Here is a 288,358-nt window from a genome sequence, read left to right as displayed (position 1 = left end):
CATTCTAAGTGTTCTGTTATCACATCCTTTATAATAGACTCTAGCATTTTCCCCATCACTGATGTTAGGCTAACCGGTCTGTAGTTCCCTGTTTTCTCTCTCCCTCCTTTTTTAAATATTGGGGTTACATTTGCCACCCTCCAATCTGCAGGAACTGTTCCATAATCTATAGAATTTTGGAAGATAACAACTAATGCATCCACTATTTCCATGGCTACCTCTTTTAGTACTCTAGGATGCAGATCATCAGGCCCTGGGGATTTATCGGCTTTCAGTCCCATTAATTTCTCCAGCACTATTTTTTTTACGAATACCAATTTCCTTTAATTCCTCCTTCTCCCTAGACCCTTGGTTCTCTATCATTTCTGGGAAGTTATTTACATAATCCAGGCTGACACTTAGTGCAGTACTGAGGGAGCGTTGCATTGACCTGGTGCTATCTGTGAGATGAAATGCTAAACCGAGGCCTTTTCCGGCTCTTGGGTGGGCGTAATAGATCCCACTATTCAAAGAAGAGCAGGGGAGTTCGCCCAGTGTCCTGGGCAACATTTATTCCTCAACACCAAAAACAGATTATCTGGTCATTTATCTCATTGTGTGAAAATCTCTACATTACAACAGTGACTACAATTCAAAAGTACTTTGTTTGTTTATGACACCCTGAGGTCATGAAAGATGTTATATGAATGTGAGTTTTTTCTTTTCTCTTTACTGGAGCATTAGGGGCTCTTAAGTCAGGCACAGTATGAGCCAGATAAAGAGAAAGTTCCCTTTAAACTGCCACATCAGTATTCTTCAACTCCAATTTACCACCTCACTGCAGCTGTATGACATTTCTGTCTTCTGTTAATTTTTTAGAAATATTTGTGCTGAAATTCAGCGTGCCAGTGACAACATTGGGTTCCTGGCTTAGAGAAATGACTGAACCAGTGAGACAGAGCTGACAGACATTAGGAGGGATATGGTCTTTAAGGCAGAGTACTTCCACCTCTAACCCTTGTGAATTCCATATGTATTTGTTCAGTTATCTAACATCATTAGGCTCAGAAGCTCATCCACACCAAATCCTCAATGACATTAATTCACTGCGTCAAAATAAACATGCCAGTTAATTCCTCCGCACTCAGTTTATTCCAGAGCCGCGATGGACCAGTAAACTTGATAAGTGCGGTCCAGTCCTTGCTAGAGCCCATCCACTAGAGTTTGAGAGGCGATGCCACTATGTTGAACCTGTACAAGCCGATGCCAGATACAGCACCACAAATACTGTTAATTCTATGTAAGAAATAAGAGTTGCCACAGCTACAGCTCAACAGCTTGTATTGACCCAATATGTCCTGACATAACATTACCAGTGAATGTTCACAATCTGCTTGTCCTGCCTGCAAAATTCTCTGAATGCTGTCGCCATCTGGAACAATGATGCTTGCATGTCAAAGTTTAAATGAAGCTTAAAATTAACCAATACTTGCTGAACTAGAGCATGCGTTAGGCTAAGGGAAATTTGAGACTTCCCTGTTGGTACCGCAATATTTTACTCCGGATTTGGACCAAACAACTGGACGTTTAAATTCTTGGCCCCGACTTTAAGTTAATGCAACCGGTGGGAATAGAGTGGGTGAGCGGTTAAAATTGGGAAAATTGACTTACTACTCTTCCTGCCAGAAACTCGGCGACCTCCACTTCGACTCTGCAGCTGACTGAGGTTAGGACCTCACCCACCAGAAAGAGGCGGGTGCCTCATAAATATAGTCAAATAGGGGGCTGATGACATCATGTTGACCACTACGCAATTTTAACTAAGCGGATCAGAAGTCGCGCCCATCGGCCAACCCGCTGAATAAAACTTAGCGGCATCAGCTTCACAAACTGACTGACATGACTGGAAGCTGTATTTAAAGGGGCACTCACCTGCAGGCACTCAGGCCATTAGGATTCGTGTGTCGTGAGCAGTGTATTTCCAAACCAGTTCTGAAATTCCAGATTGCTTCTTTCTGATTTTTTCCCCCCGCTTAAGTACACACTGTTTATCATGGGGGCTGTTCTTGCTTCACTCCTTTGGACAGACGAACAGTTGAAGGAAGAGGTGCAGCAGCAGCCTGAAGAACAAGGACAGGCAGCAACTGGGCCTGTTAGAAGACAACAGGTGAGGGGGGCTGCTCGTAGGAGGACTTACACAGCCCACAGGTCTACAGGTCAAGACTTACTTTTGTGGATATTTGTGAGGAACAGGTTGCACTTCACCAGGCAGGGTGTCACTGACCTATGCAGCAGGTCCTGCTGGACCATGGGGCCATGCTTTTCCAGTGGCTGTCAAAGTCACCAACGCCTTTTACTTTTTTTTTATTCGACCCTGTCCGGGCTGCTACGGGGACATCGCCCACATCTCCCAGTCAGCAGTGCACAACCGCATCAAACAGGTCACCAATGCCCTCCTTGCCCGAGCAGCCAGTACATTACCTTTGCGATGGACGCCAACAGCCAGAATGAGGGAGCTTTGGGATTTGCAGCAGCATAATAGGCTACACTCCTGGCTATCGAGACACCAGAAGACTATCCAGCAGCTTATGCGAACAGGAAGGGCTTCCACTCCAGCAGCACTATAAGGTTGGTTGGCTTCCACGGTCTTAGTACTCTCTCTGTTGGTGTGCGCTGTCTTGTCCTGCTGAGAGTGAGAGAGCAAAAGTTAGTGAGTGTCTTGTACAAAGGAGAGTGAAGATGTTTGGGGCTTCTGCTTGATGTGCAGATGCTGAGAATGAGGAGAAGCAAGAAACAATCAGGATGGAGAGGTGTTGAATTGAAATCACGTGTGTGGTATATGAATGAAGAAGGAGCCATGGGAGAAGAGAATGGTGCTAGTAGGTTCTGTGAAGGGAGCAAGGAAATGGTGAGTGCGTGTTTGTAATGAGAGTGAGGTGTGGTCTTCTGCTGGGTGGTGAAGGATGTGATGGAGGAGAGGGAATTGTTGAGAGTAGTGGGGGAGGGGGAAAGGACAGTTGCCATGAGCTGTTGAGAGAGCTGAACAAATGAAAAGCTGTACTCACCCTTGCTACTCTTGTGAGGTAAGTGAAGTGCTTTCTGCAATGTAACCAGGTCCTGGGAGTGACGGTCCTACAGCTCGCTACCTCAGCAATCTCGATCCATGCCTGGTGGATTTGTTTTTTTGGAGATCTCCTGGCACTGACTGGGAAGAGAACTTCCCTCATGGCTCTGACCTCTTCCAGCAGAACCTCTTGGGAGGCCTGTGAGAATCTAGGAGCTTGCCTGTGACTCATGCTGAAGCCGTTTCTTCCTCAAATCACTCCATCAGAGAAATCTTGCAGAAGGGAAGGCAGCCTTGCTTTAAGAGGTGCATTGCCACTTTAAATAGGCTTCTGGCTGTCCCGTCGGACATTGCACTCTGGAAGTGAGCAGGTTTTTCGGTGGGTCAGTGAAATGGGTGGAAAACCCACCAGTGAGATTATAGTGAGTTAAAATACCCTGGGCCTGTTTTTGGCTGCAGCAGGTGAAAACTGGTCTGGAGTTAAAATCAGGGCCCATGACACATATCAGTGTTTGTTACACTTGCAACTGTGTCTTCTAAAAAATGTCCTGATGGTGAAATGTCAAAGCTTCCACTGAAGTAAGCAACTCATTAATGAGAATAGGTTGCAGCTGATGTAAAGGGTTAATACGCACAATAGCATTTTCCATCAAACCCAGTGGAATTCAGTCCCTCCACACGAGTTGAAAGCAGTGAAAGTACTAAAGCTGTAGCGTCTGATGGAAAGTCCCTGCAAATTATTGCTGTCTGCTTCTCAAAATTAATACTTTCACCTGCTTTGAGCTTTAGATTTTTGGGGAATTTCCATCATAAGACCACAACATAATAGTCCCACATGCACAAAGAGACATTAATGGGACCAGACACTTCACAAGGTCTTTGAATGTTCATAGATTTTCAAATTATGTTGTTTTGGCAACTTGATTTATTTTCTGTCATGTCATGCCTTACCGAGGTAAGCCGTTATCTATTGCAGTAGACATCATTTATCCAAACTGTTCAATAATCTCAACCCCACCCTGCCTATTCCATTTATTGTCAATGTTTTTAAGTCTTTCCATTCCTCTGTAACAGTTTTCATTTCCTTTTTTCCCTCCCTGCTTTACTCAAGGTATTATTTTTTCTTCCTCTGCCTGACTTCATTCTACAATCAAGATGGCAGGCAGCAGGAAACCTGTGGGATCAGTCAGTGCTGCCCTTGACATATCGACTGAGCAATATGACACTACACTCACCATTCTTTATACATTTTCTCATTTATGATTAATGAGTGCAGTCTGCTTTGAAAATTCTGCTGCCGTCCCACCATTTTAACAGCTGTGGCAAGTACACGTTGCAGATGTTACAACACATGTTTTACACTGGAGTTTTTAATTAGAAGATTTTTTTTTAAACTGTAGTATCACTTGCAAAGGTATCATCAGTGTATACATACCAACCTAAAAAACTAGCAAATGCTGAACAGCAGTTTCAGAACAGCTGATTTGCACCTCTTCATTTTCTTATGCCTTTCTATGTTCAAAGCTATTGAGATGTTAGCTCTATGGGGTTAACATCTCAATAGCTTTGAACATAGAAAGGCATAAGGAAATGAAGAGGTGCAAATCATCTGAGATCCCAACACAAACACACCGTAACACATATTCAGGCACCGTTATCTGAAGTGAGGAGGCCGTGCCACATACACAGCCCCAGGAACAGTTGGTTCATGTTCAAGAGATCATGAATGACCAACCAGTAGCCAGCCACCGGAGAGAAACAGAGGAAAGCGATGGCAGGCTGGCTGTATAGTAACGTATCAGAGAAAAATAAATCAGTCAATAATAATATTATTCCAATGACTGGTGTATTAATGGACATATGAAAGATTCGTGTGGATCCTCGTGGGGGGGGGGGGACAGGCGGCCGATCCTCGCGCCACGCGGGAGACAGGCGGCCGATCCTCGCGCCACGCGGGAGACAGGCGGCCGATCCTCGCGCCACGCGGGAGACAGGCGGCCGATCCTCGCGCCACGCGGGAGACAGGCGGCCGATCCTCGCGCCACGCGGGAGACAGGCGGCCGATCCTCGCGCCACGCGGGAGACAGGCGGCCGATCCTCGCGCCACGCGGGAGACAGGCGGCCGATCCTCGCGCCACGCGGGAGACAGGCGGCCGATCCTCGCGCCACGCGGGAGACAGGCGGCCGATCCTCGCGCCACGCGGGAGACAGGCGGCCGATCCTCGCGCCACGCGGGAGACAGGCGGCCGATCCTCGCGCCACGCGGGAGACAGGCGGCCGATCCTCGCGCCACGCGGGAGACAGGCGGCCGATCCTCGCGCCACGCGGGAGACAGGCGGCCGATCCTCGCGCCACGCGGGAGACAGGCGGCCGATCCTCGCGCCACGCGGGAGACAGGCGGCCGATCCTCGCGCCACGCGGGAGACAGGCGGCCGATCCTCGCGCCACGCGGGAGACAGGCGGCCGATCCTCGCGCCACGCGGGAGACAGGCGGCCGATCCTCGCGCCACGCGGGAGACAGGCGGCCGATCCTCGCGCCACGCGGGAGACAGGCGGCCGATCCTCGCGCCACGCGGGAGACAGGCGGCCGATCCTCGCGCCACGCGGGAGACAGGCGGCCGATCCTCGCGCCACGCGGGAGACAGGCGGCCGATCCTCGCGCCACGCGGGAGACAGGCGGCCGATCCTCGCGCCACGCGGGAGACAGGCGGCCGATCCTCGCGCCACGCGGGAGACAGGCGGCCGATCCTCGCGCCACGCGGGAGACAGGCGGCCGATCCTCGCGCCACGCGGGAGACAGGCGGCCGATCCTCACGCGGGAGACAGGCGGCCGATCCTCACGCGGGAGACAGGCGGCCGATCCTCACGCGGGAGACAGGCGGCCGATCCTCACGCGGGAGACAGGCGGCCGATCCTCACGCGGGAGACAGGCGGCCGATCCTCACGCGGGAGACAGGCGGCCGATCCTCACGCGGGAGACAGGCGGCCGATCCTCACGCGGGAGACAGGCGGCCGATCCTCACGCGGGAGACAGGCGGCCGATCCTCACGCGGGAGACAGGCGGCCGATCCTCACGCGGTGGGGGGGGGGGGGAGACAGGCATTGAATCCTAACCCAAATAGACATCATCTCCTCTATTGTTGAACACTCACTAAACTATTGGACAATAATTACTTGACACCTTTAGCATCATCCTGTTGTTTATTAATTGTTCATATATTGATCGGTCATTGTATTAAGTACATTGTAAGCTTAAATGCACTAACAGTACTTAAAAACTACCACTCATAGGACAATCCAACATGGGTTAGCTCTCGCCTCAGAACATCACCCCTTTCTGCACCAATATAACACTTCCATTTCCCACATCAGCCATATTAAATGAGACTGCAAAACCGACAATCTTTTCCAGATCCAACTCCTCCATTATCCATTTGTTGCTTGACACTTAATTGAGTTTGTTTACTTTCTCAAGTTTATTCCAAATCGATTATGCAAGAGTATTCATGTCAGCATATGTGATGCCTCTTTTTAATGTGATTTACTGAATTTCCACCATGTTGAAAACTTTTTTTTAAAAAGGTAATTCAGTCCTTGGATCTTTCAATGGGCTGTGTCTAGTCTATGTACAATTTGCACTGTCATGCTCACCCCCATTCATTCGATCCTCATCAGGAAAGGCTGAACAGGCTGGGGCTCTTTTCTCGAGAAGAGGGAAGGCTGGGAGGTGACCTGATAGAGGGTTTTAAGATAATGATAGGGTTTGATAAGGTAGACGTAGAGAATGCGTTTCCACTTATGGGGGATTCCAAAACTAGAGGTCATAAATATAAAATAGTTGCTAATAAATCCAATAGGGAATTCAGGAGAAACTTCTTTACCCAAAGAGTGGTAAGAATGTGGAACTCGCTACCACCAGGAGTAGCTGAGGCAAATAGCATAGATACATTTAAGGGGGAGCTAGATAAGCACACATGGGAGAAAGGAATAGAAGGGTATTGTGATAGGGTTAAATGAAGAGGGGTGGGAGGAGGCTTGTGTGGAGCATAAACACTGGCAGAGACTAGTTGCGCTGGATGGCCTGTTTCCGTGCAGTTGTTTTGATGTCATGCAATGTAATATATGCCAACCTTGAAAACTAGCTGACCAACAAATTCAAAAAAGCTGACACAGGCTCAAAGAGTTGACAACTCAAGAACAAATAGTTGTCGAAGCTGAGTAACTTAATCTATCTGTATACAACATTCAATCATTTGTAATGGAGGGAAAAAAGCTCCAGGACATAAAAGCCTGACAGGAAAAACAAAGCACACTATTTCATCCTTGTAGAAGACCTTGGTTAGGCCTCAGTTGGAATATGGTGTCCAATTTTGGTCTCCTCACATGGTCGGTGAAATAGAGTCTTTGGAAAAAGTTCAGAGGAAGGCCACAAGATTAATTCCCAGTCTAAAGGATCTTAAAGTTACCCAGATAGGCTTAGGCTTTCGAGGTGTAGACTTATAAACCTCAATCAAATTGACCCTAAGATGATGAAGGGATCAGTTTGTGTTCGTGTAGACAAATGGGGTAAAAATTCAGGCGCACCCAATTGTGGGCTAGCGTCACCTCAGCCCTCAGGGAAGCCGGGGTTGGGGGTGGAGGGGAGGATCTGAGGCCGTCGGGGGAAAATCAGGAATCGGAGGCCATAGGGGGAAATCGGGGGGGAAATGGAGGACAGGGAGTGGGGGGGTAATCAGAGGTCTGGGGAGGGAGGAATTGGGGATCGGAGGCGGAAAATCGGGGATTGGAGGCCGGGGAGTGGGAGGAGGAGGATCTGAGGCCGGGCAGGATCGGTCAGGAAATAGGAAACGACGATTTTCAAAATTACTTCAATCGAGAATTGTACCTGTTTCTGGCTGGGGCGAAGATCTCCTTGTACAATAGATAGGTGCATGGTAACATTAATCAGGGCCAGAATTGTCTCCTGGACTAGCTTAGATCACCTAACGGGATCAGAGAGGAATTTTCCAGACTTTTTCTCCTAAGTGACCTGGGAAGACTAATAAAGCAGAATATTTTTTAAAAGGTGAGAGACTAAGAAATGTTGGTTGTCAGAGGGATTTGGGAGTCCGTGTACATGAATCATAGAAAGTTAACATACAGGTACAGCAAGCAATTAGGAAGGCAAATGGTATGTTAGTCTCTCAACTTTTAAAAAATATTCTGCTTTACTGGTCTTCCTACCAATGTATGTCAATGGTGAGTCAGACAGTGAAATACCGTTTTCACAAAGCAAACGGGGCAACTCGAACAGCAACTTTTGGACATCGGCGTTTAATTGCGCATCTGCCCCCCCTCGCCTGAAGTTGCTGTACCATTTATGCATAAATAATGGCGAGTGCCATTAGCCTCATCGTTATTTTGACAGCAAAATCTGGCCCCTTGTGTCTTGCACAATAATGCCAAGCAATAATTGCCTGAGGCATTGGCTTGCAGTCAAATCTGTGCCTCATGCACATGTTGATACGTACACCAAAGAGACACAAGAAACTGCATTGTGCTAGAACCAGATGGGACTTTTGATATAATTACATTTTAGATGCAACTAGGTCATTCAATACCAATACATTACACACAGCAACTAATGCATTTCTGTCATTGGATCATAGTCCCTCAGAAACCATCATTGCTAAAACACCTCTGAATGTGCACAATCTTCTTAGTAACTAGTTTAATGAATCTGAAGTAGAGATTTTGTCTTTCTCTTTATTCCGAAATGTAGATACACATTGTCCTAGAATTTCCTGCATGGCGAGATCTGTGACATACCCTGTAAATTCCGCCATTTTACACTCCGCTCTCTGTTGCGAACTTACTCCAAAATTTTCTGGCTTTCTAATTAGAATATGCCGCAGTGAGCATAGCGGCCAATCAGAAGCGGCGCAGCCAATGGCCAATGTTTATCAGCCTTCAGTACTTGCAAATCACCACCCTGCTGCTTTATCTCAATCGTATTTGTTGCATTTATGTGTCTACTTTTTTTTTTAAATTTTACATATTTTCTCTTCCAAGAACCTCCCTAAAACAAGATTTGCAGGGAATAATTTTGTATTTATTAAGTTGAGGCAGTGCTATCAGGCATCACAAAAGTTGTTAATGACTGGTACAATGTTCAGACATTCACCAAAGTTGTTACAAATGCTTTTCACAACTTAACTATATACATCGTGTCCTCCCTTTCTAACAATTACATCTCAAAATAAATTAATTTTCATTAAATTTAATAAAACAGTTCCTCCAACAGTTCTCTTTTTCTTATCTGTTAGAACAAATTGTCACCCTACCCTCATTCTGAATCACTCCTGTAATAATTCAACATAGTAAGCATTGAAATTCCAATAATTTTATCAATATCTTGTTTGCTACATAATGATCTGTGTTGTTCCTTGCATCATTAGCTTTCTACAAGATGTTGAACCTCTTCTCTACTGTCACATCTGAGCTCTGTTGTGGGAAAGATGCCACAAACATTTAATAAAAGGTAGGGGGAGGCATCTAAACTTATATTTAGAAAGATAAAGTTAGGGAGCATCTACGGCTTAGATCTACGGTTGTACAGCGCAAAAGCTCGCGTCGCATACACGACACGTTCCTGACCCCCAGAATTTTAACTTACCTGAATTCAGACAAGGGAAGGCTGCCCACCCCAGAGAAGCGGAGGCCTAATTTCCATGGCAAGGTCGCAATGACACAATTGGGACATGCACGCCATTTTAACCGTGGGCCCAACTAAGGCTCGCATAATCTTCTGGGAGCCTCAGATCAGTGCCCCTTCTGGCCCCACACGGATACCTCTAGCCTCGTCTGCTGCAGGTTTCGCCCCTCTCTCTAAGGCGGACTTTCCGATTTCCAGCCCTCCACACCGCCCCCCCTCCCAATTCCTTATTTACTTGCTGCAGACCATTTCCGTGGGTCCCCAGTGACTGCCTGACCCCTCCACGAAATTCTGGCTTCGGGCGGGAGTCAGTATAGAGGCAAGCAAATGCAGCCGGGAGTTTAAATTTCCTAGACCTGACGCTCTGCCCGCTTCAGCTCCCACATCCCCTACTCCCGTCCCATTAAAATTGGGTCTTTAATCCCTCTACCCATTTCTGCAGAATATTTCAGGTGATTGTTAAAATACATATTTTCATTGCACTCTAGGGCAGGGGGTGGAAAGGACATGTTGAGGATTCCAGCAGATTCTCATTTCTGTAATTGTTCCTTTAAACATGTACAATGTAGGACTGGGTTCAAAGGATTTTATTCCTCAAGTCAACTCATTTCTGAACACTGTTATACACAAATTTACACCCAATTCTGTCATCTTTGGCAATTACTAGAAAGTCTTTGTTTTCCCCTCATGTAGTGAGCAGTTATTTATTTTCAAAGAAATGAATTAAGCTTTAAATTTCAACCATGCTATTCCTTGTGAATTCAAAAGTCCCAGAGTCTGAAAAATAATACCATGTTTTGATCACATCTTCGCTTTAAAAACAAACTACAAGGAATCATCAATAACATGCCTTTGTTTATATCAGCTGATTTTGATGAATATATTTTTGCTTGAACAGTATTCAAATATTCACACAAAAATTTTCTTTTATTTCTGTTGATTTTTGTCTGTCTTTTTTTATATATTAGTCACCTCCAGGTTTGACTTCAATGCTCTCTTCATCAGTATCCTGAGCTTCACTCTACATAAACTCCAATTTGCCCAAAATTCTGCCACCCATATCTTAGCCTGCATTAAGTCCCATTCCCCTATCATCACATTTCTCAACAAACTCCAATGGCTCCCCATATCCAATGTATTGAATTCAATATCTTTGCCCTCAACTGTAAAGCCCCACTCTACCTCTGCACCCTCCTCCAGCCTTTGTGCCTGTGCACACTTACTGGACTTCCAATTCTGGCTTCCTTTGCTGCTCCATTTGTTCAATCATCGGTGGCAAAGCATTCAGCAATCTTGGTCCACCACTCTGGAATAGTTATGAAACCCTTCTGTCTTTGTGCATCTCCTTCGAAATCTACCTCTTCAGCCATGCTTTTGGTCACCTCCCCTAATTTTCTCCCACTACTGCTTGGCATTCGTTTTCACATTTGTGAAGTGCCTTTAGACATTTTCCACATTATAGCTATGATTTATAAAGCCTTAAAGAACTAGACAACAACTTGCAGTTATATAAAGTGCTTCCTTCTTTAAAAAACCTTTGCCAACCTTGTCCTCCAAAGAAAAGCGGACCAGAGGAAACACATCTTGTTTTCCATACAAGGAACAAGGAGAGGGCCTCAGGCTTCCGAAAAAAGTTTTTTTTGAGTGACAGACAACAAAGGTATTTTTCTCTGATGAGAATCATTTATTTTAGCTGCATAACAGCTGGTGATTTCTTTTATTGTTTAGTGTGAGAACAAACACTGCTGCAGCATCATATAATACAAGACAAGCTTCTGTGAGGAACTCAATTGTAGATGCACTGTCTCTGTTTACATGGAGGCATCACCAATCTGCTAGTGATGTGATAGCATTTCGTAAGAGCTGGATTATTTGCTAAAACACCAAGGGGCCAATTTTCAGATGGCCGAGCGGGTGCGTTGCAGGTGGGTGGGCTCCTAAAATGGCAGAATCCCGGAGCGGGTTGGGGTGCGCGCACAGCTCCCGAATGCGGGACTCCCAACGGCAATTAAAGCCGGCGGGATGCTGCTTTAGATAGTTAGTCAGGTAGTTGAGGTACTTGACAGACCACATTGAGTGGAGATTTTGGCAGGGGTGCAATTTTGAAGGATCCTCAGCGCGTTTCCCGTGCTGTGGGAAACACTCCCCGTTGGAGCAGACGGGTTTCAGCCAGCAGCCAGTAGGAGATGCAAAGGATTACTTGACAGGTGGGGAGAAAATGTCATTTATTGCAGCAGGGCACTCTGTCACTTCAGACAAAGTTTTGGCTGCAACACCTTTGTCTTTCCACTCAAAATTATTAATTTATACCCTAAACTCTGCTGTGCAAACACATTTACCTACTTTGCGGACCCCCTCAAACTCATACCGTCAGGATGGGGAGCGCCATAACTGCATTCGTCACTTCATCCAAAGACGAGCGACATCACCAGCCTCGCTGTCCACCTCCGCCACGTGGAGCTCCACAACACAGTGCTGCACCACAGGCATCTGCACAAAATAGTCATGCAACTACACATACACCCACTGTAGAGTGATCCAATGGGTGGCATCAAGTGTGGGTGCTCATGGTGAACCTCATGAAATGGACTTATTACACAAGCCAGTCAAGAATGGCCAAGACATGACAGTAGTGTTGACAATAATAATAATTAATGTGCTGTTAACAAAATTCAAATATAAATAAAAAACATGACAAACAGTCAAACACCCATGTGCATCCCCTTTGTGCTCACAAGATGTTTGCCGTATGAGTACTCCTACGTGGTGCCTCCCCTGTGGCTGCAGCAGAGGTAGTGGTAGGTTTCTCCTGTTCATGCCCTGACCGAATAGATGCTTTGGGCCTATGCCCTCTGGGTTTCAGTGGCCGTGAGGGCCCCTCCAAAGACTGCTCCGCCTGCACCTGTGCAGGGGCAGGCTCGGCCACCTGGAGAGGAGGCAGCATTGCGGGTACTGGTTGAGAGGGGGGCAACAGGTGACATGTGGGGGCGCTTTGAGTGGCGTCCCCACTTCCATGTCCCCTTTCGCCATCAACCCTCTCCTGGGCCAGGCCCACATCACTCCTACCGCCCTGCTGGACGACAGTTTGGAGGACATGTGTGAAGCCTTGTAAGGGCAGTGCCAGAATATGTGCCTGCCTGTTTAAGGTGGCAGAAAGGTGCTCACCTTGAGTCCGAAGGACCGTTGTCAGGGCCTCAATGGACTCATTGGTGAGCCATGCTTGAAGCTCGATGGAGGCTCGCCTTCCCTCCATCGCAGACATTCCCGCACTTACCCGCGACACTATCTCAGAGATGCCCTCATGTCCCTGTGACAGTATCTCAGAGATTCCCTCCTGTACCTGTGCCACCATTCCACTCGTGCAGGAGTTGGACTCCTCCATCCTCTGCGCTATTGTGGAGGGTGCGCTTGGCACATGTTCCAGCACCTCGCAAATGTGCTGCTGCCCCTCGATCATTCTCCTTTTAAAGGATGGCCCCCAGGGTTCAGCATCTGTGTCCAGCTGAGCAGAGCCTGGAGAGGAGTGCTCCCACTGACGCGGACTCTCCACAGCTGCCCCAGCCACCAGTATCTGCTCGTGCTCACGTGTGTGGTGACTCACCATGTGCGACCCCAACTAAGTGAGGATGGGGACCCACCGAGTGTATCTGCGCTGGCGGATGGCTCACTCAGATGTGATGGTGCCCCCTCAGAGGCCGGCAGGTCCACTGAGGAATTGCCCTCTGCCGTCACGGCGGTCGCTGAAGGCCCTGTAAGAGAACAGAAGGCAATATTAAGCATGATGACAGATGTTGAGGTGCTGAAGATGGCAAGGCATGTTAACATCATTTGCTATTGTGAGTGCTGAATGTTAAAGTTCTGTCCCAGCTGTTTGTCGGGTGGCAGTCTCGGCATCCCTGATGGACAGGCACTCGAGGACCTCCTGCTTTGTGTCCGTGAGGACGACATGACTTTGTGTACCCCCCTCTGGTCTTCGTCCTCTCCCATGCATTCTGGGCTCTCTTCCCCCAAAAGGGGAGAAAGTAAAGTAGAGAGGCGTGAGTGAGGGATGATGGCATGGCCAAACGCTGAATGCATTGGTTTGGGTGAGGCTGACCGTGAAAGAGATGCACCAGAGGGAGAGTATGAGACAGAGCCATGACATTGTATGGGGATTGGGTTGAGTGGTGGTGGTGGGATGAGTACTGGGGAGGTGAGTAAGTGCAGCTAAGTTGAGGATGAGGTTTGAGTGGGTGTGAGGAGTGATGTGATAGTGTAGTGTTGGCAGTGCAGAAGGAGTTGTGGGGTGGGGGCCGTGATGTGGGAGATGGAGTGTAGAAGAATGAGTAAGTGTACTCACTTTGGCTGACCTAGTTAGGTCATTGAAGGGCTTTCTGCACTGGATCCAGGTGCGGGAGATGTTGCTGCTGCTGGTGACCTCCTCTGCCACCTCGAGCCAGGCCTTCTTGGTGGCAGAGACAGGCCATTTCCTCCCGTCCGCTGGGTCGGAAGTATCCCTCCTCCTCCTCACCCCATCCAGTAGGACCTGGAGTGAGGCATCGTTAAATCTGGGAGTAGCCTTTCCCCTGGTCTGCTCCATGCTGTACTTTCGGTTGTTTGCTGCAGGAGCAGCATTGGAGGACTGCCCGTTTATACAGGGCTCCTCCAGCTGACAGCCTGTGATGTGGGTGCGCAGTCCGCCCGCTGCGCAGGTTGACGAGGTGAAACCCGGAAGCCACGGTAAGTGTCTTCAATTTACTCGCGATCGCGTGGGGAACGGACCGATTTCACTGAGCGGGTTACCCACGCGCCCAATTGCTCCCCGCCGCTGCCATCCCATCTCCCTGGTAATATCAGGGCCCAAGTGTCTTCAAAAATAAGGACACATTGCGTGAGACCATGCCCCACAAAATGACAGGAAGGAAAAAGACAAAAAAAGACAGTGGTTTTGTAAAACACTGCAGGAAGCGGTTCATTTTAAGAGAGACTCTATAACCTGAATAGTGATACCGTCACATGAAGCCCAAGTCAGTTAACAGACCACGAGGTCGATTCTGACCTGGAGCCGGTTTCGGGCAGGCAAGGCCCACTCGCTGGCCTAAATTTCAGGCCTGGGGTATTTAAACACCTGATCACTCACTTAAATGCCGCCAGTCCACTTGCTGCCGGGAATTGATGAGAAAAGGGTGCAGAGCAGCTGCCAGCAGGTGAAGATCAGGCAGCCATTGGCCACCCCCCGGCTTCCAGGTAAGTGGTGGGCAGGGGGTTTCAGGATGGCCTCGTGGGAGCGAAGGTGGGTAGTCTGAGGAAGGGAAGTCTGTAACTCTCCTTGGCGGGATTGGTGGACGGTCCTGGTACTCCTGGCCCCACAGCGGAAAGTTTTAGACTTACTGGACAAGGCCTCTTGTGTTTTCAGACCTGCTTCTACCAAATGGGAAAGCCACCGCCTCTTCTCTACTCAGGCCCTGGTTACTACTGCATTGGGGTCCTAGCGACAGAAAAGGACCCAATTTGCATAAATTCATGAGGCACCCGCCTACTTTAGCGTGGCACCTCATCCGCTTGCAAAATCCAGCAGGTTAAAATGGGAAACGGTCAGGATCTGAGCGGGTAAATAACCTGCTCATTTTTAATTGCCCACCCACCTGGCTCCTGCCAGGTGGGTAGGGTTAAAATTGGTCCCTATGTGTGCACTGCCTCCATGCCTGTTAAGCCACAGTGCATAGATCGGTCATTACAAGAATGGAGAAGAGACATTTATCTAATTAATGGATTCCATGGTGTAATACATTTACAACACAACAACCAACAGGACCTTCAGCATAGCTTGTTTGTTTCCTGGGTCAGAGTCACATAACACTGTTAATTTCCAATAATGTGACTACCCTTGTTTTCTACGCATAGGGGAGGGGGAAGCATGTTGTTCATGTCTCCCTCTGACTTAGGGTTGCCAACTCCAGTTGGGTGTATTCCTGGAGGTTTCAGTATGTGACCTCCCACCTCGAACCGTCCCGCGCCCACACTCCCGCCATTGGTCCATCCTCTGGGTGCACTGCCTTCCCATGCCAATTGGAAAGTGAACAGACTCGTTGTTACCTAATTAGCCTTTTATCCCTACCGCCAATATTTTTACAACTAATAAATGTTCAAAGAAAATGAAAAGAAAACACAATTTTTTTTAATGCCCCTATGATTTTTCTCCCGGGTTGCTCACAGCAGGGTCCTGGAGATTAATCTTCAATTCCTGGACACTCCAGGAAAACCCTGGAGGGTTGACAATCCTACTCTGACTGCACCGTGTCATTGAGTGAATATAGAAATAAGAAGGGGATGAAGAGTGTGTGTAAATTAGAAGACGGTGCCTGAGGAATGGGGATGAGCCTAGATTTAGACCCGGAGATGTGTGTAACACTTGTTTCTGTGGCAGTTCAGGCAGAATAATGAATTATGCAGTGTGGCTTCTGTGAGGAGGAAATAAGAGTTGACAAGAGTCAGGCCCAGGATGTCAACGCTGTCATTCAGGATGAGGTTGTGGATGGAGAGGGCTTTGTTTCCAAGACTGCGGATATTTTGCAAGGCAATATGGAGGGGTTAGATAGCAGGGACTCACTGTGGCAATTACAGGAGATATGATACAACAGTCAGGATGTGGAGATTAAATAGATTGACTTTTGAGGAGCACAATGGAAGAGGCAAGTCCTGGAAGAGGGGACTAAAGCTGCTGAGAGAGCGCTAGCAGGGGTGTTGTCGATATGGGCAGGTTGGAGCAGACCGAGGTCATAAACCTATCCAGGAGAGATGAGAGCCTGGGAAGGCAGTATGAAAGGAGTTCAGTGGGGAAGTAGTAACAAACAGAGATAGGAAATCAATATGAGAAGCAGGGAAGAAGCACCAACAATGATCAGGGAATGAGTTGGGGGGGGGGGGAAAGTAGGAGAAGAGGATAGGAAGTAATCACAGGATAAAAAGCCAGCAGACAAAAGGAAAGAACTTGTATTTACATAGTGCCTTTCATGACTTCAGGATGTCCTAAAGGGCTTTACAGACAATGAAGTGCTTTTGGAGTGTTGTCACTGTTGTGACAGCCAATTTGTGCACAGTAAGGCGGTGCTATCACTTTATTTTGCTGATGTTCCTCAAGTATAAGAGTTGGTGCCTGCCTCAAGGTCTGGATTAAGGCCCTGCATTTTCAACACTCCCTTGTGCCACTTGCTTGAAAAGCACCTGACTGTCTTCTATAGATGCAAATAATTTTTTTTGCTGCAGTCACTCACATATTCTGGTTTTGGAAACCATTCTCTGGTTTGAGACTCTTATTAATCCCATTCAGTGCTTTCCAGTCATGTGAGGCAGCAGGAATGGAGTGAAAGCAACAGCAGCTGAGGGGGCAGTGCCTTCAGTTGACTATTAGGGTCTCCTTCCCTCTATATGTTTTCTCTATTGTCCTGATGGGCTGGTGATGATCCTGGCCCGATTCATGGGTAACTCTGTTGTTTCTGATGAGCTGACGACTGTCTCAGTTTCATCATGTATACCAGGCTGCTGATGGGATAGTTAGGACATCCAAAAAAGTAATGTTTAATTGGAAACAGCAAACTGCTGGCAATAATAAGCATGGGGCCTAGCTCAGGTATTGGGAGCTGACACTACTAGCACGGATATAAAAGTGACTCGAGACAGCCCCCCAGGAACAACTTAAATAATTTGAGATGGATTTTCAAATAAATGTTTTCTCTGCAGGCATATAAAAATGTTACCAGTTATAAGAATATAATGATTTATAGCCTGAGACATTGTTCCAGACCAGGAGACATTTACAGATATCAGTTTCAGTTGTATTTAGCTTCTGTGAAATTGTTGTACATTTGCCAGTAATTTTGGATGTGCTGTGCATCATGCAGAACTATTTCATTAAAATTACTTTATTTAACTGTAGGCAGAGTACAGCCTGCTGAGAAGGTGCTTTGATATGGTGTCCATCATGGTTTATCAGGCTGATGTGTAAAATGGTACATATCCTGGGCTGTACTGAGTGACAATCTCATTGGGTACCAACAGACTGATATTGTCATATCCAACTACTGTCAGTCCTCCATTGAACCCAACACCAATAGTTGAGGGTCAGGGCCTAACCTGGAAGAAAGAGGAAAGGCTTACATTTATGTAGCACCTTTCACAGTATGAGGACATCCCAAAGCTCTTCGTAACCAATTAATTACTTTTTGAATTGTAATCACTGTCACTTTACATGTGAAAGCAAATTTGCACAGAACAAGGTCCCCACAAAAAGCAATGAGATGATTAACCAATTAATCTGTTTCGATAGTGTCGGTCCAGGGATAAATGTCGTCAAGGACACTGAGAGAACTCCCTTGCTCTTCTTCGAATAGTGCCATGGGATCTTTTATTACCATCTGAGAGGTCAGTTTAAAATCTTATTTGAAAGATGGGACCCCCGACAGTGTAGCACTCCCTCAGTACTGCATTGAAGAGTCAGCCTAGATTTTGTGCTCAAGCCTCTGGAGTGGGACTTGAACCCACAACTTTCTGTCCAAGAATCAAGAAGGCTACCACTGAGTCAAGTTAACACAGAGTAACCTGGACTACAAGCAGAATCAGTCGCCATAACACTCCAATATACCCATCAAGATCTCTGATCTAAGACATCATTTGTGGCTCCCTCATTACGACACAAACCATGCAACACCTATCTGTAGCACACTCTTAAATATTTTCTGAAGTACCCCACCTTACTATAATACTAATATAATAAGCATTACTTATGATTGTTTCTCAAATAGATAAATCATGTAGCAAGCCTTATCTATCACACCCCTCAATAATAGATTTTAATGACCTCCAATACCTGATTATAAGGTGGATCTGTTTTACTTTCAGTTGGTGGATAGTATAATGTTATGAAATTATTTAGACAAGTATCCTGACTTCCTTTCTGTAAGATTAGTTATCATCTTAGGTAAACAGCTCCCACCTCATGAACAACAGCCACGGTAGCATGTTCACTACTTAAGCCTTAGTAATCACTGCTAGCTCTTCAGAGCCACTCCCTTGGAGCGTGGCTGCTCTTGAAGGACTCACATTCCACAGTCAGCTCATTCTCCCAGGAAAATTAGTCATGTCTGACCCACAGAACCACGCTTAGTAACACCATGCAAATAGCAGCCCTAGCAACACCACACCTTGATGCCTCTTCGGCAAGCTCAATCTGCACCTGAACTCACTCTGCACCAACTCCTCCACATTCTCTGCCTTTGTTTCCTCCCTCCACCTCACCCGCCACAGAAACTCTCATCCACACCATGTTGCCTCAGTAAATCTGAATGTTTCAAGTATACAAAACTAGAATCCTGAAATTCCATAGAAAAGTAACAGTGTCCCTCTGGTCTCCTGCCAGAGTTATGGTGGGAGGCTACTAGAACGTCCATGGAATTTCAGGGCCCTTTTTTTCCTCATTTGAAAAGCAGCTGGGATCTTTGTTGTCAAGCTAGAGAGCTGAAGAGGGGAATGTCAGTATTACTTCGATACTTTTATTTATCTCCCTCCATTCCACCTACTGATTACTCACCACGGTGAGTACTTTCCTAGGGGACAGGTTAGATGGAGACCTGCTTCGAGGCACATACCAGGAAGGTCCCAGATTTTAATCACTGGTCCCTGCTATTCTAGCCAGTCCCAACCTCAGTGTATTTAGGTGGTTGCGATAGGAATGGTAGTTGTGATGGCTCACTGGTCAATATGCTAGTATTCACTGTCCAAGTTCATGTGCGAAGAATGACCATCTAGGGTGAGGTACCAGGGATTCACTGCCACTGCTGCCTGTCAAACACCTTTTGGAGGGAGGAGAAAGATCAGTCGAAAAAAATTGTTGCTGGGAATAACTGTCAACTTATCATAGTTTGATTGCAAGGCCATATTTTTGTACAGGTAATTTTATCACACTTGCATCTTAGTCATGGGAACACCACCACTTGGAGGGGATGGCATGTTCCCCTCCAAGTCACACACCATCCCGACTTGGAAATATATCGCCGTTCCTTCATCGTCGCTGGGTCAAAATCCTGGAACTCCCTTCCTAACAGCACTGTGGGAGAACCATCACCACACGGACTGCAGCGGTTCAAGAAGGCGGCTCACCACCACCTTCTTGAGGGCAATTAGGGATGGGCAATAAATGCTGGCCTCGCCAGCGACGCCCACATCCCGTGAACGAATAAAAAAAAGTCAGAATTTCAAAAAAAAATTCCATCACACCCATTTTATGAGGATCCTGGTTCTATCCTTCTTCATCTCCTGATTCTATTCCTATGGTCTGTAGTCTTGGGTCTGCTCACCACCACAGCTGTGCCCATTACACCGTGCTATATTATATTGAATTCAAACCTTACTCTGTTATAATTATAACCTGGTGTTGTAAGATTCCTTACATTTGTCCACCCCAGTCCATCACCGGCATCTCCATATCACTGTTATAATTATGTTACAGATGAGTAAGAACCACTCAGGACCATACTGAGAAGGTCAATGAGCATTTGTTCTTTCCCATTTTCTTCAATGATAGCAAAGTCCCAATTCCACCTTAAGCTTGTGACATAGAACTCATGTGCAACAGTTGTCCATCATGGTTCAGAACTCTTAGGTATACAATGGATAAGCTCACATGTAGGATCCAGGACTAAGGAGTGAAATAGATTTATGACAAAAAGGGAAAGTAACAGCAGGGAGGAAGGGCTCTAAGCTACACTAATCGGTCACTGAGAACCCTGGAGTCAGCCCCATGGTGATCCTGCATATGTACCAAAAGCTTTTAACATGAAGACCTAAACAGTTGGTGATGAGTAAGCCTGGCATGCAGTACTGGGCTTGGATGTTTAGAACCTTAAGGTGGCTGGCATGACACAAGCTATCCTGTGTAGGTCCTTGTACCAGATGTTTGTCATGATGAGCAAATTCTAAGACCTGGGACAGCAACGGTGATATCTGGGGGCCAGATATGACATCATGTGCTCAGCTATCCAGTGCTCGGTACATACCATGATTGGGTTAGAGAAAGGCAAGCACCTCTTGATGAAGCTTTGCATCATCAACTGTTGGAACCAATGGTCAATGGAGTGCATCCACGCTATGGTCAGGAGGATGGTGACAATACATTCACATGTTTTGCAGTGAGTTGTGCTGCTCACAGTATGACTCATGAGGAACTCCTGGTACCTCTCAAGGGCTCAAACCCATACTCATCAGTTGTCTAAACAACCAACTAATGACATTCCTGCTTGGGGGAAATGTCTTTTTAGAGCAAAATTGGTTCCAGGTTGATACTCTTGGTAGTGGAAACTTGAAACCAAGTCACCCTCTGTGGTGGTCTCATAATTCAATATATGAACCAGGCAGGTTTGCAGGACTCCGGGGCACTGTTGATTGGCCAACCAGCGTGGCTCACTAATGGAACCTGGAGGGATAGACTTGCCACTCAGGACTGGGATTCTTCCCACTCAGCTCCAGATAAGCCGATGCCCTAATGGGTAGGGGGGTGACCCTAGCTTGGCAAGCAGCGGGAAGATTACACTATAAATGGGATCCGGGTAAGGCCTCCAAATAAAAATTGAAACTAATACAAAAATGGGGTCAAAAATTATTACAAAATATAGCACAAATAGGAAGCAATAAGACACCTGAGGCACAGTTTCTAAATCTGCAGTTTAAAACAAAAACTAGCAAACAGGCAGGTGCCAGAAAATCCTCCAACATATAAGAGAGAGCGAGACCAAGAGACTGCACCAAAATAAATGTATCCTCTATGCCAGTTAAATGCTGGAACCAAACAACAGTTAAAATAATTTGCCGTAATACATTTTTAAGGAGTTTTTCCAAAGCTGTCCCCCAGATTTGCCCCAGTTACACCCTCTATCTGGTTTTGTACAGCGTGATCTCATATCTGGCCTCCGGGTAGGAATCCTAACTGGACAGCAGCAGGGATGGTATAACTGGGTTCAGCACCCTTACGCTGGGAGTAAAAGGTTAAAATTCAGCCTGCCTTTGCGTTACTAATCGCAAAATTTGGTGAAAAGGATTTACGTGTGGAAGACAGGATCAGACTTGGTTGTGATGTCTCTCCGTGGTAGAATAAGCTGTCGAGGCTCAAGTTTACACATGAAGAATAGCTACTTGGGCAAGATACTGGAGGACAGTTGGTTGCCATGGAACTATAGCCCAGCAAGAGGCAAAGAGCATTCAGGAAAAAAGAGGCGAGCAAATTGGGGACAAAAAATAAACCTGAGTAATTGTCCGTGGATCCTTTGGGAACTGTATGCAGGCTTGGATTTTTATTTTGTTGTAGGTTTTGCTGCTCGTCAAGATGAAGGATGAACTTTCTTGTGGGAATGAACAGTTTTTGCACCTTTTGCATCCAATAGCAAAATCAAGTGCTCCTCTGGACAGATACATTGCGGGCCAAATCGAGTTCAAAACTCCACTTACAGCAATTACCCTGCCTAACGACAGGTTATAAACTGGTAAGTCTAGTAGGGTAAATTTAAAGGTCAGTGTGTAATGATGTGGTAATACATCTGAAATTGAACATAGGGACGCTCCCTTCTTGGCTGCTGTAAAATGGTTGTGGTTACATATCTAGCTAGCCGAGAAACTTAATCTAATTTAAAAGTTACAATTCTGCAACAGCTCGACAAAGAAAGTTTAAAAAGCCACAATGCTCTGTGATATTCCCATTTCCTACAGCTCCCTGATCAAAAGAAAGACGGGGGATTATTTGACATTTTCAGCAACCTTCCATTTTGAATCTGAGAATGTCAGCAGCCATTTTACTGCACCCAATTGTTGTTCATTTTCTTAAGATCTGTAGCTGTGAGAATTCAACAGCAATTTACACTTACTTGGTGATTTTAATCTAATAAAACATCCTGAGGTGCTTCAGAGAGCACTGAGCAGGAATTGAGAGAAGTGACAAAAGTAGTGGTCACAGATGCAGGTTTTGAGGAAGTTTTTGAAGGTGGGGAAAGATGTAGTAAGGTATAGTGATTTAGGAAGCAGAATGGTTCAGGAAGAGATTCCAGGATCATGATGGCTGAAGGCCCTGCCACGATTGGCAGAGTGGGAAGGAAGGGAAAGAGAAGAGAAATGAAAGAAAACAATCGAATGAAAAGTGAAGAAGAGGACCCACGGAAGCAGTAAAAAGGAAGCAGAGAAAGTCAAAGAGAAAACAGCAGCCAGAAAAGAGATTGCTTCTTTATTCAAGTGATCATTGATTTTTAGGTTTCATTTTCTCCCCCACACTCAGCTCAAAAAGAAAACAAAATATTTGTAAGCAGAAAACTTTGGGCTTAATTGGCAGAAGGATCGAGAACCAGAGGACACAGATTTAAGGTGATTGGCAAAAGAACCATAGGCGACATGAGGAAAAGCTTTTTTTACGCAGTGAGTACTTATGATCTGGAATGCGCTGCCTGAAAGGGTGGTGGAAGCAGATTCAATCGTGGCTTTCAAAATAGAATTGGATAAATACTTGAAGGGAAAAAATGTGCAGGGCTTTGGAGAAAGAGCGGGGCAATGGAGCTAACTGGATTGCTCTTACAAAGAGCCGGCACGGCCTCCTCCTGTGCTGTAACCATTCTGTGATTAACAAACAACTTTGAATGGCGCAAATACAGTCTACAATACTTTTCAGAAGAAGTAAAGACAACACTTTAATTAATATTCAGAACAGTCTACATGCTCAGCACCTTCTCCCCCATGAAACTTCATTCAGCTCTCTGCACACAATGTTGGCAACTAAAGATGCACTCCACGATAATACTGCCTGTTGATACGGAGAAAAGATGAAGTGCTGACTGAATCAAAAAAGGAAAAAGGCTGTGTGCATCACAACAGAACGGTAGAATGCCAATATTCCTGCAGTTTATCAGTTAGAGCTAAATTTTTGAATTCATTTTCCAGGGGCTAATTATTGGGTTTGATCAGTTTTAATCTTAGAATTAAAAGGGCTAATTATAGAATAGTCCTAGGTATGCACCAGTCCGAGTATCTAAAGAACAGTTTCATTATGTAGCCACAAAAGTAAGCAAGAAATCCAGGGGAAACAGATGGAAAAAAAAACAGGAAAAAATGTGCAAAGCAACAGTCTGATAACAATCACCAGGCTTTTTCAAAGAGGAAGTGTTAGTGTTTTAGAATATTGGCATTTCAACTCTGGAACCTGGTTTAAATTCAGTCCAAGGTGATGGGATGCAAGTCTCATCTCTCTATAAATGTCCTGTGCAAAAATTACTTTGGGACAGTTTCCACCTACTTCCTAGGGTGTGGATGAAAGTCCATTGCACAAAACTGCCGATAATTCAGCACTAATTGTCTAGTTTACCTGAGAAGATGATTTGTGTGGAAAATGGAAATGTCACATTGATGTCGTAGGAGGTGGTCTTCTGAGGCTGGGGTTTAAACACGTTGGAGGTGAAGTAACGACAGACAAGTGGGAGAACACCTAGAGAAATCCAGTCCCATTATTGGGGTAGAACAGAGAAACTTTAGTCTACATCCAGCCATAGAAGGGCTTGTTGCTGACACTAGGTACAGAACATGTAAACTGTTTTATTCCTCACTACAGTTTTCCCTCACCTTAACAAGCAGCAAGAAAAGAACATTGTTGTTCTTAAAGTGGAAGAAAGGCTGCATTCTACCCAGCTTATGTGCAGCTTAACATCTCATGACAAAAATGCACAATTTGGACTCAGTTTCTTCCCCAGAGCTCTGCAATATCAATCAAATGAACCTACTGTCCCTTTTCTTATAGTGGTGTTCCTTTAAGGTGGACCATGTGGTGCCTGTGTGCCAGTAATTGTATTTTATCTATTTCAGATGGCACCAGTGTGCCACATCGCATTTAAACACAACATTTTTATGTGTTAGCAATGGTCATAGGGGTCCCATATCATAAAAAATAATTTGATTAAAATTAAGTTACTTACCACTAAATCTGATGGCTCAGTTTGCTAAAATAGCTTTCATCACTTTTACTTGCTGATTCCATAGGGAAAAAGAAATGACCTTGCAAAAGTGCTTCATCGCATGAGGTCATTTCCTGCCCAACACATCTGTAGAATTCCAGCACAATGACACAAAATGGCAGTGAAAACATATTAGTATTTATTCAGTAGTGTGAAAAGCACTCTGCGTCATTGAACTAGTTAAAACTGTGCTTCAATATATTGTGAGCCACATCACCAATCTACCAGTGCACTGAAGAAATAATAGGGCTGATTCCATGAGTTGGGCTCTTACCGAAGATTGGCACCATTGGTTGGGAAATCTTAGGCCCTTAGCCCCTTGATTTTCCACCCATTAATTTAAATGGACAAGAATCAGAGGCTGTGGGCCTACAATTTCCAAACTAACACTCCCTGTTGATCCTCGCCAGGAGTGCCCAATCAGGAAATCAGCCCTAATGTGTCACCATTGGTAAACAAGAATTGCTGATTACTTAAGTGGGAACTGTCAGGAAAGACAGAGCAAGAGAACTGAATTAACATTAACTTCCAGGTTAATGACTATCTCTACTCAAGTTCATTCTCTTTCCTCACATTGTCAGCTTCAGTCACTCCTTCCAGACACTACATGCATGATGACATCAGCACTCACTGTTTAACACTTCGTTAATCAACTGAAAGACAGAAATAAATAACTCTCACCTGAAAGTCTTGGCTCCTTGCTGGGACACAGTTCTAATAGACGTCAGGTACCTCACCTAGGTGACTATTCTTCACGTGTGAGCCTAGATAGTGAGTGTTGGCAGGCACCTTGCTGGAGAGGAGTATTACAACTGAGTCCGATCTTATCTCACCACATTCATATATGGACACGTCCAGCAGGGGTCACAGGATAGCAATCATTAGCAAAAGGGTGATTTTCCCTTCCCTAGCCTGGGATCACTAAAGCCAATTGTAGTGTCTTTACTATCACCCCAGTTGGGATCAGATAACTCGGCACAGACTCAGATTGAGCCCAGGACCGTCTATTCAGTTCAGTTATATGGCACTTTCACCAACTCAACCAGCAGCAAGTAGTGGAGGGATCATGGCCATTCTTTAGGAAAGATTTACTATTGGTGATCATGAGTGCCCATGACATCTATCTGAGAGAAAGTACTGACAGTATAATGAAGTTGGTCTAACAGAGTTAAAAATGAAGCACCCTGAGTTAATTATAGAATCGTAGAATGGTTACAGCATGGAAGGTGGCCACCCTGCCCATCGAGTCCATGCCGGCACTCTGCAAGAGCAATCCAGCTCGTCCCACTTCCCTGCCCTATCCCTGTAGCCGTGCAAATTTTTTCCCTTCAAGTACTTATCCATTTCCCTTTTGAAAGCCATGATTGAATCTGCCTCCACCACCCCCTCAGGCAGTGCAATCCAGATCCTAACCACTTGCTGTGTAAAAAAGTTTTTTCTTATGTCGCCTTTGGTTCTTTTGCCAATCACCTTAAATCTATGTCCTCTGGTTCTTGACCCGTCTGCCAATGGGAAGAGTTTCTCTCTATCTACTCTGTCCAGACCCCTCATGATTTTGAACACCTCTAGTTAATCACCTCTCAACCGTCTCTGCTTCAAGGAGAACAACCCCAGATTCTCCAATCTATGCACGTAACTGAAGTCCCTCATCCCTGGAACCAATCCAGTAAATCTCTTCTGCACACTCTCTGAGTATGGTGCCCAGAACTGGACACAATACTCTGGTTGTGGCCAAACCAGTGTTTTATAAAGGTTCATCATAACCTCCTTGCTTTTGTACTCTATGCCTCTATTTATAAAGCCCAGGATCCCGAATGCTTTCTTAACCACTTTCTCAACCTGCCCTGCCACCTTCAACGATACCATATACCCCCAGATCTCTCTGTTCTTGCACCCCTTTTGGAATTGTACTCTTTAGTTTATATTGCCTCTCCTCGTTCTTCCTACCAAAATGTATCACTTCACACTTTTCAGCATTGAATTTCATCTGCCACGTGTCCATCCATTCCACCATCCTATCTCTGACTTCTTGAATTATATCAATATCCTCCAAGTTTTGTGTCATCTGCAAATTTGGAAATTGTGCCCTGCACACTCAAGTCCAAGTCATTAATATATATCAAAAAAAGCAATGGTCCCAGTATCGACCCCTGGGGAACATCACTGTATACCTCCCTCCAATCTGAAAAACAACCATTCACCACTACTCTCTGTTTCCTATTACTTAGCCAATTTTGTACCCATGCTGCCACTGCCCCTTTTATTCCATGGGATTCAACTTTGATGACAAGCCTACCATGCGGCACTTTATCAAACATCTTTTGGAAGTCCATATACACCACATCAACAGCATTGCCCTCATCAACCCTCTCTGTTACCTCATCAAAAAACTCAATCAAGTTGGTTAAACACGATTTGCCTTTAACAAATCCGTGCTGGCTTTCCTTAATTTATCCACACTTGTCCAAATGACTGTTGATTTTGTCCTGGATTATCATTTCTAAAAGTTTCCCCACTACCGAGGTTAAACTGACTGGCCTGTAGTTGTTGGGTTTATACTTACACCCTTTTTCGAACAAGGGTGTAACATTTGCAATTCTCCAGTCCTCTGGCACCCACTCCGTATCTAAGGATGATTGGAAGATTATGGCCAGTTCTTCCACAATTTCCCCCCTTACTTCCCTCAGCAACCTAGGATGCATCCCATCCAGACCAGGTGACTTATCTATTTTAAGTATAGCTAGCCTTTCTAGGATCTCCTCTTTATCAGTTTTTAGCCCATCCTGTATCTCAACTACCTCTTCACTTACTGTGACTTTGGCAGCATCTTCTTCCTTGATAAAGACAGATGCAAAGTACTCATTTAATACCTCAGCCATGCCCTCTGCCTCCATGTATAGATCTCCTTTTTGGTCCCTAATCAGCCCCACCCCTTCCCTAACTACCCATTTACTGTTTATATGCCTATAGAATTGGTTACCAAAGGTGTTTCCAAAGGCAGCGCTGTCCTCAATATCAATTTTTTGGGGATATTGTAAACCTCAAATCTCGTTAGTGTTAGTTATCCTGCGTGAGCAAGCTGTTCAACTGCGGGGCAGCCTGATAAAATATGCATTCACATGGTCTCTTTTCCACAGTAGTTGCTGCATAGTGACCAGGAAGTGAAACCTGGCTGATTTTATTGCCTCCCTAACCCAGAGGTACTAAGGCCAATTGTGGCAGTCCTTTCACTGCTGCGATTGAGATCAGCCAACTCAGCACAGGACAGAGCATGAAACATGGCCACTGTTTTTGTTTTACCCAAATATCCTGTTCACTGTCAGGGGTATTATGTACAGTACACATCCTGTTCTGACCATCAAGGCTCTTTTGAATGGGGCAGGCTGATCAGTTTGGAGCTGTGTGTATTTCCCACACATCTGCAGCCTGGCTTTTGCAGGTCCATTTCTCCCCAGTGCAGTGACCATTGGATAAATTTGCAATCACATCTTTCATGTCAAGTGTCAGATGGAAAGGCACAACCAACTAAGGCAGGGATATCATGGATGATTTAAAAGAATTAAAAATAATTAAATAAGGTGTATCATCTTGTACAGCAACAACAACTTGCATTCATATAGCATCTTTAACTTAGAAAAAAATGTGAAGTTGGTGAAGTTGCTTTACAGAGGCATAACTAGAAATAAATGGATGTGAGCCATAAAAGGAGATAACAGGAGGGATGACCAAAAGCTTGGTCAAAGTGATGGGTTTTAAGTGGTAAAACTGGATAGCCATGTGGTATAGGATAGAATATTAGAGCCTGGTCTTTAGTTGCTTCCAAGCCTTTATTCACAGAGACTCCCCTTTACAAAAACGCACCACACCCTAGCTAAGCTCACCTATAAAAAAGATACAAGAGAGACCCATTTGATACCCATCACCTGAATACAATTAACACCAATTGATACAAATCATACATTTAACATTAAAGAGGGCCTTTTCTATATTTTCTTTTATATTGCTGTTGCTCCTTAAAAGAGGAGAGGGAGGTGGAGAGACAGAAACAGAGGGGTAAGACAGGGAGTTCCTGAGCATAGGGCCTAGACAGCTGAAGGCACAGGGCCCCATCTCCAACCTCCCTTTCCTCTCTGAAGTGAATGTGTGTCACCTCCCTAATTTGTGTTTATCTTTCCCACAACTCCACTCTTATCATAAAGAGAAAGGTGAGTATAAAAGGCTTCCAATAGCAGCAGCAGGGACCAAAGTGACAGGAAATGGTGCATCATAGACGTCATTTTTACAAATCACTTTTTGCAGTTTCTGAGGTTTTAGTTAATCACAAGGCAGAGGTTGTATCTCAGCAACACCCTCAACAGGGTCATAAACCACTGTCTAGTCCACATAATGGGTTTCCAGTGAGCCTATAAATAACCTTGATGTGGAGATGCCGGTGATGGACTGGGGTGTACAAATGTAAGGAATCTTACAACACCAGGTTATAGTCCAACAGTTTTATTTGAAAATCACAAGCTTTCGGAGGCTTTCTCCTTCGTCAGGTGAAGGAGAAAGCCTCCGAAAGCTTGTGATTTTCAAATAAAACTGTTGGACTATAACCTGGTGTTGTAAGATTCCTTACATTTATAAATAACCTGTTACATGTGGAATGCGTTTCAAATTCTTCACCAGGCAATACAGCCACGTATGTCTGCATTATGTGGGCAGCAGATTACAGGGATCGAGCAGTGTAGAGAGACTGTCCAATGTACCTTACGCCCTTCCCTCTGTGGGATGAGTATGAAAATCCAAAATCCTTTGCTATGCTTTTCTACCTTCACACGTGGTGTTCGCACTTGTTAGATTCACCTGCTCTGAAATCTTCATTATGACAATGCTGTAATGCTGCCGGGGACAGTTGTGACTGCAGCATATGCCTTTGTGGTGCAAATGTTTGATACATTTTTGTGTAACTAACTTTATTTCTTTTTTTAAATACATTTCTTTAGTGGTGGATACGACCTATGATGGGACTACATGCCGTTTACGGTCACATCATTGCACTCTCCATTTATTGCTCTGTAAAAAGTTGGCTTGCAAGGTAACACTGCCCCTTTAACAATGTGATTCATTAACTCCTGTTATGTTTTTTGGCCATATTGCACATCTCACTATATGCCCAGCCCAGATTACGCCTAATTACCTGTAAGAAGCACTTCCCCACAGAGAAGGGGGGAAAAGTCTGAGAACAAGTCAGCACAGGACACTCTTTTTTAGTGCTGGCGAAAACAAGATCATAAATCAGTCTTGGCCCACTCACTCCCACCTCCCCGCACCCAGGTACAAAGCAGCTTTGGTAAGGAAATGAGACAGGTCATCACTTGCCCTCTCAGTTGAAGCAATCCAACAGAGGAAGAAAATAACTCAAAAGTGAAATGAATAAAACCCAGTGAAAACAAGAGTTAGACATGCAAACATCCCGATGGGCATGGAGCTTGCAGCACTGCAATAACCTTCTGTTGTTCTTACACATTTCAAACAAAGCGAGAGTCTAGGAATAGAAGAATGATGTTATGGTAATTCTGAATGTCATTTACATTCTAATTGCACAGCACAGTAACCACAGTCATGTTACAAATATCTCCAAATTGAGCCTTTAGAACAGTGTCACTAAAGGTTGCACACAGCATTTAACCTCCTCAACCCACACACAGTTTGCTCGCTAAAGAGCACTCAGTACAGCTGGGACTGTTCAACTCCACTTTAAAGGGGCACTGCAGTCATTCCCCCAAATAGACTATCCAACAAGTATCTGAACTGTGCATACCAGGAAGCTCCCAGGTTTGAACTCTGGTCTATGCTGAGTCTCAACTTGGTGAAGGAGGCCCTTTGGTCCGCCTGAAACCTCCTGGTCCTCCAGCTGAAGGAGCTGTCCATGACCGAGCGTTGCCGACTGGCACACTCCAAGGTCCAGGTGTGGCCTACGCAAAGGCTCTATGGGGAAAGGCCACCGTGTAAGGCCATCCCACCTTGTATTGTACAGTATGTATTATAAGATATGTACTGTGTTTTAAACAGTGATATTGGAATCGTATTATCTATGATCCATATTGTATTGTTTCGAATTGTATCGCCTTAGAATTGTGGTATCTTTAAATTTTATGAAATAAAGTATATTTTGAAATTTAAAAAAAGTCTGTGCTGAGTTAACTGATCTCAGCTAGGGTAACAATAGGGACATTATAATTGGCTTCAGTATCCCTGAGTTAAGGAGGTGTTTTCCCTCTTTCTGGCTACCGAGCACTCCCTGCTCAAATTACACGGTGAATCACCTTTGAATATTCACTGTCAAGCCTCAATCAAGGCTGTTTGAAAAAGGATTCCTGTGGAATCCACCGCACAGAGTCAACACCTTCAGGGCAGCAGAAAATACTGGCAAGAAAAGAAAGGGTTAATCCCATCACCATAGCACCTCCAGAGACTTTAGAGCCATGATTTTAACTCAGGCCATGGCCCAAGCCATTTTTACTCCCAGGCCTCATATAAATAAGTTAGGCCCGACTCCCGCTCGAACCCGACATCGATAACGTGACGGTGGCAAGCAGGAGGCCAAGGATTCCTTGTGGGACCCAGAGGAGCATTCCTGCTTCTTCTGGACAACAAGGAAACCTTTAAATAATAAAATTAACTTAGCTTTTAGACCCGCTGCACCTTGGTGAGGTCGGCATCAGGCTCCGACCTCACTGCTGCGGGTTAAAATGTCGTCAGGTTCTGAAAGACATCATGACAATAATTTTAATGAGACCTTGGCCTGCCTGGGGCAAGGACCTCATACACTGCCTGAAATGCGCCTGTTAAAATGTGCATTGTGTATCCGCTGCCTATATTTTAACCCTCCCTGGCTGCCCTGTTCTCATCGGGTGCGGGGAGTTAAAATAGGGGCTTCGGTTTGTAAGGAACATTCAGCAGAAACATCCAGGAAAAGGCAAATTGGGGTTGAAAAATTTGGCCTGTCTCAGGAAAAAGTTTCAAACCAGACTACAATTCTGTCCTGGAGAGATGATGAACTGTTTGATTCTGTTGTTGTGTGGTGCTGGCACAGATTCCTTTTGTTGCTATTGTCATCTTCAATAGCTGGTGGGTGAGCAAATATTTTTAGTCAGATAAATCCTGCCAACAGTGCATGAAGCTTCTTCGCTGCCACATGATACGGCCTTATCTCAAGTCCGCAATGAAACAAAAACAAGAACCAAAATAGTCTCAGAAAGCAACTAAATCCAAAAATAAACATCCGCGCTTCCTTTAAATAAACAAGCTGTATATTGTGAATTGGCTGTCAGACTCCACCACGCCCAGAAAAATATTAGGTAACAAAACTCCCACACTCCCATGCCTGAGACAACTCCTCATGTCACAAACTATACCCACTGCATACCAATTACAGATTGCTTACAATTCACAATTCCCTGTGCTTCCATGCAAAGAATTCCTAAAATAATGTAAAATCCCTAAAAATTCCAACAACTTAAAAAAAAACTAGAACTCACAAACACGCAATACTCAATGAGACTAGGGAATTCTCATTCATGAGCTTCTTGTAACCTCTGTGCTGAAGCCTGCCTCTCTCATACAATAAGCAAGATCTCTGCTGTTGTCAGACATTTTCTATGCAACAATAAGGTAACAAACTGATGTTAGGTCTGTATTCTAACTGATACTATTGTGGTTGCACTGGGGGTAATTTTAACTTAACTTGCCATGCAGGAAACAACAACAACTTGCATTTATCTAGCACTTTTAACGTAGTAAAACATCCCAAAGCACTTTACAGTAGTGATTATCAAACAAAATTTGACACCGAGTCGCATAAGGAGATATTAGGAGAGCTTGGTCCACGAGGTAGGTTTTAAGGAGTGCCTTAAAGGAGGAGAGAGAGGTAGAGGGGCAGAGAGATTTAAGGAGGGAATTCCAGAGCTTAGGACTTGGACAGCTGAAGGCACAGCCACCAATGATGGAGCGATGAAAATCAGGGATGCGCAAGAGGCCAGAATTGGAGGAGCACAGAGACCATGGAGGGCTGCAGGGCTGGAGGAGGTTACAGAGATAGGGAGGGGAAAGGCCAAGGAGGGATTTGAAAACAAGGATGAGAATTTTAAAATCAAGGCGTTGCCGGACCAGGAGCCAACGTAGATCAGCGAGCACAGGGGTGATGGATGAACAGGACTTGGTGTGAGTTAAGATACGGGCAGCAGAATTTTGGATGAGCTCAAGTTTACGGAGGGTGCTAGATGGGAGGCCCCCCAGGAGAGCATTGGAATAGTTGAGTCTAGAGGTAACAAAGGCACGGATGAGGTTTTCAGCAGCAGGTGAGCTGAGGCAGGGGCAGAGCCGGGCGATGCTGCAGAGGTGGAAGTAGGCGGTCTTGTTGATGGAGAGGTTATGGGGTCGGGAGCTCAGCTCGGGGTCAAATAGGACTCCAAGGTTACGAATGGTCTGATTCAGCCTCAGTGGCCAGGATCGGTAGAACAACAGTTTTACACCCCGCCCAATATTACTCCATTGACTTCAATGGAGAGTAAAATAGGGCTGGGTGTAAAACCAGCATTGCACCCAATCCCATCAGTTTCCCAACGGGTGGGTTAGGTTAAAATTGCCTCGAGTGTTTTTAATCCGATCCTCCCTTGTATATAATGTATATAATCAAGCAGCTGCAACTCAACTCTACAATGGCCACTTGGCACTTTTAACTGTTAGTCTTGGTAGACATTTTACCATATTTTTGTACAGAGATGATGTCGCTCAGTTTTCGACTTGAGACAGGTGCGACCAACAATGTGAATTTACTGGTTTACTGTTGTGTCACCACTGATGTGGCTGCTCTAAATCACTGATTTTCCTGAGTTGTTAGAGTGATGGAGCCATATTTCCTGGTAACCACAGGAAGAGGTCCTTACAGTCAAATACTTGTCAGAATTCACCTGGATTTGAAGGTTTCGTATTAGGAAGGTCGGATAAAAGCAGCTGGTGCAAAGTCTTGGCAAAAAAGATAAGCCTGTAAAGTTTAAAAGCAAGTTCCATATCCCCATTCACATTTCAATGACTGAAAATGGCTGACAAGACAGTCAGGTGCTTTCAATCATTAATAGATTCACTGGAGATATCGAGGCTGCTGTGTACTGTTCTGTCCATGTGTTTTAGTGCCATATGTGGAGCTCTGCCTTCCCCAACTTTACAGTGATGGGTGAAGTTCAACTCCCAAAACATGGATCCCATTTGTATCATTGTGAAAATTGAGCCAAAACTGCATCCTTCAATGCAATATGCCTCGTGTCTTTTTTCTCCATTCAAATCACTTGTTTCCCCTTTTTCTATCTTCCCCAATCCTGGTCATGCCTTGCTGGAGAACAAAAGAAAGGAGGAGAATGCTATGAAAGTGGGGTTACTGCAGCATTTATGGAAATGGTGAAAGCCACAGGCCATACAGCCAGGATTTACCAGCCTCATTGAAGCATGAGGAAAGCACAATCTTCATGTAGGATATCACGATCTCAGGCAGGAGAATTGTTCCACCTGACAATGCTCTAAGTTTGACCAGTCAGCACCGTCAGTTCTGGCTGGAGTCTCCGAGTCTCCAGCCCACTCAGTAACATTTCACAGTCTCTTGCCTTTGGTCTTTTAACTGTTATTTCAAAGGAAATCCAGTTTCTTCAGTTCTAATGAACATGTTTTAGAAATGTAAGGAATCTTACAACACCAGGTTATAGTCCAACAGTTTTATTTGAAAATCACAAGCTTTCGGAGGCTTTCTCCTTTGTCAGGTGAGCGAGTGTGGCTTTCATAAATGCTGCAGTAACCCCGCTTTCATAGCATTCTCCTGCTTTCGTTTGTTCTCCAGCAAGGCATGACCAGGATTGGGGAAGATAGAAAAAGGAGAAATAAGTGATTTGAATGGAGAAAAAAGACACGAGGCATATTGCATTGAAGAATCACTGGCATCTCCACATCATGTTTTAGAAAGGTTGTGTTGCTGTAGCAGGAAGTTTTTGAGGAGACTCAATTCATGGAGCAGGCAGAAACATTAAGAGGGAAAAGTTCGATAGAGCCCATTTTCTGGCTTGATCTGCTATTACCCCGCGCCCAATGGCCCCTACGCAGGCAGCTACCCGCGCTGCTGAGAGGCTGCACAGAGAATGAGGAAGCCAGAAATGGGGCGTGCTCAGCACACATCATCGGCAGCCTGGAGGCCCTGGTGGAAGGGGTGAACGAAAGGAGGGCCAACATGTACCCGCAGAGTGGCAAGAGACCCTCCAGACTGCAGCTCCGCAGGCAATGGCAGGCTATGGCGCAGGAAATGAATGCCAGGAGCATTGCACCACACACGTGGGTGCAGTCCCGAAAGAAGTTCAATGATTTGACACGAGTGGTCAAGGTGAGTGAATGCAAGTGTCAAGTGGCACATCCTACCAATTGCACCACTGCTCCATGCATCACACTTCCCTATCACCCACCCACAAACACTGCCTATCCATACGCAATGCTGCACTTGGCATGCTGCATCTCACCCTCACATAGTACCACACTTGCAGGCCACACAACCACCACTCACAGGTCACACGCAATGGCAGCTACTCGACCGCGACAGGCACATCACCCACACACCTTGCAGGATACTCACTGACACACTGTCCTCTGTCTTGCAGGAGAAGGTGGCGTATAACAGCCAGCAGCAGGAGGGACCTGAGGGTGGACAGGGACGGTTACACGTCCTCACCCCTCCAGAGGAGACAGTGCTTTGGATCATTGGGCGGGCCATCGCTGCAGCCGTGACAACATGCTGTACTGGAGGTCCCGATGAAGGGGGTCTCTGCATATCTAATGCTCCTTCTCGTTTTCCACATTTCCCTCCTCCCATAATCTTTTCTGACGCATGTGCTGCACATATTGTTGGCACGCACGTCTTACTTGCTTCTCTCCCCACTCCACAATTCAACCTGCTTCCCTTTGTCATTGCAAATACCCAAGAACAAAGGGTGGCACTGTCCGAGGAGGAGGAGGAGGGGGAGGGGGAGGAGGGGGAGGAGGACACTGAAGCCACACCGTCACTCAATCTGACACTTGCTTCCACCAGCTCAGAGACTGACAAGGCACATTGTTTAGAGGCTAGTTTAGAGGAGGGATCTCCATGTGGCAGAAGTGCACAGGAGCTGTGGTGGGGGGAATGGATGCCGCAGGTGCCAGTTCGCCGGTGGGCAAGGTCGCTCACTAGTTCTGCTGCAGAGGATTCAGATGAGGACCTCGATGGGCCAGGCTACAGAAGACGGCTGATGGGCGTACACCAACAATAGCTTGGGGCACTGGAAAATCTGCCAGAAAGTCTGCACACAATGAGAAGGGGCATAGAGGAGTCCAGCTCCAATTTGGCACTGGGCTTTGCGCAGAGCTTGGAGCCCATCCTTTCCCACCTCCATCAGCACACCTGTGGAACCCACCATGATGCAGCATCTGATGGCCGATGTCGTGGCTTCCATTGTAGCACAAACTGATGTCATCAAAGGTCTGCAAGCTACCGTTACTGCTCAGAGTGCTGCAATGGAAGCTCAGGCTGCTGCAATGGAAGCTCAGACTGCTGCTATCATGGCTCTGGGGATCACTGTGGAATAGGGCTTCCAGGGCGTCTCAGCACTCCAGCAATCCGTTCTCCAGCTGATCATCAGGATTTCTGAGGCACCGCCCCGGGAGAGTGGCAGTGGTGCCATGGCAGTCGGACCTGCTGTCCTCTCTCAGGACGACAGCATTCCTGCTCTCACCCCTGCCACTCCACCAGTGCCCTTGTTGTTGCCTATCGGCCAGCCAGGCCAGACTTCTGCAGCCCAGGCCGAGAGGTGCAGTCTGAAGTCGGGCCCTCCTGGCCCAGAGCTGCTCGAGGTCGTCCTCCAAGGCCATCTGCACGCTCCTCCACTGAAGGCCAGCAGCCTCCCACCACTCATGCTCCAGCCATTGGGGAAGCACCTCGTAGGAGCACTAGGATAGGTAAAGGCACACGGACAACAGGCACTAAGGGAATGCACAAGGGTGAATAGTTCTATTCTGTTTCCATAATGTCATTTATTCATTGATAAATGTGACTTTGAATTTGCATTTGATGGTGGTTTTTGTTTGTGCGAAGAGCGGAGGGGGAAACCAATGTGCAATCAGATGGAGGGCGATTTGATTGTCTTGTGGGAGCAGAAAGGTGGGGCATGTAGGACTGTTGGTGAGTTGGAGGATGTACTTGACATTATTGATAGCGAGCACGGATCAGGCGAGCATGCAGAGCCCTTGCAGACAAGGAGTGTGGTCCCTGTTGCACCCTTGTGTCTTCCTCCACTTTCTCTTCCGGCTCCTCCCCCTCCTCCTCCTCCTCAGCCTCTTCCTCCTCCTCCTCCTCCTTCCTCCTCCTCCTCCTCCACCTCTGGCTCAGGGTATTCTCCGATCATTGGTGGCAAAGGCTGGTCCCTCATGATGGCGAGGTTGTGCAGCATGCAGCATACCACCACGAATCTGCCCACCCGCTCAATGGAGTACTGCAGGGCTCCTCCAGACCAGTCCAGGCAGCGGAAGCGTTGTTTGAGGAGGCCTATGGTGTGCTCCACGATGTTGCCTGTGGCAGCATGGCTCTCATTATAGGCCTGCTGTGCACGTGTGCATGGGTTCCTGACCGGAGTCATGAGTCACGGTGTGAGAGGATAGCCCTTGTCACCCAGTAGCCAGCCTTTGACTTGCTGAGGCGTGTGAAAGATAGCTGGCATGTTGGACTGCCGAATGACAAAGGCGTCGTGACTGCTCCCAGGGTAGCGGGCATCGACCTCCATGATTCGATGTGTGTGGTCACACACCAGCTGCACGTTCAGGGAGTGGAAGCCCTTTTGGTTGACGAAGACGGCCGAGTTGATATGCGGGGCTGCAGGGCAATGTGTGTGCAGTCAATGGCACCCTGCATCATGGGGAACCCAGCAATGCAAGCGGACACCCCCTGCTCGCTCGTCCTGCTTGTCTCTGTCAAGAGGTCATCTGGTAGAGTGCGTCTGTGGCCTCCCTTATGCAGCAGTGCACTGCACACTGCGAGATGTTGCACATGTCGCCAGCAGAGGCCTGAAATGATCCTGAGCGATAGAAGTTCAATGCCCTGGTGACCTTCACAGCTACAGGCAATGCAGTCCTCGCCCTGCTCTGAGGCTGCAGTTGGGACCGCACCAGTTGACAGATCTCGGTCACGGCTTCCTTGGTGAACCTCAGGCGTCGGATGCAATCCTCCTCGGTCATGTTGAGGTAAGAGAATTGGTCCCGGAAGGCCCTCATTGGGTAGGGCCTACTGCTCAGCTCCCTGCGCCTTCTCGTCCTCCCTCTCCTCGCAGCTTGACCTGCTGTGCATGGCCTCTCTGCATGCTCCCAGTCGTGCTCAATGCCCAGCGGGAGCCCTAGCAGACCACCCATGGTTGCCAGGAATCTTGTTAAACCACAGTTGTAACTTTCCGAACTGTAAGGCAGTACCTGCCAAATCACTCTCAAATGTATTCTAGCAACTCTCAGTAAGAATAGAGAGCTTCAAAAAACACTTCCTATTCCACCAGCAGCCAGAAGCAATAATCAAGCAACTAACCTGCAAATCCTGCATGGTCCCTTTAAATGGCGCTGATGGGGAGTCATCCAGGCACTCTAAGACACGTTCAGGTGTGCGTGGTTAAGACTGCGTTGTGTTGAGCGTTAAGGTCCAAAATGGTGTCTATCACTTTAAATCAGCGTTGCACACTGATTGCACGCATTTTCTCCCTACTTTAATGCTTCCAGAGTTTGGAATTTGCGCCTGCGCTAACTCCTATTCCCAGATGGTGTCCGGCGCACATCACGCTGGAAACGTGCGTGCGCTGCCAAGCGGCCACCTTGGATGTTCGAGAGGGCGCATAGTGCCGAAACAGCGGGGGCTACACGGCCCAATTTAGCGCCCACTGTATTGAAAACTCCGCCCCAAGCTTTTTTTTTGATCAGTTCAGGTCTGGCAAAGGACAAAGAGAAGATAGCAATAGGATTTCGAGACAAAAGAAATAATTTTAATGATTTTCAGTAAGAAATTGGTCATTTAAATTTACACTGAGAATTCTATAAATTCGCCTTGTGTGTTGGAATAGTGAGGAACCCACCTATAGGATTATCAGAGAAGTGAAACGAGTATGAAATATCATTGAACACATCTACAAATGTACACAGAAATCCTGTAGATGTTGGTAACGCATCCAGCTCCATGATAAGGAAGCTCTAACTAGTAAGAAATATTTTAGTAGCAAGAAATATTTACTGTTTTTTGTTACATGAAAGCTGTGGGGTAAGTTAAGAGTTGCTGGGGGCACAATGTCCCACTCCGGTCTGCAGCTGTGTTACTGGCGCGCCATACTGGTAAAGGTGGCTTTGCAGGCGTTCCTGCCCCTGCGGCCGCCAACGAAATGTAAGTGACTCTTTCAAAAAAATCTATCAGTCATCATTGCTGTGGGGCCAGGAGAAGCAGGAGGGCTCCCCTAACTCCACAGCACAAGCGATCAACACCGCCCAACCCCCTCACCCGCTGCCGCTCCACCCCTCCCTTTTAGGGCTTACTTTTGGGCTGCTGCCAGCGAGGCAAGCTGCCCGATATTCATGTCTTCAAATGGACAAGTGACCTATGGAGGCACGACAGGTACCGGCAGCTCACCTAAACTATTGAAATAAGGCCTGAGGCCCAATTTTGGGCCAGCCTTGGGCCTTCGTGTTGGGGTGCACGCTGCCCGCGCACATCGCCGATTCTGGACCCAAAAACGGGCCCGGAGGAATTTCTACCCTGCCATATCCAAATGGGAAGTTATGGGGGAGGGCGAAGTTTGCTCTGTGCTCTTGGATACAGGTTCACTACTCACTGAATTTCTTTTATGTGTTACAAGTCCTGAAATACAATTCTGATACAAGCAGAAAAATAGCTTGAGAGATGTTCAATAGCTGAGCAATCTCCATATCACTGAAATCATGATTAATAGATAGCTGCAAGATATTGACTATAATCAAATCCAAGGCTTTGCATGACTTATAGATGGCAGATACTCCAGAGCGAGGATAAGGTTGTAATCTGAAAGGGACGATTCAGGTGGTTTATATAGAGAATTGTAAACAATTTTACAACACCAAGTTATAGTCCAGCAATTTTATTTTAAATTCACAAGCTTTCGGAGATTTTCTCCTTCCTCAGGCAAATGTTTCAAGAGCTGTATATAGAGAACAATGTGCACTGGAGGGTGATTACAGGTAGTAATCTAATCGAGGGGTTCAAATAGTCTACATAAACAGCCATTTATTAGCATAACTTGAACCCTAAGACTGCACCAGCATTGCTAACATTTGCAATTCACTCATGTGTTCCATGATTTGCAGATTTTTTAAACACTCTAATTCATGCTAAAAGTTTGATAAAAAGCTACGTCTAAATTTTCTGTGTAAACCACAAACATTAGAAAACTTCTGTAAATCACGGGGCTCATGAATGAATCTCAAGTTTTGGCTAGAAAACACCAGTGCTATCTGTTATTTCTAGAATGATTTTTATGTCATTGTTTCATTTGATTTTGCTTCCCTTTCTGTGTTACCAGCTGTCAGTGGACTGCATGTCATTGACATATAATAGCATTCACATTGAGGATTAAGGATTCGAGTCCTTGCTGAAAAATTAGTAATTGTAAACAATTTTACAACACCAAGTTATAGTCCAGCAATTTTATTTTAAATTCACAAGCTTTCGGAGATTTTCTCCTTCCTCAGGCAAATGTATTTAAAATAAAATTGCTGGACTATAACTTGGTGTTGTAAAATTGTTTACAATTGTCAACCCCAGTCCATCACCGGCATCTCCACATCATGACTACCATCGAAAAATTAGTAAGAAGTACTTTGCTTTTGAATCTTGTCACCTTCTGAAATATATAACCTGTTATTTGAACAATGTACAAAATTACACAATGCTAAAAGTAGCTGCTTTCTAAAATGCGTCACATCTCAGACAGCTTTCCACGATGGTTAGAAGTATGTACATGACTGGGTGGCGCAATCATGTAGCTTGTTAAATCTCCAACACCCTTTTGTGAAGTGATTAAATGTGGGCTGATACCCACAATTTGCCACAAGGGAAGCTGCTTCAGTCAGTCATACCATGGTGAGTGGAGGTCTGGCACTATCCCCCACAGTGAGGAGGGAAGATCAGAGGGTGAGTCACGGACAAGTGCTACTCTAACGCACACACCTCCTCGAAGATAGTAATAGAGCAGCATTGTCAGAGGTCGGGGAGCCAGCCCACAAAAAGGGACAGAGTCCATCAAGGGCAAGGAAGACAAAATAATAAATAATCAGCCATTGTTTCTTTAAACGTGAAGTAAACTGTACAAAATTCCTATGAATATTTCACTGTGAACCTCTGATTAAATGTTCTAGAAAAAAAGAGCAGGACTGTATTGTTCATTGTAAAGTCACTTCTACAAAAGGGAAAGAGGAGGAAGGTGAGGGAAGGTTTAGTCTTGGCTTGTGTTAATTAGCACAGAGGGTTGCAGCTTATGTTGTGGGCAGTACATGTGGGTTCAGAATGTAAAGCAGTGACATCACGATAGCCTACATGGTATTACTGGGTGTACTGTAGTGTTGAAAATACCATCATAGATATTGCAAAATGATGGATCTGAGTGGGTTTTATTTTCCACCCCCACTGTTTTGCCGCAAAATAGGTGGTCAACTTGTGTCTTTATAAGCATGGGTTGATAACACTTTGACATAGTAGAAGATAATGATTGTCCTGCTACACAGAATTTCCCAGTTATCTTTTTTTTAAGTTATTCTTGAATTTCTCTTTTTCTTCTTGAAGTTCCCCACATTCTCTCAGAGGAGGGGACTTGGTTGAAGACTTGCTATCAAGCCTCAACCTTACCACTTGAAACCCACTAGGAGATGTGCTAGAGTGCTGCATCACGTCATCAACAGGAAGTGTTGGCTTCAGCCAATGGACAGCACTCCCGACTCAAAACTGTCACTTCAGGTGATTTCTACATAAAAACGTGTCCAGGATGCCTCTATTAAGCAGTTTTAAACAATACATGTGATAACAAGGGGGGAGTGAAATATGCAGATTGTTAACCGCATAACATTTAGGATTAAATGGCAGAAATCTTGGTAAGTTGCTGCAGTGCATCCTGTACATAGTACACACTGCAACCACGATATGCTGGTGTTGGAGGGAGTGAATCAGCACTCACCTAAACATCCATTCCCTCCAACACTGGCATACCATGACTGCAATGTCCACCATCTACAGTGTACACTGCAGCAACTCACCAAGGCTTCTCAGCAGCACTTCCCAAACCCATGACCTCCACCACCTAGAAGAACAAGGGCAGCAGATGCATGGGAACACCATCACCTCCAAGCTCCCTTCAAAGTCACATAACATCCTGACTTGGACATATATCGCCATTCCTTCACCATCGCTGGGTCAAAATCCTGGAACTCCCTACCTAACAGCATTGTGGGAGCACCTTCACCACACAGACTGCTGTGTTCAAGAGGAAGACTCACCACCACCTTCTCAAGGGCAAATAGGGATGGGCAATAAATGCCAGTCTTGCCAGCACCACCCATATCCCAAGAATGAATTTTTAAAAGTCCAAGACTAATAAGTCTCAGACATGTCAAAACCTCTATGGATAAAGTTGAACTACAGGATGTTTTTACAGCACAGTAAAACACTCAACGATTCTAATAACCAATACATGACACTGAGCATGAGAGGCTCTTGTTATGAGGGTAGGCTAAAAAAAAATGGAATTTTTTCATTAGCACAAAGAAGGTTAAGATGAGACCTGCTTGGTGGTCTCAATAATGAAGGATTTTTAATGTAATTAATACAAAACTATTTCCATTGGTTAGTGAATTGGTAACTTAGAGGCTATAAATTTAAGGTCATCATCAAAAGAACAAAGGTAGAGGTTTGGAGATTTTTTTTTAAGGGGATGGACTGCATTATCAGAAATGATAGCCTATTGGTGTTGTTAGTGGACCAGTAATGCAAACTACAAATCCCACTATTGGCAAATTCTGAAATTGAATTCAATAAATCTGGTGATTTATGGGCTAGCACCAGAAAATGACCATGAAAGCTTGTTTTAAAAATCCAACTGGTTCACTAATATCCTTCAGAGAAGGAAACCTGCCATCCCACCGAGTCTGACCTACACATGAATCCTGCCCCATATAAGTGGTTCACTCTTAATGCTTTTAGGGCAACTAGGGATGGGCAACAAATGCTGCCATGCCAGTGTCACCCACATCCGAAAAACAAGTAAAAAAAAGCTGTGGAATCAGAATCCATAATAGCTTTTAAAATGGAAATTAAAATTGGGCACCCATTCTGATCCTGTCAAGTTCCAGTTGGGGGTGGGGGTGGGGTGGAAATAAGATACAATTAACCCCTTGGAGTCCATTTACACTCCTTCGTCCAATTTTGTAAAGTGGAATGAATGGTCCATGTCAGACAAATTCATTCATTCATTGTATGGCAGAACAATTAAACACATACTTTGCTTCTGTCTTCACAAAGGAGGACACAAATAACCTGCCAGAAATGTTAGGGAACCAAGGGTCTAGTGAGAGGGAGGAACTGAAGGAAATCAGTATTAGTAAAAAAATAGTGCTGGGGAAATTAATGGGGCTAAAGGCTGACAAATCCCCAGGGCCTGATAATCTACATCCCAGAGTACTAAAGGAAGTGGCCCTGGACATAGTGGATGCATTGGTGGTCATCTTCCAAAATTCTATAAACTCTGGAACAGTTCCTACAGATTGGAGGGTGGCAAATGTAACCCCACTATTTAAAAAAGGAGGGAGAGAAAAAACAGGGAATTTCAGACCAGTTAGCCTAACATCAGTAGTGGGGAAAATGCTAGAGTCTATTATAAAAGATGTGATAACAGAACACTTGGAGGGCATTAACAGGATTGGACAAAGTCAGCATGGGTTTATGAAAGGGAAATCATGCTTAACAAATACACTGGAGTTTTTTGAGGATATAACTAGTAGAATAGATAGGGGAGAACCAGTGGATGTGGTGTACTTGGATTTTCAGAAGGCTTTTGATAAGGTCCCACCCAAGAAGTTAGTGTGCAAAATTAAAGCACATGGGGTTGGGGGGAATATACTGGCATAGATTGAGAATTGATTGACAGACAGGAAACAGAGAGTAGGAATAAATGGGTCTTTTTCGGGGTGGCAGGCAGTGACTAGTGGGGTACCGCAGGGATCAGTGCTTGAGCCCCAGCTATTCACAATATATATCAATGATTTGGATGAGGGAACTAAATGTAACATTTCCAAGTTTGCAGACGACACAAAGCTGGGGTGGAATGTGAGCTGTGAGGAAGATGCAAAGAGGCTCCAATGTGATTTAGATAAGTTGGGTGAGTGGGCAAGAACATGGCAGATGCAGTATAACGTGGATAAATGTGAGGTTATGCACTTTGGTTGTAAAAGCAGAAAGGCAGATTATTATCTGAATGGTGAAAGATTGGGAAAAGGGGAGGTGCAACGAGACCTGGGTGTCCTTGTACACCAGTCGCTAAAGCGAGCATTCAGGTGCAGCAAACAGTTAGGAAAGCGAATGGTATGTTGGCCTTCATTGCAAGAGGATTTGAGTACAGGAGCAGGGATGTCTTACTGCAGTTATACAGGGCCTTGATGAGACCACATCTGCAGTTTTGTTCTCCTTATCTGAGGAAGGATGTCCTTGCCATGGAGGGAGTGCAACGAAGGTTTACCAGACTGATTCCTGGGATGGCAGGTCTGACGTATGAGTAGAGATTGGGTTGACTAGGCTTATATTCACTAGAGTTCACAAGAATGAGAGGTGATCTCATCGAAACATATAAAATTCTAACAGGACTAGACAGACTAGATGCAGGGAGGATGTTCCCGATGGCCGGGGAGTCCAGAACCAGGGGTCACAGTCTCAGGATACGGGGTATGCCACTTAGAACCGAGATGAGGAGAAATTTCTTCACTCAGAGGGTGGTGAACCTGTGGATTTCTCTACCACAGAAGGCAGTCCAAGTCATTAGATGTATTCAAGAAGGAGATAGATAAATTTCTTAATGCTAAAGGGATTAAGGGATATGGGGAAAAAGCGGGAACAGGGTACTGAGTTAGACGATCAGCCATGATCATTTTGAATGGCGGAGCAGGCCCGAAGTGCTGAATGGCCTACTCTTGCTCCTATTTTCTATGTTTCTATGTATTCTCTGCAAATGTAAATTTTATTTACTTTCCAGTTCTAAGGCAAGTTTTTCTTCAATACAGAAGCAACTTACTCAAAGGATTTATTACATGCTGCATGACCCTCAAATAAATCATTGGAAACAAAGACATGACTGAAAACAGCTGAAGCCATGCCTGATTTCGTCTTGACACACTTATGCATGTGAGATGTTCTAAAATAGAAAATAAATAGGTCAAAATTTCTTTTTATCTCTGGGTCAAAATAGTCCGAGGCATTGTGTTCAGGAAACTGACTCCCACTGCTGTAGACAGAGTGACATGTGGTTGCAGAGTGTTGATGTTCTCGTGCTGGGACACATGTTTATCAACAAGGCATTTCAAGCCTGTAATCTAACTTTTTAGTCCAAAGGAAATACTCAAGTTTTGCCCATGTAACTTGTGGCATTAATTGTGTGATTACAGCTCTGTAAGCACCCCTAGGTAAGTACTGCTCTAGACATAAACCATTCAAAACCTTCCATTGGATTGCAGCCTCGTAATCTTTCCCAGATATCTATTAATATGTGTCCACTAGATATTGGTAAAATAATTGATCTCATTACATTAATCACTCTTCTGTAGTCAAAGCACCCTTATTTAAACTACCTGTGTTACCATAACAACCAGCTAAGACATACTGCTGAGCAATATTCTTTGCAGAGTGGCATTAAATAGATGCTTCTAGATTCTTCATTCAAATGGTGTTTCATGAACACAAAAATAAATTAATTTTTAAAATAATATTGATAGAGTGAAAGAATTGAAATAAGCACTTGTGTGTCACTGAAAGCTATTTGTATTCTTCAAAGGCTTGTAATCATGTACAAAGGAAGAATTTTATTTGAAGAGTGATCTGCGAGCAGTAGGTCACCATCGACAAAGATGGGGATATGTAAGCAATATTTTCTTAAAATAATTTAAAATCTAATTTACTACATTACTAGACCGTAACCTGTGAGGTAATATTTCTTTGTCTTTAAAACAGTTCCGACTTTCAGAATTTCCATACAAGGACACAGACCAGTGACGCAACAACTCAGTGTCTCAGCACATGTGCCACCCGAACAAAAAGAAGCAGATCTGTACCTGTCATTCCTCATTTGGCAACATTTTAATCTTGGTCAAACATTGAGGGGTGGGTGGGAGTTGAGCAGAGGGCAAGTATTTACTCCACAGAGAAAATAAAGTCAGACAATGAACTACAAAGGGCTGCTTTCATGCCGATCTGCTGCTCAGTATAGATGTCGCCTGATGGCTTTGAGTTATTCAGTGAATAGCTGGGCCACACAAGGAAAGTCTCAGGTTCGATCCTTTGTCTGTGTTGTGTCTGCTGATTTCAACTGGATAGATGGCAGGGGCACCATAATGGATCTCAATGCCCCTGATTGAGCAGGAGAAAATCCACCAGGGCTGCTGCTCCCGATTGCTAACCAGTGATCCCTCCTGGAAGTGTGTCTGTGAAAATGCCAAGTGTGGACAGGACAAAGCTTGACTCTGAAGCCCCTGTGGATGAATAGCTCACACACATGAGAATAATGACCACTTTGGCAAGACACTAGAGGGTAACTGGTCTCCGTGGAATGATAGCCCAGTGGTGGCCTCAGGTGAGGAGGGAGAAGGTGAAAGGGGAGAGGAGAAAATTGATGAGAAAAGAGAAGAAATAGAGCAGCACGAAAACAGCCCAGCAGCCAATTGTCTTTCTACCTTCTTTATAAAGAAATGGGTCACAATATGGGAACTGGTAAAAGAGGGGAGAGAAAACACAAAGAAATGGGCAGGGGTTGCAAATTTAAATCATAAATTTAGAAGACAGTATTCAATGGAATGTAAAAAAGCTTTCCTGTCTGATTATAGTTTCATTGAGTTGTAAAGATGTCATCCAATTTATTATTTTTTTATTCGTTCATGGGATGTGGGCGTCGCTGGTGAGGCCGGCATTTATTGCCCATCCCTAATTGCCCTTGAGAAGGTGGTGGTGAGCCGCCTTCTTGAACCGCTGCAGTCTGTGTGGTGAAGGTTCTCCCACAGTGCTGTTAGCGAGTTCCAGGATTTTGACCCAGCGATGATGAAGGAACGGCGATATATTTCCAAGTCAGGATGGTGTGTGACTTGGAGGGGAATGTGCAGGTGGTGTTGTTCCCACGTGCCTGCTGCCCTTGTCCTTCTAAGTGCTAGAGGTCGCGGGTTTGGGAGGTGCTGTCGAAGAAGCCTTGGCGAGTTGCTGCAGTGCATCCTGTGGATGGTACACACTGCAGCCTCTGTGCGCCAGTGGTGAAGGGTGTGAATGTTTAGGGTGGTGGATGGGATGCCAATCAAATGGGCTGCTTTGTCCTGGATGGTGTCGAGCTTCTTGAGTGTTGTTGGAGCTGTACTCATCCAGGCAAGTGGAGAGTATTCTATTACACTCTTGACTTGTGCCTTGTAGATGGTGGAAAGGCTTTGGGGAGTCAGGAGGTGAGTCACTCGCTGCAGAATACCAGCTTCTGACCTGCTTTTGTACCACAGTATTAATATGGCTGGTCCAGTTAGGTTTGTGGTCAATGGTGACCCCCAGGATGCTGATGGTGGGGGATTCGGCGATGGTAATACCATTGAATGTCAAGGGGAGGTGGTTAGACTCTCTCTTGTTGGAGATGGTCATTGCCTGGCACTTGTCTGGTGCGAATGTTACTTACCACTTATCAGCCCAAGCATGGATGTTGTCCAGGTCATGCTGCATGCGGGCTCGGACTGCGTCATTATTTGAGGGGTAGCGAATGGAACTGAACACTGTGCAATCATCAGCAAACATCCCCATTTCTGACCTTATGATGGAGGGAAGGTCATTGATGAAGCAGCTGAAGATGGTTGGGCCCAGGACACTGCCCTGAGGAACTCCTGCAGCAATGTCCTGGGGCTGAGATGATTGGCCTCCAACAACCACTACCATCTTCCTTTCGGCTCGGTATGACTCCAGCCACTGGAGAGTTTTCCCCCTGATTCCCATTGACTTCAATTTTACTGGGGCTCCTTGGTGCCACACTCGGTCAAATGCTGCCTTGATGTCAAGGGCAGTCACTCTCACCTCACCTCTGGAATTCAGCTCTTTTGTCCATGTTTGGACCAAGGCTGTTATGAGGTCTGGAGCCGAGTGTCCTGGTGGAACCCAAACTGAGCATCAGTGAGCAGGTTATTGGTGAGTAAGTGCCGCTTGATAGCACTGTCGACGACACCTTCCATCACTTTGCTGATGATTGAGAGTAGACTGATGGGGCGGTAATTGGCCGGATTGGATTTGTCCTGCTTTTTGTGAACAGGACATACCTGGACAATTTTCCACATTGTCAGGTAGATGCTAGTGTTGTAGCTGTACTGGAACAGCTTGGCTAGAGGCGCAGCTAGTTCTGGAGCACAAGTCTTCAGCACTACAGCTGGGATGTTGTCGGGGCCCATAGCCTTTGTTGTATCCAGTGCACTCAGCCGTTTCTTGATATCACGTGGAGTGAATCGAATTGGCTGAAGATTGGCTGCTGCGATGGTGTGGATATTGGGAGGAGGCCGAGATGGATCATCCACTCGGCACTTCTGGCTGAAGATGGTTGCAAACGCTTCAGCCTTGTCTTTTGCACTCACGTGCTGAACTCCGCCATCATTGAGGATGGGGATGTTCGCAGAGCCTCCTCCTCCCGTTAGTTGTTTAATTGTCCACCACCATTCACGACTGGATGTGGCAGGACTGCAGAGCTTTGATCTGATCCGTTGGTTGTGGAATTGCTTAGCTCTGTCTATAGCATGTTGCTTCCGCTGTTTAGCATGCATGTAGTCCTGAGTTGTAGCTTCACCAGGTTGGCACCTCATTTTTAGGTACGCCTGGTGCTGCTCCTGGCATGCTCTTCTACACTCCTCATTGAACCAGGGTTGATCCCCTGGCTTGTTAGTAATGGTAGAGTGAGGAATATGCTGGGCCATGAGGTTACAGATTGTGCTGGAATACAATTCTGCCGCTGCTGATGGCCCACAGCACCTCATGGATGCCCAGTTTTGAGCTGCTAGATCTGTTCTGAATCTATCCCATTTAGCACGGTGATACTGCCACACAACACGTTGGATGGTGTCCTCAATGCGAAGACGGGACTTCGTCGCCACGAGGACTGTGCGGTGGTCACTCCTACCAATACTGTCGTGGACAGATGCATTTGCGACAGGTAAATTGGTGAGGATGAGGTCAAGTAAGTTTTTCCCTCGTGTTGGTTCGCTCACCACCTGCCGCAGGCCCAGTCTGGCAGCTATGTCCTTCAGGTTTTCGGCCAGCTCGGTCAGTAGTGGTGCTATCGAGCCACTCTTGGTGATGGACATTGAAGTCCCCCACCCAGAGTACATTCTGTGCCCTTGCTACCCTCAGTGCTTCCTCCAAGTGGTGTTCAGCATGGAGGAGGACTGATTCATCAGCTGAGGGAGGGCAGTAGGTGGTAATCAGTAGGAGGTTTCCTTGCCCATGTTTGACCTGATGCCATGAGATTTCATGGGGTCCAGAGTCAATGTTGAGGACTCCCAGGGCCACTCCCTCCTGACTGTGTATCACTGTACCACCACCTCTGGTCGGTCTGTCCTGCCGGTGGGACAGGACATACCCAGGGATGGTGATGGAAGATTCTGGGATGTTGGATGAAAGGTATGATTCTGTGAGTATGGCTATGTCAGGCTGTTGCTTGACTAGTCTGTGGGACAGCTCTCCCAATTTTGGCACAAGTTCCCAGATGTTCGTGAGGAGGACTTTGCAGGGTCGACTGGGCTTGGTTTGCCTTTGTCGTGTCCGGTGCCTAGTGGTCCGTCCGGTTTTACCCAGCTTAGGGTTTTCTATAGGAGTCTATTAAATTACATTTTCCAGAATCTGTTGCACATTTCCCAAAAAGCTAAAAAAATAAAGATCTGTTACATCAATCAAACTGCATAGTTAATACTCAAAAACAATAGAGTCCTTCTTTCTACTCACGTACTTAAACATTCTGTCCAAAGGTGTTCCAACCAGGTTCAAACATTCGCCTAGAAATTACTGTTGATGATATTCTCAAAAGTTCCTATAACATTCCTCTATCGGGTATTTTAGGGGATGCGTTAACCTGTGGTTAATGTTTGCATTAAGATAGAGGATAAAGGGATACAATTCAAACACATGAATCATTAATTTGCTAAAATAACCAATGATAATATTAAGACTATTGTTTATAGTTTAACTGAGTTGTAAAGGCGTCATCCACTTACCTCAATCCATTCATGTTAAAATGAATCCAACAGACAGATTGGGCGTAAAAGGGACGCAGCGCATACCAATTCAATCCCAGTATCGAAAATAAAATTCCAGAAAAATAACCCAAAAAACAGATTCCTAAAATCTAACTGAAATCTTCTTTCGTCCTGAATGTAAAATAAAAATTCAGCAATGGGAATGTAAAAAGTACTTGTTTTATCATTATAGACAATGCTTGTAGCAGCCATTTTGTGAATAATCAGCCTGAGATTTTATCGGCGATAACTAAACAAGATCAAACAGAGTTCTTCCTCACTCTGCCACACACACAATGAGTTTTCCAATATCATTCTTTTGGTTCTTCTTCATCCCATCATGAACTTACTATACATGCTGGGAATCAGATCAGACTTCCAATAAAATGATGAAATGCCCCTTTTTAGTGGGATTGACTATATTATGATCCTCTCTCTACATTGTTAGTACAACAGACAACATAGTGGTGATGGCGCAATTATCTGACAGCTGATGAAGATCAGAGGTTAAAAGTTGGCCAGCTAGGAGGCCTGCCAGCTGTTTGAATTCCCCATGGAAACTTCACTAGGAAGTATTTTTAAACACGGGAGACAAAAAGGAACCAGAGTGAGGATATGAACCCAGCTGGTAATAGAATGTCTGCAATCCAGCTGTCTGCATTCATAACATGCTGGGTTCATCTTTGAAGACGACAATTCATTAAAACACAGTAGATATGTCTGTACACTCACTGATTCACTCACCAAAAAGTGTCTAACTTACTTAAAGGAAATTTCTTCCAAATACATTGCAGAGAAACCAACTCCCATAGAAATTAAAATGTATGGCAGTGTGGTGCAGCCAGTGAAGTACAAAAGCACAGTGTTGCAGAGTGGAGGGATGCAAGCAAGATTAATTCTCCACTTCATTAAGTTCCTGATCTCAGCTGCACATCAGTGCATAAATACTTAGTAGAAGCAGGCACCTCAGGGGTAGGGAAAAGTTAAGGAGAAAATTAAAGTTGGAGTTGTTGTACTCATAGCCACAGAGTAGCCGTGGCAGAGGTCTAAACTGGGGAAAGAATAGAGCGAGGTATACTCTTTAAAAAAAACTTTAAGTATAAATTAATGAGATAAATAGCAATTCAGTGGCACAACACAATGGAGCTAGGTCTAGGTTTACAAGACATTCACTGGGATGCTGCCTGGTATGAGGAAATCCAAATATGAGGAGGGAATTTAAAAATGAAGGCTGTTTTTGTTGGAACAAGGAAATTATGGAGTGATTTGATGGAAGTGTTTAAAGTTGTGAGGGGATGGGACAGGGTCGATGAAAACACTCTGTTTCAGGTAATTGAAGGGTAAAGATCAAGGAGACACAGATATAAATGTAAGAAAGGCATTGTGTCGATGCAAGTTCTCTTTCTCTCTTTAATTCCTACATTTATTCCCAGACCTCCACTCAGTGTCCTAGAAATTGTGTAAAATTGACGCCTAAGGGTCCACTTTGGCATGACAATTCAGTGTAGTGCTGAGGGAGATCTGTATTGTTGGAGGTGCCAACTTCAGATGAGACCCCATCTGCCTGTTCCAAAGGTTCAGGTTGACATTAAAGATCTCATGGTCACAATTTAAAGAGGAGCAGGGAGTTCTCATAGTGTCCTGGCTTTCATCCCTCAAACACCGACAAATGCAGATTAAATGGTCATTCATCGCATTGCTGTTTATGGGCCCTTAATGTGAGCAAGAAACTTCTGCACCACTTACCTACATAACAACTGTGATTACACTTCAAAATAATTAATTGTTTGTGGAGTGCTTTGGGTCATTTCTGAAAGACCCGATAAAGTGCAAGTTCCTTCTTTCTATAAATATGACAAAGCTGAATAACTGAGAGTAACATAGTGGCTTACGGACAGTCCTGGGGATTGGTTCCAGCATCTAGTAAATAGCACTGTCTTCTTCTGCTTGTTGCAGTGATGTTGATGTCTGTTGGGTTGTTTTGCCTGTGTTTCTATAGTTTTGTGAATCTCCACAGGAAGATAGGTTATCATCTGCCTCTCTTGCACGGTGTCTGGTCTTTGTAGGGTTTTTATGAAATATATATATATTTTATTCACAGATTTCTGAACTCAGCGGTTTTCAGTAGTGCTGGTTTTTCTTCTGTTAACCAACCAAGAAAATGGCTTAATTATTCTTAACATTCTGAAGAAGAGTCCAGTCTAAAACAGTGATCCCTTTGTTCTCTGTTTGTTTCCAGCATTTCAGTTTCTATTTCTTTTATCCTAATGTGGCGAATGAGGTTACTTTCTTCCCCTTACATCTTTATATAATTTCAGGTTGCCACTGGAAAAACACGGTGGAATCTCATTTTGAAATGAGGCATTGAATTGATGTGTAAAATATTCTTTTCTCGATAAAAATGGAGAATGTGCTATTGTTAAAAGCCAATACTCTAAAAGAAATCTGCACTAGGTTTCCATAGAATAATCTCGTAGTGCTATTATATAAATGGTGTAGTGCTAGTGCAACCAGTGACACTAATTATCACCTCAGCATGTTCTTTTTCTAATAACAGCATATGTAAATGGCCACCTCCGGTGGAGCTCAGCCCATCCATACAGGCAGGCAGTAAGTACAGTTTGTGGCCTGAATGAGCCTTTCCCCAGTATTGGGAAAATGAAAGTTGTGATTGCAACTTTGAAATAACATGCAAGATTGCACGTTTGCAGTTGTTTTGTGTTGCTGTTGGTGCTCTGAAATCTGGACTGCGGTATAAAGCAGCAGAATTCATAGGATCAGAAACTAACGTGTACAGAATTGCTTCCAAATGGAGCTGTATATAATACAAAGGCACCTTTACATATACAATGCAATTGGCTGCAAGTGCACAGTTTTTCTGCCATCAAGTACACTTCCAAAGCATAAACAGTGGGACCTGCAGGGAATCAGTGCAGTGTAAACTCACAAAATGTGTCAATGAATCAGTCATTGGATTATAGCCACCTGTTCCAACAGAGTAAACACAGGGATCTGGTTCTGCCTATTTGTACTCTGGGTGTCCATATTACACAGTGTAGTCCAGCATTCCTACAGAGACTGGTACCCTCTGTCAAATATAAATATACTTTTACATGAATAGGTTTTTTTTTTGTTCTTGTTTGGGACACCGACTTCTGTCCACCCCTGTCCCCCTGGTGGTAGCTGCCAGTCTTCATAGATGTTCTGGGCTCCATCTTGTGACCAGCATCAAGAAATTGAATAGTTTGCACTTTTCCAGTGGTTCGTTGAGTGATTTTTCAGGTCTAAGCTTCTGCACATCTTCCCTACTGAGAGATCTATTCTTTCAATAAAGAAAACAGAGGCCAAAATAAGGAGCATAGAATAGAGTGTCGAAGCCCACTGTTATTCCCCGATTAGCAAAGTTGGTTCTATAATTAAAGTGGAAACACTTGTCACCGGCTGCCTGCATTTACTCTGTTGGAACAGGTAGCCTTAACTGGACGGTAGCTTTATCGATCTGTTCTTTTCCTGAGTCGGTGGTGTTGGATAATCCTTATCCTTTTAATAATGGATTTATAAAAGCTAGAGACGGCAATATGTCTGACAATTAATTATTTATTATTAATTTTTCAAAACATTCATCTTAAGACTACATACACAGCAGTACACGCCAATCCTACGTCCAGAAAACTCATGTGTAAAGAATTTCCCAGGAATGGTGAGCAATGCCTGTCCAGGCCATTCACAGTACCTCTCCTTGAAGGTGGCTAAAGATCCTAACTGAGTTTTGCTTTGTATCCCTCTTATATACCATTTTAAAAACAAGCATGCATTAGTTAATTCTTGCTGAGTTTAACTTTGTTGGACATCTTATAACCCTTAGGTCATCAAACAGATTGCTGAACATACAACTATAGGATCAAGTGTAATGCCTTCTAAAATAATGAAACACAATCATTACCAGGAACACAAAATAGCTGCCACATCAAAAGGACCTGAAGGTGATACACACACACAGAAACAAAGGCTTTTCAACTGAACGTGACATCAGTGACACTGTGAAATCTGAGACTTAAATTACTACATGATCAGAAATTCAATATTCTCTTATTTTCATTTAAGGTATTTATTTAGTTGCGTTGTAATTTTCTCCCTGTCTATCACTCACACGATTGTCATTCTGCTCTGCTTTCTGTCCAGTCACTTTTGTTCTAACATCAATTTGGCTGTTTTCATTAAAGAAAAAAGGAAAGTCTATGGGGTGTAAGTCCTGTTCAAAGTACTCCTCCTGGGTATCTCTGAAAAATAGAGAAAAATCTTACGTGTCATACAATTTCCTTGTTTCATTTTAGGCTTCACCAAGATTGTAAATATCTTGGATTGGCTCCAATCAATAACAGCAACAATAACTTACATTTATATAGCACCTTCAACGTGGAAAAACATCCCAAGATGCTTCAGAGAAGTGAATTTCCATGGCCGATCGAAAGTCATTGAATGACTACGGGAGTGAGATTTATCCAATCCCAGAAAACAATCTGCCAGCTGAATGTGCAGCACTACACTTAACATAAGGAATAGGAGCAGGAGTAGGCCATACGGTCCCTCGAGCCTGCTCCACCATTCAATAAGATCATGGCTGATCTTCGACCTCAAATTTCCCGACCAATCCCCATTAAGTGTCATCTTTGCTCAGTGGTGGCACTCTCACCTCTAAGTCAGAAAGTCATGGGTCCAAAACAAACTCCAGTTGACCATGTAACCTAGACTGACAGTCACAAGTGGTGGTCCGGCCGATGAGTATCCTGTAGGTGAGTTCCTCTTCATTTGTGAGGAACAGGGGTGCTCCTCCAGCCGCCACGACACAGCCTGTGACGTCAATGCTCCGGATCTCCCCCACTTCACAGATCGGGTCCCCCCAGGAACCTACCTTCCACCGGCCAGGAGGCCGGCTGGGCCACTTGATATCACGCCGGCATTAATGATGAATCCATAACATTTGGGCAGCAACAAAGCTGAAAGTGTGGGCACCCATCCCCCCCCACCACCACCACAATCGCAAACAAAACAAAGTAAACCAGACCAATGAGGTAAAAACATAATTTATTCAATAATCTGAATATAAAATTCAGTGATAATTTGTAACACTACAAAAATGGAACACACAGTGCAACCTCTCCCTGTACAATTTATTTTACATTTTAAATATTTTGCAGGTGCTTGAGTCTCCCAAGCAATATAAATTATAATGAAGTGTTGTTTCTGAAACCATCTGTAATATAAACAGCTGGAAAAGAATTGAGAAGACAAAAACTATGAACAAAAGGAAGGTTGGAGGATTTTTAAAAAAACAAGGGTGAGTAGAGGACCAAGTTTTGTAGCTACATACATTTACGCAAATCAGGGTTCTGTGATGTGTAGATTCCCCAATGGCATTTTAACCATCGATTGATAGGGGGGCCCACCACTGGCGCCTTACTCTGTGAAATCTGGTCTGCAGGAATAAGAATCCCGGTAAGGTAGGTGTCAAACTTTCCTTTGTGGGTACAGAAAAGCAGGAATGCTGCTCCAGGACCCACAAGTCGGAACCTCTGCTGACCTGAGCTCCCACCCATAAGACACTGTCAACTGCCTCCCACCCCCAAACGTGACTTATCTGATTGTCGATCTTCAACTGGCAGCATCTGGCCAACTGCCTCTTTCCGCCCATTTCGGGTGGGCAGCTGGCCAGTGAGATGTAAACGAGGCATCGCGGTTAAAATTGGCTTGGCCTAATGCTGTTGCCACCAGGCAGGCTGCCCACTCGCTCAGCCAGCTTCCAGCCAATTCCTTCCTAGATCACTTGAATGGTATGAGAGTCATTGGGATATTTTTAACCAAAATTAAAACTGATGGTGTCACATGACTTATTTGACACAATTACCAGTTTGGGGCATGATGGGATATGAGAAATAATCTTGATGCTCAATGTGGAAAGCTCATTGGTTGCATTTCCCACACTTGCCTCAGTAAGTCATTTTCCAGTGTTCCTCCTCCCCAAAAACTGAGATTACAATAGTCTGATCCCTTTTGCCGTTGGCCCCCACCTCAGTCTTATTAATTTATTATTGCCAAAACAATGACAATGGCTGCACTTCCAAAATAAAGTAATTCATTGGCTGTGAAATGCTTTGGGATGTCCTCAGGACTTGAAAAGCGATATATAAATGCAATTTCCATCTTTCTTTTTTCTTACCTATTCACCAAGAGGATTTGAAACTAGTTTACACAACAGCAACAAAATGATTTTCATATCAAAAAAGTATTTGAAAATATCACAAGCTTTCTTATGCTTTCATAGAATCATAGAAGGTTACAGCACGGAAGGAGGCCATTCGGCCCATCAAGTCTGCACCGGCTCTATGCGTGAGCAATCCAGCTAGACCCACTTCCCCCCCTCCCCTCACTATCCCCTGTAGCCCGACAATTTTTTTCATTTCAAGTACTCATTCAGTTCCCTTTTGAAGGCCATGATCGAATCTACCTCCACCACTCCCTCGGGCAGTGCATTCCAGATCCTAACCACTCGCTGTGTAAAAGAGTTTTTCCTCATATCACCTTTGGTTCTTTTGCCAATCTAATTAAATCTATGTCCTTTGGTTCTTGACCCTTCTGCCAATGGGAACAGTTTCTCTCTATCTACTCTGTCTAGACCCTTCATGATTTTGAACACCTCTATGAAATCTCCTCTCAACCTTCTCTGTTCCAAGGAGAATAATCCCAGCTTCTCCAGTCTATCTACGTAATATAAGTCCCTCATCCCTGGAATCAATCTAGTAAATCTCCTCTCCACCCTCTCTAAGGCATTCATGTCCTTCCTAAAGTGTGGTGCCCAGAACTGGACACAATACTCCAGTTATGGCCGAACCAGTGTTTTATAAAGGTTCATCATGACTTTCTTGCTTTTGTACTCTATGCCTCTATTTATATAGCCCAGGACCCCATATGCTTTTTTAACCACTTTCTCAACCTGCCCTGCCATCTTCAACGATTTGCGCACAAAACCCCCCAGATCTCTCGGTTCCTGTACCCCTTTTAGAATTGTGCCCTCTAGTTTATATTGCCTCTCCTCATTTGTCCTACTGAAATGCATCACCTCGCATTTTTCCGCATTAAACTTCATCTGCCACATGTCCGCCCATGCCACCAGAGTGTCTATATCCTCTAGAAGTCTATCACTAGTTTCCTCATTGTTCACTACCCTTCCAAGTTTTGTGTCATCTGCAAATTTGGAAATTGTGCCCTGTACCCCCAAGTCCAAGTAATTAATATATATCAAGAAAAGCAGTGGTCCCAGCACCGACCCCTGGGGAACACCACTGCACGCCTCCCTCCAGTCTGAAAAACAACTATTCACCATTACTGTCATCTAGCCAATTCTGTATACGTGTTGCTATTGCCCCCTTTATTCCATGGGCCGCAATCTTAATAGCAAGCCTACCATGTGGCACTTAATCAAATGCTTTTTGAAAATCCATATACACCACATCAACTGCATTGCCCTCATCTACCCTCTCTGTTACCTCATCAAAAAACTCTGTCAAGTTGGTTAAACACGATTTGCCTTTAACAAATCTGTGCTGGCTTTCCCTAATCAATCCACACTCGTCCAAGTGACTGTTAATTCTGTCCCGAATTATCGTTTCCAAAAGTTTCCCCACCACTGTGGTTAAACTTACTGGCCTATTGTTGCTGGGTTTATCTTTAAACCCTTTTTTGAACAAGGATGTAACATTTGCAATTCTCCAGTTCTCTGGCACCACCCCCGTATCCAAGGATGTCTGAAATTTCCTCCCTTACTTCCCTCAGCATCCTAGGGTGCATCCCATCTGGACCAAGTGACTTATCTATTTCTAGTACCTCTTCTTTCTCAATTTTTAGCCCATCCAGTATCTTAACTATATCTTCCCTCACTGAGACTCTGGCAGTATCTTCTTCCTTGGTAAAGACTGATGCAAAGTATTCATTTAATACCTCAGTCATGCCCAATGCTTCCATGAATAGATCTCCTTTATGGTCCCTAATCGGCCCCACCCCTCCTCTTACTACCCATTTACTGTTAACATGTCTGTAGAAGACTTTTGGATTCCCTTTTATGTTGGCCGCCAGTCTATTCTCATACTCTCTCTTTGCCCCTCTTATTTCCTTTTTCACTTCGCCTATGAACTTTCTATATTCTGCCTGGTTCTCACTTGTGCTATCAACCTGACACCTGTCATATGCCGCTTTTTTCCGCTTCATCTTATTCTCTATCTCCTTTGTCATCCAGGGAGCTCTGGCTTTAGTTGCCCGAACTTTCTCCCTCGTTGAAAGGTACCTTGTCTGTACCTGAATCATCTCCTCTTTAAAGGCCGCCCACTGTTCAATCATAGTTTTGCCTGCTAATCTATGATTCCACTTTATCTGGGCCAGATCTGTTCTCATCCCACTGAAATTGGCCCTCCTCCAATTGAGTATTTTTACTTTAGAGTGGTCAGAGTCCTTTTCCATAGCTATTCTAAACCTTATGATACTATGATCACTGCTCCCTAAATACTCCCCCACTGACACTTGCTCCACTTGGCCCGTCTCATACCCTAGAACCAATGCATCCTTGCTCGTTGGGCCAGAAACGTACTTGAGAAAGTTAACCTGAACACATTTCAAAAATTCCTCCCCTTCTTTGCCCCTTATATTATTGTTATCCCAGTCTATATTAGGATAGTTGAAATCCCCTGTTATCACTTCAATTAAAAATCCTTACAAAAAAGCAGCACAAAATAACAATAATAGTACAGTACCTATGTTATTCGTACCACAAATCAGGAGTGTGAACAATTTACTGTGAGACAACAAATTAAAACTGTTAGTGCATGTAAAACTGCTAATGACTGAACCTCAAGTTGTGGAATCAGACAAATCCCATGGAATTCCTAGTGAACACCAGGGTTTAATTTCTTCTGATAGTGCACTGGTTAATGTGTTTGTGTAATTCCTTTGTGCATTATTTTAATATTGCCAATAATCTGTGAATGATTGAGATAAAATAGTACACAAAAGAATTTAATAGAAATGCATTAACCAGTGTACTACCCACAACTACTTACATTTATACAGTGCCATTAACTGAGCAAAATATTTCAAAGTTCTTCACAGTTTCAAAAACTGACCCCAGCAGGAGTAGGAGGGGAATTAAAGAAACAGACTGAAACACAGTGAAGAGGTAGGTTTTGTAAGGAGGAGTTTTGGAAGGAAGAAGGTGGAGAGATTTGGGAAGAGTTCCAGAGTATGGGGGCAAGATGGCTGAAAGCTTCGCTACTGATGGTAGACTGTAGGGAAGAGGGAACACACAGATGGAAAAGCAAAGGATGTGAACAGTGTTGTAGGGCTAGAGGAGGTCGCTGAGGTAGGAAGGAGCGAGGTCATGGAGGGAATTGTAGATCAGGATGTGGATTTTGAAGTCAATGTGCTGAAAGATGAGGAGTCATTGAAGGTTGGTGAGGATACCAGAGGAAATCAAACCCCTATAAGATGTATTTGCACTAGCTAACTCTATATTTTCAGTTGATAAACAAAACAGGGCAGTTATTGGACCCAAATCCAGAAATGTACATTGGGAAATGTGGTCTGCTGGTTCATATGCACAATCACCCTAAACTGACTAGGTCTGTAATTGGTAAAACCTGGAGAAATTGGCAACAAAGAACAGTCTTCACCAACAACTTCACTCATGTTGACTTTTATAATGATTTTTTCCCTTTGTTCCCTCTTCCTTTTGTTCGATTTCCCATTAAATGCTGTTCATCTGTAATATCCTCCAGTTTTGACAAAGGGTCGACACTCAAAATATTGGTCTGGATCTTGCTGTAAAAATAACAGCATGTTAACGATGGACGCCATTATTAATGTGCAAATTGGCCAGCCAGTTGAGGGGATTCAGAGATATATCATAAGTTACTAATCTCCAGAACTTGTTGCTCGATTTACACCGCTCCGCTATTTGCTTCGCCAAACGGCATCTCACCCTTAGCCTCCCCGTTATTTTTAAGAACTTGCTGGATTTGCACATTGATTGGCCATTAAACTCGCCACAGAAAGTTAAGTCTGGTAACTATGAGCCAACTTGATAATTTTTAATGCAATGCCAAGAAACTGAAAAATTTAAACTCTGGCGTCTCATTCCTTCAGGTGGTAAATTGTTCTCAAGAGATTTTTAAAATGTCAAATTTTAATTTTTTTTCTTACTTTTCCTTTATGTCTCTTTTTTTCTCTCTCTCTTAATCCAATCTTTCTTTCCCTCTCTTTATGTACCTGATTTGACTCTAATTCGCCCACTCTAATTCACCCCCCTCTCAGTTGTTCCTCTGTTTCTTTTTCAATCCTTAAATCTCATTGCTTAAGGAGATACACAGTTGGTCCCACCATTCACTGAGGTCTCAGATGCCCTGTTGTCTTCGCCACGCTGTTACCAGCTCGCACTTCCAGCAAGTTACAGCACAAAAAAAATTTGAGCTGAAGGGTGCAAAAAGAAGTCTAATTAAGAGGGCAGCCGCGAGATGCCCCACTCCAGCAAGATCCAGCCCATTAACTCCCCACACATGCTGCCTGTCCTGCTGAGTGTTTCCAAGCATTTTCTATTTTTTTTGAAGTTTTAGTCTCATGGTTTATGCTGTTATCTGATCCCCTACCCCTATACAACCTTGAGCCACCCTGCCAGCTGTTGTTTGTTCTTTAAGGTTTTATATAGCAACTCATCTGTTCAGAGGTCTGACGTAAGCACAATGGATGCACTTTGTTTTATTTCACCTTTGCTCCCCCCCTCCCCTTAAGAAGACCTCTTGCTGGTATGTGCCCTGCTCAAAGTGGCAGACTTGCGCTATTATTCTTTAAGGCCATCATGAGCTTCAGTTTCTATGGAGTGAGCAAGTCACATCAGATTTTCTCCTCCCCGTTTGCTGCCTGGTTCCTAGGTCTATAATTATTCATGATGAGGCACTGTTAAAATGCTATACAAAGTAACAAACATAAACAATTAGAAAATCTATTGCATTCCCACACTTACAAAGTGCTGGTCATTCTCTGGTTGATATACTCCTAGAGTTCATTAGTCTATCTCTGACTCACAGTACTATGTACACAGTGAGGTCCAAAAAAGTAAATGCCATGAAGTTAGTCCACAATGATTACAAATATTATATGAGTGAAATGGACAAAATACTGTCCAACCTGCTTTAGGTTCAGAGAGTTCAGTTCTAACACTCTGATTTGACATGGAGAGAGGACCTTTTAGGATGTTGCTTGGGGTCTGAGTGTTACACCAGAGCAATTTACAATAAGTAAAACTGACACAAATCCTTACAGAACTGCATACTTTGGCCTTCTCCTTGATCTTTAAAAATTAATTACCTACTAATAAAAGCAGGTACTCCTGTGTCTTATGTCCTGTTATATCACTCAGCCCTTGTGCACTCGTTCATTGTTCCTGTTCTATATCCTCAATTTATTTCAATTACTTTTCTCTTCAATTAAAACTTTACTTTGATTATTAAGACCATGGATGTTCACATTAGGAAATTAAGCTATTTCTCACTGTTTGCAGTGCAATATCAGTAGAAAGCACTTGCTAATTATGTAAAGCACATCAAGATGTTTTTATATTGGCAGGATAGTGTTGGGAGACAGATGCTAAAGTGTAGTCCCACAACCTATAAATGCCAATTTCTGTTTTACTTTTGCAGTACATCGGCAGTCCTTATTTAACCAATAGGATGAAGGCCTCTGTTGGCAGCTCTCTGGGTCACGTAAAGCCGGATGCTGGACACCTTTGGAGACAGAGTTCACATCTTTTATATGGTGACAGCAGAATCTGGTCATTCTAGGTAATGATGCCTTTGCATTGCACCCAAGAATTAACTTTAATTTTAAAATCAGAAGATCACTCTCTACTATGCCATTTTCACACCTGCCATTCTTGCGGCCTGTCTGAGTGCACCTACCAATTTAGAGCCAAGTAGCTTTGAATTTTGAGAAATTTTGTGCCATGGATTCACGGCCTCTAGACTGGTTCAGACTGCCACAAGCTAATTTTATTTAGAATGCTTACGGACAATAGAAAGAAGAACATTTCAACCAAGGGTCTAGAGGTAAATGGACGGTATTCCAACTGTCTAAGTCACCCAGTCCTGTTTGTACCTTCTATTTATATAACTACACATCTGTGTGGCTTTCCTTAGTTTTCAAAATATGAAACTGGCCTTATGTAAAGCACAGCACAGCTGCAATCAGATTAGTCCAAAAAAACACATATTGTTTGTAGAAACTAGGTGGTATACAAGCCCTGTGTAAGGACCCATACCATGTTTCATGACATCCTAGTTTCATTCAGTTCAATATAGATCATGCCTGTTGGTGAATCCTCTTCATATAAGTTTAGGGTACAAGGTCCGAGAACTATTTTCTGGTTTTGACCTTTATTTGTGGTAAAGGTTGAGGTACTTGTGATGGTCTCGAGATCGAGTGCCTTTCCGTCTCCGAAGCAGATGGACTGCGCTCCCACTTGATTTCTTTAATGCATGAAACTTCCACACTTCAGCTATCTTGTCCACCTACGAGGTTGAAAGGAAAACAGGAGACTTTCAACTGACTGCCTTTCAAAAAATAAAAGCAATTGTCCCCCCTATCTGGGCTCCGCACTCCGTGCGAAGGTTTTGTGCCATTGCTGTAAGAGGTGCTCAAGGATTGTCTGTGTGTGATTTTCTCTTCTACCTGTGGGGAAGTGTGTAAGAATATAGGTATTTACATTATTCTAATACAGAACAGCTGATCTAGACAGAATTGGTTTAAACTGTGTGCTTTCAAATTCTATCTTTTGGTCACAATGACGCTGATAACATTGGAGAGGGTGAATTTCAGGGCCGAAGACATTGGGCCCGATATTCCGATATTAGGAGGGAGGTGGGTTGCCAGCGAGGGGTCGACTGTGCGTGTGGGTAACCCGCCCAGTAAAATCGGTGGGCTCCCCACACGATCGTAAGTAAATTGAAACCACTTACCTTGGCTTCCGGGTTTTGCGCTGGAAAGCTGCGCAGCGGGCAGACTGCGCACCCGCATCACAGGCTGTCAGCTGGAGGAGCCCTGTTTAAAGGGTCGGTCCTCCACTGACTGATGCTGCAGAAAGGAGCCAAAATTACAGCATGGAGCAGCCCAGGGGGAAGGCTGCTCCCAGGTTTAATGATGCCTCACTCCAGGTCCTACTGGATGGGGTGAGGAGAAGGGGGAGGACAGAGATCTTCTCCCCGGCGGACAGGAGGAAATGGCCTGCCTCTGCCACCATGAAGGCCTGGCTCGAGGTGGCAGAGGAGGTCACCCGTACCACCAACATATCACACACCTGCATACAGTGCAGGAGGCGCTTCAATGACCTAAGTAGGTCAGCCGAAGTGAGTGCACTTACTCATTCCCCTACCGTCTGCCACATCACCGCCCCCACCCCACATCTCGTCCTGTACTTACTACACTACTCTATCACATCACTCCTCACACCCACTCAAAGCTCATCCTCATCTTACCCGCACTTACTCTCATCCCACCAATCCTCATACAATCTCATGACTCTATCTCATACTCACCCTCTCATGCATCTCTTTCACGGTCAGCCTCACCCCACCTGCCACTACCTGTGCTGCAGCCACAGGGCATGCATCACATATGTGTAGTAGGAATCGTAAGGCAAACGTTTCGTGAGCATGAAGAGGACGCACAAGGGCGTTTGAGGGTTTGTCATGGTTTTTACTTATATTTGATTTCTGATCAACTCACATTACATATTATATTGTCACCACTACTACCACGTCTTGGCCATTCTTGACTGGCTTGTGCAATAATGCCCTTTCATGAGGTTCTCCATGAACACCCTTGATGCCACCCATTGGGTCACCCTACAGTGGGTGTATGTGTAGTTGCACGACTACTTTGTACAGGTGCCTGTTACGCAGCACTGTGTTGTGTTGCTCCACGTGGCAGAGGTGGACGGCATGCCTGGCGAGGCTGGTGATGTTGGTCATCCTCCAATGGAGTGATGAATGCAGTAATGGAACCCTCCCCACCCCCATCCTGACGGTGTGAGTGTGAGGGGGTCCACAAAGTAGGTAAATGTGTTTGGACAGCAGAGTTTAGAGTATGATTTAATAATTTGGAGTGTGGAGACAACGGTGTAGCAGGCAAAACTTTGTCTGAGGTGACAGAGTGCCCTGCTGCAATGAATGAGGGTTTACCCCACACCTGTTAAATGGACCTTTGCAGCTGCCACTGGCTGCTGGCTGCAACACGTCTGTTTAAACAGGGAGTGTTTACCCCAGCACGGGAAACACGCTCTGGGTAGTCCAAAATCCGAATCCTCCTAAAATCTCCAACTAATGAGGTCTGTAAATGACCTGAAGTACCCAGGTAATGATCTCAAGTGGGATCCTGCTGGCTTTGATTGCTGGTGGGAGTCCCGCATGCAGGGGCTGCGGCGCACCGATTTGCGTCATTGGGGAACCCGGAAGTGGGCGGGTTGGAGCCGGGCTCCGGACCCGCTCCGGGAATCCCCAATTTTAGGAGCCCCCCCCCCGCCACGAACGCACCCGCTCGGCCAACCGAAAATTGATCCCATTGTACTGTAAGGATAGGCACATATAGATTATTAAATAAATAAGCTAGTTCGCATTAATGATATAATATGGAGATAACAGGGTTGTTGGAACAGGCTTTTGAAAAACAGGCTTTTTCTCAGTGCGAAGGGAGTGTAAAAGAAGGAAATTGCTGCAGTATAAATAAAGGAACAGGTTCCTTTTGCTATAGAAATTGCAAGAGATAAGACATCAAAGGCTTGTACAACAAAGGCTTTAATTCAGCAAGAGCAAAGGTAGGAAGCAAATGTACAATGTAACAGAACATAAGGCCCCCCATCATTGTCCAGCAATCTGTTCAATGATCTAGGGGTCATAAAACACCCAGTGGAGTTGAATCCAGCAAGAATTAGACAATGAAAGAAAATGCTATCAAAAGAAATACAACATTTCACTCAGTAGGAAGTTTTGACAACTTCAAAACGAGGTAGTATTAACAGGCTTGGATAAGCCATATTCACGATTCCTACTAAAGTCCTCCACACATAAGTTTTAGACGTAAGGCTAATGTGTACGATTATTATGAAGTTTTAAGATGAATGTTTTGAAACAATAATAAATTAAGTTAATTGTCAGACATTTAACTGTCTCTAGTTTTTCAAATCTGGTAAAGGATAAGGAATTATCCAACAAGGTGTTATTGCCTGCACTCTGTATCTCTCCCCATTGGTCTGGCTTAGATTGGAAAGGCATTGTGTGGGGAATATCAAGGGAGTAAAGCCCACATCCTTCCACTGTTAGTGTAGCACATTAACAGGCATATCAACAGGCCACCAATGTATAAAGAGGTTCTTGTAATTAAACTTCCTATCCTAAGTTCCATGAGACCAGATACTAATCAGTATGCAATATTTAACCTTGGATTCCAGAAGCTAAATTCAATTTTCTTGTCCCCCCCAAAGTATCTACCATACCAGGTTTGTTCAGAAGATACCCATCTAGTCCTTCTCCCCATCATGTATTAAAAAAACATTATTTGACATATGAAGAAAGGTTTAAAGAATTAGAAACATAAATAGAAAATGCTGGAAATAGATAGCAGATCATTCAGCACCTGTAAAAAGAAAAGACAAATTAACATTTCAGGTATAATCCTTTGTCAGAACTAAAGAATTAATCGTGTTCCTGGTAGAAGATGAAAGACTAACTGGAAACATAATCTAAGTTTTTAAAATCATGAAAAGGTGGATGGAAAATTTTTGGTGCTAAAATAGGAGATTGTAAACCTTGAGCTAAACATAATCACTTCACACTTAAGAGCAGTAAACATATGGAACATACTACCATAGGCAGTAAATGCAAATTTGGTTGAAGCATTCCAAAAGGAAATGCAAAGATTCCAAATTCAGTGCAGATCAAAGGAAATAGAAATGGTATGAGAAATTCCTGAACATGGACTTCCAGGATAAGCTAAGCACTTACCTGTTCCTGTCTACTTATTTAGTTGTTCCTCTTTGTTATGAGGTTAAATTTATTCCCTTCAGTTTCATAACTTGCTCAGTTTGGTTCAACTTTGTTTAAATTTAGCTCACAAAGGATTAATTCCGCAACATACAGCCTCCAGGAATGCAAATTTGAATTCACATGAAACTGCTGTCCAGAATGGTGGCAACACATCAGCTTGAGACAAAGGAGGTTTATTAAAGACATTCTAGAATATATTCACACATGGTATGTTGAAATGACTTCATTCATGTGAACTTAGTGGGGGTTGGCTATTTGAGATCCAGATCAGGAGGGCAGTGCATTCAAGTGGCTAATCACTGGGTATGGAGAGATAGGGGAGGGGGGTCAGCATCAGCCTTTGACTTCCTGTCCAGCTAAAAAAGACAAAAATCTGGTAAGGAGAAAGCAAAAACTCCGTGATTAAGTGTAGTGCTGACTAGTTAGAGAGAAATTTCTAGTCAAAAAAGTTTATTTAGCCCGCTATTGTGGATAGTGAGGTGTACTTTGTCATTTTATATGCTATGAGGAGCATTGCTAAATAGATTAAAATTCATAGTAAATTTTGTTGTGTTCATTCACATATATGCAAAATAAATCAGCCTGCTGGTTTATAATTAGCTTCATCTCACTAAGTGTGTATCGGTCCATCTTCTAGAAGATAGGAGAAATGCACATGTGGGAAAGTACGAGATTATGATATCCGGCTCACATAACATGGAGTTTCATTGTTACTGCCCCCGGGTCACGATATAGCATAACTAGATATTGGACAGTATAAACTCCTGATTGTAATGGACATGGGGTCTATTTATGTGAAAGACCACTGATACTGAGCCCAAGAATATGTCTGGTGCAAACCCAAAATTTGTAACAGAACCAATTGCATGTGATGTAGGCCAAGCATACAAATGTCCTTTCATACAAGTACAAAAGTGCCAAAACACAGCTGTGATATTTTATCAAGACGCTATGGTGACCCTTTAAATCAAGTGCTCTCATCAGCATCCGACAGTAAATCACGTTAAACACAGCTCTATGTTATGCAGAGACTGTAATTAGTGTGACGTCATTTTGACGGCCATTAAAATTACAGGCTGCCAACAATAGAATAATTACACCTACAGTTTACTGGTGGGGCGGGGGGTTGTTGCATGCACTGCCTTTTTAAACAAGTACAATTCTGTTACAATAAGAGTTGCCTGAAGGCCTTACTCTCAGGTTATGATCAAGCTTTCCCTGTATAATTTTTCTGTGCAATTTTTCCACTGTTCTGATAATTTTCCTCCATGTATTCCTGCAGATGCTTGTAAGTGAAAACACACAAAGCATGGATACAATTAAATTGCTCTGATATTTTGCTGAATAATAAAGAACAATCCATATGCTTAAACAGTACATGATGCCATGAGCTATGGAGGATTTTTTTCAAATTTGTATGTTCATCAAGTTACTGCTAGAAAATGTAACACTTGTCCATTTTGCACATCCATTTGAAACATCAAGCATAGGATCAGGAATAGGGCATTCAGCCCCTAGAGCCTGTTCTGCCTTTCAATTAGATCGTGGCTGATCTGCACCTCAACTCCACTTACCCGCCCTTGCTCCATATCTCTTGATACCCTTATCCAACAAAAATCTATCAATCTCAGTCTTGAAAATTTAAATTGACCCAAAATCCACAGCCTTTTGGGGGATAATTATAATTAGCTTCATCTCACTAGGTGTGTATCGGTCCACCTTCTAGAAGATAGGAGAAATGCACATGAGGGAAAGTACGAGATTATGCTATCCGGCTCACATAACGGAGTTTCATTGTTACTGCCCCCGGGTCATGATATAGCATAACTGGATATTGGACAGTATAAACTCCTGATTGTAAGGGACGTGGGGTCTATTTATGTGAAAGACCACTGATACTGAGCCCAAGAGTATGTCTAGTGCAGATTTCTGCTACCGTTTGTGTGAAAAAGTGCTTTGTGATTTCACTCCTAAATAGCCTAGCTCTAATTTTACGATTATTATCAATTTTGATTACTTTTTGGATCCGTGCATTAGCTTTTAGTGATTTGTGTACATGGACACCTAGTCCCTTTGCTCCTCCACAGCTCCTCTCTCACCATTAAGAAAATATTCTGATTTGTCTTCTCCCTCAACTGTGAAAATGGATGTAAAGTACTCATTTAACAAGTCTGCCATTTCCTTATTGTCCATTATAGTCTTGCTTACATCTGTCTTTAATGGGCCCTCATTCCCCTTTACTACTCTCTTTCCCTTAATATATTTGTAAAAACTTTTGCCGTTAGCTTTGATATCCCTTGAAAGATCTTTTCTCATAATTCCTTTTTGCACCTATTACTTTTTTGTATCCATTTCTTGTTTTTACAGCTCGACCAGTTTGCTGGATTTCCACTTTTCCTTGTATTTGTGCAAGCCTTTTCTTTTAGCTTGATGCTGTCTGTTGTCTCACTTGTTGACCATAACTACACAAATGCGCCTTTACCTCCTAGAGATCTGTATTGGTTACGTACTGGGAGGGGACAAGTGAGGGGAAATTTAGGAATCAAAAGAGAAAAGTCAAGCCACAGAGCAGTATAGTGATTTGGGCAAAGATAGGCAGACTGTGGCAGAAAAGGACAGAGAGTTTAATGGTAATAGTGCATCAGTGAATAAGGTAAAAGCAGGGAAAAATGGTAAAAAGTTAAAATTAAAGGTACTTTATCTGAATGCATGAAGCATTCGTAACGAGATAGATGAATTAGTTGCACAAATAGAGATAAATGGGTTTGATCTAATAGCCATTACAGAGACATGGTTGCAAGGTGACCAAGGTTGGAACTAAATATTCCAGGGTACTTGACGTTTCGAAAAGACAGACAGAATGGAAAAGGAGGGGGGACTGCCCTGATAATAAAGGATGACATAAAAGACAGTAGTGAGAAAGGATCTTGGCTCGGATGATCAGGAAGTAGAATCAGTATGAGTGGAAATAAGAAATAACAAGGGGCAGAAAACACTGGTGGGAGTAGTTTATAGGCCCCCTAACAGTAACAATACCATTGGACAGAGTATTAATCAAGAAATAATAGGAGCTTGTAACAAAGGTAATGCAATAATCATGGGGGACTTTAATCTTCATATAGACACTGGCTACGATCGATAGATCTTAAACTGACTCACAAACAGAAGCATACAGGTTGCTGTCAATTGAAATTTTCAACACTGAGATCGTTAAGATTTTTTATTGGGTAAGGATATGAAGGAAAATGGATCAAAGGAGGGTAAATGGAATTGATCAGCCATTATCTAATTGAATGGCGGAACAGGCTCGAGGGGTTGAATGGCCCACTCCTCTTCCTATGTTCCTGTGTTTCTATGATGTGAGCCAGCCACATCTGATGATGAATGGCTAACCAGTTGTGCATCAGATATGTTCACTTGAGGGAGCAAAAATGGGGGCCACACATGGGAATGATGAGGGTGGGAGAGAGTTATGGTTTTAGAGTCATAGAGAGTCATAGAGTTATACAGCACGGAGAGAGGCCCTTCGGCCCATCGTGTCCGCGCCGGCCATCAGCCCTGTCTACTCTAATCCCATATTCCAGCATTTGGTCCGTAGCCAGGAGGAGGAGGAAGGGAGGAGGACGGGGGGGAGAGGAGGAGGACGGGGGGAGAGAGGAGGAGGAGGAGGAGGAGGAGGGGGGAGAGGAGGGAGGGGGGAAGGGGGGAGAGGGGAAGGGGGGAGAGGAGGAGGGGGTGGAGGGAGGTGGGGAGGGGGTAGGGGGTGGTGGAGGGAGGTGGCGAAGAGAGGAGGGGGGGTGGAGGGAGGCGGGGAAGAGAGGAGGGAGGGTGGAGGGAGGGAGGGGAAGAGAGAGGGGAGAGGCAATAAGTTTAAGTGGATGCTCACATCCAAGCTCCCATCAAAAGAGGCACTGATGTTCAAAAAGATTACTGAATGGTAGCTGCAGCTGGGGATAAAGGGGTCAAAGGTGGAGGTTAAAGAGTGGCTGAGCAGATCAACAGTTGCAGAAGTTGCAGAATGGAAGACCAAAGGCTGGCCAGTTGGCAGTTTGAAAGTACAACTGTAAGTGACTTGGGGCAGATTTTTTCCAGGGACAGATGCAAAAGGAAGTGGGGTTGGAAGGGGCAGGTGATCAGGGTTACAAGGAAGTGTTCAGAGATGGTCTTTCTGTGATCAACGCCATGGAAGTAGAGTGACCACTTGAGATGCAAGGTCAAAGAGGTGAACATGGTGGGAGAGTTTATATGGGGGGAGAGGTTTAGGGAGGACAGGAGGAAGTGGAATCAGAGGAGAGGGGACAAGGTGAGTTGAGATGGAGATTAAAATCACCAAGGGTGATAAGACACTCAGTGCAGAGGCAGAGGAAAGAATGACGATATCTTGGTGAGAAACACGGTTTGGAGCTTGGAGGCAGTAGAGAATGAGGATTTTAAAGTAGAGGAGAGGAAGTGGAACAAGGTCAACTGCTCAAAGGAGAAGATACCAGAGGAATAGGGGTGAGACCAAGGTGTGACTTGCTGATAAGAAATTAAGTATGGAACAGCAATTTTCAAACTGCAGAATTCTGGGACTAGGAATGTTATAATTTCTAAACTATAGTTCTTTAATAAAAAACGGCTGCACTGATTTGCTTCAATTTATGAAGAAATCTTAAACTGAATTAAACTAAGATACTCAGGCTTGAACCCACACACTACCAAAAGCTGCATTTGTGAGTCATTCCACTGCAGTTCCTGGTCCCAGATGACATCAGAAAGCATCTTTTCTGCTCAGTGGGGGTTTCCAACTCTCAGTTCTGGAAGGGGCACTGCTGGAATCCTATGGAAACTGAATCAAGGAACCCAACACTTCTTTGGCTTTGTGTAAAGAATTTATTAATGGACCTTTAGTGCTAGGAAGGGACAGTACTTTCCTCCAGATGATTCTGGTTTTTTAAAACAATTATTTTTTTTTCTTTAAGATCACTCCACTTACAGAGTCCTCTGTGGGGCTTTGTTTAATATGCAATTCAGTGATGTAATCTGTTGTCAGGTGGTGTAGACCATGGGGTACCTCCTGGTGCTCTGTCTGCTTCTTTACAGTGCTGTCAATCTGATCAGGCAGGCTTCTTTTTTCAGTCTCTGCCAAATATTTGCTACATAAACAGACTAACCATAGTTTAGAGGCTAACATGGAACTTACACAGAACTCCACAGAGCAATTCTATAAATGGTAATATTGAAAACATTCGCTCCTAAAATAACTCATTACTAAGGACTTATCCTGGTATCAAAGTTTGCTTTAAAGTGCCATTATCTTCATGCATAAACTCAGCAAGCCATTCCAGAAGAGAATTTAATATATTTTAATGCTCTTGTGTTTTTCAAAAAGGCTTTACTGATCTGTAAACATGCTCAATAGATTTTGCAGTTTTGCATTGAATTATTGTTTGAGGAGGGTTTATGTCACTTTCACTGTGACCTGCCAGTAACACAACACCGTATTTGAAATGATTTATGTAATTTATTTATGTATGTAAACAAATAAATAAAGGTTTACCAAATGTTTTTTTTTTCATTAAGGTGCTGTCTCTTAAACATGCAGAAAAAGACTTACAGGAATGAAGTTATCTTTCTTGTTTTCAGCTTCTAGAGTTGTCAGTTCTACAGGGGTCAACAGAAAAAGCCGCAATTCGCGGACAACTTCCTTTGCAATTTCTGGCACTGACTTGTCCAGAACTACCTGTGTTGGGGGAAAAAATGGCAAGAGAGTATATTGATCAGTTAGTTCCAGGACCAAAACAGAATCTTTCTAATTTGATGGCCCTGCAACAGAGTGCGCAGCCATTCCAATTTTGTAATGTCATGGAATGCTACAGTGTAGAGTTCTTGGCCACTGCTGGGGAAACCGGGGCATTTATCCTGGTCCTAATGTTCTAAAACAGGGTGTCAAACTCAATTTACATAGTGGGCCCGATTTGACATTATGGCACTTAGCATGGGCCACATTCAGCAGAAGTTATTTGGACACACTGAGGTAGAAATTGGTTTGCGTTTCGCCCGTTTTTTGAGCGTAAAGCAGGTTCAATGTATACCAATTTCTGGGCACGAGGTCCCGCACCTAATCTGCGCTGGTGACATGGTTGCTGCCATATTGGCCCTCACTGTTATCAGGCTTATCTGGCAGCTGCATGAAATCAACGTTGGATCAATTTAAATATGCAAAGGATCCTGCGCCTGTTTCCGTTCGAGTGGGTTTCTGCTCCCACTCACCATGCTACTGCTCCCGGCTCTGCAGGAAATGCGGGGCCCCATGCCCAGACCACCCCATTCCATTCTCCAGTCCTCTCTCCCCCCATCCAAACTCCAATCCCCCCAACCCCTATTTCCCTCTCCACCCCGCCCAAGCCCCAATCCCCCGGCCACCAGTCCAGGGTCTCACTCTCTCCCCCCACCCGAGCTCCAAACACTCGACCTCCAATTCCGAGTCTCTGACCCCCAAGCCATCTCACGGCCCCTATTCGCCAGTCTCCTTTTCTCCCCGAAGACTCCATCCCCGACCCCTGGGGGTAATTTTTAAACCCATGAAGGGGCGCATTGGGGACAGGTGGGAAGGTAAAAATTGTAAAAATCTAAAACCTGACCCCAGCCCACCTCCAACCGGCCCACTTCCACTTTTAACAGAGGTGGGTCGAGGGGCAGGTCGGTCAGTAAAGGCTTCTAAGGAGTCTGCGGATCTCCATATTGACAGTTTTTTTATCTCTAACTCTTGGGGGCCGGGATTCCCGGGCCTTCTGCTTCACGCCACATAAGAGGAGGCGAGAAAGACAAGGGCAGCACATGGGAACAACACCATCCGCACGTTCCACTCCAAGTCACACACCATCCTGACTCGGAAATATATCACTGTCCCTTCATCGTCGCTGGGTCAAAATCCTGGAACTCCCTTCCTAACAGCACTGTGGGAGAACCTTCACCACACGGACTGCAGCGGTTCAAGGCGGCTCACCACCACCTTCTCAAGGGCAATTAGGGATGGGCAATAAATGCTGGCCTTGCCAGCGACGCCCACATCCCATGAACGAATAAAAAAAAGGCCCAGAGCAGGTGAGTGCGCCTTTATTGCACTGCTTGAGGGCCAGGAGGAGCAGGCGTGCTTCCTCTAGGCCCAACAAGCTCACCTGCCACGATCCCACACGCGTGATCAACTAACCCTCCCCCCCCGACCTCCAAACCCCCCCACGATCTCCAACCCCACCCCTCACAATCTCCGACCCCCCTCACAATCTCCGACCCCCCTCACAATCTCCGACCCCCCTCACAATCTCCGACTCCCCCAACATTCTCCAACCCCCTCAGATGATGCCCAAAGCCCCCTCTGATGACCGACCACTCCCCACACCCCCCCCCCCCTCACCCAATCTAAGACTTAACTGCTGGCATCCGCTCCCTGCCTGTGCTACCGTCCGGCTGACAGCCAACCTGTCAATCTGGCTGGCCTGTCGGGCGGGAAACCAACCAAAAAAAAACGTCCTTACGTCAAAATCGTACGGACATCCAGGAAACCCGTACTTCCGGGTTTCCCGTCATGAATTCCCCCCAACCCCGCCCTCTTCCCGGCTCCCAGTTAAAATTTACACCCTTGCCCCTGTCACCCTTTTCCTCTCTTCTCCTGCCCTGAGCCTCAATTTCCTGACCCCTAAACCCCCCCCCCACCCAAAGTCCCGATCCCCCCACCCCCCCCGGTGTCCCGACCCCTCAACTCCACTCCAGAATCCCAATCTCCTGCCCCATTGTCTCTGGTCACTCTCTCCCCTCTCCATCTCAGCCAGTTCCATTTCCAATCAAACCTAAGCGAGTGCTGACTCTGTGCTGGCGGGGGATGAGTTAGTTCCATGACAAAACTGAATCTTTCTAATTTGATGTCCCAGTGATGATGTCACGGAGTTGGGGAGGGGAGAGGGAGGGGGATCCGATGCTAGGCCTCAGAATTTAAGAGGCGCAGTTAGAAGCAGTGCCCGGAAGATTCAGGTCCCATTCCAGGAGACTCGGCACAACACAATGCAGGCTTGACACCCCTGCTCTACAAGTTAAGTCACTGAATGAAGCAGGTGTAAAGCACACCCCTTGACGGACTTGATGATTTACCTCTCTGCATCAAGAGTTCAGTGCAAATGCAATCTGATCCCGGTGACATTAACACTTTGAACTGTGCATCACTTATCCTTGCACTCACTTGTTTTCAAATTGAATATTGAACAGGAAAAATGCACACACGTAAATTATCTAGGGATTTGGATTTTAATATCATGCCAGATCTGCAGTACACAGAAATGTTTGTTTCTACAGGATACAATTAAGAGATAACATCAGAGGATCTAAGCCAAGCCAATACTTACTGAGTTAACGTGAGCCCATTCTCTGACAAAGTTAATTAAATCAGGCTCATCGATGGTGAGCAAGTCACTCTGCAGAATAGTAAGCAGGGCAGGGTCAGAAAGTTCATGGAAGCCTTGAGTCTTCACAATACTCTGAGGAGAGACCAGATGAATCACCTTATTAAAAATGACCGAATGGGCTTGATTTAACATGAAGCCGGGAAGAGAGCGGGGAGGGGGGAGTGTGAAGGACATTTTGGGGGGGGGGGGGGGGGGGGAACGGCATGCAGGATATGGGGGGGGGGAGGGGCATGGAGGACACAAGGTGGGGTGGGGCTGTGGAGAAGATTGCAGGCCGGGAGGTGATCAGATCAGAAGAACAGTTGGATATCAGAGGTCTGGTGGTGGGTCGGATATCGGGGGGGTGGTGGGGGGTTGGGTCATCAGGGTGGTCTCGGCTATCGTCGGGGGGGGGGGGGGGGGTCAGCTGATTGCGGGGGTTCGATCGTGGCAGGTAAGCTTATTGGGCCTAGAAGAAACTGCTGCCCCAACCTGGCCCACAAGCAGTACAATAAAGGCACTCACTTCATGATCCGGTCCTTCTCACCTCCTTTTCACTGGTGAGATTCACAAGCCCCGAGAAACCCATGTTGGAGGCTTTAAATTTAAGTTAAGTCAAACTCAATTTAAAAAGACCTACTTAACGTCTCACAAGGATGTTAACTGATGCTATAAATATCTGCCCGCATGAACTAATTAAGGTCCCGACTGCGGTGAGTAGGTTACTCACACGCATCCAAACGCGCCTCGGTTAAACCCGGAAGCCTGTGCGTTGGAGCCGGGTTGCTGTCACGCTCCAAAAATCAATTATTTTAACTACACACCTGCCCTAACCCACCTGTTCTTGGGAGGTTAAAATCCCCCCCTATGAAACGAAGAAAAATAATTCATTTGAATACACCAGTGGCTTTTTAATTTTGTATGAATATTCAGGACTGAGTATCCCAAAGGATTTTCAACACACATTTCTAATTCCGAATCTTTGCTGAGTCATAGAGAACTTTTTTTCCCTCCAATTTTCTTCTGTCTGAAGGCATTGCCTACCTTGCGAGAGTGGTTTTACTGAAAAAAATAGTAAATTTCTTTCTCCCCTCTCTATTTAAATCCCCCTCACCTTCACATGCAATTTCACTTGTCCTAAGCCACCACAGAAGCCAAACTTAAGTCAAAGCTAAGCAAGGTTGTCATGGTCATGGGGGAAACATTCCTTTCAGTCCACACATTCCTCAACAACATGACCATGATTGAATTCACCATGTAGGGAACTTGGGGCTATAAGCATGGCCATGTTTCCCTACTACAACTCAGAAGTGCTACATTGGCTGTGAAGTGTCTTTGGAAGTCCTGAGGTCATGAAAGGCAGGATTTAAATGCAAGTTCTTTCTTTCCTCTTTGTCCTGTATCATGTATTCTTCAGATTGTACAGGTTGATAAGAGTGTTCAACGACAGAGGCCATCTAGCCAAGCCCAAATTTGTCCTCATCCATTGCTGACACGTGCACTTTCCAGCAGAGCTCACTAGATTGTAATCTGGAGTAACTGATTTTTTTCACTCCCTACCTTGGGAATAGTCAGCCAATTATCAAACTCCTAAAAGTGCGTTGAAATCAACTGAGTCAGCATGAAACTGGAATGAAGCTCGGTCTATATAACACTATGCAGAGCATTTATTCATTAAAACGTCAGGGATTATGCTTCTTTTATTTGCCGTACAAGTTGTTGTCAAGACTAACTGTGAAAAAGATATTTTGACTTTGGTTTAACTCCTTTCTCACCACGAAGAAAATATTTCGATCTGTCTTTCTCGGATCCAAAGTGGATGACCTCACACTTCCCCACAATTAACTCCATCTGCCATAGTTTTTCCCACTTGCTTAGTTTTTCTATATCCCTTTGTAACTTCCTGCTCCCATCCACACAATTTACCATGCCTCCTAACTTAGTGTCATCTGCTAACTCGGATATACAACTCTCTATTCCTTCATCCAAGACATTGATATACATGGTGAGAAGCTGATGCCCCAGTACAGATCACTGGGAAACACCACTTGTCGCATCCCCAGTCAGAGAACATTCCCCTGTCCATACTCTCTGTCTCCTACCTCCCAACCAATGTCACAAGGTTACCTCCAATTCCATGCACTTTCATTTTCCTAATAACCTCTTGTGCAGAACCTAATCAAATGCCTTCTGAAAGTCAAGAAAGACAACATCCATAGACACTCCCTCAAATAAAAATAGAAGAGGGTCCATATTATAACAGTGATGGCAAGAAACATTCTTACTAACTTATTTAGGTCACAGTCCAAATTAAATTCATTGGTGGCAGTGCAGGTGTCAAGGGAAGTGTTTCATGTTTGCCTCACAACTTTCTGTGGCATTTGGGTGACAAGAGAATCAGCCATTTTCAGCTCCATTCTATGAGGTCCAGGCAAACAATAAAAGCAGCTCAGTGGAATGATTCTAATCTTATAGTGAACAGTGCAACCCACAATATAAAATTAGTTCACCAATTCTCCAGCAGGGTAATACTGCATCCAAATCCCAACCACTGCAAACTGATCCCTGCAGTGTGGCCATGTTACAAATATTCTCTCTCCTCATAACTAATGAAGACAATAAACATCAACAGTTTGACACCCCTGATTTTGATAGCATTTGTATTCCAATTAAATTTAGAGACTAAAACCTGCACTGTTTTTAAGTTGCTATGACAGTAAGAAGGTTAAGTACCCTGGCCTAGGCGCTCAGGGGCCGGTGCCATGGGAAATTCGTCCTGCCAGCTCATTATACTGAGACAGGTGTGGAACCAGCATTGCCCATGTTGCTAATTCGCTGCACTCCTGTTTGGGCAGGGGCTGAAAATCGGTTGTCACTAACGCCACTTAAAGGCAGCCTGCACCTCTTAAAGGGCGGTGCATTATGGCTTTAGGCAGCAGGAGGTGGTTTGAAACTAGGCAACGTGGCTGGAAGAGCTGCGGATAGACCCCCCCAAATTTCTAATACAACTTTGGAGCCCCTTGTCCAGGAGGTCAGCAGGAGGAGGGAGACCATGTTTCCCCCAGGGGGCAGAAAGTCCTCCAGCAAAAAAAGTGCAAAGAGTTGGAAGAGGTGGCTGAGGAGGTCAATGCCAGGAGCTTAGCTCCATGGACATGGGTGCAATGTTGAAAAGACAGCATGGATAAGGGCCTTGAGACCGTCACTTTACTCCTGTGCTCTTGCGTAGAGCAGTAGGAGTGATAAAGGTGCAGTGCCAAGAGAATGGCACTGAGTCCATGGAATAGGTTCCGGTTATCCTCTCTCAGGATGAAACATGCTTGCTCCCACACTGCCAGTGCCCCAAAGGCAGATCTAACAGATCCCTCATGAGGGAAATAAAATACTTGCAAGGCAGGCAACCAGTGCAGCATCTGTAAAAAGTTCTTCCCAGAACTCACAATTCAGTTGTGCAACAGAGAAAATTGCCAAAAAAAAGTCCCAGAAGTTGCCCAACAGCCTAACAGGACAAACCAGCAACTGACATGTATGGAGGGGATGACCCTTTAAATTGCACGCCTGCAGGTCATTCCTGACTGTTAGTGCCGTGAAAGTTTGTCACATGGCGAGTCAGGTACTGGGGCAAATCAATTTCACAAAAGGGTCCGACGACCAGCATGGGGCCTTATTTAAATACGACAATGAAGTTTTTGCATGCTTCCGGCGGGCACCCTGGACAATCCATTATGGTGGCGGCAGGATTCTGGCATCGGACATATTGGACCCTTATCTGCCCAAAACCAGCGCAGCATGATCGAATTTCTAGGCCCAAGTTCCTTACAAAAACTTGCTGATACAATAGTCGTGCTGTCCAGTTTCATAATAACCTTTCAACTCAAGACAAAAGTGCTGTATCTAAAATATTAGTTACTTCTAAAAACACTTTTAAAAGCCAGATGAAATCTAAAAATTAAAAATCAGTACAAATGACAATGAGCTGAACTGGGAAATGTGAACCGACCCCTACGACTGGCAACTTCCCCCTATTTTAAACTCTCATTTTACCTCATACTGTTGTGTGGCAAAGGTCACAAAAGAGCAATCTGAAAGAGTTATTCTTAGTGCAATAATCAGGCAAGAGGAAGCAATTAGTCACATCCAGCAGCTCAGGCGTGCAGACGGAAATAACGCAAGTTTAGCAGGATGACTTGCTGGTACAAAGATACCATTCTTTGCATTCCCTGGATCAGGATTAGTGTAACAGCAGAAGGCCTCTGACTTTCTCACTCTCTCTAGGCATTTATACACTTGCATTTGTTTTATTTCAATTGTTTCTGGGAGAGCTGCTCCCCTTATCCTGGCAGCAGACTTACATTTTTGTGGGTCTATGATTGTGCTGCAGGGATAAGGAAGCCGGTATTAGCAATGGGTCCTGGCGCACAATTGCCGCTCTCCAGTGATCTGAGTTACACAAATGTGGATGTAAAAATACCTTCAGTCTCTCCGTGCTTAAATGAGCACCCCTCATGATTTGCTTCCATTTATGTGTGACACTTGTCAAACGGTACAACAATAACAACTACAACTTGCATTTATATAGCACTTTAACGTAATAAAATGTCCCAAGGCGCTTCACAGGAGAGTTAGCAAACATAATTTGACACCAAGCCATATAAGGAGATATCAGGACAGGTGGTCAAAAGCTTGGCCAAAGAGGTAGGTTTTAAGGAGCGTCCTAAACGAGGAGAGAGAGGTAGAGAGGCGGAGAGGTTTGGGAGGGAATTCCAGAGCTTACGATCTGGCAGCTGAAAGCATGGCCGCCAATGGTGAAGCGATTAAAATCAGTGGTGTGCAAGAGGCAAAAATTGGAAGAATGCTGAGATCTCGGCGGGTTGTAGGGCTACAGGAGGTTACAGAGATAGGGAGGGGCAAGGCCATGGAGGGATTTGAAAACAAGGATGAGAATTTTAAACTCAAGGCATTACCGGACTGTGAAGCCAATGTAGGTCAGCGAGCACAGGGGTGATGGGTGAACGGAACTTGGTGTGAGTTAGGAACAATACAGAACTAAAAGACCAATATATTTACTTAGTTGAATTCTGTGCAGGGACCATTTTGTGAAACTGCAAAATCCACGGAGCATTTTTAAAGGTCAGTAAAGCCTTTGTAGAAAAAAAAAACACAAGAGCAGTAAAATTTGTAAAAGTCTCTTCTGGGATGGCTCAGAGTATAGTAGCTGATTCAGACAGACCGTGACATTTCAAGCCCTGGTTTGAGTCAGAGTAGCTGTAGGAAACATTTCAGTTGGTCTCACTGTCCCTAGGTCAGACAGCAGAAAATCAGCCAGGTTTTCTGGTCCTGATTATTATGCTGTGGTTCCTGCTGGAAGTGCATAGGTGGGTAACTGGGTGAGAGCAGTACACAAACTGGGCGGGCAGGAAGTTAAAAGGGTTAAAAGTAGCCCTTTAAGGTCAAGGCTTATATAAGAAAAATTACCAGGTAAGAATAGTCCCCATGAAACCAAGACCCAGCAACCAATCAACACTGAGAGGACTGGAGAAGAAAATGGGTAAGAAAAACAAATTTGTTGAACGGACCCTCAGTAAGTATGCTGCGGCATGGTAATAGAGCACATGGTATTGTCAAAGCTTAAACTTTATAGCACCCTTTACATAACAGAATGTCTCAAGGTGCTTTAACTGGGTGGGCAGAGCGCTGGGTGCAGTGGGCTGCATCAAGTACCCCAGCCAGTAGAGGAGGAAAATTAGAAAGATGGCCCAAAGCCCAGAAGTGAGTTTAAAGAATCTTTTGAAGATTGGGAGAGCAGTAGTAAGATTTAAGAAGAGAATTCCAGATTGTGGGGATGAGTTGGTTGAAGGCTTTGGTGGAATGGAAGGAGGGGAAGATGCAGAATCGCCCAGAGTCCCAGGTGTGGAGGGTACATGTAGTAACATAGCTTTGTGGAAGATTGTATAGATAGGTTGGAATGAGCCATGAAGGAATTTGAAAACAAAGATGGGGATTTTAAACTGGAGCCAATGGAGGCCAATAAGTACAAATGGACTGTGGTGCTTATAGAGGGGGAGAGTTAGGTAGGGGGTCACGTGAGGTCCCCGCCTTTGAAAGTGTACTGTATTGCACCTGCTCATTTGGGGCTTCTTTACACCAAACAGTGTCAGCTGTGGCTCAGTTGGTAGCGCTCTCGCCTCTGAGTCAGAAGGTCGTGGGTTGAAGTCCCACTTCAGAGATTTAAGCTCAAAATCTAGGCTGACACTCCAGTGCAGTACTGAGGGAGTGTTGCATTGTTGGAGGTGCCATCTTTCGGATGAGACGTTAAACCGAGGCCCTGTCTGCCCTCTCAAGTGGACGTAAAAGATCCCACGGCACTATTTCGAAGAAAAGCAGGGGAGTTATTCCCCGGTATCCTGGCCAATATATATCCCTCAACCGACATCACTAAAGCAGATTATGTGGTCATTATCAAATTGCTGTTTGTGGGAGCTTGCATTGCATAAACTGGCTGCTGCCTTTCCTACATTATAACAGTGAATATAATGCATTGGTTGCAAAATGCTTTGGGGCGTCCAGAGGTCGTGAAACTTTCTTCTTTCAAACTGACCAGATGGAAAATGTTCTCAATTCTCTTGAAACTTTTTCTCTTTCAAATGAATAAGAAGTTTAAAAAATGGAATCAAGGCAACAGGGTTCCTCTGCGATGTCAATTTGGATACAGTAAAACTGATTAATTTCCACACTATCTACCACATATCTGCTGTTAAAACAGCATTATAATGTGCACTCAACCCGAAAAAGTAGCGCACAAGCTCCACAATTGTCAGTCGTAAATTACCCTGTAAAAAATTAATTTAAAAATATCCTGTTTATAAATGGGCTGTTGCTGTGGCAACATATACCAATCTGCATCATACCTATTTCAAACTGACACACCTCATTCTCAATTTCAGTGGACCCCACATTTGATGGAACAGACATCCGCATGAATGGATTCAATTGTGCTGCAGGTGGCTTGAGCTTGCTTTCAATTGATTCCATTTGGCAGCAGAGTAAATAAACCAATTCTTCTGAAAAAGAAGCCATCCAACTGGTGTATAAATTGACCTTTTCCAATACTTACTTTGGTGTGGCTCTCGATGAAAGCCAGGCATTTTTCTTTCATGTCAGTCTGTCTGTATGTCACTGCAGCCTGGGGAGACACAAAATAATGAATATTTTACAGGCTTTTGTTGTTGTTGTCTATTCACAGGTGACTTACGAGTTTGTTCTCAACTACAGAATCCACCCCCCACCTGAACTCTACTTGTGTGCCTCTGTAAAACCCATTAAGGTGTCAGCCTTGGGTCAGTGGTAGCAGTCTCATTTCACAACGTCATGGGTTCCTGCCCCACCCCAGGACTTGAGCACATAATGTCAGTGCATTACTGAGGGAATGCTGCACTCTTGGAAGTGCAGTCTTTTTGTTGAGATGTCTTGTCTGCACTCTCAGGTGGATGCAAAAGATCCGACGGCACTTTTCGAAGAAGAGCAGGGGAGTTCTCCACTTGTCCTGGCCAACCTTTATCCCTTAACCGACATCACTAAAACCGCTTAATTGGTCATTTATCTCTTTGCGGTTTGTGGGACCTTGCTGTGCACAAATTAACTGCCGCATTTTCCTACATTGCAACAGTGACTACATTTCAAAAGTTCATCATTGCCCGTGGACCGCTTTGGGACGTCCTGAGATCGTGAAAGGCGCTATATAAATACAAGTTCTCCCATGTACATTAGTGATTTTATAAAAATTATTTTCCTCATTAGTATTCAACTTTTTGATATCAGGAATGAATGCCACGACGTAGTATGTAATATACAAGATATTATATTGTAGGAGTATATTAGGCGTAAGCAATTACAGCTGCCCTGTTTGCCACTCTTACAAGGCACCCTCGCCAAAAAAGAGCAGTGCAGCATGTTTGGGAGCTGCTGTAGGCCAGGGCGAATGCTGTGCCAACTACCAACCGGACGTGGGTACAGAGATGTATGAAAATGGCAGACCTTAAACACCCACTCCCTCCACCAGCGACGTGTTTAATTGGTCTATGCCAGTAGTGCGGAACAGGATCTTGGCGAATCAATTTTCTTTTCCATTGAAGTAAACAGAAGAGAAAATCGGGCGCAGTATGAAAGGGGCTGCTGATTTGCTATGAGCCTGATCACGCTACTGCCCATTCGCTGTGAGCCCGATCACGCTACTGCCGATTCGCTGTGAGCCCGATCACGCTACTGCCCATTCGCGCTACTGCCGATTCGCTGTGAGCCCGATCACGCTGCTGCCCATTCGCTGTGAGCCCGATCACACTACTGCCCATTCGCTTTGAGCCCGATTACACAACTGCCCATTCGCTGTGAGCCCAATTACACAACTGCCCATTCGCTGTGAGCCCGATTACACTACTGCCCATTCGCTGTGAGCCCGATTACACTACTGCCCATTCGCTGTGAGCCTGATGACACTACTACCGATTCGCCGTGAGACCGATCACGCTGCTGCCCATTCGCTGTGAGTCCGATCACGTTACTGCCCATTCGCTGTGAGCCCGATCACACTACTGCCCATTCGCTGTGAGCCTGATCACGCTACTGCCCATTCGCTGTGAGCCCGATCACGCTACTGCCCATTCGCTGTGAGCCCGATCACACTACTGCCCATTCGCTGTGAGCCTGATCACGCTACTGCCGATTCGCTGTGAGACCGATCACACTACTGCCGATTCGCTGTGAGCCCGATCACACTACTGCCCATTCGCTGTGAGCCTGATCACGCTACTGCCCATTCGCTGTGAGCCCGATCACACTACTGCCCATTCACTGTGAGCCCGATCACACGACTGCCCATTCGCTGTGAGCCCGATCACACGACTGCCCATTCGCTGTGAGCTCGATCACACGACTGCCCATTCGCTGTGAGCCCGATCACACTACTGCCCATTCGCTGTGAGCCCGATTACACTACTGCCCATTCGCTGTGAGCCTGATTACACTACTGCCCATTCGCTGTGAGCCCGATCACGCTACTGCCCATTCGCTGTGAGCCCGATCACACTACTGCCCATTCACTGTGAGCCCGATCACACGACTGCCCATTCGCTGTGAGCCCGATCACACGACTGCCCATTCGCTGTGAGCTCGATCACACGACTGCCCATTCGCTGTGAGCCCGATCACGCTACTGCCCATTCACTGTGAGCCCGATCACACTACTGCCCATTCGCTGTGAGCCCGATTACACTACTGCCCATTCGCTGTGAGCCCGATCACACTACTGCCCATTCGCCGTGAGCCCGATCACACAACTGCCGATTCACTGTGAGCCCGATCACACTACTGCACATTCGTAGTGAGCCCGATCACACTACTGCCCATTCACTGTGAGCCCGATCACACTACTGCCCATTCGCTGTGAGCCCGATCAAACTACTGTCCATTCACTGTGAGCCCGATCACACTACTGCCCATTCACTGTGAGCCCGATCACACTACTGCCCATTCGCTGTGAGCCCGATCACACTACTGCCCATTCGCTGTGAGCCCGATCAAACTACTGCCCATTCACTGTGAGCCTGATCACACTACTGCCCATTCACTGTGAGCCTGATCACACTACTGCCCATTCACTGTGAGCCTGATCACACTACTGCCGATTCGCAGTGAGCCCGATCACACTACTGCCCATTCGCTGTGAGCCCGATCACGCTACTGACCATTCGCAGTGAGCCCGATCACGCTACTGCCCATTCGCTGTGAGCCCGATCACGCTACTGCCGATTCACTGTGAGCCTGATCACACTACTGCCCATTCACTGTGAGCCTGATCACACTACTGCCCATTCACTGTGAGCCTGATCACACTACTGCCGATTCGCTGTGAGCCTGATCACACTACTGCCCATTCACTGTGAGCCCGATCACACTACTGCCGATTCGCTGTGAGCCTGATCACACTACTGCCCATTCACTGTGAGCCCGATCACACTACTGCCCATTCACTGTGAGCCTGATCACACTACTGCCCATTCACTGTGAGCCCGATCACACTATTGCCGATTCGCTGTGAGCCTGATCACACTACTGCCCATTCACTGTGAGCCTGATCACACTACTGCCCATTCGCTGTGAGCCCGATCACACTACTGCCCATTCGCTGTGAGCCCGATCACACTACTGCCCATTCGCTGTGAGCCTGATCATGCTACTGCCGATTCACTGTGAGCCCGATCACACTACTGCCCATTCGCTGTGAGCCCGATCACACTACTGCCCATTCACTGTGAGCCTGATCACACTACTGCCCATTCACTGTGAGCCTGATCACACTACTGCCCATTCGCTGTGAGCCCGATCACGCTACTGCCCATTCGCTGTGAGCCTGATCATGCTACTGCCCATTTGCTGTGAGCCCGATCACGCTACTGCCGATTCGCTGTGAGCCCGATCACACTACTGCCCATTCACTGTGAGCCTGATCACGCTACTGCCGATTCGTTGTGAGCCCGATCACACTACTGCCCATTCACTGTGAGCCTGATCACACTACTGCCCATTCACTGTGAGCCTGATCACACTACTGCCCATTCACTGTGAGCCCGATCACGCTATTGTCCATTCGCTGTGAGCCTGATCACGCTACTGCCCATTCGCTGTGAGCCCGATTACACTACTGCCCATTCACTGTGAGCCTGATCACACTACTGCCCATTCACTGTGAGCCTGATCACACTACTGCCCATTCACTGTGAGTCTGATCACACTACTGCCCATTCGCTGTGAGCCTGATCACACTACTGCCCATTCACTGTGAGCCTGATCATGCTACTGCCCATTCGCTGTGAGCCTGATCACGCTACTGCCCATTCGCTGTGAGCCCGATTACACTACTGCCCATTTGCTGTGAGCCTGATTACACTACTGCCCATTCGCTGTGAGCCCGATCACGCTACTGCCCATTCGCTGTGAGCCCGATCACACTACTGCCCATTCACTGTGAGCCCGATCACACGACTGCCCATTCGCTGTGAGCCCGATCACACGACTGCCCATTCGCTGTGAGCTCGATCACACGACTGCCCATTCGCTGTGAGCCCGATCACGCTACTGCCCATTCACTGTGAGCCCGATCACACTACTGCCCATTCGCTGTGAGCCCGATTACACTACTGCCCATTCGCTGTGAGCCCGATCACACTACTGCCCATTCGCCGTGAGCCCGATCACACAACTGCCGATTCACTGTGAGCCCGATCACACTACTGCCCATTCACTGTGAGCCCGATCAAACTACTGCCCATTCACTGTGAGCCCGATCACACTACTGCCCATTCACTGTGAGCCCGATCACACTACTGCCCATTCGCTGTGAGCCCGATCACACGACTGCCCATTCGCTGTGAGCCTGATTACACTACTGCCCATTCGCTGTGAGCCCGATCACACTACTGCCCATTCGCCGTGAGCCCGATCACACTACTGCCCATTCACTGTGAGCCTGATCACACTACTGCCCATTCACTGTGAGCCTGATCACGCTACTGCCGATTCACTGTGAGCCCGATCACACTACTGCCCATTCGCTGTGAGCCCGATCACACTACTGCCCATTCACTGTGAGCCTGATCACACTACTGCCCATTAACTGTGAGCCCGATCACACTACTGCCCATTCGCTGTGAGCCTGATCACACTACTGCCGATTCGCAGTGAGCCCGATCACACTACTGCCCATTCGCTGTGAGCCCGATCACGCTACTGACCATTCGCAGTGAGCCCGATCACGCTACTGCCCATTCGCTGTGAGCCCGATCACGCTACTGCCGATTCACTGTGAGCCTGATCACACTACTGCCCATTCACTGTGAGCCTGATCACACTACTGCCCATTCACTGTGAGCCTGATCACACTACTGCCGATTTGCTGTGAGCCCGATCACACTACTGCCCATTCACTGTGAGCCCGATCACACTACTGCCGATTCGCTGTGAGCCTGATCACACTACTGCCCATTCACTGTGAGGCCGATCACACTACTGCCCATTCACTGTGAGCCTGATCACACTACTGCCCATTCACTGTGAGCCCGATCACACTATTGCCGATTCGCTGTGAGCCTGATCACACTACTGCCCATTCACTGTGAGCCTGATCACACTACTGCCCATTCGCTGTGAGCCCGATCACACTACTGCCCATTCGCTGTCAGCCCGATCACACTACTGCCCATTCGCTGTGAGCCTGATCATGCTACTGCCGATTCACTGTGAGCCCGATCACACTACTGCCCATTCGCTGTGAGCCCGATCACACTACTGCCCATTCACTGTGAGCCTGATCACACTACTGCCCATTCACTGTGAGCCTGATCACACTACTGCCCATTCGCTGTGAGCCCGATCACGCTACTGCCCATTCGCTGTGAGCCTGATCATGCTACTGCCCATTTGCTGTGAGCCCGATCACGCTACTGCCGATTCGCTGTGAGCCCGATCACACTACTGCCCATTCACTGTGAGCCTGATCACGCTACTGCCGATTCGTTGTGAGCCCGATCACACTACTGCCCATTCACTGTGAGCCTGATCACGCTACTGCCCATTCGCTGTGAGCCTGATCACACTACTGCCCATTTGCTGTGAGCCCGATCACGCTATTGTCCATTCGCTGTGAGCCTGATCACACTACTGCCCATTCACTGTGAGCCTGATCACACTACTGCCCATTCACTGTGAGCCTGATCACACTACTGCCCATTCACTGTGAGCCTGATCACACTACTGCCCATTCGCTGTGAGCCTGATCACACTACTGCCCATTCACTGTGAGCCTGATCATGCTACTGCCCATTCGCTGTGAGCCTGATCACGCGACTGCCCATTCGCTGTGAGCCCGATCACACTACTGCCCATTTGCTGTGAGCCTGATCATGCTACTGCCCATTCGCTGTCAGCCTGATCATGCTACTGCCCATTCGCTGTGAGCCTGATCATGCTACTGCCCATTCGCTGTGAGCCTGATCACGCTACTGCCGATTCACTGTGAGCCTGATCACACTACTGCCCATTTGCCGTGAGCCTGATCACGCTACTGCCCATTCACTGTGAGCCTGATCACACGATTGCCCATTCACTGTGAGCCTGATCACACTACTGCCCATTCACAGTGAGCCCGATCACACTACTGCCCATTCACAGTGAGCCTGATCACACTACTGCCCATTCGCTGTGAGCCCGATCACACTACTGCCCATTTACTGTGAGCCTGATCACACGATTGCCCATTCACTGTGAGCCTGATCACACTACTGCCGATTCGCAGTGAGCCCGATCACACTACTGCCGATTCGCAGTGAGCCCGATCACGCTACTGCCCATTCGCTGTGAGCCTGATCACGCTACTGCCGATTCGCTGTGAGCCCGATCACACTACTGCCCATTCACTGTGAGCCTGATCATGCGACTGCCGATTCACTGTGAGCCCAATCACACTACTGCCCATTCACTGTGAGCCTGATCACACTACTGCCCATTCACTGTGAGCCTGATCACACTACTGCCCATTCACTGTGAGCCTGATCATGCGACTGCCGATTCACTGTGAGCCCGATCACACTACTGCCCATTCACTGTGAGCCTGATCACACTACTGCCCATTCACTGTGAGCCTGATCACACTACTGCCCATTCACTGTGAGCCTGATCATGCGACTGCCGATTCACTGTGAGCCCGATCACACTACTGCCCATTCGCTGAGAGCCTGATCACGCTACTGCCCATTCGCTGTGAGCCTGATCACGCTACTGCCCATTCGCTGTGAGCCTGATCATGCTACTGCCCATTCGCTGTGAGCCTGATCATGCTACTGCCCATTCGCTGTGAGCCCGATCACGATACTGCCCATTCGCTGTGAGCCCGATCACACTACTGCCCATTTGCTGTGAGCCTGATCATGCTACTGCCCATTCGCTGTGAGCCTGATCATGCTACTGCCCATTCGCTGTGAGCCTGATCATGCGACTGCCCATTCGCTGTGAGCCTGATCACGCTACTGCCCATTCGCTGTGAGCCCGATCACACTACTGCCCATTTGCTGTGAGCCTGATCATGCTACTGCCCATTCGCTGTGAGCCTGATCATGCTACTGCCCATTCGCTGTGAGCCTGATCATGCTACTGCCCATTCGCTGTGAGCCTGATCACGCTACTGCCGATTCACTGTGAGCCTGATCACACTACTGCCCATTTGCTGTAAGCCTGATCACGCTACTGCCCATTCGCTGTGAGCCCGATCACACTGCTGCCCATTCACTGTGAGCCCGATTACACGACTACCCATTCGCTGTGAGCCCGATCACACGACTGCCCATTCGCTGTGAGCCCGATCACGCTACTGCCCATTCGCTGTGAGCCCGATCGCACTACTGCCCATTCACTGTGAGCCCGATCACACGACTGCCCATTCGCTGTGAGCCCGATCACACGACTGCCCATTCGCTGTGAGCTCGATCATACGACTGCCCATTCGCTGTGAGCCCGATCACGCTACTGCCCATTCACTGTGAGCCCGATCACACTACTGCCCATTCGCTGTGAGCCCGATTACACTACTGCCCATTCGCTGTGAGCCTGATTACACTACTGCCCATTCGATGTGAGCCCGATCACACTACTGCCCATTCGCCGTGAGCCCGATCACACAACTGCCGATTCACTGTGAGCCCGATCACACTACTGCCCATTCGCAGTGAGCCCGATCACAATACTGCCCATTCACTGTGAGCCCGATCACACAACTGCCCATTCGCTGTGAGCCCGATCAAACTACTGCCCATTCACTGTGAGCCCGATCACACTACTGCCCATTCGCTGTCAGCCCGATCACACTACTGCCCATTCGCTGTGAGCCTGATCATGCTACTGCCGATTCACTGTGAGCCCGATCACGCTACTGCCCATTCGCTGTGAGCCCGATCACACTACTGCCCATTTGCTGTGAGCCTGATCATGCTACTGCCCATTCGCTGTGAGCCTGATCATGCTACTGCCCATTCGCTGTGAGCCTGATCATGCTACTGCCCATTCGCTGTGAGCCTGATCACGCTACTGCCGATTCACTGTGAGCCTGATCACACTACTGCCCATTTGCTGTAAGCCTGAACACGCTACTGCCCATTCGCTGTGAGCCCGATCACACTGCTGCCCATTCACTGTGAGCCCGATTACACGACTACCCATTCGCTGTGAGCCTGATCACACGACTGCCCATTCGCTGTGAGCCCGATCACGCTACTGCCCATTCGCTGTGAGCCCGATCACACTACTGCCCATTCACTGTGAGCCCGATCACACGACTGCCCATTCGCTGTGAGCCCGATCACACGACTGCCCATTCGCTGTGAGCTCGATCATACGACTGCCCATTCGCTGTGAGCCCGATCACGCTACTGCCCATTCACTGTGAGCCCGATCATACTACTGCCCATTCACAGTGAGCCTGATCACACTACTGCCCATTCGCTGTGAGCCCGATCACACTACTGCCCATTCACTGTGAGCCTGATCACACGATTGCCCATTCACTGTGAGCCTGATCACACTACTGCCGATTCGCAGTGAGCCCGATCACACTACTGCCGATTCGCAGTGAGCCCGATCACGCTACTGCCCATTCGCTGTGAGCCTGATCACGCTACTGCCGATTCGCTGTGAGCCCGATCACACTACTGCCCATTCACTGTGAGCCTGATCACGCGACTGCCGATTCACTGTGAGCCCAATCACACTACTGCCCATTCACTGTGAGCCTGATCACACTACTGCCCATTCACTGTGAGCCTGATCACGCTACTGCCGATTCACTGTGAGCCTGATCACACTACTGCCCATTCACTGTGAGCCTGATCATGCGACTGCCGATTCACTGTGAGCCCGATCACACTACTGCCCATTCACTGTGAGCCTGATCACACTACTGCCCATTCACTGTGAGCCTGATCACACTACTGCCCATTCACTGTGAGCCTGATCATGCGACTGCCGATTCACTGTGAGCCCGATCACACTACTGCCCATTCACTGTGAGCCTGATCACACTACTGCCCATTCGCTGTGAGCCTGATCATGCGACTGCCGATTCACTGTGAGCCTGATCACACTACTGCCGATTCGCTGAGAGCCTGATCACACTACTGCCCATTCGCTGAGAGCCTGATGACACTACTGCCCATTCGCTGTGAGCCCGATCACACGACTGCCGATTCGCTGAGAGCCTGATCACACTACTGCCCATTCACTGTGAGCCCGATCACACTACTGCCGATTCGCTGAGAGCCTGATCACACTACTGCCCATTCACTGTGAGCCCGATCACACTACTGCCGATTCGCTGTGAGCCTGATCACACTACTGCCCATTCACTGTGAGCCTGATCACACTACTGCCCATTCGCTGTGAGCCCGATCACACTACTGCCCATTCGCTGTGAGCCCGATCACAATACTGCCCATTCGCTGTGAGCCTGATCATGCTACTGCCGATTCACTGTGAGCCCGATCACACTACTGCCCATTCGCTGTGAGCCCGATAACACTACTGCCCATTCACTGTGAGCCTGATCACACTACTGCCCATTCACTGTGAGCCTGATCACACTACTGCCCATTCACTGTGAGCCTGATCACACTTCTGCCCATTCGCTGTGAGCCCGAACACGCTACTGCCCATTCGCTGTGAGCCCAATCACACGACTGCCCATTCGCTTTGAGCAAGATTACACAACTGCCCATTCGCTGTGAGCCCGATTACACGACTGCCCATTCGCTGTGAGCCTGATTACACTACTGCCCATTCGCTGTGAGCCCGATCACATTACTGCCCATTCGCCGTGAGCCCGATCACACTACTGCCCATTCACTGTGAGCCTGATCACACTACTGCCCATTCGCTGTGAGCCTGATCACACTACTGCCCATTCGCTGTGAGCCCGATCACACTACTGCCCATTCACTGTGAGCCTGATCACACTACTGCCCATTCGCTGTGAGCCTGATCATGCTACTGCCCATTCACTGTGAGCCTGATCACACTACTGCCCATTCGCTGTGAGCCCGATCACACTACTGCCCATTCACTGTGAGCCTGATCACACGATTGCCCATTCACTGTGAGCCTGATCACACTACTGCCCATTCACTGTGAGCCCGATCACACAACTACCCATTCGCTGTGAGCCTGATCACACTACTGCCCATTCGCTGTGAGCCCGATCACACTACTGCCCATTCACTGTGAGCCTGATCACACTACTGCCCATTCACTGTGAGCCTGATCACACTACTGCCCATTCGCTGTGAGCCTGATCATGCTACTGCCCATTCACTGTGAGCCTGATCACACTACTGCCCATTCGCTGTGAGCCCGATCACACTACTGCCCATTCACTGTGAGCCTGATCACACGATTGCCCATTCGCTGTGAGCCCGATCACACTACTGCCCATTCACTGTGAGCCTGATCACACGATTGCCCATTCACTGTGAGCCTGATCACACTGCTGCCCATTCACTGTGAGCCCGATCACACAACTACCCATTCGCTGTGAGCCCGATCACACGACTGCCCATTCGCTGTGAGCCCGATCACGCTACTGCCCATTCACTGTGAGCCCAATCACACGACTGCCCATTCGCTTTGAGCAAGATTACACAACTGCCCATTCGCTGTGAGCCCGATTACACGACTGCCCATTCGCTGTGAGCCTGATTACACTACTGCCCATTCGCTGTGAGCCCGATCACATTACTGCCCATTCGCCGTGAGCCCGATCACACTACTGCCCATTCACTGTGAGCCTGATCACACTACTGCCCATTCGCTGTGAGCCTGATCACACTACTGCCCATTCGCTGTGAGCCCGATCACACTACTGCCCATTCACTGTGAGCCTGATCACACTACTGCCCATTCGCTGTGAGCCTGATCATGCTACTGCCCATTCACTGTGAGCCTGATCACACTACTGCCCATTCGCTGTGAGCCCGATCACACTACTGCCCATTCACTGTGAGCCTGATCACACGATTGCCCATTCACTGTGAGCCTGATCACACTACTGCCCATTCGCAGTGAGCCCGATCACACTACTGCCCATTCACAGTGAGCCTGATCACACTACTGCCCATTCGCTGTGAGCCCGATCACACTACTGCCCATTCACTGTGAGCCTGATCACACTACTGCCGATTCGCAGTGAGCCCGATCACACTACTGCCGATTCGCAGTGAGCCCGATCAAGCTACTGCCCATTCGCTGTGAGCCTGATCACGCTACTGCCGATTCACTGTGAGCCCGATCACACTACTGCCCATTCGCAGTGAGCCTGATCATGCGACTGCCGATTCACTGTGAGCCCGATCACACTACTGCCCATTCACTGTGAGCCTGATCATGCGACTGCCGATTCACTGTGAGCCCGATCACACTACTGCACATTCGCAGTGAGCCTGATCATGCGACTGCCGATTCACTGTGAGCCCGATCACGCTACTGCCGATTCACTGTGAGCCCGATCACACTACTGCCCATTCGCAGTGAGCCTGATCATGCGACTGCCGATTCACTGTGAGCCTGATCACACTACTGCCGATTCGCTGAGAGCCTGATCACACTACTGCCCATTCGCTGAGAGCCTGATGACACTACTGCCCATTCGCTGTGAGCCCGATCACACTACTGCCGATTCGCTGAGAGCCTGATCACACTACTGCCCATTCACTGTGAGCCCGATCACACTACTGCCGATTCGCTGAGAGCCTGATCACACTACTGCCCATTCACTGTGAGCCCGATCACACTACTGCCGATTCGCTGAGAGCCTGATCACACTACTGCCCATTCGCTGTGAGCCTGATCACACTACTGCCCATTCACTGTGAGCCTGATCACACTACTGCCGATTCGCTGTGAGCCTGATCACACTACTGCCCATTCACTGTGAGCCCGATCACACTACTGCCGATTCACTGTGAGCCCGATCACACTACTGCCCATTCGCTGTGAGCCCGATCACACTACTGCCGATTCACTGTGAGCCCGATCACACTACTGCCCATTCGCTGTGAGCCCGATCACACTACTGCCCATTCGCTGTGAGCCCGATCACGCTGCTGCCCATTCGCTGTGAGCCTGATCATGCTACTGCCGATTCACTGTGAGCCCGATCACACTACTGCCCATTCACTGTGAGCCCGATCACACTACTGCCCATTCACTGTGAGCCTGATCATGCTACTGCCGATTCACTGTGAGCCCGATCACACTACTGCCCATTCGCTGTGAGCCCGATCACACTACTGCCCATTCGCTGTGAGCCTGATCATGCTACTGCCGATTCGTTGTGAGCCCGATCACGCTACTGCCCATTTGCTGTGAGCCTGATCATGCTACTGCCCATTCGCTGTGAGCCTGATCATGCTACTGCCCATTTGCTGTGAGCCTGATCATGCTACTGCCCATTTGCTGTGAGCCCGATCACGCTATTGTCCATTCGCTGTGAGCCTGATCACGCTACTGCCCATTCGCTGTGAGCCCGATCACACTACTGCCGATTCGCTGTGAGCCCGATTACACTATTGCCGATTCGCTATGAGCACGATCACACTACTGCCCATTCGCTGTGAGCCCGATCATGCTATTGCCCATTCGCTGTCAGCCCGATCACACTACTGCCGATTCGCTGTGAGCCCGATCACGCTATTGCCGATTCGCTATGAGCCTGAATCACACTACTGCCGATTCACTATGAGCCCGATCATGCTACAGGCGTAGGCCAATTTCAGCCCCTATAATTCTATGACCTGCTTCTCCCTTTTCAAGTGTCAGTTTAGGATATAGTTTTGGGTCCACCGTTGTGCAATAACATCACACATTGAGATTCTTTAATGGTAAATGGTTACATTTATGAGTGCAGCTCCAACAACACTCAAGAAGCTCGACACCATCCAAGATAAAGCAGCCCGCTTGATTGGCACCCCATCCACCACCCGAAACATTCTCTCCCTTCACCACCAGCGCACTGTGGCTGCAGTGTGTACCATCCACAGGATGCACTGCAGCAACTCGCCAAGGCTTCTTCGACAGCACCTCCCAAACCCGCGACCTCTACCACCTAGAAGGACAAGAGCAGCAGGCACATGGGAACAACACCACCTGCATGTTCCCCTCCAAGTCACACACCATCCCGACTTGGAAATATATCGCCGTTCCTTCATTGTCGCTGGGTCAAAATCCTGGAACTCCCTTAGAGTCATAGAGTCATAGAGTTATACAGCACGGATAGAGGCCCTTCGGCCCATCGTGTCCGCGCCGGCCATCAGCCCTGTCTACTCTAATCCCATATTCCAGCATTTGGTCCGTCGCCTTGTATGCTATGGCATTTCAAGTGCTCATCCAAATGCTTCTTGAATGTTGTGAGGGTTCCTGCCTCCACAACCCTTTCAGACAGTGAGTTCCAGACTCCAACCACCCTCTGGGTGAAAAAGTTCTTTCTCAAATCCCCTCTAAACCTCCCGCCTTTTACCTTGAATCTATGTCCCCTTGTTATAGAACCCTCAACGAAGGGAAAAAGCTCCTTAGTATCCATCCTATCTGTGCCCCTCATAATTTTGTACACCTCAATCATGTCCCCCCTCAGCCTCCTCTGCTCCAAGGAAAACAAACCCAATCTTCCCAGTCTCTCTTCATAGCTGAAGCGCTCCAGCCCTGGTAACATCCTGCTGAATCTCCTCTGCACCCTCTCCAAAGCGATCACATCCTTCCTGTAGTGTGGCGACCAGAACTGCACACAGTACTCCAGCTGTGGCCTAACCAGTGTTTTATACAGCTCCAGCATAACCTCCTTGCTCTTATATTCTATGCCTCGGCTAATAAAGGCAAGTATCCCATATGCCTTCTTTACCACCTTATCTACCTGTTCCGCCACCTTCAGGGATCTGTGAATTTGCACACCAAGATCCCTCTGACCCTCTGTCTTGCCTAGGGTCCTCCCATTCATTGTGTATTCCCTTGCCTTGTTAGTCCCTCCAAAGTGCATCACCTCGCACTTTTCCGGGTTAAATTCCATTTGCCACTGTTCCGCCCATCTGACCAACCCATCTATATCGTCCTGCAGACTAAGGCTATCCTCCTCGCTATTTACCACCCTACCAATCTTTGTATCATCAGCGAACTTACTGATCATACCTTTTACATTCATATCCAAGTCATTAATGTAGACCACAAACAGCAAGGGACCCAGCACCGATCCCTGTGGTACCCCACTGGCCACAGGCTTCCAGTCACAAAAACAACCTTCGAACATCACCCTCTGCCTTCTGCCACTAAGCCAGTTTTGTATCCAAAGTGCCAAGGCACCCTGGATTCCATGGGCTCGTACCTTCTTGACCAGTCTCCTGTGGGGGACTTTATCGAAGGCCTTACTGAAATCCATGTATACCACATCCACTGCGTTACCCTCATCCACACGCCTAGTCACCCCCTCAAAAAATTCAATCAAATTAGTCAGACATGATCTTCCCTTGACAAAGCCATGTTGACTATCCCTGATTAATCCTTGCTTCTCCAAGTGGAGACTAATTTTGTCCTTCAGAATTTTTTCCAATAATTTTCCTACCACTGATGTTAGGCTCACTGGCCTGTAGTTCCCCGGTTTTTCCCTACTCCCCTTCTTGAATAATGGTATTACATTAGCGGTTCTCCAGTCCTCTGGCACATCCTTCCTAACAGCACTGTGGGAGAACCGTCACCGCACGGACTGCAGCGGTTCAAGAAGGCGGCTCACCACCACCTTCTCAAGGGCAATTAGGGATGGGCAATAAATGCTGGCCTCGCCAGCGATGCCCACATCCCATGAACGAATAAAAAAAAAACATGGGCAGAGTGCTGGTGGCCCAATAAGAGTCAGCACTTTAAGGAGAGGAAGTATGGAAAAAACACTTCTATTACCTGTCAGAGCTGTACGTCTGAACTGGGTAGATCTCAACTGACTGTAGCTATAGCAGCCTGATCTAATTTCCCAGACAGTATGTGGCACAGTGACAGAAGCAATAGGCTCACTGAGTATATACGTCACTTCATCTCAGTCAGGAGATGATCTTGATTAGGAGGAATCAGTATCTTAATTATTTAATATAAAACTAAATTAAAAAAATATATTCGAAGGTACCAGTGCCATTATGTACAGGAGAATGCAAGCATAGCGACCTTGAATGCAGTAAGCTACTGAACACAGCTGCACTCAGTGAAGACATGATAAGCAGAGACTGAGCATCTCCCAGAAGCAAAAGAGGGAAAAATCTGAAGGGTTGTTCCCACCAGGCTGCCATTACGTGCCTGCAACATCCAGCCTCAGCAGCATCCTGTTCCCGGTCAGTCACATGGTCTGGGAGATGGCCAGCAAGTGGAAAATGTGGGCAAGAGAATGTTGTCTCTTTACTGGAGGGTAACATACTCTCAAAAAATACCCCAATAAGCAAGATTAAACAACATTAAATTTTCATTTTTGAAACAAATTCAATGAAATAATGTACACAGCTGTTTTAATCAGATGTGGAGATGCCGGTGATGGACTGGGGTTGACAATTGTAAACAATTTTACAACACCAAGTTATAGTCCAACAATTTTTATTTGAAATCTACAAGCTTTCGGAGGCTTCCTCCTTCGTCAGGTACATTTACCTGACGAAGGAGGAAGCCTCCGAAAGCTTGTAGATTTCAAATAAAAATTGTTGGACTATATAACTTGGTGTTGTAAAATTGTTTACAGTTTTAATCAGATGTTTCTTTGCTCATAGTCCTTACTGTGCTTAATTCTCAGAGACTTGGTTTTTGACCTTTAAAGGTCCTAATATCATCATTGAGAGTATGATCTGTTTGTAACCATGAGGTAGCTCAAAGGTCAATTGAATTTCACTGTCGTCGTGGGTGACCTCGGATGGTGTGGGTGATCCAATGTGGCTTCAGCCAGTGTCTGTTTTGAGCCAGCTGAAATGTCCTGTATAAGTGTGACAAACTTTGCACAACCCATCCTGCAGGTCAGAACTAGTTCAGTCAAACTATTTTCCATGAGAGGCATAGTATCAAAAAAAGGGGATAAAGACAGATGCAATACTTCAGCCTCAAGTGCTACCTTTTAGAAATCTCATAAACACCTCATTTTAAGAGTCGAAGACGCCAATGCCTTAAAAATGTCCCAAGTACTTATTTAAAAATAAGTATATACACAGGCAAAATGATGAATAGATATTAAGCTAGAGACATAAATGGAAAAATAGAAAAATACATAAATGTATAGAAATAGATAGGTAAATAAACATAAAGACAGACAGACACAAATAGAAACATAAAACAGACACAGATGTTGACAGATAGCTATATGACAGAGAGACAGAAATAGAAATAAATAAACTGTAGCTAATATGAGATATATCTGTAAGCAAAGGGAGGGTTATGTAGTCATCAGAGTACCCTTCACCTTCACTCACCAAGTAGTACTCGAGTGGGCTCAATCTTTGTGTGGCAACTCTATTTGAAGCTGCCAGATTGCTGTAAAAACCCACTGATTCACTAAGTCCTTCAAGTAAGAGAACTTGCCACCTCCACACTGTCTGGCCTACACACGTCTCTTAATGAGCAAGCCACTCAGTTGTAAAATAGGGCATCCCGAGACCAAAAAAAAACATAATAGGCTGCAGTGTTTTAAAGCACAATAAAAACAGTTTAAGTTGGAAGATAGGGCAACTAAAGCCAGAGCTCTCTGGATGACAAAAGAGATAGTGAGTAAGATGAAACAGAAAAAAGGGGCGTATGACAGATATCATTTTGATAACACAAGTGAGAACCAGGCAGAATATAGAAAGTTCAGAGGGGAAGTGAAAAAGGAAATAAGAGGGGCAAAGAGAGAGTATGAGAATAGACTGGTGGCCAACATAAAAGGGAACCCAAAAGTCTTTAACAGGCATGTAAACAGTAAAAAGGTAGTAAGAGGAGGGATGGGGCCGATTAGTGACCATAAAGGGGATCTACTCATGGAGGCAGAGGGGATGGCCGAGGTACTAAATGAGTACTTTGTATCTGTCTTTACCAAGGAAGAAGATGCTGCCAGAGTATCAGTAAAGGAAGATATAGTTGAGATACTGGATGGGCTAAAATTTGATAAAGAAGAGGTACTTGAAAGGCTAGCTGTACTTAAAGTAGATAAGTCACCTGGTCCGGGATGGGATGCATCTTGGGTTGCTGAGGGAAGCAAGAGTGGAAATTACGGAGGTACTGGTCATGATCTTCCAAACATCCGTAGATACGGGGGTGGTGCCAGAGGACTGGAGAATTGCAAATGTTACACCCTTGTTCAAAAAAGGGTGTAAGGATAAACCCAGCAACTATAGGCCAGTCAGTTTAACCTCAGTGGTGGGGAAACTTTTAGAAACGATAATCCAGGACAGAATTAACAATCACTTGGATGAGTGTGGATTGATTTGGGAAAGCCAGCACGGATTTGTTAAAGGCAAATTGTGTTTAAATAACTTGATAGAATTTTTTGGTGAGGTAACAGAGAGGGTCGATGAGGGCAATGCTGTTGATGCGGTGTATATGGACTTCCAAAAGGCGTTTGAAAAAGTGCCGCATAATAGGCTTGTCAGCAAAATTGCGGCCCATGGACTAAAGGGTTCAGTAGCAACATGGATACAGAATTGGCTACGGGACAGGAAACAGAGAGTAGTGGTGAACGCTTATTTTTCGGACTGGAGGGAGGTGTACAGTGGTGTTCCCCAGGGGTCGGTGCTGGGACCACTGCTTTTCTTGATATATATTAATGACTTAGACTTGGGTGTACAGGCCACAATTTCAAAATTTGCTGATGACACAAAACTTGGAATGGTAATAAACTGAGGAGGATAGTGATGGACTTCAAGAGGATATAGACAGGCTGGTGGCATGGGCGGACACGTGGCAGATGAGATTTAACGCAGAAAAATGCGAAGTGATACGTTTTGGTAGGAAGAATGAGGAGAGACAATATAAACTAGAGGGCACAACTCTAAAAGGGGTACAGGAACTGAGCGATCTGAGGGTTTATGTGCACAAATCGTTGAAGGTGGCAGGGCAGGTTGAGAAAGCAGTTAAAAAAGCATACAGGATCCAGGGCGTTATAAATAGAGGCATAGAGTACAAAAGTATGGAAGTCATGATGAACCTTTATAAAACACTGGTTTGGCCACAACTGGAGTATTGTGTCCAGTTCTGGGCACAGCACTTTAGGAAAGATGTGATGGCCTTAGAGAGGGTGCAGAAGAGATTTACTAGAATGATTCCAGGAATGAGGGACTTTAGTTACATGGATAGACTGGAGAAGCTGGAGTTGTTCTCCTTGGAACAGAGATGGTTGCGAGGAGATTTGATAGAGGTATCCAAAATCATGAAGGGTCTTGACAGAGTAGATAGACAGGAACTGTTCCCAGTGGCGGGAGGGTCAAGAACCAGAGGACATAGATTTAAGGTGATTGGCAAAAGAGCCAAAGGTGACATTAGGATAATGGACTCGATGGGCTGAATGGCCTCCTTCCATGCTGTAGCCTTTCTAAGATTCTATGATCAGCCTTTGTGCAATATAATTTTTCCTACAGTGGGGTAATCAAATTTGGGGTAGCTTATATGTGTGTCAATATGATATTTAATTGAAATTGAATACTTGGGAGTTGAGTATCTTTCTAAAGCAGTAGTATGTCCTTTAGTGGAATGTCATTTTCAGATTGATTTCATAAAAATTATGCCAATCAAAGCGTCAGGCACGTTTCTTCCAGTTAGTGCAGGCACAGTAACATAGTAACACAAGAATGCCTCGAGTAGAAAAAATACCACTGGTCCATTTAGTTTACCCTATCAACTTCTAGAATTAATTGTCTTGAATCTGCTAACAGGAATTCATCTGGTCTTTCTTTAAAACTTGTCATGACTTTCTGTTCCATCACCCCCACAGATATCTGTTCCAAAATGTTATCACCCTCCAGTTGTTACCTAAACTTCCCTTTAACTATGTTCCTAGTTCTTGAAACCTGTACCAGACAGAACATTATTTCCGGATCCAAGTTCTCCATAGCCACGAAAATCTTAAAGACCAAGTTCCCTCTCATTCTCGTCCTCCCCAGTTAGTAGCTTCTCAAGGTAACAGTTTTTCCTCATAACTCAGCCCTCTAAGTTCAGGAATAAGCCTCGTAACCCCTCTCTGAATTCCCTCCAATAATTCTACATCTTTCCTGTAATATGGACAGTACTTCGCATATGGCTTCATCAAGGCCAGATACAATTTCAACATCACCTCCTTATAAGTCACATCCCTAGCTATACATCCCTACGTTTGATTTGCTTTCTTGACTGCCCATCCACACTGTATTGATGGCATTAACAACTTATCCACCAAAACCCCTACATTCTTTCCTGCTCTATTACCTTAAGTAAGTTATCATTTATTGTGCATTCTCATTTCTTCTATTAATCTCATAACTTTATACTTACCTGTATTGAACTCCATCTGCCACTTCTCTTCCCATTGATCTAGCTTGTCCATGTCCCTTTGGATTATCACATATCAGTCAGCAACATTGACCACTGCATCCAATTTGTTGTCAATACCCTTGAAATAGTTCAGGCCAATTTATTTCTTTTATGCCGTATTTCATCCCCTCACAGTCTGCTATCCTGAAATCCTATTTCTTAACAGTTTTTAAAAACTATGCTGTCCTCACTTCAACCTTAAATTTAACAACTTTATGGTCAATAGACCACAAATATTTCTTTACTTCAACTTGGCTTATTGCTTCCTCTTCAATAATTGGGAGAAAATCCAATATTTTCCCCCACCCCCTCTTGTGAGTTCCCTCACCTGCTGTTTAAGAAAAGATTCTTGAACTACTTCAATAAACTCCATTGTGCAGGGTCCCCACTGGAAGCCCCAGTCCCTGCCAGGAAGATTAAAACCCCCCATAAGAAACTGAATTATTCTCCAGATCTGGTACAGCATATAAAAAAGTATAGAGCTAAGCCAAACAAATTCACCAACCCTCCCACTGGCTTTGACAGCACAAATCACCCACAGCCTTTGAAGAGTTCTTCCACCAATGTGTGGCTCTTTCATTCCTGAAGTTTACAATCCATGTGAAATTATCAAATTTGTTCCAATTACTGTCAATTTTACAGGTGCACGATTTGCCCAGTTACATTCCTTGGGGTTCATTCAGATCTTAATTACAACAATTGGAGGGGTTCTAAAGTGACACAGAGTTATTTACTTGCATCAGTATTTGGAGAATAATGTCCATTCCCTGATTATACAACATTTGCACCAGCCTTATGTAAAAACATCGGAAATCAAACCCTCCCTGATTTCAGATATAAAGAAAAAAGTAAGCGCATTTGTCAGGCAAGTAATTCAGTATCTCCCTGACAAGTTGGTCTAGAAATTCCATCACCCTGTACCCATTTTACAGGTCTAAAACAGACGCCTAAGGGTCCAATTTGGCGACTGTCGTGGGCGTGCTCATTCCATGCTGGAGGTGCACCTGCCATCATATTAGATCAGGTTGCCCAGTAGGTGTCAAGGATGCGCAAGGGAAGCATTTAAAGCCTCATTATAATATTTAAATAAGGGTCCTTCATTTGTTGTAGGACCCTTTCGTAAAATTGGTCTGCACCAGCACCTGACCCACCCCGTAATAAACTCACTCAGCAACTCATGACGCCAACAGTCCACAAGGAGCACTATTTAAAGAACTCTTTCACTCCATACAGGTTAGTTGCTCATTTGTCCTCGGGCTACTGGTTAACTTCTGGGCTTTATTTTTGCTACTTTCCTGCCGCCTACGAGTGAATTCTAACTTCTGGGAACAAATTTGTGCTGGTACTGGACTGATTTTGTCTGCTTTTGAACGAGTTTTATTGCAGTAATGGATGGTCTAGTGCGTCTGCCTATGGGCTGGAGGACAAGGGGAAGCAGTGAAAAAGACAGGAGAGAACAGAAGCATCTGGGAGAAGAGGGAGGAGGAGGGCACTGCGCAGGAGGCCACACCCGCAGCAGGTCTTCAGGCAGCACGTCTCATATCTCAACTTCACTGAGGAGCAATGTGTCAGGCGCCTGTGCTTCACCAAGGAGGCTGTCACAGAGCTAGGTCACATGCTGCAGCCACGACTTGAGCTTTGAAGATGGACAACACTGCCTGTGGCTGTCAAGGTCACCCGTGACCCTTAACTTTTATGTAACAGGCTCCTTCTAGGCTGCAGCAGGTGACATCAGCGACATCTCCCAGTTTGCTGTACACTGTTGTATCAGGGAGGTCACAGAGGCTCTCTATGCCAGGAGGAACACCTGCATCACGTTCCCAATCGACAGAGCAAAGCAGGACGAGCAGGACGAGAGAGCACTCGGCTTCGTCCGCATTGCAGGCTTCCCAAGGATCAACAGTGCCAGATTGCACTCACATTGCCCTGCATGCTCCCCATCACCAGCTTGGTAACTTCCTCAATAGAAAGGGATTCCACTCCTTGAATGTCCAGCTTGTTTGTGGCCACATGCAATGTATCATGCAGGTCTGTGCCTTGTTTCCTGGCAGCAGTTATGATTCATTCATCCTGTGCCAGTCCTCTGTGCCGCCTTTATTCCAACCAGACCGTCAGTAAGATTCTTACCTTGACAACTCTGGTGAGGTCACTAAGATTTTTCCACCATGTCTTTGGAGCTAAGCTCCTGGCATTGACCTCCTCAGCGACCTCTTCCCACTGGCGGCAGATGTCTTGCCTAGAAGGCTTTCTGCCCCCTCATTAAGTTGGACACTGTTTTCACACCTCTAGGACCTGGGTTCACTTCCAGCTCAGATTAAGAATGAAAATCTCTGTTTGTTGTCTGCTCCCTCCTCCTGTCCACTGCCTAGGCAGGCCCTCCAACGCTGCATCTGAGAACTTGCGTGACCTCTCTGGACCTCCGTTCCAGCCATTTTTCCATTTCTGAAGTTTCTCTGCTGCCTGCAGCCATAGTGCACCTCCCCTTTAAGAGGTGATGGATGCCTTTAAGTGGCACCAGTGAAGCCCGATTTCCTGCCCCGTCCCCCAAACAGGCGCACAGCCAATAAGCAGTGTGGCTAGCGTTGGCTGCACGCCTGACTCATTATAATGAGCTGCCTGCACCAATTTCACATCGTCCCTGCGCCCATGTGAACAAGCACGTCCTGCGTGATCGAATTTCTAGGCTGCGATCTCACGTTTGGAAGAGGAAGTGATGGGGGGTGGGGTTGTTGATAGCTGGCCCAAACTGAATGTGCTGTGTACAGGATTGAAAGTGTAAATGTCACTTCATCAAACTCCATTCACTGAAGAGCCTGATGTGCATTGTTACCTGGTAAAGCAGCTCAGGAAATACCATGAAAAAGATATATGGCATTGATGCTGTCCTGTCTCTAAATAAAACCAATGGCTTTCTTCATAATGCAGCAATGTTGAATTTTAGTTGCTGTTTCAGAACCGTTACTTCTGAGTGTTTTTTTTAAATGAAAGCTTTTGTTCATCAAGATCAGGGATGTCAGTGCAGTGGAATGGAATATTTTATATACTGAAAACCCAGTGCCAGCGTCAAGCACTACCAGATCACATATACCATGGTTAAAAGCCAAAGCAGTGTGCCTCAGTTACAATTGCAGAGCAGCCCTCCTGCACCACTGTGACATTTTTCCATTTCCCAAAACTCATCATGCTGAGATTGTTATTTAGTGCAAATTAGTGCACTCCTGTGTTGTGAGCCATTGGGAACTGAAGGCACCGCAACTCATTTCACATAGGACCCTTACAGTGAGTAGGCAGAAGAGGCTTTCATCCTTACAGCCAGCAAACAGAGATTTTTCATTCTCGATTTGAGCAGGAAATGAACCCAAGTCCTACAGGTGTAAAAAGTGTTGAACTCACTGCGTAACCCAGTCCCCCACTCTTGGCTGTTTCAAGACCTTAGTTTGCTCAAACCTCATTGACACAGTGGTGTATCTCTTTAATAGATACTGGAAATATAAGAGGCCTTCATCAAATAAGTCTGGGCTGAATTTGGGCAGAGGTCCAAGAAGCAAAGGAATGATGTCCTAACAAAATTCACCAGCTATCCCTATCAGAGATAGGAGATTTCCATCCCATTTGTCTACGTTGAACTTGGAAAGGTCCCAGATGCAAATAGAGAGCTCTAATACAATGAATGTCCCAAGCCCCTATACAGTCAGAAGATCATCAATTTTCTCCACTCTATTCACAATTATGTTACAGCTAAGTATATACACTTAAAAGGAGTAAACTTCATTTGTCATTATAAATGTAGTTTAAAGTTTTTCTGGTACAATTACTCAATTAGTATTTAATTATACCAAATTTGGGATTTTTCTTTCCATTTTGAGCACATGCTCCTCATAACTAAGACACTTTCCTTAATTCCTTCCACCCATGAACCGCAGCAAGTGTCACAACCATGCACGTTAACTGAATTCGAACCTAGACTGTACTTGAAAAGATAGTGCTCATGCGGTGTTTCTTTTCTATTTTTTTGTGAAAGGGAGGAGACAGAGAGATTCACAATTTAAAAATAGCAACATTCCTTTCCAATTAAATATAACTACAATAATTTGAGACTGCGCGCATAAAAGACCAATTGAGCTGGCAAGTTCTACAGTGTACATCATAAGAGGGACGGTACAGCAGCTGTGCTTCCAGTCTCAGGACTATTGTGACTATCAGACAGCAAGAGCCTAAAGCAGCAACAGGCACAAAACCAAAACTGTGCAACTATAATTAGAAAAATCAACGTTCCTTGTGAATAACCACAGCAATGCAAAAATTTATTTTAACATACGCCCTCAGGAATGTGTAAACCTAGACTTTAACTGCCTTTCAAAGACATTATTAAAAAGACAAAACAAGTTCTAGACCTGTTGATGGGATGCATGCACAGTTTATAGTACGGGTATGTGGTCCTTTCTTTACGTTTCCATTACCCATACCACTCACAGTTGGAGAGGACAGCCAAATGATCTGTTGCCCAGGCAACAGCAGCTCAGGAAAACCTGCTCTGTGATTCTTCCTCTTTCGTTGTTGGAAAGTCCCACAGCTCATTGCCTCCTTCATGCACGTCAGCTGAGATTTGTAACGCACAGTGTGAGGATTCACAGTAATAGTAACATCCTACCATAGCAATGCATCATGTCACTGTTATAGGATAAATTTATGCTCCTTTGTGCACTTCCAGTGGGTAACAATGGACAATCTGATAGGGTATGAAAAATAGCTCAGAGCTTGTTGACAAACACATTATATATTAAAAAAAACAACTAACCAAGATCAAACTGAAGAAAGCCCTTACTGAAATGACAGGATTTATTACAAAAGAATTATTGACGGAGACAAAGGGCCTTGGGCAAATGGAGGAAAGACCTCGCACTTATATCATTATTGGTGACAAAACATTATGGCCTCACTTTTAACTCCAGGAAGGTTTTGGGCGGGTCAGTAGTGAGGTGAGTTTAACACTCACCAGCTGCTGCTGAGAAGAGGCCCGGGGTATTTTACTGTGACTGGCGGGTTTCCTACTGAACTGGCTAACCCAACGGGAAACCTGTCCACTGGGGGAGCACCTCATAAGGATAGTAGAGTGAGGAAACCTTCTATTAAGAAAAGCACTAAGGGTTGAGCACTTGGGTGTCAAAAGATTTTCGTTCAATCTTATGTTTCCAACTAAATTCATCACCTTTTTCACATTTTGGAGTTTGGGTGTATGGTCTCTTTTCATTGTAACTAGTTACTCTATCTTTCAGAATGTCACTGATATAGAGGTTGGTTGAATGGTTTCAATGTTCTTTAATGCATAATGAAGGGATTGGTGAAGGGGGTAACAAGGACTGTTAATGCAGAGGGGCTTCTTGTCGCTTTTCAGATGAGTGGATTGAGAAGGTAAACAACAGGGCTTCTGTAAGAACTGATCCCTGATCTCTCTGGCTGCCCCCTCACCTGCTGTGCTCTAAAAGGCCCAGCTGATGCTCGTCCGGGTAGCTAACCCTGCTGCTCCTCTTCCTCCAAGTGTCGTCCCTCCAACCAGAGTACATAAGCAATACTGGCACCCACGACAAGGGTGAGTGAAGCCAAACAGTGAGACAAACTAACGTGGTAGCTTACCAATATCTTGAAAATCCAATAACTTCTGTAGCACAAACTTCTCTGTAATCTTAAGTCTTCAGGTAAGTTCCCCTTTAAATTGTTCTAGCAGCTTTGGTCAGTCAGTTTCTGAAGCCAATCCGTGAGGTTTTACTGAGCGGCTTGGCTGCTGGGCGAAACTTCGGTCTCGCCCAGTTAAAATAGCATCAGGGTCCCAGTGACATCATGGGACCTCGATTTGCATATATTTATTAGGCACCCGTCGGGGGTGGAAAGTTGATACTTGCAATTTTTAACCACTCACCAGCCTTGTTTCCACTTGATAGAGTAGTGTTAAAATTGGAACCTTTCAAGTGTCAGTCAACAACTATTATTACCATACTGTCAAAACAACATTTAAGTCACATGAAATAAGGCCTTCTTTAGGATGTCACAACTGGTTTTGTTGTGAAACTGGTTGATGCAGTGGATTAGTAAACTGCCCTTTCACCTCTCAGACTGGAAATTAAAACCAGTCAAGACTGCAGGGATAAAAGTCCCCTTTCTCTGAAGGCTGTAAAAGTATTAAGTAAAATAAGTTTGGCCAGTTTGCAACAGAGTAGTGCAAATCCATAGCATGAACTGGAACTAAATTGGAAGTTTCAAGCAGAGAGCTCACAAGGATATTGGAGGTTTGGAGGTTGTACTTGAAAATATCGCCCTGCTGTAGGAGGATGTTAAGGTTAGGATACATGGTCAAGGAAGGAACACTTATCCAACTCATGCTAAGTCTGATTCTGGATGAAGTTGGACCTGGAGCTAGAAAATGACAAAGTCGTGACTGAGTTGTGCAGGACAAGTGAAACATAAGTAGTTATTTTCCAATTGCCCATAACACACAAGCCTCAAAATTGTGTGCCTGCTTCCAGCATAGAGTACTGTTCAATGGCTGAAAAATCGGGAGCACTGCCAATAGGATGGACAGACCTTCACACCCGATTCTCTGATCTGCGCTCTTGTTGAACAAGACCCTGGATCAGAAGCAGAGTCTCAAAATTTCAGAGCTATATTCTATTTATAATATAATTCTATGTAACACTTTGATGATCAATCTATATTCCTGTTTCACTTGCGGAGTGAGAAATTGGAAAATGTGATGTCCCCTCAAAGAATGTTGCAATTGTTTATTCTTCCCGTTGGCAATGCTGAAAATGTTTGGTGACAGTGTGCATTAGGCCATGTAATTTGAAATAGCAATTCTCCTCTACCTATCATCATGAGGGAAAATAGCTCTTGTATCTGGCGTTTACAAGATCGAAACCTCTGGATTTGACTACAGTTGTAACTAATCCTTGCTGTGTTATTATCCATATATTACTTTTCATTTACTTCATACTGGGCATCATTTGGCATGAGTTATAGTTTCACAGTTTCTCTCTTCCTTCCCTCCTCAACACCATGTTCACTTCCCCAACTGAGAGAATAGCTAAGCAACATGTTTCCAAGCATTTATCATTGTCGGAAAAGTGACAAAGGGTCAGAAATTCCCTCCCATGGGAAGTGCTTCTCTTCTACTGTGTTCTCCTGAGCTACCATAAATGATTATTAACTCATGACATGGGAAAACTGGAGGGAGAACTAGTCTCACCGTAATGAATTAGTCATTGAGAATTCTGCCACATGACATTTATGGTATTAAAAAAAAGTACTGGTAGGGCACAGATGGTGATTCCCTACTCACTAAGTTTCCAGTCAGATCTGTGCCACTGTGGGTGCATGCAGGTATCTCTTCATTTTTCTGTCCCAATTTCTCCCATTCTCTCTTGAAGGTGCCAACTCTTGCTGGGGTACAGTTCCATGGGCACCAGGCACCCTCTGGTATCTTGCCTAAGTGACTTTTCTTCATGTGCGAACCTAGATGGTGACAGGCTACTCTACATGGGGGCTGTCATGTTTTGGGATTTTTGATTGTTTTTTCATGGAAAGTATTCTGGGATTGAGTTATGTTTAAAGGTTGTGTTTTAAAGTGAATTTACACAATTTAACATCAAAGGCTACAAACTTTTAATAATGTGTATTAAAGCCAGTTCAAGGGACATCACAACTCACAGTCTATTTCAAATAGATACAATGGGGATCCGCTGTCTTATCCCAGGTTGATCATGAACATTAAGCAATTAGTCATCTAGTCGCAGGCGGTGAACAAATATTCACACCCATTGATGGGGAACATTATGAGATGTCTATAGAGAATATATTCCCAGGAGGGGCATCAGTTTAACTAGTGGTAGTGGTAATAGTTGACAGGCCTCCTGGCAAACCCCTGAATAGGAAGATGTCAAAGATACTGCCCCTTTACTTCTTGGGGTCAAGATTAACAGGAATGATGGGGAAAAAGCCATGTTCAGGCAACAGTTAGGTTTTCAACAAAGAAGTGTAAGACTCAGCTTTGGCTGCAATGTACTCCTTCCAAGGCCAATATATCTTTCCTGAAGTTTGGTGCCCAAAACCGAACGCAGTACTCCAGACGGGATCTGACCAGGGTTCTGTGCAACTGAAACATCACTTCCTCACTTTTGAATTCCAACCCCCTTGAGATAAAGGCCAACATTCAATTAGCCTTTTTGATTATTTTTTGTACCGGTCCTCTAGTGTTTGGTGACTTGTGTACGTGAACACTTAATTCGCTTTACTCCCCCACAGCTCTAGTCTCTCGCCATTTAGAAAATATTCCAATTTGTCCTTCTCGGATCCAAAGTGATGACCTCACACTTCCCCACATTGAACTCCATCTGCCATACTTTTTCCCCACTCACTTAGTCTGTCTATGTCCCTTTACGGTCACTGGACAGCATTCAGAATTTCCCTCTGAGTTTTCATTAGCTGATTTTTTTTTCGCTCCCTAGACCACTGGCACAGAAGCCAATTGTACTACCCTACTAATGCCAGGGCGACATCAGATAACTCAGCACAGAATGGAAATCAAACCGGGATCTTTTGGTCTGTATGGTTTATACCTACACTGGGCAGTAACTTTACCCTTTAAGTTATTGGGAAGCTCTCACCTGATAGATTGAAGCAGAATCAATCACCTCTCCGCCACCTACGAAGCACAAGTCAGGAGTGTGATGGGATATTCTCCACTTGCCTGGATGTCTGCAGCTGCAGCAACACTCAAGAAGCTCAACACTATCCAGGGCAAAGCAATTCACGTGACTGTCACTTCATCCACTAACCTAAATATCCACTCCCTCCATCACCGGCGTACCATGGCTACAGTATGTACTACCTACAGGATGTAGTGCAGCAAATTGCCAAGGCTTCTCCAGCAGCAACTCCCAAATCCGCATACTCAACCACCTAGAAGGACAAGGGCAGTAAGCGCATGGAAACCATCACCTCCAAGTTTCCTTCCAAGTCACACACTGTCCTGAATGAGACATATATCACTGTTCCTTCATCGTTGCTGGGCCAAAATCCTGGAACTCCCCACCGAATAGCATTGTAGGAGTACCTTCACCACACAGACTGCAGCAGTTCAAGAAGGCGGCACACAACCACCTTCTCAAAGGGAACTAGCAATGAGCAATAAATGCTGGCCTTACCATATGATGCCCACATCCTGAGAATGAATAAAAAAATAACCTCCTAATAATCAGTTACACAGCAGTCTCGGTAGGAGCCTGGAATAATGTCAGATGACAGTGTTTTTGGCTCAGTAAGTGGTATATGGCACACCAGACAAAAGGAGATTAAGTAATTTTTTCAAAACATTTTCCAAAATTTTGGGGGGTTAGATCCATGTTTCTTGTGAAGAATAGAAGTATTTTGTAACTGTCAGAGTTTTGCAGAGACAGACCGCCAGATGCTCCATACTCAGGATGACTTTTTAAAATTGGCTACAGCCCTGGTTTCCATGGTGAGTTCTCAAAATGAGACAAGTGTTGCCTCACTGCATTACATTATAATTTTTATCTTCACAGCAGCGAGACCACAGATTCAACTGAGGCAAGACAAACACAGTGGACAATACAGACAACAGTGAGTATGTGAGTCAAAGCTTTGAGAAAGGTTACCTTTCTAAATTGATCGGGGTACTCAACCTTTTTAGCAGTACTTCTCCTTAGAACCTTGTAAAATGTGCCACCTTCTTTAATAGCATTTCCAAAAAATAATATTCTGGAAATTTCTGCCATTGAATAACATTAACAATCAACGGTAAATGTGTCAATGGTACATTACTTCATACATGACAATCCAACCACATAACTTTACAGAAAGTATCAGAATGCTCTAGATAGGAGATATACTTATAGAATATTATAATATCCCATCAGTTATATACTCCTTACATTAAAGAAGCATCAGCTTGAACAGGAGTATTTGGCAGACCTCCTTAGAGTCAAGCATTATTTTAATGCCATTATGTACTAGATATAAGACCAAATAACATGATATAATTTATATCACCACATTGTTTGTTCTTACACAAATGGAAAAAAAGGTTTGCCAAACACTTTTTGATGCCTTCAGTGCCCTTTTAATTTGTGGTTACTAATATTTTTCTTTGAGTATTTATTCTATTTGATGAGGAAATATTTTGACCTATGCTTGTTTTGCAAGGCTGCTAGGTATAATCTGTGGCTTTTGCCATGATGCTGTGACACCGTCACAACTATTATCACACTTTAAATGATCTAAAGATCTTACCCTAATTGTACCTAAACTTAAACTAAAAAGTTTCCATTTCTCACTGTAAACAACCAAGAATCTAGAAATAAAATTGTCTAACATACCAGGGTACCGAGGAGAACTCCCCTGCTCTCCTTCGAATAGTGCCATGGAATCTTTTACATCCACCTGAGAGGGCAGACAGGGCCTCGGTTTAACGTCTCATCCAAAAGACGCCACCTCAATCAATGCAGCATTCCCTCAGTACTGCACTGGAGTGCCAGCCTAAATTTTTGTGCTCAAGTCTCTGGAGTGGGACTTGAACCACAATCTTCTAACTCTGAGGCGAGAATGCTACCACTGAGCCATGGTTGACATCACTGCAAAGCAATGGTTGATTATAAACTGATTCTTGGAAGATTTCACTTGACTTCTCGTTACTTTACAGGGAGGTTATTCCAGATAAATTGATGGTAGGAATATTTCTTCTACAGAATATTCAATAATTTTTCCAGTAATTTGCTGTAACTCCTCAAAGAGGCAATAAGGATGAAGAAGAAGGCTATCACTGAGCCTAGGCTGACATCCAAGGCTGAAGAATGGGAGAATGTGGATTTGTTCATAGAATTCCCCACACAATGGTTTCACATTGTTCAGGCAAACGATTTCCTGCACTAAATGCTATTTTATCACTCAGAAATGCTCAGAAACCAACATTTTCATTGTTGTTTAATGCAAAATTCTGTCACTTGGGCAGGAAAACACACTACATGGGGTAAATGTAGAAATTTTCAGGACTCTTTGCCCTAAATTCTTGCCCTAGCCATTGTTAACTGTGTTGTTACTGTGGGCCAGCAAATAAAAGTCATGGGGCACCTCTTACAATAGCACTGCAGAAGATAAGGAATAGATTTCCAATCCTCAGGTGCTTCTCATGAATGGGGACAGAACATAATGTGGCAAGACAACAGGAGGGGAAAAAGTGGAAGAAAAATTATTTTTAAAAAAACTACAAAGTGAAAGAGCTGCAACCTTTGGAGCTGGGGGGAGAGATGGAGTACTGGACATCCGCATCTGTGAAATCTTGGTACATAAAATAATTCTTGCTTGGGAGTGTGTCATAGCTTGTAATCTAATCAAGTGGTTCAGAATGTTTATATAGCAGGGCCTGGCATTAGCATATGACTGCATGGCCCAATCACCCGCCTAAAGTGATAGAGGTGCTTACCTAACTGATACATCGCCTTTCTCTTTCTGTCTGCTTTATATTCATTGAATCTGCCTTCCTGGCCTCTTGATATACTGTTGTAATGTAACTCTGCTCCCACAGCATGAGAAAGTTCAGCCTCCCTGAAACCAGTCCATTACCTATAGTGATGAATCAGGTTCTGAGCATGGGGCCAGCAGTATTAGCTCCATTTCTTTATAACATTCCCTCAATCTCAACCTCTCTCACTGTGAAAACAGTGCTACATTATGAAGGCACGCTGGAAGGATGGAAAGGGGTATTTGTTGACACATTAGATGGCAGCAAATAGAATTAACAGATACAAGAAGGCATGAAGTGAGGCTGGGGAGATGGGAAGCAACAGCACAAGTCGGGGAAAATCAAAATCAGAGACATGATGCAAGCAGACGGGGGAATAATAATGAATACCATTCTCTAATCATTTCACCAATGAATTAAACACCGTCACCTGTTATTATGATAACTGTGTGCACAAACCTTATGGGTGTATCCGAATGTGAAGTATAAGAAAACTTATTTTACTAAACTATCACAAATCAATAACAGTTTAATAAAATAAATTTTCTTTAACTGTCTACAGAGGACAATATGCCCCCAAGATGGAACTGCAACTGGAGATTGCATTTGAACTGTGGAATTTAATTAATTGTAAAAAAAAATTAATTTTGACAGCAGTGTCCACCAATCATTTTTGGCTGGCAAGCCTCACTTACACCCATTGTTGCCCACTTTCCCTTTTCCCAGTCCAATCTCACAGAAAGACAGGGGCCTAGAAATTTGGGCGCATGGTAGGTGTAGGATTAATGCCCTGTGCCTGAATGGTGAGGCCCAAGGCGCCCCCGATATTGGGCTTTAGGCCTCACTATAACGGAGCCGGAGAGGCACAACAGGGAGGCGGCGACGAAGAGTGCAAGATTGAGCGGCCCGCAGCTAAGTGGGTCTGGAGGTCAGAGCCAGGATTGGGGCCGGGAGTCGGATCGGGGACAGGGGTAGGGAGTCCAGGGTCGGGGTTGGGTTCAGGGATCGGGGGGGTCGGGAGAGGTAGCCAGGTTTGGGGGGGGGGGGGGAGTGGGAGGATAGGGGGTTGGTGGTCAGGAGAGTTGGTCGGGTTTCAGGAGTGACGATAATTGGTGGGAGGGAGGGGAAGTGGAGGGGGAGGGAGCATCGGCAATCAGTGGCAAGCTTTCGTTAAATGTGGGGTCGGGAGGAGCATTCCTGCTCCTCCGAGCTCCACATTCAGGTAACTAATTGTGTAAATCTTACTTTGTAGGACGCAGGTGATCCCAAGGTCTTGCTTTACTGAGTGCAGCCGGCACCTAGTCACGAAGTGCGGGCCACAAACAGGCGATAGGCCCCTTATTTGCATATGCAAAGGGCCTAATGCCTGCTTTGGGTGTGAGTAAAAGAAGTGCATTTTTTTTCCAACACCAATATGGCAGCCGGCGTACTTCCTGCCCGCCATACTGAAGGGTTAGTAGGCCAGTTAGTGCCCGAAAAATGACCGCTGCGTAGCCAAATTTATAGGCCAGGGAGTACGATGGTGATTGACATTCTCAACACCATTGAAAGTAGTTTATTCCATTCAATGGTATTCATCATGTCTGGGCAGTTCCACCAAACGACACTGGTTGTCACTATAAGAAGGCAGCAGGAAAGTAATGGAGGGAATGTAGGAGTGGTCACAGTGTGGGTGGGAGATGACTTAAATTGGGCAGATGATTGAGATCAAACATTACGAAATATAAATAGGAAAGTGCTGCCCACTGTCTAGTCACCATTCACATTATCACTGCAGTGGAACTTCACATCTTCGTATCAGGAAGCATTTCTACTCATAATATCTGCTTCAATGTAAAACATTATAACAAAAGACAATTGAGACAAACATGCAAATATCTTCCTCTGTAATTGAGGATTATTCAACCATTCAGAAATATACACTTCTCCCTTAATCAAAAGTTAGCTCATAAACTAGTTAATCAGAAGGTGTTTACAGTAGACTTCGCTGAAGGAACAGCTCCAGCAGACGTGCTACAGCTTGCCTGGATTGCTAACCGAGAACCTATCGTTTTGTTTTTGTACTTTTGGCGTGTTGCTGAAAGAGGGATGTGGAATGTATGAAGTCAATCCCATGCAACACATCTCACTTCTGTCTGTAATGGGAGTGTACTTGCGCAGAGGCATAGAATTGAATAATGAATTTAAAAACCAACATAAAAATGACCGCACTGATAATAACCTGGCTAGTTGTTACCATTTTCAATATTATAGTTCTGTGTAAGTGGAGTCTTAATACTGTACATATCCTAGTTCACCTGATAACTCTTCAATTATTACCACCCTCTGGTTGCTATTTTCTCCCCTCTCATTGTTACTTATTAATCTTCATCTCCATTTTAGCCCCACCCCAATGCCACCCACCCATTTTCTAACTGAGGAGATACATTCCACGCAAGCTCAGTCGGAAACCATGTTACTTCACCATTTGTCTTTATTTGTGAAAAGCATGCTAGTGTTCATTCCAGGCTACAGAAATATTGTGGTTACTTAGATGCTTACCGCATTAGAAGTCTCTCATTTTGTGACTTTTTTCAGGTCATAGGATATACACTGGAATCTGCACACAGTTAAAGCATCCAAGATAAATGGCATCCAGATAATGTGTCACACTGGGCATATCGTTCCCTGGTACTCAACTTGCAGTTATGTTGTCACAATCTTTTTTTCGCCCTTCTAAACACACATTTGAAGAATGGCCCCCAAGTCAGCTCACAACTCTAGAACTGTACCCCAGCAACACATCAGGAGAGGAGATGGGAGAGGAGAAAATTGACAGAAAAAGAAACTAATATGTCAGAGGGTAATTTTAAACCTATAATCTAACCTTAGTGTTCAGATAACATTTATAAACATTGGAGCTTTGTTCTCACAACTTAAGACGTCTGAGCCCTTTGATCATACACAGCCATGTAATCACACTCAGGTACCATTATTCTCCCTTTGATAGCTGACTAAATATAGAGGTGAAGATTATTGAGATAAAACACTCTATGGAATACTGTGGCTCCAGTCTTGTGAGGACTATGGGAATAGTGTATTATTTAGTATGCAACAGTGTGGATTGAATTAAGAATAACCATCTTCCTTATGAACTTCCCATTCTTTGATACAATTTATCCTCTAAATAGCTTCACAATAATTACACCATCAATCATGGGAAAGTCACACATCAATGACTCCACCAGGGATTTTATACTCTAACGTCATATGAGATTCATCTGATCTTCACTCAACCTTATAAAAGATCTTCCCTTTTCCCCTCCAAATAGGGTTGCCAACCCTTTGGGATTCCCCGGGAGTCTCCCGGAATGGGGCACGAGTCTCCCAGCCACTACTAGCAATGAACTTTGTGGTTTAAATTTCCCTCTGCCGCAGCGCCTAGTCCCCCGGACCTGCTCTGTGACCGGCTGCCGCCACAGAGAAGCTGACGGCTCGGTGATGTCACTTCCCTTCCCCTCCGCTGCTGCAGGGAGCTGGGCTCCACTTATGGGTGACCAGAAATGGGATCGGTTGGTTTCTGGGAGTCTGTGGAGGAGAGAGACAGACAGACAGACAGAACAGGACGAAGCGCAGGGCTAGGGTCAACAGGGACTGAGGGTCGGATGATTGGGGCTCGGGATAGTCAAGAGAAGGAGTCTGGGAAATGCGAGTCAGGGACGCGAGGTCAGGGGAGAGAGGGATACTAGGGAATAAGGGTTGGGAGAGTGGGGCTCGGGTGGAGGGAGAGAGGGAGACTAGGGAATGGGGTGGGCGTGTGGCCCAGCATTTCCTGCAGAGCTGCAAGCAGCAGCAGCGTAATGACTGGGAGTGGCTCCGAGAGAGGAGCAGCCAGCAAAGGGGTGAGTGAAATATGGGGACTTTACTGCGGGTAAATAGTGAAAGATTGTTTCCACTGGTGGGCGAATGGGGAACCAGGGGATGGAGCCTGAGGATTCTCACTGGAAGAATCAAGGGAGAAGGGAGAAGGAAGATTTTTGAACTGAGGGCTATCATACCATGGGATGCTTCACCACAAGTGGCTATAAAGGTGGAGAGTAGAACATCATTTAAAAGGGAATGGGATAAGTATTTGAAAAGGAGAAATATAAAAGGATCTGGAGGGATTGGGGTCACAGGAGAGAGCGCCAGCAGCCGAATGGCCTCCTCCTGTGCAGTAATTCCTATCATTCTATGAAAACTTTCCTTTATTGAGTTACTATTAGTTTTTTTTATTCGTTCGTGGGATGTGGGTGTCGCTGGCAAGGCCGGCATTTATTGCCCATCCCTAATTGCCCTTGAGAAAGTGGTGGTGAGTCGCCTTCTTGAACCGCTGCAGTCCGTGTGGTGAAGGTTCTCCCGCAGTGCTGTTAGGAAGGGAGTTCCTGGATTTTGACCCAGCAACAATGAAGGAACGGCAATATATTTCCAAGTCGGGATGGTGAGTGACTTGGAGGGGAAGGTGCAGGTGGTGTTGTTCCCATGTGCCTGCTGCTCTTGTCCTTTTAGGTGGTAGAGGTTGCGGGTTTGGGAGGTGCTGTCGAAGAAGCCTTGGCAAGTTGCTGCAGTGCATCCTGTGGATGGTACACACTGCAGCCTCTGTGCGCTGGTGGTGAAGGGAATGAATGTTTAGGGTGGTGGATGGGGTGCCAATCAAGCGGGCTGCTTTGTCCTGGATGGTGTCAAGCTTCTTGAGTGTTGTTGGAGCTGCATTCATCCAGGCAAGTGGAGAGTATTCCATCACACTCCTGACTTGTGCCTTGTAGGTGGTGGAAAGGCTTTGGGGAGTCAAGAGGTGAGTCACTCGCCACAGAATACCCAGCCTCTGACCTGCTCTCGTAGCCACAGTATTTATATGGCTGGTCCAGTTCAGTTTCTGGTCAATGGTGACCCCCAGGATGTTGATGGTGGGGGATTCGGCGATGGTAATGCCATTGAATGTCAAGGGGAGGTGGTTAGACTCTCTCTTGTTGGAGAAGGTCATTGCCTGGCACTTGTCTGGCGCGAATGTTACTTGCCACTTATCAGCCCAAGCCTGGATGTTGTCCAGGTCTTGCTGCATGCGGGCTCGGACTGCTTCATTGTATGAGGGGTTGCGAATGGAACTGAACACTGTGCAATCATCAGCGAACATCCCCATTTCTGACCTTATGATGGAGGGAAGGTCATTGATGAAGCAGCTGAAGATGGTTGGGCCTAGGACACTGCCCTGAGGAACTCCTGCAGCAATGCCCTGGGGCTGAGATGATTGGACTCCAACAACCACTACCATCTTCCTTTGTGCTAGGTATGACTCCAGCCACTGGAGAGTTTTCCCCCGATTCCCAATGACTTCAATTTTACTAGGGCTCCTTGGTGCCACACTCGGTCAAATGCTGCCTTGATGTCAAGGGCAGTCACTCTCACCTCACTTCTGGAATTCAGCTCATTTGTCCATGTTTGGACCAAGGCTGTAATGAGGTCTGGAGGCATCCTCGCCATCAATGATGTAGTCCAGAGAGGTTGTTTCTACTACTCTCAGCCATCCCATCCTTTGACATAATTAATATTGTTCCCACCAAAATTCCTTCTGCGTCTGCAGCACCTTAGCACTCTGTGCAGGACCAAACTCTGCTTTCATCACACCTATATTGTGTACTGTATTATAAAATCATAAAATCTTACAGCACAGAGGGAGGCCATTTAGCCCATCTTGCCTGTGCCAGCTCTTTGAAAGAGCTATTCAATTAATCCCACTCCCTTGCTTTCCCCATAGCCTTGCAAATGTTTCCTTTTCAAGTATACATCCAATTCCTTTTTGAAAGTTACTATTGCATCTGATTCCACCACCCTTTCAGGCAGTGCAATCCAGACCATTACAACTCGCTGTGTAACAAAAATTCTCCTCATCTCGCCTCTAGTTCAAATGCCAATTATCTTAAATCAGTGTCCTCTGGTTACCGACTCTCCTGGCAGTGGAAACAGTTTCTCATTATTTATTCTTATCAAAACCCTCATAATTTTGAACACCTCTATTAAATCTCCCCTTGACCTTCTCTACTCTAATCCCAGCTTCTAGTAGTAGTACTTTTTGTACTAGTGTCATTTCTATTTCCCACATCAGCCAATCCTGTGCCCTCTGAGGCTAATTAAAAGCTAAGTGGTGCTACATCATTGCAGTTTTCTGCTGTGAACCTGTAGTTAATAGAAACTGAATTGAGAATGTCACAAATTAATTTTACCCATGACCCATCAGAGTGTACTAACTTTCTCCCCATCATTCAAACCAACACTGAGATGTCAGAGATAAAATGACAGCACTCTTACAGACTACATCACTAAATTCCATCGTGGATACAAAACAGTTCCATATTAATGCCCTGTATTTTTCAATGTAAATGTTCTGCAGGCAGAATGAGCTTGCATGAGAAACTGTGCTGGTGATAATATCTAAGGTCAGGGAGTTGGTATGGAAAAGCTGAGTCAGTGTTAGTTTGTCTAATGCTAGGGGACTTGAGTTTTTTGATGAGGTAACAGAGAGGGTCGATGAGGGCAATGCAGTTGATGTTGTGTATATGGACTTCCAAAAGGCATTTGATAAAGTGCCACATAATATGCTTGTCAGCAAAGTTGAAACCCATGGAATAAAAGGGGCAGTGGCAGCATGGATACGAAATTGGCTAAGTGACAGAAAACAGAGAGTAGTGGTGAATGGTTGTTTTTCGGACTGGAGGGAGATATACAGTGGTGTTCCCCAGGTGTCGGTACTAGGACCACTGCTTTTCTTGATATATATTAATAACTTGGACTTGGGTGTACAGGGCACATTTTCCAAATTTGCAGATGACACAAAACCTGGAAGTGTAGTGAATAGTGAGGAGGATAGTGATAGACTTCAAGAGGACATAGGCAGGTTGGTGGAACGGGCGGACACGTGGCAGATGAAATTTAACACAGAAAAGTGTGAAGTGATACATTTCGGTACAAAGAACGAGAGGCAATATAAACTAAAGGGTACAATTCTAAAAGGGGTGCAGGAACAGAGAGATCTGGGGGTATATGTGCACAAATCTTTGAAGGTGGCAGGGCAGGTTGAGAAAGCACTTAAAAAAGCATATGGGATCCTGGGCTTTATAAATAGAGGCATAGAGTACAAAAGCAAGGAAGTTATGAAACACTGGTTTGGCCACAACTGGAGTATTGTGTCGAATTCTGGACACTGCACTTTCGGAAGAATGTGAAGGCCTTAGAGATGGTGCAGAACAGATTTACTAGAATGAGTCCAGGGATGATGGACTTCAGTAACGTGGATAGACTGGAGAAGCTGGAGTTGTTCTCCTTAGAGCAGAGAAGGTTGAGAGGAGATTTGATAGAGGTATTCGAAATCATGAAGGGTCTAGACAGAGTAGATAGAGAGAAACTGTTTCCATTGGCGGAAGGGTCAAGAACCAGAGGACATAGATTTAAGGTGATTGATAAAAGAACCAAAGGCGACATGAGGAAAAACTTATTTACACAGCAAGTGGTTAAGATCTGGAATGCACTGCCTGAAGGGGTGGTAGAGGCAGATTCAACCGTGACTTTCAAAAAGGAATTGGATAACTACGTGAAGGGAAAAAAAATTTCAGGGCGGGGGAGTGGGATTACCTGGATTGCTCTTGCAGAGAGCTGGCACGGACTCAACAGGCCGAATGGCCTCCTTCTGTGCTGTAACCATTCTATGATTCTATGACTGCAAGGTACAGTCCATTAATACACTATCCTTTCACCTCTGAAATCTGGGTTTGAAACAATCTTAGACTGATGAGGTGAAAGCCTTCTCTTTGTGCTGGACGTAAGAATCATAAGTGAAATGATGTTGGGCAATATCAACCCAGTTTCCAGTCATGCCAGAAAACTGCCTGTAATTCAGCACTAATTAGCACTTAATTGGTAAACTTATTCAGAGAGGCAGCTAGGGTGGCTGGTGTGAGAAGTGGCAGTATCTTACTGATGCAGTATAAGATGCTCTTCAATGGTGGAGACTGAGGCATATTGTTGGGTAGCATAGAGGATGCTTTACTCAGCATCTAACTCATGCTAGAGGAGCCACTTGATACTGACACTAGGGGGGTGATTTTAAACCCCAAGAACGGATGGGTTGGGGGCAGGTGGGAGTTGAAAATAGTTGTTTTTTTGGGTCTCAACTGCAAAATTTTCGGACTTTACGTTCCCAGTGGGAAGCCTGTACTTTTACGCGCCGACGTTAATCTGGAAATAAAACCGGGTTGCGGTCGAGACCCAAAAAACAACTATTTTCAACTCCCACCCGCCCCCAACCCACCCATTGTTGGGGTTTAAAATCACCCCTAGGTGCCTGAAATTGAAAATGTCCCGATTCTTTAAGTGTCCCTCATCTGATCTGTGCAAATCTCAGGATAAAAGAAGTTTGTTAAATGGCAAAATGGCCTGCATGTTCACACGACCTCATGTCACTGTTTATAGTGGGGGAAAAAAAAATCATTCGGCTTTTTAACCAAATAACCTTATATATTATGAATGTTTCACAACATAACTCTTCACAGAAAAGCACTGGATGTATTTTCATCTGTTTATTAATGCTAGCAAAGCATTCGCAAGAGTGGTAGGGATGGTCAGTGAGCAGGAGTTGGGACAAAAGTTAAGTGAGTGCAAAGAGGGAAAACCTGCTTTATACTCGTACCAACTTTTGCACCAACATTAGCAAGGGAAGGCACAGAATGGAGATCATCCAGTTTTCTCACAGAGAGGAAGGCAAAAAAACTAAACAAAATAAAAAAAATCAGTGGCCATGCTCATGCACTTCCTTCCTATGGATCAGCTCAAGAGTATCGACAGAGACCCGAGAATAAGTCATCTGCCTTCTCTATTGGCTGGGGAGTGGTGCATGATGCAGGGAGATATCAAATAACACACGGGAAAAAAAGCACATTAACTGGTCAGAGGAAGAAAATACACTCGTGTCACCAAGCTTGTTTACCACATTCATGGTGTAGGAAAAATCAAACACATTTGTCAATATCTTCCTTGCTTCTAATCTTAATTCATTACCTGAAATTGCTCCCATCACTACCACCACCAGTGACAAACCTATAAACACCAATACTTCACCCTACCACTATACCATTCACACCCGTTTCAAAAGACAAAATCAATACTTATTAAAATGCGTGATGCTTTTCTTAGTTCAAATAGACCTGGCATGGAACTTTCACACACACACACTTACACTTTACTAAAATTCTAGTAATAACTGTATAGAGATGTGTCTACATTTTAAGAATATTTTTAAGAGAACTCAAACTTGGGCTTAATTTAGTTGCTGATCCCACCAAAATGTTGAAAATTCTCCAACCAAGTTTGTCAGAATAACTTGTTGTGGGACACCTGCCTCCTCCAAAGCAGCCTGGAATTCCCAAGATCGCAAGCGATTGACAGAACCGCCACCTACGTCCCACGGCTAAAACTGCACCCAAGGAGTTTCTCAATACTCACATTACTCAAATGTTCTATTTAGACAAAATTATAAAAGTCAGAATCTCATAAACAATAATTCTGAGATTTTCAAAATGATTCTCTGGAGCGTACTCTTCTGTTTCATTGGAAACTATTTTAAACGACTACATTTTATAAATGAAATACATACAAGTGGTTCAAAATTAGGTTGTCATATTGATGTAGGTCAGTATCATCACACTAACTTTCTGTAATGGGGCAGTCAATAATGCTCCAACACACTTCACCATTACTGACGGGTTAGGAATTTGCTAAGTGGTGGCAAGAAAAGCTGTCAGATTGGTAACTCTTAACACAATGGGTCCTACAGTTTTAATGAAGCCCTTTTACTTGCTCTATGGGCACTAAGAGCCCTAGTCTTGCTGAAGATTAACAAAAGGAGAAACATCAGCACTGGATTTTAGCTCAACATTCTACAGATAAGCAGGTTGTGAATCAAAGCCCAAAGCTTGCAAAGGGCTACAGTTGATGGGGAGCTGACGGGGAGTACCATTTAGGATTTCGGATGACAATTTTATATAGAATGCTTAAATTAGGCAATCAGAAGATGGTATTTTATACTTAATCCTATTACAATATTTTGTGATTTCTTTCATCATTTAGATTGTACTCATACCCGCTTAACCCTTACACTAGAATTTTACAATCCTCCTCTCTTCCATTCCCATGTCCCTACCCCCACAGGTGCAATGTCTGGTTAGAATCGCATCATTCCATGAGCGAGTCCACTTCCTACAACATCTACCAAAAGCATTCTCAACTGCAAACTCCTCTTCTCCAGAACAAATCATCTCCTCCAAAAACTTTCCACTTCAATCTCACCTTCATATTTCTTATTTTGTGTCCAAAGTCATGGGTATCCACTCTGCTGTCTCTGCCTCCTCTGACCTCTCCAACTCTCAACCATCTCCCCTCAAGCACCCCCCTTACTCCACAGTCTGTCCTCCATCCTCACCCCTCCTGATATTAAATTTAGCTATTTCGACCACCTGCTATCTTAACTCCCTCCCAGTCCCAATTTGCACACAGCAAGTTCCCACAAACAGCAATCTGATAATGACCAGATAATCTGTTTTAGTGATGTTGATTGAGGGATAAATATTGGCCAGGACGCCAGAAAGAACTCCCCTGCTCATCTTCAAAACAGTGTCATGGGATTTTTTACATCCACCTGAGAGGGCAAACGGGGACTCGGCTTAACATCTCATCCGAAAGACAGCATCTCTAACACTACAGCACTCCCTCGGTACTGCACTGGAGTGTCAGCCTCGATTTTGTGCTCAAGTCCCTGCAGTGGGACTTGAATCCACAACCTGCTGACTCAGAGGAGAGATTGCTACCAACTGAGGCAAGGCTAACACCTATATTAAAACACATTTACATACATCAACATTTCAAAGACACAAGACAATTAGCCAAACATACTTGACCTAGTTTCAGATCAGGTACTAACACCAAAATGACAGTTGGCTGCCTCCCCACAAAACTAATATGCCTGAGGAAGGAGAAAATCTCCGAAAGCTTGTGAATTTAAAATAAAATTGCTGGACTATAACTTGGTGTTGTAAAATTGTTTACAAAACTAATAGTTATCTCTAAACACCTTTGTGTATTGTACTTCTCCATACAAACACAAAGGAACTTATCTTTTAAAATACTGTTACAGTTAACCAAAGTCAATTTTAAAACACATTATTCTGTCCATTGTAAAGTCACTCTTAAAAAAAATACAGTAATGTTCCCTCTGAAACACTATGGAGGCTGCCACGATCTCAGCATTAGGAAGGTAAAAACATAGGAACATGAGTATGTCATTCAGCCCTCGAGCCATTCAATTAGACGCTGGCTAACGACTGCATTAACAGAGCTTGAACTAGTGTCAACCACCAACATTATTCCATTACAACAAGTGATCCTGAAACAAAAGTTTGGTTAAAGAATGACTCATCCCCTTCAGGGTATGCATCAGCAAAACGACGTGATTTTAATACTGAGTGATTAGTGTTGCCTATGTGGCTTGACTAGGCAGCTTGTAAAATCCCCAATGCTGCATCTTTCTGTCCGCCCACCTATTATTCCAGGATGTTCCAAGCACCCAACTGATTTTTCCTTGTTGGGTAATCAAACAGATAATGTTGTCTACAGTATCGCTTTCCACTTTGCTACACTGATTCATTGGAACATTAACCATCAGTGAGGCTCGAGGGTTTCTCCCTCAAGTGCAGTTCTGCATAACCCATGACCAAAGTGAGTGGGAAGCAGAGGTAAAAAGGCATCCCAAAATAATGACCGCAAACACCTTTGCAATAACTTACTGTAAGCATAAAGGGGGCTTACTTACAGTACAATGCATGTGCGTGGGGGTGGGATAACCGAGAAGACTTCAAAACAAGAATGAATTGAAAAATAAAAACAATTCGATAAGCATACTGTGTTTTCTGCCTCCTCAAATATAAGAATTCTGATAAGTTTTTTTTTATTCGTTCACGGGATGTGGGCGTCGCTGGCGAGGCCAGCATTTATTGCCCATCCCTAATTGCCCTTGAGAAGGTGGTGGTGAGCCGCCTTCTTGAACCACTGCAGTCCGTGTGGTGACGGTTCTCCCACAGTGCTGTTAGGAAGGGAGTTCCAGGATTTTGACCCAGCGACAATGAAGGAACGGCGATATATTTCCAAGTCGGGATGGTGTGTGACTTGGAGGGGAACGTGCAGGTGGTGTTGTTCCCATGCTCCTGCTAGGTGGTAGAGGTCGCGGGTTTGGGAGGTGCTGTCGAAGAAGCCTTGGCGAGTTGCTGCAGTGCATCCTGTGGATGGTGCAGACTGCAGCCACAGTGCGCCGGTGGTGAAGGGAGTGAATGTTTAGGGTGGTGGATGGGGTGCCAATCAAGCGGGCTGCTTTATCTTGGATGGTGTCGAGCTTCTTGAGTGTTGTTGGAGCTGCACTCATCCAGGCAAGTGGAGAGTATTCCATCACACTCCTGACTTGTGCCTTGTAGATGGTGGAAAGGCTTTGGGGAGTCAGGAGGTGAGTCACTCGCCGCAGAATACCCAGCCTCTGACCTGCTCTCGTAGCCACAGTATTTATATGGCTGGTCCAGTTAAGTTTCTGGTCAATGGTGACCCCCAGGATGTTGATGGTGGGGGATTCCGCCATGGTAATGCCGTTGAATGTCAAGGGGAGGTGGTTAGACTCTCTCTTGTTGGAGATGGTCATTGCCTGGCACTTATCTGGCGCGAATGTTACTTGCCACTTATCAGCCCAAGCCTGGATGTTGTCCAGGTCTTGCTGCATGCGGGCTCGGACTGCTTCATTATCTGAGGGGTTGCGAATGGAACTGAACACTGTGCAGTCATCAGCGAACATCCCCATTTCTGACCTTATGATGGAGGGAAGGTCATTGATGAAGCAGCTGAAGATGGTTGGGCCTAGGACACTGCCCTGAGGAACTCCTGCAGCAATGCCCTGGGGCTGAGATGCTTGGCCTCCAACAACCACTACCATCTTCCTTTGTGCTAGGTATGACTCCAGCCACTGGAGAGTTTTCCCCGTGATTCCCATTGACTTCAATTTTACTAGGGCTCCTTGGTGCCACACTCGGTCAAATGCTGCCTTGATGTCAAGGGCAGTCACTCTCACCTCACCTCTGGAATTCAGCTCTTTTGTCCATGTTTGGACCAAGGCTGTAGTGAGGTCTGGAGCAGAGTGGTCCTGGCGGAACCCAAACTGAGCATCGGTGAGCAGGTTATTGGTGAGTAAGTGCCGCTTGATAGCACTGTCGACGACACCTTCCATCACTTTGCTGATGATTGAGAGTAGACTGATGGGGCGGTAATTGGCCGGATTGGATTTGTCCTGCTTTTTGTGGACAGGACATACCTGGGCAATTTTCCACATTGTCGGGTGGATGCCAGTGTTGTAGCTGTGCTGGAACAGCTTGGCTAGAGGCGCAGCTAGTTCTGGAGCACAAGTCTTCAGCACTACAGCTGGGATGTTGTCGGGGCCCATAGCCTTTGCTGTATCTAGTGCACTCAGCCGTTTCTTGATATCACGTGGAGTGAATCGAATTGGCCGAAGACTGGCTTCCGTGATGGTGGGGATATCGGGAGGAGGCTGAGATGGATCATCCACTCGGCACTTCTGGATGTAGTTAAACTGGAAAAAAATGTAACTGCAAAATTTTGAGAGGGTCACTGAAACTGTTTTAACAAAGTAATGCGGGAAATTTATGTCACTAAATTAATATGGTCTAAAATAATAGGCCACAACTGTATTTAGTGGAGACACTACTGTTTATATCTATATTTGTATTCATTAAGTATAGAAAGTAATTACGTATAGAAAAGCTGCATACAGTTGTTATAAAAACATTAACCAGTCCATGCACCATTCCCATTATAATGTACATCATGTGTTTTTTTTCAAAAGCAAAGTTTATACAAATTCAATTTTAGTGTTTGCTTCAGCCACTGCCACGTCAAAGCAGTTTCTTCCATGCCCTGATCCATGAGATCCTCCACGAATCAATGCAGTAGTTCTACCATACTGAAGCGAGTATCATTTTGACTGGTGTTGTTGTCATCGTTACAAGCATCGCATAAGTTGGCTACAGGGTCAACGATTAGGTCATGCAGCTTTGAAATATTCCTTACCTCCTAAAAGATTAACTCACATAATTATAGCACTGAGACGTGCCCTGCAGTAACCCCATGTGGGAATGCTTAGCTTCCCAAGGAAACAATTACTTAGCAAAACTGGCTTATTCCCAGATCAGAAATTCAGAGCCCAAGGGCTGGGTTTTCTTGAGACCACACATACAGGATCGGGGCGGCACTTCTGCCCGCTACCATGACCTTAGCCCAGCTTATTACTTATTCAATATTCATAGTGGAATCCTGCCAGCAGACGGAAGCCCATCAACAGCCCCCAGGAGGATAAAGGCAGTGGTCAAGATTGACTGCTGCTGTTGCATTAGAAGAGGACCAAAGACAACTTAATGGGGCCCAGGGTCCCACGAAATGCTCCAGTCATCCACTGAAGACCCTGAGGCCTGCAGGAGGTAAGGCATGGTGGAGAGTTAGAGAGCAGTGGCCACTATAAGGCCCCCCTTCCACTTGGTGCTTTTGCAGCCATTCCCACTGCAACCTCAGATCTACCACCATGGTAGGCAGGAGGAAAATGGGCCAGGAACAGGGATGGACGGGCCCCTGTTACCCCTGCCGGCATTTGTATATGCCAAGCGGGGAAGTAGAGGCCTGTGTCGGTTCCAGCAGAGGCAGGAAATTCTGGTTTTGTTGCGGGGGTGGGGGGGGGGGGGGGGGGTGGTGAGAGGGCTTTCTGCCTCACCAGCCAATTTTGTCCCTTTATTTGTTGATTTCGAGTGGAACAGCAGAGGAAAGTCCACCGTATCCAGATTAGTGAATACAAAATGCATTCATCCGAACTGTCCCCCGATGAACCGTTGCATCTTTGAAGATTATTGATACATCATAGATAAAATATAGAATGAATTGGGTATACAGTAAAGGATTCTCAACTTGGATTTTCCTCCACTATTCTGCCCAAATTTGGGTGGTGTAGGAGGGAAAATGGAACAGGTGGGCCTATCACCAGATTAGCACACTTGAAACCACCATTAGAAATTCGGCTCCCCTCCCTCTCCAGCAGGGATCCTGGTTGGCTGACCCTTGACCACCCAGCTTACCTGAACATCACTTCCGTGTGTTCAGTTTTATTAATAAGCTATATTATTTGTTACTCTATTTTTATTTGTCATGTTTTACAAACAGTGGAATGAATGCTCGGGGTTTTCTGCAACATATCTGCTCCTTGTCTTCAGTCTCAATGGACCCGATCTCATTTTAGAGCAGCTCTGAGCCATCTTTGTGTTTTAGTTTTATTTCACTTTTTTCTTCGACAACAGATTGCAGGAACAAAAGGGGAAAAAAAAGTGTTTTTGGGATTATCCTGAAAACAGATTAATTCCACTGGTCCCAATGGCAACAAGGGAACCCCCTTGGCTGGCGTCAGCAGGTGTATCTGCTTCATTCTCTGCAGAAGAGAATGAAAAACAAAAAGCACTAGTTTTTTTTTTAAAAGCAAACACATGGAGCTGAACTACAGTAACATCATTAATATCATTTAAGTTCTTTTAATGTGTGATTGTTATAAGAAAAATACATCCACAATTTGTGGGCCTTGGCATAGGCCCTAAGCTCTGGAATTCCCTCCCTAAACCTCTCCGCCTCTCTACCTCTCTTTCCTCCTTTAAGACGGTCCTTAAAACCTATCTCTTTGTCATCTATCATAATACCACCTTATGTGGCTCGGTGTGATATTTTACTATAATAGAGAGGCTATGTAAATGCAAGCTGTTGTTGTTGTTGTAAAATTTATGTTAAAACGTAATCCAAGGTTGAATATCCAAGAGTATTTGATATTTAGGAAGGACAGGCAAAAAGGAAAAGGAGGTGGAGTAACGTTGTCAGTAAAGGATGAAATCAGAGCAATAGTGAGAAAGGATATTGGCTCAGAAAATCAAGGTGTGGAATCAGTCTGGGTGGAGTTAAGAAGCACCAAGGGGCAGAAAACACTGGTGGGAGTTGTCTATAGGCCTCCAAACAGTAGTGGTAATGTAGGGGATGGGATCAAACAGGAAATTAGAGATGCATGTAACAAGGGTACTACAGTAATCATGGGTAACTTTAATCTACATATAGACTGGTCAAACTAAATTAGCAATAATAATGTGGAGGATAAATTCCTGGAATGCGTATGAGATGGTTTTTTAGACCAGTACGTTGAGGAATCAATCAGGGAACAGGCTAACCTAGATTGGGTATTGTGCAATGAGAAGGGGTTAATTAATAATCTTGTTGTGTGGGGTCCTTTAGGGAAGAGTGACCATAACATGATAGGATTCTTCATTAAGATGGAAAGTGAAGGAGTCCAATCCGAAACTAGGGTCCTAAATCTAAACAAAGGAAACTACGAAGGTATGAGGAGTGAGTTGGCTATGATAGATTGGGAAGCTTCATTAAAAGGCATGACGGTGGATAGGCAATGGCTAACATTTAAGGCACAAATGCATGAATTGCAACAGTTATACATTTCTTTCTGGCACAAAAACACAAAAGGAAAAGCAGCCCAACCATGGCTAACAAAGGAAATTAAGGATAGTACCAGATCCAAAGAGGAGTCATATAAAGTTGCCAGAAAAAGTAGCAAGCCTGAGGATTGGGAGCAGTTTAGAATTCAGCAAAAAAGGACCAAGAGATTGATTAAGAGGGGAAAAATAGAGTATGAGAGTAAACTTGCAAGGAACATAAAAACCGACTATAAAAGCTTCTACAAGTATGTAAAAAGAAAAAGATTAGTGAAGACAAATGTAGATCTCTTACAGTCAGAAACGGGAGAATTTATAATGGGGAACAAGGAAATGGCAGAGCAATTAAACAAATACTTTGGTTCAGACTTCACGGAAGAGGACACAAATAACTTTGCCGAAATGCTAGGGAAGCAAAGGTTTAGTGAGAAGGAGGAATTAAAAGAAATTAGTATTAGTAAAAAAATAGTGCTAGAGAATTAATGGGCCTGAAACCCAATAAATCCCCAGGACCTGATAATCTGCATCCCAGAGTACTAAAAGAGGTAGCCATGGAAATAGTGGATGCATTGGTTGTCATCTTCCAAAATTCTATAGATTATGGAACAGTTCCTGCAGATTGGAGGGTGGCAAATGTAACTCCAATATTTAAAAAAGGAGGGAGAGAAAACAGGGAACCACAGACCTGTTAGCCTAACATCAGTAGTAGGGAAAGCGCTAGAGTCTATTATAAAGGATGTGATAATAGGACACTTAGAAAATATCAACAGGATTAGACAAAGTCAACATGGATTTATGAAAGGGAAATCGTGTTTGACAAACCTACTAGAGTTTTTTGAGGATGTAACTGGTAGACTAGATAAGGGAGAACCAGTGGATGTGGTTTATTTGGATTTTCAGAAGGCCTTTGATAAAGTCCCACATAAGAGCTTAGCGTGCAAAATTAAAGCACATGGGATTGGAGGTAATATACTGGCATAGATTGAAAATTGGTTAACAGACAGAAAACAGAGAGTAGGAATAAATGTGTCTTTCTCGGGGTGGCAGGCAGTGACTAGTGGGGTACCGCAGGGATCAGTGCTTGGGCCCCTGCTATTCACAACATATATCAATGATTTGGATGAGGGAACCAAATGTAATATTTCCAAGTTTGCTGACGACATAAAACCAGGTGGGATTGTGAGTTGTGAGGAGAATGCAAAGAGGCTTCAAGGCGATTTAGACAAGTTGAATGAGTGGACAAATACATGGCAGATGCAGTATAATGTGGATAAATGTGAAGTTATCCACTTAGGAAGGAAAAACAGAAAGGCAGAGTATTATTTAAATGGTGATAGATTGGGGAATGTTGATGTACAAAGGGACCTGGGGTGTCCTTGTACACCAGTCACTGAAAGCAAACATGCAGGCGCAGCAAGCAGTTAGGAAGGCAAATAATATATTGGCCTTCATTGCATGAGGATTTGAGTGTAGGAGCAAGGATGTCTTACTGCAGTTATACAGGGCCTTGGTGAGACCACACCTGGAGTATTGTGTGCAGTTTAGGTCTCCTTACCTAAAAAAGGATATACTTGCCATAGAGGGAGTGCAGCGAAGGTTCACCAGACTGATTCGTGGGATGGCAGGACTGTCGTATGAGGAGAGATTGGGTCGACTAGGCCTGTATTCACTTGAGTTTAGAAGAATGAGAGGGGATCTCAATGAAACGTATAAAATTCTGACAGGGCTAGACAGACTGGATGCAGGGAGGATGTGACCCTGGCTGGGGGGTTTAGAATGAAGGGTCACAGTCTCAGGATACGGGGTAGGACATTTCGGACTGAGATGAGGAGAAATTTCTTCACTCAGACGGTGGTGAACCTGTGGAATTCTCTACCACAGAAGGCTGTGGAGGCCAAGTCACTGAATATATTTAAGAAGGAGCTCGATAGATTTCTAGACACAGAAGGCATCAAGGGGTATGGGGAGAGAGCGGGAATATGGTATTGAGATAGAGAATCAGCCATGATCATATTGAATGGCAGAGCAGGCTCGAAGGGCCGAATGGCCTACTCCTGCTCCTATTTCTATGTTTCTAAAACACAATGCAGCAAGTCACCCTGCCAGAACGCCAGGTATTATCTTCACCACCTACTAGAAACTGATTTCATTTACTTTCTTAGTCTGAAGTTGAATAAATTATTTTTTGCATTTGGTTAACGTGGGCTCGATTTTCGGGTGAAGGAGCGGGTGCATTGGGAGCGGGGAAGCTCCGAAAATCGCTGAAATCCCGAGTGGGTTCAGAGCCCGGCTCCAACCCGACTTCTGGGTTCCCCAGTGATGCGTCTGGGTGTGCACGCGCCTCCCGAATGTGGAAGTCCAACCGGCAATTAAAGCCGGCGGGATGATACTTTGCATAGTTGTTCAGTGAGTTGAAGTACTTCATTGTCTCAACATTTTGGCAGGGGTGCGATTCTGAAGCATCCTCAGCCTGTTTCCCATGCTGTGGGAAACATTCCCTGTTGCAGCCAGCAGCCAGTGGGAGATGCAAATGCTTATTTGACAGGTGGACAGAAAACATCATTTATTCAATCAGGGCACTCTGTCACTTCAGACAAAGTCTTGGCTGCAAGACCTTTGTGTTTTCACTCAAAATTCTTACCTTCCACCCAAAACTCTGCTGTTCAAACATATTTTACTACTTTGTGGACCCCCTCAAACTCACACCGTCAGGATGGAGGGCGCCATGGCTGCATTTGCCACTAGATCAGAGGACGAGCAACATCACCAGCCTTGCCAGGCATGGTGCCCACCTCTGCCACGCTCCACAACATAGTGCTGCGCCAAAGGCACCTGCACAAGAGCACAGAGGGCAACAACAGAGAAAGCGATGTCGCAGGAGGCACTACCCTCACCAGAGGGTCCACAGAAAGAGGCTCAGCTTCCTGGACCTCTCTGAGGAGCAGTGCATACGGAGGCTCAGAGTCAGTCGCCAGGTAGTCGTAGACATCTGCAGCCGCCTTCATGCCGAGCTGCTCCCAGCTGGGCCGAGCAGCATCTCCTTACGTGTCGCTGTCAAAGTCACCACTGCTCTCAACTTCTTTGCCTCCGGATCATTCCAGGGTGCCAATGGGGACATCACTGGGGTCCCTCAGTCTTCTGCACACAAGTGCATAAGGCAGGTCACCAACGGCTTGTTACGCAGGGCTTTGCACTACGTCAAGCCAGACGGACAGGGCAGTGGGATTCCACGCTGTGGCTGGCTTCCTACGGGTGCAGGGTGTAATCGATTACACCCATATAGCAATACAAGCACCTCCACACGAGCCAGGACTGTTCATCAACAGGAAGGGGCATCACTCCATCAACACTCAGCTCATTTGTGACCACCGCAAAAGATTCTTTCATGTGTGACCCAGATTCCCTGGCAGCTGCCACGATTCCTTCATCCTCCGGGAATCCAACTTCCCGCCCCTCTTCCACGCACCGAACACCCGTAAGGGCTGGCTCCTTGGGGACAAGGGATATCCCCTGCACACGTGGCTCATGACACCTCTGAGGAACCCCATCACTGAGCAACAGCGTTGATATAACGACAGCCACATCGCCACCTGGTCTACAATTGAGCATGTTACAGGGGTGCTCAAGATGCGGTTCAGGTGCCTTGATCGTTCTGGGGGAGCGCTTCAATACGCACCAGACAGAGTGGGACGCATTATAGTCGTGTGTTGTGCCCTGCACAACAGGGCACAACAGAGAGGGGTGCCGCTTGAGGAGGCCCCATCCACATCTGCCACCCACAATAAGGAGAAGGAGGCGGAGAAGGAGGAGGAGCAGGAAGAGCAGGAGGAGCAACCCATGGGCAGAGCAGCGGTTCACCTGGCTGCTTGTGGGGCCAGGGAAAAACTGATATGTGAACGGTTCTCCTAACATCAGACAGTTTGAAGATCCAGTCCTCACCACCTGGATAGAGCAGCACCCACAACAGCGCCCTCCCCCCCCCACCACCCCTCCCTGCACAAAACAGTCCAGCAACTACACATACACCCACTGTAAAGTGACCCAATGGGTGGCATCAAGTGTCAGCGTTCATGGTGAACCTCATGAAAGGGCCTTATTACAGAAGCCAGTCAAGACTGGCCATGACGTGGCAGTAGTGATGACAATAATAATATTTAATGTGAGTTTAACAAAAAGCAAATATAAATAAAAAACATGACCAACCGTCAAACACCCTTGTGCATCCCCTTCGTGCTTACAAAACCTTCGCCTTTCGCTCCCGACTATTTCTACGTGGTGCATCCCTTGTGGCTGCAGCAGAGGTAGTGGCAGATTGCTCTTGTTCATGCCCTGACCAATTGGATGCTTTGGGCCTACGCCCTCTGGGTTTTGGTGCCCATGAGGGCCCCTCCAAAGACTGCTCCACCTACACCTGTGTAGGGGCAGACTAGACCAACTTGAGAGGAAGCAGCACTTATCCGTGACAGTGTCTCAGAGATGCCCTCACGTCCCTGAGTCACCATTCCACTAATGCAGGATTTGGACTCCTCCATCCTCTGCGTGATTGTAGGGAGTGCACGTGGCATCTGTTCCAGCACCTCGCAAATGTGCTGCTGCCTCTCAATCATTCTCCTTGTAAAGGATGGCCCCCAGGGTTCAGCATCTGCATCCAGCTGAGCAGAGCCTGCAAAGGAGTGCTCCCACCGACGCGGACTCTCCACAGCTGCCCCTGCCGCCAGCGTCTGCTCGTGCTCGCATGTGTGTAGTAACTCACCATATGCGACCCCAAGTAACTGCGGACTAGGACCTACCGAGGTGTGTGTATCTGCGCTGGTGGATGGCTCACTCAGGTGTGCTGAATGTTAAAGTTCTATCACCAGACGTTTGTCTTGGCGTCCCCGATGGACAGGCACTCGAGGGTGCGGCTCTGCTCCAGCGCACCTGCTCGGCGTCTGAGATGACGACGATCTGTTGCGGCCTCCCTCCGGTCCTCACCCTCTCCCATGCATTCTGGGCTCTCTTCTCCTATAAAGGGAGAAAGTACAGACGCGTGAGTGAGCGATGGTGACGTGGCCAACAGATGAATTCAATGGGTTGGGTGTGGCTGACCGTGAAAGAGATGCATCAGAGGGTGAGTTTGAGGATGAGCCTTAAGTGGGTGTGGGGAGTGATGTGATAGAGTCGTGTTGGCAGTGCAGAATGAGATGGGGGTGGGGACGGTGATGTGGAGGACGGAGTGTAGGAGAATGAGTAAGTGTACTCACTTTGGCTGACCTAGTTAGGTCATTGAAGCGCTTCCTGCACTGGATCCAGATGTGGGACATGTTGCTGCCGCTGGTGACCTCCTCTGCCACCTCGAGCCAGGCCTTCTTGGTGGCAGGGGCAGGCCACTTCCTCCCATCCGTCGGGAAGAAGACATCCCTCCTCCTCCTCACCCCATCCAGTAGCACCTAGAATGAGGCATCGCTAAATTTTGGAGCAGCCTTTCCCCTGTGCTGCTCCATTGTGGTGAGTGGGTTTTTGCTCCAGGAGCAGCGATTGGAGGACTGCCCCTTTAAATAGAGCTCCTCCAGTTGACAGCCTGTGATGCGGGCGTGCAGTCCGCCCGCTGCGCAGTTTTCAGACGGCAAACCCGGAAGCCACGTTAAGTGGCTCCAATTGACCAGCGATCGCGTGGGAAACGGACATTTTTTATTGGGCGGATTACCCACACGGGGCCCATGAGTCACTTGTAGGTTGCTCAATAAAAATTAAAACTGAAACGTATTGTGACTAAGGGAGGGGGAGGGAAACTGATTATCACAAAATCTAACTAAACCACAGCCTTCTATCTATTAATCAGTGTCATGAGAAAATCAAAATTACATTTCATAGGAAGAGAAAGGAAAAATGAATAAGAGAAAAGTACAAACGACTAAGAAATTCTGCTGCGTTGGTGTCCCCGCCCCCACAAAACAAATTTTAAAAATACAAGAATGAATCAAAATAATAATTTTCTTCCCCCTGCCATGCTTGAATGGGCATATTTTTGTTTTGCTCGTTAATGTGAGAAAAGCATAAATGGAGAAAGCCATTTTGTAATCATAATGATTCTTTTGCCCTCTGTTTTGTGTGTCTGACTGTCAGGAGATTGTGAGAGAATAATCTTTCAGTGATAGGCCTGCTGATCAGTTTCTTTCCTCCTTTCCCATGAGGTGGGGGAAATGCCCGATCACTGTCCATGCCTAAGGTTGAGAACTCACTGGGGGTAATTTTAACCCCCAAGAATGAGTGGGTTGAGGGCGGGTGGGTGGCAAAAATTGTTGAAATCTTCAGCGGGACTGCATCCCAGCTCCGGGTTTAACGCAGGCGCGTTAGAATGCGGTGCAACAGAAACCTGGAAGTCCCATCCCCACTTAAAGTCGGCGGCTGATACTTAAAAGGGCAATGTACCTCATTGCGATAGCTGAGGCACTTAATTTTTTGTCTATTAGAAATGTAAAACGAATTTAACCGTACCTGTTCGGGTTCCCCATCGCTTCTGATTCACGTCAGGTAAAAGAAGGTGAGAAGGGTTGGATCCATGAGGTGAGTGCCTTTATTGCATTGCTTGTGGGCCAGGATTAGCAGGAGTGCTTCATCCAGGCCCAATAAGCTCACCTGGTGATCAGCCGCACCCTCCCCCCCACATCCCCGATGGTGGACCACCGCCTCCGATCTTCTCCAAAGCCAACCCGATGTTGTCCCCCTGTCACCGCCCAACCCCCGATTTCTTCTACGGCCCACGATCAATCTCTCTCTCCCTCCCTCCTTTCCAATTCATGGCTCCTTTCACTTCTGACAGGCAGCCAGCCTGTCAATCTGGCTGCCTGGTGTGTGGGAAACCCGGAAGCACAAATACTCATCATCAATTGAGTTGCGATCACAGAATGCTACGCACTCACTTGTCTTCTGGGTCCCCCACGCGAACATCTACCCACGCACTGGGTACCCGGCTCCGAGCTAAAATCATGCCCATCATGTGGAAAACTGCAGTTACGAACTTTTCTACCACTTTATGTAGTGTAAAATCAACAGCGAGATAAAAAAAATCACAATGTTAAATTTAATCACAATTCTTTTCACCCATCTGAATCTTTAACTGCAGCAGTGATGAAGCAACTACATTGTTGAGCAAGTGATACAAATGAAAGGCCAAATCACACTACTCTAAGTTATTTCCATGCACGGAAACAAAATTCTATTCAATTTGTCGAAATAACTGACTTGATTGATTGATATATGAATCAACACCTCTCCCACTATAATGAAATTGTCACTACCGAGCTAACATCACAATTCCCATTAATGCAGTGAAGTGAAAAAGAAATTTTAAAACTATGGGAACGAATATTTTTATTTTCCAGAATGCATAACAGGTTGATGATGTTAACAAATTGGCCTGCTATTTTAGGAAATTCTGAGTGTATGGACAGGTGCAGAGATAAAAGAATGCTTTAGTGAAATGGTATATTGCATGTGGAAAGGGGAATGGAAAAGAGAATATGGTTTGATTGAGCTCAGTGATGGTTCACTGACAAAATCAGGGCCACTTACTCACAAAACGTCTGTTTCCAATATACACAAGGCAATAGCTTGTGAGATGGAAAAAATAAATTTAGTAATTTATTTTTTGGGTGATTTCACTTACTAGCAGATGGGAGAATGGAACATTTTTGCAATATCACGATATCCACTGAATCATCCATTTATACCTGAGGGGATGAAGCAGATGATGTAGCAGTAAATCAGAAGATGAGGTTATACTGGCCATATAAATTGGGAATCCCAGCTTTGTGCAAGACTTGCAATCATTAGAGCCCATACATGTGCAGCACTGCTCTAAATAGTTGTCATCAATGAGGATGAAAATTATGACAATGACAGCTTACACTTAAACTGTACCTTTAACATCCAAAGGTGCTTCACAAAGGGGGAAATAGCCGATACCAAAGAGGAATTGTGAAAAGGTTAAAGGGCGTAAGTGAAAAGTGAATTGAAAAGGTAGGTTTAGAGATGGCTTCATCATAGAAATTAGAGTATAGATGGAGGCCATTCGATCCATCATGTTGGTGCCTATACTAGGTCCTTAACATGACATTTCCCTGCCATGTCCCCAAAAAATATGGGTACATGGCAGGGAAATACAATATATTTCCCTGCCATGTCCCCATATTTTTTGAAATAATTAACCATTTTCCTCTTAAATTATGTTATATTCTTTGCTTCAATAACTGCTTGTGATATATTATTTCATGTTACAATAAAGTGTATGAAAAAAAAATTCTAACTCCCCCTTTGTTTTTCTATGATGTGGAAATGCCAGTGGTGCACTGGGGTGGACAAATGTAAGGAGTCGTACAACACCAGGTTATAGTCCGACAGCTTTATTTGAAATCACAAGCTTTCGGAGCTATGCTCCTTCGTCAGGTGAAGTGAAGAATTGCATAAAGGCACAGCATATATAGTCAGAGAACAATGCCTGGTGATTACAGATAATCTTTCTAACTGCCCTTTATCACACCTCGGCAGAGAGATAATCATCACAGCAATCAAAGGAGTGAATGGTGTTCAAACAGATTAGTCAGGGAAACATTACATCCAAGAATACTGAGGTGGGGTCACAAATGTAGCAGATGCTGGGGTTTGTATGAAAGACAGGTAACTATTTTTTGCTGGAAATCGCAGCAGGTCCGGCCGCATCTGTGTATGGAGAACAAGCCAACTACGACTTGAGTCTGGATGACTCTACGTCAGGTGGGATTACATGTAGCGTGACATGAACCCAAGATCCTGGTTGAGGCCGTCCTCATGGGTGCGGAACTTGGCTATCAATTTCTGCTCGACGATTTTGCGTTGTCGTGTGTCTCGAAGGCCGCCTTGGAGAACGCTTACCTGAAGAAAGGAAAGGATGCCCCGGAGCATGGTACATCGGCGAGACCATGCAGACACTGCGACAACGGATGAACGGACACCGCACAACAATCGCCAGGCAGGAGGGTTCCCTCCCAGTCGGGGAACACTTCAGCAGTCAAGGACATTCAGCCTCCGATCTTCGGGTAAGCGTTCTCCAAGGCGGCCTTCGAGACACACGACAACGCAAAATCGTCGAGCAGAAATTGATAGCCAAGTTCTTTTTTTTTATTCGTTCACGGGATGTGGGCGTCGCTGGCGAGGCCAGCATTTATTGCCCATCCCTAATTGCACTCGAGAAGGTGGTGGTGAGCCGCCTTCTTGAACCGCTGCAGTCCGTGTGGTGACGGTTCTCCCACAGTGCTGTTAGGAAGGGAGTTCCAGGATTTTGACCCAGCAACAATGAAGGAACGGCAATATATTTCCAAGTCGGGATGGTGTGTGACTTGGAGGGGAACATGCAGGTGGTGTTGTTCCCATGTGCCTGCTGCTCTTGTCCTTCTAGGTGGTAGAGGTCGCGGGTTTGGGAGGTGCTGTCGAAGAAGCCTTGGCAAGTTGCTGCAGTGCATCCTGTGGATGGTGCACACTGCAGCCACAGTGCGCCATTGGTGAAGGGAGTGAATGTTTAGGGTGGTGGATGGGGTGCCAATCAAGCAGGCTGCTTTATCTTGGATGGTGTCAAGCTTCTTGAGTGTTGTTGGAGCTGCATTCATCCAGGCAAGTGGAGAGTATTCCATCACACTCCTGACTTGTGCCTTGTAGATGGTGGAAAGGCTTTGGGGAGTCAGGAGGTGAGTCACTCGCTGCAGAATACCCAGCCTCTGACCTGCTCTCGTAGCCACAGTATTTATATGGCTGGACCAGTTCAGTTTCTGGTCAATGGTGACCCCCAGGATGTTGATGGTGGGGGATTCGGCGATGGTAATGCCGTTGAACGTCAAGGGGAGGTGGTTAGACTCTCTCTTGTTGGAGATGGTCATTGCCTGGCACTTATCTGGTGCGAATGTTACTTGCCACTTATGAGCCCAAGCCTGGATGTTGTCCAGGACTTGCTGCATGCAGGCTCGGACTGCTTCATTATCTGAGGGGTTGCGAATGGAACTGAACATTGTGCAGTCATCAGCGAACATCCCCATTTCTGACCTTATGATGGAGGGAAGGTCATTGATGAAGCAGCTGAAGATGGTTGGGCCTAGGACACTGCCCTGAGGAACTCCTGCAGCAATGCCCTGGGGCTGAGATGATTGGACTCCAACAACCACTACCATCTTCCTTTGTGCTAGGTATGACTCCAGCCACTGGAGAGTTTTCCCCCTGATTCCAATTGACTTCAATTTTACTAGGGCTCCTTGGTGCCACACTCGGTCAAATGCTGCCTTGATGTCAAGGGCAGTCACTCTCACCTCACCTCTGGAATTCAGCTCTTTTGTCCATGTTTGGACCAAGGCTGTAAAGAGCTCTGGAGCCGAATGGTCCTGGTGGAATCCAAACTGAGCATCGGTGAGCAGGTTATTGGTGAGTAAGTGCCGCTTGATAGCACTGTCGACGACACCTTCCATCACTTTGCTGATGATTGAGAGTAGACTGATGGGGCGGTAATTGGCCGGATTGGATTTGTCCTGCTTTTTTTTGTGGGCAATTTTCCACATTGTCGGGTAGATGCCAGTGTTGTAGCTGTACTGGAACAGTTTGGCTAGAGGCGCAGCTAGTTCTGGAGCACAAGTCTTCAGCACTACAGCTGGGATGTTGTCGGGGCCCATAGCCTTTGCTGTATCCAGTGCACTCAGCCGTTTCTTGATATCACGTGGAGTGAATCGAATTGGCCGAAGACTGGCTTCCGTGATGATGGGGATAGCGGGAGGAGGCTGAGATGGATCATCCACTCGGCACTTCTGGCTGAAGATGGTTGCAAACGCTTCAGCCTTGTCTTTTGCACTCACGTGCTGGACTCCGCCATCATTGAGAATGGGGATGTTTGCAGAGCCTCCTCCTCCCGTTAGTTGTTTAATTGTCCACCACCATTCATGACTGGATGTGGCAGGACTGCAGAGCTTTGATCTGATCCGTTGGTTGTGGAATCCCTTAGCTCTGTCTATAGCATGTTGCTTCCGCTGTTTAGCATGCATGTAGTCCTGAGTTGTAGCTTCACCAGGATGGCATCTCATTTTTAGGTACGCCTGGTGCTGCTCCTGGCATGCTCTTCTACACTCCTCATTGAACCAGGGTTGATCCCCTGGCTTGTTGGTAATGGTAGAGTGAGGAATATGCCGGGCCATGAGGTTACAGATTGTGCTGGAATACAATTCTGCTGCTGCTGATGGCCCACAGCGCCTCATGGATGCCCAGTTTTGAGCTGCTAGATCCATTCTGAATCTATCCCATTTAGCACGGTGGTAGTGCCACACAACACGTTGGATGGTGTCCTCAGTGCGAAGACGGGACTTCATCTCCACGAGGACTGTGTGGTGGTCACTCCTACCAATACTGTCATGGACAGATGCATTTGCGACAGGTAGATTGGTGAGGATGAGGTCAAGTAAGTTTTTCCCTCGTGTTGGTTCGCTCACCACCTGCCGCAGGCCCAGTCTAGCAGCTATGTCCTTCAGGACTCGGCCAGCTCGGTCAGTAGTGGTGCTACCGAGCCACTCTTGGTGATGGACATTGAAGTCCCCCACCCAGAGTACATTCTGTGCCCTTGCTACCCTCAGTGCTTCCTCCAAGTGGTGCTCAACATGGAGGAGGACTGATTCATCAGCTGAGGGAGGACGGTAGGTGGTAATCAGCAGGAGGTTTCCTTGCCCATGTTTGACCTGATGCCATGAGATTTCATGGGGTCCAGAGTCAATGTTGAGGACTCCCAGGGCTACTTCCTCCTGACTGTATATCACTGTACCGCCACCTCTGGTGGGTCTGTCCTGCCGGTGGGACAGGACATACCCAGAGATGGTGATGGAAGATTCTGGGACGTTGGCTGAAAGATATGATTCTGTAAGTATGGCTATGTCAGGCTGTTGCTTGACTAGTCTGTGGGACAGCTCTCCCAATTTTGGCACAAGTCCCCAGATGTTAGTAAGGAGGACCTTGCAGGGTCAACTGGGCTTGGTGTTTTGCCGTTGTCGTGTCCGGTGCCTAGTGGTCCGATGCTGGGTGGTCCGTCCGGTTTTATTCTTATTATGACTTTTCGTAGCGAGATTTTACAACTGAGTGGTTTGCTTGGCCATTTCAGAGGGCAATTAAGAATCAACCACATTGCTGTGGGTCTGGAGTCACATATAGGCCAGACCGGGTAAGGACGGCAGGTTTCCTTCCCTAAAGGACATTAGTTAACCAGATGGGTTTTTACAACAATCCGGTAGTTTCATGGCCATCATTACTGATACTAGTAATTTAATTCCAGATTTTTATTTAATTAATTGAATTTAAATTCGCCAGCTGCCGGGATTTGAACTCATGACTCTGGATTTTAGTCCAGGCCTCTGGATTACTAGCCCAGTAACATAACCACTATACTACCGTACCCTCTGCACCCATGAGGACAGCCTCAACCAGGATCTTGGGTTCATGTCACGCGACATGTAACCCCACCTGACGTACAGTCATCCAGACTCAAGTCGTAGTTGGCTTGTTCTCCATACACAGATGCGGCCTGACCTGCTGCGATTTCCAGCAAAAAATAGTTATCTGTCTTTAATACAAACCCCAGCATCTGCTACATTTGTGACCCCACCTCAGTATTCTTGGATGTAATGTTTCCCTGACTAATCTGTTTGAACACCATTCACTCCTTTGATTGCTGTGATTATCTCTCTGCCGAGGTGTGATAAAGGGCAGTTAGAAAGATTATCTGTAATCGCCAGGCATTGTTCTCTGACTATATATGCTGTGCCTTTATGCAACTCTTCACTTCACCTGACGAAGGAGCATAGCTCCGAAAGCTTGTGATTTTAAATAAAGCTGTTGGACTATAGCCTGGTGTTGTGCGACTCCTTACATTTGTTTTTCTAGTGATAATCCTGAATTTATGCCCCCTGTTACTAGTTCACTAACCAATGAAAACAATCTTACACCATTTACCCTCTCAAAATAATTTTGAAAGTTTGTTTTCTCTGCCATACAGCGGGTGCTTCCAAATCCAATTTAAATAGTAGTAAAGATGTTTAAGACATTTAAGTGTCAGCCATGGCTCAGTGGCAGCACTCTCTCCTCTGAATCAGAAGGTTGTGAGCTCAAGTCCCACTTCAGAGAGTTGAGAACAAAAGTTTAGGCTGACACCCTAGTGCACGACTGAGGGAGTGCTACACTGTCAGAGGTGCTATATTTCAGATGAGACATTAAGCCAAGGCCCCCTCTGCCCTCTCAGGTAGTCGTAAATGGTCCCACAGCACTATTTTGAAGGAGAGCTGGAGCGTTCTCCCTGGCCAGTTGGCAAATATTTATCTCTCAACCAACATCACTAAAACAGACTATCAGGGCATTATCTTATCTCTGTTTGTGGGGCCTTGCTGTGTGCAAATTGGCTGCCGCATTTCCTACACTGCAACAGTGACTACGCTTCAAAAAGTATTTTAATTCAAAAAGTATTTGGACGTCCTACGGGAATGAAAGGCACTATATAAATGCAAGTCTTTTTTCTTTCTGTCTGAATCTTTAAGCTACTGCAGGCACTGATTCCTGCAGCAGTCTCCATCCCCCCCACCAATCTATGGCAAGATCCCAAACGTAGGCAACAACACTGCCAAAAGCCTACCAAAAATATTTAAATTAAGCTGGCCCTGGAAAATTCACTAGGAACAACACTAGGTCACTTGGGCGGGTGGTATTCCTACACTGCCAAGCTGCAAAGGAAAATTTAGGCCAACGTGTCAGAAGATAACACATTCTGACCACAGCTAGTGTTAGTTGTTCTTTTCTATTTTATTTTGTAAACAAGTTAACCTCATCTCAACACAAGACTCACACACACAAAAATAATCTTTGCAATCTGACCACATTCATTTTCCATCTACAGTCTGTGGCTGGACCCATATTAGTGTAGTTCTCTGAATTGTCTTAACTCGTTCATTTATGGAGTGGGTCTTAATATCATTACCCTTTTGGGGAAAAAAATAGCCAGCATGAATTAAAATTAATTTTGATTTTTTTTTCTTCCAGTTTTCTTCCGCTGACTTTTTTCTAAATAGTAAGAGTTGACGTCAAAAGGTGGCAGAGAAGAAGTAATTAACCTTGACAGTACAGAGGATGTGTATGAATGCACACACAGTTGAGATGACACACTCCATGAAGCACTTGGTTTAATGACTGATATTAATTTAGCAACCTGTTACTGACACAGTCAGAAACTTTTTCCGGCCAAGTCCTCAATGTTATTATCAACAGTTACTATTTAAACACTTAATTTTCTCACTAGGTATTTTCTCTCTTCCCCTTTCTTGGATCTCCTAATGCCATCCACTAGGCCCAGCTTAGAGGGCAAGCCAGTGACCTATTCCCAGGCCTCTGCCAATCGCAATCTGAACTGCACACAAGAAAGGGAAGGATACTGGCCTGGGGTGAATCTCCCTCTCTCTTTTGGGAAAGCAGGTGGCTTTTGCTCACCAACTCCTCACAACAGCACAGCCAAGGTCAAAATCCCCAAATCCAATTTTTTAAAAGGTGACTCATGATGACACTGTTTAAAAGACACTCTTCAGTTCTTTTTAATCGACCACCTATGTCTCAGTAAGAAACCAATGTGTAAACTACTTAGTATAATAATTTGTAAACCCTACCGGATTAGGATGGAAATCTACCAACAGCTCAATTCCACACTGCCTATATATATTATAATGAAACTTAAGTCGTGCATAGGGCAGTAATTACACAAACTTCACCATTTTAACATTAACTTCTATTGTGAAAAATGTTGAATGTTAAACAGATTGGTTCTATGAAGAATTCTTTTTATTTTTCTTGAAAGGGGAATATTGTTGGAGAGAGCAGAAGAAGCATTTTCAATGTACGATACTCTTTCCATCCAATTTATAAAGAGTGTGGAAAAGGTCTTATTCTTTCTTTTGTGTGCTTGAAGAAATCATAAGTAGTGCCATTAACCAGCAGTCTAAAGCAAACCCATCATATTGTGTCTCCACAGTAAAAGATGTATATAAACTGTTAGTTGGTGAGAATCTCTTCTCATAGGGCCACCAATTTGGATTCTTGCTAGTTCAGAGTGCTACCCTAATGCAATTTAAAATTCAATACCTGGCAGGATTCAGTAGTCCATTGAAAGCACTTCATCTCCACAACCTCAAAAGTGAGGTCTGCTTCATAAGCTCCTACCTGCAAATAAAAAAATTTAACTAAGGGGCAAATGTGAACCAGGTCACCTTTTTTCTTTGCATGTTATTTTATATAATTTCCTTTGTTGTTTTATATAATTTCCCTTTACATCCATGGTTTGCACGATACATCACATCCCAGATGTGAAGATAGACAGGGCAATTTGAACCCGGATGCCACTCTGTAATCGGCACAGAGTGCCAATACCACTCTGTAATCTGCTACTAGATGTATAAGAGTACTGTGGCTCCTATCTCAACATCAGAAAACGATTACAGAGCTACTGTGGTTTACTCCATTCACAGTTCCTCTGATAATGAAGCAGCCATGCCAGCTTTCAATAGGTCTTGGACAACATCCAGGCTTGAGATGACAAATGGTAGGTAACATTAGGCTACATAAATGCCAAGCAATAACCATCTCCCAACAAGAAAAAGCCAAAAGACCTCTCCCCGACCTTGAACATCATCACAATAGTTGAGACCCCATCAATGTATTGGGGGTCAACACTGACCAAAAGCTTAACTGAAACAGCCACATCAACAACGTAGGGCAGAGGCTGCGTATTCTGCAGTAAGTTTGCTCACCTCCTGACCCTGAAAGCCTCTCCAACATTTATAAGTCTCGTCAAGATGTGATGGAATACGCTCAAGAATCTCGACACTATTCAAGTCAAAACTGATCGGTGGCCCCTGCCGCTAGACTCACTATCCATCCTCTCCATCACCAGTGTACTGCGGCTGCAGTTAGTACTATCTATAGGATGTACTGCAGCAACTTGCCAAACTTACATTAACAGCATCTCCCAGCCCTGCAATCTGTACCACAGAGAAGGCAAAGAGCAGCAAGATCATTAGAACATCACCTTGAAGTTCCCTTTCAAGTCACACACCACCCTGACTTCATCATTGTCAGATCAAAATAATGGAATTCCTACCTAACACCATCACAGGAGCACCATCACAAGGCCTGCAGTGATTCAAGAATAAGATCCACCACTTACCTAGGGCAACTAGGGATGGGCAATAAATGTGGCCTTGACAGGGCCAGTAAACAAAGTTTAAAAAAATTCTATTTGCTGTAGGAACAAAAGAACAGGAAAAGCCCATTTGACCCATCGAGCCTGTGCTGCCATTTTTATTAGCTATGTCACCACTATCTTTTTAATCCCAATTCTTGCTTCTATCTATATTCCTTAATAATCTTACTTCCCAAGTAAGGATTAATTTCTAATAAACACCTTAATTGACTTTGCATGTATGACCTGAGGTAGTGCATTCCACATTCTCATTGCCCTTTGTGTGGAGAAGTTTTTCTTAGATTTGTTTTTAACTGGCTTAGCTCAAATTCTAAGATTTTCCCCATTCAAAGATTGGGGTTTCCTAACCCCAAGTCAAAAAGAAACAGCATGCCCTATTTTCCTCTTTTCTTAACACTTTGACACTTTAAAGTATGACAGACACTCTCAAAACTTATATAGAGATAGATGGATGGATAAGAAAATAAGAAATAGGAGCAGGAGTAGGCCATGTGGCCCTTCGAGCCTGCTCCACCATTCAATAAGATCATGGCTGATCTTTGAGCTCAACTCCACTCTCCTGCCCGATCCTTGTATCCCTTGATTCCCTGAGAGTCCAAAAATCTATTGATCCCAGCCTTGAGTATACTCAACGACTCAGCATCCACAACCCTCTGGGGTAGAGAATTCCAAAGATTCACAACCCTCTGCGTGAAGAAATTCCTCTCATTCTCAGTCCTAAATGGCCGACCCCTTATCCTGAGACTATGCCCCCTAGTTCTAGACTCGCCAGCCAGGGGAAACAGTCTCTCAGCATCTACCCTGTCAAGCCCTCTCAGAATCTTATACGTTTCAATGAGATCACCTCTCATTCTTCTAAACTCCAGAGAGTATAGGCCCATTCTATTCAACCTCTCCTCATAGGACAACCCTCTCATCCCAGGAATCAATCTAGTGAACCTTCGTTGCACCGCCTCGAAGGCAAGTATATCCTTCCTTAGATAAGGAGACCAAAACTGTACACAGTACTCCAGCTGAGGTCTCACCAAAGCCCTGTACAATAGCAGCAAGACTTCCTTACTCTTGTACTCCAAATCCCTTGCAATAAAGGCCAACATACCATTTACCTTCCTAATTGCTTGCTGCATCTGCTTGTTAACTTTCTGTGTTTCGTGTACAAGGACATCCAAATCTTTCTGAGCACCAACATTTAATAGTTTCTCACCATTTAAAAATATTCTGTTTTTCTATTCTCCCTACCAAAGTGAATAACCTCACATTTCGCCACTTTATACTCCATCTGCCACCTTCTCACCGACTTACTTAACTTGTCTGTATCCCTTTGCAGACTTTTTGTGTCCTCCTCATAGCTTACTTTTCATCATAGCTTACTTTTCCTCCTAGCTTTGTACAGTCAGCAAACTTGGATACATTGCACTCAGTACCTTCATCTAAATCATTAATATAGATTATAAACAGCTGAGGCCCAAGCACTGATTGTTGCGGCACCCCACTAGTTACAGCCTGCCAATCTGAAAATGACCCGTTTATCCCTACTCTCTGTTTTCAGTCCAATCCTTTTTCCATGCTAATATATTACCCCCAACCCCATGAGCCCTTATCTTGTGTAACAACCTTTTATGTGGCACCTTATCGAATGCCTTTTGAAAATCTAAATATACTACATCCACTGGTTCCCCTTTGTATACCCTGCTGGTTACAGCTTCAAAAAACTCTAATAGATTTGTCAAACAGGATTTCCCTTTCATAAAACCATGTTGAATCTGCCTAATCATATTATGATTTTCTAAGTGCCCTGATACCATTTCCTTAATAATGGATTCCGGCATTTTCCCGATGACTGATGTCAGGCTAACAGACCTGTAGTTCCCTGTTTTCTCTCTCCCTTCTTTTTTGAATAGTGGGATTACATTTGCTACCTTCCAATCCACTGGGACCGTTCTAGAATCTAGGGAATTTCGGAAGATCATAACCAATGCATCCACTATCTCTACAGCCACCTCTTTTAGAACCCTAGGATGTAGGCCATCAGGGATTTGTTGGCTTTTAGTCCCATTAACTTCTCCAGTACTTTTTCTTTACTGATATGAATTACTTTGAGTTGCTCACTCTTGTTGGACCCTTGGTTCCCCACTATTTCTGGTATGTTTTTTGCATCCTCTACTGTAAAGACAGGTACAAAATATTTGTTTAACATCTCTGCCATTTCCTTATTCCCCATTATAATTCCTCCTATCTCAGCTTCTAAGGGACCAAAGTTTACTTTCCCTACTCTCTTCCTTTTTACATACTTGTAGAAGCTCTTACAATCTGCTTTTATATTTCTTGCTAGTTTACTCTCATTCTATTTTCTCCTTTTTTATCAATTTTTTGGTCATCCTTTGCAGGTTTCTAAAACTCTCCCAATCCTCAGGCTTACTACTCTTCTTGGCAACATTATAAGCCTCTTCTTTTAATCTAAAACTATCCTTAACTTCTTTAGTTAGATATAGATGGATCAATTTTCCCATGGAGTTTTTATTCTTCAATGGGATGTATATTCGTTGAGAATTATGACATTTTAAAAAAATGTTCACTGCTGCTTATCTGCCAGCATATCTATTAATCTAATTTCCCCATCAACCTTAGCCAACTCACCCCTCATACCTATGTAATTGGCTTTATTTAAGTTTAAGACTCTAGTTTCAGACTTAAATACGTCTGTCTCGAACTCAATGTGAAATTCTGTCATATTATGATCACTCTTCCCCAGAGGATCCTTTCTATGAGATTACTAATTAGCCCAGTCTCATTACATAAGACAACATCTAAAATAGCCTGTTCCCTGATTGGTCCCACAACCTATTGTTCTAGGAAGTTGTCTCAAATACATTCCACCAACTTGTACTCCAAACTACTTTTGCCAATTTGATTTGCCCAGTCTATATGAAGATTAAAGTCCCCCACGATTATTGCATTACCTCTGTTACAAGCTCCTATTATTTATTGATTAAAACTCTGTTCAACAGTATAATTACTGTTAGGAGGCCTATAAACTATTCCCACCAGTTTTTCTGCCCCTTGTTATTTCTTATCTCCACTCATACTGATTCTACTTCCTGATCTTCCAAGCCAAGATCTTTTCTCACTACTGTCTTTCTGCTACCCCCACCACCCCTCCTTTTCCATTTTGTCTGTTTTTTTGAAAAGTCAAGTACCCTGGAATATTTAGTTCCCAACCTTGATCACCTTGCAACCACGTCTCAGTAATGGCTGCAGATCAAACCCATTTATCTTCATTTGTGCCATTAATTCATCTATCTTGTTACAAATGCTTCGTGTATTCAGATAAAGCGCCTTTAATTTTAGCTTTTTACTATTTTTCTCTGATTTGACCTTGATCACTGATGCACTATTACCGTTAAACCCTCTGTCCCTTCCTGGCCCAGTCTGTTTATCTTTACCCAAATTGCTACACTGCTCTACGGCCTTGACTTTTCTCTTTAGATTTATAAATTTACCCTTACCTGAACCCTCCCCCCTTCTTTTTAGTTTAATGCCCTATCTACCGCCCTAGTTATTCAATTCGCCACGACACTGGTCCCAGCCCGGTTTAAGTGGAGTCCGTCCCAACGGAACAGCTCCCTCTTTCCCCAGTACTGGTGCCAGTGCCCCATGAATCGAAACCCCTGTCTCCCACACCACTCTTTGAGTCACGTATTTAACTCTCTGATCTGTTTGTCCCTATGCCAATTTGCGTGTGGCTCAGGTAGTAATCCAGAGATTATTACTTTTGAGGTTCTGCTTATTAATTTGGACCCGAGCCCCTCAAACTGTCTCAGCAGAACCTCATCCCTTATTCTACCTATGTCATTGTTTCCTACGTAGACTACGACAACTGGATCCTCCCCCTCATGCTCCAAGTTTTCCTCCAGCCATGAGGGGATATCCTGGTACTGGGCAGGCAACACAGCCTTCGGAACTCGTGGTCAGAGCTGCAGAGAACAGTGTCTATCCTCCTGACTATACTATCCCCTAACACTACCACATTCCTTTTTACTCCTCCCACTTGAATGGCCTCCTGTACCACGGTGCCGTGGTCAATTTGCCCATCCTCCCTGCAGTCTTTGTTCTCAGCCACAAGTCGCAAGTACCTCGTACCTGTTGGACAAGGGCAAGGGCTGTGTCTCCTCCATCACTGCATCCTGGGTCCGCCATACCTGCCTGACTCACAGTCGCATCCTCCTGTCCCTGACCACGAACTAAATCTACACTACCTAACCTAGGGGTGCGACTGCCTCCTGGATCAAAGTGTCCAGGTAACTCTCCCCGTCCCTGATGCATCGCAATGTCCGCAGCTTGGACTCCAGCTCAACAGCTCTGAGCCGAAGATCCTCGAGTTGCAGACACTTACTGCAGATGCAGTTGCTCGGGATCTCACTGGTCTCCACAAACTCCCACATGCTGCAGTTACGACACACCACCTGCCATCTCTGTCCAGTCTTGTTTTATATATTTAATTTATCAAAGTTTTTATGTAATTGATTGACTTGTTTTTTTAAAAAAAATAATTAACTTATCTACTTTAAACTAGTTTCCCGTACTTTTTAACTGTTTCGTTTTAATGCTTTTTAACAACACCAACAGACTAACCACTAAAAACACTAACCACCGCTAAAGACACTAACCACTAAACACAACAGCCACTAAAAACACTCACCAATAAACTGAATATTTACACTGACTTACCCTCGGTGCACCTCTGTGACATCATTTTTTGTCTTTTATTGATTTTTTTTTATTTCACCGCTCAAGTCCGCCCTCATCTTTATCGTCCTCTCAGGTCCGCTCTCATCTTTATCGTCCTCTCAGGTCCGCTCTCACCGTGCCTTTTATCGTCCTCTCAGGTCCGCTCTCACCGTGCCTTTTATCATCCTCTCAGGTCCGCTCTCACCGTGTCTTTTATCATCCTCTCAGGTCCGCTCTCACCGTGTCTTTTATCATCCTCTCAGGTCCGCTCTCACCGTGTCTTTTATCATCCTCTCAGGTCCGCTCTCACCGTGTCTTTTATCGTCCTCTCAGGTCCGCTCTCACCGTGTCTTTTATCGTCCTCTCAGGTCCGCTCTCACCGTGTCTTTTATCGTCCTCTCAGGTCCGCTCTCACCGTGTCTTTTATCGTCCTCTCAGGTCTGCTCTCACCGTGTCTTTTATCGTCCTCTCAGGTCCGCTCTCACCGTGTCTTTTATCGTCCTCTCAGGTCCGCTCTCACCGTGCCTTTTATCGTCCTCTCAGGTCCGCTCTCACCGTGTCTTTTATCATCCTCTCAGGTCCGCTCTCACCGTGCCTTTTATCATCCTCTCAGGTCCGCTCTCACCGTGTCTTTTATCATCCTCTCAGGTCCGCTCTCACCGTGTCTTTTATCGTCCCCTCAGGTCCGCTCTCACCGTGTCTTTTATCGTCCTCTCAGGTCCGCTCTCACCGTGTCTTTTATCATCCTCTCAGGTCCGCTCTCACCGTGTCTTTTATCATCCTCTCAGGTCCGCTCTCACCGTGTCTTTTATCGTCCCCTCAGGTCCGCTCTCACCGTGCCTTTTATCGTCCTCTCAGGTCTGCTCTCACCGTGTCTTTTATCGTCCTCTCAGGTCTGCTCTCACCGTGTCTTTTATCGTCCTCTCAGGTCCGCTCTCACCGTGCCTTTTATCGTCCTCTCAGGTCCGCTCTCACCGCGCCCTTTGTCGGCCCCTCAGTTCCACTCTCACCGCTCCTTTTATCGTCCTCTCAGGTCCGCTCTCACCGCGCCCTTTGTCGGCCCCTCAGTTCCACTCTCACCGCTCCTTTTATCGTCCTCTCAGGTCCGCTCTCACCGCGCCCTTTGTCGGCCCCTCAGTTCCACTCTCACCGCTCCTTTTATCGTCCCCTCAGTTCCACTCTCACCGTGCCTTTTATCGTCCTCTCAGGTCCGCTCTCACCGTGCCTTTTATCGTCCTCTCAGGTCCGCTCTCACCGTGCCTTTTATCGTCCTCTCAGGTCCGCTCTCACCGTGCCTTTTATCGTCCTCTCAGGTCCGCTCTCACCGCTCCTTTTATCGGCCCCTCAGGTCCGCTCTCACCGCTCCTTTTATCGGCCCCTCAGGTCTGCTCTCACCGCTCCTTTTATCGGCCCCTCAGGTCTGCTCTCACCGCTCCTTTTATTGGATATTTATAAACTGTTGTAATTTCATTAACAGAGTCATCTGCAAGATGTTTATTTTAATAAAGTATTTTTTCAAGCAGGTCGAATATTTAAAGAAATACCATCATCAAGTCCCCTTTTAAGGAGTCATCATCATCCCTGTGATGATTTGGAGTTAAGGTACAATTCACATCATAAAGTCTAAGGCCTTGAAATGACCCTGTCAGATATCTCCACGGTCACCTAATGTGAATATTGTTGGATGCACCAGGACTAGTCCCATCAATAATTGGATCTTTGCAACCAGACAGGCCCAGGAATAGAGTGGGGAGGAAACAGTGGAAGACAGAGTTTAAGGCCACAAGCACGATTTAAATCTTGAGCAAACTGGTAAATTTAAGATGCTCTCAAACTCATGCTTCAGAATTCTGACCAGCTCAAACCTCAAATGGCCTTTTTGACATGAGAGACATCTATGCACTTAATGCACTAGTTTGGGTTCCGCCAGGACCACTCGACTCCAGACCTCATTACAGCCTTGGTCGAAACATGGACAAAAGAGCTGAATTCCAGAGGTGAGGTGAGAGTGACTGCCCTTGACATCAAGGCAGCATTTGACCGAGTGTGGCACCAAGGTCAAATTGAAGTCAATGGGAATCAGGGGGAAAACTCTCCAGTGGCTGGAGTCATACCTAGCACAAAGGAAGATGGTAGTGGTTGTTGGAGTCCAATCATCTCAGCCCCAGGACACTGCTGCAGGAGTTCCTCAGGGCAGTGTCCTAGGCCCAACCATCTTCTGCTGCTTCATCAATGACCTTCCCTCCATCATAAGATCAGAAATGGGGATGTTCGCTGATGTTTGTACAGTGTTCAGTTCCATTCGCAACCCCTCAGATAATGAAGCAGTCCGTGCCCGCATGCAGCAAGACCTGGACAACATCCAGGCTTGGGCTGAGAAGTGGCAAGTAACATTCGTGCCAGAAAAGTGCCAGGCAATGACTATCTCCAACAAGAGAGAGTCTAACCACCTCCCCTTGACATTCAACGGCATTATCATCACCGAATCCCCCACCATCAACATCCTGGGGATCACCACTGACCAGAAACTTAACTGGACCAGCCATATAAATGTGGCTACAAGAGCAGGTCAGAGGCTGGGTACTCTGCGGCGAGTGACTCACCTCCTGACTCCCCAAAGCCTTTCCACCATCCACAAGGCACAAGTCAGGAGTGTGATAGAATACTCTCCACTTGCCTGGATGAGTGCAGCTCCAACAACACTCAAGAAGCTCGACACCATAGGGTGGTAATAGTAGGGGACTTTAACTTTACCACATTGACTGGGACAGCCATAGCATTAGGGGCTTGGATGGAGAGAAATTTGTTGAGTGTATTCAGGAGGAATTTCTCATTCAGTATGTGGATGGCCCGACTAGAGAGGGGGCAAAACTTGACCTCCTCTTGGGAAATAAGGAAGGGCAGGTGACAGAAGTGTTACTGAGGGATCACTTTGGGACCAGTGATCATAATTCCATTAGTTTTAAGATAGCTATGGACAATGATAGGTCTGGCCCAAAAGTTAAAATTCTAAATTGGGGAAAGGCCAATTTTGATGGTATTAGACAGGAACTTTCAGAAGTTGATTGGGAGAGTCTGTTGGCAGGCAAAGGGACGTCTGGTAAGTGGGAGGCTTTCAAAAGTGTGTTAACCAGTGTTCAGGGTAAGCACATTCCTTATAAAGTGAAGGGCAAGGCTGGTAGAAGTAGGGAACCTTGGATGACTCGTGAGATTGAGGCCCTAGTCAAAAAGAAGAAGGAGGCATATGACATGCATAGACAGATGGGATCAAGTGGATCCCTTGAAGAGTGTAGAGATTGCCGGAGTAGAGTTAAGAGAGAAATCAGGAGGGCAAAAAGGGGACATGAGATTGCTTTGGCAGATAAGGCAAAGGAGAATCCAAAGAGCTTCTACAAATACGTAAAGGGCAAAAGAGTAACTAGGGAGAGAGTAGGGCCTCTTAAGGATCAACAAGGTCATCTATGTGCAGAACCACAAGAGATGGGTGAGATCCTAAATGAATATTTCACATCGGTATTTACGGTTGAGAAAGGCATGGATGTTAGGGAACTTGGGGAAATAAATAGTGATGTCTTGAGGAGTGTACATATTACAGAGAGGGAGGCGCTGGAAGTCTTAACGCGCATCAAGGTAGATAAATCTCCGGGACCTGATGAAATGTATCCCAGGACGTTATGGGAGGTTAGGGAGGAAATTGCGAGTCCCCTAGCAGAGATATTTGAATCATCGACAGCGACAGGTGAGGTGCCTGAAGATTGGAGGGTAGCAAATGTTGTGCCTTTGTTTAAGAAGGGAGGCAGGGAAAAGCCTGGGAACTACAGACCGGTGAGCCTGACATCTGTAGTGGGTAAGTTGTTAGAGGGTATTCTGAGAGACAGGATCTACAGGCATTTGGAGAGGCAGGGACTGATTAGGAACAGTCAGCATGGTTTTGTGAGAGGAAAATCATGTCTCACGAATTTGATTGAGTTTTTTGAAGGGGTAACCAAGAAGATAGATGAGGGCTGTGCAGTAGACGTGGTCTACATGGACTTTAGCAAAGCCTTTGACAAGATACCGCATGGTAGGTTGTTACATAAGGTTAAATCTCATGGGATCCAAGGTGAGGTAGCCAATTGGATACAAAATTGGATTGACGACAGAAGACAGAGGGCGGTTGTAGAGGGTCGTTTTTCAAACTGGAGGCCTGTGACCAGCGGTGTGCCTCAGGGATCGGTGCTGGGTCTGCTGTTATTTGTTATTTATATTAATGATTTGGATGAGAATTTAGGAGGCTTGGTTAGTAAGTTTGCAGATGACACCAAGATTGGTGGCATTGTGGACAGTGAAGAAGGTTATCTAGGATTGCAACGGGATCTTGATAAATTGGGCCAGTGGGCCGATGAATGGCAGATGGAGTTTAATTTAGATAAATGTGAGGTGATGCATTTTGGTAGATCGAATCGGGCCAGGACCTTCTCCGTTAATGGTAGGGCATTGGGGAGAGTTATAGAACAAAGAGATCTAGGAGTACAGGTTCATAGCTCCTTGAAAGTGGAGTCACAGGTGGATAGGGTGGTGAAGAAGGCATTCAGCATGCTTGGTTTCATTGGTCAGAACATTGAATACAGGAGTTTGGATGTCTTGTTGAAGTTGTACAAGACATTAGTAAGGCCACACTTGGAATACTGTGTACAGTTCTGGTCACCCTATTATAGAAAGGATATTATTAAACTAGAAAGAGTGCAGAAAAGATTTACTAGGATGCTACCGGGACTTGATGGTTCGACTTATAGGGAGAGGTTGGATAGACTGAGACTTTTTTCCCTGGAGAGTAGGAGGTTTAGGGGTGATCTTATAGAAGTCTATAAAATAATGAGGGGCATAGATAAGGTAGATAGTCAAAATCTTTTCCCAAAGGTAGGGGAGTCTATAACGAGGGGGCATAGATATAAGGTGAGAGGGGAGAGATACAAAAGGGTCCAGAGGGGCAATTTTTTCACTCAAAGGGTGGTGAGTGTCTGGAACGAGCTGCCAGAGGCAGTAGTGGAGGCGGGTACAATTTTGTCTTTTAAAAAGTATTTGGACAGTTACATGGGTAAGATGGGTATAGAGGGATATGGGCCAAGTGCAGCCAATTGGGACTAGCTTAGTGGTATAAACTGGGCGACATGGACATGTTGGGCCGAAGGGCCTGTTTCCATGTTGTAAACTTCTATGACTCTATGACCATCCAGGACAAAGCAGCCTGCTTGATTGGCATCCCACCCACCACCCTAAACATTCACTCCCTTCACCACCGGAGCACTGTGGCTGCAGTGTGTACCATCCACAGGATGCACTGCAGCAACTCGCCAAGGCTTCTTCGACAGCACCTCCCAAATCCGCGACCTCTACCACCTAGAAGGACAAGAGCAGCAGGCACATAGGAACAACACCACCTTCCTATTCCCCTCCAAGTCACACACCATCCCGACTTGGAAATTTATCACCGTTCCTTCATTGTCGCTGGGTCAAAATCCTGGTACTCCCTTACTTAACAGCACTGTGGAAGAACCTTCACCACACAGTTCAAGAAGGCGGCTCACCACCACCTTCTCAAGGGCAATTAAGAATGGGCAATAGATGCTGGCCTTGCCAGCGACGCCCACATCCCATGAACAAATACTAATAAAAAACTAAACTATTTGGGTGATGGGAAGAGGTTATTTACTTGTTTACCTGAATTCATGAAGATTTTTATGATCAGTAAGATTAGGAACTTATAGTTAAATAGGAATCACCCCCTTCAGTTCTTCTTACCCTCAAATACATTAAAAATAGCAGATCCCTGTAAGTATACTGGAATAAATACAATTAAAATGCCTCTCATTACTTTAAAAATAAATCACTTCAGGACAATCAAGGTGTAATTTTGGTTGGTTAGTGAGTGGCATTCAACCATACCTTGATCAAATTACTGGAGCTCATATTTAACACTTAAATTCATTATATAAATGGCACAGGAAAAATCTCTGGCATTTAGTCATATTTACATCTGCAGCTTAATTTATTACCATCTATAATAAGACAGAGAAGTAAACACTGGATTCCCTGCTGAAACGTTTTTACTCGGCTAATAATTTATGATCGCTCTATTTCTATATTGCCGTTGAGAGCATTACCAGAAGCATTTAAACTATTTTAAACATACCGGGGAAGAGGGGGCTTAGTGAAATCCTACTTCCTGGAATCAACCAACTATACCTCTCATCCCACATACTAAGCAGCCCCCCAGCTCATATCTCTCATTCCTCTGCTTCGCCTTGTACTGTCTTTTGCCCCAGCAATCACAACCCTACCCTCCCCCAATTTCTGTAATAACAATATGCTTATAGGTGAGACTGTGGTCACACATTGAAACAAGATCGTGTGCCTTGGTGCCAGAATTGTCCACCGGTCTCCAAATCCTGAAGTATATTTGGTTTGTGGAAGTGCAGGAGGAGGATACAGAAGTGTCGGCTTTGTGGTCAGACACCAGGTGGAAAGGGAAGCCTATACGAACCTCTAAGCACTTACCAAAGCCACCTGTTCCACATCCAATCAACATCCAATTAGTCAAGCAACAGCCTGACATAGCCATACTCACAGAATCATATCTTTCAGCCAACGTCCCAGACTCTTCCATCACCATCCCTGGGTATGTCCTGTCCCACCGGCAGGACAGACCCAGCAGAGGTGGCGGTACAGTGATATACAGTCAGGAGGAAGTAGCCCTGGGAGTCCTCAACATTGACTCTGGACCCCATGAAATCTCATGGCATCAGGTCAAACATGGGCAAGGAAATCTCCTGCTGATTACCACCTACCGTCCTCCCTCAGCTGATGAATCAGTCCTCCTCCATGTTGAGCACCACTTGGAGGAAGCACTGAGGGTAGCAAGGGCACAAAATGTACTCTGGGTGGGGGACTTCAATGTCCATCACCAAGAGTGGCTCGGTAGCACCACTACTGACCGAGCTGGCCGAGTCCTGAAGGACATAGCTGCCAGACTGGGCCTGCGGCAGGTGGTGAGCGAACCAACACGAGGGAAAAACTTACTTGACCTCGTCCTCACCAATCTACCTGTCGCAAATGCATCTGTCCATGACAGTATTGGTAGGAGTGACCACCGCACAGTCCTCGTGGAGATGAAGTCCCGTCTTCGCACTGAGGACACCATCCAACGTGTTGTGTGGCACTACCACCGTGCTAAATGGGATAGATTCAGAACAGATCTAGCAGCTCAAAACTGGGCATCCATGAGGCGCTGTGGGCCATCAGCAGCAGCAGAATTGTATTCCAGCACAATCTGTAACCTCATGGCCCGGCATATTCCTCACTCTAACATTACCAACAAGCCAGGGGATCAACCCTGGTTCAATGAGGAGTGTAGAAGAGCATGCCAGGAGCAGCACCGGGCGTACTTAAAAATGAGGTGCCAACCTGGTGAAGCTACAACTCAGGACTACATGCATGCTAAACTGCGGAAGCAACATGCTATAGACAGAGCGAAGCGATTCCACAACCAACGGATCAGATCAAAGCTCTGCAGTCCTGCCACATCCAGTCGTGAAGGGTGGTGGACAATTAAACAACTAACGGGAGGAGGAGGCTCTGCAAACATCCCCATCCTCAATGATGGCGGAGTCCAGCACGTGAGTGCAAAAGACAAGGCTGAAGCGTTTGCAACCATCTTCAGCCAGAAGTGCCGAGTGGATGATCCATCTCGGCCTCCTCCCGATATCCCCACCATCACAGAAGCCAGTCTTCGGCCAATTCGAGATTCACTCCACGTGATATCAAGAAACGGCTGAGTTCACTGGATACAGCAAAGGCTATGGGCCCCGACAACATCCCAGCTGTAGTGCTGAAGACTTGTGCTCCAGGACTCGCTGCGCCTCTAGCAAAGCTGTTCCAGTGCAGCTACAGCACTGGCATCTACCCGACAATGTGGAAAATTGCCCAGGTATGTCCTGTTCACAAAAAGCAGGACAAATCCAATCCGGCCAATTACCGCCCCATCAGTCTACTCTCAATCATCAGCAAAGTGATGGAAGGTGTCATCGACAATGCTATCAAGCGGCACTTACTCACCAATAACCTGCTCACCGATGCTCAGTTTGGGTTCCGCCAGGACCACTCGGCTCCAGACCTCATTACAGCCTTGGTCCAAACATGGACAAAAGAGCTGAATTCCAGAGGTGAGGTGAGAGTGACTGCCCTTGACATCAAGGCAGCATTTGACCGAGTGTGGCACCAAGGAGCCCTCGTAAAATTGAAGTCAATGGGAATCAGGGGGAAAACTCTCCAGTGGCTGGAGTCATACCTAGCACAAAGGAAGATGGTAGTGGTTGTTGGAGGCCAATCATCTCAGCCCCAGGACATTGCTTCAGGAGTTCCTCAGGGCAGTGTCCTAGGCCCAACCATCTTCAGCTGCTTCATCAATGACCTTCCCTCCATCATAAGGTCAGAAATGGGGATGTTCGCTGATGACTGCACAGTGTTCAGTTCCATTCGCAACCCCTCAAATAATGAAGCAGTCCGAGCCCGCATGTAGCAAGACCTGGACAACAGCCAGGCTTGGGCTCATAAGTGGCAAGTAACATTCGCGCCAGATAAGTGCCAGGCAATGACCATCTCCAATAAGAGAGAGTCGAACCACCTCCCCTGACATTCAACGGCATTACCATCACCGAATCCCCCACCATCAACATCCTGGGGGTCACCATTGACCAGAAACTTAACTGGACCAGCCATATAAATACTGTGGCTACGAGAGCAGGTCAGAGGCTGGGTATTCTGCGGCGAGTGACTCACCTCCTGACTCCCCAAAGCCTTTCCACCATCTACAAGGCACAAGTCAGGAGTGTGATGGAATACTCTCCACTTGCTTGGATGAGTGCAGCTCCAACAACACTCAAGAAGCTCGACACCATCCAAGACAAAGCAGCCCGCTTGATTGGCACCCCATCCACCACCCTAAACATTCACTCCCTTCACCACCGGCGCACTGTGGCTGCAGTGTGTACCATCCACAGGATGCACTGCAGCAACTCGCCAAGGCTTCTTCGACAGCACCTCCCAAACCCGCGACCTCTACCACCTAGAAGGACAAGAGCAGCAGGCACATGGGAACAACACCACCTGCACGTTCCCCTCCAAGTCACACACCATCCCGACTTGGAAATATATCGCCGTTCCTTCATTGTCGCTGGGTCAAAATCCTGGAACTCCCTTCCTAACAGCACTGTGGGAGAACCGTCACCACACGGACTGCAGCGGTTCAAGAAGGCGGCTCACCACCACCTTCTCGAGGGCAATTAGGGATGGGCAATAAATGCTGGCCTCGCCAGCAACGCCCACATCCCGTGAACGAATAAAAAATAAAAAAAATTGGGCAAAACAGGACCGCGTAACCCAGGTGCACCAACTTGGTCAGCTAATGAGAAACCCCTCTTTGCGAGTGGTGGTAGTAGGTATAAGAAATGAAGTGCATATGGATACCCAGTAAACCATGCCCCACTCCAACTTCACAGGTCTACTGTAGTGAAGACAGTGGGGTAGAAATTGCTGTAAATGCGTTTTCGTGTGCAGACTGGGCGCGCACTTGGAGAGCTCACCTGATCACATGGCCCCCAACAAAGGACCCAAATTCGTGCCCCCTATTAATTAAAGTAAAATAGGCGGGCTGCCTGTTCGCACTCACGCTCTTCAATGGCAGGTCGCCTGATTGGGGGCATCAATTTTGCACGTTGCTGATGCCATTTAAAGGCAGGACCTCTTAAAGGGGAGGTATATCTTGGCTGCAGCAAGTGTTAGTGAAGATTCTGCACAATGGCAGGCACAGCAGAAGCTGCAAGGATCCCCCGGTTTTCGAACAATGTATTGGAGGTTTTGGTGGAGGTGGTCGGCAGGAAGAGGGAGATGTTCTATCCACCAGGCACTGGAAGATATCCAGGCGAGCTGCAAGAGTGAGCAGAGGTAGCTGAGCGCGTGAGTGCCAGGTGCATCATCCCCAGGATATGGTTGCAATGCTTTAAAAAAATTAATAACTTCACAAGGATAGCTATGATAAGCATCTTAACTCACATTTCTCATTACTCTCTGTTTAGCCTTGCACAACCTGTTGCCCCACCACTTACAACCCTTCCTTCCCCCAATTACCAGCACTCTCCTCCTATCTGTTCCTACTGCAGGACCTCTGCACCAGATACTCTCCTCAATATTACTTCCTTCACCTCTTCACACCTCTGCCATCATGCACACACCAGCAACACTATTCCAACCTGACAGGCATGCCTTCAAAACTTCTCTAATACTGATACACTTCCTTCTTTCTTGCAGGGACACACACAATAACAGGCAGCCACAGGAAGATGGCCATGATTCATTCATGTGCTATCTCCACTTGAAGAGCGGGTGATGGACATCGTGGCAGGGGCTGTGTCAGAAACGTGATGTCTGGTGAGGCTGGAGGAGGAGTATTGCAGGAAGTATCATTCCTTCCTTCCCTTCTCACTTAAATGTCATTCTTACACATGATGCATGACAAATTGCTGCTGCTTTCAGAATCCAACCATCTGTTTCTGCTTACCCATGCCACTAAATACTCCAATCAGCCCTCACTTGGCAGATTACAAAGAGGACAGCACTGCTCAACAGGAGCCATCACTCAGCCCTACACTTGCAGACTGCAGCTCAGAGACTGGCACCATACATAATTCAGAGAGTAAACTAGAGGTTACTGCATGTAGAGATACACTCAGCACAGGTATGTAGGAGCAAGGGCAGCGGGATAGGAAACCCAGGAAGCAGCTCTCCTGAGGGGGAGTTCGCATCCTGGACCTGATGAAGACATCGAGGGCCCACCATACAAAAGAAGACTGATGGCAGTCCACACGGACCTTCTAAGTGCACTGGGCTGCCTGCCAGAGAGCTTGCACACAATGTCAGAGAGCATAGAGGAGTCCAGCTCCAACTTGTGTGCTGTCTTTGCGCACGGCATCAAGACTGTGCAGTCAAACGTGGAGCAAGTGGTCAGCTCTATAAGCACTGCAGGGGGACACACAACAATGAAGTATCTGGTGACAGCTCTGACAGAGTAGAATGGAAGCTGAGTCAAATGCCATATTGGCTCTGGGGTCCAGCATCTCCTCTGGTGGCAGCTCGATGTACTGCTGTGCCATGCTCTTCTTCTGCATCATCTGGCTCCTCATCCCCTTCTTCATCTACCTGCTCCACTTTTTGCTCCTGAGACAGCTCCAAGGTAACTCCCCTATCGATGGCAAGACTGTGGAACATGCAGTAAACCATAACGAATGTTGACACTCGCTCTAGATTGTGCTGTACTGAAGGGCCAGACAGTGAAACTGTTGTTTCAGGATGCCAATGATCTGCTGAATCAGAACCCTGTTGATGCATGACTATCGTTATATCAGTGCTCAGGCTCCTGACAGGAGTCATGAGCCAGTTGGTAAGAGAATAGTCCTTATCCCTCAGCAACCAGCCTGACACCCGATGGTCAGGGTGGAACAAGGAGCGTATTGAGGACTGGCACAGTATGAAAGCATTATGACTACTGCCAGGAAACTGGGCACAGACTTGCATGAGTCGCTATCTGTCGAACATTGAGGAAATGGAAGCCCTTCCTGTTGAAAAACAGAGCTGGTTTGTGATGGGGTGCAGTCTACGGTGCCCTGCATCTTGTGAAAGCTGCTTACTGATTGTTCCTGCCATGATTTTCTGGGTGAGTTAAGGAAGTGACATTTCAGGCGTGCACAGAAAAGACCCCTGATTCAGGCACGTGACCATTTATTATCATATTTAAAATACACCTCTGCTTCTTGCAGGCAGCTGCAATAGGCACCTTTCGAGCACCTGGACCAACGTGGCATCCCGCACACTTCTGGCAGTCTTCCGGCGTGGGACATTGCACTGCTGTATTGGATTTTGTCACGTTCATTTCGGAACACAAAAACGTACGAGACATGTTGCAATTTCTCCCCCAGCAGTACCAAATTATTTGTATGGCTGATCAGGATCTAGCATCAAACATGGGCAGTGTGTCCATTGATTGTTGTGCACATGCATTGCAAATTTACATTACATTATACAAGTATTCATGGCTAGGAAGGCAATCAACCTGTTGTCTCTCGCCAGTGTTACAGCTTCTGACAATCCTGATATACGAGCTACCTTCTTAATGGAACAGGCAATGAACATAGGAACATAAGGCACATAGGAACAGAAATATGCCATTTAGCCCCTCGAGCCTGTGCCACCATTCAATTAGATCATGGCTGATCTGTACCTCAACACCATTCCCTTGATACCCGTGCCTAACAAGGATCTATCGATCTCAATTGACCCAGCATCCACAGCCTTTTGGGGGAGAGAATTCCAGATTTCCATTAACTTCTGTGTGAAAAAGTCCTTCCTGATATCACTCCTAGCTGGCCTAGCTCTAATTTTAAGTTGAGCACCCTTGTTCTGGAATTTCCCACTGTAGGAAATTGTTTCTCTGTATTTACCCTATGAATCCCTTTATCATTTTAGACACCTTGATCAGATCACCCCTCAGCTATTTAAGCTCAAAGGAATAGAAACTAAGTTTATGCAACCTGTCCTCATAATTTAACCCAGTACCCTTTTTGATTACTTTTTGCACCTGTGCACTATCAAGAGATCAAGGGAAATGGGGATCGGGCAGGAATGTGGAGTTGAGGTTGAAGATCAGCCAGGATGAGTGGTGGAGCTGCTCGAGGGGCCGTATGGCCTACTCCTGCTCCTATTTCTTATGTTCTTTCTAGCTTTTAGAGATCTGTGTACCTGGACACCCAAATCCCTTTGCCTCTCCACAGCAATTAGTCTCTCACCATTAAGAAGATATTTCGATTTGCCTTTCTTGGATCCAAAGTGCATGACCTCACACATCCTCACATTGAACTCCATCTGCCACAGTTTTGCCCACTCACTTAATCTGTCTTCATCCCTTTGTAACTTCCTGCTCCCATCCACACAACTTACTGTGCCTCCTAACTTAGTGTCATCTGCAAACTTGGATATACAACTCTCTATTCCTTCATCCAAGTCATTGACACAAATGGCGAAAAGCTGAGGCCAATGAACAAAGTTTGAACCCATCTCACAATATGGTCTTAGGAGAACTGCTACAAATATATGGATTTTGCTTCCTTAACTTTTAATTAGAGGATCGATCATAGCTGCTGATCAAGAGATCAGAGGAATGGCTTCTAATCGTAGATCAAAATTGCTGGCTGATTTAAACTGAGGATGGCTGTTTTCAGGGAAAATAACAAATGTTCGTATTTTGAAAAACCTGATTGTTGTCCATTAAGAAACTCGTGACATATAGCTAAAAAAAACTCAATTGCCTGGAAATCGGGAATTCTGTCAAGTTCTAATTGTGCATAAATAAATTTATTTGGATATTTGAGTTTTGTTATATTGCCACGTTTTACTCCTAAATATAATGTTAATAGGTTTGACTAAAAAACATCAACTTAAGGAAAAAACAAAATCACATGTTGCTGTTTTGGTGATTTCTGCTGAGAGATCTGGTCAAAGACTTACTGAACTCCCTGCCTGAGGAAGATAACACACTGATACCAAAAGTAGAATAATAAAAACTGAATGAATTGAATTCAGCTTACAAGCAACTCAGTACTTCGACCAGTAACCAGGACTTTAGCTTTAAAAACTAAACAGACATTCTGTTTACACATAAAAATGCTTCTTACAATGGGTAAATAACCCATCATTAAAAGCAAAATTTAAACACTCAGCAAGTCAGGCAACATCTGTGGAGAAAGAAACAGAGTCAACGTTTCAGGTCGATGACCTTTCATCAGAACTGGAAGAAGTTAAAGATTTAACAGATTTTAAGAAAGTAATATTAAGCAAGGAAAGAACAAAAGAGAAGGTCTCTGGTAGGGTGGAGGGCAGGAGTGATTAAATGTCAAAAGGGATGATGGTGCAAGGCAAGGAGGGTGGTAATGGGACAAGTAAAGAAACTAAAGGTGGGTCTAGAGGAGCTGTAAATGGCAACAGCAGAACCATTTTGGACAGCAATTGCACTCCACCCTATCGCAGACCTTCCCTTTTGTTCTTTCTTCCCCTCCCCTTCCTCTCCCCCACCTTTGCCTGACTCTGTACTTGCTTAAAATCTGTTAAATCTTTAACTTCTTCCAGTTCTGACGAGAGGGCATCGACCTGAAATGTTGATTTTCTCTCTCCACAGATGCTGCCAGTCATGCTGGGTATTTCCAGCATTTTCTGTTTTTATTTCAGATTTCCAGCATCAGGGGTATTTTGCTTTTGACAACTGTAAATATATTTGTTATTACAATCTGTCTTTCTGAGCTTAATATCTGCTAGTCCAAAGTGTGATGTTGAAGCAGAAATCTATATTTAAGCTCTTTACTGCAATTGAAGGTCATTGTTAATTTCTCAAGGGCAGTTTATATAAAAAGTACAGTACATCTTGATGAATGACCAAGAAAACATTATACAAAAGGAAAAAATGCTTCCTGTCTGTGGTCAAAGACCACTATTTTTAGATGAAAATATTATGAAAATATTTCTTCAGCTCCCCCCTTCAATTTTCTCTCACTAAGGCACAGTTCCATCAGCATCATCAGCCTTTTGGTACTCACTCAAGGAAAATATTTAGGAACATAGGAACAGGAGTATGCTATGCAGCCCATCGAACCTGTTCCAACCTTTTAATAGCTTCACTGCACTATTTGGACTAGTCTACATTTTAAATTCGAAATACAAGCAGCAGTTCCATGGAGATGTAACTAGGTATCTTCAGGGCTGGTAATTTGCAATGTATAAGCTTCATTACAAAAATGAGGGCTGTTAGTTCCAGGCAGCTGTAATTATTGTATTTTGATACAGTTTAGCAAAATGTAACAATGGGCTCAATTTTACGGGGAAATTGCGGGTACGTTGGGGGCGGGGGGGCTCCGAAAATTGGGGAAATCCCGTTCGGGTTCGGAAGCCGGCTCCAACCCGCCGTCTTCCGAGTTCCCCATGGACGCACCTGTGGTAATTATAGCTGGCGGGATGATAGTTGGAGAGCCAAACGTACCTCATTGAGGTACTTAAGGCATTTTACCTGTGACAAATTAAGACTTAGAACGATTTTTAACTTACCTGGGATGCTTGCCCAAGGGCTGGATCAGGGAAAAAGAAACAAAATAAAGTACATCAAAAACCATTGCACAACGTTAAAACACAAAATCAACCTACCTTTCCACCCTGCTCCAATGTCCAATGTCTCCCTCTCCGATCTCCCCCTCTTCACATACCCGATGTGCCCCCGATCTCCCCCTCTTCACATACCAGATGACTCCCACTCCAATCTCCCCCTCTTCACATACCCGATGTCCTCCTGATCTCCCTCTCCCCCCGATCTTCCCCTCCCCCCCCCGCCGATCTTCCCCTCTCCCCCCCCCCCCCGCCGATCTCCCCCCCCCCTGCCGATCTTCCCCTCTCCCCCCCCCCGCCGATCTCCCCCCCCCGCCGATCTCCCCCCCCGCCGATCTTCCCCCCCCGCCGATCTTCCCCCCCCCGCCGATCTTCCCCCCCCCCCGCCGATCTTCCCCCCCCCCGCCGATCTTCCCCCCCCCCGCCGATCTTCCCCCCCCCCGCCGATCTTCCCCCCCCCCCGCCAATCTTCCCCCCCCCGCCAATCTTCCCCCCCTCCCCCCCCGCCGATCTTCCCCTCTCCCCCCCTCGCCGATCTTCCCCTCTCCCCCCCCCCGCCGATCTTCCCCCCTCCCCCCCCCGCCGATCTTCCCCCCTCCCCCCCGCCGATCTTCCCCCCCCCGCCGCCGATCTTCCCCTCTCCCGCCCCCCGCCGATCTTCCCCCCTCCCCCCCGCCGATCTTCCCCCCCCCCCCGCCGATCTTCCCCTCTCCCCCCCACGCCGATCTTCATTACCAGCGCTGGATGACATCTCACTTTCTCTTTTTCTCTTTCCCCCCCGCCCCCATCGCGTTGCAGCTCCTGACGGCAGCCAGCGAAACCCAGAGAGTACGTTAATCATCATCAATCACAATGCGATCGCATCGGAAACGGTAAGTTTTTTTTTCGGGTTTGCCACGCGCACCTTCACCCCCCCACTGCCAACCCGCCACCATCTCAAAACTGAGCCCAATGTTTTAAGATTTTTCTTGATGTGTTTCTTTTTAGAAAAATATTTTAAAACATAGGAAAGCTATAGGAGGAATTGGAACTAAAAGTACAATTAGGATCTGATCAAAAAATGTAGAAACAACAAAAAAAGTAACACTTCAAAAAACAATTGAAAATATTTTAAAAGATAAAAAAGCAATAGGGCTGATTTTAACTACCAGTGAAGAACAGGCGAGAGGCCCAACCCATTTAGAGACCAAAGCCTCATTTCCATTGCACCGACAAGCTGCAGCTTCGTGGGAGGTAGAAAATTGGCCAGCTCCCACACTGAGCCAGAGTCCTGGGCAGAGGGGGGGGGGGAGGCATTCCGGGGAGGGTCTCAGATGGGCTGACCGCTGTCCAGATTTTTTTTGAAGGCCTTGGAGGAGCACTCCTGCTCCTGCCGGCACTACCAAAAGAATTTAGATATTTTCTGGGCTATTTTGTACGCGTGGTGTCTTTAAGGACCGCTGGTTAGGCTGTTTACCGCCTAGTACAAATGGGCAGAACCGGCGTGGCACACCCTCCACTTACATACACCTCGAAATTACAGTCAGGGTCCTACGTACAGCATAAGACCAAGATTTGCATACTTTAATGAGGCTCCCACCTGCTTCAGGCAAATGCCTGGGCTGCCCTTGTAAAGGCCCCAGGCAAAATGGTGGCGGGTGGGATCGAAGCAGGAACAGGGTGATGAGGGCGGTACTCTGATTTTAGAGCCGCTACTGCTGAGCTAAAATGGGCATTAATAATTCAGAAAGGCAAAAACTTATTCATTCAAATATATAGACTGGGGTCTAAAATTAAGATAAACTGGTTTTAACTCGGACTGGTCCTAGGCCAATACAGCATTGTGCAGTGCTTCAACATTTGAGAGGCCACAGCTAAAATGGAAATGGCCCAAGAAAAATCAAAAACAACATATTCCAATTCATACCAATCTCTAAATATTGCTTTACCCAGCAATAACAGGCGAGTTACAGTCTTCTACAGTTACTGCCAAGCAATGGGTTAATACAAATTTAATCTCCAGTCACTGATGACCAACAAATGAATGAACAAATGAAATATACTGCTGTTACTACTTAAGCAAGTGGAAAGAATGGACTGTTGAGGACTTACCTGCAGTGCTTCACAGGCAGATTCTACTGTCAGAGTACTGCTGATATAGTCCACACACAGCTGAAAAACAAACCCATCACTGAATAGAGAACATATAACCGAAAACAGGAAACCATACAAAGTAAGGCTTAAAATAAAAATAATTTAAGAACAGTAAAGCTTCAGCAAAGCAAATTCTTGGGGGGGAAGAAGAAGAAGAAACTGTCGGGTGAAGTTTCTAAGCAAGCCCAGTTGCTAGAAAAGCCTGTTCTATAAACTCAGTTGCAGTGCTGCCATTTTAACCTACTTACGCACATCGGCATTGAAGAGGATGCTGTATCTGCCGTAGCACAAAACTTTCCAATTTTTTTTCCCACTTTTGTTTTCACTGCATTACTGTCTCAACCTCTGTTAATGGTCATGGTCTTTTACAAAACATTTTTTCCATGGGGGCCCCAGCAATTACAGCAAGCTGGACAATCGCTAACCTTCTAACACTTTAGCCCACATATGTGCAAATTACCAGATTTTGTGCATAGAATTTCATAGAAACTACAACACAAAAACAGGCCATTTGGATCAGCTTGTCTACGTTGGTGCATTTCCTCCACACGAGCAGTACTCCTAATCCAATATACCTGCTTTTTTCCCATTTCCAATTAATCCCCTTTCTTTCAATCATCTATCTAACCTATTCTTAAACACTGACATGATCTCCATGTCAATCACTAAATTGGGTAGTACTTCACAACCCGTTGTGTAAAAAAGTTTCTCCTGCTCTCTGTCCTTGCATCTAGTCTTATGTCTATGTCCCCTTCTTCCGGACCCTTCAGTCACTAGAAACAATCTGTTTTTATCAACTCTGTCCCATCCCTTCATAATTTCACCCATTAATCTCCTCTATTCTAATGAAAACAGCCTTAATTTTTCATGTCTTCCTTTGTATTTGTATTTCCCCCTACCAGACAACATCCTAGAGAATCTGAGCTGTACTCTCTCTATTCTCTCAACATCTTTCCTATAGTGTGGAGCCCAAAACTGCACACAGTAGTCCGACTGAGGTCTTACTACGATTTTATATAAATTCACCATTACATCTCAGCTTTTATACACTTATGCCTTTTAACATAAAACCCAGTATTCCTTTAGCTTTTGTTGTGGCCTTATCCACTGAGATGCTACTTTTAATGTCTTGTGAAGCACTTTTTCCTTCAAATGCTGATTCTCGTGAAAGCTATATATTTTATAGCAATTCAAAGCATGATGATTGTTGATTACTTACAAATTTGTGGACCCACATACTTTGAGGGGGGTAACTCTAAATCCTGACAAGCTGGAATGAATTTAGCATCGACTTTACTCCCAGCCAGAATCCACACGTAATAAATCAATTTAACAAATCAGTTTAATCAGTTAAAGAAATCAGTTTAACTTGCATCCTGGTTGTGTACTTTATGTGGCATGTGCTGAACAATTGTCATTTAATTTCTAACTGGTTTCAAAGTGGACAGCCATTGGAAACATAAACTACCCCATTAACAGAGTCCTTACGCCGTTAAAAGCAGCCCTAACTTTCTGCGGCAAGTTTAATTCATGTTTACAGTGCAAATGCAGCAATTTCTTGACACTCGTGGGGAGGTTGACGGCAAATCATCCAGCAATTTGTGGCGATTTGCAACTCACAGCATATCTCTTCCTCGCCACAAATTTTTTAAAGACACTAATAACGGCAGGTGCCTTTAACGTGCCGTTATTTTGCCAGCAAATTCTGGCCCATAGTGTATTCATATAATTTTTTTGAAATGGTTGTGCAAGTGCATCTTTAATCCAAATAATCCACATTCCTTCCATTGACATCTGTTTAAAACCTGGTATTCATTTAGTGATAGAATAACAAATGTTACTGATTCGACTGCCAAAAGCACCAAAATAAAGCACACATTTAAAGGATTGACAAGTTATGATATCTGATGGTGACAAACCAATCACTGCAATTCTCTGGTTCTCCTTGTGGCTAGACTACAAACCTGACTAGCCAACTGCATCCCTAACACCACATAAACTGCAAAGCAACTATAAGCAGAGATGACAAATGTTTTGACAGATTGTTCAATTTAAGAAGTTCATGTTACCCCACTGGTAATGTGAGCTGACAAGCAGCCTCATTACATATTTGCACATGATTTCTACACATATTAAATGTCACTTTCTTTCACATTAGAAACTTAACCAACTGAATAATTTGCTAGATCCCATAAACAATTGTCCTAGTTACATATAATAAGAGCTGTCAACATTAAGCAAACCCTTGGCGAGAGTTTTTTTTGTCGCAAGTCAGTTGCCTACTTGCAGCATGCCTTCACACCAAAGATATAACCGTTGACTCATCTTGTCCTTGATCTTCTAAGGAAGTTGCTAGCAGTGGTTAGTTTTGTGCCTCCATCAGGCTATGCAGTTCTAAACTGCAGGCCACCTACTTTACTGTTGTCTAATCACCAGACCTTACAGTGTTGCTGCCCTAGAGGCACCAAGACACATCTAAAAGAGGTTCTTTTTTTACTAGCACCTTGGGAAGCAACAGCAACAATGTAAACACTGCCACTGGCAGCACAACATGCCATGTTTTTTGGCCCAGGGTGAGCTGAGCAATCACTGGCCAGTACAGACCTTTCTCTATCATCAGGAAAGATCCAGCATCAATAAAATAAAGTTTCAAACTGCGACTTTGAAACAACTGCACTTCCACAACATTGCACACACTGGGAAGACTACCTAGCAATTTAAATGGTACAGACTTTACAACAATTGAAGCAAAATAGCATCATAGTAAGAGTGGGATAAGGGAGGAGGTTTTTACCTGAGAATAACACTGATATACCTAATTGATAATACATCATCCAAATCCCCCAAAAAACAAAAATAGCATTTTTGTTTTATAAAGAAAGCTACCCTATACAACTGATGTAAATCAGTTGCTATGTTCAGAGCTTCTGCAAATTAGAGAAGGGAATGAGGGAAAGAAAGGAGAAAAAAAGAGAGGAAAAGTGAAAGAAAGAAAGGAAAAGCAGAAAAAAGGGTAAGAACCTGCATTAATGCAGCATTTTTACATTGTTAGCCATTTCTGCCTTTCTGATCCTAGATACTTCAGCTTCTCTATTTGAGATTACTCTCACAGGTAAGATTTTAGATCCTCGTGGCTTCAAAAGTAACTTCCCTGGTCCTAATATTTTGGTAACATGTCCAAGATAACTAACAGAAAACCTTACTTTAAAATTCCCTTTGGCTATTGATCTACCTGAGCCCATAGTTATTTTTCTAACATTCGAAAAGCAGCAGAGCATCACGACATCAAGCCTTTCACTTTCACTTTTCCTTTCTTTTTCCCCTTTCTTTCCCTTATTCCCTTCTTTGATTTGACCATTCCCTTCTCTGATCATCATTTTCCAGTCCACCCTAGCTACAGGCATGGTGCCGGAGGATTGGAGGACTGCTAACGTTGTACATTGTTTAAAAAGGGAGAAAGAGATAGACCGAGTAATTATAGGCCAGTCAGTCTAACCTCGGTGGTGGGCAAATTATTGGAATCAATTCTGAGGGACAGGATAAACCATCACTTAGAAAGGCACGGGTTAATCAAGGACAGTCAGCATGGATTTGTTTCGGGAAGGTCATGTCTGACTAACTTGATTGAATTTTTTGAGCAGGTAACAAGGAGGGTCGATGAGGGTGACACGTTTGATACATGGATTTTAGCAAGGCTTTTGACAAGGTCCCACATGGCAGACTGGTCGAAAAAGTAAAACCCCATGGGATCCAAGGGAAAATGGCTAGTTGGATCCAAAATTGGCTCAGTGGCAGGAAGCAAAGGGTAATGGTTGATGCGTGTTTTTGCGACTGGAAGGCTGTTTCCAGTGGGGTCCTGCAAGGCTCAGTACCAGGTCCCTTGCTTTTTGTGGTATATATTAATGATTTGGACTTGAATGTGGGGGGCTTAATCAAGAAGTTTGCAGATGATACAAAAGTTGGCCATGTGGTTGATAGTGAGGAGGAAAGCTGTAGACTGCAGGAATGGTCAGGTGGGCAGAAAAGTGGCAAATGGAATTCAATTCAGAGAAGTGTGAGGTAATGCATTTGGGGAGGACAAACAAGGCAAGGGAGTACACAATGAATAGGAGGATACTGAGAGGTGTAGAGGAACAAAGGGACCTTGAAGTGCATGTCCACAGATCCATGAAGGTAGTAGGACAGGTAGATAACATGGTTAAAAAGGCATACGGGATACTTTCCTTTATTAGCCAAGGCATAGAATATAAGAGCAGGGAGGTTATGCTAGAACTGTATAAAACATTGGTTAGGCCACAGCTTGAGTACTGAGTACAGTTCTGGTCACCACATTACGGGAAAGATGTGATTGCACTAGAGAGGGTACAGAGGAGATTTACGAGGATGTTGCCAGGACTGGAGAATTTTGGCTATGAGAAAAGATGGGATAGGCTGGGGTTGTTTTCTTTGGAACAAAGGAAGCTGAGGGGGGATTTAATTGAGGTATATAAAATTATGACGGGACTAGATAGCGTGGATAGGGAGGACCTATTTCCCTTAGCAGAGGGACCAGAGGCATAGATTTAAAGTAATTCGTAGAAGGATTAGAAGGGAGCTGAGGAGAAATGTTTTCACCCAGAGGGTGGTAGGGGTCTGGAACTCACTGCCTGAAAGGGTGGTAGAGGCAGAAACCCTCAACTCATTTAAAAAGTACTTGGCTAAGCACTTGAAGTGCCGTGACCTACAGGGCTACGGACCAAGTGCTGGAAAGTGGGATTAAGCTGGATAGCTCTTTTTCAGCCGGCACGGACACAATGGGCTGAATGACCTCCTTCTGTGCCGTAACTTTCTACGATTCTATGATTTGCAGAAGCTCTGAACATAGCAACTGATTTTTATCTATCAAGTGAATTTATTGAACAATAAATGAACGAGCAAATAAATAGTAATAAAATGCATATTATATATATATATATAAAATGGATAATATAACAAAATAGCTTCTTAAAAAGGAACATAATAAATGTTCGCAATCTCTGTGCTAAACTATTATTTTATGGTTAACCTTTATGTGCATAGTTATTCTTTTCCACTTATAGCCTCACACACTGAAGGTGCTAAAGGGCCTGACCTACCACTTCTGAAGATTCCAAACCGATTCAATGACTTGAGCAATCCCTACTCTTAAATACCTAATCAACGGTTATGGATTTGAATAACTATCAGCTAAATTCAAAAGTAACTGTCAGTCATACACATAACGGAAACAATTACACAGCACTGTTCATGTTTTAATTATATGGCACGTTTCCTTTCTCAAGCTTTGTAGCGTTTGAGACAACGGAAGTAAATCTTATCCTTAGTGTCGAGTTAGGCTGGGGACATGATATTTTAGTGCAGCTGGTTTTTAAACTCATTTAGTATTGTCATTGAATTAGAGGGACTGCTACCATTCTAAAATTAGACAAAAATGCTTCATTTTTAATCACAAGCACCATATCACATCCTAAGCACTTCACATCCAATTAATTACTTTTGAAATGTGGTCAGTTACGTAGGCAAATGCAACAGCCAATTTGTGCACTGCAAGATCCCACAAACAACAAATAATATGAATGACCATTTAACCTATCTTTGGTGGTACTGATATGGAAAGAACGTTGGTCGAAACACCAGTAAAACCCTCTACTCTTCTTTCAATAGTGTCATGGGATCCTGCATGTCCACCTGAACGGGAAGGAGGAAGGGAAGAGTAGAAGAGGAGGGTGGGGGGGGGCAGCGGGATCAAGGGGAAGGGAAAGGACAGAGTGGGAAAGGATGGAGGGGAGAGGAGGGACACCTCCTTCTCTTTTGAAGTGGAGTCACTGTCATCATGTGGGGAAACGTAGCAGCCAATTTGTGCACAGCAAGGTCCCACAAACAGCAAGGAGGTAAATGACCAGATAATTTGATTTTCTAATGTTGGTTGAGGAATAAATGTTTGCCAGGATACCAGGAGAACTCTGCTGCTTTTCTTTGAATAACACCATGGGATCTCTTATGTCCACCTGAAAGGGCAACCGAGGCCTTTGTTTAATGTCTCATGTGAAAGATGGCATCTCTAACAGTGCACCACTCCCTCAGTACTGCACTGAAGCGTCAGCATAGATTATGTGCTCAAGTTTCTAGAGTGAGGCTTGAATCGTACGAACATGTGAATTAAGAGCAGGAGTAGGCCATTCGGCCCCTCGAGCTTGCTTTGCCATTTGATAAGATCATGGCTGATCTGATTGCGACCCCAACCCTACTTTCCCATCTACCTACTATAACCTTTGACTCCCTTGTTAATCAGGAATCTATCTAACTCAGCCTTAAAAATATTCAATGACCCTGCCTCCACCGCTCTCTAGGGAAGGGAGTTCCACAGACTCATGACTCTCAGAGAAAGAAATTTCTCCTCATCTCCATCTTAAATGAGAGACCCCTTATTTTTAAACTGTGTCCCCTAGTTGTAGTCTCTCGCACAAGGGGAAATATCCTCTCAGCATCTACCCTTACAAGTCCCCTCAGGATCTTATATGTTTCAATAAGATCACCTTTCATACTTCTAAATTCCAATGTATAGACACAACTTGTCCAACCTTTCCTTATAAGATAACCCCCTCATCCCAGGAATCAGTCGAGTGAACCTTCTCTGAACCGCCTCTAAAGCAATTATGTCCTATGAATCGTGACCTTCTGTCTCAGACAAGAGTGCTGGACACATGGGAGGGTTCCGTCCACATGAGGGGCATGGACAAGCATGGGGGAGGGTAGCACACTGACTCTGCTCAGTTGGGGGAATCCAATGTGGGGCTGGGGTATGTGCTAGATATTTCTGCTCTGTGAGGGGGGTTGATTAATTCATGGTGGTGGGTGGGGGGGGGGGGGGTTGCGTTGCGTCCTCTCTGCTTGGTGGGATGGGAAAATCCAATGGGGAATTCAGGTCCAACCACAATATTTATGCTCAACACAACGCAGGGCTTAATGTGGGTTTTGGGAAGATTGTTGAATCTCTGCTCTTTGGGAGGATAAATGTAGACAATTCTGCTCTGTGAAGAGTGGAGGGGGTTTAAATGCGAGTTTGATGTGTAATCTAAGAATTACTGCTCAGTAACTGGGGGTGTGGATCAGGGATGAATGCTATTTTGCTGTGCAATCCGGAAATCATTGCTCAGTGGGGTAGGTGGTTTATGTGAGTTTCCTGTATGATTTAGGGATTATTATTCATGTCTTTGGGGTTGACTGTTAGTTTACTCTGTAATTAGTGCTTAGTGGGAGGAGGGGAAGAACATCTTTGTTGGCTGTGCAACCCAGTGATTGTTGCTCAGTGGTGGGGTGGGTTGTTTGGGATTTTATGCGTGTCGGTTGTGTACTCTAGTGTGTACTTGTGAGTGGAGGGGAGGCATTCAGGGTGGTTTTATGTCTTTCTTGTCATTGGGTGGGGGGGTTTTCTGTTGCCTGTCACTTCAAAGTCAGTGGTTTCTGAGAGAGATTTAAGTTAAGATGGTGGGTTGGTTTATTCTTGATCTTTGCTTGGTTGGGAGATTGGACATAAGAACATTAAAAAAAGGAGCAGGAGTAGGCCATACAGCCCCTCGAGCCTGTTCCACCATTCATTAAGATCATGGCTGATCTTTGACCTCAACTCCACTTTCCTGCCCAATCCCCACATCCCTTGATACCCTTGGAGTCCAAAAATCTATCGATCCCAGCCTTGAATATACTCAACAACTGAGCATCCACAGCACTCTGGGGTAGAGAATTCCAAACATTCACCACCCCTTGAGTGAATAAATTCCTCCCATCTCAGTCCTAAATGGTCGACTCCTTATCCTGAGACTATGCCCCCTTGTTCTAGACTCTCCAGGAAGGGGAAACAGCCTGTCAGCATCTACCCTGTCAAGCCCTCTCAGAATTTTATACGTTTCAATGAGATCACTTCTCATTCTTCTAAACTCTAAAGAATATAAGCCCATTCTACTCGATCTCTTCTCATAGGAAATCCCTCTCTTCCCAGGAATCAATCTAGTGAACCTTCGTTGCACCACCTCTAAGGCAAGTATATCCTTCCCTAGGTAAGGAGACCAAAACTGTACACAGTACTTCAGGTGTGGTCTCACCAAAGCCCTAAACAATTGTAGTAAGACTTCCTTACTCTTGTACTCCAACCCCCTTGCAATAAAGGCCAACATACCATTTGCCTTCCTAATTGCTTGCTGTACCTGCATTTTAACTTTCTGTGTTTCATGTACAAGGACATCCAAATCTCTCTAAACACCAGCACTTAATACATTTTCATCATTTAAAAAATATTCTGTTTTTCTATTCTTCCTACCAAAGTGAATAACCTCACATTTCCCCACATTATACTCCATCTGCCACCTTCTTGCCCACTCATTTAACCTGTCTATATCCCTTTGCAGACTTTTTGTGTCCTCCTCACAGCTTACTTTCCCACCTAGTTTTGTATCGTCAGCAACTTGGATACATTACACTCGGTCCCTTCATCCAGGTCATTAATATAGATTGTAAGCAGCTGAGGCCCAAGCACTGATCCATTAGTTATAGCCTGCCAACCTGAAAATGACCCATTTATTCCTACTCTCTGTTTTCTGTCCATTAACCAATCCTCTATCCATGCTAATATATTACCCCCAACCCCATGAGCCCTTATCTTGTGTAACAACCTTTCGTGTGGCACCTTATTGAATGCCTTTTGAAAATCCAAATATACTACATCCACTGGTTCCCCTTTGTATACCCTGCTAGTTATATCCTCAAAATAGACCAGTAGATTTGTCAAACACGATTTCCCTTTCATAAAATCATGTTGACTCTGTCTAATCATATTATGATTTTCTAAGTGCCTTGTTACCATTTCCTTAATAATGGATTCCAGCATTTTCCCGACTATTGATGTCAGGCTAACTAGCCTGTAGTTCCCTCTTTTCTTTCTCGCTCCTTTCTTGAATAGCTGGGTTACATTTGCTACCTTCCAATCCACTGGGACCATTCTAGAATCTAGGGAATTTTGGAAGATCACAACCAATGCATCCACTATCTCTGCAGCCACCTCTTTTAGAACTCTAGGATGTAGGCCATCAGGTCCAGGGGATTTGTCAGCTTTTAGTCCCATTAATTTCTCCAGTACTTTTCCTTACTTACTTAATTACTTTAAGTTCCTCACTCTCATTAGTCCCTTGATTCCCCACTATTTCTGGTATGTTTTTTGTGTCTGCTACTGTGAAGACAGATACAAAATATTTGTTTAACGTCTCTGCCATTTCCTTATTCCCCATTATAATTTCTCCTGCCTCAGGCTCTAAGGGACCAATGTTTACTTTTGCTACTCTCTTCCGTTTTACATACTTGTAGAAGCTCTTACAATTCGTTTTTATATTTCTTGCTGGTTTACTCTTCTATTCTATTTTCTCCCTCTTTATCAATTTTTTGGTCAACCTTTGCTGGTTTCTAAAACTCTTCCAATCCTCAGGCTTACTATTCTTCTTGGCTACATTATAAGCCTCTTCTTTTAACCTAATACTATCCTTAACTTCTTTAGTTAGCCACAGATGGATCACTTTTCTCCTGGAGTTTTTATTTCTCAATGGAATGTGTGTTCATTGAGAATTATGAAATATTTGTTTAAATGTTTGCCATTGCTTATCTATTGTCATACCTTGCAATCTAATTTCCCAATCTATCTTAGCCAACTTGCCCCTCATATCTATGTAATTGGCTTTATTTAAGTTTAAGACTTTAGTTTCGGACTTAAATACTTCACTCTCGAACTCAATGTGAAATTCTATCATATTATGATCGTTCTTCCCCAGTGGATCCCTTACTATGAGATTACTAATTAATCCTGTCTCATTACACAAGACAACATCTAAAATGGCCTGTTCCCTGGTTGGTTCCACGACATACTGTTCTAGGAAACTGTCTCGAATGCATTCCATGAACTCGTCCTCCAGACTATCTTTGCCAATTTGATTTGTCCAGTTTATACAAAGATTAAAGTCCCCCATGATCATTGCATTACCTTTGTTATAAGCTTCTATTATTTCTTGATTAATACTCTGTCCAACAGTATAACCACTATTAGGGGACCTAAAAACTATATCCACCAGTGTTTACTGCCCCTTGTTAATTCTTATTTCTACCCAGACTGATTCTACTTCCTGATCTTCTGAACCAACATCCTTTCTCACTACTGTCCTTATGTCATCCTTTATTATCAGGGTTATACCCCCTCCTTTTTCATTTTGTCTGTCTTTTCGAAACATCGAGTACCCTGGAATATTTAGTTCCCAATCTTGGTCAACTTGCGACCATGTCTCTGTGATGGCTACTAGATCAAACAAATTTTCTCTATTTGAGATCTGCTCTTCAAGTCGGGGGGGGGGGGATCATTTTCAACTAACTTTGTATTGTTTGGCTGGAATTTCTGTTCACTGTTGAGGGTAAACAGGCTTCAAATATTCCTTTGTACCTGGCTGGCTCAGTTTCCTTACTGTTGTGCTTTGCACCTAATCGCATTCTCAAGAGCCACTCATTGATTCTTCTCCACCATTAACGCTTACTACAGCTCGAAAGCAGCTCAGCAGGCACTTCTACACTATGATCGTTTACTTCAGCTCGGTTTTCCGTCTTTGTTCATGTTTCCATGTGAGCCACAGTTGCATTTTCGGCAGACATTTTTCCTGCTTTCAATCCCTCTTTCTTCACGGCTGCCTTGACAAAATTTGCAGCCATACTCTCTGAGACGTGCATTTCTGTTGGCAACTTCCATTTCACTCCGAATTAACTGCAAACAAATTCAGACAGCAAAGGTTGTTTTTGAGTATTTTCTGTTGGATTTGGTTCCTGGGAGACTGCAATCATGAAACTTTTTAGAAAGGAGTTCCTGGGGATAATTGAAGGTACAATTTGGAGCTGTCACGTTACGTTAGATGCTGCCCCATTATTCTCAATTAGTCACGTAACATTACATACACAGCAGCACCTACAGGAATCCTGAGACCACTCATCGTTATTAATATATAATAAATTACAGCAAAATCACAGGATTGTAAGCAACTTGTCCTCACTAGGGTTTAACCTTTAAACAATATCTATATTATTAAAATAGGTCTGTTCTGTCACCTTTCCATTCAAAAGTCCTATTTGTAACTCTTTAGCTAGAGCATTTCCTAATAGGATTTTCCAATGTATGTGACACTCTGTGACCACTGTAGTAGCAGACTCTCACCATCAGGTAGCACCGTGAAGCAATGTCTTTGATCCTGAAGATGAACTCCGTCAGGTCATTGTGATTTTCTCACTCACAGGTGAGTAGTATCTTGTCATTTTTAAACTTTGTTTTATTTTGTCCCCTAGAGATCATCTACAGCCAGTTTCTCCAGCTGATCTCACATGCCACTCACTTTGATGTGCAGGTCCCGATCCCTTCCTCCCACTGAAGCTCCTCTACCAACTACTTATGGCCGCCGACCTGCACTGGCTCCCCTCTTCGCACACTTGTGGGCCTTCCAATTCCATTATGTTTCTCCCTTCTGCCACTTGGGTGTCTCTAACTATCACTACCTTCCCTCTTGATCCACTCACGGGCCTTCCACCACCTACTCATGTGCCTTCAATCCCCACAGTTCCCTCTTTACCCGCTATTAGGCCCTCGTGCCAGTTCTGTCTCCCCTCTTCCGCCACTGCCAGTCTTCCCTCGGCTGTAGGTAACCCATAAATCCAGTATGATTTTTTAAAAATGATTAAAACACTAAAGTCCCTTCCCCAAATACTCTCTTCTGCCTATCTGTCTTCTTGAAGGCATTGAGCCATTGCTGGGGTACAATTCCACAGGTGTAAGGAACCTTTTTGTACCTTGCCCAAATACCCATAATTCATACGTGAGCCACAGGGTGTCACAGCCAAAGCCGGAGCTGTTGTCACCTGATGTCCACACACACATCCAGAAAGGCTGCCAGATAGACAGTTTTCATCTCCACGAGCATGACTGAGAATATTTAACTCAGTTGAGACCTTCCTGGTAATTATTTTTTAAATGATGATCACTTGTCCCAGGTCACATGCTAATTACGGCCAGCAAGATGGACAGGCATCCTGCACCCTGGCCTCCACAAATAATGTCCTAAACACATTACTCTCCCTCCAATGTACCCAGGTTCTGTGTGGGGAGGAGGCAATGGAGGTGAAATGCCTCGCATTCTGCAACAATGCAGCTGGGATCAGAGATGCATCCCACCTGGACTGTGAATTTCTACTCCAATGCACCGTGATTTTCCAGGTGATCTCACATCGATAAATACTAAATTGATTAAATTGTTATGATTTGAACTTGCGCTCACTACTCATTCTCACTGCAAAAAGGCCGCTTCCATAGATAAACACATGGGGCATGATTTTATCAGGGAGGCGGAGGGAGGGGGTGGAATTCCTAACGGGAAACCCAGAAGTAAGGGTTTCCCGGACGTCCTTACAATTTTGATTTAAGGACGTGTTTTATTATCTTTTTTGACGGTTTCCCACCCGACAGGCCAGCCTGATTGACAGACTGGTCTGTCAGACGGGAGAAGAGGAAGGAAGAGGACATGAAAAGGTAAGTGTTAGATTGGGGGGGCACTCAGTCATCGGGAGCCATCGAGGAGGGCTGAGGGGCTCAGTCATGGGGTTTCGGTCATCCCGGGGGTTGGAGGTCGTGGAGGGGTCAGAGATCGCGGAGGGTCAAAGATCATGGTGGGGGGGGGGGGTCGCTGCAGGTAGGCTTGTTGAGCCTAAGGAAAGCACTCCTGCTCCCCTGGGCCCACAAGCTGTGCTATAAAGGCACATATCTGCAGTTTCGGGCCTTCTCGCCTCCTCTCACGTGGTGTGAAGTAGAAGGCCCGGGAATCCTGGCCCCCAAGGATTAAATACAAGAAATCTGTTGAAATGGAGCCCCGCAGCCTCCTTCAAAGCTTTTACTGACCGACCTGCCTCCTAAGAAGGGGTTGGTCGCCCTGCACTCATCCCGCCTCCGTGAAAACCGAAAGCGGGCGGGATAGAGGCAGGTTTTAGATATTTACATTTTTTACTACCCTCCCCGCCCCCAACCCACCCGTTTATCCCAATTAAAATCATGCCCATGCAGTCTATGATCTGAGACTTAAACCTTATGTGTATATTACATGGGTACAGTGTGCTGCGGGGCAAACAATCCATCCCACAGCTGTAGACCTGTATGTATGATTCCATCACATCTCATTACTTCAGGAAACTGGTCATATTAGCCACACCAAACACTTTTCATAACAGGCTAAAACTATTAATTGGTTTAATACCGAAGAGAATCATTTATAAAAGCAAGCATTATCGTTAAGATATTGTACAGTCCAATAAACAACTAGAAGTCTGGAAGCAGTTTACAAGTGGTTAATCAAACAAACCAGTCAGCCTTTGAATTCTTCTTACAGAACTGGAGCTGAAATGCTTCTTGGTAGGAAATAAGTATAGTTTTTGTATGAATTACAGAAGCTTATGTTATCTAATGTGGCCTCATGTTACAAAGCAAAATAATACAAATTGCTAAAATATGAAATTTGCTGATTTATTTATACTCACAATTACTGTGAAGAACAAGCTTTGAAGGGTGGTCAGATAAAATCAATCAGCTGAACCGTACAAACTTTACAACTTATGCATACAAAGGCATCAGGATGGCCACATGGGGAACGATGATGAGGGCCTCAAATATAGATTGCCTGAGTTTGCACAATTTGACATAATTTCAACCCACAATAGGCAATAGCCACATTCCATTCACAATCAGATTCAAGCACTTTTAACTTAATTGATTTTTCTGATCAGAAGCTAGCAGCTTTCTTCCTACAACACATCTTGATCGAATATAGGAAATGTTCTTGAGTTATATCAATTCTTAACAATTTTGCAATCAAGATATTAACATTCTCCTTCAAGACAAAGAAAGGACATCTATTTATATAGCGCCTATCATGACCTCAGGATGTCCCAAAGCACTTTACAACCAATGAAGTATTTTCTTTGAAGTGTAGTCACTGTTGTAATGTAGGAAATGCAGCAGCTAATTTCCGCGCAGCAAGGTCCCACAAACAGCAATGTGATAATGATCAGGTAATCTGTTTTAGTGATGGTGGTTGAGGGATAATTATTGGCCAGGCACTAGGGACCCCTGCTCGTCTTCGAAATAATGCCGTGGGATCTTTTGTATTCACCTGAGGGGCCTCGGTTTAACATCTCATCCGAAATATGGCACCTCCAACAGTGCAGCACTCCCTCAGTACTACACTTGAGTGTCAGCCTAAATTATGTGCTCAAGTCTCTGCAGTGGGACTTGAACCCACAATCTTCTGACTCAAAGGCGAAAGTGCTACCACTGAGCCACAGCCAACACCGTGGTACAGTATCAGTGAGCCATGCATCCTATCTTTAAGCAAATATGCCCATTTTTAATGAAAGTTAAAAATCTCTATTTTCAATGTGCTTACAACTGCTATTTAAAACTAAGCAAAAACATGAAACACCATAGACAAAAATTCAATATTTTTGTCACAAGGTAGATAAACTTTGAATCGATGTAAGTTTTGTAGGTTAGATGCACATCTAACGTGGTTAGGATCTAGAGTGTACTGCCCAAGGGGGTGGTGGAGGCAGATTCAATCATGGCCTTCAAAAGGGAACTGGATAAGTACTTGAAAGGAAAAAAATTGCAGGGCTACGGGGAAAGGGCGGGGGAATGGGGCTAGCTGGATTGCTCTTGCATAGAGCTGGTGAGGACTCGATGGGCCGAATGGCCTCCTTCCATGCTGTAACCTTTCTATGATTCTATCTTGCATCAGTATAGCATGAAAAAACACTTTGCACTAACAAAAAATATGCAGTGTAACTGCAGCATAACAACAACTTGCATTTAAATAATGCATTTAATGAAAAAAAAAATTCCCAAGGAGTATCAGAGAGGCGTAAGGGAAAAGTGGACATTAAGTTACAGAATGAGATTTTAGGAGGGATGACCAAAAGCTTGGTCAAACAGTTTGATTTTAAACAGGATCTTAAAGGTGGAGAGGGAGATGGAGAAGCAGAGGAGTTGGGTGAGAGAATGTCAGAGTGCGAGACCTAGGCAGCTGCAAGCACAGCCACCAATGGTGGGGTGAAGGGACTGTGAGGATGCACAAGAGGCCAGAGTCAGAGGAACGGAGAGTTCGGTGAGTTGGGGAGAGGGGTCAGTGTAGGGCTGGAGGAAGTTACTGAGGTAGGGAGGGCACGGCAATGAAGGGATTTAAACACAATGATAAGAATTGGAGAGATTGGGGGAACCAGGAGCCAAAATAGGTCAGTGAGGACAGGGGTGATGGGTTAGCAGGACTTGGTACAAGTTGGAATACAGGTAGCAAGGTTTTGGATGAGCTGAGGAAGGGACTCTGGCCCGGAGAGCATTGGAATAGTCAAGTCTGGAGGTGACAAAGGCATGGATGAGGGTTTCAGCACCAGATTGGCAGAGGCAGGGTGATGTTATAGAGGTGGAAATAGGAGGCCTTTGCAATGGAGAGGTAATGGGGATCGGAAACTCAGCTTACGGCAAATAGAATGCTGAGGTTGCAAACAGGAAGCAGAAGAATGCTCTCACTAGAAGAAGACACAACTCAAAGTCACAAGGTACCCTGAAGAAAATAAAACAGCTGCAAAACATCTGCAGTAATTAAGAGAGAAGTAATGTAACTTGAAAGAAATGATTTGCATGAGGGGAAAAATAAAGCCCAATCAATCATTTTATCCTATTTTATCTTGACCCAAAATAATTCTGGGTCAAAATAAAGTGGATTGTGCTGATTTTTTTTTTTAAATTAAATTAAAATACAACTGTTTCCAAGTGCTGTGCTTTTATATTGTTGCATTTAATCAGAATGTGTCTTTGATTTCCCCCCATTGAATTGGCTTCTGTCCATTCATGCACAAAATTGTACTTCATAAAGCACACAGCGGCTGGAATGTTTCAGTCAGATTCCTGAGCCTTGTAGTGTCTTCTGTTTTTGGCGTATTAACAATGTTCCTTGAGGTCTTGTTTTTAAAATCTCTTCCAAAGAGAATTCATGTAAAAATAGATCTTTTTTAGGACATGGTCTTTAACCCTTCCTAGTACACTCCATATGCACACACCACCTTTCTAACTACATGCTAACACAAATTCCACATACAAGTTGGCTGGCTTGAAAATGCAAACTCCAGTGGTATATAATGTTAATCTATAAATGATACATGCCATGGAGATGAAGGAAGTAGGGTCATGGCAGCTATTTCCCACTCATCAAGGTTAGAATCTTGGACAGTTGTCAATGGAGAAATAGGAAGTAAAATAAAAGACCAACTGCCCTGAATGTTCTCTTGCAAACTTCTAATAACCAGTTAAACAGCAATACTGGCAGAGGCCTGGGTGCATGCAAAATGGTAATGTTATGTAGTGCAAGGGAAATCTAAAAAGAGATTTAAAAAATCAGTGTTAAAAAGGGAAAAGTAATTGGAGCTTCCCTCACGGGAAATGGGAAGAAAATAAATTAAACGACTTCCAAAAAGTAATAAATTATTGTTTTACTGTTCTAATTCAACTTACTTTTTCTCTCTCCTCCTGAACTCACTGACTCATCATGGGATATGGTCCCACGCACCTTATCCAAGCGGCCATTTTTTATATGTGAGCTGAGACAGCAAGGGTCAGCATCACAGCTAAACCCAATTCTCATCATGGATCCTAACCCCGACTTACTTAATCTCCTAAGAAATTTCTGCAGAAATACTCTCTGATCCTTAAAAGTAATCAAACAAATCTCCAGAATATTCATCAATCCCCAAGATCCACTATTTAACACTGGCTACAGTCAATACTCCCCTTCTGGCACCAAAAGCATGGAAATCATTTTTCTTAATGGAATGAATTATGACTGAAAGGTTGTTCTCTGGATATAAAAATAACATTACAGTGATATTTTGCAATCAATCCTGCCAGATTTTGTTCTACAAATAAGCATTAATTACTCATCTATATATATTTTTTCTTGGGATAAACAAGATTTTAAAACAAAAATATTAGACAATTAGGTCACAGAGGCAGCTCAGTGTGGGGCTTTTTTCTGGGAATCGAAATGTTAACATATAAAGGCATATTGTGGGAGAACAGAGAGAGCTTTACTTTGCACCTAATCATGCTATTCCAGGACTGGGAGCGCTTGGTGCTGAGAATGGATGCCTAAATGAAAAGTATTTCATTCCCAAAGAATAACAATTATCATCTTGATGAACATAAAAATTCACTAAAAATATAAATATATTAAAAAAGGTCAACTGGTAACACTGCTGGTTTTAAAAACAGCAAGTGAGAGACTGTATTCCAGAGAATACTGTAGTTACAGTTGTTGCACTACTTCAATAAATGGACCCCAGTCCATCACCGGCATCTCCACATCATCAATAAATGATAACACATTAACTTTTTATAAACATAACCTTAGTGTATCTCTTCTTTAATTAAATGTAAAATTTGTAAATGACCAGTGATTCAGTCTTTTTTTTTATTCGTTCATGGGATGTGGCCGTTGCTGGCGAGGCCGGCATTTATTGCCCATCCCTAATTGCCCTTGAGAAGGTGGTGGTGAGCTGCCTTCTTGAACCGCTGCAGTCCGTGTGGTGACGGTTCTCCCACAGTCCTGTTAGGAAGGGAGTTCCAGGATTTTGACCCAGCGATGATGAAGGAACGGCGATATATTTCCAAGTCAGGATGGTGTGTGACTTGGAGGGGAGGTTGTTCCCATATGCCTGCTGCCCTTGTCCTTCTAGGTGGTAGAGGTTGCGGGATTGGGAGGTGCTGTCGAAGAAGCCTTGGCGAGTTGCTACAGTGCATCCTGTGGATCGTACACACTGCAGCCACTGTGCGCCAGTGGTGAAGGGAGTGAATATTTAGGGTGGTGGATGGGGTGACAATCAAGCGCGCTGCTTTGTCCTGGATGGTGTCGAGCTTCTTTAGTGTTGTTGGAGCTGCACTCATCCAGGCAAGAGGAGAGCATTCCATCACACTCCTGACTTGTGCCTTGTAGATGGTGGAAAGGCTTTGGGGAGTCAGGAGGTGAGTCACTCGCCGCAGAATACCCAGCCTCTGACCTGCTCTTGCAGCCACAATATGGCTGGTCCAGTTAAGTTTCTGGTCAATGGTGACCCCCAGGATGTTGATGGTGGAGGATTCAGCAATGGTAATGCCGTTGACTGTCAAGGGGAGATGGTTAGACTCTCTCTTGATGGAGATGGTCATTGCCTGGCACTTGTCTGGCGCGAATGTTAGTTGCCACTTATCAGCCCAAGCCTGGATGTTGTCCAGGTCTTGCTGCATGCGGGCTTGGACTTAGTCATTATTTGAGGGGTTGTGAATGGAACTGAACACTGTGCAGTCATCAGCAAACATCCCCATTTCTAACCTTATGATGGAGGGAAGGTCATTGATGAAGCAGCTGAAGATGGTTGGGCCAAGGACACTGCCTTGAGGAACACCTGCAGTAATGTCCTGGGGCTGAGATGATTGGCCTCCAACAACCACTACCATCTTCCTTTGGTTATGACTCCAGCCACTGGAGAGTTTTCCCCCTGATTCCCATTGACTTCAATTTTACTAGGGCTCCTTGGTGCCACACTCGGTCAAATGCTGCCTTGATGTCAAGGGCAGTCACTCTCACCTCACCTCTGGAATTCAGTCTTTTGTCCATGTTTGGACCAAGGCTGTAATAAGTTCTGGAGCCGAGTGGTCCTGGCGGAACCCAAACTGAGCATCGGTGAGTAGGTTATTGGTGAGTAAGTGCCGCTTGATAGCACTGTCGACGACACCTTCCATCACTTTGCTGATGATTGAGAGTAGACTGATGGGGCGGTAATTGGCCAGATTGGATTTGTCCTGCTTTTTGTGGACAGGACATACCTGGGCAATTTTCCACATTGTCGGGTAGATGCCAGTGTTGTAGCTGTATTGGAACAGCTTGGCTAGAGACGCAGCTAATTCTGGAGCACAAGTCTTCAGCACTACAGCCAGGATGTTGTCAGGTCCCATAGCCTTTGCTGTATCCAGTGCACTCAGCCGTTTCTTGATATCATGTGGAGTGAATCGAATTGGCTGAAGACTGGCTTCTGTGATGGTGGAGATATCGGGAGGAGGCCGAGATGGATCATCCACTCACCACTTCTGGCTGAAGATGGTTGCAAACGCTTCAGCCTTGTCTTTTGCACTCACGTGCTGGACTCCGACATCATTGAGGATGGGGATGTTTGCAGAGCCTCCTCCTCCCGTTAGTTGTTTAATTGTCCACCACCATTCACGGCTGGATGTGACAGGACTGCAGAGCTTTGATCTGATCCGTTGGTTGTGGAATCGCTTAGCTCTGTCTATAGCATTTGCTTCTGCTGTTTAGCATGCATGTAGTCCTGAGTTGTAGCTTCACCAGGTTGGCACCTTCACTTTTAGGTACGCCTGGTGCTGCTCCTGGCATGCTCTTCTAACCTTCTCATTGAACCAGGGTGGATCCCCTGGCTTGTTGGTAATGGTAGAGTGAGGAATATGCCGGGCCATGAGGTTACAGATTGTGCTGGAATACAATTCTGCTGCTGCTGATGGCCCACGGCACCTCATGGATGCCCAGTTTTGAGCTGCTAGATCTGTTCTGAATCTATCCCATTTAGCACGGTGGTAGTGCCACACAACACATTGGATGGTGTCCTCAGTGCGAAGACGGGACTTCATCTCCACGAGGACTGTGCGGTGGTCACTCCTACCAATACTGTCATGGACAGATGCATTTGCGACAGGTAGATTGGTGAGGACGAGGTCAAGTAAGTTTTTCCCTCGTGTTGGTTCGCTCCTCACCTGCCGCAGGCCCAGTCTGGCAGCTATGTCCATCGGGACTCGGCCAGCTCGGTCAGTAGTAGTGCTACCAAGCCACTCTTGGTGATGGACATTGAAGTCCCCCACCCAGAGTACATTCTGTGCCCTTGCTACCCTCAGTGCTTCCTCCAAGTGGTGTTCAACATGGAGGAGGACTGATTCGTCAGCTGAGGGAGGGCAGTAGGTGGTAACCAGCAGGAGGTTTCCTTGCCCATGGTTGACCTGATGCCATGAGATTTCATGGGGTCCAGAGTCAATGTTGAGGACTCCCAGGGCCACTCCCTCCTCACTGTATATCACTGTACTGCCACCTCTGGTCGGTCTGTCCTGCCCGTGGGACAGGACATACCCAGGGATGGTGATGGAAGAGTCTGGGAGGTTGGCTGAAAGGTATGAATCTGCGAGTACGGCTATGTCAGGCTGTTGCTTGACTAGTCTGTGGGACAGCTCTCCCAATTTTGGCACAAGTCCCCAGATGTTAGTAAGGAGGACTTTGCAGGGACAACTGGGCTTGGTTTGCCTTTGTCGTGTCCAGTGCCTAGTGGTCTGATGCCGGGTGGTCCGTCCGGTTTTATTCTCATGACTTTTTTTAAGTGAGATTTTTACAACTGAGTGGCTTGCTAGGCCATTTCAAAGGGCAGTTAAGAATCAACCACATTGCTGTGGGTCTGGAGTCATATATAGGCCAGACCGGGTAAGGACGGCTGGTTTCTTTCCCTGAAGGACATTAGTTAACCAGATGGGTTTTTACGACAATCCGGTAGTTTCATGGCCACCATTACTGATACTAATATTTTAATTCCAGATTTTATTTAATCAATTGAATTTAAATTCCCCAGCTGCCGTGGCGGGATTTGAACTCATGACTCCGGATTATTAGTCCAGGCTTCTGAATTACGAGTCCAGTAACATAACCACTATGCTACCATACCCGTAAGTCTCCTTGTGCTGCCTTTCTCCACTGTCTTTGGTTAATTTGAGCAACAGGTGCTTCTCTCTAAGACACCAGACCAGGCTGCTGGTGAGTTTACGTGAATGTTTACGCTGCTGTCTGCTCATCCCACCTGGATTCAAAATGGTGGCCCTTGTGAGGTACCAAGAGTGCAACTTTACTTAAGTTAAAGCTCTTTTTCTTTAATGATACATTTCTAATTGGCAGATGAGGTGATTATTATATTCGTGTTCAACCACCTGTTTTCACCCAACAGCCACGCCCATGCACTTTCCAGCAGGATCACTTGATAAGAGATCAGGAGCAGAAACTTTGGCTGAATTTTTCTCTGTGTAACCCAGGGATGCCAAAGCCAGTGGTCCAGCTGCCATCTTGCCAACATCAGCTAACTCTGCATAAAGCATGGATTGAATCTGTGAACTTCCTGATCCGTACAGCTCAGTACCACTTTGGGCTGTGTTTGTAATGGATCACTGCAGAGTTCTAAGCAGTGGTGTCTGTAACATTCTTCATCAGATGACACCAGTAAAAAAGTAACATTTATTGATTTTAAAACAAGTTTGCTATTCTTCACAGACCCCTCCATGTCAGATTTTAAAAACCTTTGATCAAAAGAATTGGTTGGTACTATTGTTAATTTTGTGACAAATTAATTCCCTAATGTAAGCTCAGAGTAAATGATAGATGATCTTGAAATGTCACCTTTTTTTTCAAAACTTCTTCAGTTTTGCATAGTAGATGCAATAATTTTCCTGGAGGCAAGATTAACATCATTGTACATTTCCATGGGCGTGGGTGTGAGAACCATTGCACCATTGTGTGAATGCCATTGCTGTCTGTTATGTGCCGTGACCTGTAGGATGTTGGCTAGGCACAGAAATTATGGGTAGCAATAGTTTGACAGCAAGTCAGTCATTCACTGTATTAACTTTCACTGGTTCCCAAATTATCCTGCCACAAACACCTTAATCCAGTCGTGATTCTTCAAGCAGGGGTGCACCATGGACTATTTGAGTCACCATGGGGTAGTCTCTTGAACTCCTGACTATTGGATTTAATTACTGCCTGACTTTCATCTGAAAACTGATTAATTTCAAGTTTTTGGGCAGATTTGGTTCCTGAAAAACCTGTTCCGCAAGTTTCACTTTACAGCCAGCAAGAAAGTTCACACTACAACAGGTGCTACAATAGTGAATAGAAGTATTATTTTTAAGAGCAACATCATCAATGACATCATCAAATCAGCAAACGTATTAGGCACAACTCATTCTATGCCAACAATCCAATGTCCCTTTAAGAGTTATATATAAAATAAATAAGAAGAATTTGCTTGGACACTTAACAAGGTATACCAACAAAAGACCAATCAGCCCAAATAAGTAAAAAAGACCAATCAGCTCATTTAGCTCACTCTGTTGCTTAGGTTCGTCTACAAGACCGACTCAGACCATTTTCATCTCCCTCTTGCCTCAATACCAAGTATGTGCACCGTGTTCAATTAGGAATAGGTACATTAATTTTTTCCTTAATGCTCCGACAAAGTGACGAGTAGAGCAAGACACTTACTTAAGAGGGGGGGATCCTGGTTCTAGATACTAATCTAATACTTTTGGATTGCTTGACCAAATAAAACTGGTTCAGCAGCCCTGTGGCACAGTGTAGCAAAGTTTGAATTGCTCATTTCATTTACGTAATTATCAGATTAGTTGGTTTCCTTGAATTAATTATTATTCCTTTGATCAAAAGAACAGGTTAGTACTATTGTGAAGATCTGTACATTTGACACAGATGTGTAAAATATTCATAACTAGATATTCACCACTATATTTGTGACATCTTTTTCTATTGTTAGTTGGAGATATGCATGAAGTATTGTGTGGGAACCTCTACATTAAAGAGTTGGTAGAATTGTGGGTTTTGACAATGATGGGGCTAAAAGCCAAGAGTTTGAAACGGCACTCAAGTTGTTTGGAAAGCTGTGGTTTGAACCAGAGTTCTCAGTGAAAGGAGCCGTGCCTGAAGAAGAATGACGATTTGGGCAAGAGAGACAAATTTATTGTAACAAATTGATTCATTATTTAACTCTACCAGAAGCCTGGTGTTGATTCATTAAAGATTTGATGTATTCATGTTTCTGAATGTCATACTTTAAGTATTTCCTGATTACTGTGCTTCATATTATTTATTTGCAATTAAAGATTTTAGTTGCTTTAGTCAGTAAACCACTGGTCTGTGTAGTAATACACACCATTTTTTTAAAAAATTTTGTTGTGTGAGACTACACTGAATCCAGCAGGCAGATTACTGTAAGCAGGTTAACTGTTTGTCCCTCATGTATCTACCTCAGCAAGAATAGAATATAGAAAAGGTACATCTCCTGGATCACAGGGGCCACATTGTGCTCACTAGTAAGTTGTCCGTGGCATTACCGGTGGTCAGTTGATGAATAAAATTTTTTTTACAAATACAAGATGACAATGGAGTTGGGAGAGAGGCTTCAGAAACTTGCTGCCAACTACTGGCCAGACCCTGTAACTACACTGCCATAGGCAACTGTTTACATTAAAGATTTCCGTTCTAAATGTTTACATTGGCATAGGCATTTTCAATGTTGGAGTAAGGATGACCAAAAATCGTAACATTAAGTTGGGCGGAAGTGTAAGCACACAGGAGAAATTTAATAAAACACAGATGGTTACTGCTCTTAAACTGTTGAGAGAAAAGGCAGTACAAAATACCCTGCAACCATAACACATGGTGTATCAGTGCTCAGGACTGGTGAGAGATGGGTTTGTAGTGTCACACAATGCATTCAAGATCTCAGTTGTGCTGTAAGTGAAAGCCCACCATGGCAGTTTGAAAATTTGAATTCGGTTTTATAAATCTGGAAATAAAAAGCTGATATCAGTAAAAGTGACCATGAAACTGTTGGATTGTCGTGAATTCCCAGCTGGTACACTAACGTCCTTTCGGGAAGGAAACCCGGTCTGGCCTATATGTGACTCCAGACCCACACCAATGTGGTTGAGTCTTAACTGCCCTTTGAAGTGCAGACTCGTAACTGCCCTCTGCCTAACAAGCCACTCGTTTGCATCGAACTGCTACAATGAATATGGACTGCAGCACTTCAAGAAGATGACCCAACAACATCTTCTCAGGGCACCTAGGGATAAGCAATAAATGCCAGCCTTGCTAGCAATGGCACATCCTGAGAATTAATTTTTAAAATGTCTCACAGAGTGGGAGGAGAAGTTACCATGAGCCACTCCCACATTACTCTTAACATTCAATTACACAGCAGCATTGGGAAAGGTTTGAAAGCAAATTACTGAGGACTGGAATGAAGCACAGTGGAATTTGCTTTGAAAGTGAGTGAGAAGAGTTTTTTTTAAACTAAGAAAGAAAGTAAAGACATATTGCCCTGCACAAGATGACTTTCACATATGTACTTAAACTAAAAAGTACTATCACAACCCTTATACATACAAAATATTAATTCACTTTTATCTCAACTATTAATTTAATTTTTTAAAACATATTTCCTCTTACAAAACAAGAGATGATATAAAATATGATTGATTGTATAGTGTGCTGGGTCTCCAGGCAGATTGTATCTCTAGATTTTAATGTAGGATATGTCACTATCATGAAATAAATTGGGCCATTCTCTCAGCTCTGCTCCCAGGACGCATGTCCGTGCATCCAAGATGCCCTCAAATTTAGCTCTAGTTGGTGCTACTCAGCAATCTCATTTCAGAAAGGAATGGCTTCTTTTCATTTTTACTCTAATGCTGATTTTTTTTTAAAAAGCTTTATACATAAACAGGTTCAGTAGTACAGTGTTTAAGGGCAATAACTTGTGGGCTTCCTCCTGTAATTCCACATGTGGAGTCCTAGTTTAGCAGTGCCATTGGATTGAGATGTCAAGTGAGGAAAGATTCTTGAGACCCTTGTAGCACCTGATTACACAGTGGGATTAGCTGTGGCCAAGATAGGTTAATTTGCCTCATACAAAGCTTCATGAATAGTGTATACTGCTTGGGAGTGGGGGAGGTTTTGGGGTGGGGGAGGGCATGCCTAAAGATTGGGAGAAAATGTAATGGATGGGTTCAGTGGGGGGAAAAACAATAGGAACTTACAAGACTAGGAAAAACCATTGAGATCTCAAACTTTTTAAAAAATGATGTGGAGATGCCGGTGATGGACAAATGTAAGGAGTTGCACAACACCAGGTTATAGTCCAACAGCTTTATTTGAAATCACAAGCTTTCGGAGCTTTGTTCCTTCGTCAGGTGACGAAGGAGCAAAGCTCCGAAAGCTTGTGATTTCAAATAAAGCTGTTGGACCATAACCTGGTGTTGTGCAACTTCTTACATTAAAAAAAATGCTACACTCTTTTATTTCCCTCAAGTAACTTCTTTCATCAAAGGTCTACTGAATTTCTGTTGAATGTGGACAGTTTGTTCTATACATTCACCATCCTCTGTGTGAAGCAGTTAAAACAGTTCATTCACCTTCCCTCTTCTGAGGTTGAGTTCGATTAGAGTTTTTGCTTATGTTAGACAATTTATTAGAATTCAGTTTATCTATAACCCCAAGAATCCTAATCCTTTTCCCCCAGTGTAAACATTCCCGGCATCCTTAGTCTCTCATCATAGCTCAGATGCCTAATCCCTAGTATGAGTTTAGTTATCCCTACTGTACTCTCCCCAGAGGCAGAATGCCCCACTGTAGTACAGTGATCTGAACTATTCACAGTACTCCAGGTGGGAATGAACCAGTCCCCTACACAAACTCATCATTACCTCTTGGGATTTATGTTCTGTCCCACTGGTACAACAGTTTGGTTGGCGTTTTGTGCGTCCACAGTCCTTTGCCCCACCAACGACAGCTGTGCCTTCAGCTGTCTAGGCCCTACTCTCGAGAATTCTCTCCCTAAACCTCTCCTCCATTTAAAAACCTACTTAAAACCCATCTCTTTGACCAAGCTTTCACCTGTCTTAATATCTCCTTCTTTAGCTCAGTGTCCATTCTTTGTCTGATTACACTTCTGTGAATCGCCTTGGGACATTTGCCGTCTTTGACGCCGTCACCTTTGATGTCTGTGTCGTTGTCCTTGTTCCTATCCCAATGTATGCTTGGCAAACATGAGTAACTGGAAAAGGGTATGCTGCTCTAGAATTCTATGTTTGGATCAGGCATGTATTTATCCAGATCAATTACACATCAAGAACCAACCTGAAAACAGCCATTACAAAATATTTGAGGAAAATGGCCCCAGTTGGAACTTGTAAGGATGTCTGTGTTTAAGAGAAAATACAGTTCACTAGTTGAATCAAAGACATGGGCAGCAGAGAGATAAAACAAATATCTTCATAGAAAAGGCTAAAAGGATAACTCATAAACCATAGAATCATAAAGTAAATTATGAGCAGCATCACAAGTGATGCTTTAACCACTGTGAGGGATCCTAGGACCAATCCAGTTTCAACTCATAAGAAGTTCTATACTTATTTATAAATTTGTAGTTTGGTTAAGGTACTGGAAAGTTTAGAAGGGGAAGCCATTGCTGTTGTGATTACTGAAAGTCCTTTCTGTCTTAGCTTTGAGAGCCAACAGGCAAAGTATAATATAATTCTGTCACGTTGTATATTAAAACACAAATTTAATTTGGTCCTGTTAATTAAAACATAATTGACTTCTGAGTCACAAATGACAACTAGACAAACAAACTGTTGAGGGCCCAATCTAATTAAGTCAAAATTTTATTTCAGGAGACTCAGTCCTACTCAAAGCTAAAGTCTTCCCTTTTACCTGTGGTCTGCTACTGCAAGAAATAGTTTAAAGGGGGCCAGGTTTGGTTAATTGGGAAGAGTACCATTTATCTTTCTTTGTGCTAGTTTGAAACAGTGAGAGACATAGGAGTGAATTTCCACAGGGGTTTTTACTGCTCTCCCTATGTAACTTTAGCGAAAAGCCGCAGAAATCCCTGAAAAACAGCATTTAAGCATTTTTCCAAGATTTCTGCGGTTCTTCTGCTGAAGTTGCAGATGACGAGCAGGACAGCCACTGTGGAAATTCACCCCCGTATAATCAGGCTGGTGCCCCATTTTCTTATTTTGCCGTACCACTATACATAGCGGAGGTTTCTAGGGGCTCTATCAGTTCATTACTCACATAAAGCTTTTCAGCAAGCTGTATTATTTCTGATGCATATCCCAATGGTAAAAAGATTTATTGCTCACTCTGCAATAACATTATCCCAGATATTTCACTTATCACGTCAAGTTTCAGTTCATAATAAGCATGGGTTTGCTTATGGAAGCTGACTTCTGCAGTGAGTATGAGGGTATTGGAAAGAGCCATGACAGATTCTATTTATTGAAGTTTTAGTATGTTTTCAGGCTAAAACAAAAATCTCAATGGATTATTAGTATTTTTTATTTTGTCCCTTTTTCTACCATTTTCTCCCGTCCCCTCCCATCCTCCCTCCCTGAATGCTCTTGGTGGGATATGGTTCCACTAGCAGCAGCAATCTCCATGGACTACTCTTCTCCATTTATGTTTGCCATCAGATGTTGGTCTCTGTAGGATGGGTTTTGTTAGAACGCACCTGCAACAATGCTGCTAAAGAGCTTTTTAAATATACCGAAATCTGCAAAACTTTCCTAATGATGCTGTGCAGTGAGCATGACTCCAGTAAATTTTGTACCAGATGATTTAACTGAAAGTGCTGTAAACCAAATGTACCAATTCTACATTGGCTCTGCCCATTAAAGCAACCCTTCTGGTTTTTGCAAATACAAAATTGCAAAGTGCATTATATTAATGCTTGGGGTGGGGGGAGCACTTCTTGCTGTTCATTTGATACAGCTTCGCACCAGCTCTTAGATACATATCCAACAACTCCCAGAATAGGTCAATCGCTTCTATAACCATCATAAGGCAACGAGATCAGATGCCTGAGCATGATTCTTATGTAAGGAATCTTACAAAACCAGGTTATAGTCCAACAGTTTTATTTGAAAATCACAAGCTTTCGGAGGCTTTCTCCTTCGTCAGGTGAGTGTCGGATTCCTTGAAAATTCTCTGACTATATATGCGGCAATTTTCAAGGAATCCGACACTCACCTGACGAAGGATAAAGCCTCCGAAAGCTTGTGATTTTCAAACAAAACTGTTGGACTATAACCTGGTGTTGTAAGATTCCTTACATTTGTACACTCCAGTCCATCACCGGCATCTCCACATCATGATTCTTATGGTAGGGGTGTACAATTTTATACTAACAGAAAAAGATGCAATTATTTGTGCCTCTAAGATTGAACATCATCTTAAAAGCTCAGATGCAGATTCACGCTAAATTATGCACTTGTTTTGCACTGTAAGCAACAAAGTGACAAGGATACTAAAGTATTCCAATGGAACAATGCTGTTTTACAGTTTTAATTTCACTTTTTCCAATATCTTGTGCACTCATGTGGAGCCATTTATATAATAGGACATGCAAGAATAAAACAAAATAATGTCTGGATGTTTTCAAACTGACATTGTAAATTGTACATTGTTATTCTAGAAGGCCTTTCACTGATCTGCGCCATAGCATCAATGCATAACTAACACATGGAAAAAAGTACAATGTCACAACATTCTTACTTGACACTGAAAATATTTGCACATACACATTTCATTAAATCAACTACATTATTGAAGATCAATACAGCAATCCATAGGTTAGCTAAAACGGATATTACTGCAGCGCAATACACTGCAATGCTCAACAATTCTTTACTCTGCAGGTGCCAAGCTGGTTACAGTAACAGCAACCAACTCTTCTGTTTACTTCTGATAAAGTCATTTTCACACATCGCAATGTGTAAATATACGCGACGTTCATGAAATCGTTTTGTGTCTTGAACACCTGTATTCCATCGAAAAGTGAAATGTAATCATGTCGAATGTCAGCAGGTTTAGTAAATTTCATTAGGATTGTATTGGTTTAACAGTAAAAAAACTTCAAATATAATTACAAAATAATAACATTTAATTTAAAATTAAAATAATTGTTGTGAATTAGAGGGTCTCACAGGATTATTTAGAAATGCCACATTTATGGGAACCTCCATGGAATCACAGATATTCTACACTTGCACATATCCATGAGAACCAGATTGAGAATCGGAAAATTATGGTCCTGAAACAAAAGGTAACAGCTCCAAACCAGCACAAGTACTGCAAGTTAATGCCAAAACACGCTCTCTTTCTCCAATCAAACAAATGAACATGAACCCCAGAATCAATTGTGTGTGCTTCCTGCACACATCTCCCTTTCCAATATTTGATGGCTCTGGCCAGATTGCTTTCAAACCTGTATGGGTAACACAGTTGTAAACTGGTCACTTTTCGTGTGGACATCAGCTTTTTCAGCCCCCACTCATGCAGTTTGTGCCGGTGGTCAGAGAACAGCAAAAACGGTATGAACAGGAGCTGAAAACAGTTGGCATGTATGATATCCAATCACCAGATAAGAAGACAGGTCAGTATCAACACAATTTTCTATTGTGATGTTAATATTCCACATCAATCACTCCCTAGTACCAATCAGGGTGGTATGGGGGTGGGAACTAGGCTCAGTGCATTCTGTTCATGTTCAGGAAACTTCTTTGCTCATCACTGGCATCCGAGTGATCAGTGAGCTTACAGACTGATCGTATGCTTTTTTAAAAAAATATACTGATTGCTTTTCCTTCAGTCTCGTGAGTTTTTAAAAGAAGTTCCCTGGCTCTTACTGATGCCTCTGGAACTGCGATAAAGTTAACACACAGCAGACTTTCAACTGCCAGAAGTATGGTGTAAAGACAAAGAAATATCTTTTATGAGATTTTATTAGTAGATTCCAGGGCTGTCCATCTTTTTGTCTTTGTCCACCCCATACAATGGTGCATACAATGGAAGTCCTGGGGCCACATATAAAGTTTGAATCTATGTTCACATTAATTTGCATATGTTTCAAGGTTCTGATACTAAGAGATCATGGTGTTCTGAATTAGAGTTTATCCATCAAATTGGCAATAGCACAATGAAGAGCCATTTTACAAACCTCCAGGCCTGCAAATTCAAACACAAACCAGCAAATAAGAACCGTATACACAAGTAGGACTGAGTAGTAGACTCAATAGCAAAAAAGTTCCTAACTTGGACCTAATGGTTCAAGAGCAATATATGACTTTTTAAAAAAACGGGTAAGCCACAATAATGGGCGAGGGCCTGTCGAAAACTTAATTACCTATTATATACAATGCATTAACTCCAAACACTTATTTTCAGACAAGTAAGAATTTATTAAAAGAAGCTTGTATACAAGGGAAGCATATTCTGCACAATGGGCAGAATAACCTCTTCACTGTACATAGGAAACAGTTAACTTTTATACAGTTAATTCAGTTACGCGCACCTGTCGTAGAATATGGGCGTACACGTACATTCTTTATTGGTTCAAGTGGTTAGTCAATCAAAATAGGGAACCCACCCTCTGGTTCCTCATGACTGCCTCGTGATTCTTTAAACAAAGTCTGGGAAAGTGCCTTTCCCCTAAGAAACTGTCTTTATTATCAGTTCTGTACTCAGTCTCAAGGCTATATGGTCATTCATTTCTGTTAGTCAGACAGTTATCTCATAAGCAGACAATAGCTCTTCTGTGTGTCTTTGGTGAGAACTTAAAACATAAGCTTTCTATTATATTCAGCTGGTCAGCTAACATGGTCAACTTATCCATCATGCTTTGCTTCTTTTATGGTCAAGTAACTGTTCAGTATTTCTACATTAATATGGTCAGCTTTATGGTTTGGGTGTATTAGAAAGTTAATTTGGTCAGGCATTTCTTTATGGTTTTCCACAGGCCACATACCTTCTAGTGCCTTGCTCAAAAAAGGTCATTGGCAGGAGCCTGACGGCAAGTCCCTGCTTGCCTTTTAATATAGGTTTATTGTGCATGACATAGCACGTGAACTGAAAAGGGGAAAATACATTTAACAACGGCAAATCAGATAGAAAATTTTCCATTTTGAAGAGATTTGGGAAACTCCACATAAATTCTTTTCTCAGCAGAAAAAAAATTAACATTAATTCATTGTCTTGGTTTTGATGTAGTACAGCTTTTAGCAACAGAGATCTTGGGTATTTAAGCTGTTACGAGAGCCCATTTTATTAAAAATTCAATTCAAAACTGTGGAAATCCCTGGAGACCGTGACTCATTGAAGGTCACAATTCAGACAAGAAGAATCTCCAAACACTTTGAAACCGTTGAAGGGTTGTTCAAGATCAGAGAACGGCACTCCTCATCAAAGCTTACAGCACGCAGACAGACCCCCTCGGGAGCTGCTCCTTCATTCAAGATCTCTGACCTTTCAGTGAGACAATACCACACACTGAGTCAGAGGCTCACTTTAAGCTTTCACTCTTCAAGTGTTATAATGTTCTCCCTAATATGGATTCAATCTATCTTAATAGCTGATCCACACTAAATATCCCATTTATAAATATAATTTCCAAAACGATTTATTGTGCTGGTCAAAGTGAGAGACATCAGCATTACCCAGCAGAACATTTTCCCACATTTTGCACCAGATGACTGTCAAGTAATACCAGACCGGATACAACATGTTTTAAGCAAGGTTATACTGTGGGATGGAGATCGGGGGGAGGGGGGGGAACTGGTAAAAGGAGTATGACACAATCATGAAAGTAATAAAATAACAGATTGTGACACTTGAAAGCCCAACATTTAAATGGGCTATAAGAAGAGAATTAATGAGAGATGGAGAAAAAGTGGGGGGGGGGGGGAAAGGGGAGAGGAAAAATGAGCAGAGGAAAACGAGAGGAGGAAAGGAAAAGAGGGAAGAGGGACAAGAAAAAGCAGGTTAAAAGCAATAAACAGAGGAACATGCCACCTCTGTACTGCACTGAAATATCGACCACTTCTGTACTGCACTGAAATATCGTTCACTTCTGTACTACATTGAAATATCGGCCACTTTTACACTGCATTGAAATATCGGCCACTTTTACACTGCACTGAAATATCGTTCACTTCTGTACTACATTGAAATATCGTCCACTTTTACACTGCATTGAAATATCAGCCACTTCTACGCTGTACTGAAATATCAGCCATTTCTACACTGTCCTGAAATATCAGCCACTTCTACATGCACTGAAATATCAGCCATTTCTACATGCACTGAAATATCAGCCATTTATGTACTGCAGTAAAATATTGGCCACAAATGTACTACACTATTTTCTATTTTCCAAACAATACAAATGGAGAACAATATTTTCACTGGCTGCTTAAAAAAGGTAGAGCTTCATGCATCTGTAGTCAAACAAATAAACTGAACACTGCATCCCACGTGTAGTGACTCGTAATAATACAAAAAAATTGAGGAGATAGTGAGCATTTTAAAAATCTTTCAAATATAAATTGTTGACTTTTTTTTTTAAGTAGGCTTCACACCAGCTGCTTTTACACTACACCCAGTACCCATCCACCTAATGTATCAGCACCCAAAGAGACACTTAAATATGGGAATTAGAACAAAGATGTAACTTGTATTCAAAAACAAATGACCCTGGTTTTGGTTATTTGCTTCTGATTCACTAACTCACAATTGAAAGATATGCAGAAAGAAAAGGCATTTCAGTGAGATGAGTGAAAAAGAACTGGGCAGGCACAAGCGTGCATGAGTGATTGCTGAGTAGTAGGAACTATAGCTTTAATTCTCTGTTGGCCATCCCTTATTTATGCTAGAGAAAGATCCATACAGATCAATGATGCAGAAATCATACTGCTGGCCAGTATCACCGAAACTTGGCACACCTGGAGCATTACAGAGAAACAAAGAGAACAGAACAGAAATGCCAAACAGCGAAATACCACACCCAATCATAGAGTTAAGAACAGAAGTACTGAAGAACCGATGCACAAAAACAACTTAATGTAAAATCTAATCTCTCTCATTTTTATTCCAAATTACTAAAATTGGGAGTAACTGTACAATGGAAATCTAGATAGATCGATCAGACAGGAGTTAATGAGCAATTTTAATTAAAGAGCAACCATGGAATTGCATGGCACAGAATATTTTAGAATGCCTTTTGCTTCCGAGACCTGGTTTCAAATCCAGCTAAGATATGATCAGATGAAAGTCTGCACTCTATGACCGTGGTAAGCGTTCGAAATGTTAAACAATTTTGGCCCATTAACAAGAAATGCCTTACATTTTTTGTAGTTACGTACATTCAATTACAGAAACATTTAAATTACTGGGGCATCCAATAATTCCCTTAATGTATCTCTAAAGTACTCGTTTTCAATGAATTACAAATTAGCTCAAGAAGCAGGACAGCAGAGAGGGGGACTTTGTAGCCCTGTCACTTGCAAAACTATCCTTTCAGCTCTGGCATTTAAGTTTAAATCCTGCCCAGACTGATTAGATGGAATCTCTGCTCCTGCACAGTTGTATCCACACTATATGAAATAAGTGCGGGCAGTATCAACCAGCTCCTAACAGGCTTGAGTCCATAGTATAAAAGAGCCCTCAATTCAGCAGCAATTAACGTTACAATTTGGGCTTCCTCTGAAGTTTCATTATTCATGTTCACAGCAAAGTTAGTTTCCTGAAGTAGACTTGAATCTCCTATGCATGCCATGAATGGGAATGGCGTGTCACAGGAATAGCTTGCACTGGAAACATGCTCCTCAGTTCTTCGTTCCCCCGCCACCCCACCCCAAACCCACCAAGAACAACAGCTACGCAGGTTTGTATATTACTTCTTCACAATTCCCAAAACAATTCTTTTCAAGAATACAGCAAATTACAGTTGATTTTAAAACACATTTTTATCTTAAATACATCATAAAAATACTGCATTATATCTCTGATTATATGAAACACAAAAGAACTCTGCTTTTGTCACACAGCACTGTGTTAATTCTCATGGGTTGTGTGGGAAATTGAAATGTTACACTACAACAATGGTAGGTGCTGTTTCAAGTTTGTGGTTAAGACTCATTGTTGGAGCACAGCTTTACTCTAACAAAATTCCATCCTATATCTGGCTTGAGAGTTCTTTGTACTGATATCGGGAACAAAAACTGGAAAACATATCACATGGCAATAACATTCTTCAACTTCATAAATAAAAAATGCTGAACAATAAAAATGACAATAACGAATGGAACACTGCTGACTTCAAATTGAAGCCAGACGTTAAATATTGCCACACTCAGGCTAACTAACCCCATTTCCCTACTTATGAGTGAAACAGTGGCAGATTTAATAGCCTCACTGGCTTCCCATTACCGTAATAGAGCTGGCACAAAGGGCATTTGAGGCTCCATTTCCCAGAAACAAATTAAAACAGTCCAAATGCAGGTAAAACAAAGGACACATTTGAAGTCAAATTATACAACACAGTTCTTCAATATGTTTCTGGCACCTCTTACAATTTAAGCATAAGATTTGAAATGTTTCCATCCTCCTCGGGTCAGTGTGATTCAAATAAGGGATTTCAATTTACCGCCAACCCTTTAATCCAGATTGATTGCTCCAAGCAATATTATTTTCAATGTTCGTATCTTGCTACTTATCAATCACAGAATGACAGAAATTTCAAAAGAGAAGGCGGCCATTCTGCTCATTGTGCATTTGCTGGTGCTAGCTCCATCCCAGAGCTATCAACTCTGATCCCTTAGATTACTGGAAGCAAAGCACAGAAACTGTAAAAATTAGTACCTGAATCAACAAGCGCTATGTTTTTTTTAAATTATGGTATTTTCCCCCCTTATGCCACTAAAAAGGCTGAATATATCCTCTCCGCCCCTTCTGATTTTACTCATTTTCATTTTAAAGGTTGCAGAACGAATGTTTTATTTATTTGTGCAGTACTCATGGTCAGATGTTTCTCAATAATCTTTTGAGGACTTTGAAGAATGTCATTGTACCAAATAGGTTTAGAAGCATTGAACACTGAAAGGCATTGAATGCTACCCCTATTCTATAACTTTTATTTGAGGTAAACAATTAGTTTAAAGACCTACCTCCGTGTAGGGAATGCAAAATCACATTGTTATTGATTTGGGTAATTTCCCATATTGTTAGAAGTGAGAGGGTAATGGGGAGAAAATGGAAACAACTTTAAAAAGAATAACTTTATAAAAAAACTTATGAAAGCCAGTATCAAAAATTCATAATTTGTTTTTTTAAATTAAGAAAAGTGCTCCTCTTTCACATCCTCTCTTTTTTCAATTAAATCCCAGCAACAATTTATTAAAATTGCCAATAGCTGAATTGCCCAAGAAATTCAAACTTCTCTAATTATATTCTACAACAAACCACAAAACAAATTCCAAGACTTCAAAATGTTTCCCACGGGAGCGAGGAGGAGGAGGTGGCGAGTCATATACTATGTTTCCGCTGATTTACCTGATGGCTTCCTACCCTTCCAATTCTGAATCAGACATTTCCTCTGCCAGAGGTACTTTTTTTTTTTAAAAGTGTGCCTGTAATCTCTTCCTTTTGAAGCACTAAAGTTCCCGCCCTTCTATTTTTACTGTTGTCAAAACCAATGGGTCATTGTGGAAACGTTGAAAAAATGTTGTTTAAATTTCCTGTTGCAACAAACTCTTAGCTTTTGCCTGTACCAGAGCTTTAATGCATACAGACTTCATTAGAGCTGTCATCAATGATAAAACATGGTATTTGAAAATAAAAATGATTATATATACATTTCCAAGTAATTAGCTATGAATAATCACTCAAAAACTTAATGGTTAAGTAACACTATTTAATCCTTCAATGTGATGTCAGTATGCATCAATAACACTTGCTGCCGTAACCTTCATCACTGGCAAAAACAAACAAAACGACTAAAAAAAAGTCCCAGAATAAAACCACCTGCAATCTCTTTCCCCACTCCAGAGGCTTAAGTGAATAATCTAGGGTGACACTTGAGTCCAATACGGAGACTGGAGTGCCGCACTGTCAGAAGTGCAGTCTTTCGGGTGAGAAGGTGTTAAAGCGAGACTCCATCTGCCATCTCAGGCAGATGTAAAAGGACCCACGGCACTATTCGAAAAGCAGGGAAGTTCTCCCAATGTCCAGTCCAACACTTATCCCTCAAGCAACACCACCACCCAGATTATATAGTCATTTATCTCATTGGGACCTTGATGTACACAAATTGACTGCTGCATTTGCCTACATTACAACAGTGGCTACACTTCAAAAGTACTTTTTGGCTTTGGGACATCCTGAGGTCAGGAAAGGTTTATCAAAGCAAGTTCTTCTTATTTCTTTCTTCTGTGACCAGCTATGAGCAGCACCAGTGATGATGTTGAAGCAGGCAGTTCGCCCTAACTTCTCAAGCACAAAAGATACATGTTTCAAGGAGGGAAATGTATCTATGAAGGAAGAGAAAAAAACTGGGATAAAAGATGTATGTATGTCTGCACTGAAGCATAACACACCCACACATACACATACACATACACACACATACACATACACATACAGTAGCCAACCTGGAATGATGATGGTTTGACCTTTTGACCCCTAGTTTTGATCTAAGGCACATCAGCAAATGTGTAATGTTTTGACTAATTTTCAAAAATCCCTAGAAACCCAGCTGTTGCCAATTGTTAAAAGGGTATAAGGATCACTTCAGACATCCTCTCATGTTTCTCTGCTAGCTTTACATAAAAGCGTGCTTCCCATGAAAATCATTAGATCATTCTTCCCCAAGGCTTCACCATGTCAATTAACCCTGTGTGAATTCCTGCTTGTTCATTTTTTTTCCTGAATAACTGATCACTTGGCCCAGAATGTGTAAGCTCATTTTTTTCTTGCATTATATTAGTCCAGTCTTAACCTCACTAATCTGTTGCACTAGATATACTTAGGGGCCTTTAAAATAGTTTTCAACCAATTTCCATGAATAAACTCCTGATTTTGTGGGTGGTGAGTCAATAAAAAATGATTTCCTCCCAAATTCAAGAAAAAAAACTTAATGGAGAGGACATCAACATGCACATTCCATGCTGTGCATTCAAAACTGAGGTCACCGATGTGATATACATACATTTCCAGACCTGATTTGCAACAGAATAAGAAACAAAAGCTGTGCAATGTAGATTTTTTTTAAAAAAAGGGTCCTGGATCAGCTGTGACAACTATATTTTTTATACTGCAGCAAATACCAGTCTTTAATTCCTAGTTAGATATGGAACAAGGACTGTTGTGCACTGACACAGTCACCACACTTACAGCCCCTTGACGAGGTCACCAATCAAAGGCCGATTCAGGTCACACACCAAGATTTTGTTTAATAGAACCATAGAATGGTTACAGCACAGAAGGCAGCCATTCGGTCCATCAAGCCCGTGCCGGCTTTTTGTAAGAGCAATCCAGTTAGTCCCATTCCCCCGCTCTTTCCCTGTAGCCCTGCAAACTTTTTCCCTTCAAGTATTTATCCAATTCCTTTTTGAAAGCCACGACTGAATCTACTTCCACCACCCTTTCAGGCAGCGCATTCCAGATCATAACTACTCGCTGCATAAAAAAGTTTTTCCTCATGTCACCTTTGCCAATCACCTTAAATCTGTGTCCTCTGATTCTCGTCCCTTCTGCCAATGGAAAGAGTTTCTCTTTATTTACTTTATCTAAACCCTTCGTGATTTTGAACACGTCTATCAAATCTCCTTTTAACCTTCTCTGCCCTAAGGAGAACAACACCAGCTTCTCCAGTCTATCCACGTAACTGAAGTCCCTCATCCCTGGAACCTTTCCAGTTAATCTTTTCTGCACCCTCCCTAAGGCCTATACATCCTTCCTGAAGTGCGGTGCCCAGAATTGGACACAATACTCCAGTTGCGGCCGAACCAGTGTTTTATAAGGGTTCAACATAACGTTCTGCTTTTGTACTCTATGCCTCTATTTATAAAGCCCAAGGTCCCATATGCTTTTGTAACCGCTTCTCAATCTGTCCTGCCACCTTCAAAGATTTGTGCTCATATACACACCCAAGGTCTCTCTGTTCTTGCACCCCCCCTTTAGAATTGTACCATTTAGTTTATATTGCCTCTGCTCATTCTTCCTGCCAAAATATATTACTTCGCACTTCTCTGCGTTAAATTTCATCTGCCACCTGTCCGCCCATTCCACCAGCTTGTCCATGTCCTCTTGAAGTCTATCACCATCCTCCTCAATGTTTACTACATTTCCATGTTTTGTGTCATCTGCAGATTTTGAAATTGTGCCCTGTAAACCCAAGTCCAAGTCATTAATATATATCAAAAAAAGCAGTGGTCTTAGTACCGACCCCAGGGGAACACCCCCGTATACCTTCCTCCAGTCTGAAAAACGACCGTTCACCACTACTCTCTGTTTCACATCACTTAGCAAATTTCATATCCATGAAGCCACTGCCCCTTTTATTCCATGGGCTTCAATTTTGCTGACAAGCCTATTATGTGGCACTTTATCAAACGCCTATTGAAAGTCCACATAAATAACATCAACTGCATTGCCCTAATCAACCCTCTCTGTTCCCTCATCAAAAAACTCAATCAAGTTAGTTAAGCACGATTTGCCTTTAACAAATTCTTGCTGGCTTTTCTTTATTAATCCACACTTGTCCACACCTAAAAGAAAGCTCACATCTGTTCCCGAGATTAATCTCCAATAATTTTTAATATCCCATCTTCATAGTGGCAGGTAAGTAGCTGGAGCTTATAAACATATGTTCTTCAATTTCACTTCTAATTAAAAAAAACAATCTAGAGGTTAAGTGAGAGTCTGATGGTGAGCCCTATAAAAGCAGTGCCCATGAACTGTGCAAGTAAACATGGGTTGTCACTTAGCTTGCCTGTTCACTTTTAAGTCCCTTTCTTTATTTTTGAGTTTCAAAATAAAGTTTTTATTTTAAAAAACTGATTTTCTCCAAATTTATTGGGTATTTTTGGGGTCCAATTTTTTCCTGCTAATTTTATCCCGTTTTTACACTAAAACGGAAAGACCCAGGTTTTTAAGGGTCCTTAGATATAATGATCATAGGAGGTTAGATTGATTCCCAAAATCTACTTCATAAAATTCTTACCTTTGACATGGAATTATGACTCACATGAACGTGAACCAGATCAATCCCCCAAGGGGTTAGTTTATGCTGATTGCGATTCAGGGATGCGCAGGAATAACCTCATGGAAGACTTGACACCTTATTCTGTTCTACCCACAGAATTCCTTCTTCTGCTGGACTTCCAGTCAACTCAACTTAGCCCCTTTCCTTGAAGACAATATTGCTAGATTCAATCCTCATTCCCGAACGAATGATCATTTCTGAAACACCTTATGCCCCAGCTGGCTCTACTTAAGTGAAATCAAACAACACCGCAAAGTGAAATATTGTAGTACAGCTCGGCTTGCGTGAGATCCATGACACACCGACTGTTTCACATAATTATAATTTTTATATCTTAAGCAACTGAGCTTTCTAAAAATGTTTATTTCTTTAATTGAGAGGTATCTGAAGGGCCCAATGAAAATATAGTCCTGTTTTTGTTAAGTGGGGGGAGGTTGTATTCTATTCTGAAACTAACTAGTAGAGACAGTTCTACAATGTATTGGCACTGTGGACTATATTGTTGGACAGACACCACAGAACCAACAGCAACAAACAAACTGCACTTATGCAATCTTTGCCATGCATGATTGTTTCAATATCATGATTTGCCACTTTGTTAGTTTGGTGGCTACAAAAGGTCCATACAGGCCAGCAATGAGGAAACAGCATCTCAAGAGCTGCATGAACAGACTGAATGCTCAGCTAGCCCATGGCCAGAAAAATGGCAGCCAGCATCAATGGTGGCAGCACTGCAATGTAAGGAAGTCATAAAAAAAATTAAAAACCAGCAAATTTGCAGCTATAATAGCTTCTTAACTTGAATTATTGCAGTCTGTCACACCAGATGACTAAGCAAGGTTATTGGAATTTGCAGTCTGAGCCAGAACACAAAGGATGTCAGAAGATACATAATGACAAGTAAAACTTCCAAAAGGACAAAACCCTGACCATTAAACTTAACCGAGCAAAGAATCTATGAAGGGAATCTGAATATTACAGCAAATGACTCATGAACGCCACAATTTTAGTAAGTTGGTTTTTAAATGCTCACAATTCACGAGAAATTCAACACTAACAATCTTCAAGACCTCTTTCTTGAAGACATTTTTTCAAGACATTCTTTTTAATTTCTCATGTGAATCACAACGATTAAAAAAAAATTCTTAAAATAGTGGGATTCACATTTGCAAGTGTTGACAATGTTAAACGCACTACGTTATTCAACCTTGATTGTCTACATTCCACCGAGGACATACGTAAGAACATAAGAAAGGAGGAATGTAAAAATGTTATTCAGACCATTCACTCTGTCAACTAGACCTGAACCATTGTGTTCTAGAGCATATTTATTCATCTATGTCTATTTACTCATCTATACCCCTATAACCTTCAATCCCGTACTTAATTAGCTATTTGTCCAATTCCTTCTTTAAAGGATTAAATGAAGAAACTCTGTTCCACACATCTACTACTCTGTTGGGGAAGCAAGCATTCTTATCAAACATAAATTTCTTACGTTGTACTCATGTTTCCTAATCCTGCATTAACAGTTTAAAGTTGAAATCTCTCCAACATACTCCATTACCCCTCACTATAACACAGCTCCACACATCATGACCCTCACTCAAAACACTCTGCTATGCCATACATTCACTCCCTTGTAAACAAGTATCCTCTGTATAGAATGCTTCTCCCCAATCCCAGATCTTCTGACAGATGTAATTTGATTTTACTAAGAGATGAGCTACACATCCTGACTGACATCAGGGAAGCAATGCTGGGTGAGATATTTTCTGAAAAGCCTTCAGCTTGTAGCACCCTAGACACATTTGAACTTCTGGAATTGGTTTAGGAGGCAGGTCCAGGCCTGCAGGGGAGCACAAAACATAGTCAAGTTCCATATTACAAGGCACCAAATCTCAGCAAAGAGAAATAATATTGACAACCATTTCATAGAGGGAATTAATCATTTACATTCTGAACCAGTTAGGCACATGTACAAATACAAGTAAAACATCAAATGTATAGTTAGCCTGCCAAGATATTTTGGGTTTTTTTTGGCTTGAATCAGGGATTCTATATTCTGTATTCCAAGCAAATTCAAATTGTGCATTGGAATTTTGTGCTGAGATGAGAATTAATATTGATTATTCTTTGCAGTCAGAGAGAATTTATAGCCCATTATTTTACACCTTATTTTAGACTTTTCTATTGATATCAAGAAATCCACATTCTTCTCCACTACTTAGAAGTGCACATTGTGCATGGTTTTAGGTTCATGTCTTTGATTGTCCCACACAAAGTAAGTTTCCCAACTTGACCTGACTGGAGGAATGGGTGTACGGGTTTTTGGCAGAATGAATCACAGTCTCCTGAACCTCTTACGGGCTGGTTGCAGAATAGTCCTGGTAGAAAGTCTGTGAATTTTCTATATCTCTTTCCTTCTCAAACAGAAAAGTATGAGAGATGTGAGAGGGGTCCTGAAACTGGATAGAAATGACTTCCCCAATGACTTAACTGGCCAAGTCAGTAAGTAACTGACCAGGAAGCTCCCAGGCTCAATTTACAGGACGTGCTGAGTTAGCTGATTTCAGCCAGTCTGGCAGCAAGCAGGATGCTACAAATGGTGTCAGTGTCTCCTGGGTTAGGAAGAGGAAAAATCTGCTCTTAATTGCAATCTAGTAACCCCTGTTGGAAGTGCACGTGTGTAGATGTTGGGGGGGTGGGGGGGGGAGGGGTGAACAAGCTCAGCTGCAATGCCCCTTATAGTTAAATAGCCTACTGACACTATCTAGGCTCTCACATCAAGAATAGACACTTGGACAAAGTGTTGGAGGGTGATCAGCACCAATAGAACAGTTCCCCAGCAAACAGCCAATGCCTTCAGGACAAGAATGAAATGGAGAGGAGAAAATGGCATGGGGAGAGGGAAGTAGAAATATAACTATAACAAAAATGTACGGAAATTAATTAAATAAAATAGAGTATGCAGTACTGAGACTGGCAGCATCTCCGGCACAGGTTTAGGACTCATAAGTAATCAGCAGTCTTTAAATAAATGGTTCTTGTTACTCATCTTTGTCATGCTTATATGTTAAAGGAGTTTTGATATCCATTGTAACTATGGTGATACTTAACCACTTTTGACAGCAAACAGGCAGTGTTCAAAAACCCATTTCAGAGACACGTTATCAAAACTCTTGCTCCTTCCTTTACCACTCTCTGAAACACAGTTGAAACGTATATTTGAGATGCGTTAGTGTGTTCACACATGAAATGTTTTTCCTTTGAAGTTAGAAACTGGCCTGCATCGTGGAGAAAACGTTCTCTCTCACAAGCACTGCATTTTGTACGATGACTCACTTTAATTAGGGACAAAAAAATCCATTTCAACATGCAAGATAATTTGGGAAATTCAAAAGCAATCTTGGAGTTAAGATAGAATGTACAACACGACAGGAGGCTATTCAGCCCACTACATGTAGCAGTGTTAGTTCTTCAAGTGGAGCTATCTATTGTAATCCCTGCCCTTTCTCAATAACCATTTATGTTCCTCCTTTTCAAATACTTATCCAGTTCCCTTTTAAATTATGTTATAATGTCTGCCATGAAAGCCACTTGTGGTAAAACATTCCATCTTGTGTGTGAGAAAAGTTCTTCTAACTTCTCCTTTCATTCTGTTGGTGATAGTTATGAGACTATGCCCCCTTGCTACTGATTCACCAAATCAGTGGAAACAATCTTTCGCTATTTACACTTTCAAAACTTTTCAGAATTTTGATAACCTCTATTAAATTGCCTCTTAATCTTCTCCGTTCCAGTAATAAAATTTGATTAGAACAGCTGAAAAAAATGGAGCTTTTATAAAGAACAGCTGAGAAATAGACTAATTTCCCCTTTACAGAATCGCTTCCAGTAGAAGTGGTTCTATACAATGCTGGAGCTTCTAATGTTGTGCTTTCTACCCATTTATATTTGGGGTTGGGTTGCACAGCACTGGCAGCAAAGAAGCTACTGCATGTGCAAAACATGACTTAAATTTCCCATCCCTGGCCTGGCCTTGCTCAATGACTGTGGATATAGGCCAGCAAGCATACAACTGCAATGCTAGCTAACCAAGTCAGAAAAAATGGCAAGCAGTGGTGCTATTATATCTGTAACACTACAGCCTTTGGAGGAGTTCAAGAAAATCACCCCTTGAAGTGCTTGTTAGCACATCCAGAAGCAGCAATATCATCTAATTTACATTAAGGCATTATGGACTGCCGTATGCAGCAGCACATCACTATTGCTGGAGAAGTATGAAGTAGCTCCTTGGAGATACAGATGTGTGGTACAGATGATGTCATTCTGTTAGTGCTCATCTGGAGGGAAAATGCCAACAGGCACTGGTTGACCGAATGACCTGTTTCCATGTTGTAACTTCTATGTATAATAACAATGCAGTGTCTAAAAAGTCTGTAGTTTGCACAATGGACTCAGGGTTACCAAAACAACTAGCCATCAATTCAAAAAACCCATGTAAGATTTTACACAAATAGTTAATGGTGGGAAGTAGAGCTCTCAGTATTTTATTGGGATAGCTACCTGAGGGAAAAGACCAGATGTTATTTCAATACTACCGCGACACGGGATAGAAAAGCAAATAAGAATATAAGAAATAGGAGCTGGAGTAGGCCTACGGCCTCTCGAGCCTGCTCCGCCATTCAGTAAGATCATGGCTGATCTTCGACCTCAACTCCACTTTCCTGCATGATCCCCACATCCCTTGGTTACCCCAGAGTCCAAAAATTTATCTATCTCAGCTTTAAACATATTCAACGACTCAGCATCGACACGCCTCTGGGGTAGAGAATTCCAAAGATTCACAACCCTCTGAGTGAAGAAATTCCTCCTCATCTCAGTCTTAAATAGCTGACCCCTCATCCTGCAACTATGCCCCATAGTTCTAGACTCTCCAGCCAGGGGAAACAACCTCTCAGCATCTACCCTGTCAAGCCCCTCAGAATCTTATTTGTTTCAATAAGATCACCTCTCATTCTTCTGAACTCCTGAGAGTATAGGCCCATTCTATTCAATCTCTCCTCATAAGACAACCCTCTCATCCCATGATTTAATCTAGTGAACCTTCATTGCGCCACCTCTAAGGCAAGTATATCCTTCCTCAGATAAGGAGATCAAAACTGTACACAGTACTCTCACCAAAGCCCTGCACAATTGTAGTAAGACTTCCTTACTCTTGTACTCCAACCCTCTTGCAATAAGGGCCAACATGCCATTTGCCTTCCAAATTAATTGCTGTATTTGCACGCTAACTTTTTGTGTTTTTTGTACCCAAATCCCTCTGAACACCAATATTTAATAGTTTCTCACCATTTAAAAAATATTCTGTTTTTCTATTCTTCCTAACAAAGTGAATAACCTCACATTATACTCCATCTGCCACTTCCTTGCCCACTCGCTTAACCTGTCTATATCCCTTTGCAGACTTCTTGTGTGCTCCTCACAGCTTACTTTCCTACCGAGCTTTGTACAGTCAACAAACCTGGATACTTTACACTGGGTCCCTTCATCTAAGTCATTAATATAGATTGTAAATAGCTGAGGCCCAAGCACCGATCCTTGAGGCACCCACTACTTACAGCCTGCCAACCTGAAAATGACCCGTTTATCCCTACTCTCTGTTTTCTGTCTTTTACGGACAGAGGATAGAATCCTCTATCCATGCTAATACATTACCCCCAACCCCATGAGCCCTTGTCTTGCATAACAACCTTTTATGTGGCACCTTATCGAATGCCTTTTGAAAATCCAAATATATTGCATCCATTGGTTCCCCTTTATCTACTCTGCTAGTAACATCCTCAAAAAACTAACAAATTTGTCAAACATGATTTCCCTTTCATAAAACCATGTTGACTCTGTCTAATCATATTATGACTGTCTAAGTGCCCTGTTACCACTTCCTTAATAATGGATTCCAGCATTTTCCTGATGACTGATGTCAGGCTAACTGGCCTATAGTTCCCTGTTTTCTCTCTCTCTCCTTTCTTGAATAGCGGTGTTACATTTGCTACCTTCCAATCTGCTGGGACCGTTCTAGAATCTAGGGAATTTTGGAAGATCACTACCAATGCATCCACTATCTCTGCAGCCTCCTCTTTTAGAACCCTCGGATGTAGGCCATCAGCTCCAGGGGAATTATCAGCTTTTAGTTGCGCAAGTACTTTTTCCCTACTGATATTAATTACTTTAAGTTCCTCACTCTCATCAGACCCTTGGTTCCCCACTATTTCTGGTATGCTTTTTGTGTCTTCTACTGTGAAGACAGATACAAAATATTTGTTTTACATCTCTGTCATTTCCTGATTCCCCATTACAATTTCTCCTGTCTCAGCCTCCAAGGATTCCATGTTTACTTTCCCCTATCTCTTCCTTTTTAACAAATTTGTAGATGCTCGTACAATCTGTTTTTATATTTCTTGCTAGTTTACTGTCATATTCTACTTTCCCCCTTTTTTCAATTTTTTGGTCATCCTTTGTTGGTTTCTAAAACTCTCCCAATCCTCAGTCTTCTTCGCAACATTATAGGCCTCTTCTTTTAATCTAATACTATCCTTAACTTCTTTAGTTAGCCATGGATAGATCACTTTTCCAGTTTTGTTTTTATTTCTCAATGGAATGTATATTTGTTGAGAATATTGAAATATTTCTTCAAATGTTTGCCATTGCTTTTCTACAGTCATGCCCTTTAATTTAATTTCCCAATCAACCTTAGCCAACTCGCCCCTCATACCTACGTAATTGGCTTTGTTTAAGTTTAAAACTCTAGTTTCGGACTTAAGTGCGTCACTCTCAAACTCAATGTGAGATTCTATCATATCATGATCGCTCTTCCCCAGAGGATCCTTTACCGTGAGATTATTAATTAACCCTGTCTCATTATATAATACAAGATCTAAAATAGCTTGTTCCCTGGTTGGTTCCATTACATATTGTTCTAGGAAACTGTCTCAAATGCATTCCATGAACTCGTCCTCCAGACTATCTTTGCCAATTTGATTTGTCCAGTCTATATGCAGATTAAAGTCCCCCCCCCACCACCGATTATTGCATTACCTTTGTTACAAGTCCTATTATTTCATGATTAATACTCTGTCCAACGATATAGCTACCATTAGGGGGCCTATAGACTACTCCAACCAGTATTTTCTGCCACTTGTTATTTCTTATCTCCACCCATATTGATTCTACTTCCTGATCTTCCAAGCCAAGATCCTTTCTCACCACTGTCCTTATGTCATCCTTTATTATTAGGGTTACATCCCCTCCTTTTCCATTCTGCCTGTCTTTTCTAAACGTCACATACCCTGGAATATTTAGCTCCCAACCATGGTCACCTTGCAACCATGTCTCTGTAATGGCTATTAGATCAAACCCATTTATCTCTATTTGTGCAACTAATTTGTCTATCTTGTCACAAATGCTCCATGCATTCAGATTTGTGCCTTTAATTTTGACTTTTTACCATTTTTCCCTGCTTTGACAGATCTCATGCATATTTATGCCATCTTGGTGGAATTACCATTCAAACCTAAGTCCGTATTTACATAATAGTAAAGGCCAAATATATGCATTTCCTTATCTTTATGTATGGTACACATTCCTGTAAAAGGAATACAATTTACTCACAACTAGTAACTATATATTATGCGTAAAATACATTTTTCTTTAAATCTTAAATTTATCTATTTGTGAATTTAAAGTAAAATAAACTACGTCACTTGTTAGTGCTCCCCATCATGTTCCAACGCGCAGAATCAGAGTGGAGCACACAGGTACGGGAAGAGGTATTTAATGGAGGAAGAAAACATTTATATTTAATGTGAAACCACCTAAAAGCGTGCAAAAAAGTGATGAAACTAATTTGTAAAATATATAATCAGTAGACTCCAAAATAATCTGAGCGCATAAATGCATTGGTATAGTTTCTTCTCCTTGCCTATCCGTACAAATTCCATCAGCAATCATGAATCATAATATGGGCAGTATTATGAAATTAGGAAGTCGCATTGCGCAAAAATTTATGAATCACTGCCCAGCCCGATGATTTCTGTTGAACTCACAGCAACGTATTTCAGATTTCTACATACTCACTGCAACAGACTACATTACCCTTCCGATCTCATTACCCAGATATTATTTATCAGAAGTCTTACCTTTTGAAGATCATCTAACCCATATTCCACAGCTGATGTGAGTACATCCAGAGCCTGAAGAATTGAAACAAGATATCAGAAGGTTGAAGGAAACAAATTAATGGAGATTATCATGCATTAGTACTGATTCTATTTAATGGGATCCTTTAATCTTGAGGCAAGAATGATGTGTACATATGTACAAGTACGGTGGCATAGTGGTTATGTTACTCAACTAATAATCCAGAGGCCTGGTCTATTAATCCGGAGACATGAGTTCAAATTCCACCACGGCAGCTGGGGAATTTAAATTCAGTTAATTAAATAAAATTTGGAATAAAAAGCTGGAATAAAAATAGCTCTCTAAAACCGGAATAAACCGGACAGACCACCCGCCATTCGACCACCAGGCACTGGACACAACAAAGGCAAACCACACCCAGTTGACTCTGCAAAGTCCTCCTCACTAACATCTGAGGATTTGTGCCAAAATTGTGAAGCTGTCCCACAGGCTGCAACCTGACACAGCCATACTCACAGAATCATACCTTTCTGCCAATGTCCCAGACTCCTCCATCACCATCCCTGGGTATGTCCTATCCCACCGGCAGGACAGACCCAGTAGAGGTACCGGCACAGTGATATACAGTCAGGAGAGAGTGGCCGAGAGTCCTCAACATTGACTCCGGACCCCATGATATCTCATGGCATCAGGCAAACATGGACAAGGAAACCTCTTGCTGATTACCACCTACCTTCCTTCTGATGAATCAGTACTTCTCAACGTTCAGAAGCACTGAGGGTAGAAAAGGCACAGAATGTACTCGGGGGGGGGACTTCAATGTCCATCACCAAGAGTGGCTCGGTAGCATCACTACTGACCGAGCCCTGAAGGACACAAGGAAAAAACCTACTTGACCTTGACGATCCGGATTCTTTCCCCTCAGTCTGGTCCAGTAATAACTGAAGTCGAATACATTTTAAAGTTCAGCACAACTTTAATAGCAGGGTTCTTAGTCTGCAGCATTGATTTGGACTCCTGATAGAGTCCCTCTATGCTGGCAGAGCAAGAACAAGAAACATACAGAAATCCACACGTTTTTATACAAATCAATAGGGTTGGAACATACTTAACGAGGGTCAACACCAATCATAAGCCGGGCATAGGTTGCCATGCGAGGTTACATTATTTCCGGCCAATCATAAATAATCATGTGCTGACTATGTTGCTGTTAGACATCAAAGGGGACACTTCCTCATCTTCCAACTTGGAATGTTCTTCCCTGTCCCTTCTGTTCCTTATCTCCCAACCTGGAATGTCTTTCAACTTTGGCTAAGCTCGTTACCTATATTGATCTGCCATAAACATGGAGACATTCAGACCAGTCCTTGACTCACATCAAAGACCTATCATTGATAAGCATGATGTGGAGATGCCGGTGATGGACTGGGGTTGACAATTGTAAACAATTTTACAACACCAAGTTATAGTCCAGCAATTTTATTTTAAATTCACAAGCTTTCGGAGATTTTCTCCTTCCTCAGGCAAATGTTTCAAGATCTCCTTGAAGCCTACGCATTTATACATATTGAACAATAATAAATGGTGTTTACAGACTGCCTCTGCAACTGCCCGTTGCCAAGGCAATCACCGTGTTCAGACAGAGAGGTGTTACCTGCAGAACCTCCGAATACACATTCAATAAAAAAACAAACAGGGAAAAAAAAACAGAGAAAAAAAAACACAGAGAGAGGCAGAAACATCCGGAAGGCAGAGAGAGCCAGCAAATGACCCATTATATTAAAAACAGATAACATTTGTTCGCTGGTGGGGTAACGTGTAGCGTGACATGAACCCAAGATCCCGGTTGAGGCCGTCCTCATGGGTGCGGAACTTGGCTATCAATTTCTGCTCGACGATTTTGCGTTGTCGTGTGTCTCGAAGGCCGCCTTGGAGTACGCTTACCCGAAGGTCGGTGGATGAATGTCCATGACTGCTGAAGTGTTCCCCGACTGGGAGGGAACCCTCCTGTTTGGCGATTGTTGCGCGGTGTCCGTTCATCCGTTGTCGCAGCGTCTGCATGGTCTCGCCAATGTACCATGCTCTGGGGCATCCTTTCCTGCAACGTATGAGGTAGACAACGTTGGCTGAGTCACAGGAGTATGAACCATGCACCTGGTGGGTGGTGTCATCTCGTGTGATGGTGGTATCTGTGTCGATGATCTGGCATGTCTTGCAGAGGTTACCGTGGCAGGGTTGTGTGGCGTCGTGGACGCTGTTCTCTTGAAAGCTAGGTAGTTTGCTGCGAACGATGGTCTGTTTGAGGTTGGGATGGAAAGGATGGAAAGGCAGGAAAGGATGCCCCAGAGCATGGTACATTGGCGAGACCATGCAGACGCTGCGACAACGGATGAACGGACACCGCGCAACAATCGCCAAACAGGAGGGTTCCCTCCCAGTCGGGGAACACTTCAGCAGTCATGGACATTCATCCACCGACCTTCGGGTAAGCGTACTCCAAGGCGGCCTTCGAGACACACGACAACGCAAAATCGTCGAGCAGAAATTGATAGCCAAGTTCCGCACCCATGAGGACGGCCTCAACCGGGATCTTGGGTTCATGTCACGCTACACGTTACCCCACCAGCGAACAAATGTTATCTGTTTTTAATATAATGGGTCATTTGCTGGCTCTCTCTGCCTTCCGGATGTTTCTGCCTCTCTCTGTGTTTTTTTTTCTCTGTTTTTTTTTCCCTGTTTGTTTTTTTATTGAATGTGTATTCGGAGGTTCTGCAGGTAACACCTCTCTGTCTGAACACGGTGATTGCCTTGGCAACGGGCAGTTGCAGAGGCAGTCTGTAAACACCATTTATTATTGTTCAATATGTATAAATGCGTAGGCTTCAAGGAGATCTTGAAACATTTGCCTGAGGAAGGAGAAAATCTCCGAAAGCTTGTGAATTTAAAATAAAATTGCTGGACTATAACTTGGTGTTGTAAAATTGTTTACAATTATCATTGATAAGACAATGCAGGCCTGCTGACTAAGCAAACATATGGCCCAGCAGGAGGGCCAGGCCACTTGTATCAATCTCAGTTACTAACTAATTAACCCTTTCTAACCATTTTGCATTCTGCTTCTTTGCCACGTAGGCATTTTAATATTTTACCGAAAACTGACCACGTAGGGATTCTCAACCTCGTCCTCAGCAATCTACCTGTCCCAGTTGTAAAATCTCGCTACGAAAAGCCATAATAGGAATAAAACCGGATGGACCACTAGGCACCGGACACAACGAAGGCAAACCAAGCCCAGTCGACTCTGCAAAGTCCTCCTCACTAACATATGGGGACTTGTGCCAAAATTGGGAGAGCTGTCCCACGGACTAGTCAAGCAACAGCCTGACATAGCCATACTCACAGAATCATACCTTTCAGCCAACGTCCCAGACTCTTCCATCACCATCCCTGGGTATGTCCTGTCCCACTGGCAGGACAGACCCACCAGAGGTGGTGGCACAGTGAAATACAGTCAGGAGGGAGTGGCCTTGGGAGTCCTCAACATTGACTGCGGACCCCGTGAAATCTCATGGCATCAGGTCAAACATGGGCAAGGAAACCTCCTACTGATTATCACCTACCGCCCTCCCTCAGCTGATGAATCAGTCCTCCTCCATGTTGAACATCACTTGGAGGAAGCACTGAGGGTAGCAAGGGCACAGAATGTACTCTGGGTGGGGGACTTCAATGTCCATCACCAAGAGTGGCTTGGTAGCACCACAACTGACCGAGCTGGCTGAGTCCTGAAGGACATAACTGCCAGACTGGGTCTGCGGCAGGTGATGAGCGAACCAACATGAGGGAAAAACTTACTTGACCTCGTCCTCACCAATCCACCTGTCGCAGATGCATCTGTCCATGACAGTATTGGTAGGAGTGACCACCGCACAGTCCTCGTGGAGACGAAGTCCCGTCTTTGCACTGAGGACACCATCCAACGTGTTGTGTGGCACTACCACCGTGCTAAATGGGATAGATTTAGAACAGATCTAGCAGCTCAAAACTGGGCATCCACGAGGCGCTGTGGGCCATCAGCAGCAGCAGATTTGTATTCCAGCACAATCTGTAACCTCATGGCCCGGCATATTCCTCATTCTAACATTACCAACAAGCCAGGGGATCAACCCTGGTTCAATGAGGAGTGTAGAAGAGCATGCCAGGAGCAGCACCAGGCGTACCTAAAAATGAGGTGCCAACCTGGTGAAGCTACAACTCAGGACGACATGCATGCTAAACAGCGGAAGCAACATGCTATAGACAGAGCTAAGCGATTCCACAACCAACGGATCAGATCAAAGCTCTGCAGTCCTGCCACATCCAGTCATGAATGGTGGTGGACAATTAAACAACTGACGGGAGGAGGCGGCTCTGTGAACATCCCCATCCTCAATGATGGCAGAGTCCAGCACGTGAGTGCAAAAGACAAGGCTGAAGCGTTTGCAACCATCTTCAGCCAGAAGTGCCGAGTGGATGATCCATCTCGGCCTCCTCCCGATATCCCCACCATCACAGAAACCAGTCTTCAGCCAATTCGATTCACTCCACGTGATATCAAGAAACGGCTGAGTGCACTGGATACAACAAAGGCTATGGGCCCCGACAACATCCCGGCTGTAGTGCTGAAGATTTGTGCCCCAGAACTAGCCAAACTGTTCCAGTACAGCTACAACACTGGCATCTACCCGACAAGGTGGAAAATTGCCCAGGTATGTCCTGTCCACAAAAACGACAAATCCAATCCGGCCAATTACCGCCCCATCAGTCTACTCTTAATCATCAGCAAAGTGATGGAAGGTATCGTCGACAGCGCTATCAAGCGGCACTTACTCACCAATAACCTGCTCACCGATGCTCAGTTTGGGTTCCGCCAGGACCACTCGGCTCCAGACCTCATTACAGCCTTGGTCCAAACATGGACAGAAGAGCTGAATTCCAGAGGTGAGATGAGAGTGACTGCCCTTGACATCAAGGCAGCATTTGACCGAGTGTGACACCAAGGAGCCCTAGTAAAACTGAAGTCAATGGGAATGAAGGGGAAAGCTCTCCAGTGGCTGGAGTCATACAAAGCACAAAGGAAGATGGTAGTGGTTGTTGGAGGACAATCATCTCAGCCCCAGGACATCGCTGCAGGAGTTCCTCAGGGCAGTGTCCGAGGCCCAACCATCTTCAGCTACTTCATCAATGACCTTCCCTCCATCACTAAAGTAGTGGACAGGGGAATGTCAATGGATGTTATTTATATGGACTTCCAAAACACATAAGAGACTGTTAGCTAAGTTAGAAGCCCATGGAATCGAGGGAAAAGTACGGATTTGGTTAGGAAATTGGCTGAGCGAAAGGCGACAGAGAGTAGGGATAATAGGTAAGTATTCACATTGGCAGGGTGTGACTAGTGGAGTCCCGCAGGGATCTGTCTTGGGGCCTCAATTATTCACAATATTTATTAATGACTTAGATGAAGGCATAGAAAGTCTCATATCTAAGTTTGCCGATGACACAAAGATTGGTGGCATTGTAAGCAGTGGAGATGAAAACATAAAATTACAAAGCGATATTGATAGATTAGGTGAATGAATTCCATCTGCAACAGTTTTGCCCAATGTCGACAAATGGTAAAAAGTTAAAAACAGTGGATGTCCAAAGGGACTTAGGGGTTCAGGTACATAGATCTTTGAAGTATCATGAAATGCAGAAAATAATCAATAAGGCTAATGGAATGCTGGCCTTTATATCTAGAGGACTGGAGTACAAGGGGTCAGAAGTTATGCTGCAGCTATACAAAACCCTGGTTAGGCCGCACCTGGAGTACTGTGAGCAGTTCTGGGCACCGCACCTTCGGAAGGACATATTGGCCTTGGAGGGAGTGCAGCGTAGGTTTACTAGAATGATACCCGGACTTCAAGGATTAAGTTACAAGGAGAGATTACACAAATTGGGGTTGTATTCTCTAGAGTTTCGAAGGTTAAGGGGTGATCTGATCGAAGTTTATAAGATATTAAGGGGAACAGATAGGGTGGAGAGAGAGAAACTATTTCCACTGGTTGGGGATTCTAGGAGTAGGGGGCACAGTCGAAAAATTAGAGCCAGACCTTTCAGGAGAGATTAGAAAACATTTCTACACACAAAGGTTGGTAGAAGTTTGGAACTCTCTTCCGCAAACAGCAATTGATACTAGCTCAATTGCTAAATTTAAATGTGAGATGGATAGCTTTTTAGCAACCAAAGGTATTAAGGGATTTGGGCCAAAGGCAGGTATATGGAGTTAGATCACAGATCAGCCATTATCTTATCAAATGGCAGAGCAGGCACGAGGGACTGAATGGCCTACTCCTGTTCCTCTGTTCCTCTATGGTCAGAAGTGGAGATGTTTGCTGATGATTACACAGTGTTCAGTTCCATTCGCAACCCCTCAGATAATGTAGCAGTCTGTGCACGCATGCAGCAAGACCTTGACAAGCATGCAGCTCGGGCTAATAGGTGGCAAGTAACATTCGCACCAGACAAGTGCCAGGCAATGGCCATCTCCAACAAGAGAGAGTCTAACCACCTCCCCATGATATTCAATAGCATTACCATCACCAAATCCCCCACCAGCAACATCCAGAGGGTCACCATTGATGAGAAACTTAACTGGACCAGCCACATAAATACTGTGGCTACAAGACAGGTCAGAGGCTGGGTATTCTGCGGCGAGTGACTCACCTCCTGACTCCCCAAAGCCTTTCCACCATCTACAAGGCACAAGTCAGGAGTGTGATGGAATACTCTCCACTTGCCTGGATGAGTGCAGCTCCAAGAAACTCGACAGCATCCAGTACAAAGCAGTCCACTAGATTGGCACCCCATCCACCACCCTAAACATTCACTCCCTCCATCACTGGTGCACCGTGGCTGCAGTGTGCACCATCTACAAGATGCACTGCAGCAACTCGCCATGGTTTCTTCGACAGCACCTCCAAAACCTGCAACCTCTACCACCTAGAAGGGCAAGAACAGCAGGCATACTACCTGTACATTCCCTTCCAAGTCACATACCATCCTGACTTTGAAATATATCGCCATTCCTTCATCGTCACTGGGTCAAAATCCTGGAACTCCCTACCTAACAGCACTGTGGGAGAACCTTTACCACACGGACTGCAGCAGTTCAAGGCGGCGACTCACCACCACTTTCTCAAGAGCAATTAGGGATGGGCGATAAATGCTGGCCTTGCCAGCGACACCAACATCACATGAATGATGCCCCTACAGTCAAAGAACCTCAGTCAATGTCTAAACTAACAAATGAAGAACGGCCACATAAGCAAGGTTCCAGAAGATGGCAGCGCTTATGAAACCATACCGCAGTATGAATTAGCATCTTCAAAAGAAGAGGGAACATAGGACATAGGAACACAGGAACAGGAGTAAGCCATTTAGCCTCTCAAACCTGTTCTGGCATTCAATGAGATCATGGCTGATCTGTGACATAACTCCATATAACTGCCTTAGCCCCATATCCCTTAATACCTTTAGTTAACAAAAATCTATCAATCTCAGACTTAAAATTAACAATTGAGCTAGCATCAACTGCAATTTGCGGAAGAGAGTTCCAAACTTCTACCACCCTTTGCATGTGGAAGTGTTTCATAACTTCAATCCTGAAAGTCCGGGCTCTAATTTTTAGGCTTTGTCCCCTAGTCCTATGCTCCCCAACCAGCGGAAATATTTTCTCTCTATCTACCCTATCAGTTCCCCTTAATATCTTGAAAACTTCAATCCAATCACCCCTTAATCTTCTAAATTCCAGGGAATGCAACCCTAGTTTGTGTAATCTCTCCTCGTAATTTAACCCTTGGATACCAGGTATCATTCTAGTAAATCTACACTGCACTCCCTCCAAGGCCAATATATCCTTTCTAAGGTGCGGTGTCCAGAACTGAACACAGTACTCCAGGTGTGTTCTAACCAGGGCTTTGTCTAGCTTAGAATAACTTCTACCCCTTTTATTCTAGTCGTCTAGATATAAAGGCCAGCATTCCATGATTATTTTCTGTACCTGTCCATGACGTTTTAATGATTTATTTACATGGACCCCCAAGGCTCTTTGGGCCTCCACTGTTTTGAGCTTTTCACCATTTAGAAATTATTCTGATATATCCTTTTTAGGTCCAAAGTTACCTCACACTTGCCTACACTGAAATCCATTTGCCACAGTTTTGCCCATTCACTTAATCTATTAATCTCTGTAATTTTATGCTTCCATCTACACAGTTATAATGCTGCCTATCTTTGTGTCATCGGCAAACTTGGATATGTGGCTCTCCATCCTTCTCAAGGGCAATTAGGGATGGGCAATAAATGCTGGCCTTGGCAGCGACGCCCACATCCCATGAACGAATAAAATAAAATCCTGTCATCTAAGTTGTTAATGCAGTGAATTGTTGCGGCCTCAACACAGGTCCCTGTGGGACACCACTAGTCACATCCTGCCAATTTGATTACCTGCCCATTATCCCTACTCTCTGTCTCCTGCCACTCAGCCAATTTCCTGACCAGGTCAATTATTTGCCCTCAATTCTATGAGCTTCAACTTTAGCTAACAGTCTCTTATGAGGGACTTTATCGAATGCCTTCTGGAAGTCCATATAAACAACATCCATCGACATTTTTCTGTCCACTACTTTGGTCACCGCTTCAAAAAATTCAATCAAGTTAGTCAGGCATGACCTACCCTTTACAAATCCATGCTGGCTCTTTCTGATCAGCTGAAAATTTTGACGGTGTTCAGTCACTCTATCCTTAATTGTAGACTCTAGTAATTTTCCGACAACAGATGTTAGGCTAACTGGTCTATAATTCCCTGGTTTCTGTCTCTTGCCTTTCTTAAATAGCGGAGTGACATGTGCAATTTTCCAATCAAGAGAACTTTGGAAGATTATAGTTCGGGCATCTGCAATTTCTCACCTACTTCCTTTAAAAACCTGGGATGGAAACCATCTGGTCCTGGGGATTTGTCACTCTTTAGTGCCATTATTTCCTTCATTACTGTTAATTTGCTACGTTACTTATGATGAGTCCCCATCCCTGATTCAAAATTAGTTTCCTTGGGGTGTCCAGCATGCTATCCTCTTCCTCTACTGTAAATACTGATACAAAGTAATTATTTAACATGTCTGCCATTTCCTTATTTTCATTTACAATATCACCATTATCAGTTTTTAAGGGGTCTACAGTGCTCTTGACTACCTTCTTTTTCCTAATATAACTGTAAAAAATGTGTCGATTTTGATATCCCTTGCAAGTTTTTTTTCATACTCCCTTTTTGTAGCTCTTACTATCTGTTTTGTCACTCTTTGCTGTTCTTTGTATCTCTCCCAGTTGCCAGGATCTATGCTATTTCTTGCATTTTTGAATGCTTTTTCTTTTAGTTTTATGTTGTCCCTTAATTCTTTTGTCGTCCATGGCTTTTTTTTTGGCAAATAGAGTTCTTACTCCCTAGGGGTATAAACTGGTTCTGTATCACGTTAAATTATTTTTTGAACACCTCCCACTGATCTTTTGTTGTTTTATCCATTAACAGATTTACCCCGTTTACTGTGGACAGTCTCTGTCTCATCCCGTTGAAGTCGGCTTTACTTAAATTTTAAATCTTAGTAATTGTTATGGCTTTCTCCCTTTCAAAAACATCGAACACCATCATTTTAGGATCGCTACTAGATAAATGTTCACGCCCCGTTAGGCTGTTAACTAAATGTGGCTCATTATTCAATCTAATATGGCCTGCCCCCTTGTAGGTTCTAGTCCATATTGTTGCAGAAAGCTGTCCTGAACACACACAAAAAATTCGCTACCTTTCTGACACGAGCTCGTCTGCTTATCCCAACCTATATGAAAGTTAAAATCCCTCATTAAAACCACTCTACCTTTGCTACTTGCTTATCTAATCTCTGCATTTATACATTCTGCCACTTCACAGCTGCTACCAGGGGGCCTATACACAACTCCAAGGTGATCTCATTGAAACATACAAGATTCTGAGGGGGCTTGACAGGGTAGATGCTGAGAGGTTGTTTCCTCTGGCTGGAGAGTCTAGAACTAGGGGGCATAGTCGCATAGTCTTAAATCCTTTTCTACTCTTAAGTCTACCCATAAAGGGGGAGAAAATTAACAAAATAAATTTCAAGAACATAAGAACATAAGAAATAGGAGCAGGAGTAGGCCATACGGCCCTTCGAGCCTGCTCCGCCATTCAATAAGATCATGGCTGATCTTCGACCACAAGTCCACTTTCCTGCATGATCCCCATATCCCTTGATTCCCCTACAGTCCAAAACTCTATCGATCTCAGTCTTGAATATACTCAACGACTCAGCATCCACAGTCCTCTGGGGTAGAGAATTCTAAAGAGTCACAACCCTATGAGTGAAGAAATTCCTCCTCATCTCAGTCCTAAATGGCCAACCTCTTATCCTGCGACTATGCCCCCTAGTTCTAGACTCTCCCGCCAGAGGAAACAACCTCTCAGTATCTACCCTGTCAAGCCCCCTCAGAATCTTGTATGTTTCAATGAGATCACCTCTCATTCTTCTAAACTCCAGAGAGTGTAGGTCCATTCTACTCAATCTCTCCTCATAGGATAACTCTCTCATCCCAGGAATCAATCTAGTAAATCATGGATACAAATCACTCCCAAGAGAATGGGTAACACAGTGGGTCTGTATACTGACCTTTTGCCTCTGGGACATAATCTGCTCAGTCTCCTATTTCTAATGTAAAGACCTCACGCGTAATGAGTTTGGGATTTCTCAGCCTAGGTCCCGTTCAATGCTTCCTGTGGGTAGACATTTCGATCTAAAATTCAACTGAGAAATGTGTGGCAAGGAAGAATGTTGATTGACAGAAAGTTTCTTTAGTGGGGCATAAGAAATGAATTTTGAAGCTAGAATTTCTAACTTGGAACACATTTGTTCCTTTAGCAAAACTAAATGTTAGGCTCTCCTCCAAATAGTTTGTGAATCCTACGATTTCAGATCTGCAATAAATCAAGTTGCAACATGTCTAGTGTTGAATGCCATCTATTCACTCAACCCAATCAATAAGAACATTTTAGTTTTCAATTGATGAAAGGAGATTTAAATTCTATCACAGTATAAGGGCTACTGAATAAGCAGATCTGAAGATTTTGTGTATTACGTGACTAATCAAACGCCATGAGCTAACGATTTCACTGTTATTTGTAGCTCTAGGAGTGACCTGGGCTAAAGATTCCAATGTAGTATACAATGAAGATTCGGCAAGTGATCAAAAGTAATTATTCCAGTGCAGTATGGGACTTGATCATTGCAATAAGCTTTTCAGCACAGCTAGAAAAATTGAGAACTCAACCCCTCTTGCTGATTTGGCAGGCAGGCTGAAAGCAGTCCACCTCGCTCAGTCTATGGAGAGACTCTCCAACTGTTATTAATGGCAAAGGCCTGGAGTTTCTGCTTTGGGTGCAATCAGTATTTGGGCGCACATTGCACCGGTGCAATTTACGCCAAGTTTCCACTAAAATGCATTAACATAATCACAAACGTAAAATCAACCATGAATCAGTGCAATTCGGCAGCTTTTAACATAGCGTAATCATTTATTTTTTAACCAATAAAAGACATTCATTGATGTATTCAAGACATGCATTTAAAAGTAGTAACCTGATGCAGTTTTATTAATACAGCTGAAAATGGGTTTATCACTAAAAATAAGGATTTTTAACCAGTGTCCAGTCCTCTACCTGTGGGTAACCTAATTTTAAATCATCAAAGATGACCCAAAAAAAACTATACCGAACCATTCAATACTTTCATTGATGTACACCACTCAGTTTCCTAGTAAATTAAACATTTTTTAATATTTAAAAACATTTAAAATGTGCCTACTAGTGCCTGTGCGCCTAAGAAAATGCGCTTAATTTTAAGGCTCTCCTCGAACAGCAGCAGGCGGCCGCAATTGGCGGAAACTCACAATCCTCGTTATTTCGATTGGGGGAGCGGCCAGTTTTGTGGGTGGAGCCAGCTTCAGCAAAATGATTTTTGAGCCAGCGCAAAAGATCGTGGAAATTCAAATTACGCTGGGCACAAATTACGCCCAGTGCAAATCGAAATTCCACGATATTTTGCGCTGATCCGGCTGGATTGCACTGAAAAAGCCAGCGCAATTTAACGGAAACTCAGGGCCAATATTTCTGATACTGGTGATCCCTCTCTTTGACACAAAGATTTAATTTTCAGTTATAAACTAAGTACTTGGAATGAAATCTCAGCATTAAATGAAATTCAAAAAGGAGCCCTAGCATCATGATGGCCCTAACAGACATCACAACTTCCAAAAGCACTTCAGATACACAGCACCTGAGCTTTGCTCCATCCACCAGCACTGTCTGCAGCGCTCTACACAAGCACATCTACATAACACATGGGCATTCTTATATCTGTGCACATTTTCTTTCAACTTTTACCATTATAAATTCTCAAATCCACATTTATAATGGAAACTGTCTATGTAAACTGGTCACATTGTAATTACACCCTCCCACCACTGCCGATGCTGTAGCGCCTCAGTTTTGTGTTTCTCAGCTCCTCAACTTGTACTGCAGAGAAACTCCTCGGTTCCAACCAATTCTCCTTCAATGCTTCCCAAATTGCAGTAGTTTGCTATTTAACTATCTACTTAATATATTAAAATTCTTACATCTGCACACACTTCCTGTCAAGGGGAGGATGAAATTACAGCATAACAAGTTTAGAATGGAAGTTTCCATTACAAACATGAACAGGAATTTATAATGGAAATGTAAAAATAAGGACAAAAGGCATAACTTTGAATTATCCCCCCTTCCCCAACCCCACTTCACCTGAAGACTACACTCGATTCCCCCCACCCCACCCCACCCCGTGTACAACATCATGGGAGACTGACTAGAATGAAAGATAGTTTGTGTGCATTTCATATCATAGTAGGTACAGCACAGGAGATGGCCATTTGGCCCACTGTGCCTGTGCCGGCTCTTTGAAAGAGCTATCCAATTAGTCCCATTCCCCTGCACTTTCCCCACAACCCTGTAATTTTTTTCCTTTCAAGTATTTATCGAATTCCTTTTGAAAGTTACTATTGAATCTGCTTCCACCATCCTTCCAGGCAGTGCATTCCAGATCATTACAACTCGCTGCGTAAAAAAATGTTTCCTCATACCGCCTCTGGCTCTGTTGCTGATTACCTTAAATCTCTATACACTGGTTACCAACCCTTCTGCCACTGGAAACAGTGGAGTATTTTTACACCAATGTTATCTTGAAACCAAGAATACAAAAAAAAGTGGTGTTTTCTGGGGTGGTTGGATTTTACTGGGGATAAAATCGAGGATGCAGGACAATTAGGAAAATACTGGGATAACTGGAAGCTCTAGATTAATCATGATTGACAAATATACAACAGGCCAAAAAGTTCCACTGCTGAGAACTGCCAAAAACAGAAAAATTCTCAGCAGCTGTTTTTTGATAGGTTCACAGCACAAAACTGACCGATGCAAAAGATATTTATTGGGCCAATTTTAACTTGCCAAAGTTGGTATTAACAGGACAATAACGGCCTCATGTTGGGGTCAATAGACTTACCACCCTGTTAATACCACCATTTTTACAAGGGCCTACCGCTGGTTTGCCAAAGCACCTGCTTGTTTCAGGCAATAGGCCCCTTTTAATATAATAATCAGGGTTCAACAACGTGCATAGGATCCCGACTGCCATTTAAGGACAGATCAAGAAGGAGTGTGCACCACGCACTGTCTGACCTGTTTAGCGGAGAGGCCCAAAAAAGGTAAGTTTTAAATTATTTTTGTGGGGCCAGGAGCAGGAGTGCTCCTCCAAGCCCCATAAAAATAATCTGGGTAGTGTACAGCCGAGCATCCCCCCACCTCCCCATTACAATCACGACCCCCTCACAGCCTCCCCTCCCCCACTGCGATCACAACCCCTCCCCCTCCCCCCCCTCCCCCCCCCCCCCCCCACTGCGATCTGTCTCCCCTCCAAGACTTAGCTTGCCACCAGCCCAAAAGCAGTGAACTGCATCTGGACGCCCGACTGTTACCCGCAGCTCGCAGGTTCTATTTAAATGAGGCCCGGTCCTCGAAATGGCTCCGGCCTTTGCACTACTGGAACGGGCAGCCAGCCGGCTCACTCTGCTGATCAACCGCCCAACTTAAAATCTACGCATCTACCCCAGAAAGCCATGTACTCACTATTTTGCTGCTCAGCTTCACACAGTTTGTGTAGAGAAACTCAACCACAGCCAAGAAGACGTCTGGCTGCACATCTGAAAGAACAAATGGAATGTCAGCTTCTTTTGCATCACATGACAGAAGTTGCTGGGCGAACATGGCGTTAAACGCCTCGCAGCGATACGCTAAGATGCAGCGGTGGGCATACACCACTTTCCTCTCCTCTCCAACAATGAATTTTACATCACTGGTTAAAAAAAGAACACAAAAAGAAAACAAATTAGCCACAATGCACACACAAAAATTAAAACTTTTTGGATCCTTATCCTGCAGAATAGAAAATCCATACGGTTAGCACAATACCATAACTGGCACTTTAATAGTCTCAATGGCTACATAGATCAGAGTGCCTCAAAGGACTGTGCTAGATCACTGTTACTATGCTTTATGTTGCTAAGTTTATAAAAGCAATTTAGCAGAAAAGAACCATAAAAGGACTACAATTCCTGGCATGCAACAGGAAAAAAGATCTCTTTGTAGGCACAACAATGACTTTCTCCCTTCTCCTGCTCTCCTGATAGTGTTGGTTCCTTGTTGGGATATAGCTCCACAGTCATCAGTTATCATATGATACCAAAGTACCCATTCTTCACATGTAAGCCTCCCCACGGACTATTGAACTGTGGAAAGTGTCTCAACCAAGCCCAATCCTAACCTCATATAAAATGCATATGCAAGTACTTCCAGCAAGGGTTGGCAAATAGTCATCGAGAATGGAATTTTTCCCTCCCTAACTCAAGGGCACTGAGCTCAATACTAAACCCTACTGTCGCTCCCGATGACAGCTAACCAAAAATAGACTTTAAAAAGTTAAAGTCTTACAGTGCAGCAGCTGCCCTACCTCGCTGGCCAACTATTGCCATGCACTTCCCAGGCTCAGTGCTGAAATGTGACGTTTCAACACGCACCTCAGCTCTCAATAAACCCCCCCTTCACCATCCTACAGCTCTGCTGGTTGGCAGTGATCTTAGTGCATTAGGGTTAGGGTTGAAATGGAACAAATAACATTGCCCTTTGTCACGATGATGCAAATGACAACACTCAAAGCATAAAATCCTGCAGGGGGCACATGACAGACAAGAGAAATAAGTTACCACCAATTGGAGCTTTAGACTATTCTTTGGACTGAGCAAAACAAGGCTGGGCTGGGGTAGTACCGCTGGATAAAGTGGCTTAATTGGAGTTTGTCTATCAGGAACAGATCAGATTAAAACATCACCTTTAACACCTTTGGGAAATGAGCTTCCACCTCTGTAATATCACCTGTCACCGCATCTGCTTCAGCCCATCTGCTGCTGAAACACTCAGCCATGCTCTTGTTACCTCTGGACTCGACTATTCCAATGCTTTCCTGGTTGGCCTCCCAATTTCCACCCTCCATAAACTTGAGCTCATCCAAAACTCTGCTGCCCATTTCCTAACTCGCAAAAAGTCCCGTTCACCCATCACCCCTGTGCTCGCTGACCTACATTGGCTCCCAGTCTGGCAACGCCTCGATTTAAAAATTCTCATCCTTGTGTTCAAATCCCTCCATGGCCTCGCCCCTCCCTATCTCTGTAACCTCCGACAGTCCTACAACCCTCCGAGATCTCTGTGTTCCTCCAACACTGGCCTCTTCCTTCGACCGACCATTGGCTGCTGTGCCTTCAGCCATTTAGGCCCTAAGTTCTGGAATCCCCTCCCCAAACCTCTTCAATTCTCTCTCCCCCTTTAAGACGCTCCTTAAAATCTACCTCTGACCAAGCTTTTGGTCACCTCTCCTAATGTCTCCTTCTTTGAATCAATGTCAATTTTTGTCTGATCACTCTCCTGTGAAGCGCCTTGGGATGTTTTATTACGATAAAGACGCTACATAAATGCAAGTTGTTGTTGTTGTTGTTGAACTCTAACAGCTCGTTTGAGTGTCTTGTTAGATGCTGCACTGCACCATTGTCAGATATGGAAAAGGTTTGGAAATGCAGCACAAAGTGGAACAAAGTCCAATTAATGCATCTGGGCTGCCATGAAACTTTTAAGATGTGAAGTCAGTTTGGGTTGATTCCAAGATTCTTATTATGGCTACTGATAGTCTCTGAGGTTGGGCCAAATGGAACTGAGATCATTAAAAGGAAAGATAAATTCCTACTCGAGAATGTGGCTAGGTATGCCAAATGTGTTTCCCAGCAACACATCAGCGAGCTTTATTGTTAGGGATGAAGAATATAAATGTTGCAAGAGCTGTTTACTTATAATGATGAGGAAATCACCGGACATAGTTATTGCACATTCAGAAATGAAGTCTGGAAGCTAATAGAAAGCTGAATCTATTTTGGATGACATGGTCATTATAAACATCCATTGACAATATGTCCTGGGCCATTCCTGGCTGCCATTTCATGTTGTCAGAAAGTACAGAACCTTATTATCCTGCACAATCCAAGCCTAGCTTCCCCCCCTACCCCATACATCCACATTGTTAACAAAATCCCTTTCTTCCACCTCAGCAGCATTGCCTGCTTCCACCCCTATTTCTTCTTTTCTGCCACCAAAACTCTAGTCAATGCCTTCATCACTACAAAGTTGAACTTTTCCAATACCCTTCTAGCTGGCCTCCCTGCACCGAACCTTCATGAGCTTCGAAACATCCAAAATCCTACAGTAGGTATCCTCACCCACACTACTTGCCAGAATTCCATCAATCCCATCCTCTACAAGCTCCCATCACCCCAATATATTAATTTCAACATTTTTCTCCTTGTTTTTAAGTTCTGCATGGCTGTTCCCCCAGACTACTTTAGTAATCTGCCCCTGCTTTATATCCATGCACAACCCCCCACTCCTCTAATATCTGACTTTTCCTCCCCTTGCCCTCACCTCCTCCGCTTCACCATTGATGACTTCTCATTCAGCCACCACAGTCCTGCTTCTCCAAAGATCTACCCAGTTCCAACTACCTTGCCACCTCTCTCCCTGCTTTCAAAAATCTCCCCAAACCTCTCCTCATCAATCAGTCCCTGTCCTAGTCTCTCCATCCCCCTCACCTTTCCCATGTCCACCAAATTGCTTTCCTCCTTATTGTAAAGTGTATCCAGATGTCGTTCAGTATAGGAGGAGCTCTATGTAAATGCAAGTTGTTGTTGATGATGGTAGTATCACACTAACTGATTAGCAACATTACTAGAAATTTATTGAGAAATAATTTGCAGTTGATTACCAGGAAATGCTGGGGTCAGAAAATAATTGTCAAATGAGAACAGATGATTCAGACATCAAGCCTTTTCCTTCTAGGATAAATACGTAATCTCTACCGTGAAGGCAACTCAATAATTTATTCACTTTCATGTCGGCAGCTAATAATCACAGGTTATCAAAAAAAAAATTCCCACCAATCACTGCTAGCAATCAACTTAAAACTTATTACAATCTGCATTATTCAATCTCTACTTGATGCATTGCACAAGTGACTTTTGAATGCTGACCAGACTGGAAACAGCATATTCGTAGAGTACCTGATCATCTATATCTATATCTATCCCTATAATCCTTCAGCCTGCCTTAACCAGATGTTCATCCAGATTTTTTTTTAAAAGGTGGTTAAATGACATAACATAAAACTGCTTTTGATAGGAAATTATTTCACAGATGTACCCCATGGAAATTCTAATTTCCAGTCTCACTTGATGCTTGCCAAATGTTGTGCTCATGTCATTTAGTTCTGGGCTATTATTAGACCGTAATATATAAAAAAGTATTATGAGCTAGGAAAGCACGGTGTATCATTTTCCAGTAAAGGTGTCCCTTCCTGCCAGATGATTCTATTACTATCTTTAAACTGGAAAGCTTAGGAATAAAAATGCAAGAGTTATGGGGCTGCATCAGTTAACATTTTGCAGCACTAGTATGATACATCACATAGTTTGCACCCACAATGCTCCACACAGTGAGTTGCCAATCTCCATCATGCTACTTTTTGAAACGGTCATTGGAGGGTCAGTCAATTTGTCTGGCTTGCACAGAACATGTAGCAGCCAATTACAAGACAGCATTTCTCTCCATTACAAAGTAACGACGCTTGAAAAGTACTTCAGTGGCTGCGAAGTGCTTTGGGATGTCCCGGGATCTCCAAAGTCGCTTTATAAACATAAATTCTTTCCTCTTTCTAGAATTGGCAGTCCTGAAAACAAGCCTTCAACCACTCTAGATAGAGGGAGATTTTAGGGAGAACAAAAAATAGAAATACTGACATAAAAAGTACAAATGACATTTTAAGGAAAATAAAGTTAATTGTGAGTATTCCTGACTGCAATATTATCAAGATTCTTATGGCATTCATACTTTACTCGTGACCTATATTATTGTAATGCCTAAATGAGTTACAGTCCTGTAATATATTGCTTGTATTATAATATGCACTGTATTATTTTACAGTAATCAACTGTTGTTCCCTTGAAAATCCTGCAGTGTCACATCACAACCATTAATCATTCAATATGGCAGCATCGTGCATCAGCAGCATGGAGAGCACTGGGTGCCAGCATCTGACTTGACAGCTATTATCTTATTAAAAAAATGTTAGGGCATATGATTTGTTGAGGTAGTAATTTGTTATTATTCCAATCTGCTCAGAGAACTTCCTCCGGGATTTTTTTGATGCAAAACTGCAGTAATCAAACAGCAAATCATGCAACGCACAGCAATTGTAGAAATCAGCTACGGCAAAAACACTTCCCTAATCATTAAACATAGAAGTGATTTCAAGGCTGCAATCTCAGAGAGTATTTCACACAGCAGTTTTAAACTGCTCAAGTTTGGGTCTTCTGGTTTATTACATCATCTGAACCCCTCCACGACTTCTGGTTTTCATTTTAGAAATTTCCAGACTCAAAAACCGGATGGTTTCAACCTTTGGTGTATCTGTGTGCTGCCAACTAAAATGACACATAGCAGTTGAATTTTGAAAGAAGCGTGTTGCAGGAACTGAAGCTGCTTGAAAATTCCCCAGTGCAGCAACATCATCCCATTAACAAGAAAGCAGCGTCTCACAGGAACTCTACTGTGTTTGCTTATTCAAAAAGTGTCAGCTAAATTTTACAAAGTTAGAACAAGAAAGAACTTGTATTTATAAATAACACCTTTTGCAAGCTCAGGGCACCCCAAAGAGTTTTACAGCCAATGAAGGACTTCTGAAGTAAAAACAGAAAATGCTGGAAATACTCAGCAAGTCAGGCAGCATCTGTGGAGAAAGAAACAGAGTTAACATTTCAGGTCGATGACCTTTCATCAGAACTGGAAGAAGTTAAAGATTTAATAGTTTTTAAGCAAGTACAGAGTCAGGGAAAGGTTGGGGGGGGAGGGGAGAGGAATGGGGGGAGAGGAATGGGGGGAGAGGAATGGGGGGAGAGGAATGGGGGGAGAGGAATGGGGGGAGAGGAATGGGGGGGGGGGGGAGAGGAATGGGGGGGGGGGGGGAGAGGAATGGGGGGGGGGGGGGAGAGGAATGGGGGGGGGGGAAGAGGAATGGGGGGGGGGGAAGAGGAATGGGGGGGGGGGAAGAGGAATGGGGGGGGGGGAAGAGGAATGGGGGGGGGGGAAGAGGAATGGGGGGGGGGAAGAGGAATGGGGGGGGGGGGGGAGAGGAATGGGGGGGGGGGGGAGAGGAATGGGGGGGGGGGGAGAGGAATGGGGGGGGGGGGGGGAGAGGAATGGGGGGGGGGGGGGAGAGGAATGGGGGGGGGGGAGAGGAATGGGGGGGGGGGGGGGGAGAGGAATGGGGGGGGGGGAGAGGAATGGGGGGGGGGGAGAGGAATGGGGGGGGGGGGAGAGGAATGGGGGGGGGGGGAGAGGAATGGGGGGGGGGGGGAGAGGAATGGGGGGGGGGGGGGGAGAGGAATGGGGGGGGGAGAGGAATGGGGGGGGGGAGAGAGGAATGGGGGGGGGGGAGAGAGGAATGGGGGGGGGGGAGAGGAATGGGGGGGGGGAAAGGAATGGGGGGGGGAAAGGAATGGGGGGGGGGGAAAGGAATGGGGGGGGGGGAGAGGAATGGGGGGGGGGGAGAGGAATGGGTGGGGGTGGGGGGGAGAGGAATGGGGGGGGGGGAGAGAGGAATGGGGGGGGGGAGAGGAATGGGGGGGGGGGGGAGGAATGGGGGGGGGGAGGAATGGGGGGGGGGGGAGAGGAATGGGGGGGGGGGGGGGGAGAGGAATGGGGGGGGGGGGGGGAGAGGAATGGGGGGGGGGGGGGGAGAGGAATGGGGGGGGGGGGGGAGAGGAATGGGGGGGGGGGGGGGGGGAGGAAAGAAAAGGGAAGGTCTGTGATAGGGTGAGGTGAGAGTGACTGCCCTTGACATCAAGGCAGCATTTGACCAAGTGTGGCATCAAGGAGCCCGAGTAAAATTGAAGTCAATGGGAATCAGGGGGAAAACTCTCCAGTGGCTGGAGTCATACCTAGCACAAAGGAAGATGGCAGTGGTTGTTGGAGTCCAATCATCTCAGCCCCAGGGCATTGCTGCAGGAGTTCCTCAGGGCCCAACCAACTTCAGCTGTTTCATCAATGACCTTCCCTCCATCATAAGGTCAGAAATGGGGATGTTCTCTGATGATTGCACAGTGTTCAGTTCCATTCGCAACCCCTCAAATTATGAGGCAGTCCGAGCCCGCATGCAGCAAGACCTGGACAACATCCAGGCTTAAGTGCCATAAGTGGCAAGTAACGTTCGCGCCAGACAAGTGCCAGGCAATGACCATCTCCAACAAGAGAGAGTCTAACCACCTCCCCTTGACATTCAACGGCATTACCATCGTTGAATCACCCACCATCAACATCCTGGGGGTCACCATTGACCAGAAACTTAACTGGACCATATAAATACTGTGGCTACAAGAGCAGGTCAGAGGCTGGGTATTTTGTGGCGAGTGACTCACCTCCTGACTCCCCAAAGCCTTTCCACAATCTATAAGGCACAAGTCAGGAGTGTGATGGAATACTCTCCACTTGCCTGGACGAGTGCAGCTCCAACAACACTCAAGAAGCTCGACACCATCCAGGACAAAGCAGCTCGCTTGATTGGCACCCCATCCACCACCCTAAACATTCACTCCCTTCACCACTGGCGCACTGTGGCTGCAGTGTGCACCATCCACAGGATGCACTGCAGCAACTCGCCAAGGCTTCTTCGACAGCACCTCCCAAACCCGCGACCTCTACCACCTAGAAGGACAAGAGCAGCAGGCACATGGGAACAACACAACCTGCACGTTCCCCTCCAAGTCACACACCATCCCGACTTGGAAATATATCGCCGTTCCTTCATCGTTGCTGGGTCAAAATCCTGGAACTCCCTTCCTAACAGCACTGTGGGAGAACCTTCACCAGATGGACTGCAGCGGTTCAAGAAGGCGGCTCACCACCACCTTCTCAAGGGCAATAAATGCTGGCCTCGCCAGCGACGCCCACATGCCATGAACGAATTTTTAAAAAAGGGTGGAGGGCAGGAGTGATTAAATGACAAAAGGGATGATGGTGCAAGGCAAGGAGGGTGGTAATGGAACAAGTAAAGAAACAAAAGATGGTTCGAGAGGAGCTGTAAATGGCAACATTAGAACCATTACCAGCACTGATGTCTGAAAAAATGGGAGCAGTGGTTATGATCTGATGTTATTGAAACCAATGTTGAGTCCTAATCGAAAGATGAGGTGCTGTTCCTCGAGCTTCCATTGATCTTCACTCCCACTCTGACCTCGACCTCTTACGCTGTTCCAATGAAGCTTTCCTCTGCTCCGCCCCACCTCTGCCTGACTCTGTACTTGCTTATGAAATGTTAAATCTTTAACTTCTTCCAGTTCTGACGAAAGGTCATCGACCTGAAACGTTAACTCTGTTTCTTTCTTCACAGATGCTGCCGGACTTGCTGAGTATTTCGAGCATCCGCAGTGTTTTTTAACTTTTGATTAAATACTTTTGAAGTGTAGTCACCGTTGTAAAGTAGGAAAAGGTGACTTTTGTGTTAAGGCTATTCTTAATTTGTAAGCAGTTTATTATAATTAGTATTCAGAATTGTTTATAAAGTGTATCTGAAGTTGAATTAAATTATTATAGACAAACTCTCTTCCCCCACCCACCCCCCCAAACTGATTCTAACTGAGGTGGAGCCTTTCGTGGTCATTTTAAAAACATATCCCCCAAGATTATTACTTTTAATCCATAAACTGATTACTATTATTATTAATAAATAAATAAATACAGACGGTTCATGGAAACCCGGGACTCGGGCTGCGGTTGGTCGGTCTGAGGCCCACGCTCCCCTTCTAAGCCCCGGCGTTTCCTGCTTTCCGCGGCCGCTCTCACCTGAACTCCGGCGCGTTGATCATTCTCCTCATGTCGGCGGCGAAGGAGGTGAAGTTTCCCCGCACACAAGCCGAGTGAGGAGGGTCGGACATGTCTCTGAGCGGAGAGGCTGTGGTCCCAGGGGCGAGACACCTGCACAGGAAACCCCAGCCAAGGAACAACCTGAACACCAGACAGGGAGAGAAAGAAATGGAGGGAAGGGAAAAAAGGAGAGGGAGAGGGGGGAGGGGGGAAATGAGATAACAGAAGAAAAAGAAAGCAAGAGGAGGAAATGGAAAAAGAAAGAAAACAGGAGCAAGCAAAATGCATCATGGAAAAAAAAAATAAAGAGAGGGAGAAAATGCATTCATGTGAGGAAAGCAACATTAAAACAGTGTGAGAGAAAACAAGGGGGGGGGGGAACACTTTTGTCAAGAATACACACTGCAAATATTTTTTCTTTTATTGCTGCATTTACCATGGCTCATGAAGAGACCACAATGAGGAATGTGCTTTTCCCAAGACGTGGTGAGCCCGATGCACTTGGGGTGTGCTGAAATCTGCAATGCCCCCAGATGCAGGATACTCGACTGCATAATCTGTGGTAGTGGGGGAACTGTGTTTCTGCTTTCCCCCCTTTTATGACAAAACCATGGTTGATTTACATCATTAAGGGATAGTGCAGCATCCAGACATCATCAAAATCTACTTCATTTATTTTAACTTGCTGCACCCATTGCAATACACAGTACCACCTTACTAACCGCGCACCCTGGAAGGATTTATGGCACAATAAAAGTCACAAAGCAAATTTGCTTGTCCATGTCCAGTTGCCCCTGAAGAGGGAACTTGCGATGTCGGTACATAGGAGCAGGAGTAGGCCATTCAGCACCTTGTGCCTGCTCCGCCATTTGTAAGATCATGGCTGATCTGTGATCTAACTCCACATACCTGCCTTTGGCCCATATCCCTTAATACCTTTGGTTGCCAAAAAGCTATCTATCTCACATTTAAATTTAGCAATTGAGCTAGTATCAATTGCCATTTGCAGAGAGAGTTCCAAACTTCTACCAACCTTTGTGTGTAGAAATGTTTTCTAATCTCGCTCCTGAAAGGTCTGGCTCTAATTTTTAGACTGTGCCCCCTACTCCGAAAATCCCCAACCAGCGGAAACAGTTTCTCTCTATCCACCCTATCCGTTCCCCTTAATATCTTATAAACTTCGAGCAGATCACCCCTTAACCTTCGAAACTCTAGAGAATACAACCCCAATTTGTGTAATCTCTTCTCGTAACTTAACACTTGAAGTCCAGATATCATTCCAGTAAACCTACGCTGCACTCCCTCCAAGGCCAATGTGTCCTTCCGAAGGTGCGGTGCCCAGAACTGCTCACAGTACTCCAGGGGAACCAGTGGACGTAGTGTATTTAGACTTCCAGAAGGCATTCGACAAGGTGCCACATAAAAGATTATTACTTAAGATAAAAAATCACGGGATTGGGGGTAATATTCTGGCATGGGTGGAGGATTGGTTATCAAACAGGAAGCAGAGAGTTGGGATAAATGGTTCATTTTCGGACTGGCAACCAGTAACCAGTGGTGTTCCACAGGGGTCGGTGCTGGGTCCCCAACTCTTTACAATCTATATTAACGATTTGGAGGAGGGGACCGAGTGCAACATATCAAAATTTGCAGATGATACAAAGATGGGAGGGAAAGTAGAGAGTGAGGAGGACATAAAAAACCTGCAAGGGGATATAGACAGGCTGGGTGAGTGGGCGGAGATTTGGCAGATGCAATATAATATTGGAAAATGTGAGGTTATGCACTTTGGCAGGAAAAATCAGAGAGCAAGTTATTTTCTTAATGGCGAGAGACTGGAAAGTACTGCAGTACAAAGGGATCTGGGGGTCCTAGTGCAAGAAAATCAAAAAGTTGGTATGCAGGTGCAGCAGGTGATCAAGAAAGCCAACGGAATGTTGGCTTTTATTGCTAGGGGGATAGAATATAAAAACAAGGAGGTATTGCTGCAGTTATATAAGGTATTGGTGAGACCGCACCTGGAATACTGCATACAGTTTTGGTCTCCATACTTAAGAAAAGACATACTTGCTCTCGAGGCAGTACAAAGAAGGTTCACTCGGTTAATCCCGGGGATGAGGGGGCGGACATATGAGGAGAGGTTGAGTAGATTGGGACTCTACTCATTGGAGTTCAGAAGAATGAGAGGCGATCTTATTGAAACATATAAGATTGTGAAGGGTCTTGATCGGGTGGATGCAGTAAGGATGTTCCCAAAGATGGGTGAAACTAGAACTAGGGGGCATAATCTTAGAATAAGGGGCTGCTCTTTCAAAACTGAGATGAGGAGAAACTTCTTCACTCAGGGGGTGGTAGGTCTGTGGAATTTGCTGCCCCAGGAAGCTGTGGAAGCTACATCATTAGATAAATTTAAAACAGAAATAGACAGTTTCCTAGAAGTAAAGGGAATTAGGGGTTATGGGGAGCGGGCAGGAAATTGGACATGAAGCTGAGTTCGGATCGGTCAATGCCCTGTGGGTGGCGGAGAGGGCCCAGGGGCTATGTGGCCGGGTCCTGCTCCGACTTGTGTTCTTTAGATTTGTGGTTGGGATCAGATCAGCCATGATCTTATTGAATGGCGGAGCAGGCTCGAGGGGCCGATTGGCCTACTCCTGCTCCAATTTCTTATGTTCTTATGTTCTTATGTTCTAACCAGGGTTTTGTATAGCTGCAGCATAACTTCTGCCTCCTTGTACTCTAGTCCTCTAGATATAAAGGCCAGCATTCCATTAGCCTTATTGATTATTTTCTGCACCTGTTCATGACACTTCAATGATTTATGTACCTGTACCCCCTAAGTCCCTTTGGACATCCACTGTTTTTAACTTTTTACCATTGAGAAAGTACCCTGTTCTATCCTTTTTTGATCCAAAGTGGATGACCTCACATTTGTCTACATTGAATTCCATTTGCCACAGTTTTGCCCATTCACCTAATTTATCAATATCGCTTTGTAATTTTATGTTTTCATCTCCACTGCTTACAATGCCACCAATCTTTGTGTCATCGGCAAACTTAGATATGAGACTTTCTATGCCTTCATCTAAGTCATTAATAAATATTGTGAATAATTGAGGCCCCAAGACAGATCCCTGTGGGACTCCATTAGTCACATCCTGCTAATGTGAGTACCTACCCATTATCCCTACTCTCTGTCGCCTTTCGCTCAGCCAACTTCCTAACCAAGTCAGTACTTTTCCCTCGATTCCATGGGCTTCTATCTTAGCTAACAGTCTCTTATGTGGGACCTTATCAAATGCCTTCTGGAAGTCCATATAAATAACATCCATTGACATTCCCCTGTCCACTACTTTAGTTACCTCTTCAAAAAATTCAATCAGGTTTGTCAGGCATGACCTACCTTTCACAAATCCATGCTGGCTCTCTCTGGTTAACTGAAAATTCTCGAGGTGTTCAGTCACCCTATCCTTAATTATAGACTCCAGCATTTTCCCCACAACAGATGTTAGGCTAACTGGTCTATAATTCCCTGGTTTCCCTCCCTCTCCTTTCTTAAAAAGCGGAGTGACATGTGCAATTTTCCAATCTAGAGGGACAGTTCCTGAATCTAGAGAACTTTGAAAGATTATAGTTAGGGCATCTGCAATGTGCTCACCTACTTCCTTTAAAACCCTGGGATGGAAACCATCTGGTCCTGGGGATTTGTCACTCTTTAGTGCTATTATTTTCTTCATTACTGTTGCTTTACTTATGTTAATTTTATCGAGTCCCTGTCCCCGATTCAATATTAGTTTTCTTGGGATTTCCAGCATGCTATCCTCTTTTTCTACTGTAAATACTGACGCAAAGTAATTGTTCAACATGTCCGCCATTTCCCCATTGTCAATGACAATATCCCCACTTTCAGTTTTTAAGGGGCCAACACTGCTCCTGACCACCCTCTTTTTCCTAATATAACTATAAAAGTTCTTCGTATTGGTTTTGATATCCCTTGCAAGTTTCTTTTCATACTCCCTTTTTGTAGCTCTTACTATCTGTTTTGTGACCCTTTGTTGATCTTTGTATCTTTCCCATTCGCCAGGATCTGTGCCATTTTTTGCCTTTTTGTATGCCCTTTCCTTATGTCTTATACTGTCCCTTACCTCTTTAGTTGTCCATGGCTTTTTTTTTGGCAAGTAGAGTTCTTGCCCCTCAGGGATATAAACCGATTCTGTATCACTCGGGTACGCTCGGGGTCTTCCATAACTGGTGGGCACCGCAGGGTATAGGGTGTCTAATTAACATAGATAATAATGTTATGATTTGGCATTATACGTTTATTTTAGTTAATTGGACTTTATGTTTAAATTATTATGTTAGTGGTGCCTCCTCAGCTGAGGGGCCATTTGTCGAGCTGTTTTTCTGGGGCAACCCAGTGTCACCTGTACTGGTCCGTCAAAAATACGCATGCTTCAGATGCCTAATGACACTGGAAACCCAGAGCCGCTGCTATTGGTCCAATTAAAATAGGCAAACCAATTTGAAAATATCACTTCAACTTTTCCCCCATTCTCCCAAAGGCAATGACCCAAGCTGGGTATCATTTCTCAGGCAATTGCACTCACCTATATCTCACCCAGATGGCCATTATTCTTGTGTAATCCTAAACAGTAAATCTGTGGAAGCAGTTCTCACCCAACCTGCACTTTCTAACAGCAGTCAGGAAAATTAGTGATCTAGAACAGGAACCTTACCTTGTTACTCTTCTCTCCAGCAAAGAGTTGCTGAGCCCAATTGTAGTACTCCACTGCTGTCTGAACTGAGACTAATTAATTTGGTACAGATTGGAATTAAATATCCTGGACCTTCCTGGTCTTAGTGGCTCAGTACCACACCATCCAGTTCATTTAACCATTGAGCTGTCAGAGGAGCCTAAAAATCATTTTTTTTCTTCTAAATTATTCAAAATTGTTTGTCTTGGGAAGTGCCAGCTGTGGCTCAGTGGTAGCACTCTCTGAGTCAGAAGATTGTGGGTCCAAGCCCCACTTCAGGACTTGAGCACATAATCTAGGCTGACACTTCAGTGCAGTACTGGGGGAGTGCTGCACTGTCGTAGGTACCATCTTTCGGATAAGATGCTAAACATGTCTGCCCGCTCAGGTGTATGTAAAAGATACTATGGCACTATTCGAAGAAAAGCAGGGGAATTCTGCTGGTGTCCCGGCTAACATTTATCCCTCAACCAACACTACTGAAACTGTTTAACTGGTCATTTAGCTCATTACTGTTTGTGGGACCTTGCTGTGTGCAAATTGGCTGCCACATTTCCCTACATTACAACAGTGATTACATTTCAGAAGGACTTCATTGGCTATGAAGCCCTTTGGGGTGCCCTGAGGTTGTGAAACGTGCTTATAAATGCACTTACTTTCTTCTAATGGCCACATCTGCACTATATCGTGCAAGATTTTTCTCTTTCCAATGTGTTTCTCTGAAATTCCATCTTGACAATCCATGGGGTATGGGTTAGTACTCTGATTGTTGGTTTGACACCGAACCCTAAGTGCTATCCTTTAAAAGGATCCTCTGAATGATAGGGACTCCAGAAGCTTGGCAACAGTCTAAAATGATATCTGAAATCTAAAGAAGAATAAAAGTAATTTTTCAAATTATTCAGTGCAAGTACATAAGAAACAATTGACATTGTCAACTCAGTTCATTGCAACGTGATTTATTTTAAAATTTGTTATATGTTGTTTATAACTACAACTATTTGATATCCATATTCTTTGTATTTTTATATGGCATTTGTCCTAAATTTGACAATGATGTGTAGTAAGATTAATTGTACAAACTGTTGCTCTGTATGAAGAAAGGAGATTGTAGTTATTTACTTTTTCTGTTTATCAGATGCTTGAAGTAAACCGTATATTCTGCCACTTTTATGTCCAGTACCTTTTTTTCTCCTTCACAGCAAATCACATACTGGGACGTTGCAACATGAAAACTGTTTTTCTTTTTATGTAGAAGTTGCGGAAGTTTTGGAAAATCTTCCCACATGCAGTGCTTTTTTATTTTGGAGGACATTCACTAACATAGGGTCCAAGCAAATTTGATAATTAGGAATTGATATGTTACAAGCACTAACATTTCCTTACTGTACATAATTTCCACTGTAGGAATGTAAAATCATCCCAAAAGTTTTGATGTGGAGATGCCGGTGATGGACTGGGGTTGACAATTGTAAACAATTTTACAACACCAAGTTATAGTCCAGCAATTTTATTTTAAATTCACAAGCTTTCGGAGGCTTCCTCCTTCGTCAGGTGAACGATTTCACATCGTTCACCTGACGAAGGAGGAAGCCTCCGAAAGCTCCCAAAAGTTTTGTTAGAAGCATCATAAAAACCAGCAACTTTACTGAAACTTTCTTGTGTGAATTATACACCAAAATGCATCTGTAAAGTATGGACAGTGATTGTACATAGGAAATGCTTTGATATTTATAAAGAAAACTGCCCATCTTACACACTTAAGTATTGTGGTGTTACTGAAAACCTGGTCCAAGCTGGACTATTTTGCGTAGGTGTTATTAGGCTTTTGTAATATCCAGGACCAGCTTGTTACTTAATTTGCTTGGATCCATTCCCTAGTAATTGGTTTCAATGGTGTATTTGGTACATTAGTAGAAACATCTAAAACCACATTGAACCCACATGGAAAATAAGATTGTGTAGACATATCTTTACACCTGGGGGAAAGTTTCCTCAGCTCACTCTTTGTAGAAAAATTGCAAATAAAATCTTTAAACTTGTTTATGATATAAACACACATAGTGGACAGAGGGAATCTTTTCCCCAAGTTTGCTATTTTCAAAATGGATTGTTAGACTCCATTAACAATTACTGAAACTCAAAAAATAGACTCCATTTTTTCTTGCTCCTCTCTGCTTATCTTACTGCATATCTTCTCTTATGCATCATCAATGAGGGGGCTAATGGGTTTAATGTAGTGTCTAGCGGCTGTGTAACTGCTTTATTGCTTCAAAGATAATGCAGCTGTCAAATTGCACAATACTTTATTCCTCCAAGTATTGTATGACTCATCTAATAAAAATATTTTTTAAAATATGTACTTTTATCTCACCCCAATGAAACTTAGCATTTATGCACTTCAATGAGTCCCAGGAATTCTAATAAATTCAGGTGAAAATGCATCTGGACCTGCATTAGAATAAGATCACAAATATTATTTAGAGCTACTGAATAAAATGAGCACCGTGAGACACTGTGATACACAGAAATGTCAGTGTCCAAAGAACACAATTCCATCACCTGTAGATCCTTCATACAGAAGATACCACGGCGTTGGGATGTTCAGTCGTTAAATACACTGTTCAGTTTGGAACTGAGCCACACTGCGTACTGCGTACAGTTTTGGTCTCCTTATCTAAGGAAGGATATACTTGCCTTGGAGGCGGTGCAATGAGGGTTCACTAGATTAATTCCTGGGATGAGAGAGTTGCCCTATGAAGAGAGGTTGAGTAGAATGGGCCTATACTCTCCGGAGTTTAGAAGAATGACAGGTGATCTCATTGAAACTTATAAGATTATGAGGGGGCTTGACAGAGTAGATGCTGAGAGATTGTTTCCCCTGGCTAGAGAGCCTAGAACTAGGGGGCATAGTTGCAGGATAAGGGGGCAGCCATTTAAGATTGAGATGAGGAGGAATTTCTTCACACAAAGGGTTGTGAATCTTTGGAATTCTCTACCCCAGAGGGCTGTGGATGCTGAGTCATTGAATATATTCAAGGCTGAGATGGATAGATTTTTGGACTCAAGGGGAATCAAGGGATATGGGTATCGAGCGGGAAAGTGGAGTTGAGGTCGAAGATCAGTCATGATCTGATTGAATGGCGGAACAAGCTCAAGGGTCCATATGGCCTACTCCTGCTCCTATTTCTTATGTTCTTATGTTCACACAAACAAGGAAAAGCCTAGGTCTGTGTTGAGTTACCTGGTCTCAGCAGATACAACAGTAGTGGTGTAACACTTGGCTTTAATGTCACTGGGCTCATTCCTTATTGATCTTCAATAACTCCTCCCAGAAAGTAAATCTGCGTGGAGACTGGTTAAGGATAGGATTGGACTTGACTGTTATAGTGGATAGATAGCCTGCCAACACTCACTAATTAAGCTGACATATGAATGGCCATTTCAGTGAGGTATTGCATCCACAATTCCCAAAAGAGTGCGTTCTTGAACTTTGGGAACATATGTGGCAGAGGCCAAGTACTTCTGCATAGGCAGAAAGCAAAATTAGAGGGCTAACTGCTCCACCAGAAGCCAGTTTTACTACAGCATTAATGGACATCTGGGGAAAGTTCTCCTGCCTGCCCTGATGGCGGGGGAAGATACATGGACAAATTTAAGAACAATTAAAAATGAGAAAAAATTAAATTACAACTAAAAATGTTACAGCATTTATTTAAAAATTAACTGCAGATATAGGTATGTGGAAACAGAGCCAGCTTAGTTTTTAGACCGCCCCAAAACTGCCAGGGACTAACAAATACTAATGACTTGAAAGTTTTGAAAAGCGTAAGGGGGCTGATGTCAAACATGCTAAAGGCATTGAGATAAAATTTATACCCAATAGGACTTGGACTTTGACAAAAGTTAATATTGTTCGAGAAAATTGTCACAGGGCTGAAGCTGTCACCTTGGAGACGTGTATGGGTGGCAAGCTTCCCAGACCTGTGCTGCCCCAATAGTTTGAGACTGCTTTCCTTCATGTAGTGCAGTGGTGCAATAAGCCTTTCAATCAATGGTCAATCGTTTATCAGGTGGTGAATGCACTGGGAGAATGATTAAGCCTTTTTTTTCCAATTGCAGTCATTTTAGGAGGCTCAAAGAGAGCTGATAACATCCCCATGGAAGTGTAAAACATATTACTATAAACCAAAGTTTACATCAGGACAAATCAATTTTTAAAACTGCTTCTAAGTTGGTCACTGCAGCAAGTACGGTTTTGGAGAAGTCTTAATTCTTTTTTAACTTGGACTACAGAAAATTATCAGAGATTTGTTTCCTTCACTGTCTTTCTAGGGTAAGATTGTTTAACTTCTTGCTGGTAAAAGTTTCTTTCAAAACAGTTTTACAGTGGTTAAAATCAGCTAGATAATGCACTGTATTTAATTCTTACCCAATTCTATTTTTTTTTATTACAAATTTCCCCTCGAGTGAAGAGTGGATGAAAAAATCATATAGTCTCAAAAATTTGTTGAAAAGGCATTATCTTGGAATCAGTGCAAGAAAAATGCATTGCTTTTGTTGAATAATACTATTGTTATTTGCTTTGCAGTTTTGTTTTGTTGAAACACAGGTTGATATTGCATCAAGGCAATGCAACATTCAAGCTTTGTGTAGATATTTACACATGCATGCCAATGAACATTAATACTGCATGATCCTCAATTTGTAACTTTTAGCATAGCGTGGAGGTACAATGCACTGTGTTACTCTCCGTAATTCAGCAAGTGCCAGGCTCAAGACCTCAGCTGTACTGTTAGAAAATGAAGTGAGTCCAGGCATTTTGCCACATGGAGGTTTGGAAAATATTAGATCAAATCATTCTTGGTGGTGATGCATTTTACAGTGAGCAGCTTAGATCAAGAGTAATCACTGGCAAAAGCCTGAGGGGTAGATAATCTGCCTAGCAGTGGGAATAGTACATACTATGTCAAGCTCTTGGCTCAATTAATAGCCTCTGACGCCAAAGGGTTGTAGGTTCAAATCCCTGTCCAGAATTTGAGCATATAATCTAGGTTGATGTCTTAGTAGAGTGCTGAGGGGTGATGTCTTTTGGGTAGGACATTAAACTGAATCTCCATTTGTCTGTTTGGATAGATGCAAAAGATCTCATGACATTATTTAAAGAAGAGGAGGGAGTACTCCCTGGCTAATATTCCACCTTCAACCAAAACCATCAAAGCAGTTTTACTAATAATGCATCTCACTTGCTGTGTGCAAACAGACTGTCATATTTTCCTATATAACAACAGTAAATGCATTTCAAAAGTAATTCATTGCATATTGGGACTAAGGTGGCTCACGTCTTGGGGCAGCTGAGTTTTGGGATGACTGCTGCAGGCTGCACCTCTACTGCAACTGCCTGGGTAACCTGGGCTTGCCTCCAATTACATCTGAAGGGCTCGAGGGGGTGGGAGTTCATACATGTGATCATGAGGAGCCATAGAATCTTGTATGTGGACTCCTTCCATGCTATTGATATTGAGCCCTTGATCTGACTGCCCACTGATCAGCAGAAGGGTAGATCTAATAGTTGTAGTGAGATGCTGAAAAACTATGCAGGTGGGGCTTTAAAGGTCTTGCAAGCTATTCGCCAGTGTTCTCTCTACACAATCTCCCAAGGCTTGAGGATCAGTAATCACTGCCTCCACATTGGAGGCAGTGACTGGTATGCAGGCCCTCCAATGTCTCTGTCTGCAACTCAATCTGCTATGTGCCTTCCCAGGAGCTGGAGTGCTTCTTCTCCTTATGGGATGGAACTGAGGTCGGAAGAGGGGAGAGACAACCACTTGCAGCCTGAGATTCCCAGGCTTTCCTTTATGGGCGACCTTCTTTAGTCAGAAAAAAAACGATTGAAAGCCATGTGAGTTGCATGCAAGGCTGGACAATGCCTGCTATCAGAAGTTACATTGAGTTACATCGAAACTACAGCACAGAAACAGGCCATTCGGCCCAACTGGTCTATGCCAACGTTTATGCTCCATATGAGCCTCCTCCCTCCCTACTTCATCTAACCCTATCAGGATACCCTTCTATACCTTTCTCCCTCATGTGCTTATCTAGCTTCCCCTTAACTGCATTTAAGAAACAGAAGGAATGACAGGTGCTGCAAGCGAGCAATGACAGGTGAGGTGAGGAATGGTAGTGTATGCCTGCATAGGGCACTGTGAAAGAAAGTCTGCTTGCAGGTTGCATTTGGTAGAGTGATGGTACCAGGGGCCACTGGTGCATACTATAGCCCATGACCACTGTGAGGTTAAGGTGTGTGGGACTGCTACAATATAATTAAAATTTATTCAAGAAAATAGGAAGTAGAGTTATCTTACCTGGCTGTCCTGTTCAGATTGTTGAACTTCTTCCTGCACTACATCTCTTGGAGGTAGCGATGTGGCACTGACAGACTTCTTGCCACCCACCCCAAACAAACCATTTTCCTCTGCTGTGTCTCACTCAGGAGAACATCCAGGTCAGCTTCAGAAAAATTGGTTGCCCGAAGTTAGCCTGCTGCCCTTTCTGCCCTGCTTTCAATGTAGTTTGCGCATCCTGCCTAATTACTGCTGTTGCCTCTTTAAACAGCAAGACGTATAGCCTGCTGCTGCACCACTTCTCTACACCCTCACCTTGAGCTTTTCTTCCCCTTCCCCCACATCTAGTTTCCTTGGCAGGAAGGAGTTGCACTCCTTGTCTGCCTCCCCACAAATTTTCCTTCCACTCTTGGTGTAAACTCAGGCATGGCAGGGGCTTGTAAGGGGGAAAGCTGGTCTTGGGCAGTAGTGCAAAATGGGCGATCATGAATTGGCATCCTGTTTTACACTCCTCCTGATGGAAAAGAAAAATCGGGCAGAGTGTAAAACGGGCTGTGGATTTTCATTACCTTTCTTTTTGCACTACTGCCCAAGATCAATTTCACCTCCATATTCCCAACTGCTTCACAATATGCAAATGCACTAATCCTGGGATTTGGAATGGGATCAGTGTCAGGATCGGTTGGCAGCCGGACGTCCCGCCCAGCCACGATTCCAGCAGTGCAGTGGCCCGCAGGAATTTCGAGGCCAAGATGTTTTCTTCAGTGCAATTTGAATCATTATATTAGGTTGCTGTATGAATAAAACAGGTTGAAACATTACCATGGCATTTTCTTTACCTGTTGCAACATGTTACCTTCCTTTGGTGTGCACAAGATTGTGATATTCTTGGCAACCCTTGTTACTTCAGCCGAATAAAGGAGCTGTCGAGGGAACATCCGATCTCAGGCTCAATCCCTGGTCTGTGCTGAGCTAATTGATCTTAACCAAGGCAGCAGTAGGACATCTACAGTTGGCCTCAGCATTCCTAGATATGGGGAAGAATATTGGTCAGTGTTGCCCGGTCTGATCTTATCCAGTGGCCCCTGCTAGAAGTGTGAATGTATGGGTGAGGACAAATTGGACTATCTCTACCTTCTGAAGTAAATCTATCCAATCTTATAACCGTGGAGCAACATGCTGGAGACCTGACAAAATGGAAATAACAAGTTCGTCAGTTTGGTCAGCTCTCATTGTGCTGAGTGTAGATCAGTGTCTATTACTGTTGATCCTGGAGAGCCAAAGCTATTGCAAGATTCAATAGTGGCCAGGACAGGGCAGGACTCTAGCAAGCTGTTCAGTAACTATGAAAATTACAAACTTTTATTCAAATATTGTGACAAAAACAATAATTTTAGGAAATCTTTATGGGCCAATTTTGATTGAAAGTGTTGTCCTCCCTACAGCTTTGTTTCTCTTTAACAAGAACAAAGGGGGGAAAATGTTTTAATGTTTGCACTGCACAGTGGAGTAGATTTTCAAAGTGCCGCCCAGGTGTAAAATTGCCACTGTGAATCAGCTGCCCATTATAGAAACCACAAGATTTTAATTTAATAAAAATTGGACAGTTTCTATAACGGACGGCCAATCCGCAATGCTAGTTTTACGCCTAGGTAACGAATTGAAGACATACTCTCTGGTGTCTGCTGTAACACAAAGTTGTGCAGCTGGCATGCGAATGTGGTGACCCAGCAGTGGAGTTTTCTGAGCAGACTCTTCCTTATTGACCCAGGATTGAAGCCTGGCCTATAGCTCGCTATGGAGGTGATAATAGCTCCTTTTCATATACACATTTAAAATTACAGGAATGTGGAAGCATTCCATGAGTTAATGACTGTAGAGATAAAAAAAAAACTAATTACTGAAAATCTGAAGTAAAAAGAGAAGATGAAGGAAATATTTGGCTGGCCCGTCAACATCTAAACTTTGTCAGTTCTGATGAAGAGTCTACACATAAAATGTTAACCTATACTTTTTTCTCTTAAGGTGCTGACAGGCCTACTGTGTATTTCCTGTTTCTTATTGATGACTATCTGATTCATTAATGACTATCTCTATTAACATTAATTTAGATGTCTTATAACCAGTTTAGAAATGGTTTTCTCAAACAAAAACAGAAAATACTTGAAACACACAGCAGGTCAATCAAAATCTGCAGAGTAACAGGTAAGTTAACATTTCAGGTGACTGTCCTTAGCCTGTTAAAATATCCTGTTTTTTTTAATCTACATCATAGAATACCAAGAAAAGACTTATAACTGTGGCCAAGAACACTTCATTTTTGTCACAATCCCTTTAACTTATCTGTTCTCTCCACAGATGACCTTTTAAAGCATAATAAGCTATAATAAGTCTCTTCTCTTTTTCTGCTGCTCTTTGCCTGGAGAACTTCAATTCTTTGAGTGTAGGGCAGAGGAAAGTCTACCTTATTGTAACTTCCAGGACTTATTTAAATACAGATTGGGGGATATAATGGCCCCATTTATTTTACAGGATTGCCACCAATAACAAGAATATAATTGGAGAAGGCCCTGTAACCAGCCTACAGCCATTGCTATCAGATGCACCAAAACCCACCTTGGGAGGGATTATGATAAAAATGAAGTTTTCTTGGCCACAGTTACAGGTCTTTTCTCGTATTTGTATGATGTAGATTTAAAAAACAGGTTCTTTTAACAGAGCTACCACCCGCAAAATGTCATTGCATACAGGGAAATTGGCTCTTATTCCTTCTCTGACCTTGCCTGAAACTCATCAGAAGGAAACCAGTCAAGCGGATGATTACTAACAGACTGAAGAAAACTAATGACCTATGTGCTAGAAACTTTTTTTTAACTTTTTCTTCCTGTGACAAAATGCCTGGCCGCCAGATAATTGCTTCCTCTGACAGCAAGGCTGAGATAAGGAACTTTAAAAGGAGCAAAGGACTGCTAAAATACTTTCTGCACGACTCACAGCCTCAGTAATTACAACATTAACAGCACTGACAACACTACCCTCCCCCACTACCCTGCACTATCCTGCAATCACTACATCACACCTCATTAAATCTCCTTCTCATGCTCACACACTCACCACTATTACAACCCTCACTCACCCACAACTCACATACAGACTGTTAGCTTTTCACCATGACAGCCACATTCTTCAAACACCTCACAAGACTCTCATTAACACATGTCGCTCTTTCTTGCAGGAGAAGGTCGCACACTATACAAGGCAACAGGCTGCCACTGGAGGAGGAAGAGCCCAACTGCACACCCTCCCCCCCATCGAAGTCAGTGGCCTGGCCATCACGGGAAGGGACAGAGCGGAGTCCGTGGCCACTAGTGATGCCGGAGGAGACATTGAGCAGGTTTTATTTATACCTGATCCCCTTTGTCTCTTCGGACTTCTACCTCACCCCACACACTCTGCATGACAAGCTGCAGATGCTTTCACCAACCACTTCTCTCTCTCTCTCTGCTCTTCCTCACACCACGAGCTAACCCTTGTCCCTTTCTTTAATTTCAGCTGCTGAGAAAGTCGATGCCCCTCAGCCGATGGAGGAGCACAGTATTACTGAAGATGCACTGTCACTTGATCTGACTCTCACAAGCACCAGCTCAGATACTGACATCAGAGGCTAGGTCCAAGTAGGGATCTGCACGTGGTGACTCATCGGGCACAAGTACACAGGAGCTAGGGCAGGGGGTTAGGATGCCACAGGTGCCAGCTCGCCTGAGGGCGAGAACACACTCTAGTTCTGCTGCAGAGGACTCAGTTGCTGACTCTGAAGACCCAAGCTACTGAAGAAGGCTCTTGAACATACACAGGGAAATGTTAAGTGCACAGGACAGCCTGCCAGAGAGCTTACACACAATGTCGCAGAGCATGGAGGAGCATGCAGCTCCAAATTGTCTTATGGCTTTGTGCAGAGCATGGAGACCATTCTGTCCAACAGTGATCAGATCCATCAGCACTGCAGTGGAACCCACCATGATGGAGCATCTCATGACAAATCTGGCACACTGAGATGCTGCAGTCTACAGCCAGGTCCACTAGGCCCACAGCTGCTTGAGGTCATCCTCTAAGGCCATCTGAAGTGTTTTCAATAGAAGCTCAGCAGCCTTCAACCTCCCGAGCTGTAGCCATTGGGGAAGTACCTCATCGGAGCTCCAGGATAGGAAAACAAGCACACAAGACGCTAAGGGCTGGCACAAGGATGACTAGTCATTCTTTTGTGAATGCTGACATGATTTGTTTGATAAATTTGTTTTTTGATCTGGATTTGGTGTTAGTACTCGTCTTTGTATTGAAGTGAGGGCAAGTCCCATAAGTTTGGAGAGAAGGAAGGCAATCAGATGGTGGTTTTGAGAAGAGTGGAAAGGATATGGGACTGTTGGTGAATGGGGAATGGCAGGGCTGATTTTGTTGAAGTACTCCCTGATGAGCTTGTCTCGGAGATCTCAGGCAGGTAGTGGCTCTGGCTTCCTCTCTTCCTTCTCTACCTCCTCCTCTTTCTCGTCTGCCTCTTCCTACTCCTCCTCCTATACTTATTGCTGCCCAGGTGGTGGTAAGGGCTGGTCCCTCATGATGGCAAAGTTGTGTAGCACGCCGCAGGCGACAACAAATCTGGAAACCCGCTCAGGGATGTACTGCAAAGCTCCTCCAGAACGGTCCAGGCAGCGGAAGTGTTGCTTGAGCACGCTGATTGTTTGCTCAGTAATGTTCCTTGTGGCAGCATGGCTCTGGTTGAAGGCGTGCTCTGCAGCTGTGCACAAGTAGCACAGGGCCTAATTTGAATACATTATGCAGAGCTTAGAATGTTGCCGGCGGCACTCCTACCGCCAGCGCGGCCTCCTCTACCAATATGGCAGGCAGCACACTTCCGGCCAGATGTGAGCGTGTGCTTCCTGCCCGCCATATTGGGGGCTTAGGAGGGTGCTGCGCAGTCGAATTTCTAGGCCCATAACTCACTTGTGCCCCCGTTACTTGTTTTGTACACAATCCATTCTGCACCACTTAATTTATTTACTACTGTCCATCACTTATCATAGTTTATTCTTTTAAGCTAATCTTTCTTGAGAACTTTATATCAAAAAAAAGTGCAAGCTATATATTTTTTTGTTTGTGTGCAAAAGTTCCCTGCCTGTGAAATTATCATTTTTCCCTCATCCAACTACCCACGTTCTCCCACTTTTGACAAAGTACAATCTTTTAGACTGGATTTCTCCACAACACAGAAGCACATCGTTCAGGACAATTGGTAGAGAAGCTTTTTGTGTGAGTCAGCTATGGAATAATAAATAAAAGAGAAATGAAAAGCAATGTGATGGAAACAGGATCTGAGAGATAACATGAATCAGCATTGATCCACACTTTTTAGTCACTGCACAGTGGGTAAGATATGCGCACACAACACTGGACGCATATAGAATAACGAGCATGCTTCCCGTGCCTCATCAGCATGTCTCACACACTGTCACAGTTTGAAGCGAGTGGAAAAAGCAGCAGCAACAGAACATCTGACAGCAGTTTGCTCTCCTCCGCCATTTAAGGGCTTGTTGGTGCCCAGCTGCAGAGCAGGGGTCAGGAATTTTAATATCTCTGACACTGCACTTACGGTTTTCTATCTCAACCATTTTTAAGCATGTCTTGCTTCATTCCAACAGCTGTTAGATAGAAAGTAAGAAGAAAGAACGTGCATTCATATAACACCTTTCACATCCTCAGAATATCCCAAAGTGCTTTACAGCCAATGAATTACCTTTGAAGTGTAGTCTCTGTTGTTTTGTAAGCAAACACAGGAGCCAATTTGCCTACAGCAAAGTCCCACACAAAGGAATGAAATAATGACCAGCTCATCTGATTTTGCTGGTGGTGATTGAGTGATAAATGCTGACCAGGAGAACTCCCCTGATCTTCTTCAAATAGTGTCATGGGATCTATTACATCCATCTTAAGGAGTATACAGGGCCTTCCCTGGTTTAATGTCTTGTCCAAAAGGCAGTACATCCAACAATGCAGTACTCCCTCAGTACTAAGGTACTGCACTGAAGCATCAGCCTAGATTATGTACTTAAATCATAGAAAGGGGCTTGGAACCAATGACCTTCTGAGTCAAAGACGAGAGTACTACCACTGAGCCAAGGCTGATACTAATGATAATTCATTAAGGTTCTTTCATTAGGCACCGTGCATAGTAAGTCCATCCCATGTAATATTTACTTAGTTTACAATTGGAATATGGGAGCAGCGTGGAACAAAGGTAAGAGTGTGCAGCTCTTCAAATTACAATTCAGTCTAGGGGAATTATTACAAATATTACTTGTAGATCATTCTTTTGTGGGAGAAGAATAGCCATTCTATGAATAAAGAGGTTGTGCAGGTGAGTCCAGAAGGAAAGTTTGTCTAAGTTGTAGGTTCAGGAACATCAGATATCACAGTTCTAGCATAACCTCCCTGCTCTTATATTCTATATCTCGGCTAATAAAGGAAAGTATCCTCTATGCCTTCTTAACCACCTTATCTACCTGTCCTGCTACCTTCAGGTATCTGTGCACATGCACTCCAAGGTCCCTCTCTTCCTCTACACCTCTCAGTATCCTACCATTTATTGTGTACTCCCTTGCTTTGTTTGCCCTCCCCAAATGCATTACCTCACACTTCTCTGGATTGAATTCCATTTGCCACTTTTCTGCCCACCTTCCAGCCCATTGATATCTTCCTGCAATCTACAGCTTTCTTCCTCACTATCAACCACCCAGCCAATTTTTGTATCATCTGCAAACGTCTTAATCATGCCCCCTACATTTAAGTTTAAATCATTGGTATATACCACAAAAAGCAATGGACCTAGTACTGAGCCCTGCGGAACCCCACTGGAAACAGCATTCCAGTCACAAAAACACCCGTCGACCATTACCTTTTGCTTCCTGCCACTGAGCCAATTTTGGATCCAACTTGCCACTTTCCCTTGGATCCCATGGGCTTTTACTTTTCTAACCAGTCTGCCATGTGGGACCTTGTCAAAAGCCTTGCTAAAATCCATGTTGACTACATCAAACACATTAACCTCATCAACCCTCCTTGTTACCTTCTCAAAAAATTCAATCAAGTTAGTTAGACACGACCTTCCCTTAGCAAATCCATGCTGACTGTCCTTGATTTTTAAAATATTTATTCATGGGACATGGGCATCGCTGGCAAGGTTAGCATTTATTGCGCATTCCTAATTGAGAAGGTGGTGATGAGCCGCCTTCTTGAACCGCTGCAGTCCACGTGGTGAAGGTACTCCCACAGTGCTGTTAGGTAGGAACTTCCAGGATTTTGACCTAGTGACGATGAAGGAATGGCGATATATTTCCAAGTCAGGATGGTGTGTGACTTGGAGGGGAACGTGCAGGTGGTGTTGTTCTCATGCGCCTGCTGCCTCTGTCCTTCTAGGTGGTAGAGTTCATGGGTTTGGGAGGTGCTGTCGAAGAAGCCTTGGCAAATTGCTGCAGTGCATCTTATAGATGGTTCACATTGCAGCCACCATGCGCTGGTGGTGGAGGGAGTGAATGTTTAAGGCGGTGGATGGGGTGCCAATCAAGCGGGCTGCTTTGTCCTGGATGGTGTCGAGCTTCTGTTCATGGATTAATCCGTGCCTTTCTAAATGAAGATTAATACTGTCCCTCAGAATTTTTTCCAAGGAACCATTTTTACTCCTGAGCCTGAGTAGTAAGTGGAATACTCATCCATGTGGTCATCATGGCTAAGCTCATTCCGTCCTCACCCTACTTCTGTGTATGCACACTTGTCACATAACAGCTATCAGGACCAGGAACCCTGACTGATTTCTCACCCCCTCCTTAACCCATGGGCACAGATGTCCATTGTATCATCCGTACTATTGCTCTGGTTCAGATTGACTAATCTAGCAACACCATAGATCAATACTGGGACTTACCCAGCCTATACGGTTCAACCCACACCAGGTACTGCATTTACCTATATGAGCCATTAGCTTCTGCCTAGAAATTCATCCCCTAATAGAAATCTGTATGTTTTGTGTTTCTGGTTTGCTTTTCTATCCTATTTTGCTTGGGGGGAGGGAGGAGATTATTCCTGTATTCTGACCTCTGTTCAAGTGATTTAGTTGCAAGTTAGAGTCTAGAACTAGGGGGCATAGTCTCAGGATAAGCGGTCGGCCATTTAGGACTGATATGAGGAGGAATTTCTTCACTCAGAGGATTGTGAATCTTTGGAATTCTCTATCCCAGAGGGCTGTGTCTCAGTTGTTGAATATATTCAAGGCTGAGATCGATAGATTTTTGGACTCCATGGGAATCAAGGGTTATGGGGATTGGGCGGGAAAGTGGAGTTGAGGTCGAAGGTCAGCCATGATCTTATTGAATGGCAGAGCAGGCTCGAAGGGCCGTATGGCCTACTCCTGCTCCTATTTCTTATGTTCTTAGAACCTATGCTTAAAATCTAGAAGCAAATAAGAGAAAAATAGGAGTGTGTGGCCTGAAAATATTGTCTGCATTAACACCTTCCATCACATGAAAGTGCAGAGTTAAGACTGAGAACAAAGGAGAGATCAGAGAATGATTCACCCTGTGCTACTATTATCAAAAATTAACAGATGGTTCAAGGATGGTGTTGGCAGAGATCTAGGAACAAATTCCTTTCAGACATGGAATAATATATGTTGCAGGAGATATTAAAAATGCATTAAAGGTGAGGAGGTATATAGTGGATATAGCCATTGAACTGAATTAAAATTGATTTATCTTTTATCCTTTAAACAGATCAATATACAGTTCACCATGACAACCAAACAGATGCCTTTATCTCAGGAGGCTTTAGCTCAGTTCAATCAGGCTCTGTCTGGGCATAGTTTGGGACCACATCCTCGTGCAGGCTCCATTTCCACTCGGAGAAGTTCCCAGTCCATGGACGTTCATGCCAGCAAACATCATCTGCATCTGAAGAACATGGAGGGAAGACCCCATATCCCATCCAGAAGGAGCTCCGTTATAAGTAATGTCAATGTGCCTTTTTCTCGCAAAGGCTCTATGATATTAGGCAAAAGGCATTCCATGAGCTGGATGACCTCTGGTCAGGTCAGTTTCTCTGGATTGCCTCTGTACCAACCTATTAGAGAAGTGAGATGCGAAAACACTTACAAAGCCCAGCCAGATGAAGGTTGCAAGTTTGATGCCTACAAAGTCCAGAAGGTCTTGGAGAGCACTCTTTCAAGCTACTTGGCTGACAACAAATATAATCCTGTAACATGTGTACAGCTAGTGCAGAGTTTGACAGACCACATCAGGTCGAAAGTCAAGGATATCAACGCCCCTAGATACAAGCTGGTGTGCAATGTGGTGCTGGGCCAGCTTAATGACCAGGGAATGCAAATCGTCAGCCGTTGTCTGTGGGATGCATCAACTGACAATTATGCAACAGCCACTTTCAAAAACTCTTCACTTTTTGCTGTTGCAACTGTGTATGGGGTGTATTTTGAATAAATAACTTATCTGAACAGACAACCATGTTAGAACATTTGGATAGTGATCTATTGAGTTGCCTGAAGCCTTAACCCTAAATGCGATGCTGATAAATGAGGCTATATTCATTTTTTAAAGATAATAATATTGTAATTATTTCAATGCTGAAGTGACCCACAATATTGCCTTGTGATTGATGCTTTGTTATGTAGGGAGCAGCATAATAGCACAGCAAATTGGTGCTCAAGGTTGATAGATTCCTCACACAGCCATTGTCAGATCTCAGCCCCAGCTATGCACATCCTGAGGAAAAGAGTGGGAAAGTTGGAGGAAAAGTTATCCTGGGATATTCTCATATACCTCCAAGCTCAAGAGTGACAATGAGAAAGGCCTGAAAGCAGATTGCCTATATGCTCCCTTGGATGGAGAATAGTATATGGTACCGGGAGGGGTGACTTACTCAATGCATAAATATTTGCACTGAACTCAATTGAAATTGATTTGCATTTTATCCTTGAATAGAGATCAACTTATAGTTAGTCATGATAACCAAACAGATTCTCTAATCCTAGGAGACTATACCTGTAGACTAGTTCATATCCAGATCAAGGAGGCAAACAAGCAATCCACTTACACAGTTTTGCTAAAGGCATGCTGTAATCAATCGTTAGGAAGTAGAGACTGGCCTAAGGCGACTTAATGTTCCGTTTTCCAACCGTTGGAATGGATAATGTGCTTGGCCTCTTTTTAACAGATTTTTTTTGACAGCTTCATTAAGTCTGGAATTATTGGAAACATAATGTTTCCAGTTTTGTGAAGCTTCTATCAGACCGCTGCTGGCACATTACTTTTCTTATTTAATCATCTCAAAACAACACTTTGTTTCAAACTGCTCAACAGTTTTCCTGGAAGAGTTCAACAATGCACCCTCTCAGCTAACCACACAGGTGCCTTGTGTATCATACTGATATACTTCTACTTCTTGTTGTATGTGTGATGACAAATGAAATACCTGCAGGACATGAGTGCCAAAAGTATGCAATCGATAAGCACTGGAATTTTGCAAGTGTTGCTGGATTCAGATCCTCAACTTGGCCACACAGATAATTTCCAGGGAACAGGGTGAACAATTTTCTAATATACCAACAAACTCCACCAATACATCAATGTCTACTTCAACAGAAAGGAAATGTGGGTCAGCTGGGCACAATGCCAACAGCTGCTAAAGTATCCTGGGGAAAGAGGGCACTGGTTTGGATTTCATTGATATCAAGAATAAATTCTTCTGCATAATTTAGCAGACTTTGCCTGTGTTGCCATGGAGAAAATTTTAACCTCAAAGTATTTGCATAAACACTTGTTATGGAGAATTTGCAAAGAATTTTAAAAGTTGAATGATAATTAAAAAATTCTTGATTCAGATATCATGAAATATTGTATATTTAGTATCTAGTGATTTCAAGTAAATAGCCTTAGAGACTGGTAGGTGTTCTACCTTGAAAACCTTTAGCATAGATATGACTATGTTATATATTTAACACAGTGTTAAAATTTGGGAACAGAATACAAGCTTCACTAATAAGAAAAGGATAGATTTTGTGATGTCAAGAGTCTGGTGTATAAACTATACCTGTGCAAAGATATTGCACCACCCACTCCCATGTTTTATTGTTGCCATTTTATTAAAGATTTTTCCCATGTATTTCTATTTATTTATGTTTCTGAACTATGCTGCAGCATGTTGCCTCTGAGCCAGGGCTTGTGAAGTGTCAAGATGTTCACCTTATGTAAAAAGACAACCTTAATATTTTTTGTCACTGATACTAATTGAAACCCATCACTGTGCTTGTGAGTCTCTAAAACAACCTATTGAGAAAGCCACATAAGTAGAGTCTCTGTTTGATATGTCAAATTCCCACTATCTAGGGACAAATCTCACTTTGCTCTGTCCAGAGATTGTAAGTGTGGGCTGGCTACAATCATGACTTAGACACTCCCAAGTATGTGTACGGGTGCTGCTTAACTTTAACTGGCTGGACCCGCTCCTCTAACTAGGTGGTTATTAGACAATTGGTAAGGACAGGTATCACCATCACTAGGTGGCCAGCGAGTACGAGGGATTTCTCCAGGGAATACAGGAACAGGAGTAAGCCAATCAGCCCCTAAAGCCTGTTCTTACATTCAATTTGATCATGGCTGATCTGTACCTCAACTCCATTTACACACCTTTGCATCATGGTGAGCGAGAAAATTCACCATAAAAAGTGTATGCACCCACCACCGCATGGACACACCGCATAGCCAACTGAACAGTGGCTCCACCAGTTGGAGTTGTGGAGTTTCAACAACTGCTTGCCTCTCTGCAACCTAGTAAAGGTAGACACTGAACCCTGCATTACACGGTTACATATTTGCATCCCTATCCTCCATGTAATGCCATCCAGGAGCAGCTATCCCAAACTTAATAAGTGAGGAGGAAAGACAACATTAAGTTATACCAGAGCTTTCCTTGTACAAGATGCACTGGTATACAGATTAATCTTCTATAATCACAAACACCCCACATTGAGTGTGGTTATGTTTTGCACACTGGATTGTGCAGTATGTTTCCCATTAGTAGACTATTGGCCATTTCATGTTTTGGAATAAGTGAGAAACTAAACCAATAATAAAAAGGATGGGAGAAAAGAACTTCCAGAATGGAGTTAAAGGTACACTACTAAATTCAATTCGATGTCTAATGAGGAATGTGTTTAAAATTGAGCATGTGTGTGAATTATTTTATTCCATCACACTTCCATTTCATTTCTGTTGAGAGGTCCATATCACCGACAGATAATCTTGATACGGTCATCACCAGTTGATCACTCGGGTAACAATGGCTCCAGCAATTTAACATTTATAAATTGTGACAGGAAAAAGGTTTACTATAAACTTTTCCATAAAGACAATACCCCTTTAAGCTGCCACTAAATTAGTAGTCTTCCTTAAGCTGTATGGTAACTGAAATGTGGATAGTACAAGGTGTACTCATCTAAAGGCCATGATAAGGTAGATTGTTGGAGCAGATTTTACTCTGCTTCTAACTGGTGGTATGATATCTAACCTGGGTGTGCTTTATACTGACACCAAGGACAAAAAGTTGAACCAATTCCCATTCTGAAGTATTGACCTTTTTCCCATTAATGAACAAAAATATTAAACAAAAAAGATAGCACTTAAATATAACCATGCTTTCCAACAGCCTGTTTGAAATGCTACAAGAGGTTCTCCATCCCATATGGGTAGTGATGTGAAAGTCAGTCAAGTACTGGGCAACTATTTTCTATTATCTGGTGGATTGAACAATGGATATGAGCTGTCTGTGATTTGAAGTGGTTTCATTCTCATTTTTTCCTAAATGACAGTTATCATCTGCATGAGTGTGGCTTTCAAGCCTGGGTTTTGGTACTACTTGCCCACATTCCTCAGCATAAGCAAAATCTGCAGTTATGTTGAGGAACTAACGTAATACCTGCAGCCTAATATAAACCCTTGGTCAATGCCTGTCGTGCAAAACAATACAACATAATAGCGAATCAAAAGCAAAATACTACAGATACCCTCGACACCCCAGTCCACTCTTCCATCACTCGCTCCTTTCCCACACAAGGGCAGAAGATGCAGCACCTCCCTTCCCACCGTCCAGGGCCCCAAACACTCCAAGGTTAAACAGCAATTTACTTGTACTTTTCAATTTAGTATACTGTATTCACTGCTCATGATGCGGTCTCCTCTACATTGGGGAGGCCAAATGCAGATCGCTTTTGGGTGATGGAATTGCTCAGCAGTTCCATTCAGTCTACAAGCGTGACCCTGATCTTCCAGTCACTTGCCATTTTAATTCTCCACCCCACTCCCACTTCTGTCCTCTGCCTCCTACACGATTCCAACAAAGCTCAAGGAACATAAGAACGAGGAGGAGTAGTATGCCATACAGCTCTGAGCCTGCTCCACTATTCAATAAGTTCATGGCTAATCTTCAATCTCAACTCCACTTTCCCGCCTGATCGCCATAGCGCTTAATTCCCCTTTTGTACCAAAAAAAAAGTTTTGAATGTACTCTATGATTGAGCATCCACAGCCCTCGATGGGCAGGGGGGGGGGGGGGGAAGAGAATTCCAAAGATTCACAATCCTCTGAAGAAATTTTCCCTCATCTGTCCTAAATGGCTGACCCCTTATCTTGACTATGACCTAGTTCTAGACTCTCCAGCCAAGGAGAACAGCCTCTACCCTAGCAAGCCCTCTAAGAATTTTATAGGTTCCAATGAGATCACCTAATTCTTCTAAATTTGAGAATGTAGGCCTAATCTCAGGACAATCCTCTCATCCTGGGAATCAATCTAGTGAACTTTCATTGCACCCCTCTATTGATTAGTCTGGAAGGTTGTGAAGTGCCTAAACATTCAATAACTTCAGATCATAACCACTGCTGCCATTTTTTTTGGACAGCAGGTGTTGTTCATGGTTCTAATGTTGCCATTTACAGCTCTAGACCCATCTTTTGTTTCTTTACTTGTCCCATTACCACCCTCACTTCACACTATAATCCCCTGTCATTCCTGCCCGCCAACCTATCACAGACCTTCCTTTTCGTTCTTTCCTCCTCAACCTCCTTTGGCTGGCATTGTACTTGCTTAAAAACTTAAATCTTTTAACTTCTTCCAGTTGACAAAAGATTGCCAACCTGTAACGTTACCTTTTTCTCCACAGATGCTGCCTGCCTTCCAGCATTTTCTGTTTTTAGGATAGCAAATCAGCCTGCCTTGCATGACTGGCATTGACCAATTTCATCTCCATAAAAAAGGTCAGAGGTAGACAAGAGAGCAGGTTTGCAAAAATTCAGCCTTTACACTAAGTCCTGCAGTTTCAAAGCAGGAGTCACAGAAGGGAACACAGCTTCAAACCTGGTTTAGAAAAAAGGAGCCTTCTGATCCACAAGTGCACCTTGCTTATTTTGGTTAAAAAAGGCATTGTGCTGTGCGATCAGAAAGAAAAGGTTTTTGTATTCAATCTACAACTACTATGGTGAAATAAAGAGTAGGACTTGTATGGATCCAAAAAAACAAACAAATATTGGGTACAATCCTGAGGTAAGAAGTCTGCATTCTACTATTGGCAAGTGACTCATGGTTGTGCAGGTCATGTGAAAGGTTATGGCACCACTGCCTATTTGACAGGGGGCCAAGAACAAAAAAAGCATTATTCCCTGATGCTATAATAAAGACTTTTCTCTGGTGCATTCAAATACAAATCAGGTCACTTACACACCAGTACAATTAAGTTCTTCAATTTGGGTAGGGCAAGCTACCAAGCAAGTGCCACTTTGTATGATACCTATAATTTACAATACTGTTGAGCATAAAGGGAGGTTCATTCAACTTAACTCCTGGTCATAGACAAGGGGAAAAATTGCTAGCTGCTGTCATAACCTTAATGAGCTGAAAAGCAACATTGGCAAACACCTAGGAGCAAGTACCTGCACTCAAAATGAAATTATTTCATTATACAAAAAAAACACCTTCAGTCAAAGCAATAAACATCTTTTGATTATTGCGCCAAGGGATTTTCTCATCATTTAATTAAAAAACCCTCAAAGAAAAAATGACCAATACCAAGAAACTAGTGCAAGAATACAACCAAAAAGGATACAAGAACCTGTGTTTAAAAAAACCCAGCTACATTTGTTACTTAGAACCTTCAGAATTTGCCTTATAACCAATACATAATTGTTCTGAAATTTACTGTCTCCTCCAGTCAAGTAAAAAACCCTCACTAAGTTCTGCAAATGGCACTCAGTGCATTGGTAAGAAATTTCACTTTGCACCAAGTTGATTTGCTTGTAACTCTACTACTTAAAAGGCATGGAAATATTGGTGGATAGTGGGAAAACTACAATGAATCAGAAGCTATAGTAGTGCACTGAAATCTGTATGCATCCGATTTACACTTCAGGAACTTACTACTCATGCTAGGTGCTTTCCCATGGAAGTGAACTGAAAAAAAAGCCACATGCACATCTTGGTTGGGATTTTCTATTGCTGATTAAGCCTGTGCTTGCTTTTCCACCTATTGAAATGAATGGATGCAAAAGCATGGGCTAGGGAGCACTGAAACAGAAAATCCTGGCCCTCATCTACTCTTGTGCAACCCAGTACAAAACTGTAGAGGCTTGAGAGCAAGTTATATGCCCACCTTCAAGTAGCATGCAGCACATTCTTGGAAAATTTTCATGCATTCCTTCCCCCCTCCCCCCCAGTATGAGAGGAAACAGGTGTTGATTTAATGAAGCTTTATTTTGATATAAAACAAGTCATACAACCTTTTGACAGAATTTCAATAAAATTCTGTTGTCCTTAAAAACAATGAAATAAATAATAAATACAAAAATAAATAGGCTCACTCGCTCAATACTTGCATAAACATAAATAAGACCAGATTTATTAAATACTAAGGAATCTCAAATAGAGAGACCTCCAGGAGGCATGGATAAATGTGGAATGAGCTAAACTTAAACACTTCAGTTGTACCATATGTCAAAATGCAATTTCTCCTTTTCTTCCCCACACCAGGCAAGTATGAAATTTTTTCAACTTTACATTAAGTCTCCAATTCACAATTTTTCTACTGATTTGGAATGGGACATTTTTGCCACACCATTGGAAAAGTGAAACATATTCAGCAGATCAAGGCAAAACATTTGTTTGAAGGTTGTCCTGCTTTATCCCCCCCAGGTTGTGCAAAGAGCACAGAAGTTCCAAGTCCAGTGCTCTATACAAAATAGATGGAAGTAGCAAAGATAATTAAACAGCCAGACAATCTACAAATGCACTTTAAAATATTGCTACTATGACATGGCTTTTGATCAGCTTAGAATTCAATGAGATGTGGCAAGGTAGTTCCATGATTGTTTCCAGTCTCTTGGGATAGCCATTGTCCCGCCACTGAAAAGTATCCTATCCGGTGCAACAAGTTTACCTTAATGACAAACACAGCATTCTGTATATGGACACGGCCAAAGTGCTTTCTCTCCCCCAACGCCCCATAAGAGGCACTTGGATCTCACTAATGGAAACAGCAGTTTGGTGTCTTCCAGTAATCATTTACAAGTCAGTGACAAGCAGTGGAGAAAGTCCATCTTGGTGGAAGTCACCATAAATTCAGGCCATTACAAGTGTGGCAAACCATGATTTTGATTTAGACCCTAGTGTGGATTATTATTTCAAGTCAAACATTGTCCAGTTGGTGTATAGGCCTTGGATTAAGTTGGAAAAGTTTGATTTGACAAAGGTTTACAATGTGTCCATGACACTAAAAAGGAATGTGATTATAGTTGTCTAGATACCAAGCTGATGTATTGAGCACTGTTTCTCAAGTCCATCAAGATCCTGGTTTAATGACAGAGTGGACTGTCCAGTTGTCTTGCACTTAATGTCCGCAATAAATCCTATCTCAATTCCTGCTGTTCAAGCTTACCTTTTCGACTTAAGTTAAGCTAGTAAACTGTTTGTATTAACCCACTGCCTTTGACTGCACTCTGATCAGGCAAAACAAGACAAGTTCATTTTTAAAAATGAAAGTAAAATAATTGAACACATTATATCTTCACTTTTGGCAAGCTCAAGGCCTAGAGTCTCTTTTAAAAAAAAGTCTGCCTTGTGACTGATAGGCAAATGGAACCTTCACCACACAAGATTCTATTCTCATGCCAGCAATCAGGAGATCATCAACTTATCCACACTGGAGGGGTTGCTTTAATAGTTTTCAGATTCTGGGGTAGTAATTAGGAAGTCATCCTCATCACATCACTACCCACCAAAACCAAATACTGCACTCATTTTTCACAAATCCTCAAGCACCGAGGGAGCAGAGAACCAAACAAAAATAACTTCAATAGCTCAGTTGTGCACACATGTCCTTCTCCTATACAGTAGTGACATTCTAACAGATGCAAGATTATAAACCACCATTGGTTAGACATTAGATTTTTCTCCCCCCTCCCCCAAAACAGCAGCTAATTGTAGCCAGACACTGGCCATTCCGATGCTACACAGGTAGCTCAGTATCTTGCACCCTATAAAACTCCATAGTAGAAGCAATGTTAAATACTGTATGTCCCTCGCCTCTTCAAAAAAGGTTTTATTTCATATTTTAGGAGCCAGCCTTCTGCTGCAACAGTTTCAATGCGTATGTCAGACGATTGTGGAGTTCTTGTGAACAGCCCAGTTCCATTATGGTGCTCAGTTTGTACGTGCAGGCAACACGATCCTTGTTGATGTACGTAAGCAGGTAAGAATGGTTGGCTTTGCATAGAATGAGCTTTGTATGATCATGATAAAAGTTAACCTGAGGGGGGAGAAAAAAAAAGTTTACCACCTTTGATCTGATTTTTTTTAAAGTTTGTGTAAAAGTTCAACGATTCTAGTGCTGGGGACTGGAAAACACTTTCCAGGAGAGAGCGCTTGCACATGTTGGATATAAAGATTAGTTCTCAGCACTCACTAAGACTGAAAGCCCCATCCCAGCATTAGATTCACTCTCTCCAATCTCAACAGGACAAATTTTCAGTTACTGCTGAAATGTAATGGACTTATCTAATAGAAATTAAAATTTCAGACCCCTTTAAGCCTTCTTGCCCCCACCAACTGAACCAAAGCTAAAAGAAACAATGGAGTACCATCTCTGCCACTTGATATGCAAGGTATTGGATTGGCAAACTATGGCCCAGGACAAAAAGTGAAAATGTGCAAGGCAGTGACGTCAGGCAATAAGCTAGATTAACGATATTTTGATTTGAAAGAAGCAAAGCAACAAGTTTACCTGTAAAGTGCCATTGTTGAACAGCATCAATAGGGAATGATCAGTTTTAACCCACTGCAACAGGAACAAAGAGGGATCTTGACAGTCTTCAAGGAATGTCCTGGGCAAGTCACCTCCCTTTAGAAACAAGAGTTGGTTTTTAAAATTCTAGTTTGTAAATTGAGACAATATTTACTGTACTGATTTTACAAGTTCTTGAAACCATATAGAAATGGTTAAATCTAAAGCCACATGGCCAATGACAGGAAATGAAGTGCCACCATGGTAGACACTTTATACACTTAGTCTTATAATTACAGAATATGGAGCTACAGAACTTCTAAATTCAGTTACTGAAATATTCTAGCTGCTGACTAAACTTCCTTCAGTGCTTGAAAAGCCTTATAACTCGCCAACAAAAAAACACGCACTACAAAAGGTTGTAATTCCAGTTGTTTGGATATCAAGGCCGCAACTCAAATTACATCAATAAAGCTGTTTCATTACTCACCTCCATCAAATTTTCCTCCATGTAGTTGGCAAAATACTGGACAATTGTCATCTGCTTGACCAGCTGCTCTGGAATTGCAGAGGCAGAGAAGGAAAAATGCTGGTTGTTATTGAGGTAATAATATACATTCCTGTGAAAAGAATAGGTGGAAAAAAAGTTCAGTGTCTGGGGCAATCATGCCTTGCTTTAATAATTGTCAGCCTACATGTAGAATTCAAATGTTGACATGACAAATTGTGATTATACAAAGCAAAAATCAACCTTTGAGAACAAAGTATTGGTGCATCAAGTCAAAAGCTGAGACGATAGGAAGCTGCATGCTGAGGCAACAAAGGTACTTATGAAAAGGGAAGAGCCCCAGGAAGGTTTGATGCCAGCAGCATATCCAAAACCAACATTTAAGTATGTTGGACAAGTTTAGCTGCACATGGGTTGGATGGATATAGCTTCTTTAAATCTCCTGTGTAGGAGAGAATCTTCAGAATAGGATGTTATGGTGTTGGGCAACATGATTACAACTCACCTCCGGTCTGTAGAGAGGCTCATATGGGTTCCATCATTGAACAGGACACCGATGCTGCGATTAGACAACTGATAGCCAAAGCCGTATTTATTGGAGTAGTCAACCCATTTGGTGACCCATAGGAAGGGTTTGGACCTGTGGAGGCTGTGTCCTACTGGGTTCTTTTTAGCTGCAAGAAAAAGGAGTTAGCGATTTAGTCTTTATAACTTCCATATACCCAGGCTAATAAAATATTTGTCAAGTGGAGCAACAAGGTTTCAGCCTAGAAGGTGGCTGGGTAGGTTTCAGTTTTGGCTCAGCAGTAGCACTCAGACATTAGGTCAAGGGTTCAAGCCCACTCTAAAGACCCGAGCATATAATTTAGGTTGACACTTCAGCACCGTCCTAAGGAGGTGTTAAACCACCAGTAGGGGAGTTCACCTGGTGTACTGTCCAACATTTATTAATCAACCAATATCACTAAAACCAGATTATCTGGTCATTTATCTCATTGCAGTTAGTGGAACCTTGCTGTGTGCAATTATTAGCAATATTTGCCTACAAGGGTGACTACACTTCCAAACTGCTTCATTGGCTGTAGAACACTGTGGTGTCATGAAAGACACTATAAATTCAAGTTCTTTCCTTTCTAGAAGACAGCATGGACCATTATCAAGCTTAGTCACCCTGCAAGCTGAATAAAGCCAGAAACCAGAGCAAACCCAAAGAAATTCATGAGGTTTGGAAAAAAGACTAAACAAAAATCAGATTAAGATGCAAATTTTTAAAAAGTGACAATTTCATAACATCTACTAGTCAAATCACTATATTGAAATTAACAGTAAAACTTAATTCCAAAAAGATATGAAATGTACCTGATGGCATGGCTGAAAGACAACTTTTGAGAACACAGGTAGCAGCATCTGCCATTTGCTGAGCCATGGGTCCCTCTTCAGCAGCTGTAAAATAAGTACATCAGCATTTAGCAACATCCAGGATATTGTTTCATTCACTTGTGTATAGCTGGCAGCTCAGTCCATCACGGTCAAAAGTGCTGATATTCAAACAGCAACATTCTGCATAGAAATGATGTTTGACTGGAAGAATTAAAATCAGCCAGCTGGCTCAGTCTTTGATGGTTTCTATCAAGTGAGTGATTGCTTAAAGATTATTCTTAGTGCTACTACTGAATTAAGTTCAATGGCACTTAAAGTATGCTAAAAGAACAAAATCCAGCAACTTGTGTCAGCATCAACACTGCTTTGCTGTATTAGGACCCAAAGAGAATATAGTAGAACACAGCACAAAGCCAAAAGACTCCATTTTACAGGAATGAGGATAAACCAGCTATTAGTTTAGAATTTATCTCTTACCCCACAAAAGTTTGGATGGGGTAGGAGAAAAAGGAAAGCCAATCTGGGAAGTGGAAGATAAGCCATTAAACAGGTAAGAACATTTAGCTACTACACAATCACTAATTTAATTGCTCTTTTACAACTCACTTTCACAGTTGGCACCAGCTGGTCCTATAGCAGATTTTTTTGATTCTGCTGTTTCCATAGGAAAGGAGTTTGCTGTTTGGCCAGTAAGAAATGTATGCTAAAGGAAAGAAGAATAAAATTAGTGTACATTGTCATTAAAAGCCATCAGTTTCTCAAAGCTTGAGGACCAAAAGACCCACTTAGCAAAGAAAATTAAGTGTGATATACTACACTTTGTTCCCATTCTGGAAGCCAAATTATTGCTGTTGCCAGGGACAGCATCTAAGCCTGAAAATAGTGACCAAAACAATTCCTGCAGAAGCTAAAGTTTGCCTTAACAGGTATATTAAGGGCTTCATTTTTAAGAGCAAAGAGCACAAACCACTGTGGATCAATATCAGTTAAAAATCAGTTAAGTGCAAGTACAGGAAGCCACAATGATTCCAACATAAGAGGAATGTAATTCCTTCATCTCATTTTGCATATACTTAATTTTCCATGATTCATTCTGACCTCAATTAGCATTTTTACAGGCTCATTTTTCTGCAAGGACATTTGTCATTCATCATTCTAACTCTGCAGTGTGCTTGTGTACTGTACATTACCAATATTTACAACCGTATGTCATAGGAAATACATCTAGGCACTTTCCCTGTTCTGTTTGGACATGAAAAGATGCTAGGATACTCTGCAGTTAAAATTTGTTTCCTTGCTTTTGAATGAAAATGCCAGATTTATTAAAATCTTTACCAAACTGTGAATGTACCAAGTGTTTGCTACCACAGAAAGAGGCAAGAGTTAGTAGCTGGGAATTCAGAGCAGCATTAGAAAAGGTATGCACTGTCAAAATAGAGTCAGAGGGAAACCATGAATGAAATGAATATAAAAAAGGTAATATAGCCTGGACCCATTACAATTAATGTTAGTCTCACTACAATTTTTGTATAGTGCATAGCACAAAATCAGCTATAGTAAATGTATCAATTGAGGACTAAATACACAGACTAAGTCTGATTTTACAAGGAGGTACGGAAGAAAGGAAATTGAAGACAATTAATTTCCAAGCTTTATGGTTGCAGCCATTTACTGAGACCTACAGTGTAAAAAAGTCATGCATTTTAGGTCTTACAAGATTGAAATTCTGAAGATTTTACTGAAAGTTAAGCGCTGAATTAGAGTAGACCCAACAGTCTAATCATTTCTACCTCAGTTGCATTTGCAGTTTTGTAGCTTATCTGTCTGTGGATGGAGCTCTTCATAAGATCTGCTGCAAGCTTGGAGATATCATCCTTCTCCACACAGATGGTTTTAGTATCTGCAATCAAGACACAAATTTTGATAAAGACAAAGTAGTTATACCAGCAGACTCATTCAATACAGATTGTAAGAGATATTAGTGCTGTGCTAGGAGTGTTTGAAACCAAGCCAAAATGCAGGAAGGTGTAAAGTTTCACTAGATATTGGGGGGGGGAAAAAAGGTGAGTTTTTCTTTCCTCCCCACCCCCCCCTTATAGCACTAGAAACATCATGTCAGAGAAAAATGCACCATGGCAATATTTGCAGTTTAATAATCCTGCCCTCATTAAAAAAAGTGCCAGATTGCAAGACTCATTAGGCCATAAGACCATGAGATAGGAGGCGGCCATTCGGCCCCTCGAGCTTGCTCTGCCATTTCAGCAAATTAGGCCTTCCAAAAATCATAGCAAAATTAAATATAATAGCTTTATCGGCATACTGGAACTCCCTACTCAACAGCACTGTAAGAGAACCTTCACCACATAATGCAGCAGCTCAAGAAGGTGGCGTACCATCAACTTCAAGGGCAATAAATGCTGGCCCTGCCAGTGACACCCACATCCCATGAATGCAAAAACCAAAATATTACACATTACAGATTAGCAAATCTTTCAAGAAATCTTAATGCATAGTTACTGATCATTTATTTAGGTCACATTTGTTCACTAAACAATGTGGTAGAGGGAAGACAATCATTTTTACTCCTAAAGAATCTACAAAGACCCCATTTAAACAGATGGGGCAAATTAAGCAGTTGAGGTCAAGGCCATTTAGGCAAATTTATGCAAGAGACTCCAACATTAGACAATCAAAAAGCCGTCTGCCCTGCCGCTACAGTGTATTTCCTTCTATTACTTAATCTGAAAGCTGCAAGATCAAAAGGCTCTGAACTCTCAACAAACTTTACCTTCCAGTGTACTAAAGGTAGTTTAAGGCTGGAACTTTAATCTTCCCCAGACATTTAGGCACATTAGCATACCCCCATCACTAACCTTTTGACTTCTTTTTCCCAAAGAAGGCCTCTGTAAACTTTTCGAAGAAGTTTTTAGTGGGAGCCGGGCCTCTCAGCTCAGGAGCCATCAGGCAGCTGCTTGGGTGGAGCACATCAGGTATAAAGCCCTGAACACAAAAATTGAAACATCTCAATCCTAAGTAGATCATGTAAATCATTACATTCCAAAAATACCATTAAGTCAAAGTTGAGCTGAATATTAATGCTGGTCTGAGTTTAGAATTTAAATAATGTACATACTTGGGTAACCCTAGATCCATTTTTTGGAATTAGCTTATTTAAAATCATTAATTGTGTAAGTACTCAAATTTTCACTAATTCTGTACACTTGGCAGAGTAGCGTCTGTGAGCCATAGGTGGGTTTAGACAGAAGTGGCAGGCTTCCAAAGACACTGTTGGTGGGTTAACACTACTTGTCCTTCCCACCCTTCCACTAATTGATCTCCAGTCGTTTACATCCACTAACAAAGGCAATTTGCTCCCACATCAATAATGATTTAGAGCTACTACTGCTGTTGTGGGGGGAGGAAGAGTTGCAAGGCAACCATTGAAAAATAACTATTCTATATAAAAAAGTTTGGAAACTGCCAGTGTTTAAAATATTGCAATGATCAAGCTATATTTACATTAACTATGAGTACTTAGCCCTGCTTCTAGTGTTCATTCTGGAAAAGAGCCCTTCAATAAGAGAAGTTACTATTCAGAAATAGGTATTTTCCCCCCTCTGTTTTAATATCAAATCATCCCATTTTGTTAGTATCCTTACTTTTGTGAAAAAATCATGGTTCATAATTTCATCCAGTGTAGGCCGTTGTTCTGGATTCTTCTTCAGGATGCTACCAATGAGATCCTTTGCAGGGACTGAAAAAGATGAAGGCATGGTGTACTCAACTGCTCGGATACACCTGTAGGTGTCTTTGAGGTCAGAGGTCTCAAATGGTGGACGGCCAAATAACATAGTGTACCTGTAAAACAAGAGAAAACCAATTATCCCTGGCATTTTTGCCTTCTACAGCAATAACCTCAGATTTAAAAACATTTTACTTTAGCACTTGTGGAATTAAATCCTGCCTATTACATACAACACGTGTGCTATACTACACAATGGCAACGTATGGGTTCAGACTATACAAGTATCTCAACACTTTTTGGTATCAGTGGAGGCTTATGAATTAACAGCAACTCAAGATTTGCAGACAAACAAATTTACTGTCAAGTACAGTATAACTGCAAGTGCTAAAAATCTGAGCTAACAGAAAATGCCGGAATACACAACAGGCCATTCAACATCTGTAAAGAGAAATAAAGTTTTGGGTGCATGCCATTCATCAGTTCTGAAGGCATACTCCCAAGTCATTAGCTGGTCTTCTCTTTTATAGATGCTGGCTGACTTGCTGTGTACTTCCACAGCATCTGCTGCTTTTATTTATAATTAAAAATACTGCACAAGCAGGCATTTCAGTTTCTGCTTTCAATGGAAGCCTTCATTGACAAGATCACCATGCAAAACTGAGGTAGGAAAGCATTTTACTAAAAATCACATTAAAATGGAGGTGTTCATTGTATTTTTAATTATTTGAGGCATAATGAAATGCCTTAAGTTTTGCTTTTACATTAGGCTAATTCTTACAGTATTACTTTATTAGGAACTTTGTTCAGATCCACAGATTTCCAAGAACTGATCTTAGTGCCATTCCTCCAGCTAACAGGGTAGCTCTTGGCCCTCAGTTACTTGATGCAATACCCCCCCACCCCCCCCCCCCCCTTAGCTGGTTTACAAAGTGATTTTTTTCTGCTGGGGAAAGGGCAAGGGACAAGAGCAGGATTGGAGCATTCCCTACACAGGGAACTATAGTGCAGATAGTGGAGTGCACCAACAGGAATTAATTCAGACACAAGACTGCTAGCAAAGAAACATTTTTTTTAAAAAAAGGAACTGCAGTCAAACAGGAAGGGTTTTGGTTTGCTGAAGATTCACACTCTGATGTACTTTCAGACTCAACATTACCACTTCAACTGAACATCAATGTCAGCATAGAAGCTTTGTGCACAGGAAGTAGTGGTTTGGCTGCTAATGCAAATAGACCTCGTGCCTGCTCTAAATTGATCAACATCTTTGTTAAAAATAGTTTAACTATCTGCAGTGGTTTGCCACTTTTTCCATAACTTTTGATTGCATATGAGCTTCTGTACAAAAAAAGTCCAAGAAAGAACTTACATTACACAGCCCAAAGACCAGATGTCAGCCTCGGGACCATGACCTTGTTTGTTTAGTACCTCAGGTGCCAGATAGTTTGGAGTACCACAGATTGTCCTGGAGAATAATTCAAGCCAGAATATTAAAATAAGCAACACAAGTGGTTCTCTACCAGTTTAAAGCAGTAACTCAAGTCTTGCTGAACAAACCAGCAAAATCCTAAACAAAGAAAAGCCAGTTGATTTCAATCAAATTATTTGATGCAAGTTTTGGGAGAATGTGTGTTCAGGAGACAAAAAAAACTGGGGAAACTGAATATTTCAGTTTTTAATACCAGCATTACCCATTTCCAGATTAGATAACCACATTCAGATCAGTGCACCCTCCACTCCAATAGTAGACCTAGAACCCAATTGCATGCACTAGTTTTTACAATTCACCACACCAGCTCCTATATACCACTGACTAATTGCAGACCTGCAACAATTAAAATTTTCACCCCCTACTGCTCCTCTTCACCCACCCCCTTAAATCTGGACTTGATTCAAAAACCAGATTACATCAGTAACAGCATGGCAACCCCCTGTACAACCCAATTTTTCCCTGCATTGTGCATTTATACAAATAACTATTAAGATACATACCTTTTCCTCTGATCGATTGGTAGAAGCTTAGTTGCCAAGCCAAAGTCACCGACTTTCACCTCCATGTTGTCATTAACAAAGAAATTACCTACAAGGTGCAAAAAAGTTTGCTCAAATGTGGCCACTATAAAGTTACATTTATACCAAGTCAACTATTCCTCCAGAATAAGAAAAATGCTGGAAATACTCAGCAAGTCAGGCAGCAACTGGCAAAAAAAAGTTCAATGACCTTTTTAGGGTCATCAACCTGAAACTAACTTTCTCTCCCCACAAATGCTGCTTGACCTAGAGTATCCCCAGCATTTTCTGTTTTATTTCAGATTTACAGTATTTTGCTTTTGATTGTATCTTCCAGAACTTGCTTTAATTGAAGACAAACTCTTGTACCCTTTAGGAGACACAATTAGATGCTGTATTAGCAAGAGACACTAGGTGTTGATTGGAAGATGCAAATTCTACTGACTAGTCTCTGAAGTTTGCCCCTTCACTTCCCCTGGGAATTTTCCCCCCTTCCTCTGAATTGATCCCTAGCTAGGATACAGTTCCACAGATCTACTCACATTCCAGCACCTCACCCAAATGGCCATTAATTACATTAGCCTAGACAGCAAGCGTTGACAAGCTACACCACCTCAGTTTGGGTTTTTTTTTTTGGGGGGGGGGGGGGGGGGGGGGGTGGGGAAGAAAAGAAAGGACGAGGTCGTAAGGAAAAAAAAAGGAAAAATGAAGCCAGAGTCTAATCATAAACTTTGCCCAATATCCACAGATGCATACTTCCAGTAGGGGGGGGGGGGGGGGGGGGGGGGTCACTGGATAGAAATTAGGCAGTTTTTCTCCTCCCTAAACCAGAGACATTGAGGCTAATTGTAGCACTCTTCTCCCAGTCTGCTGTTAGCTAGCATGATATCAGCCCAGTTAACAGCAGAGCAGGGAGCTTGAACTTGTGACTTTCTTGGGATGTATGGCCCACCTAATCATGGCCATATTGGTTCAGACAGTTGACAGCCAGTGCACACCTTAATTTATGGTATTATACAAAACCTAGTTTGAGGTCTCTATGAAGAATATCCCGAGCATGGAGGTACTTGAGGCCCAATATAATTTGTCTGAGGTAATAACGGACTTCTGGCTCTGTTATAGTTTTCCTTGCTTTCAATATATGCGCTAATGACTGAAAGACAATGAGAAATGTTAGTTAGCAAAAGAAAGCTGCACAGTTTGTTACTTCACTAAGACTTCATATTCAGATTATTAACATGAGACTTAATATTTATATTGAGGCTGAAACTCATGTTAAAATTGCTACATTTATACTTCTCCCCTACTCAATGTCCTGTTCTTTTTGTGTTACTTATTGAACAGTTAATTCACTGCTAAATTCAAAGTAAAGCATTCATCTAAAGGTTTCAACTGAACAAGGAAGCAATTCAATTGTGCAAAGTTTCACAGTTTAGTTTCAGTATTCATGTTTTTGAGCACTGGTACTGGACAAGGAACCCATTAAGCACTCACTGTAGCTAAAAGGTTATTGGCACTTGTTTGGTCCAAAATTCTACTCACCTTGTGACTGCAGTGCTCTAGAAAGATATAAATATTTTCATCATCTTCAAAGTTATGGTAGAATTTCACTATGTGTTTATTGGACAGGGATTTGTGGAGTTCAATTTCCTTCTCAATCTGTAAAAGATGGTGCAAGAAAACAAGGTGAAATCAGTGAGCTCAAAGCAATGTCCTCCCTCATGTGCCACCATCCCCAAGGCCAGGCCACATAGCCAAGTTTCCTTTGGCATCCATAATCATGCTGCACAAAAGATGCACTGGTCTCTGGTAATGAGGTCCATTAAAAGTTGCAACACAACATAAAGATTTGAGAATTCTCTGTGCTGCTCAGCACTTCAGGCTGTATAAAATTAAATAGATGTGTACAGATTCATTAAGCCACTGTAGGTTTTTTGCCAAAGACTACATTATGAAGAATAGGATTATGACTGATAAAGTAGTTCTTACCTTATCTTTCTGGTGAGGCTTTGAGACTCTGGTATGTGGAATAACTTTAACTGCATATATTCGGTTACTGGAGAGATCAGTCATTTCATAGCATCTTGCAAAACCACCCTAAAAAGGGAAAAACACTTGATTGTAAAATTCCATTGCTTCCAACTTCCAGTCACACCTCTATTTCCCTCTCCCCATGTGAACAACATTCAAACAGGCCATTATGTTCTGTGCCATCTGAATAAAGCATGAGAACAGCACTAGATTCTACAGAATGAAATTGCACTACCATATGACTGCATGTTCCTGAACCTATCTTCTTTCAGAAGAGATTTGAAAAATTGGTCAACCCTTTCGTACACAGGTTGTGTTACATTTCTACTTTGAGACAGCTTTGGAAGCTATAAAAAGTCTGTACAAAAGTAATTTGAGCAAAGATCTTAAGGCTATGAACTGTTAATACTTAAACAAATGGCTATTTTTGGGTAAATTACGATTAGAATATTTTCAATCCTAAAAGCAGAATGAGTAAGTAGTCCAATCTCTTTCTCTCTTCTCTTTCCCCCCCCCCCCCCCCCCCCCCCCAAAAAAAAAAACCTTATACAACCAGTTAGAATCCCTCCACATCTCTTGGACAGATAATAAAACTTTTCCAAGTGCAACAAAAGTGCACTTGTAATTGCTATTTTCAAAGTATTGCTGTATAATAGCTAGTACGTCAAAAACTGATCTAAACTTTAGTGTCCAACTTGGACAACCCAATAACACTGACTCCCCAATGTTTATTATTTGGGTGCACATCTAACAGAGTAAGGAGAGCAGAGAGCTGCTGCCTAAATTAAGTCCAATAACACATGTCCTTGTGGCATATTAGTTGCCATCAATGTCTTATGCATTTCTTCCAATCTATGAATGCACAGATGTAGTTTGCATCAGGTAATAGGCTCATGCAATATGGTAAGTAGTAAGCACTGCCATCATTTCAGGAGGTTTTTTTTTCTTTGTCCAGAAGTGAGACAGTCCCATTGACACCAATGCAACCGCCACAATGGGGAAAGGCAGGAAAGTGGAGTTGAGGTAAAAACAGGTCAGCCAAGATCTCATTAAATGGCAGAGCAGGCTCGAAGGGCCAAATGGCCTATTCCTATCTCTTATGGTCACAAGCAAGGAGGTTTCAAATCATTCAAGTGCACAAGTTCTGAAAATCGCAAGTGAAACAATATGGAGGACACCACTAACCGCATTCCATTAACCTAATTATTTACACGCTATGCCTACCGGTTTACCATGGCCAACATAGCAAACCTGTGTCGAGAAAACACGAGGCAGTTGTCGTTTCAGGTATAAAGCTAGTTTGAGGAAAGGTTTTAAACCTGAAATGCCAACTGTCGTCTTCTCTCCACGGATACTGCCAGACTTGCTGAGTGGCTCCAGCGTTTGCTGAGTTTTTTTGTTTCAGATTTCCAGCAACCGCAGTGTTTTACTTTTATTTTCTAATACAGCCTGTATAACCCCCCCCCCCCTTTCGTGTGACCGGATTTCAAAAAAAGTGGGAAAACTTTGATTTTCTATTTACAGAATATATCTTTCAAGAGTTCTTTTGAAACAAAGCAATATCGTCACCAAAATCAAATGCTATACATGAGCAGTTGTAAACAATTTTACAACACCAAGTTATAGTCCAGCAATTTTATTTTAAATTCACAAGCTTTCGGAGGCTTCCTCCTTCGTCAGGTGAACGATGTGAAATTAAACTTCCCGGGGAAATTAAACTTCCCGGGGAAATTTAATTTCACATCGTTCACCTGACGAAGGAGGAAGCCTCTGAAAGCTTGTGAATTTAAAATAAAATTGCTGGACTATAACTTGGTGTTGTAAAATTGTTTACAATTGTCAACCCCAGTCCATCACCGGCATCTCCACATCATACATGAGCAGCACAGAAGACTTTACAGATGTGATAGAAATCGCCAAATTCAGGGTGAATGCAATGAAGTATAACGGGTTAGATAAGGGAAATCGTTTAAACTGTTAGGTAGCCCGTCTATATTTAAGCTTAGCGAGAAGCGATGAGTAAACGTCCTATATTTTCCCCACTGGAATATTTTGGGCTCCCCCTTCATTCCTGCAGAGTGACGGAAAGAGGTTTCCGCTTCCACCGGGAGGAATTCAGACACGTGGCAGTACGAAGTGGCTTGAGAGAGAGAGAGATGATGCAACTCAGTTATAGGACACTGCAGCGCCGGTTTCCCAACAGTGTTATCCTCAAACGGATATTTAAAGATTCAATACCTAAAAAGTCAGTCTGAACAGAATTCCCACTCCCTGCCAATGTCATTCACACGGAAGCAAGCGAGGTCATCTAGAACCTAGTAATGTGATTCAGAATATTCCTGCCGTTAGAGGAACAATGATTGATCCTCTATGGAGAGAGAAAGTAGCCTGCCTTATATCTCAAATCATCTCCACTCATCCCATAACCAGCCAGCCCAGTGTTGGAGAATCACTGACTTTTCATTGGCCACTTATTTCATCTCCCCGCCCCTCCCAATACACTCGTGTCCATAACGTCAGGATCTTCCTATAGCTTAAAACCAGCATTTGTCCATAATGGAAAAAAAAAAGCCCCGGGGAAGTTTAATTAAAGCTAAAACAGAAGTTCTGAATGTTGGTAATTAATTAGAAGTTTCACTTGGTTAGTTTCCCCCCCCCCTCCTCCTCCTCCTCAAACGCCGCTAAACGTACAAATCCCAATGTTAACCTACATTCACACCCAGCTCGCATTTATAAGCCAGGCGGTTAAATAATTGAACCACTTCATAAAGTGGAATCAGTTGTGTAGTTAGATAGAGATAAAATATGGGGGGGAAGTTTAAATTACAAGAAAATGTACTTGAGGTACAGTCTGTGTTTTTCACAAAGAAAAAAAAATGTCATTTTAGAAACACAAATCGCAGACGCGTGCTATGTGGATATCAAGAGTAAGACACCGAGACTGTAGGCTCCAACATAAAATACATCCAATTTTAACAATTTCAAAACATTAGTGCCCATTACTTTTAAAAAGGGAACCACTAAACTATACATACATAAACGATCTGCGAAAGCCAAGATCACAAATGGACCTCGAGGAAAAAACCCCTCCTCATTTAACCTCTGCTTCACAGGTAAACTACCATCTCGCTCGAACCACAAACGCGAAATTCAGTAAATTAAAAAGAGATTTCAGAAATGGGCAAGGGTCGTACTCTAATTGACCAGAACCCATTAAACTTTCAACCTCTAGGCGGGGATGTAAAAGCGAAAAAACCCTGCACTGCAGCAGCTCCTTGCCTCTCAGCCCCAGCCTGCTTTACAACTTAAACAGGATGCTTTCTGGCACAGCTGTACCTTTCCGAGCAGCCGCCCTCGACAGTAACATTTGCCGGTCTTTGGAGCGGTAACCATTCGACACAAATCAGTTCTTTCCCGGCCAACTTTAGGGTGAAGGCAGCCACCATCCGAAGCTTTCTGAACTTCCGAACTCATTCTTTTAATTGATATTTATAAAAAAAATCCCGGCAGCTGTGCGCCGCGACCAGCTCTATTCACAATCCGATCAGACACATGGGCAGGGAATCCCTCCCGCTACTTTATACGCGCCGTCTGACGTCACAGAGGCGGGATACCCTCCCGAAGGCGGGGCTAAAACTTCACACGGCGCTCTCATTGGCCCCGTTCCAATCCGTTCTGCCTGTAATCGGCTGGCGGAGGCATTGAAGCTATTTGTATGTGGGTGCAGCACTCTTAGGTTCATGTGATTTTTGTTGGTAATGAAATGGAACAAAATGAAGTTTCCTAGCGTACAATCCTGTCTAGATCATGAAAAATGCACTGCTCACTATGCTCTGTTCACAAATATCATCCCGCCCCACCCCGATTAATCTTATATGTCAGCAGCACCACGGAAAAGTCAGCAGCCAAAATAGAATTTGTTTAATAGTTGATGTACGTACGATCACAGCCAATTTTCACTCCTGTACCAAATTGCTGCTTCTTGGCAAATCAGAATATCTTAGCCGGTTGAGTGCAACGAACAAAACACATGGCATCACAGAGATCTTATAAAGGGCAGAGGAGACAAAATGCAACATCTTACAATAAAAATTATCAAAGAGGATGCACCGGCATGAGTACCAATAACACCAACAAAACGTGAAATGCTGGAGAAGCTCAGCAAGTCAGGCAGCATCTGTGGAGAAAAAAGCAGAGTTAACGTTTCAGGTCGAAGACCTTTCGTCAGAACTGGAAGATGTTAAAGAAGACTCTGAAGAAAGAACAGTCCGTAGAGCACACCGTCCTGTGTTACCAAACTGTTAGGGATGAACCGGGACAGATACCACGCATCTCTCTCCACACCCTCTGCACAAAGGGGCAGCCCATCAGGAGGTGGGAGACCTTGGGGAGGATGGGGTTATGGGAGTGAGGGGCTTTGTGTGAGTAAAACGCTTTAAGACGTCTTCCTGCATGAGGGCAGTTAAAGAAATGCACATTTTGTTGCTGCTGAAAATCATGCAGTGCTTTGAATATGTTTTTTTTTTCTTTTTTTTTCTTTTTTTTTATTACGCTTGATTTTTTTTTACACCGCACCGACCTCCTCTTCCTCCCTCTGTTGGGTGTTTTTTTTTCTTCTTTTTTTCGGCTCAGGACTATCGACTGGAAGTGCAGTCAGGCTGATCCTTGATCGCTTGCTGGTGTGTCTGAAAGACAAACAATCGTAGCAGCGACTCTTTTTAAAAAATATTTTTTTGGCGTTTTAGGCCCCCCTTTTATAAGAAAGAGGGGGTTTAGGGTGTGTTCATATGCAGAAAACCAAAAAAAAAACAAAAATAAGTGTCACATTTTTTTTTTAATTTTTTTTCTTGGATGTTGTTTTGTTCACAGCTCCAGTCCAACAGACACTTCCACAATTAATTCAAGAACACAGGGCTGTTTTTTTCTTTTTTTGTGTTTATGTGCAGAAAAACCAAAAAACCCAAAATAAGTATCAAATTAAAAATTTTATTATGTCGGTCCAGGATGCACTCCAGTCCCTGTGGTGCCCACCAGTCGTGGAAAGCCTCAAGCGTACCGGCAGACACTGCGTGCTCCCTCTCCAGGACCACCTGAGCGCAGAGAATTCGGCGGAAGAGAGGCAGATAGTCGGAGCTACTGCCCCCACGGGCCACGTCTAACCTGGACCTGTGGATAGCCACCTTGGACAGGGCTTTGAATATGTTGTAACTTGTGGAGGACTGATGCAGGGAAACCAGCTAGGAGAGCATATGGTATCCTTTCCACACATTGGGGAGGAGGTTACATTTTTTATAATTTATATTTTTCCCAATTTCTTCCATTTTTATCTCTGCTGACAAGACTGAATATTGCTGGGATACAGTTCCACGAAAGACAACATCCTTCCAGTATGATCATTCTTCATGTGTGAGCCTAGACAATGAATGTTAGCAGACTATTCTACTGTAGGAGTCATCATAGCCACACGCGATCCTTTTCTCACCCAATGTTCACACTTCCAGAAAGATTCACTGGATAGCAATTGGAGTGGGAACCCAGGTTGATCTCCCCCTACTACCCTAAGATTCTGAGGCCAATTTTGCTACCACACCTGAGATCAGCTAACTGAGCACAGAGAGGGGACCTTCTGGTTCATATGGCTCAGTACCACATACAGAGTATACACAGTACCCAAAACAGACTTGGAAATGAAACAGAGATCTTCCAGGTCTGAATGGCTCACTTACCCACTGGCCAAACTAACTGAGCTGTAGGGCAATCTGGTGATCTACTATTTAAAATGATAAACGGACTATCTCGAACTCCATCTTGCTGTGAATTGGAGTGAAAGAATGCAGGTTTGATTTCAAAATCTTCACCACTGTGAATTTGCGATCCAACCCCTCCCCCCAATAATCACCTATGGACAAAGAATGAATATCCTTGGATCCTTGTTCTCTGTGTGAAAATTATAAGAATTGGAGCAAAAGCAAACATAACTATGGATCACATGACTTGTAGAGGTTGTTCTGGTTTTTTTTTGCAGAGAAGTCAGGTTAAATTTGCTATTAAAATTATAGCCATTACAAATACAAGCAGTACTCTGTTTCTTTCAAAGTCGAGCATGGTAATCGGCAGTTTGTAATCAGAACCTATTGCAGGACATTTTGATTAATGAGCATACAGTATTAAGGGATTTGAGGGTAGATCATCCAATTGAAGAATCAGATTGTTCAATTCTTTACTCCAATAGAAGAGTAAGTTGAGGCATATCGTGTAGTTGCAGATATTGCACACGTGTGTGTTCATTCCTACCCTACTGCACATAACATTGTAAATGGTTTTCTCTCCTCATTGCATTGTACCATTGTCATTAACCCCATTCCCAAACCTTTTGTCCTTGCAAACTGTTTCTCCATCTCCAACCTTTTTTCTCTGCAAAGTCTTTGAACCTGTCCATGTCTCCCACAACTCCCTGTTTGAATCCATCCAATCAGATTTCCATCCCTTCCACAGCACTAAAACGGCCTCAACCAAAGTCACAATTTACATTTTCTGTTACAGTAACCATGGTGCATTATTCCTCCTCATCCTCTTTGACCTTTATTGTAGCCTTTGACATGGTAAACCACACCATCATCCTCCCAATGCCTTTCCTCAATTGTTAGCTCAGTGGGACTATCTTTTCTAATGTCTATTATATACAAATTGGCCAGGAACCAGGTTACTGACTGTACATTTATAGATGTTTCTTTTCCTTTCATGTTCACATAAGGTTAAAATGTCATATTTAGTTGTATTTTGGCCGATTTTTTTTTAGAAACAGCAGATTTGACAACAGCAGTTTTAAGTCAACAGATGTCACGCGTCCACCAATGATTCTGTGGTTATGCCTGAAGGTTCCTCCCCAACCAAAACATGGTTAATATGATGATTACGGTGGACTTCATCGCTGTCACAATTTTGATAATGCCTCTGATTTGGGCCCATGGTTATTTCCGTACTTGAAAAAAGTACACCTAAAATATTAAAAGGACTGTGTTGTATGTGTCAGCTTGGCTCAGTTGGCAGCACTCTTAGCTCTGAGTCAGAAGGTCATGGGCTCCAGCCCCACTCTAGGATTTGACTACATAAACTAAGCTGACAATTCTGTACTGTGCTGAAGGAGTTCTGTATTGTTAGAAGTGCCGACCTTCAGATGAGATTTCAAAAAGTTTCAGATGGGCATAAAAAAGAAATGTACTATTTGAAGAGTTCTGTTATCCCAGACAAGATTCTGCCCTTAACTAATGGCAAAAACAAATTGATTAATGGTCATTCATCTGATTTATACCATCTTGCTGTTGTGTGTTTTTTTTCTACATAACAACAGCAAATGCATATAAAAAGTAAATGTGTTGTGTATTATGTGCTTTGGGATGTCTTGAACCATGTGCTGATCCCTCCACATATTCAGCCTCTCCCACCCTATCTTCTGTACCTCTGTTCTCTGATACTAGCCTTCTGAGCAGCTCCCTTCCATTTGCTCCATTTTTGGTGGCAGCACCTTTAGCCTTCTTGGTCGTACTTTCTGGACTCTCTCCTTAAACCCTTCTGCTCCTCTACCTCCCTTCCAGCTGCTAGCTTTCTCAAAGCCCTTCTTTGGCCAAGCCTTCGGTCACCTCTCCTGACCCTCCCACAAAGGCACTCCTTTTCCCCTCTTATGAGTGCTTTGAGATCTTTTCTGTATTAAAGACCTAAATATATGCAAGTTGTTACTGATGGAGGTGCGTGGATAGCTCTGGAGTGCCCTCTTTTGGATGCTATTTTTCTCCCTTGAGAAACAAAATCATAATATTAACATTTTACTTGTCAAGCACATTTCCAATGGCAAATGATACTGCAAATAAAAGAAAAATGAACTCAAGTTAAAGTAAAGAAGGATAGAGGTAAAATGGTCACCCAATGGTTAGGGTGCCTACATGCTGTATCATAGAGTTGACGGATTATAGCCAGTGCCTGTGATTTCCTACATGGTAAATTCATTCCAGTTATTGTGGTAAAAGTGCCATGTGAATGACAAATATTTTTTCCTGAGGAAAAATCACTGGCTATGTCAAAGCAGGCTGCATGAATGCAGCTCCCAATAATAAAGTCAGACAGTGGAGGACAGGTCTCCTAGCTACCCTCCTGACCAGGAGTCCACAATGGCGAATTGTGTGGCACTCAACCATAATGACAAAGAAAATTCCAGCTTCGATCTGATCTGTGCTGAATTAGCTGATCTCATCCAGGGTAGCAATAAGAGCACTACACACTTGGCCTCAGTATCCATGAACTAGGTAGGTGAAAAGTGGCCATGGTTCCTGCTCATGATTGAAATGCAGTAATTAACTGGAAGTGAGCTTGTGTGGACGTTGACTGAGGACAGGATCAGACTCTGCTGGGACGCATACCCTGGTAACACTGTCAAGTTGAAAACATATGGAATGGATATGGTATCAGAAGATTGCTACTGCCTGTGAAAATTTCCTAGTATGAATCAAAGCATTCAGGACAGGAGATACAAGCCGAGGCTCAGTGGTGCCACGCTCACCTCTGAGTCAGAAGGTTGTGGGTTCAAGTCCCACTCTGGAGACTTGAGCACAAAATCAAGGCTTACACTTCAGTACAGTGATGATAGAATGCTCTGTCTTCTCAGGCGGACATAAAAGATCCCATGGCACTATTTCAAAGAAGAGCAGGGGAGTTCTCCTGATGTTCTGGCCAACATTTACCACTCAACCACCACTAACAAAAAAATATTTATTCCTGAACCAACATCACTGAAACAGATTACCTGGTTATCTATCAGGGGCTATCAGTATCGTACAGCACAGAAGGAGGCCATTCAGCCCATCATACCTGTGCCGACTCTTTGAAAGAGCTATCCAATTAGTACCGCTCCCCTGCTTTTTCCCCATAGCCCTGCATTTTTTTCCTTTTCAAGTATATATCCAATTCCCTTTGTAAAGTTACTATTGAATCTGCTTCCACCACCCTTTCAGTAGTGCATTCCAGATCATAACAAATTTCCAGAATTTGTGGGACCTTACTGTGCAAAAATTGGCTGCTGCATTTCCTACATTACAACTGTGACTACATTTCAAAAGTATTTCATTGGTTGTAAAGCACTTTGGGACGTCCATATATAAATGCAAGTTTTCTTTCTTTTAAGGAAGAATATCAGAGGGCAAGTTGAAGAATTAAAAAGGGGAATGGTATATATAAAAATAATGTTTAAAAGTGCAAGAGATCATTCAATAGAATATAGGACATTTTAAGTTCTGTCCATTTAACTTGTTTTTTTTCTTCCCTCTGGGTTTACTTGTTTCTACCCTTTAGTGATGATTATATTATTCCTGTAAATGACTGTTGATTGTAATTGAATGCCACCTGCTGGTTACAGGCCATAACAAGTCTTTATATGTATTTGCTGCCAAGCTCCTGATGCCTACTGATATATTTAAAAGATCAAATGAGAGATGAATGCCAAAACATCACTTGTAGAAATCGAGAGAGTACGGTGATGGGGATTCCAACAAAAGGCGTCAGCCATGGCTCAATGGTAGCACACTTGCTTCCGAGTCAGAAGGTCATGGATTCAAGCCCTGACCCCAGGGATTTAGGCATATAATCTATGCTTCAGTTCAGTACTGAGCAAGTGACGTGCTGTCTTTGGGATAAGATATTAAACTAAGCCCTGTCAGGTGAATATAAAACCTGGCCTAATTGGAAGAAAAGCAAGGGAGTTTTCCTGCCGTCCTGGCCAACATTTATCCCTCCACCAAAAGCAGATTATATTGTTGTGTGATCTTGTGTGCATGTTGGCTGTTGTATTTACCTACATTACAACAGTGACTACATTTCAAAAAGTAATTAATTAGCTGTGAAATGCTTTGGGCTACCCGAGGTCATGAACGGCACTATATAAATACAAGTTCTTTATTTAGAAGAGGAAAGTAAATTAAACCTTATATTGACATTTGACCCTATGTTGATCTATAATGGAAACTTTTGGAGTTTAGTTGTGAAATGAATAGCCCCCCGCCCCCCCGACACCCACAACCTTTTTCAGTGACTCTTTCAGTGCTTATCGATTACACAAGGAGCAATATGTTTTGTTTCTGGCTCATTTTAAATATGAAGAACTACGGATGGAGCCATGAAAGGGAAAGGGTGGGAGATAGTTGTATTACTTGTGAGACACATGGAGCAACTACAGTTTTGAAAAATTCAAAGAAAAATGAATATCGTTATCCCACGCAAGGTCATGGAGGAGATCAAAGTGTAACGCTTCAGCCTTTGCACTGTGAGAGGACTGTGTGTTGTGAGAACTGAGAATGCGCCATCTAAAGAAAGTTAATTAATGCAGAGTGTACAGGTTTGATAATGAATCGTGCAATGTAATGTAAAATGAGTCGGAGGGTAATGGCCTGAGATTGTACACATGGAAGAAGTACAAAGGGGAAGTCAATGAACATAGAGTGGAATCATCAACAAAAGAGCAGATAGGGTTGGATGATGAATGGAGGAGGCCATTGATATGAAGAGGGAACAAGAGTGGGTGAGAAGACTGATAAACTACTAAGTTAATGTAAAAACAACCAAGAGGATGAGACCTCTACTACAGCATAGCTAGAATGAGTTCAGGAGAAACTAAATAGTGAAAGCCATAGCTTTGGTGAGAAGCCATATGATGGTAAGTGTATGGTCCCAGACGGCGTCCTCTTTAGTTCAGGTGGATAGGGTAGCCTCAACTTTAAGCACCCTGTAGAAGGAGGGCACCCCTAATAAAAATCAGACGGCCACTCCAAATTAAATAGCAAAGTAATAAATTGAAATGACCCTTTGGTAACTGGAATTAGTGAAACAATCAATATCCTATGGTGCCCATTAGTTAAGAAAGGCTTCAAGGAAACCGTATGGTCATATTCCATGGTCATCTGAGTGCATACTAAAGTTCAGGACATGAAAAAGCAGTTGGAGAGATCCTCCCTCATCGTCTTACACCTGAACTTATGAATGATGGATTTTCCTAACCACAACAACAATGACTACTTGCATTTACAGAGCTCATATAACACAGTAAAACATCCCAAGGCGCTTCACAGGAGAGTTATCAAATAAAATTTGACACAGAGCCACATAATGATATATTAGGACAAGTGACCAAAAGTTTGGTCAAAGAGGCAGGTTTTAAGGAGCATCTTAAA

At 43.9% G+C, this 288,358-nt stretch overlaps 3 protein-coding genes across 4 annotated transcripts; 1 reads left to right on the top strand and 2 right to left on the bottom strand.

Annotated features, from left to right (window-relative positions):
• Positions 1 to 55,397: 55,397 nt before the first annotated feature.
• Positions 55,398 to 238,215, bottom strand: LOC137325232 (BTB/POZ domain-containing protein 19-like). The gene is made up of 8 exons (XM_067990087.1): positions 237,983 to 238,215; positions 229,622 to 229,847; positions 215,325 to 215,378; positions 167,992 to 168,051; positions 81,991 to 82,059; positions 74,841 to 74,972; positions 72,059 to 72,184; positions 55,398 to 62,934 (listed from the first exon to the last, which is right to left on the bottom strand). The coding sequence occupies exons 1-8, from the start codon at positions 238,072 to 238,074 to the stop codon at positions 62,800 to 62,802; spliced, it is 894 nt and encodes a 297-aa protein (XP_067846188.1). The 5' UTR covers positions 238,075 to 238,215; the 3' UTR covers positions 55,398 to 62,799.
• Positions 238,216 to 253,712: 15,497 nt separating this feature from the next.
• Positions 253,713 to 260,305, top strand: LOC137324892 (dynein light chain Tctex-type 5). The gene is made up of 2 exons (XM_067989585.1): positions 253,713 to 253,841; positions 257,915 to 260,305. Exons 1-2 carry the CDS (start codon positions 253,713 to 253,715, stop codon positions 258,632 to 258,634), a joined length of 849 nt encoding a protein of 282 aa, XP_067845686.1. The 3' UTR covers positions 258,635 to 260,305.
• A 4,626-nt stretch (positions 260,306 to 264,931) lies between these two features.
• plk3 (polo-like kinase 3 (Drosophila)) lies at positions 264,932 to 280,682 on the bottom strand. 2 transcript variants are annotated; one of them, XM_067990085.1, is made up of 15 exons: positions 280,482 to 280,682; positions 277,104 to 277,211; positions 276,657 to 276,773; positions 276,138 to 276,267; positions 275,097 to 275,184; positions 274,474 to 274,569; positions 273,022 to 273,220; positions 272,236 to 272,362; positions 271,153 to 271,262; positions 269,969 to 270,065; positions 269,342 to 269,425; positions 268,488 to 268,656; positions 267,965 to 268,094; positions 267,475 to 267,591; positions 264,932 to 267,000 (listed from the first exon to the last, which is right to left on the bottom strand). In XM_067990085.1, the coding sequence occupies exons 1-15, from the start codon at positions 280,617 to 280,619 to the stop codon at positions 266,806 to 266,808; spliced, it is 1,905 nt and encodes a 634-aa protein (XP_067846186.1). In that variant the 5' UTR covers positions 280,620 to 280,682; the 3' UTR covers positions 264,932 to 266,805. The 2 variants fall into 2 exon arrangements, with proteins under 2 accessions (XP_067846186.1, XP_067846187.1); XM_067990086.1 differs by lacking the exon at positions 264,932 to 267,000 and having other exon boundaries at positions 267,504 to 267,591; positions 267,965 to 268,032.
• Between the last annotated feature and the right edge of the window lie 7,676 nt (positions 280,683 to 288,358).

Source organism: Heptranchias perlo, chromosome 9 (assembly GCF_035084215.1).
Source record: "Heptranchias perlo isolate sHepPer1 chromosome 9, sHepPer1.hap1, whole genome shotgun sequence".
NCBI classification, from domain to species: Eukaryota; Metazoa; Chordata; class Chondrichthyes; order Hexanchiformes; family Hexanchidae; genus Heptranchias; species Heptranchias perlo.
This window is presented reverse-complemented; position numbering and strand designations above follow the sequence as displayed.

Coding starts and splice junctions, on each gene's coding strand:
- LOC137325232 (XM_067990087.1), bottom strand. CDS start 238,074: ATGTCCGACCCTCCTCACTCGGCTTGTGTGCGGGGAAACTTCACCTCC. Junction 229,848..237,982: donor ATCAACGCGCCGGAGTTCAG/GTGAGAGCGGCC, acceptor TTTTTTAACCAG/TGATGTAAAATTCATTGTTG. Junction 72,185..74,840: donor AATGGGCTCACGTTAACTCA/GTAAGTATTGGC, acceptor CCCCCAACACAG/GTAGTTCTGGACAAGTCAGT.
- LOC137324892 (XM_067989585.1), top strand. CDS start 253,713: ATGGCAAAGTTGTGTAGCACGCCGCAGGCGACAACAAATCTGGAAACC. Junction 253,842..257,914: donor GCACGCTGATTGTTTGCTCA/GTAATGTTCCTT, acceptor TCCTTTAAACAG/ATCAATATACAGTTCACCAT.
- plk3 (XM_067990085.1), bottom strand. CDS start 280,619: ATGAGTTCGGAAGTTCAGAAAGCTTCGGATGGTGGCTGCCTTCACCCT. Junction 274,570..275,096: donor CCAATCGATCAGAGGAAAAG/GTATGTATCTTA, acceptor ATTATTCTCCAG/GACAATCTGTGGTACTCCAA. Junction 267,592..267,964: donor TGGAGGAAAATTTGATGGAG/GTGAGTAATGAA, acceptor TTGTTTCTAAAG/GGAGGTGACTTGCCCAGGAC.